The sequence below is a fragment of the Pempheris klunzingeri genome, chromosome 11, assembly GCF_042242105.1.
Source record: "Pempheris klunzingeri isolate RE-2024b chromosome 11, fPemKlu1.hap1, whole genome shotgun sequence".
NCBI classification, from domain to species: Eukaryota; Metazoa; Chordata; class Actinopteri; order Acropomatiformes; family Pempheridae; genus Pempheris; species Pempheris klunzingeri.
Genome location: NC_092022.1, coordinates 24979454 through 25267811, shown reverse-complemented (window position 1 = coordinate 25267811; position 288358 = coordinate 24979454). Strand labels below are relative to the sequence as shown.

Genomic DNA, 288358 nt, shown 5'->3' with positions numbered 1-288358 from the left:
TTGTGTTGCCATCAGCTAGTTCTCACTTTTGTTCTATACCCTCCTCATGAGGAATTAACTTTGCTTGGATACAAGACCAGCTTGTGTTACCACAGTGAATTGGCAAGGCCCAGAGTAGTTATACAAGGACCTGCATAAATCAGTGACAAACATGTGGGCAGTTCAGTCCACTAAACATAGCCCTGCATAGTGCAACAAAGCCTAAAAAGCAAGGATTTAGTCCCTGTAAGGCATAAAGTGGAAGTGGGCCCTGAGCTTTAATTGTGGCATCCTTCTCTGCTCAGTACAAATCTATAAAACTGCAGATTCCCACTCTTCTACAGAGGGGCGGCAAACTGCTTCCACATGTGCTTTTTCCATATCCTGCTGCTATGCTGGAATTTCGTTTATGTACATTGTCAAACTTCTCACACTGTGAGAATAAAGGCATAAAAGCAATTAGGGGCCAGGGGGAAAGCAGAGACGAGGGGGAGGACAACTGAGGGCTGGAGGAGCTGGATGTGGGGTGCTAGGCCCTGGTGGGGTTTGGGGATGTGGCGGTTGTATGTGTGTGTGTGTGTCTGTGTGTGTGTGTGTGTGTGAGGGGGATCCCCAGGACTGAGCCTGGATCTGGGTTTCTATTCACACGGGAAGCCGGGTGGTAGCCAGACTGCATCCTGCTTCTGGTGGATCCTCTGGACTAACGACTAACAGGACAGCATCTCCAACTACGAGGCCCCTGACATCACGAAGGGGTCCTGAGAACATGCAAACACAGGAAAGAGGCGTCTCGTGCCAATGCCCAGCCCTATTTTCCCACTTTTTTACTGCAAGGTATTTACAGGCTTCAAAAATCTTAATTTGTTAGTTTAAAAAAAACTTGTAATGTTACCTAGAGCTGAATTTACAACACATTTAACAATGAGAAAACAAATGTGATAAGAGCTTCTTTCAGATAAGTGGGGTAAATGTGAGGGAAGATAACAGGCAATTCATCATTAAAGGATCATGGGATCCAGTATCTACTTTATAGAAGCAACATAAAATCCTTTTTTGAGCTCATTGACGAAGCAGTTTTTACATTATCCATTCGAATTTTCAATTAATCAATTAATTTTTATATTCTATCAATCATCTCACGATCATTTAGTGTGATTACACTATTAGTTCCATTCATGTCTTATGAAAACTATTTAAAAACAGGAAGAAGACAGTGTCGTACTGTGGTTTAATGATGAAAGCATAAGTTCAGATGATTTTCATTTGCTACATTTTGTATGTATATGCCTCATTCAGTCAATGTCACATACGTATGTGGGGTACATGAAGGGTAGGTGGTTTTGAGGGTACATTCACAGTGAAGTTATTTAATGGATTTGTAGCATGTAACATGTTGACAGGAAGGAGAACTGAAAACCTCTGTGGAGTACTGACAGATAGATTTCCTTCTGTGAGTGCAGACTAAATATAAACATGGACAGACGCTATCAGGGCTGAAGGCCAGATAACACACAAAGGCAGTTTATGCACATTTTTAGGTTCAAATAAATCTCTGATATAAAAATTATTTGTACACAGGAAAATATATTCCGGGGAATCAAACTGAAGCTCGGGTCTCTGAGGGGTGAGGTTAAAGGCTGGCCAAGGAGGTGATCCTGCAGTACTAACAAGGATTGTATACAAAGCCTGACGTATTTTTTACATGTCCTCTGTGCGATGGGGCTCCATTACTCTCCACAAACTATTAACGTCAGACAAAAGTTTGAATGTTCCTCTTATTATGTATAAAGAAATATGAACTATAACAGTATTGCAGCTACTGTGGATAGTTTAAAATGTTTCAAAATAAGATAAAACTGTTTTCGGACATGTTCATAGAAATAAATCCAGTGTAAGCTTTGAGACTGTGAGAGGGTCCATTTCCTATGACGTTCACTCCTATGGGTTCGCTGACAACTAAAAACTGGTGTTGCTAGGAAACACACGGTTAACTTCCGTGATACACTTCTGCTTGGAGAACCTCATACAGCTTACCTTTTGTTCATTCTGCAGCAGCAGAATTATGAGCGCCGCCACCGCTCCTCATTCTTCAGGGGACATCTACACGCCCTAGTGAGCGTGTGGTTAAGTGAGACAGTGAGTGGCACAAAAATGATGGTGAATGTTAGCGGAGCGGTAAAGAGTTTAGTCTGGTAGTAAATCTATAGTGTGTCACTTAATAAATGCTGCCAGTTCTCGAAACCAAGAAAAGTCTCCAACAGTTAGAGAAGTGAAGGGGTCAACGTTTCCCCAGTGTGTCAGCTGAGCAGGTGGAATCAGTTTCATTGACTATAGAGGCGTAGTGTGGGTTAAATGCTCATTGTAGCCTGGGATTGTAACATTATGTTTTGTTGGCTGCTATGTAACCTGAACTAAAAGTTTAGGAGAGTAACAATAATCAAATCACACAGCTGCATGACTGTCCGGTGTTAAGTATTTTCTGTGCGTGTACTTTGATTTGCAATATGGACACGATGTCTGGACAAGACATTTGGTTACTGTTGCTTAACCCTCTCATGCATAGAGGTCACTACAGTGTACAGCCATTCAAAAGCTGTTTTCTTGTATATGTTATATGAGTTTTGATGGCGTAGTTGCACATCAGCCACTACAGTGGATGCTACTGCATCATCTCATACACTGCTACCCTGGAGTGAAACCAAGATGGCCGACAGACAGCCAGAAACACCAAGTTGCTCATTTTTTCCTGCTCAAACCTTCTATAAAAAGAGACCCTTGCATGTAAGAAAAATATGGTGACATCAAGTAACATCTAAGGAGTCAATTGCAATTGCTAAATTTTCCAAGTAGCCTATTGATTTTATATTAGGAGGAAATTATGATTAATCACATGTAATGTTGGTCTGAGCGTGGGAGTAAGTCAGGGCAAGTCAGAACTACTTTGTTTTGAAAAGAGCAGGTGAGCTGATTGAAAAGAGTCCCGCCATATTTCTGCATCAGCTCTGCAGGTGTTTCTGACATGATGGAGCCATGTTATAACTGCCTCTAAGCCCAACACCTCACCACTGCACATTAGAGCAGGAATCTGATCTGAATCCAGGGAGAAATGATCAACATCAAGAGTCAAGTTTTCTGGGCCGTTTGCCTCGAGTCAATGCAATTTTTGAAATGTATTTAACCCTTTATCTTTCTGCATTAGGTTAGCCTCAACTCTCTAAACTCTTGTCTCTCTTTGTCTTTAAAGGTAATAAATGCTAACATGTTAGCATGTGCATGTAGTACAGTACCTAATGTGAACACCAATGGTAATCACCAGGCTGTGGGGATGTAAAACAAACACAATGAGAAAAATTGGTCAAGTAATAAACCCACCAAAGTAAATACAGTAATGGTACAATAATTATTGTAGCCACTGTGTTATCCTGAGTGTATAAGTTAACCTACAGCAAACCAGTGATACTCATGCCTGTAATAGACTTTCTCCTGTAAGTTACCATGCCACAATAACTGAGGGAATTACTGATCTCATAAAGTAACTTGAGAAAAAAACTTAGTACAGTATGGGAATATAGACAGTGTTCATGTACAGGTTTTTAGCAAAAGACACATCAACTAGCACTGTTGCACTGGGCTATATGTTCCCTCATTATCAACACATACACTGTATACACTGTTTGACTCAGTCCAAAACAGACAACCCCACTGCTCCAAATACTCATTACAGCACCAAACGTGGTCTGATCTGCCACTGAAAGACACCAACACATGCACCATCTCCTCTTGTTTGAGTACCGTGTGATAGAAACAGTGAGCAGGTGTTAGAGGAAACTACTGGTCCTTAAACATTAACCTGTTATGTATATATTTGTCTTTTCTGTGTTCAGGAGGCACCAAAGCACCACAGACTGGGTAGGGAAGTCTATACATATTAAGTGGCAGACTAATGCTGCACCATGGGAAACGAAGAGACAATTCAAAGAAGGAATGACAACTCATTCAAAACATATTGAAAACATATTCATATGCTGTGAGACCAAAAAGAAAGACAATATAAGCAGTAGAAGGAGGCAGAGCTTTGGGGGGGGGGGGTTGTTGAAGAGGTCCAGATGCAGAACGTGCACAACAAGCGCACACGATCGAGAAAGCGGACGGGCCGGATGCCTAGAGAAAGAGGCTGCCGCCTACCTCCCATCAACCCCCCACCAACAGCTTCTCTTTCTCCACTCTTCCCAAAGCAAGCTGATGACGAGCAAAAAGGCAAAACTTTCCCCAGGCTATAATTAGAAACCCTCAATTTGAATCATCATAGTCTCAGCGCACTCTCTCTCTCTGTGTGTGTGTGTGTGTGTGTGTGTGTGTGTGTGTATGTGTGTGTGTGTGTGTGTGTGTGTGTGTGTACTATGTGTTTAACCCTGACAGAGCTATCAAGTCTTTGGGAGTCTTGGGAGGAAGTCAACCTTTGCAAAACAGATGTAACTTGTAGAAGTCATGAAGTGTCTCACATTAAAACCAAGCACATCCAGCGCACGTGCACTGACTCAAACACCCGTATGAACAAAAAAAATTACCTCTATCCTGCAATTAGAAGGAGGTCACATACTGAAAATAGTCCCCAAGAAATGCACTACAGTTACAGACTACAGTTAGCAGCTGTTTAAGAAGGTTACTAATATTTTCTATATATCTGTGAGGCTGGCTTTATAGTGTACATAATGAAATGCTGTGATCTGTGATTCTGACTATCTGTTATCTATCCAAAATGCCAGCCATGTTGATGAATCTTCATTGATTAATAATGTAAGAACACAAAATAACACACAGATGGTCACCTGGGCGTTGGAAGTTTTATCACATACTTTTAGGAAAGACATGGTTTTGGAAGATAATGACAGCAACAACAAAAACACCACAAGATCCTAAAAGGACTGGTTAATGGAGACCTGCTGGAGGACGGGGGCATGGAGAGGCTTTGCAAAATTTTGCAGGGGACCCTCCTCCCTCAACAAAAAGAGCAACATTTTCGATAGTGCCACAGGATTAAAACATCTCAAATCAGATATTTCACCCATCTTCCTACATGTAGTGCAGGGTTTTACACAGCAGATCAGCAACATTAACAACAGAGCACCCTTACTGGTGCAATATATTGAGAAGTCATTATGCTTCTGTTGCCTTGACTTCCTCCTAACATGAAATTTAGTCCTTCAATTGAATGAATCTACAAATTGAACAAGACTTACAATAAGCTAAAAGCTAATGCTTTCTTATTCTTGAGCCCTGAAGTCATCCTTTTTTAAATCGCACCATTATTTTTCTAAAGAGCTTTCCCATGCTCCATTTGTCTATTTAACACAGCACATCTGGTGAATCCATTCTCCTCTCTGGCTTTCCTCGTGAAAAACAGTCTGTCATCATCGTGGCAATGTGTGTGTGTGTGGGGGGTGGATGGGTGGGTGGGGAGGGGGGTGGGGTGGTAGGAGACCCCGATTACAGCTTTATGAGTGATGGACTGCCTCGGTGCTGGACGCTGGCTGAGCTGAGAGCCAGTGGAACACATTGTTATGGCAACATCACAGTGAGTGTGTTTAGACTAGGCTGTGCTGCGCAGTGAGGTAATGCCTGTGATGTAACTTCAAGGAAGCAAACAGGAGAGAGGGGAATACTTACTATAGGGGGCAAGGGTGGAATTGGCACTAACTTTTGCCAGACCACAGCTCACAGTGTTATCCAGCAACGGAGCTGCTCCAGGAAAGTTTTGACTTGATTTGTTTTTGTAAAGTTCAAAATCACATAGTGGGACTGCAAAAAGTAAAAAACACCATCAAAGCCAGGTCCAATTTTCATGTGTGACTTGAAGTAACCTGTAACTTGTTACATTTAAAGTTACTGTATGTACAGTAGTATTAGATCATGTCTACCTTTGGCTCCTCCCTGTGGCAGTATTAGAAAGTGTATATGTAAGTGTGTACATATGTGTGTGTGTGTGTGTGTGTGTGTGTGCAGGGGAATAGGGTGCCCTTACCCTAGCAAACCCTGTAAGGAAACAGGCAGATGAGGAGAGGCTCCCAGTGACTGGGTGGGACTTGGCTGGGAGGTTTCTCTCAGCTGGCTGGCAGCCGAGAGGCCTTCGGTCGGTATACGTACATATACAGACCCCAGATCCCAACCCACTGCAGGTTTCTCCCCATCTTGTTCTATCCCAGAGGATATAAGACAAAGTGCGAATGTCAGGAGGTTACAACGGATCATTGGCTTTAGGGGAGATCAGCGAAGCAAAAACCAAATAGTCTGCTTTGTTGTATAAATGTCATTCCATCTCTGCACGGCTCTGAACTGCCCAGCCAGGTTTTCTGAGTCATAGGTGTGAGGTCAATAAAAACATTCAGCCCCTCTTCCTGACCTGAACTCCATCATAAGAGCTCCATCAAAATGCCTGCTCAGGCTCCCAGCTTGTCCCTCAGCTGCAGAACATCAGAGCAGGACCTGCCCGTCTGAGGCCTGTGCTGCCTGTTAATTTACTGCACCCTGAAACCCAGACAGGAGTAAAATTACTGCGATGCCTTAGCAAAAATAGAAAAATGTGTTTCGTAACTGTTAAACATAGCAATTCTGCTTATGTTGTTTTCAGCGTTGCTATTTAAACTTTGCTTTCTTTTCTCCTGGTCTGCTGGTTTTCATGCTAACCATAGCGTTTCTTCCATCATCACAGCGCTGGTGGGAGTGCGCAGCCAATTCAAGAAACAAAATTGCCCCGGAGAGCTTTGCTATTCGTTTGTCTGAGGAACCCAGAGCTTTTCTATGGGTGTGCCCTCTCTATTTTACTCCACTCAGGGACTCGGCTGTAATTGCTTGTTTAAGGATAATAACAAGGGAAGACTCTCGGAGGAGCTCTGCGCCGCAATCACCAGCCTTGAGGCGAGCACCACAACCGCAGTGCAGTGCGACGGAGGAGTGGAGGACAAGGGGGAGGGAGATGAAAAGAGGAAGAGAGAGACAGACTGGGTAGTAATTAAGGGCTTATTTTTCCTGCCGACTGAAGAGCATCTGCACAGCTCTCACCTGCTCAGAGGGGATTGTGCCACTGTTTGTGTGTTTGTGAGCGCACACACTCACGCTAGCCTGTTTCATTTCTGAAAGGCTGGCCTCTGCTGCCTGCACTTTTCCCCAATGGATCTCTGACGGTGGATGTGAGAGTGTGCATGTTTAATGTAATGCAGGGATGGCAGCCAGAGCAGGCAGTGGGTCTGTCAGACAGGGGGAGGTAATTAAATTAGGGGTGGCATTCCGGCAACCTGGAGGCTGAATGAGGCGTGGGGGATTTTAGTGTGATCCCGGGACTCATTGTTTCCCCTCTCTTGGTAACACAGAGTAAGCCCACTTTACCCACCGGGCTCACAACATATCACAGAGCGCAGCATGGGGAAGACAGACCTTCATATGTACACATGATCACTACCACATTGAAATTCATACACACAAGCCATCTGCTTACAGTTGGAATAACAAAGCTTTTCTGGTGCACAGTACAATGTTCACAGTGTTCAGTGACCCAGACAGCAGTATAATGGTATACTGGCTGCCTCGCTGTAGCTAACGTAAGAGTAAAGACTGGGTCGTCAAGAAAAACATCACAGCAGCATCCCTTCACACCTACACTGTGACAGGAAGTAGATGGCATTATAAGAATTGAAGCTGTGATGTCTGCAGATCCAAACAAAGTCCAAAACAAAGAGATATTGGAACTATTGAATTGATCGACCCATCAAACTGAGGTAGTTCCCACTATTCCTAAAGGGGGAAGTTTGTCAGTTAACCAACTGCACTGGTTAAGGACAGCTACACAACGGGTACACAAGGCAGTGGCTATTTCCTGGAAGCAGTGCATGCCGATGCAGTGCCACTATACTCAGTGTCAGTATAAACATATATTCATTCACTTTTTTACAGCACTAATGCAGAGATTAAAGTTGTATTTCATTTGAATGCTATACGATGAAGCTTCATCCAGGCGAAGCTGGAGTGAGTCATATCTAAAGTCGAGCAAAGTGATGTAATGAAAATAATGACCATTTTAGGGAGGAGGTTAAGAAGTGCGAGTTCCAAACAAGTAGCTGATTTAATATAATATTTGCCACAATATCAAACTGAAAAAGCTTGACCACCTCCTGTTAAACACTAGTTCAGTTTCCTGCATGTCACCGAAAGTGCTGGACATGTGAACATTCACAGTGAATGTGGTTGTGGAGGCTCAGTTTGTACTGTACCACTGAGGGTTAGGGGTGTGTTCTGCTCCAGCAGCTGGTCGTGGAGCTGTGCCCTTATGTTAACAGTGGTCTGGGCTGCACCGGAGCAGAAAGCCTTCACTGGAGGAGAGATTTTACGGCCCACCTGTGATAGCAAGTTGGCCTGATTTCAACATTTTAACGCCTCCAAAGAAAAGAAACGATGAGAGAAAAGGAATGAAGAAAATATGTCGATAGAGGAGTCTTGGAAATGCAGAGTGGTCTGAAACAAACTTTATGTTATGATAGTTTGGCTTTAATTAGATGCATTTCACAAATTTCATAAATAACTATTTAAATGTTATTTACTGCTCTTCACCTCTGATAGAGGCATCGCAGCACCAAAAGATAAAATATTAAAAGATGAAAAACAGAATTTATGATGGATGTAAATAAGAAATAGTTTCAAATAGTTTTGTTGACTGCAGTAGTTGTGTGAACTTGAGATGAGCTCCCAAAGAATATGTGTTGTAAATCGTGTTTGAACAGTGGTTATGTTAAGGCTAGTAAAGTTTCTGACTTCTAATTTTTGTTCAGGGTTAAATGTGGTGCGGCGTATCGGTAGCACTTTCTAACAAGACACCCATTTATGAGAATTGAGTTTAAACTGATGACAAGTTTCCCACGTCTGTTAAAGGAAACATTTCTTATCTTTGAGGTCTCTGGGAGTAAATACACTGGGATCTTATCTGCTTTGTATGTGTGATTGCCGCTCTCTATGCAGCACTTCACCTCCCAAACACCAAATGAGCTGCTGACGATTGCTGTTAATAGAGTTTGTAACAGTTTGTCCATAAAATACCTAACTGGGAGTTCCACCTCTCTGGGGTCAACCACAAGCAGCATCACCCTGTATTTGTACACATGAAGCCCTTATAACCTAAAAACCTGAAATATTTCTTATTTGGTGTAACAACAATGCTCCATAGTCATTTCTGTATTTTGTCACCTTCCTCAAATGTGCAAGGCCAGTTTGTGGCAAAGGGAAAGATTACCCATTCAGTACTTGTCTTCTCTACGTACTGGGTTTTAAAAAAGTCAGAATAGAGGAAAAACATTTATACATTGTCGCCCATAAAGATGGACGAATAATTGTTCAATACCCCCAGTTTTGTTAAAGCCTGAATACACAGTCTGCAAAGGTTCATTGTGGTTTAAGTTTCATTGTGATATGTTTGGAAGAGTTTGATCAATAAAGTTGAAAGGTGAAAAACATTTTATTCCAGTGTATTTGTAGAAAACACTGAATAAAGTCTGCATAGTGTTCATAGTTGTAAATAAATGGATGAATGGACTCATCTGTAAGTGTTCAAATGATCTAACAAGTCAAAGGGCGTTTTAACAACCTGGCAACACGAAAGCTGATCTTATTAATAGCTTATAACTAATCTATAAAGTTTTAGAAAATGCTCATTATTCACCGATGAAGCGACTAGTTACAACTTTAAAAAGCTTCATAGAGGAAGCCTTTTCTGTAAAGTGGTACCAGGATGTCTTTTGTGTGTAAAAGGGCGAGTGCACAGTTTGTATAGGATAATGTGCTCAGCCCGGCATTGTTTACCGTCTGCCAGACTGCAGGCCATCTGAGCGCAGCCTCAGAGGAGAGCAGCACGCATGCCTCCAGTTCCTCCAGGGGAAATAAATGAGATGTACAATTTGGTCCAACTGTCACAGCACACTTGGGGTTAAAGGAGGAGGTCTGCTCACCGCGGCAGGGATCCTTGCCTCCCTGCCCCCCTCCCCCTAGAGGCCATGTTATCAAAACATCACAGCAGGGGGGTGATCCGGCCGTTCCTGTCACTGGCTAGTCAAGCAGGTGTATTCTTGCGCTCGTCTCGCTCTGCCTTGATCTATATTCCCCCTGCCCCGACCCCCCCCGATTCCTACTCACCCACACCGCTGAATACACACAGAGGTCCTATTAATCCCATTATGCAAATGGAAGTTATAAATCGTACAGGGTTTTCTCTTTTTTTCCCTCTCTGTCTCCCCTCATTCCTCCACGTTTCTCACCATGCCACCACCGCACAGGGCTTTCCTGCTACTTAATTAAGTGAGAGCAGCAGGGTTTTGCTACAGCAGACACAGGAAGAATCCATGCCAAATGCTTTTTAGGGGGGCAAAGAGAGGCGTGGGGAAGGGGCGTTACAGCTGGCAGTGACAGATTGGCATCCAGCATGGTGGTGACCCGGACAAGGACAATTGGCTGAGAGACTGTGAGGCCTAACACCCCCAAAAGGCATGGGTAGATGGATGGATGGGAGTACTGGAGAGGGAGCATCAGAGTTGGACAGTGCTCAAGCTGCTGACATCTGCACATTAGTCACACCTATGTTGTATAAAAGAAGTTTGGCCTTTTCACTAAATCACCATTTCTCATCATCGTACAGTACTCTGCACACACATGTCTTTGATAAGCCTTCAGAGGAGGGAGTCTTTCAAAACTACACATTTACGTCCTTATGCAAATCATTTTCTGTGCCATATTCCCTCTTATTTACATACATGCATGCTGAACCCAGTCCAGAGGTCTGCTCTTTCTAATCACTCAGTGATTTTCAATCCCACGCAGGAGCTTTTTGTTCTAATTAAAGAACACCAGGAAAATACAAGAATTACACAGTCCTGGGAGTCCTGGAAACGTGCTGGAGTTAAAGGACATGTCTTGATCAAACATAACTCCTGAATTCCTTATGGTGGTGCTGGAGGCCAGACTAACGTCATTACAAAATGAGTTTATAAGGTCAAGCGCAGTAACTTCAGTTTGAGTTAAACAGCAGAAAATTGCTGGTCATTCAGGACTTTATGTCCTTAAGGCAGATTTGGAGTTTAGTCAACTGATTGGATTCAACTGGCTTTATCGTTAGCTTTAATTGGGTATTATCTGCATCGCAGTGAAAATTAATGGGGTGTTTCTGGCTGATATTACCTGAAGGAAGCATATTGCAGGTGAATAATATTGGTCCATGAACAGAGCCTTGTAGAGCTCCATGTCTAACTTTGGTGTGCATGACGGATTCATCGTTAGCATGTGGAAACTAAAATCCTCTGCTGTTTTAAGACATGGCATTGAATTAAATGCTGATGGAAGAGAGGACTAAAGACATGTATGTAGTCCAGTAGTAAGAATTCAAATGTTATCAGGTAATGGTCTGATAAAACAGGGTTTTGAGGAGATATCAGAACAGAACAGGTTGAGGATGTGGTTGAAACAGCAAGTTGGTTCATTTACACTGTGACAGAAGCCAATTGAGTCCAACAATGAGATGAACGCAGCGCTAAGTCTGTCATTAACAACATCTGCATGAATCTTAAAGACACCCACTATAATTACTGTATTCTACAGATAGAAATTCAGAGTATGGGCCAGGAGGACCTTACAATATAACAATATAACAAAATATGCGTTGGCTGTAAAGTTTTCCAGGTCTGGTGAGCAAGACTAAGAACAAGGCGGTCAAATGACTAATTATTTAGTTTAGGTCAAGGCTGATTAGTCAGCTTGAGTTGAAAATGGCTGTAATTCCACCTCCTCGTCTGGAGTCTGGAGGAGTGTGAGTATTAATATGAATAACATCAGGCTAATATATTCTTCATGACACAGCCAGGCTTCACAATAAATCAATATGGTGGTCTGATATTAGATCATTTACATTTTGGATGACATAGATCCGATGTTTCGGTATTTTAAATCCAGTATGTGTAGGACTTTATGAGATCATCATTTTTCAAATTATTCTGAGGTGTCAGTTGTTTTTTTTGAACAATCTGGTGAAAAATGAAGTGGTTTATTTGTTATTTCCAGCAATCAGATTTTTTTCAAATTCCACAAATTGTGGCTTTAATGTGAATGAAAAACAAATTATCTCCTCAAGTTTTTCACTTATCCTTATTTTGTTTACAAAAACTATCCTTTAATTGTCCTCTAACCTAAAGAAAGGAGGTGAAACTAAATAAAAAGCAACATTTGAAAATGAAAACTACGACACAAATGATCTCCTTTTCAGAAGATGATGTGATCAACTAAAATTGTAATTAAACTAATCAACAGTGGTTTTTGGGGAGCTTTCCCTCAACTCCTGTCCTTTAACCACTACAGCACAGTTTATCTGCCCAGTCCATCTGAGACTCACATCATCCAGAACTTTCTCTACAGTAAAATGCTGGAATTTGCTACAGACAGCAACATCTGGAATAACAAGGCCTCGTTGCTCTTGTGATTGTGGTTTGCAGAGCAGTGCTCCCCCTCCCTCGTGTCCCCGGGCTGAGGCTGGTCATTGCACGTGTCCCTGTGGGAGCAGTCAGTGCTGTGTTGGCAGGCCTGACAGAAAAACTAACCCTCTGATTCCTAACTGTTGTTAGGGCACTGTGCTGTACTAAATCTAGCCACCAGCGAAGAACTTTTTCCTGCGTTCGATGGTTTGAGCTCATCAGTAGGACGATGCTACATGTGTGGGTGGACTATAAGCCACCATAGCCACATGAGGATGAGAGACGCTGGGTGAACCGTGCCGTGAAACAGACACAGAACTGATGCTGTTATTCTTGTTTTCTACTCAGATTACTGGAGAAAGACATTGATAAAGTGGTTTGTGACATCAGACACAAGTTTCAGACAGTGAGACTTGGATTTACTAATCACTGCCATCTTTGTTAGTGACTGTGGTCAAAAAATAAATATGTAAATTAAAACTAATAACAATAATACTATTCTTGGTAAAGGGGGAAGAAGCCTGGATGGTGCTGGGGTTGGCTGAGTAAATGGTCTAGAGTTAGTGGTTTATAAATATAATTAAGTGAAGATAGAGATGCAGATCCAGTACAGGAAACAATACCACGCTGTAGAGGTATTCTAAATTCAAAAAGTCAAATTAGGAAGCCACATCCTTCCAGATGTTGGGGAGTTCTCAAGTGATGTCTCTTGAGTCAGCATCTGTTGGGGCTGACGCTAGAAAAGGAAAGCAATGTGTTAGAAAGAAGTTGTGGATGTGAGCAGAGCTCCAGGAGACTTTAGCTGGCTCCTAACATAACAAACCCATATCTCCGACTGAACTGTCAGCAGGTTGCATTGTGGGTAGAGTAGATGCCAGGAGAAGAGAAACACCTTCTCTTTCAGCTGCATTAATTTTGACCTGTTGATTTTAAAGATGAGTTCAACAATATCATATGTGTGACGTCTCGTCCTGCCTCTTACTCTGTTTTTTTTTTTTATCCTTTCATCATTTCCTGTTTTACTTTGTCATACTCTTCTCTCGTTTCAGTTACTTCACTTCCTGCCCTTGTGTGTTTCCTGTCTGTGTGATTGCCTGATTAGTTTCGCCTGTGCCCCATTACCCTCCGCTTCCCAGTGTATTTAGTCTGTGTGTTTCCACCTCTCTGTGCCACTTTGTCTTTGTACCTTTGTGTGAAATGTGTTTAGTGTTCCAGGCTCTTGTTTGTTCTTTGTGTTCCAGCCTTTGTTCTCCACAGTGATCACCTGTGTACCAAACCCTTTTTCCAAGTAAAGGCTGATTTTTGAATTTGCACCAAACATCAAAGCAGCTTCCTTCCTCAAGCCACTGGTCATGACGAACACAAATGTAATATGGTAGTTCACAACGACTGCTGCTTGGTGCTGGACTAGACGACAACAAAAAATATTATAGAGTTGCATTATGGGGAGTGCAGGTTTTGGGTCTGACCCGTGTTAGGTGTTAGGTGTCGGGGAATCTCACCCGCTGCTGTTTTTGTTTTTTAAATCTTCGTCTTGCAAGTCCACCAAGAAGACCTATAATTATCTTCCAGACACAAAGACTTCTGACTGTATTTTAAGAGATTTGGGGACTTTCTGAATAGAGCTGAATACAGAGGGAGAGTGTTTGTAGTCAGAATCCATTCAAAGAATTCATCTTCAAGCTTTTTTTATAATGTCCCTAACTAGCAATAATTAGAATAACTACCTCCAAGGAGCACAGCCTGTAGTATTGGAGGAGCTAGCCTTATCTACAGAAGCTGTCTGTACTATACGACATAGGTGAATGAATACATACATAAATGAAAGCATATGGTTGCTGTGGTGGGTGAGAACAGCTGAAATCAAACAGCCCTGGGCAGCAGTTGGGAGGTTAGGGGATCGAAACTCTGGTTGGCAACATTTTTGTGTGCTGCAGGGATGAAGCATGTTTCACACACAACCAAGAGCTCACACAGTAACATTGTTTGGCATACACTTTCTCTAAAAACACACACACACACACACTCTGACCACCCACCCTCTGCACTCAGTCAGTGTTATAGACTTGATCATCAGCGCCCTGTGTGCAGCAGAGGTCACTGGGTGGACAGAAAGTCAACAAATGAGTCAATGGCAGCTTAAAGGAATATTCTGGTTCAATAATGTCTGGGTCTTATTTTCATTGGATATGAAAACATTGTACTCCCATTGTATGTCATTGCTGAGACTTGGGAACACACTGATATTCCCACAACAGTCAGATCAAACAGATAAATCAGAAAAAACCTGAAGCTCGTGGCTAAAATCAGCACCAAGTACAGCAGGTACTTGTAAACAACGTGAGCTAAAAAGCTAAAGCTACAAAGAACACAGACATTTTTTATGTTTACTCTACTTTTCTTTCCGCCTCAAACATGAATGCTCTCTCCTCGCCTCGCCTCGCCTCGCCTCGCCTCGCTCTCGGGTCAAAAATCCAGCTGTTCCTGCTAGGGCACCCATGCCGGCACCTGGAGCGCTTTGCCTGAGTTGCAGCATTTTTCTGTTGCATTTACGTTCAGGCTTTGTGTGCTTTGCCTTTGCATCATTGCTGTATTTGCAGTGTGTGGCTTTCTGCAGCTTGTTTTTTGTTATTTGCAGCACATTTTTATTGTATTTGCTCTGAATTGTAGTACATGTTCTTGAACTGGCTGTAGCACGCTTCTCCTAATGGAAATGTTTTGGGGAGTTTTAAAGTGTTTGCCCTTGTTGGCCACCGTAAAAATTCACTATGAAGCTCCATAAGACCAATAGGAGCTACAGATTTACTGTAGGTTCATCAGCAGGGACCCTTTTCACATGTCACAATATTTTCATACATTACATTAACCAAACCCTTGGTGTAAGTCAGCTATGTCATGGTTTTCCTACTTTTGTGTTCTGTTTTTGTGTTGCAGTGCTGGAGTGTGGCAGGTGCAGAGCCGACCTCCTCAGTAGCAGCAGGACACACCTGATCCTAATCACCCCCATTAAGACTCCCCTTTTTTAAGCTGGCCTCCCTTTGACTCCTGTGTCAGACTATTCCGACATGTTTCTTGTGAATGCTACCGCTCGGTCTCCGGCTTCCTGCCACGCTTCACCTGCCCTAGCTGTTTTTCCCCTCGCTGTGATTTTTGTTTTATTGGATAGCCTTTGTTACGTTTTTCCCCTTGTGGTGATTTTGGGTTTTTTACTTGCCAGTGCTTCATTGGTTTATTCTTCTTTTATTAAAAAAACGTCTTTGTAACCCTGCATTTGGGTCCACACCTACCTCGTGTCCTTAACAAGCTGCCCCTTTTAAATACTATGAGGCTCCTTCCTCTGTGCATTTATAAATATATGGGATATAGTCTTAATCTTATACCCTGGTATAAATCCAGTGCTTGCATAACATTATAGAGTACAATTCCTATTCGATTCCTCTCTGCTTTTAATTTGATATATTTACAGTTACATCTGTGTCGCCTGCCTGCCTTTGTTCATTCTTTAGTTTTTGAGGAAAAAGACGAAACAAATTTTCAAACACCGAAATGATTCCCTCTGCTTTTGTTTTTTTGATTCTTAAAGCCAAAAAGGAAAAATGAATCTATTTTTCCATTTTTTTTTTTTCATTTTTGGTTTCAAATAAAAATAATCCACTGCCTAAACAATCTGTCTACAATCTGTTCACAGCATAGAATTTATGGAAAAAAGATTGAAAGTTCATTTTTCTTCATTAATCCTCTCTGATGCACAGACTGTGTCTATTGATCTATCTGTAGTTGGACAGGACAGAGGAAACCCTGAGGGGATTATTTCTTTTAGACAGCTCTGACTGAGCTCAGGATTTATCAGGAGGACGGCTGCTTTACTCCAAACTGTTTCACTGAACCTGGACTGTATGTGTGTGATGTTTTTTGGATGTGTAGAGGAACACAGAACATTAATGACTTTAGATTTTGACCAATTCTGGTGGTGTGTCTGGAGATTTGAATAATCATTTAAGCACAATTAGTACAATAGTGGGCCTCATGTGTAAATGTGTGTGTCTCATCCCCTATTGATCATAATGTTAAAGTCTAAGACCTGATCAGTGGATTCACAACGGTGCCTGCAGATATAACTGCACAACACTAAGTGGTGTTATTGCAGCTAGACAGTGTTCTAAAAAGCCTGATATTGTGTTCCCAGTCCAACCCCAGCATCAGCTGTTTATCTCTATTGTGTGTGTAGAGTGTAGACCCCACCCATCCCAGAGTCACTTAGCTACTTGGCTTCTAAATATTACCAAAATAAGGTCACGGATCATGCATCTGGGTGTGTAATGTAAACTGTATCTTCTGTATTTTGACTCAATATATGAAATTCCATGATTAGAAAACGACACAAAAGTCTATTTTGAGGACAAAATTAAACATTCATTACATTGATGATTACATTTTCTGATTCTTTCAGAAGAGAAAATCGATTGATCAATCCATAAAGAAGCAGTGGTAAAGCAAATTACCTAAAGAACCTAAAACTGACATTGTTTTCCATTCTTTTTTTGTTTTGAAACAATAACAATGGCAAATCAATTGCGGATTATCCGATGGTGCCAGGGCTAGCTAAGACAGAACATCACATCCTAGCAGGACACGCTGACCACGTCACTTAGAAGTCAACAGGACAATTGTAGTATCTCAGAAGTTTAATTTGGTTCTGCACAACTATATTCTTGTCAGGTGAGAAAACTCTAGTAATTTGTGTGAATTTTATGGGAAAAGTCACCAGTGTAGTCCTGTCAGGGTCAGTCAGTGTCAGCCAAGTGAAGCCAGCAAAAACCTTGGTGACTTGTCAAACTGGCAGGGTCAGTTGGTAAACTACCGTAGCTGGTGCCAGCGCTGCTCAGTCACAACAGAGGCAAGGTCATTCTGTTAGGTCTAGGCTAGCTTCTGTGCCTCATTGAAATCTTTCACTGAGCATTTCTTTCATCAGTCTCTCTGAAACAAATATAGCACATTGCTGTTACTTTGTGAACATACAAAAAAATACAGCTCCCAACATAAAGGCATTGAAACTTTTGTCCATAACCACCAAGCTCATAAATGCCCTCTAATTCATTTTTGTAATCTCTGCTGAGCACAGCCTTCAGTCCTCTCTGTCTTGCTTTGGACTAAACAGGCCCTCTCACCTCGCTCATACTGAGCCATTTTATCAACCTGTAAAGGTCAAGGACCTATAGGAAATGCTGTAAAGGCAGTTAATAAAATCGGAATTTTTTGAAAAAAAAATCTTGATTGCTACTTGTTCAAAATGTACCACCCTTAAGTAATCAAATGGAGTGAACCACATTCTCTGGAGTGCAGTTATCTTACAAGGATGGATTAGTTATTTACAATGTGATTTTGAATGCGGTTTAATTATTTATGGCACTGAACAGAGAAGGCTCTCTAAAGCTAGTCAGTCACCAAGGTAACAGAGATTATTCAAGCAACTGTACCATCATCTGTCTGGACACCATAACTCTTTATGGAACAGTTTAAACGCATTCTCACTCCCAACTGGTCGGTTTATACTCAGAGCAAGGGTGAGGGTTAGGGTTGGCTAACATGATAACTTCCTCTGTTTGGGACGATAGCTGTTATCTCAAGAGTCAGTGCTCTCAAGACAGTTAGCTCAAGACAGCACACATTTGTGTACTTGATTCCAAATTTGCACTGAGCCTGTTTTTCCTTGGCCTCCCAGTTCATCTCTGTGTGTTTAGTGTGTGTGTGTCTGTTCTTTTTCTGTCACCTGCCCTGTGTCACCTTTGTTAGCCCTGCCCTGTTCCCAGCATTTCCCCAGCCTATCCTCTGCTTTGCTTGTATGATGGACTTGTTGTAATGATGGAGCTGAAGTTGTGGAAATAGACTTTATACTGAATTTGCTATTATAGTCAGCTTCAGATAATTAAAGTCGATGCAGTGTTTACCACTGTTGCCTCACAGCAAGAAGGTTCCAGGTTCAAATCCCGGTTTGAACCTTTGCATGTTCTCCCCATGCTAGTGTGGGTTCTCTCCGGGTACTCCAGCTTCGGCAATCGAAAGACATGCACGTTAGGTTAATTGATGACTCTAAAATTACCTGTAGGTGTGAGAGTGAGTGTTTGTCTGTCTCTATATGTTGGCCCTGTGATTGGCTGGTGACCAGTCCAGGTTGTTCCTCTCACCTGAAGTCAGATGAGATTGGCTCCAGCTCAGTCCAAAGACATGCAGGTTAGGTTAATTGGCGACCTTACATTTTTTCCATGGGTGTGATTGACCGACAACCAGTCTAGGGTGTAAACCGGTTCTTGTCCAATGCCAGCTGGGATTGGCTCCAGCCCCTCCACACCCCTTAAGGATATGTGGTATAGACGCTGAATGGATGAAACTCGCACACAAAACCACAGCAATAATCTGCATCTATACTATCAGTGACGCAAAGTACATCAGTACATCCTCTCATGTTGATTAATGCAGCAGTTTCGCCTGTGATGATCAAGTGTTAATAAGTGGAAGTGAGAGAGTGGGCTGTGAGTGATCAGGGGAGGAGAACCATTGATTAACAATCAACAACTGTAAAGGAACCCACTGAAACACCAGCATGTCGGATACCCAATCAATACTACATGACTTCATTTGTGCGCCTAAGTCATTGTTATCAATGGATCTGTGTCGAGTATGATGGATTGCACGTTTGTCTGGCAACCATTCACATCAGCTATTACTTCTCCCTGTGACCCACAGTCGTCATCTACGATCATTTGTCCATAATTTATCTATCAAGAGAACCAAACTGTACTGATGTGCTTAAAGTGAAAACAGTGTTGAGTTGAGAACATTTTTTCTTTTTTTCAAATGTTTTTTTTTTCTTCTTTTCCTTTTTGCTTAACAATATAAACAGTACAGATGAGATACAGCCACTGAGGGCAGGTCAGGGAAAAGAGATGGGGAAAATTATTAGAATAATGATTCAAATAGAATAGAATCAAACCCCACCGACTCTCTAGGGCCTGTAGGACTGTGAATCATTGAAGGATAACTACAGTGAATGTAGATAAAACACACAGCGGCAGATCATGACAGCAAAAAGAATCACATGAGACCCGTCCGATGCTTCAGCTGCTGCGAGCAGTGTATTCAAATTCACTTCTTCGCCCCATTTATACAAGCTTGCAAGAAAAGTTAGAGCCACTGTCTGATAGTTACAGTGTGAGGAGGTTTCCAGGCACAAGAGGCAGGAGGCATCACTGATAACTCTTATGAGATGTTTGAGAGGGTTCAGGTAGGTTCAGGATTTTCCATACCATGGCCCAGTCAAAGTTATGCTCCAGTTCTGGGACATCCCCTCTCCATATTCAGTCTGATGGGAGTGTTTTACAGGAGGCCTTAATAAAATCAACTCATGAAGTGAGCGTGTGGGCAGAGGATGCTGCCATGGTACACCAAGCACCTTGATAGTTGCCATGAGCTGCACCATGCTTTCTCTCAGTGTGCGCCACGAAACAGCCACTTTAGGATCAAACCGTTTGGTTAGAGGTCTAAAGTGTGAAAGACCAATAGTACAATTCAAAGTCAGGCAACACCAGATATTGGTTTGCTCCAGTAGCCAGGAGGAGGGCAGAGAGAGGAATCATAGCAGTAATAAATTTCATTCTGAACAATACATTTAAAATTGAAAAATGTGCCTGACAGATGGTGCCTGATCTGTCTAGATCACTTAGAACACTATTCAGTGATTCCACATAATTGTGTTTTACACTTTGAGTCAGAGGGGAATTTAACACTAGTGGTGGTGTAATTTCAGTACCTGAATAGTTTGGACAGAGGGGATGTTTGCAGGCAAAGAGTCTTCACAGCCTTGTTCAAAGGCAAAAAGGCACAATTTCGAGATATTTTGGAACCCAATAAAGGTCCAAACACATCTACCTCTTACAAAAGGTGTGGGGTAGATCGTGATGCATCTTTGAGAAGCCAAAATGTTGGAGGCATAAAGCGCCAGGTGATGTGGTGGGCCTTGAGCAGAGATGGTTTGAATAACAAGTCTGACAGATTATCTGAACCAAGAGCTGCAGTAAGAGGGCAAAGAGCCCTGGACTTAAGGGGCACACTTGAAAAGAGGATCTAGACTCTGGGAACAAAGGGGAACATTTTTTCCTTTTTAAGGACCATAGCTGAGGGATATGAATATAGCATCGGATAGAACCCTTACCAAACCCCGTCAGCACCAAAACAGCTCATCGGTAGGCTTATTCAGTTCAGCCAATGTCTTCATCAAAGGAATGCATCAAGGGATAAAACAGCTGGTGGGGCTTTGACATCTATTACTGCACTGATAGCGTGAAGCAATCATTTGACATTGTCAGAGGCTAGACACGACTTGATAAAGTGGTCTGATCACAGTAAACCAACAATGACATGTGATTGTGAAGGCAGCTGGAGAGTTGCTTAGCGTATATTATTTAGAATTCAACAAACTGAAGGGCCTAACATTACTACATTCTGTTATTATTATTATTATTATTATTGACACCCCTAGATTAACCACATTCTTCTACTGAAAAACTGATCATATCTAGAAGCAGTAGACCAATAAAGTCCAAAAAGACTAAGTATAAGAACATGTTTAACTGCTTAAAGATGTGTAAAATGGCAAATGACCAATGAATGACAAATATAGTTTATTAGGTTTTAAAACAGAGGGTGGTAGGATTGAGATGAGAGAGGCCAGTCAGAACTAATGAACTAGCAGAACTAATGATTTCATCAGCCTCAGCTCCTTTTTCAAAAAAATTGGTATACAGCCATCAATGAGCACCAGACCTATTTGACAGTGATTTGGTGGTGGTTGAAAAGTCTGGAACCAGGCTCATGTGGAGATGAAGCAAAATCATGGCTCATTAACCAGTCCCGCCTGGGATGTGTCATTTATTTACATAAAGCTAAATTGATCATATTACTGTTAATCTAAAACTCTTATTATCCACAGCTTCACTTCTGAAACCAAACAGTAACAATCAAGAAACTACATTAGACAAAATGGATCCGCCCACAGGCAGCTGACTGTAGGAGGCGTTGGCAGCACCTGGTGGCCTCACTGTGTTCAGTCTGGCTGCACAGTCACGACTGTGTAGGTGTGTACAGACGGTGCTGGATTGGCATCTCTTTCACTCTCCTGTTAGTTTTGTTCCACCTGTTAGAGTGGAACTAATTATACCTTATCATTCTTCCGCACCATTTTCACGTGGCACAGGAAAACCACACGCGTCCAAAACAAACAGTTAATGTGACGTCTTTGCACTTGAAAGCCATCCAAAAATGAATTGATGATTAAATTAATATTGGTTGAATAGTCAGCCAGTCGCCTACGTGTTCAATAGAAAATACACCATGGTACCTTCTTAACAATCGTTGCCACTGATCATTAGCTAATACACACTGACCTGCCTCTACCCAACACGAAGCATCGCAACAGGTGCAAATGTGATACGACGCATGCTGTATCAAATGGCATCAAAGGTAACAGCTATGATGTCCTGCTGTGGCATTCTTTTCATATCACCCAAAGCAGGTGGGCGTTTAATACAGCAAAGAGGTTCCAGGTTCAAACCTGCTGGGGTCTTTCTGTGTGGAGTTTGTATGTTCTCCAGCTTCCTACCACAGTTCAAAGACATGCAGGTTAATTGGTGACTTTAAATTGCCCGTAGGTATGAGCGGTTGTCTGTCTCTGGATGGATGGATGGATCACTCACAGCATTTTGGGAATCCAGCTATGAATATCTCAAAATAAATTCACCTCAGAATATGGCAGTATGGTAATAAGTTTAACTTTGAAAACCATAGCATGCTAACTGACCAGGGCAACTTTCTAGCACTGTATTAATACGCATGGCTGATCAACGGTTAAAACAGGAAACTAATTGGGGCTATTCTCTAGGATTTTACTGCAGCATTTCATGCCATCGGCCATTCCTCTTATTGCTAAGCCTGACTGTTATGGTTTTTCACCCTTTCCTGTTGCCTGGGTTAAGACTGACAGAACACAGTGTGTATTGTGTATGACAGATTTTATGACAGGAAACAGGGCACTTGCGTGGGTCCACTTCTGTTTTTGATTTTAAGAAATGATTTACCATATATTGTCTTGATGCTGATGTTATGTATGCGACTGTCTCATCTTTGTTCTGTTCTTCGCCAACATCAGTCGAGCCACTAAAGACCAAATAGATAATTTACTGTCTTTGTCTAAATATACTGATCACATTGTTTCCATGATATTACAGTTTCATGGAAATGCTCTACATATGTTCGATCTGTTTGAAAAAGTTGAAAAGGAGTTACATCACCTTCACCTCAATCTCCTTAACAATTAACAAAATTCTCTGTAATGTGAAAACACTACATTTCCACATTGTCAAAGAAATAAAAAGTATTTGTCTTAAGTTCACTTTGCGCTGCCTTTCCTGCTTTGCTGCTGACACATGAGGTAAAACTTGATTTGCCACAATTGCCACTGCAAATGGGCTCTCTATTTGCAGGAATTAATTTGGATAATATTTTTAAATATCCAAAACACATGAAGCACTTACCAAATATTTCATTAAAGCTAAAACCGTCTGCAGTAATGTAAAAGACTGCAGTGTTACTGGAAATGAGCAGTAAGTCATAATGCAGTATTTTGTTTTTTCCCCCCATGTTACCTGACTGTAAGAGTGCATTGCAGTTGAACTGAGTGGACAGAGGCTGCAGCAGTGGATACAGCTCTGCAGTCAGGTGATGAGAGTAGTTCTGTGATTCTCTCTGACCATCCATCCTCTCTAAGTGCCGTTAGTCAGTGGGAGATGACACCACAGCAGACAAACTGGTCAGGGAAGAGGCAGCCTGCTGGGCTGTGAGTCATGTCAATCTGGACTGCAGCGAGACTCCATCACTCTGAGGCAACACAGAACAGGGATCCAGACTGCAGGATGACAAAATATCCCATCACGCAGAGAAGAGACACAGCCGGTATGCCAGGCATGTCTGGCTGAATCACACACTGTGACTGCACACGCAGACGCACACTCATGCTTGGCTTCCAGCAGTAATGATTGGACCGAGGCTACTGATGGACATGTTTTTCCTCTCTTGTTCAGTTTGATCATTTTCATGCCAAAGAAATTCTTCACAATGACAACATTGTATCACCAGAAGTATTCCTGCCAGAAAAGCCCCTGAAGCAGCATTTAGACAAAGTAACTTTGACAACTCAGTAATGTCACCATCAAGTTCATGCATAAGTTCAACATATACATTTATGGTAACAAGTGCAAGAAATGTCTGCTGATGGTTCATGTGCCATAAATACGCTGGCATACATGACATCACCATCTTAACAACTCTTTTATCGGCGTATTGTTATTCTGTTAGTCACTTAATTTCAATCAACAACCAGGAAATAAGATATTAAACTAATTGTAAACACATGTTACTGCCCAATACTGCCAAGAAATGTAAATATAAGACACTTGCTCTACTCCAAGCTCCCTCTGGATGTCCAAGCTCGTCACCGTATGTCCGCACACCGTGTGGAGGGAACCCATTTTAGCCCCATGAGCTCCTGACCATGAATATCGCAAACAGAACTGGTGACAAGGGGCAGCCTTGTCGGAGTCACACACCTACTGGGAATGAGGTTTCCCATCAGCTTTGAAGAATGATTAAACTGTTAACTGGAAATATGCATGAGATGTTCTTTTACACCATTGTAAATGGCACCTGCCAGCCAATCAGAAATAGCTCTTCTCCACTCTGCCTCTGTGGTGGAGCCAGTTTTGACTGCTGGGAGATTTATGATGCAACTGCAAAGCCAAATAAATTGGACTCAACTTTGACACAAAAATAGGCAGCAGGTAGACAATGAAAGGGCAGGTGGTGATAGTCGTCCCATGCTCTCAACATAATAATGAGGCATTGTGAACCTCGTTGGCATGGCTGCTGCTGCTTTCCTCTGCCTTCTGTCTTCCTCTGAGGGCAGCGCGGTGATGAGTTATTTTTCTGCAGCTTGGCACAGCATGACACATTCAGCTCCCCAGATGGTCCACCCGTGATTCAGTTAGTCGCCTTGTCTGTTGCTGGGCAGCATGTGTGGGCCAATGAAACATCACACACACTTCTGAGCTCAGTTTCACATGGCGAAAACCAGCAGTCACCAACAACCACCCCCCCACACACACACACTCCCAACCCCCACCCTAACGACCAAGGATTCTCATGAATTAGTTTTATGGCATATAACGTCTGCCATTCAGAGCTGTGGCGCCGAAGAGGTGCGGGTGGCGACATGCTACTAATGACCAACTGAAATCTCCACGTATTACTGAGAGTATGGTTTTCTAATTCAATATTAATCATTTCAGGTACCAAAACTTAAATTTGAATTCTGCACAAGTCAATACATCTACTGAAGTCAAAATTACATGTTGCTTCCAAAAATAAAAACAAATAAGATGTTAAATGACAAGTGTCAGAGTTTTCTCCAAAAGGTTTGTCTGAGTATCCAGACATGTTAATGTCTGAGATCTCAGAAAGCATTTTGGAGAAATTCGCTTAATATGAGAATTTTTTATTTGATTTGACCATATGTGGTCAGATTGTGATTCCAAAGCCTGGTGCTGCATCACCAATCAATTTGGTAAATCTATTCTCAGTTACTTTTTGGAAGAAACTTTTTTTCCTCCAGATTATGCTTGTTTATGACATATTACAAATATGTGTCCAACCAGCAAATATTTTATGTTTATATTCTTGCTTTCCAAGAATACGCTCACCCACGTGCAGTTATTGCTGTGCTGTTTGTGAAATATATAGAACTATATATCTATATATATCAGCACAGTTACTGCCCACGTCAGTAGTAGTACTTTCCTTTCACTGTCAGAGCTCTGAGGACAAAAGCACGCTGAAAGTGTCCTTGATAACTCAACAATATGGTTAATGTGAAGGCCCACAGATTCTGAGAAATTCTTGACTGAGATACCATAAATAAACGAATCACCTACATACAGCGTGATTACTAGTTCACTATATACTGTATATATCTTTTTATGACCCTGATTGTTGCTAACGATCTGTGCATCCTGTCTGATCAGTACTGTATGACAAAGAAGCAAGATGAATCACTCTTGCCACAATCCAAAAGCAGATTTTTCTGAAGCAGATGATGGAGGCACCTAACAAGTGAACCTCTTTTAAATGAATGAGGCTTCACGGCGTGTCCTTTTCCCATGTGTGAACGGAGTGAACAAAACACAAACTATACGTCTCAGGGCTGAAGTAACATGATTTGTCATTTCTGGTGGTTGTTTCTCAGCCACTGTGTTTGCAATGTTCCTCCAAAGCCTTCGTTGAAGATACCAAGCTTGACTGAGTGACAGCAATGGAGGAAGGGGGCTGTGCACAAGCAGTGATTGACACTGTGTTAGACTCCTCCTGCTCTGAGTGGCTGGTTTCATTCAGGCGTAGTGGACATTTGCAAATGACTTTAGAAGCACGAGGAGGAGACACTGATATTTTCACAGACTCATGTGAGCTCTCTGTAAAAGTTGCTGAATTATAAGCCTTCAAACATCCACAGAGAACAAAGTTCTAAGGTCAGTGTTTCAAAGCCATGTAGAATCTTCAACCTGATATATGTTACTCCTCAGGTCAAAACCTTTCTAATGATGCATTTGGTTTTAATTTAAGTTTTAAAGTTTTATATTTCATGGACACATTTTGAGGAGCCGCTGACCATCTAGAACATTACTACGGGCTTGGGGTTCTCATTCCCAGGTCGTCCAATACCCCTAGAGGTTCTCTTTAGGGGTTTAGGGAAAATATCTTGGCTTAGAGTCAAAATTCTTTATCATTGTTATCTCCTAAGTCACCGGGATCTTTGCTCCAAAGTTCTTCTGCTCTGAAAATGTCAAACTTTGTGACTCTTGCTCAGTTTTCTCAAAATCAAATGTTGGCATGTCCACAGAAAGTGCTGGACCAATCGTCTAAAGAACTGTAGCCTTTAACTTCTCCATCATTGCACTTCTCCTCTGTCCCTACAATCACATGGCCATCTTGTTGGTAGCCAACTTTGATTCTGCCATTTTTGTAGTTTTCTCCTTTGTTTCAACCAACACACGGCTGAACTGCTGTCATTCACTCTTTGCACATTTGCATTTAATTGAAATTATTTTAATATTTCATTCATGGTGTTATGCTGGATTACATCCCTTTGTCAAAAGGATAACAACTGATTGCGAGGTGTTGTTAACCTCAGCTCTTTAATTATTGACGCAAACATCCCTCGTACAGCTTAATAGTAAACAAGACCTTAAAAAAGCATCAAAAACGATCACTGCCCACACATGTCCTCTATGACTACTTTAAGCTGCTGCCATCAGGAATGCGTTTCAGATTGCTGGGATGTAAAATAAATAGAAGGAAGTCTGGTTTAATTCCAGAAGCCATTAGACATGTGAACAGCCACGGTACAATGCTTCAAATTCTTCCGAAAGTGCAGCAGTGTGTTTCAGAAGCACACCAGAGGTGCTGGTGGAATTTGAGGGATCAGTTTTCCTCAGAATGACAAATGCACTTAGATTTTGATCTTCTATTTCAGCTATAGCTCCGGACAGCTATGGATTGGCCACTGTTATTAACTCTTGTGTATGACATTCTAACATATTTGTCATATTCATATTTCATATTTTTGGATTGTATTTTGTGTTTATTGCCCCTTGAGGGATGAATATAGTATTTGAACTGCACATCATCTACGGACTTCACTAATCTAATCTTGTTAATAGAAATTTTGGTGCATCAATCCATTTTATTTCTTCATTTCATAACTATTAGCCTACAATTCCATTCAATTTTAAATTCAATTTGATATTGGGCTACTTTATCAATTCACTTTGTGGTCCTTCAAAGTGAATTGTTGAGTATTGAGTGTTCATCCAAATGGCCCCACAAAACACTGTGGGCCCCATACTGTGGGTGTCCTCCCTGACCCCATTAAGTGCGTAATACAAGGGCACACACACACACACCAACAGGGCTTCCTTGGATGTTGTGGCTTAATATTAGTTTCAAGAAAGGTGATTTCAAATAGAATATCCTCACATTCATTAAAATATAAAATTAAATGAGCAACTTCATATTTTACAATCGCTGGATTTACAGTGTTTTTTCTTAACAGAGATGGTGGCGTTTGCATTTGTGTTGCGGCAGCTGCAATTTCAAATAGAAAGAAGACAGCCCATAACGGTAGTCAAATATGCTCAGCTCTCAGCAGAAAGCAAGACGGCTCCACCTGTTTAGCACCTGCTTTGGGCAGCCATCAGATACTATATAATATAATTCCTTCAGAGGAATGGGTATCCATGACAAAACCTGTCCATCCACAGTGAAAATATTGTGGTGGTGCCAAAATGGATAGCAAGGAACGAGGGTGTGAGCCTGAATGATGGACTGTCTGGGCTCAGCAAAACATCCCACCAAAGGCCTGTTCCTGTACATTCCTCCGGTACATTGCAGGAACGTGCCCCTTACTCAATAGGGAGGTGGACCATATGCTCATCCAGGCATTTGTCATCTCCTGTCTAGACTTCTGTTACTCCCTCCTCACCAGAGTCTCTACATCTGCCATCAGACAACTGCAGACAGTCCAGAACGCGGCTGCCTAACTGATGTTGTATCTCCTCTCCCCTGCTGCAGCTTACATCCAGTTCAAGAATCATTGGTGACATCTAGTTTTTGTTAAATACACTTATTGGAGGTTGCTTTGGACTGTAATTTAATTTTATATACTGTAAGGTGTACAGACCTAGTACATACCAGACTCAGCAAACCATATCTGTTGAAATGTTTTGTTTACTCATTTTCTGCCAGCACGATAGTCTGAGACTGTATGTTGTCTGATAAAGACCTTCATTGGTGGTGGTTATAGTACTAAACAGACAAAGATCTCCCCATCCGCAGAAATTTAAACTCACAGAAAACAGAAAAGCCCTAAGAAAATAAAACCTCTAAAGGCTAACACCCACCGGGGGCGTCTGTGTCACATTCTGGCTGCTGGAACTGATCGCGCCCACTGTAGTCGATGCTTTAAAACCCACCGGGAGCACGGCGGCGCATCCCAGAAGAGGCTCGGCACTCGTCTCCGCTAAAGATATTTGCCAATTCTATTTTCAACGCTGGCTTTCACTTTAGCTGCTGTCTGTAGCTACGGCACAACAAAGCAGTAAATACACAGATTTAAAACAGACAAAATACAAAACGTAGCTTGTTTGGATGTTAGAAGGATGAAAAACACAATAAAATGACCAAATCAATAAAAATCTGAGCAAGTCAACGTATCCCCCAGGCAAAGTGCTCCACGCCTGAAATGCTTGTGAAACACTCCCGGTGGGTTTGACAAGGTTTTACACCGAGGACGGAGTGAAACCGGACCACAGCCGGAACGCCACGCTGACGTCCCAGGTGAGTTTCTAGGGTACTCTTACCCAACAGTGACGAAACATCACAGAATCAAGGAAAAAGGCTGAGTAGAGGCCAAATGAATCACAGTGCTGTAATGGTAAATCATTCAGGAGCGAACAAAGGACCGCAGGATGTGTGAAAACAGACAAAGTCACTGGATCATTAAGATAATGAGCCTCACCAACTTTTTCACTAAAACCTCAAGTGAATTGTGTGTCTTAATGTTTAACAGATCATCTCAGGACTTCACAGGCAGCCACTCCTGCATGTTTTTGTGATTAGCACATGTGCTGTCACCATGGAGAAGCTATAAACTGTGGCTGGCCTGGATAATATTCCACCTGGTCACGTTAACCTGACTCCATATGCCACATGTTATTCTTCCTGGAATCATTTCAATTAGAGTTCCAGACTTGTGACTCAGTACATTAGTCACCTCTGAACACATGCGCCGTATACGGTGCTCCCTCTCTGCACATTCAAATGAGATACAAGTGGAAAAAAGCACCTGTTCATTCAACAACAACAGAATCAGCCCTGGTGACCATGTAAACCAGACTGCTTGTACTGTTTACTGTTACTGTTTCACTGCTGCATAATATAACATCTGATGCTGCTCATGTGGGGATTCTTGAATCCTTCATGTTGAATTCCTGAATCGTTGTGTCTCTCTCTTAATTGCTGTTATGAGCTGATTGATTGATTGATTGATTGACTGTTCATACCAAGAACAGTTTACTCTCTAAGAAGCTGCGTAAGGGCACTGTGTCACTGGTTTAGCAGGACTGTAAATGGGCTGCCATGTTGGACGGGCTATAAATTATTCATTTGGCTTTTTGATCGGCCTATCCGTTACATTTCCAGCTGCAGTGTGATGACAAGCCACACTTTTACTTGCAAAGGAGATGTTATGTGGCATCAAAAACACCTTCTGCAAACAGATGACACACTCTTTAATACTTTAATAATTTAAATAATTATAATCATTATTAATAATTATGATGATTTAAAATGTTACGAGTTTGGTGCTCAACATTTTGCTGATATTCGAACTATGCAGTGCTCCTGTGTTTTCCTCTGTGAGCCTTGCGTGTAAAGCTGACTGAGGTCAACAGCTTCTAAGGTCAAATAAGTGGTTCACTCATTTAATCCCATCGGATTAAATGGGATTAAATCCCATAAAAACTGTTTTCATGTACACAGGACATAATAGTATGAGCACTATTGAATGCAGCAGACACAGGACCACTACAAACTTCAACCCTGGTTCCAGAGTGTTGTCAGGACTTTATTATTGTTACTTTTATGTCTGGTATGTTTCTGTATTTCTGTGCTTGTTGAACAGGTGTGATAAATTATTCCTCTGCTCGGCTGTCCACTGTGTGTGTGTGTGTGTGTGTGTGTGTGTGTGTGATGAGCCCCACCCTCTCTCTAACACTAACATAGAGTGCAGAGGAGAAAAAAGACAATAAGCAAGGATAACTCAATGTTAAATTCCTCCAAAACATATTTCTCACTCCCTGGTTCCATCAAGTACAGTTTAAAGAATCAACCTTCAGAATTTCTGGATTCTTACAAATGTAGAACAGATTTTGGGGGTTTTTCTGTGCTCTCAATTATTTTCCCTGGACGAGGAAACAACCTGCCAATCAGAGTTTTGTGGGCAGTGATAAGAACGAGACATCATCTTCATACATAGCTCATAACTTCCCACAAAATGGTCCAAAAAGTGTGAGTGAGAGGGATGAAGCTGTACTGGTTGTTTTATACTTCTCATAAACTCACATATTTCTTTAAATATCTTGAACAATATTAACTTCTTCTAGCAACTACAACCCAAACTACTGTGTTGACTAAAATGACTTACACAGGCCAGGATATGTAAGTGTACACTGATTGAGTGGAATATAACCATGAGGGAGTGGTTGTCCAACACTATGGTCACACTGCTCCAGCCATACTGTTCGAATGTGCCAATTATAGTGGGACGTAATGGAAATGGTTCATTAAATATCCAGATAACCAGGCTTCTCCAAAATCACTGAAGCCATTGTCGAGGGGGGGTTAAATTCTGTGTGTGTGTGTGTGTGTGTGTGTATATATATATATATATACATACACACACACACACATATATATATATATATATACATATACACATTGGGAAGCTCGGGAAGACTCCCGAACAGGCAACACTGGCCGATGTAGTTTTTTTTTTTTTCAATTCCTGATGTCAGTAGATGCATCTAAATGTATCTTGGATTTAGCATTTTCCAACTAACTAACCAACTAACTTGACTAACTGTCAAAATGGTAGTCCAAAAAGTAAATTTATTGTCATTATCATTTACTGTTATTATTGTTAGCTGCCAAGACCAGTGACCCAACAGTTTAGGATCAACTAATATGTTTACGTTCCAATTCAGTCTCACAGATCTTTAGTATTATCAGACTTGTATTAGTCTTAAAATTACTGCCATAACATTTTCACAGAGGGCCCTTCCATCTCAGCCCCGTATTGTATTTCAGTCCCACTGCATCCCTGCTTCACACCACACGCCACTTAATTCTCCACCTCCTCCCAGCAGACTGATTCATCATTTTCAGTGATCAGCCCTACTACAGTGTCGTCACAAGCGTCACCCACGCACGTGAGGCGTGCATGGCCGTTCATTCATTAGAAAAGAGGTAGTCGAGCAGCAGAGAACTGGGCATGCTGCCCTGTGGGGGCCCTGTGTTCTTGGTGTGAGTGAAACAGTCAGTGTGACTTCCAGTTCTCACTGCCTGGGGCCTGTCCGTCACAAGGCTTAAGATCCAATTGCCAGTACTCATTGCCAGGAAGCTCAAGCTTCTGGCTTTGACTTTAGAGCGGAAGGAATGGTATGAAATGTTAAGAGGAAGTCGACAAACAACATTCCTCAAATAGGTCAAGCTTTTTTTCTTTCATCATGCACAAGCCACTTGACATGGATCAGGTGTGGTACGGAGTCCTTTAGGCTCACAGGTGTGATGGCTAGAGGGCAGCTAAAAGGAAAATGGTGGTCATGTTAAGACAGGTGGGATTCCAGCCTGAGCCAGTCCTGCCTGAATATGTCAGAGCAGATATATGCCAGTTTACCGAATGTCATCGAGGCCAACAGCCTTTTTGCACATTCAGTCGCAATAGAGAGTTCTTCAGCCCAGCTGTCAACATCAGTGTCAGGTCAAGGATGCTTCAGATGACAAGGGACTACCTTCCCACTGCCAAAACAAGCATAAAGCCTGTCTTGCTCAGTTGGAAGGCTTTGTCAGTCACTGACCTGTTTTGTGGTGCTTTACAGTCTGTAGTATTTGATCCCTGAAAACCTTAATTTCACTTGTGATGTGAATAATATCTATATCAGAATCATCAAGCGTACATCATGTACAAGTGACATATGGCCATTTAGTATTTTATAATGGGATATTTTATTCACAGTCAACTTATTTCAACATGTTTGTTCTATTTGTACCTTTTGGGTACAAATAAAGTGATGGGTGATGTAAACACTTAGCATACAGAAGTAAATACACCAGAAACTGTGAAAAACATACAAACGGACATAACACAAGCAAATGAAGAAAGCATCTTTTCTTTTTTGATAACAGCATTAAAAACAAACAAAAACACATAAGAAACACATACTAATTAGAAAGTTTGACTGCAAATGTTGTCTTTAGAAGCATTTCCAGTTCCTACTTTATAGGTGACAACACCAGCAACACTTGTAGTATGTATGATGATGATGATGATGATGATGATGATGAGTAGGATATGTGATGTTCCAGAAATATATGAAAAAATGCATGAATGAATTTTCATAGTGGTGTTTTATGAGTTTCTGAATATTATCACATCTCCTACTTATGTAGTTATATAATGTGTAACTGCCCTTCCCAATTTTATTGAATAACTGAAATATTTTATTGTATTTCATCTTATCTTTTATATTTTGAAGGCATTCCAATGTCATAAAGTGTTTTTAAAGTAAAGAGGTTTAAAAGTGAAGTAGAAGTACTGCATTTCTCCTATTTATAGACCAAATATAGTGTCCATTATTGGGCACTGTGACTGGCCTGAAGCCGCATGACCATGATACCCAACCCATCTATGTGTAGGTTAATATGTGTGTGGATGTACAATCTATTATTTGTTTTAAAAATGTGCTCTGCTTCATCAGGTGTTGCTGGAGCCCATAACTCCTGTAACTTTTCAAAATATAATTCTGACTGGACAGAAGTTGATCATTATCCCTGAACATGTCTCACTACTAACATTAAGTTAGCTGTGAAAAAATCTGGTCGTGAGCTTGAGCTTGGATCACCGTCTAAAGAAAGTGGTCCAGTCGTGTTTTTATCAACTAAGAAATATCTCAAAAATCAATTCTGTCCTCTAGAGACAATTGTAATGCTTTTATATCCTCCCATCTCAATTACAACAGCTGTCCAGAACAAAGCATTTCTACTAGCTTCCAGTCTATTCCAAGTACTATGAATAACATACAAAGCTTTGCACCGGAGCGTGCAACTGAACTCCTTATTCCTTACTGTCCAAACACATCCCTCAGGACTGCCACTTTGGGTCCTCTAACTATTCCAGAGTCCAGGTCAAAACAAAGGGTCATCGAGCCTTTGCCGAGTGACTCCTCGGCTCTGAAACTGAAACTTCCACTTAGCGCCAGGTCAGCAGACAAGTCCTTTAAATCTCATCTTAAAACTCACCTTTACAGAATACGATTTTTATATCATGGATTTGTTCTTTATGTGCACGTTTCTGCGTTTCTTTTATTCCTATTATGTTATTTTGATATCAAGTAATTAGTATTGCCTTTGGATAAACTGGAAAGCTCGCTTGAAAAGTGCTCTAAACAAAATCATGATTAATAATCCCTCATTGCTTAAGAACAAGTACAGTATGTCAAAGTTAAAGCAGGATTTTAGTCGCCTCCCTCACTATGACAACTGGCTTTTCATTCTTTTCAGTAACAGTATTCTTCAAAGAACACCAAGTATAAAGACAAAACAGGACACACTTTATTGATCCCATGCAGGAGAACTGGGGCAACACTTTCCAAAAGTAGCTTAAAGTTGTTGGTATTCCATTAAGGTACAGTCTTTGCTATAGAGTGAAAGCCTGTGAGGAGAGGCCAGAGTGAGAAATGCCCTAAAACTGCCCTCAGAACAGGAGCCCTGACTCAGTGATCCAGTCTTCTTGTAAGACGGACATAGGGTCTGTTAGAAGAGGCTATAAGAATGAAGAGAGGGGGATGTGAAAGGGGATAGTTAACTTCTCTCACAGCTGTGACTTCATTTCAGTCCAGCTGTGACTGCCTTCAGCCCCCCCTCTCCATGCTTCATGCCCAGTTCATGCCCATCCTCCCCTTGGCTCTGTGAGCGGCTGTCTAGGACAGATTATGCTGGCGGACGTCCAGGCCGATGCCAGGCCCTTGTCAACAGAGCGGCCTTTGTACTGAGATGGCAATCCACAAAGTCAAGCCAACATCTGCAGGATAAAGGGCTGGAGGGGTGGGAAGGTCAGCTGAGGGGAGGAAAGGCCAGAGTGGAACAAAAGGGCAGGAGACAAGACAGAAGAAAATCATTGTGGAACTCAGGTGGACCAACTCAAGAGCTCCCCCTACATATGTCTCAGGAATGACGTTCTACATGCAACACAGAATGCAGTGCAAAGATTAATAAATAATACGTCACCTTTATGAGGATATTATCATTTCTTCCAGGACATTTGAGTGAAGGAAAATTGTCTTCAACCTTTGGCTGCTCCTGGTGAGATGTAACTATTAGAGGCCTTAAACGCTGAAGGCCTTGGGGTTGCATTGGCAAATAAAAGTCCCTGATTGTTCTATAGTGACTGGAAACAACAAGGACACATCTGTCCCAGATGCCGACATTTACAAAGCCTGTAAACCTCCGGCCCCTCTGTGTCGACTGGTTTGTTCTAATTTAATTGGACATTTGTTTGGGATCTACCACTCATCTCTCAGGTTCCTGTGGATCCTGGTCCTGGTTCTCCTGCTGTGGTTCTCTGGCTTAATGAATCACTGCTGAGGATCATCAGCTACCAACACTTTTACTAATATTAGTCCTGTTATTATTCAGATATTAACTATTGTTATGTTATGTATCCACTGTTACCATATTGCTAATTATTAGTCATATTCCTACAGTCAGTACTATAGCTGCTCTTAGTATTTTAGTTGCTGTTTGCTTTCTCTCTCTCTGTCCAACCTCCACCCAACACGGACCCTGACAGAAGCCTCCCCCTCTGATCCTGGGTCTGTTCCAGGTTTCTTCCTGTTAAAGGGGAGTTCTTCCTCCACTGTTTCTTATATAATATCTGATGCTGCTCATGTGGAGATTCTTGAATCCTTCATGTTGAATTCCTGAATCGTTGGTCTCTCTCTTAATGAAAGAGTTTGGTCTAGACCTGCTCCTTATGGAAAGCGTCTTGAGATAACGCTGTTATGAACTGGCACTATATAAATAAAGATTGATTGATTGAGACAAAATGAAAAATTTATATGTTTTACGTATGATATTACTTTTCATGTAATTTAAAATGTTAAATTTCCTGTGCCTACATCACTGAATTTTTTACATGTGAAATGGTTCCTTGTGGCATAAACTCATATGTGGTTTTGAATCTAAGAGTAAATCTGCCTTAAGAATATTTGCTTGAAGCACTGGAACCCCAGTTCAATTCGATGGCTGTCAGGTAAGCAGAAAATTGTCACATTATGTTGCACTATACAGAACTGAAAGCTGTTGTTTCGCATCCTTGATTCAGTGGAATCAGATATTTCCCCCAAAATAGGATCTTTGCTGTGACCATGGCAGCCTGCACGCCTCAATTAACACTGTACAATTAGCAAAAACAGCTGTTGTACTTCTACTGTGAATCTACAAAACTGTTCACAGAACAAAGGCACAAAGTGCTTTACAGGAGTAACAAAAAAAAAATCATAAATAAAAATAAAAATGATAAAAGAAACAACAACAAACAGCCATAAGAATGAACAGATCTATGAACACCCCAATCATATCCCATGAACATTTAGACAGCAGAAGATGAGGAAAAGGCCGGTTTGAATAAACAATCACCTTTTGTTTTTAGCCGAGTGCGAGGATATAAACCCTGGTCAGTGGATCTCAAGGGCCTACTGGTGATGTATGGATGAAGCAGCTCAGAGATGGAGCCTGACCATGCAGGGCTCTATATGTAAAAACAAGAGGATAGGATGGGTGTGATGTGAGTTGATCTGCTTGATCTAGTAACAGCCTTGCAGCTGCAGAGATGGCTTACTGAGGCAGGTGAAAAGGGAGTTACAATAGTCCAACTGGGACGATATAAAAGCCTAAATAAGTGTGTGGGCCTAAGTTTAGCAATGTTTCTTAAATGAAGGAGGCATGTCCTGATCAATGATCTGATGTGTGATCAAAAAACATGGCATGATCGAGTATAACACCCAGATTTGTAAACCACTGAGCTACCGATCCAGGCAGCTCTGCAGCTCTGCAGCTCTGCAGCCAGCTCACTGTCTGCAGTGTTACTTCTTCTGCACTGTGTACCGTTGTGGACTCCACTGTACACCTGGCCTATTTGCTGTGTTTGGTAGTGATGTGCAGATCGATCCTGAAATATTGACACCTCCGATACCGGATCTTTATGCTCTAAAATCGATTCTCAAATCAAAATATCGATACTTTTGATACTTCAGTCATTTGAGGTAATGTATATCCTTAACAGGAACATGGTGAAAAGTAACTAAACTATTGAGATCTTGTGTAAATGACAAGCGGTTGGTGTGAACTACTTTTTCTTCCGCCTGGGTAAGTGCGTCATGCGTAAGCGCAGCGGCACGCTGCCACAGTCTGTGTATTGTTCCTTAACAAAAACCTGTGAATGAGGGAACAACAGTGTCAATGTTGAATGCTGTGTTATTTACATGTTCAGTATTTTCATGTTAACATGTCCATGTAACATGAATTAAGACGCAAGTTTGCATCTTTATAGTGGTTCTTTTAATTTATTTTAATGTTTTTATAATTGTACCTATTTTCTTTTCTTCAAAGAAACACCATTTTCACATATTTTGTATGATTGTGTCCTCAGTTTGGTTTTTCTATTGTTGTATTAACTCGGTTATATTGTAAATGAGGCCGCTACCTCAATATACTTCAGAGTTTAAAATAAATAAATAAACAAAGGAAGCTGTGATTTGAAATACACTTCTTTTTTTAGATTTAAAAGACATATTAGGTGTAGTCGCATAAAATATAGGTATCGGTATTGGTATCGGTATCGCCGATACCAGCCTGAATTTTACTCAGTATCGGATCGGAAAGGAAATCAGTGGTATCGAACATCACTAGTGTTTGGCCTGTGTGTTCATGGCAGCCTTCTCTGCCGGGAGAGGCTTTGGGTGGTGAACTGAGCCAGCAAGGAAAGAGGGGGTGGGAGCAGGAAGTTGTACTCTTTCAAATTCTGAAGTTCGCTCTCTCGATGCTGCCAACTGCAGCTTGAACGTCCACAGAGTCAGAGTGGTATGAAGGAGGATGATGTATGGATTGCAGTCCGCCATGACAGAACCCCCAGGACAGGCTCACACAGTAAAGCAGCATGTGAAGCCCAACAATTTAGCAACAAACCAAAACACAATTGATATGCTAAACCTGACTCTAACCCTCTCAGCACTTGTCTTTCCCTGGGTGTTTTGGGCAGAAGGTATTGTGATGAACACATCTTGAACACACTAAAGCATATTTGGGCCCAAGATCCAATCTACAGTCTACCACCCTGTGATTTCACCCCTATGTTTCCACTAGTTGAAGAGAAAAGAAACGATAAATAATGTAGCCATCATTACTGCTAGCTACCTCATCAAACCAACAATGAAAAAATGGCCACAGAAAATAGTGTTCATGAGATTCATGCACTTCTAATTCTCTCTGAATAATAAATTAACATTAGTTCCTTCATCCAAGTGAAATGGTACTGCTTTTTTTAGTATAACTTCTGAGATTAGTTTTTTTTTATGGCATATTTGCCTTTATTGGACAGCTTGACCGTGAAGAGGCGGATAGGAAACAGGTGGAGAGACCGGGGTAGTGTATGACCTTCAACAAAGGTGAACTAGTTGTTGCATTATGTGGCAGTTCTGTAAACACTCCGCTACTAAGGCCCTTTGTTCATTTGGTGGTCTGGTTAGTTTCTTCATTGGTGTTTATTGGTTGTAATGACATTACTGCGGGTGTTTGAGTCGTCACAGTCAGTAGAGTTACTAGTGCTGATGCTAGTATTGTAGCAGAGTGTTTTTCTGGGAAGTATTTCTCTACCCCGAGTCAATTAAGATCAATAAACTTTTACTATGAGTGTTCACAGATGAAGCTCGACTCTCTGTGGTTGTGACGCATTTGTCTGCTGCATTTATTCATGTGGTTCTCTGAGCTCATGGCCTCATGGTGGAAGCTAGTTAGTTGAACATTGGAAACATCGACTGCAGAATCTGAGCGGGAGGGGACCTCAAGCCAAGGAGACATGGTGGAGGTGGTGTACGTCTAGAGTTGTTGTATGTGCCTCTCAAAAACAATACTGGTTTGACTCCGTAGCAGCTGTGAAAAATTAAAAGTAAACACACAAATGTAGGACCGTACTGAATGTACTTGGACCTTCGATCATTTTCTCGCCTCTATTACAAGAGCCTTGGCCTTGAAGTGAGTAAAGACCACTGAGCAGCTGGGTACTGGATGGTATATACAATAAAATATCTGTAGGTGGTTAATATACACTATATTTAACAGTTATGGCACAATAAGAGCAGTGATATGGGCAAGACACTGAACCCCAACTTGCTCCTGAAGCAGCTTCAGTGTGTGAAAGAGGATGTAATGTAAAAGTGTTTTGAGTAGTCGAAATGACTAGAAAAGTGCTATACAAATACAGAGCATTTACCATTTACACGTAAGTGAAGCATGTTCAGCACACTGACATTTTAGACCAGTGACAAGATAATTTCAGCTAAAATTACCTCCGAGCTTTGCACTTAAATAATGTAAATAACATATTGCAGCCATAATGTATTGAATATCGGGCAATACTGGTTGGACAGTTGACTACTTTGGTTGTGATTCAGCTGTCATGAAATCTGTACTTTGATGACCCCCCCCCAGCTTGTTCATTATAAGGCAGATGTTTGTGTGAAATATCTTGACACCAATGAAATCCATTTCCATTGAGTTTCACACATATAAGGTACAGAATTACTTTAATAATCCCCAGGGGGAAATTGCTTGTACATAGGACAAATTCATATTCTCCACAGATTTAAGTGTAATAACTTTAGTTTAGTTCTTGATTTTCCATTTAGCGCCACCATAAAACTTCTTCGGGCAAGAACGGAGGCACACCTTGGACCAACAGAGACAGACAACCAGTCACACTCATTTAGAGTCACCAGTTAACCTAACCTGCACGTTAGAACTGAAGAAGCCTCTTGGATGGGAGGCGAAACGTCTTCAAGTATCTTCAACAAGTCCAGTTGACTTTTACTCAACTCCTAAGGAATAACTATGACCTGGATGACTGAGAATCTTCACAGACTAACCTGCATGTCTTTGGACTGTGGGAGGAAGCCGGAGTACCTACAGAAAACCCACGCAAGCATGATGAGAACATGCAAACTCCACACAGAAAGACCCACGTTCAAACCTGATTTGAAGATTTGAACCTGGAATCTTCTTGCTGTGAGGCAACAGTGCTAACCACTGCACCACCGTGCTACCAAGTGTGTCCAGTAGGACTTTAGTGCCAATTAGAAAATGTTAGCAGCCCCACAGAGTCTCTAGCATGTCTGTTGACTCATAGGCCTGGTTATGCTATTCCACACTTTCTGACTTGGGTCAGCCATTTTTTTTAATATACCACCAACTCATTAATGTTATCTAGACACTGTTCATATATCAAGACCAAAGATTTAAAAATCAGCAACAACTACAATAATAATAATAATAATAATAATAATAATAATAATAATAATAATAATGACTATATAATTATAGTAGTACTGGATGACATTCATAGCGTTGCACTCAGTTGTACATATGAAAAGAGACAGAAAGAAAGCCAGTTAGTGAGCGTTCTCACCTCCATACAGCTAACCAATCAGGCATCAAATGTCAAATGTCAGACTGTCAGATTCAGAAAGTTACAGAAATAATTTCTCAGCAGGACAAAAGTCTAAGGCCTGTCCTCAGAGCGCCATGCTGGTCCCATCATTAGCTATGATGATATACCTCTGCTCTGGAATCCAAGTTAATGTGTGGACATAAATAATGAAGAGTCAAGACATAGTTTTAAACACAAGAGCATAGTAACTAACCCATACCTAACCTGCAGCATCACTTCAGGGGCTTGTTGGCACAATAACAGCATCCAGTTCTGCTAGCAGGACATAGGGATTTAATCAGAAGGATGTTCAACTCCTCATATAACATGAAATCTACCAGCCTCCCAAATGTATTTCTGTCAGACTCAATTGGTTTTATGTATATGCTGCTAGAGTATGTACAGCACTTGGTATTTCAAAGCACACTCCATCAAAGCTATCACAGGTTAAACTCGATCAAGCCCCATTTGTATTCGTTAGCACAGACACTCCCACCACCTCATCAACGTGAAAGGACACTCTAAGTAGACTGTAAATGGAGTCTATTGACTGAGTCCATTGATCTTCCAGCTAATGAGTTTTCTTGAGACCAGCTGACCACTGGTACATGATTAAGTATTACAGTAATTAGCAACTGGGTGCAATGCTGACACCAAGCTAGGTGCTACTATTCAGAACCAATGAGGACCAGTGTCAACACACACCAACAAACCAACAAACCAGTATGAGGCCTTTCATTTCTCTGCATTGGCCAATTGGTCTATACGGCGGATAAAGCTGTGATGGAATAAAACGTCCTGTTTTTCCTCTTTGAACAGACAACAGGCCGTGCTGGACCACACTTACTTGATACCACAAGACTGTCTGTTAATGGAAACCATGTGTATCGGTGCAGTCCTGCCAGCTCTGACCCTCTGCTGCTGGACAAAGCCTCTAAATGTGACACTATGTCAACATCAACGTCTACATGGTTCATTCAAGTGAACAGACTGCGTGTGTGACCTACATGGACCATAAATAGAGTGTGGGTGTAGTGATACCCACAGGTTGCATGTGAGAAACAAACACAACTGATATTTGCAGACTGCATGTTTGCTACAGTGCATTTCACTGTTAGCTAAATCTTAATACGTATTGAAGAAATAGTTTTGCTTTCTTTCTGAGCATGAGATGTGAAGATCTGTGTCAATCACACCTGAATACAGTGATATGATGAGATGGACATAGAATCTAGGAATAAAACACAATGTATTTAGGTTTTTAGTGAGTGTCAATGCCGTTTACAAACAGTTTACATTACTACTTCTATGTGATCCATTTTTCAACTCATATAGTGTATTTCAATTTTCACATGCATGCATGACAAATCTGCACAGAGAGATTGACACACAGAAAAATGATCACAGCTGACGGCTCGAGAATATCTCCCATGACACCACAGACGTCCTGTGCATATGCACACACACAAACACACTTCATACATTATGGACACAGCCCATCCTCCTCAGCTGTTTTCCCTGAGCAAACACCAATCTAGCTAGTGCGTGACTGCACCAGAGGGATATTGTGTTACTATGTGGGTGCTGGTGTGTGAGAATGAGTACGGGGTGGCAGGATTTAGCAACATAAGCTTTGCTGGGTTAGGGGTATCTGGGGTATCTATGGCTAGCGGCTTCCCCGAACTTAAGCCTCTCTTCCTGGGTATATGGCTGCAACACCTGTCCTCACAGACATATGTAATATTACTTCCACTGGCTCACACACAGACTGAGGAGAGAGTGGGATGGTGTGTGAACTGTATGTTTAACTCAGACAGTAAATATGCATATGTGTTACATTTGTTTAACTTTTTGCCATGTGGTGTGCTGACAAGCATATTGAAAGCAAATGTGTCTCTGTAATTTAATGCATGATGAAGACTACATATTGCTTTATATGCATCATCAATGAAACAAACTGTGCAGATTATTTCTCACTTAACATTAGGAAAGACTGCACTTACACTGCAAAATAGCTTCACATTCCTGTTTTTGGAAACGCCGAGTGTTCGTTTAGCCCTATAAAGGCATAAGGGGAAGTCCTCGCCCATTCATTTTCTATGGGGCACAAGTGAATTCCCTCTGAAGGCATTGCACAGGTCATGGGATCGACCTGTGACACGAGAAAAGGATGAAATTGTCGTGCAAATAAGGGCCGAATTCAGCTGGAAGCTTCAAGGGGAGTAGTGGAAAAACTGCCCAAAGAAAGTGATGCAGTAGTGAGTAAGAAAGTTCAGTCATTATCTTTGCTGGGGATAAATATCTGTTGGGGAAGATCAATATTGTAGTTTCAGAGTATCCTTCTTTTTCCAACTTTAGCCTCCAAAGTTACAGATAGAAGCAATGTGTAATTTGGAGAAAGTCCTGACCCCAGCAAAGCAGACTTTTTTCCTTCCAGCACCAAAACCTGAGGAAGGAGTTTTCAGATTTACCCAGCTTTGATTTGCTTTTACAAGTGTCATTTTGAAAAAAATTAACTGAAGGACAGAACCGTGGACTACTGCACATAATGTTATTACTTATTACTAACTTACTTGGAAAAGATAAGATAAGATAAGATCAACTTTATTCATCCTGAAGGAAATTATTTAATGCTGCTTTGTCATTATTTGACCTGCCTTTCTGAACCTGTGATATTTTCTAATAAGCTGACCTGAACCAATACCAGCCACAGATCAATCAGGTGGTTAGCACTGCTGACTCACAGCAAGAGGGTTCCAGGTTCGAATCCGCTGCCCGACAAGGTTTGTGGTTTGAACGTTGAACCTTTCTGTTTGGAGTTTGCATGTTCTCCCTGTGCTTGTGTTGGTTCTGTCCAGGTCTCCCACAGTCCAAAGACATGCAGGTTAGGTTAACTGATGACTTTAAATAGCCCGTAGGTGTAAGTGCGAGTGTGACTGGTTGTCTGTTTTTATGTGTCAGCCCTGTGATTGACTGGCATCCAGTCCAGGGAGTACCCCGCCTCTAACCATGGATGGAAGAACTGAACATCTCAGATCGTCAACATTTACCCATTTGACAGGGTTAAGTTTCTACAATGTATTACCGTACATTTACACCTTTAAATCATTGGGAATAAAATGTCATGTGCTGATAATCTCATAGATTATAGGACAACTGAAAACAGAGCTGAAAGGTTGGTAGTGGTAGTAGCACTCATTCTCATATCACTCCATGCATCTAACCAGAGATTTAGACAAGAAATGGCCCACCTAGTCTCTTCCTGTATCTGTGTCACATGGGTTTGGACACTTCCAACCTTTTTAGGAGACTAGCAGCAGGTCCTAAATCTATTTGGTCCAATGGGAGAAGTGAACTCAGATTATGACAGCAAAGTAATTATTTAACCCATTTTTCTCAAGCCACATTTCTTCTGAGCATTTTGACACTGAAATGACATTTTTCAGACAGACAAACCAGGAGAAAATAATTTTTCTGGATACCTGCCTCTGTCTCAGCAACATACTCTGGCAACACACGTATCATATCTGAACCGCCTCCATCTGTTTCCAGACATTCTACAGCTCACTACGACTGACACTGAGCAAAAGTAAGAGGAATATTAAAATGCAAAATAGCTATCGAGACAGGAAGTGTAGACCCTTTCGTACCATTGGTATAGCCTGAAATGCATGTTATTAGAGCATCTTTGATCCAACTTAAACTGATAACAACTACTGGTCAGTCATCATCATTGCATTACAGCCTGGTTGTGCATGTGCTTGTCTCAAAGTACTAGCCACAGTCAATGTTTTATTTAATTGATTAATAGAACAAGTTGGCCACGTGTGATATGCAGAATTTAGATTTTTACTTACACGAAAATAAAAAAGTACTGACAAATTCGATGGAAGCCAGGACTGTCACAGTTAATTTCACAAGTGAACCTAAATGCAAACCACAGACAATGAGGTAGATGAGGTCTAACAGATGTATTGTAAAGTTATGTCGTGAGGATGAGAAGATAGGAGATGGCAGAAGGCTGACGAGAAATGGGGAGTTGCTAAGTGATGTGGCGGATGGAGGAAGTGTCGGTGTGTGGGTGGGCAGGCAGACAGACGGGTTGGCAGGGATCCTGATGCACAGCAACAAACAAGATTAACAAACAAGAGATCAAGAAAACTTTAGGAGTCTTCAAAGATAAACTGAGCCTGGCCATGCCTTGCTTTTTCGACAATGATCTGGCAATGGATAGAACGCCAGGGTTGATACACTGCAGAGTTGATGAACTAATGGGTGGCAAGTGTGTGAGAAGAGCAGGAACCACACAGAGAGACAAACATGGAAGCCAAATGGAATCAAGAACACCGGGAAACATTGAGTAAACAAGGAAATCCGAAGAGACAGTAGCACAGCAGTGCCCCTCAGGGGATGGCTTCCAGACGTCCCACCAAACCATTCGTGAACACCAAGCAGGGAGGGTTGAGGGAAACTGGAGGAGGGGCTCAGATGTAAATGTCCAGGGGGTAGAAAGAGGGAGCAGCTCTGGATGACAGCCTGGGTGGTGGCAACACAAATGGAGCCGCTCAGGAAGATGACCAGACGTATATAGGTGGTTAGGAGGAGGACCAGGAGGTTAGCAATGCTGGCTGGACTCCTCTGGAGGCAAGTGTTTAGGACAAGGGAAGCAGGGCTTTGGCAGGCAGCCGGAGCACTGGGAACCAGGGTGAAGAGCACAAAGGCAAGACTACTCTTGAGGTTGACCAGAAGGCAGGAAATCATGAAGCCAGAACCAGGTGGCTGGCCAGAATGCAGGGGATACTGCATCCCTTGACTGAGAAAACAGGAATTAAGCCAACAGGTTGCTGGGGGTTGGACCTCTGGTACCCCAGGAGACAGGACCACTGAAAACTCAGGGAGCAGAGTCACAGGAGGCTGGACCAAAGGAGACACTGGAAGCAGGGACATTGGGAGTGGTGCAGAATCTGGAGGTTGAGCCTCAGGATATACAAAAAGTGAAGCACTGGGCCAGAACCAGGCAAACTAGGCAACCACTGGAAACTGTGAACCAATAACACATTGACCACATGATTTTGAGCAGGCAACAACAGGGCCCCCCAGGATAGGTACCAGTACCTCCTGGCAGACAGGAACTCTAAAGTTCTGGTTCATTGTTAGCTGAGACTGCTGACTGCGTGAGCTGGGAGATGGGCAGGTGAGTTGGAGGAGTGAAACAGGAACCTGCAGAAGCACAGCCACAGGAGACAGCTGCAGTATAGATCTGGAGAGAGCTGTAGCATGGAAACAAGGGATTGCTTTAGGGATTGATTCAATTCAGAAGTGGACCTAAGCATAGAAGGAGGAATGATGAGAAATAGAGTGTGTCTAGGTGGCACAAGTAAGTCACAAGTAAGTCTCAAGTCTTTGCCCTCAAGTCAAGTCCTGAGTCAAGACCGACAAGTCTCAAGTCAAGTCCCAAGTCCTACCATTTGAGTTTCAAGTCCTTTTGAGTCCTTTTAACAACAGAGAAGAAATCCCAAACCATCCTCTTACAATATAAGTATGAGCAAGGGAATGAACCCGCTGTGGATTCATATACTGTGTTTGCAAAGTGACGCTATCAGTGAGTTGCAGCTAGCAGTTAAATTAGTTAGCCTATAAGCTAGTGTTAGCTTAACTTACCGTTCTTTGTGCAGCTTCAAATGTCGAACAAAGTTGGAAGTTGTTGCGTACATACTGAGATTCGTTTTTTGTTGGCCAGCTCGTAGTTTTTACACCCAAACTAAACTATCTTTGGTATCATTTTTGCCAACTGGCGCGCTTTTCAAGTCAAAAGGGTCAAGTCCAAGTGAAGTCACGAGTTACTGATGTTAAAGTCCAAGTCGAGTTGCAAGTCTCTTTACATTTTGTTAAGTCGAGTCTAAAGTCATCAAATTCATGACTCGAGTCCAAGTCATGTGACTCGAGTCCACACCTCTGCTAGGTGGTATGGCCAATGGAGGAACTGTGGATGAGAAGTTGACAACAAGAACATCCTGTAAGTATTTTACAGCTGTGATGCAATGACCTGTTGTGACATCATTCATTTCAGGTGTGTCTTTGGCGCAAAAAAAAAAAGTGCATGCTGACCAGAAGTTATGCCAAGAATGCCAGCATGCGACAAACAATCAATGCCTGTGCTTGTACCTACTGCTCACCTGTTTCACTCTGCTCCTTGACAATCTGCCACTGAATTACTTCATAAATGGCCAATTTACCATTGACTGTCCAAGTCTGAACTTTGGATCTGCATACATTGCTTTACACACTACAGAAAACGTGTCAGTCTGCACCCAAATGACCAGTTTACATTTGACATATTTTTCATGCTGCCTCAATACATACCTATAGCCTTCTGCACAGTCAGAATGCCGTTTGCATGGCAGAGCCCTGACTGTAGGCTGGTGTTGCCAGAGCTGGTGATTGATACCGTCGGTTGGGAAGGATTGCTGATTGGATAGCCTGTTAGCAACCTGATGTACCATCGTGGTGACTGGGCCCAGCTCGCAAATTTGATTATACAGCAACTTTCACATGCAGGAGGTAGTGGAGGCCACGCTGGTGCTTGACTGCAAATATGCTGCGTGTTTTGAGTGGTGATGGATGCCAGGATAGTCTCTTGGAACCCAGCTGACCTACAACTGACAGTGACTGGGGTATGCTACCAAAAAGAGCCTCTAAAAGTTAATGGCAATGGGGGCCACTAAAACATCAGATGTGACCAATATGATGAGATCAGAACAATGTAGTCAGCCCCGATTTTGACCGTCTGTGTCCCTCTGAAACATGGTTGCTTGATAAAATAGCTAACAGTATGATTGAGGTCCCTGGATATACGCGCTACATAAAGATCGGTTGAAGTCTAAATTAGAATCTAGAATTTTATGTTCTGGTTGTGTATATATGGCCATGTGCAACAGTAACTGTTAAGCCCACACAGTCAGTGCAAAGCATATTGAGACACTTGTTTCCAAACACATTACACTGTTAGAAAATGGCAGTAAACAATATGGTACTGAATTATTAAGTTAACACTGTTAAGTTTTTTCACCCACTTTTGAGTTCAGGATTTTTTGGGTGGGGACTCCATTAGCAGCTACAACCATTATCCATAATGGAATGCCCTATTACTATGTTTTTTAACAGGAAGCCAGCCTAATGGTGTGTTTCCAAATGCGGTCTGATAGACTTTTACACTCTCAACAAGATACTAATACTGACCAGGATGCTGGAACGCTTGACACAAAGACACAAGACAATCTGACACAGGAGAGAGGAAAATACAGACAATATATACACCAGGGAAGGAAGTGGGAGTGGGAAACACACAAGGACAGGAAGTCAAAGGACCTGAAACGAAAGGAAGCAGTTGAACGCCACAATAAAACAGGAAGTAACTTTAACAAACTTGACGAGACCTAACATTCAGACATAATATTATTCTTAGTGTTATTCTTCCTCTTGTTATCATTTTTATTAATTTTATTGATTAAAATAATGCAAAATAAATACTACGCTCTACCTCAAGATTAGCTTTATTATTATAGTACCGTATTGTTAGTTGGTCCTCAGATGATTCAGATATCTGTACAAGTTTGCTTTCTACTCAGCCTGTCCGTTCAGAGCTGCTTCAGTGCTGAAGGAACATGCCTGCTCAGAATATAGACTCCTTTCTTCACTTGTTAATATTCCAAATCATACAATGAAGGAAAATACATAATACATCCCTGGTGTGTGGGTGTAGCTTTCCTGCAGAGGGCAGGAACATTTAAGTACCAGCGGGAACCAGTAAGTACTTTATATGTACTGATTCATAGGGGGAATTACATCGTGAATTACTACAAATGACACAGTAAACGCCAGGAGGTTGAACCCTAAATCATAGGCTGTATCATAAAGTTTTACCAGATATTTCAGCTTTATTACAAGTTGCCTATAATAGTTTTGAAATCCATTTCTATTAGTTATGATAACATTGCACTCACCAAAGCTGAGATGTAGGAACATAGTGACGTTAGGGGGGCAACAAATACCACCACAGACGATTGGACAAGTTGTAAACAAGCCAACAGAAGTGCGACAATTTATAGACAAAGTTGGTCCTTAAACTACGAGACTGAAACTATACATATATATTTAAGTATGAAACCACAATTATCCCTTAAACTGATTTGTGGACTATTGGCTAACTCAGTGTCAGCACCAGAACATAGCCTGGCTTCTAGCAGTTGGGTACCAAATTACTGGCGAGTGGCCTGAAAATGGAACCATTCTGTGGTGAGTTTGACAAACAATCACAAAAATAGTGCATTCTCACCGCTTTCCAAACAATCTGACTGAGAGTACAAGGAGAAATTATTTAGGTATAAATAAAATCAGGGACCCTCACATTTTATGTTGATCAAGATGGTTTACTCAAAACATGTATAAGGCACCACATAACCAGCCACACGCTGCAAAACGTCACAGCGTTTTTTAAAGTTTAAGTAAGTGGGCACAGTGAATGAAATAGGGGGGCAGTGCCCCCTAGTGCCCCTCAGTTTATACTGAGTTAACCCAATTTATGACCACCACTCTACCATGGAGTGTTGTACAGATAACAGTGTAATACCATGGCTTTGTCCACAGCCATTATTATATTATTCCACTGACTTTATCCAAACAAATCAAATCCTCCATTGTCTCTGAGTTTGTCTCGTGCCAAAACCCAACAAAACGCTTCTGAAACTACTTGGCTGTACCGAATAATGATCACACATAGGCCTCGAAAAACACACACGCACATATTCATAAAAAAATACCAGCACATTTTGTGTTCATTAAGGTCCAGTTTGTCCTTTTTCTCCTCTTATTCAGTCAGCTGTCTATTAATGTTAAAGATCTGCCCCAGAGGGTTGAAGGATGAGGCAAGGCCTTCCCTGTAAAGACCTCACACATCACTCCTTACATTAATATTACCCTCCGCAAAGGGTATTCCCTGCAGTGTTGAAGTGGAGAAGCACACACAGACAAATGTAACTGTGCAGTACCACACATGCACGGAAAATACTTAATGCTGTCTTTGTTTCCCACCATGTTGGATCATCTATCATCAGGCCTAGGTCTGGAAATATCATTTCTAGTGGAACGAAGAAAAGCAAAGTCTTCCCTCTATGCTTTGTCTCTGCTTCCAAAAGCAGGACTGTTAAATTATAGAGTACGCGCCCCACCAACCACTCTGTGGCCCAGTGCATCTTGGGAAGGAAAAACAGTCAGAGAGAAAACTACAGACAAAACAATCCAAGATGATCTTATCAACATACACCATAGCCTACTAGATGGCTACTTTAGAGCTGTGATTACCAGACGGGTGTACTTGTCCCTCAGATGGTACTTCTGCAGTTGTCAGTTGCTTCTGATGGGCAGGCATGTGTTGTAGCTTGCTGCCATCAGTGAGTATTTGTGTGAGCGGGTGAATGAGAGGCAGATTGTTTTTTTTTTTATCAATGGATGCCAACTTCGCCTTCCTTCCTTTCAGAAAGCATCGGTAAAAGTGTTTGAGCACACACACTGGCTGACATTTAGGAGTGGTTACAATCAAGAGGGGCTCTGTTTTACACTCAGTGAAAAATGTGGAAGATGTGACCTCAACACTGAAGTGAGAAAACTAAAACAATCGACTACTCTCAAAGATATAGTCAGCGATCCTAATCCAATATACTTTTTGTTCAATTCAACAAATATCTTCCTGACAGCTCACTAGCTGTCTATTCTGTGTGTGCACCCCACCAAACATCACTGGCTTGGACCACACAACGTTACTCCAGCATGTCCTGTTTGTGACACTAATAGTAGAAATGCAAACCTTTACATTCTTTCCTAGAATTAGATAATCCAGTTTAAATTCAGCTGAGAGAATACATCTGATACCCGATAGGTGGTATACTTGAGGATATCTGATAGGGATGTGGGGGTTCGTCTGAAAAAAAAGCTAGCTTTAGAGGACAGGCCCAGTATGGTGTCCGCACTGACAGATAATGCAGTTTCCTCAGTCCCTATATGTAAACCTGGCCTCTTTTTTATATTCTGAACAGAGGGAAAGGAAAGACAGAGAATGAGTTATTGTTGGACGCTTCGGTCTGTTATTCCAGCTCATGCTGTTGAAATGTCCCCCCTCCCAGGTTCAGCTGGGGAGAAGCATATATCTACAGTATGTGATTACACTGTCCTTTCTACCTTTAACTTAGTGTGCACTGATTTCATTTTTGTTGGATGTGAGACATTGCTCTCGAGGGTTCCAAGGAATGCTGGGAGAAAAGATGGATATTATGCTTGAAGGAAACATTACCTGGTCTCACGCTCCTGCCCTCCAGGGCCATTTTCATTGGGTTGCCAGTCAAAAGGGACCCCTTGCTTGGCCTGAAAAGCAAAGAGGAGTAAGAAAATAGGTGTAAAAACGAGCAGGGAGGGATACCGTGTGTGTGGAGAGACAATATTTTTAAGATAGAAAGGGCATTATAGAATATTATTTACTGTATATCTTCATAAATTTTTCAATATCAGAGGGATAATGGTATCAGTATGTTTCAAATAAAATGCTTGTAGGACTTTTGACCAGCATCTGAAAGCCTCTATCCCCAAAGCTTCCTGGCATCAGAAATGGCGTGTGGGGCTGTGTCAGACGATTCTTTTCCAAAATTAACAATCCAACACTTGGATTAATTCTTCACGCAGCTACTTGTGCCATTTTTGTATATGAAACCAAGTGCAACACTATAACTGGCCACATGGAGAGATTGTCTAAAAGTGTCCAGCAGTCTGTTTGCACAAATCTTCAAATCATTTTGCCTTTGGACACGTTCAGGTGACACATTGTAGAAACTTGTTTGTTTGAAGCACACTGAGACCTTTAGCCAGAAAGTAGTAGACCAGGAATCAGTGATGGTGAGAAGGAAAGAAAACACAAACAAAGAGAATGTAAGAAGACGTAGAGCGAGGCAGAGTGGGTTAGAGATTGACACATAAAGTTCCCATCAAACAAACCAAGTCATTAAATCGACCCTGCATGCTCTCATCTTTTAATTGAACTTCCATGTTTCATGAAATTCTTTGAACGTTGGTGAATGTGGCATATCCACTGTATGTTTCATGTTTTGGGACTAATCAATACACGCGTGATTAAAGCTAATGTGCTATATGGAAATCTAGCTTTCAGGGCATTGCAGTCTCGTTATCTCTTACTCTTTCTATACATTCATGCATATGAATTCAGAGTAGGATCAAAGATGTCGAGTCGACCAGAAGACAGGATTACGATGCCGATGTCTTTGGCAATCTTATCAGTAAACTGTCTCCTAATCCAGCTGGGAGTGAAAAGAAACAGCTATCCTTTTCACACCACTGTTCCGGCTATCAGATTCAGGCTCCTTGTTATGCTAAAAGGAGACTGAAATGTCTCAACACAGACGCAGTATACAAGGCATCAAAAGACAAACGATTTCTAAAGAGCTCAAAATTATCTCTGAAAAGCATGCTCTTTGAATTTTTAAATAGTCACTGTGGAAACGGCACTTGTTAATCCGGTGAAAACTCATCTTTGTTATCTGTTTTTGTTTATTCTCAACAAACAAAACCGATACAGTCCACATCCATCTCAACCATCTTAGTAGGCTGCTTTGACCGTAATGCATTTCACACATGCTTGGGTTTTTTTTCAGAGAAAAGGAGTTTGTCTATGTTGTTTTCCTTGTTCAGATCATTTGCAAAGCCAAACTTGAAAAATCAGCTTTACTTCTGAGGAGATGCATCAAGACCAAAACCATCACAGAAATAAATGATATCTGTATCCTGGCCATTTGCAAAGCTGTCGACCAGTTTTTTGGGGAGAGCCACCTGAGAGAGAAGTATGTCAGGGAAAGGGAATCGTTACTGTAGAGAGAGGTGTGCAGGCAGGATCCAGCACTCTGTTTGGCTCTGGGAGGAAGATTCTTTGGACAGACTGAGAAAAGGTGTGGGGCCAATGAGGATGTCATCTCATGGTCTTAATATTCAACCTTTTTGTTTTTACTATAGACTTTGCACTGCAGGAAACACACTTTTTCCCATTTGTCTTTATCCTGAACCTAAAGGGCTTAAAGCAGGGGTGTCCAAACTACGGCCCGCGGGCCAACTGCGGCCTGTGGTCCAATTTTCATTGGCCTGCAGGAAATTCTAAAAATGTATTGGAATGCGGCCCACACATGGAACCTGCGCTGGACTGTATTGTAGTTCTTAGTCTCACCGCTAGGTGGAGTAACTGTCTTGAACGAGGCTGCTTCTCTATAAAATGAGTAACAGAAGAAGAAATTTGACCCAAAATGGCAGAATTAAGGAAACGTAAGAGAGAGCGAGTGTAGAAAGTTTCAGACGTGGTGTGCGATGAGAGCAGGAGAAGCTACTTGATGTTAGCAGTCTAAAGAGCACCACGACGGGTGAGGATGTTTTTGAAGCTGTGCCAGGTGCAGTTGGCATGATGGGACTTAAATGGGACGAGCTGTGTGGAGCTACGATGGGATGGAGCTCCAGCTGGGACAGGCGAGCGCAAAGGAATCTACGGTGTCCGACGAGGGGCAAGAAAGTGGAGGTAAGGCTGTTAATTCGAGCACCAGGGCTCTAGCACAGACTATTTCAAGCTTCCCTCTCTGATGCTGATGCTGTGCTGCAGCAGTTTTATTCCCTGGGATCAGAAATGGACCAGTTTTGAAGAGAGAAGGAGCTCTTCATGAGCTCAGTGCCCCTCTCTGGTTGGCATGTTTAGTAGATCTCACTGATCACCTGAATAAAACCATACAAGGCAAAGACCAGCTTGTACCACAACTAATCAATGAAAGCCCACTAATGGAAAGGCTGTTTTTTTTTTTTTTTCTTGAATCATATTCAGTCATCAAGCAGAATTTAGCTACATTTGATCCACCACCACAACCTCCACACCTTTACTGAATGTATGTGAGCACTGGGCGAATAAGTAAACTATAATGTGCAGAGCTGTCCAAACTGATTTCATTCCTAATAATACTGGGCTGTTTGAACGGAGCACACTTGATCCTTTGAGGAATAGATGAAGGTGGAGGATAGTAAACTGGCTTTGAGATGATTCTGTCCAGCGTTCTTCAGCTTCAGTGGGTGGACCATATGTAAAGTGCCCCTCTTTAACATCTCCTACCTGGAGTAAATGGTAAATGGACTGCACTTGTGTCACACTCAGGTTGTGTGTGTGTTTGAAAGATTGCTTTCAGGAGTAATTTGGGGTTCAGTGTCTTGACCCTTGACTCTAAGACACGTGGACCACAGGACTCTGGGATCCAACTGCTGATCTTTGATTAGTGGACGACCTACTGTACCTCCCGAGAGTTAAGATTATTCATTTGTCAAATCATTGAGCCTCACGTACAAACAGAGTGACTCCAGGGGTCTCAAGGCCGAAGATCTAATTTCAGTGCATCAGTGGGTGTACCTAATTTTGTGCCAATTCATCAAGTGGATGGAGATTTCATCACTGAATAAATAAAAAAAATACAATTTTTTCTACTAAACATCATAAGAAGCCCTCCAGCAGTTGTGGACAAGTGGTGTGTGGGCTAGCACAGTTAAAATATTGAAGAGGAAGTGTTTAGCTCATTATGTGTACGTTCTATACTCTGGAAAGAGCATCTTGTCAACATTCTTGCACTTTCTCATCCTTTTTTTGTATTTATTCTGTTTACAATTTTGGCATGAAAACATGCAAGTCTTAGGGTCAAATCTTATTTGAATCAACCTACAACAGTACTTATATTCTTTTGTATTTAATTCATTATACAATTTTAAAATTTCATTTTAGAAAATAGAAGGTGTTAAGAGCTGGTTTCAGAATCATAGACAAGGTGGGTTGCCAAACATGCGAGAGAGGCCTACTTTATGAAGGAGGGTTTACACGAACGCAGGGGTGCTTCTTTATATATGTAACTTTTTTTGTTGCCTTCGAAACCCAGTCTCAGAGGCTTTGTGCAGCTGTCACAAGGCTGTCTGATGCCATTAATTTGCTTCTCCCATAACGTTCTTCAGGGCTACCGCCTTTACAGCAAACACCAAGCTGCCATGTCTCTCTCTCTCTCTCTGTCTCTCTCTCTCAGAGGCACCATCTTTTGAAAGAGCTGTGGCACTGCTGGAGAGCCTTTTAAGAAACCAGAGCAATGTGGGGGGTGCATGGAGGGTTTCAACCTGCATGGGCTTTCCAAACAGAAGAGGGGCAAGGCCTGAGCATGAATAAATACAGCACAGCCCAAGCTGCTTTCTGAGGAAACTTACCGCTTAGACCTGTCTTGGAGAGAAAAAGAGAAGAAAAAGCATTGGGAAGAAAGGCAGAGTGGAGAAAGACAGAGAAAGGAGATATTAGGAGCGCCCCCCGTCAGCCACCTGGAGTTCCTGCAGCCTTCGAGTGCATTCCAGGGATCATAAAAACGAGAGGGGGTGGAAGAGAGAGAAGGATTTTTAATAAGGAGGGGGCCCAGGAGATACAGTCAGCCCCCCGCTGGCCTTGCTCTTTTCATTGAATACACAAGACGACAGAGACGGCCTCCCCATCTGAAACAATCCCTGGAGGGCCATGAAGGAGCTCTCCTCTCTTCTTCACTGCTCTATTGGACATGCAGGCCTGGAGGAGATTGGGAGGGCAGCTCCACAGACGGAGGAACAAAAACAGAGCTCTGACTGAAACTAGATAGGCAGAAAGACACAGAGGCTGCATATGAACTGGATATAGTTGGAGGGGGTTTCAGAGTGATGAGACGAGGGTGAGCAGGGGGCCAAATGTCACTCATCATACTGGCTTGACCATTGTCTGCACCACCCACATCATACAAACACACAATAGAGTATATAGACACAAAAGAGGCCCAGTCAAACAGCCTTCACTGCCACACTGTGCAGTGTTTACTGCTCTGTGTGGCTGAAAGAAGATCCAGGCTGAATCCCACTCATCAAACTTCAACCTCTCCTAAGAGTTCAGTATTGTTGAGGTAATATAGGTAACTTAGCAAACAAGATTGCCTGGCAGCATTCATTAGTGTGTTTGGGAAAGTAAAGGCTGAGGTAGCGGAAAGATAACAGACCTGTACTGTAACAACAAGACTGAAAATGATTCACAGAAGGAATGGGTGAATAAAGAAAATGTCTACTGAAGGTGCATTAGTTCAGACGGCCTACGGTGTATTTTTTCACAGGCTTCCTTTTTTTGATTCTTTATGCACAGACTATAGTCTAAATTTCCAACTCATTCCACTGTACAGGTGACGATGTCAGTGGTTTAATTTCATATATTATCATTGAATCTGACATTTTTTCAATTTATCTTTTAGTAAAATGTCACAAAATAAGGAAAAGGTTGATCAAAAGTTGTCATATTATAGCTAGTTTTGACCAAATCCCTAAAAGCCCAAATTAATAAATTCAGAATTGAATAAAACAGAAACAAAAGAGAATAAAAGCAGCAAAAACAGTGAAGCCAAAGAATGTTCAGCATTCTTGCACAGTAAATTAATTAAGGGATTAATAATCAATTATCCAAATTAATACTAAGTGAAACTAATTTCCGGTTGAATTAAAATTGACTCGTCATTTGAGGCCAGTGTCGTAAATGAAAGCTTTTAGAGTGTAGTACTAATTTCTGTAACAATTACCTGTTCTCCTTGTGTCTGTGGGGGTTTCCTTCAGGTGTCCCTGCCCCACAGTCTGAAGAAGAAATAAAAATTGCAAATGTTGGACACATTTCAGGCTCCACCCCAATATTCATGTTGGTCTGTGAGGAAGTAAAAACATGTTTTAACATAAATTCAATATAACAGTCCTCTCTAGAGGAAGCTCTTGTTAGCCATGAACTAGCTCTACATCATACACTGTATATAATTATGATATATATTCTCCATGACGTCATGGAGAAGAGCCAAAATGAAGCTCAATAGGACGCCCTCTAGAGGTCGGCGTCGTGGCAGTGCCTGACTCCGCCCACTCCCGGCTTGTCCCAAAAATAGGTGACGAGTGGGGCAGAATGAAGCCTGGCTGCTGGGGAATCTAGGTTTACGGTACCAAGCTAGCTAAGGCTAAGGAGCTGGGCTGTATGCTACTGTGCATTGTTGCGGCTTGTTACTGTCTCCTCGCTCTCTCTCAATTTTGTGGACTGTGCTATAAAAATAAGTCTTGACTGATTGACAGAAGTTAAAGTATTTTAGATTCAAAAGAAAAATCCTCATCAAAACATCTGAATGCCATGAGGCGTTTAGATACCTGAGGTGAAAAAAGTGAAGTGGAAAAGTAAAGTGCATGTTTTGGCGCTGGTAGATATGACAAATTTATGCTATCTTGCTAGAGAGCCACAATTTTGGGGTGACACCATAGCCTACATAACGGGGTTGGTTGGTTGCAGTGGTGCAGTTATTACTGTTATTACTCTTCTAGATGAGGAGGAAGGTGAAGTTAAACAACCTGTTGAGCCTGTGATAAGTTTTTTTTGTGTAACTAGAATTTCTGCAAGTAATAAAATACAAACACGGAACTGAACTTAAAGACGGAGCTGAAATAGATGGTTAATAGAATATATGGTTAGAAAGGGAGGAAGTTCGACTTTACTTTAAGACCATTAAACTAACTGATAATATTACACCATCATTTATTTTAGTGGGTAAAGGTTTTATTAGATAAAAGTTAGGTAAAAGTTTTAATCGATCCTGTTTCGCATGCCCATAAAACAAGAATAAAAAATATGTGGTCAGCCATTATTGGTCGGACGCCTGTACCCTCTGACCAAGAGCAGGAATACATAACTGCAGCCAGCCAGCTTTGACGCACGCACAGGGTCCGAAACAGTTTCAAAGGTCGTGGTGCTAGATTGGCCATTAAAAAGTTCAAATGTCAAAAGATGGTGATTTTCTTGCTTTATCAGTATGAAATGTAACCATATCATTGCGTGCAAGTACAGTTTAGCTGCAGCTTTACTCACAGCAATGTGAGTAAAGCTGTGTAGAGTTAACCCAATTAATGCTTTTATCAGACAGGAGGAACGTTTAGTCAATCTCCTCCTCCACCTGTTTTCTTCTTTGTCCTTCTCTACTTTACTGCTCAGGAACTGCACACACACACACACACACACACACACATATATGTGTATCATGCCATTTCAACAAATGTAGAGATTATCTTATGGTATGGCTCTAGAAATGCTCTACATGTTTGTGTGCATGTTTGAATGTACTCACATTTAATTTCAAGTGCACTTCTACATGCTCATGCACTGCTGGAGGACCCTCACATACAGACTCCTCCAGTCTATACAAGAACCCTTTTATTGTCTGAATGTGTCCTTATCCCCTCCATACGTGAGCATCTGAGCCTCCTCCAACTGCATTGCTTGCACACACACACAATCCCCCCATTACGTCATGGTGGAGGTATTCCAGTTAGACCTATGGGTATTAGGAAGTGAAAAGAGCTGAAACTTCTCCAGTAAAACCTCTCTACATCCTGGTTTCGTATCCAGCTACGCTCACTCCCCCTCCTCATCCCCGCACCTGCTTAGTTGTTACCATCCCATTCCATCCCAACCCCCTCCTCCTCTCTTCACACTGGGAAGCAGAGCCTAAGCTTTTCAAACTTCCTATTCAGTAGGTAGAGCAATGGAAAAACAGCTTTCTACCTCTGCAGCAATGCGAGCCTGGCAGCCGCCTCATTCATGCCATTGTGTGCTTTTATGTTTTGACTCGGTCAGGGTTTGTATACTTGTGTGTGTGAAAGAGACAGCAGAAGCTTTGCTTTCTGGTTTACCTCATGGCCCAGATATATCACCTCACTTCAAGAGCTGTCTTTTTTTCACTAGGACCACCTAGAGGAGCAAAGGCTTCTACGAAGCTGCTGAGGTGGTAAAGAAAACCACAGTCAGTATGCACACACTCTGACTGAATGGTAGTTATTCCACCTGTGGCTGCACTGTAGTGGCTGTCAGGTTTATCATCCTCTTGGTGCTGTTTTAGCTGAAAGGAGAATGGGTATTTGACTCATCCTTTACAAAAAAAGCACCATGGTATTATGATGGTAATGTAATGTAATGTAATTTTCAGTGTAACATGGCACTGGCCATGGCACAGAAGGTCCATGCTACAGCAATGTTTACCGTTGCCATGGTGCACATTTTATTTGTATAAATTAAATTGTATACATTTTTGTATAAATTAAAAAGGGGTATGGATGTCTGTAGTAAATATAGTAATGAAGTTCAAAAAGTCATAGTAAGAACAGGGAGGCAGGGTTTTCAAAGAAATGTAACAGGCAAGTTAATATACAGAGCATCTGAGCAATTTACTTCCAGCACTGTTAAAACTATAAGATCCTCAATTTGAAACTGTGGAGGAACCTCTTATGGTGCTTTGACAAACCTTCTAGGAAAGGTTCTTAGAGTTAAATGAGGAACCTTTGAAGCTCTGTGAGGAACCTTTTTACTATATTAATAATAATAATAATAATAAGAAGAAGAATGTCTTATTATCATCATTGAATATGATGAAACAGCAGCTGTCTTTTATTTACAGATTTTTGAAAAGTTCACAGAAATAAATACAATAAACATTAAATATTGTACAGGCAGCAAACAAATGGCTGCGCATCGTTCCTGCTATGATGTCAATACTCCATTTCTCACTTGCAGCATTTAGAGCAAGAAATTTGCCATTTTAATGACCCTTATTGGAACTTTATCATTTGACTTAATATCATCTGGCTTCACAATGTCGACTCCATCCATGTGAAGAGAGATTTCGCATCCTGCACTGAAGGTGTTCCCACTAAACAGCAGCACAGGTGTAGGGGCCTTCACCACCTATGAAAAGCACACAACAAACATAGTATCTGACATGAATGTTTGATATTTACAATGTGGAGTTCAAGTGCTTTCAGTTTTATTTAACTGTCACCATAAAATTTGATACATTACTTTTTTTCCCACTTTTCTTATTACTCAAAAACATGAAGCTTTGGTTACCTTTTGTAACCTCATATTCTATGAGTATAGGCTTTGCTCTTTAAGAGCTGTCGCTATTGGGTTTATTGCACATGTGCAGTGCAGAAGATCCCTTGTGCCGTGCACGGGCCCCAACCAGAACAGGACCTTGATGCTTCTCCTGCGTAACGGTTCCAGAGCCATTTTTACGCTTTTGGAAAAGGTGCACGGAGCCTGTGAAACTGGGCGTAGGAATTTCCTGTGCCTGGGGATGATCGGCACATGGAACTACGCGTCTTTCAGGTCGATTGAAGTGAACCAATAGCCGGGATGCACGCACTCTAGCACACGTCTTGTGGTAAGCGTGTGAAATGGTCTCTTCATTATGGTTTTGTTGAAGACAGACAGGTTGAGGATCGGTCTTCTTTGGCACTAGGAAGTAACGGGAGCCATAACCCTCGTTGGGGTACTCAACGGCTCCTTTCTCCGGTAGTTGCGCTACTTCTGCTGTCAAAAGTGGGGGAGGGTTGGCAAATGGCTTCCTGGAGGAGCGATCCGAAAAGTAGAAAGAAGTAGCCGGTCTGACAAGATGGACACAGCCAGACTCCACTGCTGGAGCAGATATCAGGTCACGCAGGTATTATATACCATGCGGACCTGGTTGGGGCCGTGCACGACACAAGGGCGCGAAAGAAATCTTTAGGACTACGCATGCACGAGGGGATAAACCCAATAATGACAGCTCTTAAAGGGCGAAGCCTATACAAAATAGAACCACATGCCTGCCAGTGTCTGTCGTTCATTCGTCAAGCATTTGGAGGGTGAACAGAAATACATCAGTGCCATCATGTCTATTGGAAAGTTTGGGATTCTGTTGAGCTTACGACAGTCTTGCATGTTATGAGCTCTTGAATGCTTGCCACGATTCGTTTTGTTTAATGGAGCTCTAGAGTGTGTTACGCCTTTCGTGTCTGATCGGTGAGGGTGCCCTGATCTATCCCAGATGAGCACTGGATAACAAAAACCAGGTCTGCCTTCAAGAGGTGATCTTGGAGCAAGTGAACTGCTATTGAACTTCAATTGAGAAATGTTTTAAAGTGAGAAAGGATGTAAGTGTTCATCTGATTTGGAAGTTACTTTATCATGTTTACCACATGAGCAGCTTTTTTGGCTGTATATTATTCACCCAATTATGTGCATTAAAAATATGAGACATGAGTTCTTTGTGAGACTGTCAAGCAAAAGTAAATCCCACAGGCATGATTGGAATAATGTATATCTGTGGTCACCCATCCAAGTTAATCACACCAAAGGAGAAATACACTCATGCAAGCACCCTACTAATGAATGACTGGTGATGCTCTTACCTTTGCTATTACATATCGCCTGTCTTTGTTTTTGTTGAAGAACGATAGCAAAATATATTTGAAAGACCACAAATGGAGTTATGAATACTTGTGTGTGTCCCCTCACCTTCCTGGCTGAGGGTCCTCTGGTACTGGAGCAGAATCTCTCAACTTTATAGATGAGCTCCATTTCAGAGGAAGTCTAACAGATGATTATGTCTATATATTACAAATTTGTCCAGAAGAGTGACTTTTATACATACACACGTGGACAAAATTGTTGGTACCCCTCTGTTAATGAAAGAAAAACCCACAATGGTCACTGAAATCACTTGAAACTTACAAAAGTAACAATAAATAAAAATTTATTGAAAATTAAACAATCAAAATCAGCCATTACTTTTGAATTGTCGTTCAACAGAATTATTTAAAAAAACAAACTAATGAAACAGGCCTGGACAAAAATGATGGTACCCATAACTTAATATTTTGTTGCACAACCTTTTGAGGCAATCACTGCAAACGATTTCTGTAACTGTCAATGAGACTTCTGCACCTGTCAACAGGTATTTTGGCCCACTCCTCGTGAGCAAACTGCTCCAGTTGTCTCAAGTTTGAAGGGTGTCTTCTCCAGATGGCATGTTTCAGCTCCTTCCACAGATGTTCAATGGGATTTAGATCTGGGCTCATAGAAGGCCACTTCAGAATAGTCCAATGCTTTTCTCTTAGCCATTCTTGGGTGTTTTTGGCTGTGTGTTTTGGGTCGTTATCCTGTTGGAAGACCCATGACCTGTGACTGAGACCAAGCTTTCTGACACTAGGCAGCACATTTCTCTCCAGAATGCCTTGATAGTCTTGAGATTTCATTGTACCTTGCACAGATTCAAGACACCCTGTGCCAGATGCAGCAAAGCAGCCCCAGAACATAACCGAGCCTCCTCCATGTTTCACAGTAGGGACAGTGTTCTTTTCTTGGTATGCTTCATTTTTGCGTCTATGAACATAGAGATAATGTGCCTTACTAAAAAGCTCCAGTTTTGTCTCATCTGTCCAAAGGACATTCTCCCAGAAGCTTTGTGGCTTGTCAATATGCATTTTCACGAATTCCAGTCTCGCTTTTTTATGATTTGCTTTCAACAGTGGTGTCCTCCTTGGTCGTCTCCCATGAAGTCCACTTTGGCTCAAACAACGACGAATGGTGCGATCTGACACTGATGTACCTTGGCCTTGGAGTTCACCTTTAATTTCTTTGGAGGTTGTTCTGGGCTCTTTGGATACCATTCAAACTATCCATCTCTTCAAATTCTCATCAATTTTCCTCTTGCGGCCACGTCCAGGGAGGTTGGCTACAGTCCCATGGATCTTAAACTTCTGAATAACATGTGCCTCTGTTGTCACAGGAACATCAAGCTGCTTGGAGATGGTCTTATAGCCTTTACCTTTAACATGCTTGTCTATAATTTTCTTTCTAATCTCCTGAGACAACTCTCTCCTTCGCTTTCTGTGGTCCATGTTCAGTGTGGTACACACCATGTCACCAAACAGCACAGTGACTATTTGTCACCCTTTAAATAGGCAGACTGACTGATTATGAGTTTGAAGACACCTGTGATGCCAATTAAAGGACACACCTGAGTTAAACATGTCCCTCTGGTCAAATTATTTTCAATCTTTTATAGAGGTACCATCATTTTTGTCCAGGCCTGTTTCATTAGTTTGTTTTTTTAAATAATTCTGTTGAACCACAATTCAAAAGTAATGGCTGATTTTCAATGGTTAATTTCCAGTAAATTTGTATTTATTGTTACTTTTGTAAGTTTCAAGTGATTTCAGTGACCATTGTGGGTTTTTCTTTCATTAACAGAGGGGTACCAACAATTTTGTCCACGTGTGTATCTCGGACTCTCTCAGAGAATGTCCTCTTCATTTTCTCCTTCAGGATGTCCACGTTTGGATGAACCTTTCTGCACTCCTCTGTCATTCTTGCGACATGCATCCGTACACTATAGCTGAGAGTATACATCATTTTAAACTTATATATTTGATGAGGAGATATCACCCTGGTCAAGAGCATCTCCTTTCTTGCCAGCAGCTGTCAGACAGAGAAAACAAAAATGTAATCATTAAATTAGAACATTTTCCATTCAGAAACACCAAAGGTTGTTATATAGTAATGTAAAATGAATGTCACAAAATGTAGCACACATACTTTGGATTTCTTTTCTGTTTTCACAGATAAATTCTTAGCATTGCCTGAACAAGGGGTGGGCCTCTCTTTCAAAGTTCCTGTAGCTCCGGTTTCAACACAGCCACACCAGCCCCGATCTCGTCCGAACTCAGAAGCTATGCAAGGTCGGGACTGGTTAGTACCTGGATGGAAGACCGCCTGGGAATAGCAGGTGTTGTGAGCTTTGGGCGGCTGTGGCTCAGAGGTTGAGTGGGTCACCCATAAATCGGAAGGTCACTGGTTTCATCCTCCTCCTATGAGTCAGCGTGTCGAAGTATCCTTGGGCAAGACACAGAACCCCAACTAACATTTACCATGGTTAACACTAACAATTGTTTCCTGCAAGCTTCTGCTTATGCCTGGTGCACACTACAAGATTCCACTGAACTTAAATTGCAATTTTCTAAATAAGAGTTTTATGCCCTGGCAAATGCTCTGCAAAGTCTACAATCAAGATCTTTTGATCTTGATTGTAGACTTTGCAGAACTGTGGCCTTGAATTGAAGCATCCTCGACAGCAGTCTTCTGTATGGACGAGAAAGACATTCAAACAAACTAAACTGTAAAGGTCATCCTGTGAGTTATAGTCTGTGAAAGTCAGGCAAAGAGAAGTACAGGTTTGATTTCATCACAGGTTATTCAATATTTGAATGTACACTTGTGAAGAGAATTAGCTGCTGACTAGCTTGTGGAATAATCAACACTCACTATGGATTTCTTTGTTAGTTGCTTGGTTGTTTGTGATGAATTCCCCTCTGCTGAAGACACTGACAGCCTCCTTTTGCCATGCTTTTGTCGGTGATACTCGAATGTTCGTAAAGGCACAGGACTGGAAAATGTCCCAGAGTGGAAATCCATTTTTCTGTGGGAATAAGTCAGAAAGGACAAATTAAAAAAAATGTAGTGTAAACATCCCAGTTTAGAACAAAACCAGGAATTTGCATATAAAAATGAACTCGTACGCTAGTGGCTGTAGTGCATGCATGACTTCAAGGTCATGGTAAAAATATAAACTGGCCAACTCATTATGTTTAATCAATTCATTTAGGTTACATTTATTATTCTAATTTATTGAACTCAGACACGTTGTGTGACATTAGGTTTTTTTGTTATGGGCACTAGCAGGTCTAAGCAAATCAAATTATGAATCAAAATGATAAAGAATGGCCTAGTGCTAGTCCTACATGAAAAATGGCTAACTAGGTTATAGAAATTACAGCTCAGTTGAAAGCTCACCTTTTAAAGAGTATCTGCCGGGCAACTTTTTTTAATTTTCAACTGAAAACAATGCTAACTACCTAGCTAGCTAAGTAATATCATTAGTGAGTTAGCTTAACATTTCCTTTTTCATTTTGAACAAGTGGGTTTCTATTGGCGACTAAGCACGTAAAGGCTATCACATCATTTTTATTCCCATAATCATATTGTTTCAGACGGACTCAAAACTAAACTGAACTCTTTAAGTTGTAATATCTTTAGATAGCATACATTTTACACTCACCTCCGTTTCCATCTCCGTGGAAACTGATACAGTTTTCCATCTAATCTTGTTCCATGCCAATCTGTCCCGTCTCTTCCTTAACAGCTGCTTCACTCCTGTAAGATCAGTCCACAGTGGTCTGAGCATGGTGATATATGTCCTGGTGCATCTCCCAGCTTCATGACCAACAAGGAGAGGCTCAGACCGGGATGAATGAATGTATCCATCCTGATGGGGCGATGATAGCTCGACTTCTGCTGAATATGCAAGTCTGAAACAATGTGTGGTGTTTTTCGGTGTACTGATTAGCTCATATGGGTTAGACTATATTCCTCTCAGCCACATAATTAATGAAGGTAATACTCACATGTCCCATCGAGGTAGTTGGGCATAAAAGTCCAGTCAAATTTCGACTGTGCTGCCCTCCAGCCTAACAGGAATCCACTTTTAGACCTAACCATACGAAATCCGATGGAATGAACTCTTGATGACTTATTGCTATTTTCTCACTTTTTCACTTTTGTTTTGTTTCGCTACCAGGTTACATATAAACATTAAAGATTGGCTTGTGGGCATGCTGATGTGAGGGACATGATGGTGTGAACAGAAGCTGAGTTGAAGATGAAATCAGTCAAAATCACCTATGAAGTGCTGAGGAATTCCAGTGAGACATTAATAAATCATTGCTACATCTACTGGAGTTTTCTGTTGAATTTAATATACAATGTTTACATTTAAAAGCTGGATATGTATTTGAATTTTAAAACTGTTCATTTGCTATTTCAAAATATCAATCAATCAATCAATCTAGTTAGCATAGTTAGCAATATGGTAACAACAAAACACAACAATAGTGAATATCTGAATAATAATAACACGACTAATATCAGTAAAAAGTGTCGGTGGCTGATGATCCTCAGCAGTGATTCATGAAGCCAGAGAACCACAGCAGGAGAACCAGGACCTGGATCCACAGGAACCAGAGAACCACAGCAGGAGAACCAGGACCAGGATCCACAGGAACCAGAGAACCACAGCAGGAGGACCAGGACCAGGATCCACAGGAACTAGAGAACCACAGCAGGAGAACCAGGACCTGGACCTACAGGAACCAGAGAGATAAGAAAAGCACAGAAAGGCTCCGGGAAGATAGCAAGTTAGGAACAGACATTAAAGAGACATGAAGCATCAGGATGGAGAGGAAGAGGAGGAGAGAGGAGCCCAGTGCATCATGGGAGTCCCTCAGCAGTCTGAGCCTATAGCAGCATAACTAGGGGCTGGTCTAAGACCTGATCCAGCCCTGAACTATAAGCTTTATCACAAAGGAAGGTTTTTAGTCTGCTCTTAAATGTAGAGAGGGTGTCTGCCCCCCGAACCCAAACTGGAAGGAGGTTCCAAAGGAGAGGAGCCTGATAGCTGAAAGCTCTGGCTCCATCACTACTGTAGAGGACTTTAGGAACCACCAGTAGACCTGCAGTCTGGGAGCACAGTGCTCTAGTGGGGTAGTACGGTACTATGAGTTCTTTAAGGTATGATGGAGCCTGACCCTTAAGAGCCTTGTAGGTGAGGAGAAGGATTTTAAACTCTATTCTGGATTTTACTGGAGCAGCAGCGTTCTGGACCAGCTGGAGAGTCTTTAAAGACTTATTGGGGCAGCCTGATAATAAGGACTATACTATTTTTGTCATATGGCGCATAGTCCAGTAACAAGAAATCAAATGTTATTAGGTAATGGTCTGATAGAATAGGGTTTTGGGGGAAAACTGTTAATTGTTCAATTTCAATACCATATGCCAGAACAAGGTCAAGAGTGTGGTTAAAGCAGTGAGGGGGTTCATTTACACTCTGAGAGAAGCCAATTGAGTCCATTAGTGAGATGAAAGCAGTACTCAGACCATCATTATCACCGTCCACATGAATATAAAAGTCACCTACTATAATTACTTTATCTGCACTACAGGACTACATTAGATAGAAACTCTGAGAATTCAGTTAGGAATTCAGAGTACTGGTTTTAGTGTTTTCCAGGTTGGAAGAGAGAAACTAAGAACAAGGCTTTCAAATTATAGTTAAGTTTAGGTCTAGACTTGATTAACCCTTTGAGGGTCTTCAGCACTTTCTAGTGTGTTATGATTTTTATTTTTAGCATATTTTATCAGTTTTTCATGCATATTGCTTATAATTTTGCAAGATGGTGAATTTTTCAGAGTTCTCAATTTTTTTCATGTATTTTTTGTGTATTTTAGACCATAAAATGATGCGCATCATGACAAAAACATGGCAATTTAAGGGTTAATTTTTTAAAAAACTAATTAAAATTTGATATGTATGATTAGGGCTGATGCTGGTCTAAAAAACTATTTAAAAAAAATTTTAAAAAAAGAAAGATTTTTAACATTTTTATGGCTTGTTTTTATGCATACACATTTATGTGTGTAAGGATCTTTAACGTGATTATTTCTGAGGACCTTCAAGGGGTTAATAAGCTACTATGAGTTGCAGATGGCTGCATACTCATAGTATGGTACCATATCACCAAACTGTTGTACAACTGTTGTACATAGAATGGTTTGGTTGTACCATGAAAATACAGTGGCATGGTCATTTGGTCACTTCCATACAAGGGTACTACATCATTAGATTAGATTCCTTTTTATTGTCATGGTAAATAAATACAATTAAATTTAAAAGCACAAAAGTGAAACAGGACCCATAAAGTATAAAAGATATAAAATCAATAAATACTAAAGAATAAATTATATTTCATTCATAATCCACACCCTCACTACATACATGCATACAAACAAGTAGTGCCTGAAAATATGCAGTGATCATAAAATAAGCCATTTCTGCATAAAAAATAGTCCCAAATTAAACTTGTCAGGGGTTTCACAGAGTGCTGGTCGTAGCTGGTTAAGGTAGTAACAACATTAGGGCTGGGATGACACCCTTTGCCAACCAATATGATACTATCACAGTGCTTAGGTGCTAAAATTTCTCTAAACATAAATGGTAGTTTCAGAATCTGAATCTGGCTTATTGTTTTCACATTACATACATTACATATAGACTTTGGCTTGGTGTTATTGGCGCATATGTTTTATTTTTATTTTTAATGGAAGAGCTCGATAAGCAGTAACAGTTGCTGATACATTCGATAGTCTGATATGATAAGTATAGAAACAAAAACATGACTTGCACAGATGGAGTGCAGGTGGAATCAATTCAAACGAATACAGTCCATGTTTAATCAGTGCTGTACTGTTCTCACTATTATTGTTATTTTTCTGCTATTACTGCTCTCAATTTTATGTTTACCTTGGAACTGGAAATTCTTCCTCAAAGCACAAGTCTGCTTTGCATCAGGCCATTGTAAAAAGTTATTATATTTCAAGTTTAAAACTTTGGAGACATCAATGCTGGTGGTAAAAATTTCCAAAGATCAGGCACAAATGAGACTGTTCTTGCTGCAATGACCATCGGCACTCACCATCACGGGTAAGTCCTTACATATATGAAAACACTGAAGCAACTCTCCAAGGAGAAAGTGTTTTGACGAACGAACCACATCTTCAAAATCCACATGGGTAGTTTCAGATTTGACTGAAAAAAAAAGTGACAGCGAAAGATGTGTGTCAGATTCATGACTGATATCATCTCCATTTTTTTTACACCTAAAATTGTATGTAAATGTAAGATGAATGCTGAATACTTAGTTTATCCCACATTCATACAGGTCAGCTCCCAAAGTAGCCTCAAAGAAAGATCAAGAACACTTCCAAGTGTTCAGACAGGATGACAATTCTTTACATTTCAGTGTCACAAGGACATCTATCCACATTTAATACCAATGGTTTCACATTGGAAAATCCCTCCTTTTAGTTCTGTACAAACTGGAACTTGGTCCTTATGTGAAGTCACATAAAAAGTCTTTCACCACCTTTTACGGGACAATACCAACAAAACAATGTCAAAATTCAGCTTCTCTTTGCAAATCGATATTGCCAAGCAACACGAGTCAATCAAAACTGTCTCTCTCGTCACATGGGGCAAGATAAAGTCTGGGCCTCCCCGAAGACCTCACACCAGCCTCTTTCCCCTTTCTTCTGCCCCCTATTCTTCATTATCTAATTCAAGTGTCAGTTTTCAGCCGGCGCCCACGTCGACCCTTTCTTCTGCCATTGTCTCTGCTCGGTGGGGTGGGAAGCCTCCCACTTAATCGTTGATCCAATTAGTTTGGGAAACCTTTCTCCAAGTCTTTACAGGAATGAAGGCCACTGAATAAAAAAGTGCAGCAAAAGAAGTTAAGTTAACACAGAGCAGTGTCATTGATTGACACCAATGCCAAATGCCTGTATGTTGCCATTATGCCAGACCGAGTTATGGAACTTTAGCAGAGAAAAGGTGGCCTTCATGAAAGAAATGAACATGTCTAATCAACTTGTGTCAAATAAACGTTTCCAGCTTCACACAAGTGACTGAACCACCCCACAGCTTTTTATGGTTTTGCCTCCTGGTAGGCCTTTTTACATAGCAGGAGCTGATTAAACTGATGTCATTTTATCTTTTTTTCTGCAGCACACACCTGGCATTTCTATACACCATTCTCCTTTGGGCACACAAGGGAAACATTAGGTTGTGCCACAGTAGGTTTCAAATTGCCACATACTGTAGAGGGAGGTAATAAACTATTCAAGAAAAGACATTCCAACACTTGTCACAATATAACTGTGCACTTCTTTGTTAAACTTGGGTTGACTTAACCTTTTTGCCTAATTGGTCATATTCCCAATGATTCGTAAAATGTGCGCACTGTGACTGCTTGTTTTGAAAAGACAAATCCGCAATAATTAGGATAACCTCATAATTAGCTGCCTGTAAAGTTACACAGCTGTATATACAGAATGGTGAAGTGGAGAATCACAGACAGAGCATTCTCTCTCTAATTCCTGGCTGCATTATTTAATCGAGCTGGCTAATTGGGCGCTGAGGTTGAATTCCTCACAGGGACAGAAACACATATGAGCAGACAGGACTGACTCAGTGGAGTGCCACATCTTTCAGTTCTTCTAAGGGATTAAAAGATTACGAGTGTTTCAATAAAACTTGCGTCTGGACATGAATAAACCATCGGCCGTTCAGCCTCTGGGGAGATGCCTTCAAATCAGTCAGAGAGGAAAGAGGACTTCGATGACATGGTGTTCACATGGATGCAGGTGGTACTGACAGGAAAGAAGAAATGCATGCAAGATGAAGTGATGATGAATGTGGCTCTGTTTATGAATGTGGATGATGGAAAATCAGAATTGATGTTATTCCCTTGTCCCTTTCATTGACACAGTCTCACAGTCATGGGAATATGACATCTCCCGTTACGTCATGATCAAAACTTCCTGGTATGTGTCTGAATATCTGATGTGGTTAGAAAGTAAGTAAGATTTTTTAAAATTTTATGAATACAAAGTTATTCAGAGGTTAGAGAATAGAACAATATAGAAAAATAAGCAACATACATATTCAAAACAATGTACATACGTATATATACTGTGTGTGTATTTATGTAGCGTGGCTGTAGGAACGGACTGAATGTTGATGGTAGCTTTTAAGGATCCCATATAAGAGCCTATTATAAACCTCTAAATCCATGGCTGAGATGATTGGCATGCTTTGCTTTCATTTCTACAGCATGTGTACGACTGTTTAGGGATAGTAAAACAATAACAAAATAGATATATTTATCAGTATTTGCTGAAAAGGCGGTGTCTCCACTCGTACAGTCTATGCCAAGCCTAAAGTCAAAAGCTGGTGGGAACCCAGAGAGGGATCATGCTGCAATAGTAACAAAGTACTCTCAAACATCTTGTTCAAGCATTTTCCTTTTTATTTGTTTTGCTGTATTTATTAATGTAGTCATGCCGGCAGTGTGGCTCAAGTTTAAGTTATTTTATTGTTATTATTATAAAGAAATATGTATAAAGAAAGTCAAAGGAGGAAGAAAATTCGGATGAGAATCAAAGGCAGTAGTCCTTTTGTTGTGCAAAATGTAATGTAAAAAAAGATTATTGGCAGTTTTCTGATTAGGATGGTTGGAACATCAGTATTGTAGTACAATTGCATACTGTGTTCAGTGGCAGTATGTATAATAGAGGTATAAAGTGTTGCTTGGCTCCAAAAAGTCTCCATGAAACTTGTGCACACATTCTTGGTTCTTAGAAAATGTCTTATCACACTGACTTTGGTGATTCCCCAGCACCGTCGGCAGTGTGATGGCCGCACCTGCATCTCAAGTGAATGTCGGTAACCCTCTGGGACTCAACGTTTGTCTTTATTTACATTTAAAAATTTACTTTTGCTAATTTGACCTTATTCTCATTACGCTTTGGTTAATTCGTATAAATAGCATTACCTGTTGGTCTATCTGTCCTGTTTTGTTGTTTACAGTTTAGTTAGTAGTAATTGTCTTTGTGTTATCCCCCAGTGTGTCCAATGGTCTGATCAGCCATTATATGTGTGTTATATATACACTACTCACAAAAAGTTAGGGATATTTGACTTTCAGGTGAAATATATGGAAAATGTAAAAAGTGAATGCTACAGTGATATTATATCATGAAAGTAGGACATTTAAGTAGAAGCATGCACTGGTGATTTTATTCATCTTAAACAATGTATTTGAAGAAAATCTAACAACAGTGGTAGGTATACCACAACAAAACATGTTCAGTGTCTCAATAAATTGGGACGTGGCCAAAGGACGTCCACTCCTCTCCTTTCTGTGACTCTTCCAGTCTCTGTATCACTGTTCCAACCTCCTGATGACACTCTGTGACCCTCTAAGCTCAGTGAACACCTCCGTCTGAGGACTTCCTGTTTGAAGCCTGAAGTCAAAACTTCAGTTAATTCTTTCTTCCAAGTACAGTTCCTGCACAAATGATGACATTAGCATCAGCCTCAAATGCTGCATGTGTCTAGTGCAGCAACTTTGTAAAGAATGCAAAAGTAAGTTTGTTCAAACAAGCATGGGTGCATTGTTACAGGGAATGGGCCCTGGGTCTCTGCTGTGGAATGAGAGTTTTGCCAACACCAATGTGCCCTTTCTCAGAACGCACTTTTAATAAGCAATTTTTCTCATTTTGGTTTAAAAACAACCGAGTCTAAAATATAAGTTGGGTACATTTATGTGCCAGGAGTCAAGTCTTGTAGACAAGACCACTGTCATTACTAGATAAAGGCTGTATCAGCTGGTTTTTAGCTGAAGTCAATTTGAATTTGGGAGTTAATGTTAATTTTTCAAGCAGAGTTCATTTAGTGGTCTCGACTCTGACACTTCTTTGTATGTCTTCATCTGATGATTGGTGGTCTACGCATGTTGTGAGAGAGGCAGAGCAGCAGAATGAACCTGCAGCAGTTTGGAGTTTCACACTCAGCAAGCTTAATCCTTCACATTTATTTTACCTGGTAAAATATGGACCAGCATTAAATGCAAAACTATGAAATAAACACATTAATGAATACAAACATATACTATTGATAAAAATATATTGTGAACAAAATACATAAAGAAATTTCATTTCTACTGAGAGTTCAATCTTGATCTTGGAAATAGTTTGGGTAAACTTTTTAGTTTTCTTGAGTTTCTCAATAATAAATAACAGTCTGTCAGTGATATACCCAATTAAGTGCAAACTTTGTTAGCTGAGGGAGACTTCAAGATCCAGTTAAAAGCTCAGAAAAAAAAGATAAAAGTACACTTTGAGGTCTTGAGGCTTTTTAGTTTTTTCATTATAGCAACTGTGAAATATGAAAAGTCAGTCAAGTTCATGTGTTTTTGTTCATGTCCCCCTCAGTATAAAAATGCTGAGGTGGACATTGTAAAGAAGTAAATGAACTCAACCTTAGAATCTGAATCCAACTGTTGGACACAAAGCAAAATAATGATTATATTAAAATTTTACATCATCCTTAAAGCACCACTAATATTTTTAGTAATGGTTTCTCTCCTCCTGATAAATAAAGGTTCAACGCTTCATTGACTTTTGTTCAGACCTCAGTGCTTAAAGCTAATTACTAATTTAATACTAATTTAATTTATTGTTTTTAAATTAACAATGGATCAAATGCATTTATGTGGAAAAAAAAGTCATTTGTATTGATGAACCCACAGAGAATGATCACATACTGGGCTTTTTCACGTCTTTTATCATATATTTTGAGTTTTGTGGCACTTTAATAAACCCACTGAATGCTAGCAACTACAGCTGGTGAGCATAGAGGAGCATTTAGCAGCAAATATCAGACTCAGATTCATCAAGAGAACACAAACAACTAAATTCTCCAAGTAAATTCTAATGTTGCTTTGTGTCTGTGGAGACTGGTCTATAATTATTTTCTAAGTTAATATACCAAAGTTATCTATTTTAGCTTGCTAGGGAGCTCATCTGCCGCCTAGAGGCCAAAGCTTTGATGCAGCTTTAGCTTTAAACAGGCAAATCATTTAGAATAACTAAGATTCACCAGTGTCCATAATTAAAATAGAATTTTGTGTGCCCAATAGGAATATGCAGTGCAGTCTGCACAATGTCAGAGGGGGTAATTATGCTAAATGCCATGTCGGCAGAGAGGGAGTGTGAAGCACTTATGATTTAGAGTTGTCTTGGAGTGAGGAGTTCAGGAAGTGAAATGGTTTTCTGCTTTTTTGATATTGTTAAGCTTTTGCTGACTCGTTGCACTTCCTGAAGTGCTCATGTGATGTATTTGCGTATTGATCGATTGATTATATTTGATAAATGAAAATACAAATGCACAAATTCACATGTCCTACATCCATAGTCGTCCTGGAGTCAAAGCTAGAGCGCAGGCAGGAAAGGGGATCGACACATACATGCTTCTCATATCCAGAGAATGGACAGATTGAATTTTTGTTTGGATTTTATTGATTGATTTTATTCTACAGTTTTCAAGTACTTCCCAGCTACCAGCAAAGATGAATCTTCCAAGAATTAAGGACACAAACAAGCTGCTTCCATGTCATTTCCATGCAAACAAATAAACAAATAATTAAATGAATAAGGACCAATTACACTTCCTTGAGGGTAACTACAAGTAAGGTTTTGGTTCAGACCTACACTAGTCAAATCCAAAGGAAAACACAGGATTTATCTACTAAGGAGTGCATCTCATTCTTTATCCATGTGTCCCTGTGGCTTCCATCTAAGTGGCTGCAGGTGAGTGTGCACAATTACTCCCATCTTTGCCATTTTGGGCTGAGTGGGCAGACAAACAAATGGCGTACAGCGCAACTAATTGTTCCATTACATGAAATGGAAAGTACAGGAGGGGTAATCAAGCAGCTTTGTTGCAAATAATATGCCTCAGAAATGTCTCTGTTGTGCCTGATGATGTTTTGAGTTCTGATGAGTGAAAGTCTGCCACCCCGCCAGCAGTCCACCTGCGCTCTTTGGGAGGTATTGAAAGAATTAATGTTGCTTGTGCCTGGATAATACATGCATACATGCAACATATTATTCATTTCACTGTTTTAAGGAAGGTTACCTGCGCGCAAGATATCACACATATGTCTGGGTATTGTCGGACAGGGATTGTGCACTGGTATTCTATTCAAAAACCTTACGAACATGGGTTATCGTCAAGGGATTGCCACTGAAGTTTAAGTGGAAATAATTCATATAATTTTAGTTTGAGTTTTAATGTGAGTCTACATGTCCAGGTGTGAAGAAATGCTGTAAAGTAAGAATGCTTTGAAAAATACAAAATTGTTTATTTTTGATCGATTTACAAAATGCAAAAAGAACAGAAGAAAAATCTAAATCAAATCAATATTTGGTGTGACCTCCCTTTGCCTTCAAAACAACATCAGTTCTTCTAGGTACACTTGAACAAAGTCGGGGATGTTGTAGGTTGTATGATTAACCAGTTATACCAAACAGGTGCTCGTGATCATCAGTTTCATGTGTAGGTTGGAAGACAGTCAAGATGTGCTGTTCAAGCTCTTATGAAGAAACACAAAGAAACGGATAAAGTCGAGGACCATAGAAGCAGTGGCTGGCCAAGGAAACTTAGTGCAGCAGATGAAAGACATATTATGCTGACTTCCCTACAAGATCAGAAGATGTCCAGCTGCCAGCAGCTCAGAACCAGCAGAAAGCAGTGGGATATCAGATACTACTGTCTGGAGAAGTCTGGCCAGAAGTGGTCTTCATGGAAGAATTGGTGCCAAAAAGCCAAACATCCCACGTGGAAACATGGCCAAGTGACTCAACTGTGCACGAAAACAAAGGAACTGTAGTGCAGAAAAAATGGCAGCAGATGCTCTGGACTGATGAGTCTGATGAATTTGAAATATTTGGCTGTAGCAGAAGGCAGTTTGTTCACTAAAGGACTGGAGAGCAGAACAATAATGAGTGTCTGCAGGCAACAGTGAAGCTGGTGGAGGTTCCTTGCAAGTTTGAAGCTGCATTTCTGCAAATGGAGTTGGGGATTTGGCCAGAGTTAATGGGGTCCTCAGTGCTGAGAAATACAGGCAGATATTTATCCATCATGCAGTACCATCAGGGAGGCGTCTGATTGGCCCCAAATAAGTGAAGTTAGTGTCAGTGTGTCAGTTATTTGTCAGACAGGGTGGCAGCAGGTCATTAAAAAGTAATAAATCATCTTAAATTCTGTTTGGGAATGTCTTAATTATTTATTTATTGAATGCTGGAGGCATGGTCTAATGTCTGCACATTAAATCGTTGGCCAAATCAGTTCAGTTGAATTTGAATTCTTCTGTTATCTTTTTTGGGTACATTAAAAACATATTGTGTGTCGCTTGCAGACTTGCTGTGCCGCAAAGCGTATCTTTTTAAGGATTTGTTATTCATGTTTGCAAACTTTGTCCCTTGGCGACTACCGTAGTGTCTGTATGGATGGCATAGAAGAGCTATCTGGTTATCTAAACTGCAGACACTCTAGTTTCTGTGGGTTTACTTCTTCCTTGGATTTGCATCGGCAGCGGCCTGTCACACATTCAAAACATTCATATGAGGAACGTTGTATAATGTGTGGGAAACATTTCCAGTAAATACCAACTCCACTAATATCATCACTCCAAACCACATGAGGAAGCTGACTGGATTCAGTCTGACAGACAGGATGACATTATCATATTCGTTTCAAAGTCATGTATAAACTATAAAATAGAGCCCAACAGTAAGAATTGTTGGGTTTATATTGGTAATATTGGTTAAATTTTGGCTATCAGAAAAAATTACTAATTATCAGAGATAATGAATAATTATATTGATTAATAAGAGTCGTTATGTACTTCACCTTAGGGCACAGCTTCTGTAAGTGATTCAGTCTCATTAAATAAACAAATCAATTTGAAATTTTAATCAATTATTAATAACTAAACGTAAGTTATCATATCTTACCATACCATATCTATAGCTAGATGAAAGATTTTGTTGTCCTTGGCAGGGTTGGTATCATTCACTCTTATAGAGCATCAAAGAGGACATGTGAATATGCAAAAGAGGGAAAGATGGAGACCTTAATTCATGTAACTACATTCATGTAGTCTGCATTATTTAAAATAATGGAGGTCCAGCATAATCCAGGGCTCTAAATGACTTCCAACATTCTTCTTTGATATCGCCTCATTTCAGAATCTGCCTGTATGACAGTTGTGATGATAAATATTGTTAAAGGCTTTTTTCACAGCAATAAACATAATTGGACAACTCCTTTAACTCAACCAGTTATTGCAAATAAATTGAATTGAATGATATGAAAAAGTCTTAAAAAGCCTTTAACATTTAACTCACTGAAACCTGTAGACACCCCGGTCAGACAGACTCTAAGTGAACTAAGTGAAACTAAGATTTTGTTCATACATCAATACAGCTATAGTGGCTCGGGGTGCATGTAACAGCCCATTGCAATACCACCTGTTAAACAATGCTTTGACAGTAACACACACCTTAAAGTGTACACTATGGTGTGATTTACTCCTTTATTAGGGGTCCAAGTAACAATGCTTACTCCTGGAACCCTATTGTTTTTGTTTGTTTAAATGGAGATAACGAATTGGTTATTGTGTATACATCTGATGAACTAACCCTAACCAAACCCAATATGCATGTCAGATGTTAAGTTTCAACACTTCTGATGCATGTGCAAAGTTTTGAGAGTTTTCGACCACCCATAGTACCTAAGCAATGCATAAAGCATGAGGCACAGTTGGCTTTGGGCGTGGCACCTCGGCACCTCTATTGCACTAAAGGGCCATATCCAACACAATTGTGATATGAATTGAAATGTTTTCTAATTTTAATATGGTTACAAAGTTTTGCACATCGTAAAGGCCTCAAAAATGACAATTAATGCAAGAAATCAGAATCAGCATAACAATACACACAAACAAAATGTAAATTAAACAAGAAATCCATACAGTGCTTATACTACTCACGATCATAACATTTTTGCAATGTTGTGCAAACTGGGCATCAACAGAGAAATGAGTTGTTTTAACAGGCGTCTGTGACACTTCTACAGACTCTTCAAAAGAGGTTTGATGGCCATCAGCAAAACAGCACTGCCCTCTCCCTAAATCACACAAAATTCAAAATGGCTGACTTTCAGATGGGTGGAGCTAATGAAAGCCAATATGTCTGAAATGATAAGAGCATTGTGCACACTAAATCTAATGAAAATCACAGCAATTTTGTCTGAGTTATTACAATTATCTGTTTAATTAATTGGGCAAAATTCACTGCTGTCAAGAGCATCAAATAACGTGTCCAAAATGGCTGACTTCCCATTGGATGGAGCTAGTAAAAGCTGTTGGAAAATATATCTGGATTGATGAGAGTAATCTGCATACCAAATTGTGTAAATATTGGGGCAACTTTGTCCAAACTACAACAACTTCCTGTTTTAACTTTTGATATATTGCATCCGCCTATCGTATGTCTACACAAATCTAAAGATGGGAGTAGTTGCTTTGAAGTTTTCTAGGGGTCACAATTGAGCTGATTTACCACCCACAAACCCAAGACAATCAGATATACGTTTTTGCCATTACTGATCATAAGCAAAGTGTCATGGGTTTTTGAGCACGCCTGGCATCTCAAACATGCTAAAAAGAATTGGTACTATGGGGCCATGGTGCCAATTTGTGATATCAATCAAAATACTTATTAAGTTAAATGCCTGCCAAGTTTTGTGAGGTTTTGTGCATCCTAAAGACCTAAAAAAAAACGTGACATTGACATACAGAATCCAAGATTACTTGTTTCCTGTAAGGAGAAAAACATTGACAAAAATACTTCTGTATGTATTTCAGAATGATGAGGCCAATAATCGTGATCCCACCAAATTTCATGAAGATCACAGCATGTGCATTCCAAACTTAATGTGTAGGTTGGGGCGCTTTGGAGCCTGATGTTCACACCTTTGCCCAATCACTGCAGAACTTTGCAATTTTCTCTAGTTTTATGTGTCTGGCAACTTGTATGAGTTGTCAAACATCCTACGGTCCTCAAAAGTGCAATCTCACTGGAGAGAAATAATAATAATCTTTACAAAAATGATTGGTTCGTCGCACTTTGTGCCAGAGTCTGTTTCAGCCCTTACTGCAGTACTTACAGTACATTTACTATGATTACTTTAGTTTGTTTATAAGATTTTTTTACATTTTCTGTTTCATTAGGTACTTTCCACTCCCCCAACATTCATCGGACCCATTCTTATGTATTGTAGCAGACGGTCGTAGAAATCATCTACAGAAGGACAACAGGGGACAGGAAACACATTCTTCTGACTCTTTGGGAGTCTTTGTGATTGGAGATGTGCAGATGGAGAAAGGTTACACGTCTTCCTTCTGTGACCTCAGAACAGCAGGAGTGAAGCATTACATCCCTCTGTCTTCCCTTCCTCTCCACCAAGCTGAGACTCAAGCTCAGATCATTTGACCCCCCAACATGGGCCAAGCAGCAACTAATTAGCAGCAGTCTGTCTAGTCTAAAATCTATGAAACAGAACGCTGATCATACTTATACACACCGAAGTGTAAATGCATCCAAAATCCATTTACGCAATAGAATAAAATCTGATGGCGGTGTCATTTTCTTTTGCGCAACACCTCATCCATCTTAACCTGAGCTTAACGACAAGCAATTTTACAAGGAGGCCTGTGTTAGAAACACATAGTGGAGAGTTTGAAGGATATACTGTAAGCTTATACGAGGCAGGGAGAGTCAAATACAAAATGCTATCAAGTTCTGACAGCATTCCTGAGGAATCTTGGCCCATTCCTCATGGGCAATGGCCTAATATTCTTGGGTTTGCGTGCCACAACCGCCTTCTTCACATCCCACCAGAGATTTTCTATGGGATTCAAGTCAGGTGACTGTGACGGCCACTTTAGTATCTTCCAGGACTTTTTCTGAAGCCAAGCCTTGGTGGATTTATATGCTCAGGATCATTGTCCTGTTCGAAGGTGCAATGAGCTTCAGCTTCCTCACAGATGGCATAACGTTTTCTCAGTTTTCCTGATACTTGATTGGATCCATCTTGCCCTCCAAACACTGCAGGTTTCCAGAGCTAGAAGAAGCAAAGCAGCCCCAGAGCATCACCGAGCCACCTCCATGCTTCACTGTAGGCAGGCTGTTGTTTTCAGCGTCTGCCTCGTTCTTCCTCCTCCAGATCAGACGCTGATCCATAGACCCGAAATGTTCCAGTTATCTATCACCACACTATAAATCACAGAAAAGAATCCCAAAGCTTGTGTGGCTTATTTATATGGTTTCGAGCACATAGGAGTTGACTTGTCTTGTGCTTTTGGGTCAGTAGTGGTGTACATCTTGGAGTTTGGGCATGGAGGCCTTGGTGCCTGCTGTCACCACGTCTTTTGCAGTCACTCGGAAATCTGATTTCAGCCATTGATTGCTTCCTCTTTCTGCCACGTCCAGCTAGTGCAGCCGGTGTTCCTTTAGCTTTGAACTTGCAAACCTTGATCCCAACAGCATCTCTAGGACCATTCAGGGCCTTTGCTGTCTTTGTATCCTTTTCCTTGTGCAACCTCTACTCTGTCAAGAACTCTGAAATCCTTCAACTAGCTATCAATGTGGTAATTTTGGTTTTAGTTATTAAGTTAATCATTATCATCATTATCATTTAATGATAATTAAATTAGAAGAAATTGGATAGTTTGTTTATGCAGTTTATGCAGCTATCGGTTTGTTTTAAAAATATATTTTCCTTAATTTTCACCTGAACCAAGTAGTGCACCTGTCAGTTGCAGTAGATTAGATATTGTTTCAGCAATAAAGGTGAAAAGATTGGCTGATAATCATAAAAGCAACAACATAGTTTGAACAATCTATGCCTGCTGCGATGGGGTATTCGAATAATCTTTGAAAAGTGACTATCGAATAGTATTTTTACTTGAGATGCACATCCCTGTTGTATTCACAGCTACACAGATAATGCAATAAATTAAATGGGTAGCATTTGCTTTAGCATTCTTTACTTAAATAGGGTCAAATTAGATGCAGGGGGATCAGGAGATGCTAAAATAAGATCATGTGGAAGAAGAGAAAGAAATCTTGGGAGACAAGAGTGTTGGTTTAAGCTGGGAATGAATAGGCATAGAAAGAACAAAGTAGAGGAGGAGGATAATAGCATGAGGGCACAGAAAAAAAAAGAGGTGGAAACAGGGTTAAATAACCATGTAGTCAGACACACCAGGGTGTAAAAGAGCAGGAACATTATGTATTTTTGGAAAGAGCAACCGCGCACATTAGTCTCTGTACTATAGGGCACCATTCTGGGTTGAAATTGCAGGATATTAGCTTTGATTATGCACCGTGTCACAAGCGACTCATCATCTCATGAGGGGGTGCACTCATCATAGAAATTGATTGGCTTTATTGACCCAGAAAGCGGGATTAAATATTAAGAAAAAAGCTTTAACAATCCAATATTACTCATGTCTGCATGTCACCCACTCATAATAAAACCAGCCAAAGACGACACATTAAGCTGGAGGGGAGGGAAAAAAAGGAAAACCAAGAAGAGAACACTCGCCCACCACCAATTTTCGGGTGTCATGCTTTCAGTTCTTTGATGTCTCAAGTTTGGTGAATAAACATTCTGTCTGTTCACTTTTTTAAATGATTTCTGTCTGCAGCATGAAGAAGGGTTTGAGGAGTGTACCACACTGCGTGGGCTGCTCATGCCCGTCTCTGAATGTTCAGCTGAAGCTCTGTATATGTGCCTTCAACTGAAATGTATTCAAAAATCCTTTGGACCTGACATGACAAGGGCTTTGAATATTTCCTATTGTTTGCTACATCTGAAATCTTAAAGAAGTTTTTCAGTAGAGTCCAACGCCAGGTCTCTGCTGTACGTTCCTGGAAAGATGACAAATGCACTGAAAGAGGCGAATGCTACATAATTTGAATATGAAAAAAAACATCCGGTCTTCAGCTGAGGTGGAGACAAGAGCAAGGTGACACACAAAAATCTAATAAGTATAACACAACTATACTGTCTTATTATGTTATTCACCTGCGAAATGTATTGAGTGTGAGTAGTGCAAGTAAGTATGTCCTGTCAGATTCCACTAAACAGCTGGATAGAGACAAGAGGGCAGTTGTGTGTGTAGCCAGTGGGCCTTACTTTACGACACGGGCTTCCCCCATTACAGTTTCCCTTATTAGAGTGGAGTGCTTCTGGGTAGCAGTGTTATGTGTACAAAAATGTCTGAACAAAGCCTCCAAGAAATGGTTCACAGCATACTATAATACTGAGAAACAGGCCTCGGGTCCTGGTGCTTCTTCACATCGGCAGAACTGATGGAAGATGAATGTAGTTTCTGGGAGAGTGCATGGGGGCTCTGACTGCAGCTGCCCCCTCCAATTTACTCACTGACACTTGACAATGTTTGAGAAATTAATTGAGCAGAAATTGCATTGGATGTGAGCATAAAGAGATTGTTACTGATGATGGACTCAGTCAATTATAAATATCTTCAATCAATGATTAATATCTTCAAGTAGCTGACCATGTCCTCTGAATGAAATTACAAAATGTACTCGTTGCCTCATGCTGGTATAGGCAGAGAGAAGCATCAAACCACCTATTACAAAACACCAGAATACAGGAAATAACATCTATTCTCCACTAGATTGTCCCACCCAGATGTTTAATTCCTCTCATGAATAGGAGCCTCACTTGCCATAGATGGTAGGTATCAGGCATGCAGAGAGATGCTGAATAAAATGCCGCAAAAGCAAGACATACATGAGGTATAGTGTACCATATGAGAGATGTTTCTCTGTATTCCCAAAAAGAGATTAAAAAAAATACACAAAGGAAGAAAACAAACAATAGAACAATTAAGAATGAAGAACAAAGCTATCTGTTGGACTTCACTTCTACTGTTCATTGAAACATCTTTCCTTTTTTCCACCTCAGGATTTTTGCCTTTTTGCTTGGTTCCTACTACCTGGTTTAATATCAACTTTGTAAAGGTGTGACCAGCTGCTTTTTGCAGACGACCTGGTTCTGTTGGCTTCCTCAGACCATGACCATCAGTCTGTGCTGGAGCGGTTTGCAGCTGAGTGTGAAGCGGTTGGGATGAGAGTGAGCACCTCAAAGTCTGAGGCGATGGTTCTCAGCTGGAAAACGGTGGATTGCCCTCTTTGGAGCGAGTTGCTGCCCCATGCGAGAGAGTTCAAGTATCTTAGGGTCTGAGGGTAAACTCAGGTTTTCCGGACATGTCCAGTACATAAATGCACCACACCTACCTCCACTGTACATACTGTTGTTATGAGTACTTGTTCCTGTTCTTGTTCTTATTGTTGTAGTTTATTTCTTACTTTTTTACTATACATAGAGAGACAAGTTTCACCGGAGTCAAATTCCTAGTTTACTTGTACAAACGTGGCCAAATAAAGTTGATTCTGATTCTGATTCTGATTCTGATTCTGATTCTGATTCTGATTCTGATTGGGGGAGACCGTAAACCCGCAGGAGGGATTACCTCATCTGGGAACGCCTCGGAATCCACCAGGAGAAACTGGAAAGTGTTGTTCAGGAGAGGGACGTCTGGAGTGCCCTGCTTGACCTGTTGATGGATGGATGGATGGATGGATGTGAACAGTTGCTTGGGGTGCCAGTTTCATTATATTTGTAAATTAGTTCATTCAAATTACTTTTAGGAAATTGGCGCACATTTAGAGCACAACATACATTCATTCTCCTGAACCCTACAGAGCACATAAACAGAAGCAAAAACCGTTTTAGAGCAATAAAAACTCTAAAAACACCACCACCAGTGTATCTTAATGTAATTCAAGGTATTAATAGTTACAGGCAGGCAACAGAACAAAGAAAACAGTTCCTTCCAGAAAACTCCAGTCCTTATTTTTCTCAAACAAAACACTCTTCCTTTCTTTTCAGTTCAGTTCAGTTCAGTTCAGTTCAGTTGAAGCAGTCAGGTTAGTTTATTTGCAAGCAACAGGTCAACAAATAAACAAATAAGGAAACCAAAATATATTTCTCATTGAGTTTTCTCGAGTCCAGTCTGTGTTTTACTTCACGTTACTTGGGTGTGTTCACAGAACTCCACGGTCCTACAAACTTTGAGTGGTATTAGTTTAGGGATTTCAACTGGAGAGCTACTCAAATGTATGTGAATACAAACTATAAATAAGAAAACAAAGAAGATGGACACCAACTTTCTGCTCTGACAAGAAACAGAACATTTGCCTTTTTGTTTACATTTGGATCACAGATTGTTTCTTCAAGCTGACATGGGACTATATGATGACGACATGGAGGCCACTGAAGCTCATCCAGGATGTGCCTGGGCACCTCTCTGTCTGACCAGCAACAAGGACACACCAGCATTTAATCAAATTAGCCATAAATTTACTGCAGCGTATGCAAGGTCTCTTCATCCTCGGCCATCTGAGGAGTCGTAAAACCTAGGCAGGGGAGAGGGCAGGATGGAGGTAACCGCTCTGTGCCTGCAAAGTGTCTTAAGTGGTAGAAAAAATCCCATGGCCCATTAATTTTCAAATTAAGCTCTGCCTGCCGGCACCCATTTTGTCCTTACTCATAAAGGGATTGACGTGGAGGTTACTGCCACCTGTCTGTATGTGTCCAACCCTTCGGGGGTTGTCTCAATCTTCTCCCTCAGGCGGCTTTTGTCTTTGTGTGTCCTAGTGCTACAGCCAATTAGCATGCCATGTTAGCAAGCATGCATCATGCAGGGCTGAATATGCCCAAACCTGCCTCTCTGATTTTTATAATTGCACTGTGGCCTCATTATCTCATCTAAGCAAGTGCTTACGGAAAAGGCAGTGTGGACTAGTGTGCATGTGCATCGCTGTATTCATGCTTGTTTTTCTTATGCTCTTCATCTAATTACATAAGCCGGTGAAGTCACTGCTGCTGCTCTGCAGGGGGTACAGTTTCCAGAGAAGTACTCTGACCTTCCATCCAGTAAAAACTGAGAGTTAGTTTGCAGTGCTAAGTGCAAATTGGCTGGCAGCAGTGTGCTTATGATTCATGCTGGATGCAGAGAGGTGGGCAAATGGCAGTGATTGTCTCTTAGCGGTTCATTAAGCAGCAATAAGGTCAAGCATTAGCCCCTAGTCATGTGATATTCATGGCTGCTGATACCACTTAGCCCAGCATCTGCTTCTCCTGCTCATGTCAGAGTTGATCTTTAAACAAGCCAAATCAATATGCCAAAGATAATCACATAGCACTAATCATCTGACAGTGGGGAGGGAGAACACATGATTCTATGTAAGCCTCACAGACACACACAGGCCAATCCAAAGGTTACTGGTTACAGGGTGTGTTTTTATTCTTAGGCTGACTGTATTCTCTTACTGATTGTATAGGTTTTTATCGCTCCTACATTAGGCCTGCCAAATGTTAGGGAAAAACAGGAGTATAGGGGGAAGACGAGAGCACGGAGAGACAGACAGAACACAGATACTTCCAGAGGTCAACTACACTGACCTTAATTTATCCAATCTCCACCCTGTAATTCAGTAGGCTCATAAACCCGAGGCCATGACCCCACAGTGTTTATTGTTAATAAAGCATTATTGTTCTGTATATCAAGAAATGCTGTGAACTCAAATGGAGCTCAGTCTTTTTTTTTCTTCCGTCGAATAGAAAATATCATGTTTCATAGTCTTAAGTATCTGTCAACAATAAGAGTAGTGGTTCAACATTTCAGGAAATACTCCTATTTAGTTAGTTTCGATGCTAATAGCCTAGCCTAGCATAAAGAGTCAAAGAAGGTGGAAACAGCTAGCCCCCATGCAAATATGACCAACAGGGTGTGTTTTTATCTTATTTTCGTTTTCATTTCATTTGTTTTCACTTAAATACGATGAATATAAATGCAGAATGTAAAATGCTGCAAAAACAAGACACACATGAGGTATAGTGTACCATATGAGAGACGTTTCTCTGCATTCCCAAAAAGAGATTAAAAAAAATACACAAAGGAAGAAAACAAACAATAGAACAATTAAGAATGAAGAACAAAGCTATCTGTTGGACTTCACTTCTACTGTTCATTGAAGCATCTTTCCTTTTTTCCACCTCAGGATTTTTGCCTTTTTGCTTGGTTCCTACTACCTGGTTTAATATCAACTTTGTAAAGGTGTGACCAGCTGCTTTTTGCAGACGACCCGGTTCTGTTGGCTTCCTCAGACTATGACCATCAGTCTGTGCTGGAGCGGTTTGCAGCTGAGTGTGAAGCGGTTGGGATGAGAGTGAGCACCTCAAAGTCTGAGGCCATGGTTCTCAGCTGGAAAATGGTGGATTGCCCTCTTTGGAGCGAGTTGCTGCCCCACGCGAGAGACTTCAAATATCTTAGGGTCTGAGGGTAAACTCTTCCGGACATGTCCAATTGGGGGAGACCCTAAACCTGCTGGAGGTATTGCATATCTCATCTGGCCTGTTGGTGGTCAATATAAATGCATGTAAAGTTTCTTATCAAAGACTTGGCCTGCTTTGGGTGAGGGGTCAGAGTAACTCATTTCTGAGGGCGTGGCCTATGAATGTCCCCCCCATTACATATAAGATCACCAAGATGTGACTGACTTAAGTTACACAAAAAATTGTAGCAGGATCTTTGATTATATCGATTGTGGTGGGTGGAGCTATGTATATATACACACACACACACACTACCCTCTGTTAAAAAGTGGGAGTAGCAGATGTTTTAAAAGCCCTCTTGTAAAATGGCTTAGAACAAGAAAAAGTGCCCTTTCACCTCAGTGATGCTGAAATTGAATCCTAAACTGTGATGGGAGGAAATGTGCTCCTGAAGCAGAGGAAAAAAAGAGAAGTGAGACAGAGACGTAGAAAGAGAAAACACACTCCATTAAATCAATTAAGTCTGCATGCTGCAGGAGCCTGGGCAGGAGGATAATTACTTAGGGAGAGTGATCAGAAACTAATCTAATGATGATGCCCTTTGCTACCCACTACCAGACTTGATGAAGCAGCACTCCTGCGGGACGGGGCCCTGGCTGTGAAACTGAAGAAACACACACACATGCAGATGGAGGACATCCAAGAGCTTGTGTATGCATTTCTCTACAAGGGAAGAAGCAAGAAGGAAAGAGTGTGATGAACAAATTCAGAAAATGCAGGTTCTAAAGGTGAAGCGAGTCTGCTTTGACTGTTGATGGTTTGTGTGGATACGCCATGGTTTTCAGGAAGAAGAAAAATAATGAATAATAAATTATTAAAGTAAACTCATTAAATTATTAAAAATTATGGCTTTGCCTTGATTACCCTGGCAAGGGAGATGTACAGCAAACAACCATGATAATAGTAATTATATCACTGATAATAGGAATAATGAGCAATATGGTAACAGTGGATAACATGACAATAGTTAATATATGAATAATGAAAACACGACTAATATCAGTAAAAAGTGACCACAGCAGGAGAACCAGGACCAGGATTCACAGGAACCAGAGAACCACAGCAGGAGAACCAGGACCAGGATCCATAGGAACCAGAGAACCACAGCAGGAGAACCAGGACCAGGATCCATAGGAACCAGAGAACCACAGCAGGAGAACCAGGACCAGGATCTACAGGTACCAGAGAAACCACAGCAGGAGAACCAGGACCAGGATCCACAGGAACCAGAGAACCACAGCAGGAAAACCAGGACCAGGATCCACAGGAACCAGAGAATCACAGCAGGAGAACCAGGACCAGGACCCACAGGAACCAGAGAACCACAGCAGGAGAACCAGGACCAGGATCCACAGGAACCAGAGAACCACAGCAGGAGAACCAGGACCAGGATCCACAGGAAGCAGAGAACCACTGCAGGAGAACCAGGACCAGGATCTACAGGTACCAGAGAAACCACAGCAGGAGAACCAGGACCAGGATCCACAGGTACCAGAGAAACCACAGCAGGAGAACCAGGACCAGGATCCACAGGAACCAGAGAACCACAGCAGGAGAACCAGGACCAGGATCCACAGGAACCAGAGAACCACAGCAGGAGAACCAGGACCAGGATCCACAGGAACCAGAGAGATGAGAAAAGTAACAGACATAGTAACAGACATACAGTGAGTGCTGGAGAGAGACGCTGAACTTAACCCTTTAACCTCCTCACCAAGAAATCAGAATCAGAATCAGAATTCCTTTAATAAAACAGCAATGAAAAACTTTATTCTTTATATATTTTATTTTCTTGGGGCACTAATTACAAAAATCGATGTTTTTTTAAGAACAGACCCCACATTTTTTAAAATATTGGCCTCTAACAAACGGTTGAGATGTCGTAAGTAAAACATGTTTTCAATAAGATATAGTGAGTCATAATGTGCTCTACCATATGGTTGAGCAGAAGGTTAAGACAATGTAGCAACCAGTATTACAGCACTGCCCACCTATTCATTCATGTTTCTCATTCATGTTTAACACTCACAGTCTTCCCATAATCCAATCACAACTGCTCCTAAACAGTCTGTTAGCTGACGTCTCGGAGCCACTGGTGTCTGGTTGTTGAATGAAGAGAGATCATTTTTTCAGCTGGCATTTCTGTCTGTCCTAGTGTAGCCAAGTCGTAACAGATGATCATTGTCTCTGGAGTCTGTGTTAAGAGAAATGAACCAGTGAATGGGTGTTCTTCCTAGTAGAGTTCTCCAGGAGCTGTCTGATCTTGTTGAAGTTAAGACTGACGCTGTAACCCCGGCTGACAGTACCATGAGCACTCAGTGTACTTACTGTAAATAATTATTGTTACTGAACTGTATATGCAGATGCTGTTATCTAGACTTGAACTGTTTGATTGATTTAATGCACTCTGACTCCCACCTCCCTTGATTCAAGTGTCAGACCCACTACAACACATGCATTGCTTACAGTAAACTCCTTAAAGGGCTTTTGCTAATCACACATATAGACATAAATTATTACATATTGGCGACAGAAATGAGAGGTAAAAACACTGTACATGGGATCTGTAGTGGTTTCCACACTGTATGACGGTGAAATATAAATTGTAGTGTCTTGGAGAAGTTTTGCAGGTCATGTGCAATAGTGCCAGGCATGTTTTCTTTTGAAAAAGTGCAGATTTGATGACATATCTGTTGGGACCTCACTATGTGGGAGGACAAAGAAAGGCCTACATGTAAATTCCAAAGCCTGACATAAAGAAACAGGCGTCAACACTCCACCAGACGTTCCAAACCTCAAGTAAGCCGGAGGTTTGGTTGGGATTCAAATCCTGGAGTCTGATTGGAAGAAGCCCACTGGGGTCCAGGAAGAACCCAACGACGCGGCCATGACGTCACTAAAAATACAAAACCAGCGCGCGACGAAGCTGCACCACCTTTCCACTGCGACGCAAGCTGCTACAGGAGGTGAAGATATCACTTTGTTTCCATCAAGGTTGATGAAACAACAGACATTTCCTCTCAGTGTCTACTGGTGCTTGTGATCCACTACATCGACAAAGGCCATGATGTGCAAAGAGAGTTTTTTGAGTTTATACCTCTCCAGAGTGCCACAGGTGATTCTATTGCCACAGCACCTCTGGATAGGTTGAGTTCCATTCTTCAAGCTCATTTCCCAGGCATATGATGATGCATGAGAGTCATTAGAGGAGCCACAGGTGATGTGCAGAAGAAGTTGTGAGATGTGTATGCGAATGCACACTATATCCACTGTTATGCTCACCAGCTTACCCTCATCATGCAGCAGGTGACATCAAAGGTGACAAATCTCAAGAGTTAGTCAGTTCTTCTCTGACCTGACTGGGTTCTCTGGCTTTATTTTCAAGATCTTCCAAGAGAACCAGTGTGCTTGAGTGGTGGCACTCAGACTCTCAAGAGCACGCACAGTAAGATGGAGCTTCCACAGCCGTGCGGTGAACACTGACAAAAGGATGTCCTCCAGTGCTTTGAAATGATCAGGGACTCGGGCAGGTTTGATCCTATCATTCTGTGAGAAGCTGGAGGATTTGTGAGGATACTGGAGGAGGATAATTTCAGCTTCTTTCCTGGAACTGTTCCATTGCGTCATGCCACATGTGGACATTCTCTACAGCCAGCTTCAGAAGCAGGCCTCATGAACTCAGTCTTTGTCCAGGGAATCATACAACAGTTCACTGACAGCCTGCAAAAGGTCATTTAAATGACTATGTATGTTGTGCTGTTTCAACATTACTAATGCCCGACGAGGTGTCTATTATCATTAATGGACGACGTGGAAGAAGAGAACGTTAATTCCTGATTATGGACACCTCAAAGGACATAATCCCACTTCAACCATCGTCATTTGCCAAAGAAAAATAATAAGACCATTAATTTATATTTTCATGCGTTTTGCAAGTTATTTACAAGCCATAACTCTGTTTCCCTGGTAACGACTGACAGTCGTGACTAATACCTGGATCAATCATTGCCCTCCCATTAGGTTTTTATGCAATGGAAACATTGTAGGAGAGAATTCAATGAGATAGTTCTAGTCCCCTCAGCTCATAGATCCCTTTGGCTCAGCAATTAGCCAGAAAGCTAACTTTATGCTAGCAAGACTCTACATAAATAGTATGTTTAACAAGAGAAGCTAGATGACCAGCTATGTCACCGTCCCCAAATCAACATCAAGATTTTCGCAGACAAATGCGTGACGGCGTGTAAACGTTACTGTCGGCTGCAGCCTGAAGCTGATCGCTTGTGCCGACTTCACCCAACAGGATTATTGCCCTGATGTTCTGCACGGCAACAGTGTTTCAGGATAGCAGACAAAAGCTCAAGCACACAACCTCTGCCCTGGGTCACTGATGCTCAAAGACGTGATTAGAGAGTGATCATGTGATCCAACGTCTCAGAGGGGATCAGTCTTCTCCTTGCAGCTTTTGTGTCTCCATCTTGTGTTGTTCAGAGGATGAGACACTCAAGGACCAGCGTCACAATCACTGTTGCAAATAAGCTAGTTTGTTGAGTTGTTGTAAGCAGAGGTGTCCATTATCACTTTTTAATGGACACCCAGCAGCCAATCAGAATTGAGTATTCACCCAGACCATGGTATAAATCATGTTTATGTCTATGACGCTTGAACAACTTGCCTATGTCAAATTTCTGATTTTTACCTGGACTAAACTAAAGCTTAACTTTTCACTTGTGGTTCTCCTCAGACAGAAGCGATTCCATCAGCATTTAATTCAATGCTATGTCTTAAAACAACAGAGGACTCTCACCCTAACGTTAGTCCAACCCAGATTGATCTTCTTGTTGTCAGTGCTGCAGGCTCACTGTGAGTGACTCCGGAGTCCATTGCTCCCTAAAACAGCTGATAGTAAAACAAAAGAGATCAGCACCATGGTATAACTCCCAAACTTGCAAACTAAAGCAAACAGCAAAGTAGTCTTAAAACATATAGGAAGGCGTTCTGTAATGCCAGAGCTGCTGTCCTCACTCAGCCTGATGGTCTGGACCAGTGCAACAGGGAAAACAAATACTGCTGCTGAGTTTTCGACCATTGTGTGACATCTGTGGAGGCTCAGTGAAGTGCTGCTGCCATGTTGCAGACGAAGACTGTGCTGCAGTGAAGAGCTACATTCAGAAGTAGTGATGTGTCGGTCGCGAACGATCCGGTTCTTAGAGCCGGCTCTTTGAAGTGAACGACGGGAGCCGGCTCTTGATCGGGAGCCGATGTGTTTTTTTTCGTCTTTTTTCTGTTAAAGCCAAGATGTGGCAGGACAGGTGAGAAACATGAGCGACAGAAAATGTTGTAAAATTTGGACAAATTTTAATATAATTGATAATTCGAGGGCAGAGTGCAGACTTTGCAAAATTTAAATTTCATATCAGGCTCCACAAACAACCTGCACAGACAAGTGTGTACTGTTCACCATCAATTCAGTTAGAGGAGAAAAGACAAACAAGGGAAGTTGCTGTTAATGAAGGTGCCAGTGTGTCTACTGCTCCTACAATGTCTACAGCATCATCCAGGACAACACCACAGCCACCAAGACCTACCGCCCAGAGCTCCATGACCCCAGTAAAACTAAATAATTTAAAATTAATAAAGCAATATAAACAATAAATATTCTATATAATGTGTTTTTTGCATTAGTAATTCATTTTACACATAATTTGGTAATAAATTTATTGAAGCAACAAAAAAAAATCTGAGGAGCCACTTGGGAGCCGAAAAAGCCAGATCTCTAAAAAAGAGCTGAAACTCCCATCACTATTCAGAAGATGATTCCTCTAGTCGCTATACAATCATAACCATTTCTACACTAAGCTGGTGATACCATATACCATAGACACATCTAAGTGTTTTAAAGTATTAAAAACTGTATATCACACCTGCAGATACATTCATACAGATGCATACTCAGCACACATAGGATCAAAAATAAGTTCTAAAGTCAGTGGCTTTTCTGTGAGGCTCCATGAAATTTAAAAAACTTAAAAAAAAAACATTCTCAGTTTTGCTTTATTCAATAACCTCTACTTGTCTCGCCAAATAGAGGTCCATTAAGAGGCACAAGAGGCTCCTTCTCTGTCTTTCCTATGAGTTCAAAAAAGCTAAACCTCCTGCTGTTAAGAATGTTAATGATTATCTTTTCTTTTTGTTCTCTCCCTCTCTCCTTTATTTGCTGTCTGTACTTATTGTGTGTTGACGGCGTGTGTGTGTGTGTGTGTGTGTGTGTGTGTCTATGTGTGTGTGTGGGTGGGTGGGTGGCGTCAAGAGCGTTATTTGTGTGGGTGCATCTGTGAAGCACTAATGAGGACTGGAAGCTCAGAGTGTGTATCATGTAGTTTGTTTCTTCCAGTCAAGCAAATAATGATTGCATTCTTATTTGTTATTTTCTTGTATGCCCTTCCTCTGGTGATAATCTGTACAACCACTTTACAGCCTGACGTGTATGTATACTGCACACACACACACACACACACACACACAAAGTTTTTAGTTTCTGGTTTCTAGATTATAATCAACATTAATATATGATTAAAAAAGAAACAGCAACCAAAGATTTTTTTCCACACAAAACACACACACTAATACTGCTACTACAGCATAGTCATTAACATTCTCAACAGCAGGCGGTCGAGCCTTTTTGAACTTGAAGAGCAGAAGAGAGAGAGAGAGGGAGGGAGAAGGAGCCTCTTGTGTCTTTAATGGAGCTCTATATGAAATATTGAACAGGCTGCGATCCTGAGTGCAGTAATTGTCTGAGACGTGCTGACAGCGAGGAGGAGGAGGAAGGGGAGACCAAGGAGGAGGGCTGGGAGTGTTGAGGTTAAAATATCATTAACCTGCCAGTCAGTATGTACAGTCGCATTTAAAAGACATTAATTATACTGATCAAACAGCTTGCAAGCCCTCGGTGTGCTGCTGCCGCTCACCTCTGCTGGGATGTCTCTTCGATAGAGAGTCTGTCGCTGCTCTTACTTCTCTTTTTAAATGACAACCCACAAAGCAAATTTCACTCTGTCAGTCACTCACTTCAGCACATGTATGTGGATAGAGCTCATTAGTTTCAGTTTTGATTCTTCCTAAACACAATCAAGGATTGTTTTGGTAATAGTAGTACCTCTCTAATTATTTTGATAATACATGTTTTTGCTTGTAATGGGAAATTGCTGGTGAAAACTTTGGGGACCACTTTTTTTTTTACCACTGTGCCAAAGGTTAACAGTTGTACATTTCATTTTTAAAGTCAAGCATTGGAGCTTTGAGGAATGAAAGTGAACAGATACCGACAAAAAATCTAAGAGAAGATCATATTTGAAATAATTCAATTTGCATTAAAGCCACTTTGCGCAAAATGGTAATGCGATCATATGGCATCTTTGAAATTAATTTGATGGGCTTTATTTATCTCAGGTCAGAACTGTGGAGGTAGAGGAGGGTCATTTGCCTTCTAGTGGCATCTAATATCTTTATCTATTTTTGGCAGAACTGTGCCAAACAGTTTAATAGAGAGGAGAGATGGGATTTATGGCTCTTTGAAGGGAGCCGGATCTCGAGGAGCCGTTCCTTTCAAAGAGCCGTTCAAAAGACTGACTCGTTGTTATATTTATTTATTTATTAGAAGTCAACCATGGGTAACTTGTTTTCATCAAGGAAACAATCACTGGTAGCAGTTGTAAAATAAGATTTGGTTCAGAATAATTCAAATTTATACATATTTATTCTGAAATATTGATTATAATTTCATTTGGCTTGTGTTTTCAGTGTAATCATTCCATAAGATGGTGCCGTACCAACATGCTTCGACAGTGAGATCACTATTTTGAATTTTCCACACATGAACATTTTAACAATACAGAAAAAATATGAAAATGATAAATAAGAATATATATATATATATATATATTAAACAATATAAATAAAACTAGAATAAAAATTAGGACATGATACAAATGTGAATGCATAATTGTACTAAACGCTCACTAATATCTCCTCCCCTAATGCTGCACATCTGTAGCTGCGTTCACGTGAATGGAGCGTGCTGTGGACGACTCAAACTCGATGTCATTAGTCGTTCAGGTGAAGGCAGCGTGGATAACTCAGACTCGTGGGGCACACAGGTGACTCATGAAGGCAGCACGGGCAATTTGCATATAAGAACGGCTCGCAAACGAACAGCTCGCAACTGCGCAAGTTACACTGGAATTTGTCATTTTTTAATGTGCATAACTGGAGGGACAATTGTGATGGAAGTTTCTGGAGCTTCAGAGCTCAGACTTTATCTCCTGTAGTTTGTGATCATTGAAAATTCACTAACCGAAACGGGTACGAAAGGAGATTTAAGATATCAATCAATCAATCAATCTTTATTCATATAGAGCCAATTCCCAACAGCGTTATCTCAAGACGCTTTACATAAAGAGCAGGTCTAGACCAAACTCTTTAACCCTCCGGTCGTGTTCGGGTCAAATCTGATTTACATCTTTAATCAAGCATAAATATTGTGTTTTAAATCTGATTGCCTCAAGGCCTTATGATGTCCTCCACACTAGACATTTGCACGTATTTTCATTCCACTTTCTTTGGATTTTGAGTGGTTTAGTCAACTTTGTAACACCCATGGTGTTCCCGGTCAAACGTGACCGCCATAGAAAATGAATGGGAAACAGTAGATTATGTCTATTCCTCAGATTGAAATTAGCCCCATACACACAACCACACACCTACACACACACACAGTGACTATTCATGTTGATGTTCTGATGTTCAGTTAATTCAGCGATACATTTTCAGTGTCTATTCTTTGCATATTCACAGCAGTTATTCATGTAAACCACTAGTCTGAGACACTGTTTACACCTTAAAAAGGTGTTGAATAAAATTTGGTGATGATTAATGCTTTTTGTGTTAATATAAGAGCAGTTAAACCAGACCGGGAACACTAAAGTAAGGGGGGAGAAACGAACACGACAGGAGGGTTAATTAGAGAGAGAGACCCAACGATTCAGGAATTCAACATTAAGGATTCAAGAATTCCCACATGAGCTGCATCAGATATTATATTGAGCAACAGTGGAGGAAGAACTCCCCTTTAACAGGAAGAAACCTTGAACCGACCCAGGATCAATGTGGGCAGCTTTCTGTCAGGGTCTGTGTTGGGTGGAGGTTGGACAGAGAGACAGAGAGAGATAGTTGAGTTTGGCATAAAGTAACAGGCATTATTATGGTATACTCAACAGTATTTCCAAGAATGATCCCTTCTCGTCTAGAATGTGACAAAGAGCTTATCTTTACATTACATTTACAGGATAACATTTTAAAATCTTAATTTTAATTTTTAATTTTTGGGTTAGAAATGACAAAATGAAACAAAAAGTTTCAGTAGTGGTTCAGTAGGTTGCTTCAGTCTGCAGCCGTAACTGTAGAACAACATTACAGAGAAAGGATCTTACAGGTTTATATCTGTCAGAAACCATTGCGGCTCGTTTGCTGCCAAAAGTTCCCAAAGGTTTTTGTACCTTCCTGTCATTTCAAACCCATAATATGTAAAAAAAAAATAGGGCCCAGGTTTGAAAATACCAGTATTACACTTCAAGGGACTAGTTTTAGGCTTGATTTGGAAACAAATTGATGTCCCCAGTGTGTTTTCACGGCCACAAGGACGTTTTTTTCAAATCTTCTCTGTTTAGTATTTCCAAGGTTGAGAATGAACCTTCAAGCTCGAATCTTTTCAAGTGCAGAACGTATGGCTGTCCTTTACAAATGTGTGTTTCTCTCTCAGTGCTGATGATGGAATGACCACAATTCAAAAAACGCGTCTACTTGTAAACTGTTGCCATCGGTGACAAATCAAAACACAACAGCTACACGCTGAAAACATGTTTTTGTTCAAACTGTCTCCTAAATGTATGAATTCTGCACATGAAAAAAAAAATAATAATTATAATATATTATGTTATCATATATATTTTGGAACATTTTGGTTTTACACCACTATTTTCACCTTTAACCATCTGATAAACGCTGTACTGCACAATGTCTGTAAGGACCCATGTCCACTTAACGCTTTTTTTCTGATTACCAGTGACCCAATGAGTAGAGTTTTGTGTGGCAGCTCCAATCTCCTGTGGTGGAAAATCTCTGAACTTTTCGGACACCAGATCCTTTTCAGGCAACCAATCACATATTAGATATTAGCTGAAGGTGAGCTGTACTTTGGTATGAGAGCAGTAACCTCCAGTTGGTGCTCATAGTCTAGAAAAAAAACCCACTTCAAAAAATAGATGCAAACAGACCACATGAAGAAGACTGTTTCAAATACTGATCATGATTTTCTGACCATTTCAACCCATTTTTTTATTTAGGAAACGGGTACGAAAGGAGATTACTAACCCAGGTTTAAAAATACCAGTATTACACTTCAAGGGACTAGTTCTAGGCTTGGTTTGGAAACAAATTGATGTCCCCAGTGTGTTTTCACGGCAGATACATTCTGAGTCCTACCTGATGCACCAGAGGCGCCTGAGCTCGGCCACAAGGACATTTTTTTCAAATCTTCTCTGTTTAGTATTTCCAAGGTTGAGAATGAACCTTCAAGCTCGAATCTTTTCAAGTGCAGAACGTATGGCTGTCCTTTACAAATGTGTGTTTCTCTCTCAGTGCTGATGATGGAATGACCACAATTCACAAAAAACGCGTCTACTTGTAAACTGTTGCCATCGGTGACAAATCAAAACACAGCAGCTACATGCTGAAAACATGTTTTTGTTCAAACTGTCTCCTAAATGTATGAATTCTGCAGCCTGTGGTTTCTACAGATATATTTTCTACCCTCACCACTGGCAGCCCCAAACAGGCTGACCCCCTACCATGAATGCGACAACAGTGGTTTCATCAGAAATATATATATATATAAATATAAATATATATATATTGGATGTTTAATTAGGAAATGCCTTATCATACAAAAGTTTTATTGCAAAAACAACGACCACCATGAAATTTTACTTTGACCCATGAAAAATGTAGAATTTCACCTCACCTCAATGTTTCATGTGTCAAATGGCGAAATTGAAATGAGCACGATGTCATGAAACAGCCCTCATTAGCTTGGCTGTAATAAGAACTGTGACAACCAACCTGTGAGACAACCAACCAGTAGAAATACTGCCCATCCCTGATTACAAGACATCAAATTCACCGTCATTTTTGATGTTGTGGTTAGAATAATGCTGTTTAATTACAACCAGGGTCTCACCTTTATACTTTTGGGGATTATTTCTATCGATTGTGAGAGCATTGTACTCACCAAAGTGATGGCTGAGATCTGATTGTGTACAGATTACACAGACGAGGCTCTACAGAGCTCCACAGGTGCTGATCGCTTTACTTATGAACCTCGGACACAGCCAGACTAGTTGTTTGATGAATAATTAAGCTGACCTCATCCTTCTGAGATCCATCTTCTCCATCTCACTCTCAGAAAGAAACCAAGTGAGCATATTTCCCAAAACATTAAAACCTCATGTTAAAAAGTAAATGGTCTGAGTGCTGTGTGGTCATGTGGTAATTATTAATAAGGTGAGTACCAAGGTTTGGGATGAAATATTAACTGATAAAGGTGCCTGATTGGATAAAAAAAAAAACATGTTAGCAATGGGCCAACGGAAAAAAAAGAAAATCTGAATTGTACTAATGTCTTTACCTGTTAAATGCTCTTTAAATGTCCCCACCCCCCACTTCCTGTGCACAAACATCCCACAGGTCCTAAACTCCACACAGCGTTGTGGTATTACAGTGCTGCGAGGCCTTACCCTCCACAGCTAATTGAGATGTCTGCAAATCCTGATAGAGTGACATCTTCGCCCCAAAACTCATGGGATCCTTAAGAGAAATCCTGTAAGTGTGTAAGTGTATTACAGTAACCAAGAAGCCTTTTAAGTTGCACACTAACAGAGCGGTGGCACTCGAGGCATTTTTGGCATTTTCACAGCAGCCAGCCTCAGACTCTCATGGAAACTGGCTTTGTAAAATTCTCTGGTAATTCTCTGAAATAAGCCCCTCAGGGAGAAGAGAGAGAGAGAGAGAGAGAGAATGTTTAAACATTTGTGTGATATTGTAATTGCATAACACTGTAAAATATATGGATTGTTACACCTGTGTGTGTAAAATTCTCCTTACTGTGCTGTATCTTCCTCAAGATCAAGTCCTCTACAAGAGACGTGGGAGTTTGAGGGTTCTGATCAGTATCGTAGTGTTCAACTACGCTCTTCTGGACAGAGACCATCACCAGTTTGTCCCTTCGGATCTGGAAGTCTCACAGGATCGTAGCTCGGTCGTTCTCAACCTTCGTCTGGAGGTGTCTTCCATTCTGACCGTAGGACTTCCAGCCCATACTGTTCCTGTACGCTATACCAGCCACTTGGTTATGAAGTCCTGTGTACGCTGTTCCTGCCTGCTATACACATGATCTGCTGCTATAACATGCTGGATTGTTTCAGGAGCATCTTTTACTAAGTGCTTGTGCTGCCATGATTAGTGCTTTTCCAGCCACTGGTAGGGTTTCTTGATATCAGCCTCTTCTGCATTATCAGGTTTCTGCCTCCTGAGGTTTTCACTCAACAGCTCTTCTTCCTCATGGATTTCTGGATCTTGGTTGTTCCGTCCTGGACAGTGGCTTCGACGCTCACCAGTCCTCGGCCTCCCTCACTCCACTAAGTGTACAGTCCCAGGGTGCTGGACTTGGGATGAAACCCCCCCCCATGCAGTGTGAGGAGCTTCCTCGTCTTGATATTAGCTGACATTTCAGTGCACAACAAACTGTTGGGGCAGAAAAATGCCCCTGGGCCTGAGAAGGGTCTGGAGCTTTCACCAACACTTTATCAAAACACTTTATCAGATACTGCCAAGGTCTCTTTTAGAGTCTCGAAAGGAGTCCGGCAGAAACACTGGAGACATGCCTGTGACTGCTCTGGTAAAGGTAGGGGATTTTTACTGGTGTCATCCTTCGCTTGAGTCCACTCATCTTGGCATGTTCTTTACAGAAACTCTTAACAGCTGAAACCAGTATTTTCTGAGTTTTAATCAATTAATGTGCTTTAATTCATCCAGGTTTAACACAGATCATACAATATAATTACACACAGCATATATACTTTAATACTGAGCACACGATTTAAGATCAGGATATGATTTCATAATCTAGCTAAAACAAAACTCTTCATGTCGATGCAGAACATGATCTTGACGGTAAACATAAATGTTGGTAGCCTTCGCTTTATATATACACACACGATGCGTATTTTCATTTCAGCGTCTATGAATAAAGTGCTTTATTTTCAAGGAGAGATCTGGAATATATCAGTAAGGGTCCTGTGGTATTTAAAATGAATCGTATTGTTTGTAATTACACTTTTTAAACAGGTGATAAGAAAAACTTGCATTTAGGTTTATTGCAATCTGTGACTATGAAGATGTGCCTATGAGTTTTGCCTGTGATCCTGTACTATAGGTAGTAAATAATGACTAGAAGTAACTGGTGGCTGCGACTCTGATTTTTTGTTCGTAATTGAAATGAATTTTGAGTGAGTTATTTTTTTAGAATATTCTCAAACTTAACTTTTTTAATCAGTCCAAACTGTGACAGTAATGTGTGGGGTGGCTGTGGCTCAAGAGTAGAGGGGGTCATCCACTAATTTGGCAGTTTGACAGTTTGATTCCAGGTTTGATTCCTGCTATCAGTGTGTGAATGGTGTGTGAGGTTATTTCATGTTGTTGTGGAGCTGTGGTTTGTGCAGTGTCATCCAAGGTACACACACACACACACACTCACACACACACACGCACACGTGTGTGTAGAAGGCAGTATTTCCTGGTAGTGACTCCTCTGACAGAGCTGCTGCACCCACAGGTTTTACCTTTCAGAGATCTTGAAGCAAGATCACGACACAACAATTTAGCGGGTATTCTGGAGGAAAACTGAGCTTGTGCCTCATCCCTGTATCCCTGGTACAGAGGAGGAGTATACATCACCTGAAGACGCCAAGAACACTGACCAAGTAAGAGGACTGGGAAAAATATAATGTCTATAAGCTACCTCTTGAGTGTGGACAACTATTATTTCTTGTACTCCACACAGCACGAGTGGAATTAAATATTTGTACCTTGTTGTCATTGTAATGATAACAGTGACCCTCAGACTCCCTGAGGAGTTGCACAGGGTTCTCAATCGTTTGGGGCTGGGGTTGATGTAAGTATCTCAGGGGAAGGGGTTTGGGGATGTTGGACTGTTCTGTTCGTTTGGGGTTGCATGCGTTCTCTCTCTCTTTCTCTCTCTCTCTCTCTCCAGGCTCTGTGTTCATTCTCTTTCTATATCGAATTATTTGAATTACCACTAACACAGAAATCACACATATTGCCTCTTCTGAGCTGGAATATTAAGGTCTAGGGAGACATATTGAAAGCTGACTCTGTGTTTCTACAGGGAACCCACATGTGCACCAAGGATGTCCCTGGATTTCTGAATCGTTTCATTCAAGCTTCAACTCTAAAGCCAAGAGCGGTGGCTGTTTTAATTGGTAAATGAACTATCTGATAAAGATACTTAAATGTGTCCGATCCACTGTTATGTACTTTATGGATAAAGTGTTCAAACGTCTTCCTTCTTTGAATTCTTCCTTCTTTGATCTGCAATATCAAATTCACTCTCAGATTTCTAAGAATGGCGGCATCGATCCCTGGAGATTCTACAACCTACATATTAAGGAACATTCCCTCTTTTCACAGACGCATCAGTCTACCTACAGGGTCAAATTATCTCCCTCTCTGTACATTTGTATTGATCTCATCACAACCACTGATGCAGAGTCCCTGGCTCACCAACTGTCACCAGGCTGCCTCACGTATGATCCCTGAGATTATAGATTCATCCGGCACGTTCCATGTGGCTCCTTAGCGCTGTCCTTTGCTCCTTTTATTCCTCTTTGTGTACGTCTGAGTCTCCATCTGACAACATCAACATTAAGTCCTGCTTAATCTCAATTTCACCTGTCATGACGCCACACATTGCTAAAGACCAAGAGTCACCATTAACAGTAGAAAACATTATCCTTGCTATAAGATGCATGCAAAATAATAAAGCTCCCTGGACCCAACAGATTTCCAGGTTCATATTTTTAAAGATTTCAATCTGAACCGGCCAGAGTCTTTGCAACATGGCTCCCTCCCTGCTGCATTAAGATGTGTCCATACGTCTGCCTCCAAAGAAGACAAACAAACTCTGAAATATCATCTAGTCTAAAACTGCTGCAACAACACCTGAAATAGTGATCTCATTCAATGCTGGGACACCCAGAGTCCATGAATCAGTACTTTCCGACTGTATTATCGGGCGGCACACATCCACAAAATTTCATTTTGGTTTAAATTAATGGACACACCATGGTGCCAGTTTGAAGCTCATTCTTGTGCCTCTTCCTCCCTGATAGCTTTACTTACCTCTCCTATTTCAACCAGCCCCTCTGGCTTTTGAAACAACCAAGTGGTAATTTCCTCTCTCAGAATCTGGCACCATTTCAGGAGGCATTTTAAATTTACTTCAATATCTACTTTGGTTCCAATACTGAGGAATCATTTATTCCAACCTGCATTTAAAGACTTAAAGACCTTTTCTGTACGGCAAAAGAAAAGGCCTGACAGATTTTTAAGACATTTTTTCGCAGCTTCAGGTTAATTTCATTTCCCACCTTCTCATTTCTTTTGGCATTTTGAAATCAGGCATTGAATTAAATCTCTCTTTCCATCCTCACCCCCAAGTTAACTATGGGATGATTTACCACCCTCTACAAAAGTCTCTCATTTCAAAGATCTATGATAAACTCTAGTGCTTTGACAGCTGGCCAAAGTCAAGTCCGCCTGGGAGCTTGAACGAGGGTTAAAGCGGGATGATAACAGGTGAGAAGCTCAACCTGTGCACGTCTCATGCTCATACATTTTAAGGTACTGTTTAGTTTACATGTCGAGCTGTGCCAGGCGTTTGAAAAACTTTATCTGACAGACAGAGTCATATCTTTCAGCTGGGCTAGGATGCAGTGTACATTTACAGTACATTAAACATGCAGTAAGAAAGTTTCCACAGATATACTGTATAAAGCCATATTATACAAAAAAGGGCATTTCCTTGTATCAAACAATGATGAATTCATGGAGAGCTCATCAGAGATGTGTTGATGATGTGTTGTCAGTACTCTGCGTTACACAGTGGCACCAAAATAATGTTGGGTTTGGCACCATTTCTGGGGCAATTTGGAAATCAGTCTTTTTACGTTTTTTAAAATAAATGATTGAACAAAGACAAGATGATTAAGGTGAAGTTGTCACTGAAATTATTTCATTAATCGGTCATTTTCTCCATCAACCCAGAGACGGGCACTAAAGTTTAGAAGTCGCACACATCCCGTCTTCACGTGTCCTCACTTTGATTCTAAACTCATCAAGAATTATGGCTTGTGATGATCTGCCCCACTCACAGTCGGAAGGTTTGTTTCAGCTGCTCAGTTCTGTAAGTGGAAGAAAAAAACTGAAAAATATTTATATAATACCCTACTCCAGGTATTTGATGTGTTCAATCTCAAGCACACCTGATGAGGCCCTAGATTAGTGGCACATTGTGCTGCATTTGGACAAACCACCTGTAATATTAGTTGTGTTGAGCTATTTCAGTTCTGAACACAGCTGAAAGTTTATAATTTTTACCAATACTTCTAATATGCGATGAGGGGTGAATAATTTTGAGTGCAACTGTAACATAGCATAACCGTGTACGCGGCTAAGCTCAGCTGTTTAACCTTGTTAGTGTACATGTATGGATTTGCTATTATCCAATGATGCTTGACTTTCCATCTCCATTAAGCCTAATGCCTTTCAACAGAATGCCTACTAGAAATCAAACAGTGGATGTCACCTACCTGTCTCTTTTTAAATGCTGAGAAAAGTGAAATGCTCGGTCTTAATCCAAAGCAGATCAGTGGCGAGTTTAGTGATCTCAGTCTAAACACTGCAGATCTTAGCCTTAATATCAGAAATCCCAGTGTCCTATGTTATATTCCAAAGACTGTATATTTCCATTTAAGAGCTATTGCTAAGCTCCGTCCAGTTCTTTCCGTGGCTGATGCTGAAACACGCCTGTTTCAGTAATTAGCAAAGTACAACTTGTACCAAATGCTCCTGCTGCCCAGGATGAGAACATCTGACACTCTTCTCAGTTTTCTTTCATTGGTCACATGTACACGTTAGAGCTGACTTAGACATACTACTTTTAACTCCAATCACATGACACAATCTTGCGCCATTGTCTTCTTCTTCATATACGTACCTCATACACCATGCTAAAGCACTGCAATCACCAAATCAGGCTAAATCATCTGCAGGCAGCAGGGCTCTGTTATCTGGAATCTTCTTCCTACTGAGCTCAGTGAACTCTTTCAGTACTAAACTCAAAACTCATCTGTTTGCATCAGCCTTTAACGTCATTCAGTCTGCGAAGTTTTCATCTGCATCCAAGTAAGAATGTACCAAAAACTATATGTGTATATTTTATATATTGATGTATTTTTACATTTGTTTCATGTTCTCTATGTAGACTACTCTACCTTTATATGTTTTTATATATTTTGATCCTTTTTGCTACTCTTACTCATTATTATATCGTCTTATGCACAAGGCCTTTGAGACATACTGTACATTGTGATATTGGGCTATAATAAACTTTGACCTGACTTGGTTCAGCCCACCGGGATGTTGATATATAAATCCTCACATATTTAGGTAATATAAGGTAAACACTGTAAAAGCTTTTTTTTCTCATAGCAGATGAATTAAACTGCAAAATAAAGGTTTTAATAATGAGGAATGGAGCAAGGAAATGAGAGGAGAACAGACTGATGGAAAGAAGAGAGGGTGAATCCAGCTGCCTGTGTGTGACTCAGTTTGAGTGTGACTAAAGGGCTTGCTGCCATATGTACCCCTATCTCTCCTCAGCGTCCAGGTAGCTGGAGGAGGCAGCTCCCCCGCCTCTGACTGCTGGGCCGTCTGATCAGCTTCCAGTCTCCCACTCACCCTCCAGGAGCAACGAGTCAGCCTCCACCACCAAGCCCGATTTAGTCGCAGTTGACGTGGTGGGGGAGAGCTGACAGTCCTTTCAAAGGCTCTTCTCCATCAAAGGCTGGATGACAACCTGAAAGCCATTAAGTGAAGGCAGTGAGAGTGTGCATGTGCAGTGGGAGAAGAGTGATAAATGTACGTATGGGTGCAAGAGAGGGAGATGGAAATGTGGAGGACAAGTGGGTCACAGAGACACAGACACTGACAGTACTGGTTTTTGAGGGAAGATATTTCATTTTTTTAAAATAACTAATTTCATGCAAAAATGCTCTCCAAAATTTTACTGTTTATTTCATCAATTTATTTTACAACGTATGTGCACACAGAAGCGTTAAGTAAAGTAAAGTCCACAGTACACTCAACCAAACTGCTGATGGAACAACTGGAGGAGCTGTGTCCAACATTTTATATTTTATTCCTATATTTGAACTTTGGCACAATGTTAGGTCTGTGGGTCTTAGACCACTGGGAGCAGGTATCAGCACTTGAACCTACAGATAGGTCAGGTTTGTTTGAACATAATGACACCTTGAGTCAAAGCTGAACATAGAAAGACCTCTTCAAAATTCACTAATTCAAGGATTCAAGGAACTTTATTTGGGGAGGTACGAAATTACGTTCTCAGGTCCCGTTTTAAGCCAAGATAAATATCAATATAACAAATAAAATATAAAAAAATAGAGGTCCTATATAAAATAGAAGTGCTTGGTGCAGGTAGGTGTGTGGGTGTGTATGTGATGGGGGCGTGGGATCTACAGAGCACCACCAGAGTTCAGCAGTCTAACACACAACACCACTATGGCGGCGCACAGTGGTGCAAAGAATAATAAAGAAAGATGCACTTTAGAGTAACTTAAACATTCTCCTTCATTTATCATACATCCTAATAAAAGGTGTATTTGTAGTGCGGACTTGTTATTGTGAGTAATATATATCGTTTCAGCCCTGTCGACATAATTCGTATGTACAGCCACAGTTTCTGTCCAGATTCTATTGAAATCCCTCCCCCCAACTTGACAAGAAAGACACAGACAATAGCATTTAGTACATCCTACTCAGTGAGATGTGTTAAGAACAGAATGGGGCCAGAAAAAGGATTAAAGTCAGGCAGTCATACAGCAGCCACGACTGAACAGCTGAAAGAAAATGGCATTATAGACAAACTGGCAGGAGTGCTGCTTCGTAAAGGAAAGTTGTCACTGCCTTTTAGTCACCAGCAAACATGAGTAGAGCGTAGGACCTCACAGGTTGGCAGACAATCAACCCAGCGTCCATTCTCTCCTGACACATACATTTGTTCACCACCTCTCATGGATTTACAAGCATTGAATCAGTTTGAGTGTGGGCTAGGAAGAATGCACCAATCCAGTGAATTTTTAAATATATCATGAATACACTGAAGTCGTTCTGTCAGGTGTCCAATTCAGATGGTTGTGTGTTTTGGCATCACCTATGAGGGTGTCTGGGTGGCAGTTTCTTTAGTATCCTTGGCTATCTTCAGCAGGCTGACAGATCATGTTGGAGAGACCTCAGGCATTTGGATGCGATCTGATATCTGCACGGCCCAGCAGCTTTCACCTTGGAAAAATCTAAATTTAATTCAGAAAGTAGTTCCGGGTAATTTAAATGATAACACACAGTTGGTTATCTTCAAGCTATACAACCTCAGATGACAGTAGGAAACGTTTCCTGTGGTTTTCTGTCTCTTGTTCCTTTGCTAGTGAACCTAAAGGACGTCCTCCAGGCTGGTTTGAAGGGGGTTTGCAATTAGTATTTTGCAGGAAAAATGTTTTCTGAGAGCTACGATGAGAGCTGCCAATTCTGTCAGTGAAACAAATAACTCGTTGCTTATCATGAAGTTACCAGGTTGTTGTGTGCTTCTTCGTTTGTTTCCGTTTCCTCTCTTCACTCTGCCAATGTGGATCTCATTTGTCTGTCATCGATTGTCTTCTTCTCTTCCTCTGTCTGCAGTTGTGCTTCAACACAATATTGAGAGTCCTGGACGGCCTCCAAGATGTCACCTCCCTCCACCAATTTTCGATGCGCCACCTGTCACATAAAAAGGCATTTCAATGTCTAATCAAGACTATTCACATTCTCGCCCATGCCTCATGCTGGAAAAAAACACAGTTTCAAAACCCCCATTTCTACACCAACTGTGAATTTTCAAAGAACTCCACAGACTCATTAACCGCCCTTGAGTGCAAGCTGGAAGCTCAGCAGATCAGGTCAAAGCATTTTTAGCAGACAAGACAGCTCTTTCTTGCTGTCTCTCGCTGGTTTTTAGTCTGGGTGCCCTCAAGGTTAGCAGATTAGCATACAACATCAGATGTGGGTACTCAGAGGCGTCCAGGAGGCTGCTCACACCCCCAGCTCGTGCATACACTGTACAAGTGCTATTGGGATGCATGCCAGTTATCTGCCTGACAGAATGGGTCATGTCGTGTCATGTCATGTTTCAGTATGGAGTTATCACAGCATGGTACATTGTGTAGCTGTCACTGAGAATCACAGTGTGTGTGGTGTCACTCTGTGTCACAAAGAATAATTTTATAGACTGAACAGATATCAAGATGATAAAGCTGAAAGGAAACTTGAAATCCCAGATCATTTCCATTTGTTTTCCAGCTCACTGTGAATTCTTTCACCTTCAAAATGGAGCAAAATCATTTTTTGACGGCTACTATAGATAGTTTTGGATTTGGATCTGCTGCATTTTATTCTGAAAGTCAATATCATTCCTGGAGACCCACTCCTCTCTTCTCAGGATTTGGTCACTTAAGTACCTTAAGTGTAACTATTGACTGTCCATCCATCCATCCATCCATCCATCCATCCATCCATTATCTTCCCCTCATCTGGGGTTGTATCGTGGTGGCAACAAGCCAAGTAAGACACTCCAGACGTTCTTCTCCCAAGCAACGCTTTCCAGCTCCTCCTGGGGGACCCGAGGCGTTCCCTGGCCAGATGAGATAAATAATCCCCCCCAATGAGTTCTGGGTCTTCCCCTGGGTCTGATAAGGTGCCCAGGAGGCATCCTGACCAGATGCCCGAACCACCTCAACTGGTTATTAATTGTCCTGGTGACAGGACATTACTGGAAAAATGCGCGTCACATTGGGCCATATTTAGTCTTTGTTCAGGTGAACACAAAGAGTTCAGTTAAAAGTTGCATGAAAGTGCGGTGCCCCTTTGAACGTGTGCCATTATGCATCATAGCAGTGTCAGTATCTCTGTGTGTCACACTCTCATCTCTCACTGCTTTCATACAGAAGGAAAAAGGTAATTAATCAGTCAAAGCCCATACACTCCACAACAGCAGATCTATTTTGGGACTATTTTGTGATTAAAAGCAGCATGAAAAGTTCAGACTTGATAAGCCTGCTGACCCTCAGCAACGCTGTTATGAGCAAAGAACTGAGGACAACAGGTGCAGCAGACATAAGGACTCATAATAAGCAATGATGATCAGCTTGGAGGAGGGGTGGAGGCTGTAAAACAATAGGGACAGAAGAAATGAGAGGGAAGATCAATAACCAGGGTAGGGCCGGGGAGGGGAGGGGATGGGAGGGGATGGGTGTCTCTCCTTGCTGACAGCAATCATTACCATGAGGGCCAACAGACGCCACGGCTGCCGGAAGTCTAATCTGAGCAATTTACACCCTTGTCAGGTCTATGCAGGTTACAACAAATTAGACAGTGCAGAACTACCCACCTGACACTGTCTCTGAGCACATGTGGCCAAAACAGCTCAGTGTGATTCACACACACCCATGCATCCAGAGAAATATGCACCGCATTAACATACAGCTGTTACGCACACACTCAGTCATTCAAGCTCTGAACAATACTGGAGCATCCTTATGGGCATGCAGCACATGAATATACATACCCACAATGCACACAGCACCATACCCATGACAGCACATGTCCTCAGCGGGGAATAAACACAACTCCTGTTTCCTAAAATGTTTCCAAACACCCAGGACAGGCTGCTGGTCTAGAGCTAGGAGAAGACCAGCATCAATGTTTCGAGGCAGAAGTCACTGATATCTTATTGTATGTGTCTAAAACCTGACAGCTCACTTTATTCCTCGGCTACATCGTTTCTTGATAAAGTCTTCAGAATATCCACATGATTTTGTATAAATTATATGGAAAACAGAGATTTCCCTCCAATAACCCTTCAATTGAATCCCAAACAAATATGAATCTATTATTCTTCTATTACCAGAAATGTTGTTCCTCGTATATGCTGAATTATTTGCTCGCCTATAGCCAAATATTACTGTGCTGTGTATCTTCAGCTGACCTGCTGTGCACTGACTAAAAGATTCTCCAGATGATACTAGCATATAACTTGAATGAATTCATTTGTAGTAATAATGATTTTGCACTGAGAAAAATAAGCTGGAGGGAACTCATAAATGGACAAATCCAGTTTGCAACACAAATCAAAGGTCTCTGAAGTTCATACTTGTTTTCTTTAGAGGGGTGGACAAACGTGTATTACACTAGTATGCTGCTGTAGATGCTTTGAACTACACAAGTTCAATTTCATGTGTCACTGCATTCTGAAATGTGCCATTTACACTCACATACTTGTGTGGACCATGTTTCTGTCTTGAGTCTGGTCTGTTACCTCTCTGCAGGTTGTTCTGATAACTGTGAGGTCTACAGCATCACTCTCATACTCATCAAATCATTCATGCAGGCATGAAATAATCTTCATTTATGTTTCCTTCTTTTCCTTTAATTTAGCACCTGTCCTTAGCTTCTCTGGAGCTGTGATTAGGGTGAATCCTATCGTAGAAGAAAGTACAGTATTGTGTCCCTCACTCTAATCCTATTCCATCACCACCGGCTCCTTCACAACCTGCCAAGCAGATGTCACATCAGTGTACGTCCCAGAGCCTCTGCTCCATCCTGCTCCTGTTTAACCCCCTGCCCCGCTGTCCTCCGGGGGCCTCACCTGTCAGCATTAAGTTCTAGAGAAACCTATAGCTGTCCCTGGGTGTGGACGTCAGTGTGTAGCGAGCCTGCCAAATTCATCCAGGCACTCTGATATGTGTCTTCAGCTGCTCCCACCACCTCCTCCCATCTCTCCTCCCCCTCCCTCTGCTGCCACTATTCACACTTTCATCCCTCCCTTAGGGCCATCAATAATGTATTGTGGAGCTCCTCAAGCAGTATATGCACACACAAAGCGTACGAAGACACACAATCAGGTCCAAACACACTGACTTGAAATACACACATACATGGAAGGTTCAGTTTGGTTTGTGTCCCCTGTGTGATTTATAGATGGCGCTGTGAGGGGCTCCTCCAGTGGAGGTCATTATCATGCAGACAGGCACATCTGCACACATCAATAAGTAAGGCAGGGGGTCAAGGGGTCTCGGGGTCACCCACCCCAGGGGGGCCCTGGTGTCAGCAGGATCCCGCTCAGACTGTCAAAGCTTTTCACTCTGACACCAAACATTACCTCCTAATCATTGTTTCACCGTGGTTGTCAGTCAGTCGGGTTGAAGTAAAGAGGAAGAGGCCTCTGCTGGACATGTGTATTAACAGGAGAGAGGCCAAAGATCATGTGGAGACATGTGCATGAAGGCTACATTTAAGAACAGAGATGAGGACCGGTCTGGTGTTTTCCTGCCTTATGATTCACAAGGTTACAACTCTAGAATGTCTCATGGATCTTTAAGTTGGACGATACCAAAACTAATAAGTTTCAAGTGGTCAACGGAGGAGCTTATCCTAAACTGCAAAATATTATTTAACAAAATGATCTACACTCAAGGCTGCTTACTTGCTTTGAATGTTTCATCAGCAGATGATGATGTTCAAACTCAACATTTAAGGCAGCAGACATCTTAGATGTGAACATCTGCAGCTCTATGATGGCTGAGCAGACTCCATCTGTTGATGAAGACCACCTGATACATGCCAAGGTCTAAGCAAGTGAGCGGCCTTGAGTTGAGATTAATGTATTTTCTGATTTGCATGATATGAGAAGCAGCTAGTGCAGAATGTCTTGGTGAAAACAGGGGAAACCAGTCCAGTGGCACTGCAGCATTTTATGCAAATATATGAAGAGTTTTTGAAGATAAACTTTGGTCAAGTTGAGTCAAAAATCTAAACTTACTTTATTGCCAGATGAGTTTGTCTGAAGTTAAAGGCTCTAATTTTTCACCATGCAGTTTAAGTTGGCTGTACAGATCACCACTTCATCAAAGTGATGAAAACCACGGAGGCAGTGCTGAATGATATTAGATTCTGTTTCATTGTAAACCTACATTACAGTGAAGATTTAGGAGTTTGGACAAGACATCAAGTGTGGACTTGGCGTACTCTGCAATGTGTGGAAGCAGATCCATCAGTGTCAGTTAATGTGAAACCTAGAATGACACAAAGTCCAGACTATATGGAGAATGTGTGGCTAGCTAACACTCGAGGTACTGTAAGTGGGAATGAATTGTGGAATTAGCCGAAATGAACCTTTAACTTTATTGAGGTGTACAATGGAAAGCCTATTGGAGGAGTGAGGAGAGCGCTGACCTTGTGCTGTATTCGCTCCCTGTGATTACTGTGGCTGAGCAGAAAACTTTGCTGAACTGGATGAACACTAGTAGTTGTTTTGATGGCACTGGTTGTCATGGCAACACTGGTAGGAGTAAAAAACGAGGTTTCCAGGGACGCACGGATACACATTGACACACGTCAGCCAGAAGCATCCTGATCATCCACAGACTTTCATCCAGTAGACACACAGGGAGCTCTGGCTCAACGCACAACAACTTGAGTCTATTTGCTGAGAAGATCAACATCGATCTCATGTCCATGTGTGAAGCACTGAGGTGGGATCTGGACATGACTAGCCTAGCTTAGCATAAAGACTGGAAGCAAAGAGAAACAGCTTCAAATTTCAATACACAACAATTAGGAATGTAAAATTCCTGTGGTTGCCGCAGGGTGGCCGGGCAAACAGAGGCGCTGCTGCAAAGTGTTGAAACAGCGTCGACATGTAACCCCCAAAGCCACACAGCTTTCTGTTTGTGTGCAGATTAAAAGCAGGATATGCAACGAGTTCAAGGGGATCTGTGGAGTTTCCTAAACAAACAAAAGTTGTATGCATCCATATTTTCTTGCTAGCAGCCTTATTCTTCTTCTCTGCCTTTGTTGGCTCACCTTTACATCACTGGAATGATGTGTATGTGTGTGTGTGTGTGTGAGACTCGCTTAGAAAAAATAAAAATGTTAATAGAATCGTAATAAAAAAACACCATTGTGCTACATGAGGTGCAGAGGTCTTTGTATTGTATTTGTAAATGTACGACAGAGACAAGTTCAGTTCCTGAATCCCTACAAGCTTCAAACTGCTGCCCTCTGACCCCCCTGTGGAGGAATAACAACCCCCATTCTCATTATCACTACACATCCCTGGTGAGGATCCAACACAGAACGCACTCTATAGGTCAACATCAAAATATGTCATTTTAAAGTTATCAACATGTGGGTCAATATCACCATAAGGTGCCTTTCAGACTTCCCAATTGCCCTCTAAAAAAGCAGAGATTTTCCATTTAACTTCGCATTTATTGTATTAAGTAGATGTTATGCTGTTAGAAATGCATGTTGGTCAAGCTCCCACACTTTTTTATAAATTAACTGCAAGCAGACAATGTACAGCAAAATATGTCAACCCTGTCAGGGACAATTTCAAAGTAGAATAAATACATTATAATTACATAGTGATTATAAAATGTATATTTTCAGAAAGCTATTTAGTCCCTTTCTCAACACTATGTTTTAGTTAGTGGGAAAAGTATTTGGATAGTAATGAAATTAGGGCAACCATGTCCCCCCTGTCATGGAAGGCTTGCTGACAGGGTGGACATTTTAGGCTAATGTTAGCATTTAATGAGCACATGGTGGACCTTCACTTAGCAACATGATTCAGTTAGCAAGCGGACTGTGTACTGTTTAACACATATATTTAGAATTTGTGAAAGGTTTTTATATTAATTGATATTTCACTATGACAGAGTTAATGACATGTTAAGCTTGACAACATCTAACTACACACCTAATATGATGAAAAGTACCAAACATAAGTGTAAATACCTACTCTGTAACTAGCCACTGTTTCAGTCTCCACTGAAGAAAGACAAAATGCTGGTTGTGATCTCACTGAAAACATCAGTGGGTTTCTTAAAGGGGCATTTAGCCCAAAATGACAGGGTGGACAGCAATTTCAGGGACACATGCAAAATGTTCAATACTATTATGAAAATAGAATATACATCATCAAAATGACTTGTTTTATCAAATAACCATGTAAAAAAAATTTGATTTAGTATCATTTAACCACTTATTACACACACTGAAGTTAGCAGAACAGTGTGTGGGACATGGCAAAATCACGTCCATCCAAAGAAAAAAAATGGTATAAAATGAAGGAAACACATTTGAAGAGACATATTATTGTACTGACATGTGTGCAAATCTTTGGTGACTTATAATAAGACCTCAGAGTTTAATTATTCTGCTACATTCTCATGATGACTGAGTGATTCTGATGGGGACACCAAAGGCACTTTATAGTGATATTGACCCATGTCCATTAAAGAGTTTGGAGTTAAAGCAGGAAGCACCTTCCCTGGGTGACTAAGTATGAGCTGAGCTTTGGTAAAACTGATGAAGTCTGCACATCACTGTACTGTATGTGCTTATGTGTGTGTGTGTGTGTGTGTGTGTGTGTGTTCACATCTTTGACAGCCCCTGCATTAAACAGAGAGAGTGAAAACAAGTGCCATGGAAAGAAGAGAAGAAGAAAGAGAATGAGCCAGCGAGCGAGAAAATTAATGGAGCAAGGGGAGAGAGAGAGAGAGAGAGAGAGAGAGAAGAGGAGAGTAAAAAGAAAGAGACTGTCAAAGTCAAACAAATTCAGAGGGATCAATGTGCAGACTTCGCCTGGCATATCCAAGGGAGCGCCAGACTCAAAGCTCTTCAAGCCTACAGTTCAAAGTGGTGACACGTCCATTAGAATTTCTAATTCTGATCGCATCGACAGGCCTACGGCTACAGCGCAGGCAGAGGACGGGCTGAGAGGAATCTAGGCCACAGACAGAGGGAGAGCTTACTGTATACTCTGCTTTTTATTCCGTCATCAGATTAAAGTCTGTATACTGTAACATTTTCAGGGGTCTAAAAAAGTTCAAGTATACCCTTGAAACATTATGTGAAAGGAAGAAATACTTCTTCAGATAATAATTGTCATCATTTATTCATTCACTCACATCTCTACTCGTACAACACGCACTAGGTTGTGACCAGCAGGAGACGTTCAGGCTTTGTAGTCTTTAAAATAACACAGAAACTTTTCCACCACAACCATATTCATATTTAAAAAGGCTTATGGGTGATTACTGTACGTGTGTGTGTGTGTGTGTGTGTGTGTGTGTGTGTGTGTGTGTGTGCTCCTATGGTTGCACTGATGAGGTTAAAATGTAATATAATAATAAAATTATTCATAATAATAATAATATTAATGATAATGATCTAAAGGATCCACCTCAATATTGTTATACATGTAAATGTTTATATTAAAAAACATTTTATTGGCCTGTTATCAGATTTTTAAACTCCTGAACATTAGATGCAAATAAGGGATGCAAAGGGTCACATCAGGCAGGAGCAGGAGCAGGAGCAGGAGCAGGAGCAGGAGCAGGAGCAGGAGCAGGAGCAGGAGCAGGAGCAGGAGCAGGAGCAAGAGCAAGAGCAAGAGCAGGAGCAGGAGCAGGAGCAGGAGCAAGGGCAAGGGCAAGGGCAGGGGCAGGGGCAGGGGCAGGGGCAGGGGCAGGAGCAAGAGCAAGACCAGGAGCAGGAGCAGGAGCAGGAGCAGGAGCAGGAGCAAGGGCAAGGGCAAGGGCAGGAGCAGGAGCAGGAGCAGGAGCAAGAGCAGGAGCAGGAGCAGGAGCAGGAGCAGGAGCAGGAGCAAGAGCAGGAGCAGGAGCAGGAGCAGGAGCAGGAGCAGGAGGTCATAATCTTCTATTTTTCAACAAACAGGGTCATAATCTTCTATTTTTCAACAAACAGGGTCATAATCTTCTATTTTTCCCCAAAGCCAAGAGAAATGGCAAACGGTCTCCATCAGAATGGTCCACATTAAGCTCTCCTTTCCTCTTCTACTTACTGTACCCTCCTGACTTTGGAGCCTCCCACCAGGCTCTCCTCAGTCTTCACCTTAACTATTCCCATTACAGCACTTTTAAAGCGTTCTTAGCGCGGCCGTGGCACAGCATCCATGATTGGCTCACAGGTGTCCACTGAAATCATTCCCAAATTTCAAATGTTGTTTCTTCAACATTTTGGCCACTGTTGGAAATCAATGCACAAAGTACAGTATGTTTTCTGCAGGTAACCATAGCAACAGTGGTGTAAGGTTGGTAATGCACTTCAAGATGTCCGGATACAGACAATAATGGACTCAGCAGTAAAAAAAATACCACTCCGCTCAGCGCCCTGTGTTCTCCTCCTCCTCCTGCTGGCTTTACTTCCTGTCTCCTTTGGTGGGATCCATAGCACTGACATTTATATTTAAGGAGTCCGTCAGGACCTGGTGGAGGGAGAGCAAGGGAGAAGCTGAAAATTAGACCATCCTCACAGCCAACAGCTCTATACAGTACATCCTGGGTTTCATCCAGGAACATGAGGGATTTCAGTCCTGATTTAGGGGAGACAAGCTCCAAGGAGCAAACATTTTCATTAGCAGCTAAATGTAGCCTGTGTGTGCAGACATGAGTAAAGTGAATAGTTAAGAACCGTGTTGCCTTCATGATTACAAACATGTTTTCATGCCTGTATGACATCTGGGTTAAGACTTGAATTTCAACTCGATGAATTTCAGTTCAGTTCATCATTGTTAGTTGTACTGTTGTGCCTATCTAGGTATTTTCTATATTTATCATTCATTCATCAATTATCAGTTATTATATATGATTATATCTATTTACAAATTCTATTTTTCCTCTACCTGACACATACCTATGTATTCCCCCACTTACACATCCATGAATACACATGCATACATGCATGCCAATGAATACAAACGGCCTGTAAAAAACTGCCAACCATCAGGTCCTCTGCTTGTTGTGCCTCACTTGTGTTATTGTCTGTCTGTTCTGTCACATTTTTACTTTTTTGTTTCATCGAATTACTAATAAAAACATTAAAAACTTGATGGATTTCACCCAAACCTTCATTTCTGCATCCATATACATCAATAAGCTTTAGTTGTTGAAGAGAGACTGTATGTTTGCTGGCGAGGGGATGCGATGTTGGGGGGGTGGGGGGGGTGGGGGGCCAGGAAATCTGTGGGATTTACAGCTTAATCTGCTCAGGCACTTCCCTGTCGGCCGAGCTGCAGACTGTGGCTGAGAGAAGGACGTGCTAGCTTAGCGGAGCTGTCAGGAGCTGCCTGCCACCAAATCAATACTGCTCTTCTTTCTCCACCTCTGTGTCTCTCATGCCTCTATCCCCCACCGCCTCCTCAGCCTCAGCCGTCAGCTTCTCCCGCTGGCGCTAAATCAATGAGTCCTGAAGCTGATTAGCAGGTTCAAGAGCAGGTCGTTTCACACAGTCAGAGGACATTTTCACCAATGAACACACTCATAGATCCTGTAACGGCACACTGCCAGTGCCAGAGTACTGTCTGGAGTTCCTGAGAATGTGGTGGCTATTTACTAATTTAAACATTTACTCAGATACTTTAAACAGATACTCACTGTATATTCATTTTGACATAATATGATTTACATGTGTTTTGGTATTCGACACCATTCAACGCCTGGCCTGCTCTGTCACTGTGGTGTTTCAGAGTTTTTGGAGGCTTTTTTGTGATCCGTTGCAATCTTTTCATACATAAAGTGGTGTTCAGCCGACATGGAGCTCACGCCTCGTGGGATTTGTGAATAGGCTTTGGTTGAGCAGTGTTTTTTGTATATTGGATTCAATACAAAAAAACTTTTAATTTCACATTTTTGTGGGTCAGTAAGATGCATGTAAAGTTTGACAACTGAAAAAAGAAATCAGTTCAGGGCCTGTTTGATCATTATACTAAATATTGTGCTTAATATTGATGCATATTTCAAAATGGGTTTATTGAATTAAATCACTGCAAACAAAGAGACATGGGAGGGGGGCGTCCGTGTGGATGTGTGTGACTGCACCTCTTTGCTCTACAGTAAATGACCACTGACCAGAGCAGCCAGCGATCAGACCCCACTGAGCTTCACACCAACAGAAATCCAATAGCACCTCCAAGTGGCCAAAGAGGTGCAAAAACAAGCAGTAGACTGAGGAGACGGAGAGCGAAGAGTGAATCAGTCCTGACTGTAGGGATAGACGTTCATCATGAAGCAACAAATGACTCCACCTGTAACCCTGAACATGTGTGGATCCATACAGAACAGAGAAAAGAGGTTCCTCTGACTCACCTCATGCACTGATCCGTCTGAAGTGCACCACTGCATAGCTTTTCTTTTGCCTTGGAATTTCCATACAGATCCTGTCACTGGATGATGCAGAGAAAGAAAACAGGTCAAAGGTCACACTAACAACTGTGCTGAAACTATCTACTATACTGTACTTGTAGTGCGTTTGTCCCGAAGCTACAATATTGATTAAATCATCTTCTGCCCATACTCACCTACGAGTGAACCAGTATGAGAACCAGGTGTCTCATACAGTTAGTGCTGGCCTGCACAGTAGCTGGTATTAAGAAAATAGTCACAGGAATGTGCTACTCCATTGAGCTAGCAGACGTTCAATGATAACACCTGTTTTTACACTGTGAGCATCAGAAGTAATGCTTCATGTTTCATGCTGTAGAGCCTCACCACTTCATCTTCTGAGTATCTAACACAAACCTATGTGTAGACTCAGTCAGCTGTTCAGACGCGCACACTTCTTCAGTAGCTCCTGCAGTCCGACTCTTCTCTCCTCTGTCCATCTGCATCCTCAGTGAGTTGTAAACACTTTGCTTTGTTCAAATATGGCAAATCAAAGACTTTTAGAGTTTATGAATATGTTATTGACAGCAACCTGGATCCAATATTCTTTTTGTCACCTGTATGTGACATTCCTTCAGTCATAACTCACTTATAAATAAGTCATAAATCTGCTCAGAAATCAGATTCAAAAGGTGGTGGTTTGCAGTAGGTAGGTGGTGGTTTGCAGTAGGTAGGTGGTGGTTTGCAGTAGGTAGGTGGTGGTTTGCAGTAGATAGGTGGTGGTTTGCAGTAGGTAGGTGGTGGTTTGCAGTAGATAGGTGGTGGTTTGCAGTAGGTAGGTGGTGGTTTGCAGTAGGTAGGTGGTGGTTTGCAGTAGGTAGGTGGTGGTTTGCAGTAGGTAGGTGGTGGTTTGCAGTAGGTAGGTGGTGGTTTGCAGTAGGTAGGTGGTGGTTTGCAGTAGATAGGTGGTGGTTTGCAGTAGGTAGGTGGTGGTTTGCAGTAGGTAGGTGGTGGTTTGCAGTAGATAGGTGGTGGTTTGCAGTAGGTAGGTGGTGGTTTGCCCATGCAGATCAAAGCTGGTTGACTAAGCCGAATCTGTGTTTACCATTGTTGTAAAATTGTATTGAACAAAGACAACATTTTGGATGTTGGGACATTTATTTGAAATACACAAGCACGAGCAAGAAACTTTTAAAACTATTACAGTTCAAGAAGAAAAACACAGCGGTTAGTGGAAGGGGGGGGGGGGTGTTGATATCTGATAACATGGCAACACATCAGAATGATTAGTGTTTGCACCTTGAAGCTCTAAGACTCTTGGTTTCTTGCTAAATGCTCGGTAGCTGCTAGCTGATGTGTTCCATGTGGTCAACAGGCTTCACAAAGAGGAGTACAAAACAGGCTGAATACAACATGTGACTATTACTCTGGAGACAGAATGTTAGTAATGGAAGAAGACAGAGGTTCTCAGCTTATTCTCATCTCTGAAGCTGTCTTATCAAAAGCTAGCATATAAACACTTCCTTCAGGCTTTGCTTTTGTCCGAGGTGTCTTGCTCTGAGCTGTCCCCCCTGCTGCCAAACCGCCGGTTCAGCTCTGATGTCAAAACCGAACAGCAGGACTTCTGCAAAAGAAAATGAAGAAATGGTGAAGAAAAGCAGACTGAGAGTCCACGGCCATGTCAGCAGCTCAGTGAGGCTGTGAGCTAAATACTGATATCAGCACGCCAAGATGCTGTAGTGAACACATGAAAAACCATCATCGTTTAGCACGTTAGCATGCTAACGTGTTGATAAGCACAAAGCAGAATGGAGGGATGTTCTCATAAACATACCATCATGCAAATATCCATCCTGCCAGGCTTTGGTGTGTTTATGACATAGTGGTTCACATCAGTCAGCATGAGCTTAGAGCAGGGTTTAGGCAGCAAGAAGCAGCTGTTCATCGGAATCCAACAATGATGGCTCCTAAGAGGTTAGTGCAGATGCTTCTATCTAAATTGGCGAGTATTTCCTCACTGAAATTGGAGCAAAGAACAGCACTTCTCCTGACTGTCTTCAGCAAGAGTTCTAACTACGTTAGAGCATTCATCAATCTCATTTGGTTGAAGTTAGCCTGTGTTAGACCATGACAGACAGATGGTTCATGTGATCATCTGCCAAGTATTTTATGAAAATGCACAAATTCACAAACAGTTTCTACAGATGACCTCCCAGAAGGTTCTGTGCAGAGAATCATCTAATGCGTCAGGTTACTCCCAAATCAGATGGAAGGATTTGGGTTGGACAAATGAAAGGAGGGGAACATGAATGTCTGAACCAAACGTCAAGGCAATCTGTGCAATAGTTGAGAAATTTCACTCAAGAACCATGAACACACATTTCACTGGAATCCATCCAATAGTCAATGAGATATATTCATCAACCCTAGAGGGGTGATCCTCCAGGGAACATGAAGACAGACAGACAGACAGACAGACAGACAGACAGACAGACACTCTTCCCTACCTTGCCTTCCTTAGCCTGGTTGCGGGCCCTGGATAGGAGCTCAAGCAGGGCGAGCAGGAGCCCGACACCCAGTCCCAGGCCCAGGAGGAGGAAGAGGCCCCGCAGGTCGTGGGGCTGCAGGGCCTCTGAGCTGTGGTCCCTGTCGGTGCCCACACAGCTGCTGGCCCACCACTTTTCCCGCAGGTATGTCAGCTCACCAGACTCACTGAGCTGCAGGATGGCCACGGTTAGGTTTTTGACCAGTGGGGAACCTGTCGGTTTAAGGAGAGCTGGTGTGATTGAACAAAGAGATTGTTGAACGTCTCACTCCAAAACCACGAGCATCGTGTTGCTACGACAGCCTTCCACTCCTTCTCTGGTGGCACGTTTCCATCCAGCTTCCAGTTTTGAACACGGCATATACGAACACATATCATATAGATCAGTGTTTCCCAAACTTTTTTCATGGGGACCCACTATTTAAAAATGGCAAACTATCGCAACCCAATTCACAACAGGCCTTATCCATATTTAAAGAGCACAACACATTTGGTCATAAATGAAGGTACCATTTTTACTGCCATGTCCACATCACCTCATATTGGCTATTTTATGCATGCGGTATAGAAAACAAACTTAAATGAAACCAAATAGATGCAATCAGGCAGAGTTAACAAACTATTTCACTCAAAATAAATGGAGATTTTGAAGATAACACTGTTCTCCTTCACACCATGTTGGCACAGGGCGAATCATAAAGATACCAAGGATACAGGATAAAATCAGCCAAGAGTAAAATCATTCAATCAATCACTCTTTATTTCTATAGGGCCAATTCAGTTTACAAGACAGTGTTATCTCAAGACGCTTTCCATAAAGAGCAGGTCTAGACCAAACTCTTTAATTAAGAGACAGACCCAACGATCCAGGAATAAAAAAAATAAGTAAATGCATCAAGGAATATTCTTTTTTCCACTAGTTAATTTTAGGAACATTTTAAGTGTAGAATGCCATGTATGTAATATCTATTATTATTTTGGACAATTGTTCCTGTAGGCTGAAATGAACGCTGTCATGTCAGGATCCTTAAGGGGAAAACCCCATTTATCCTTCACATTTACTGCACCTTTCATCCTTGAACCAGGACAATGATGAATCCACAAGCACTTGAAGAGACAGTGCTGAAAAGATTTTTTATCAGAGGTCATTCTATTATTCACTGTGGCCAGTGTCCTCTGACTGTCCAATTACCAGACTCCAGATGGGAGAAGCTCTAAGTTCAACATGTTAAAATCCTCCTCTGAATTGCCCTCAGTTATTATCATGTGTGAATGTCTGCCTTTTTCTGCCTCTCAGGCAACACACAAGCTGGCCAACCTCCTGCAGGAGGCCGCTGGGGCTGAATACAGCTTATCTGAAAGGTGCATTAATGATTTTAGAATCGTGCAGATAGGAGCCCATAACCATCTGACTGGTGAATGATTTGTGTCATGCAGAAACAACAAGCCTCCCACACAACAGAAAAGATCCCCACTGGTGCAGACGACTCACCCAGAGGTGCTGCTATGGAGTAGGCTCTCATGGCGATGACCTCCTGTGACCGGGTCAGTTTACAGTAGCGAGCCACTGCCAAGTCCAGGGACACCGCCTCACCGATGAAGGCGAAGTTTCCCTCCTGGGCGCGGCGAACGCCCTCCTCCATGCTGGAGACGTAGCTCTTCTTACGCTCCATGTGCTGGTGGATGCGCCGGTACACTGGGTTGTTGGAATTCTGGGAAAGGAAACAATTAAAATTGTTTGAATCTTCTCATGAGGAGCAAAGTGTCATCTTTGAACTCTTGTCAGGAGCAACTGAACGTGCCTTAAAGAACAGCATGGTGGATCCGGCCTCCACTGTGCCATAGTCAATCACATCCTGGTTGGCCAGGTCCTCAAAGCTCTTGATGGAGACGTGCTTGTTGTTGGAGTGCATCGTGGCACTGAAGTTGCCCAAGTAGCAGGCCAGCAGCAGTACAGCAAACAGCCACCAGATAGCGCTGACTAGGCGCCCAGACAGGGCTTTAGGGTGAGGACCAGCACCTGAGAGGACAGAGACAGCAGTCAGGTGTTACCAAGGCTGCAGCTCAGCTGTAAACACACTCCTATTAAAGCTAAAATGAACACTCATGATGCAGTGAAGAGGGTTTCTGATCCCCGTGTTGCACTTCTATCATCCTGTCAGTGAACTGTATGACGTTACTTTATGACAAACGCAGTTTCCACAATTCAGTTTGCACAACAGTTCCTTTGGAATACTACAGTTTTATTGAATCTGCTGTGTGACTTAATCTAGGTGATGTGTTTTTATTAGATTACACTAAATACTGTAAATCCCAACAACAGAACTTAAAATGATGATTCTAATTCAATGCACCGTTCCTGCTCCCTCTCTACCACAAAGAGACTTTACTCACACCACCACATTGAGGCTGTGCTGAGAAACAATTGTCTGAGCCACTGTAACATTTTAACCGAGCCAGCAGCAGTGCCTGTGGTTCAGTTTAGCAGACTGCTGTGCTACCTTGCAAGGTGAGAGCTCCCGTGATGTACCAGAAGCTGTGCAGCAACGTGAAGCTGTGCTGCTCTGTGTCTGGCTCTGCCCATTCAGTGGGACTGATCCTGCAGAAAAATAAAGGCAGATGCTAATTAATGTGGGCGTCAGTAGTCAACCATGCTATGTGCCTCTACATTAGCTCTAGTATGCTTTCTCTTTAATGGAGCCATTACCGTTTCCTACACCTGACCAAGGAAAGGTAAGTCACCTTGACCAAGCCATTCAGCCACCACACACAGAATAATCTGAAATGTTATACATTATTCTTTATACTGCAAATAGCCACATAGCAGTCGTCTGGATGAACAATCCAAAAAATAAAGGCCTTATAACTGTTCAAGTGAATGCTGGAAGTATTCACACTAATAATAGTCTTACTACTACTTAATACTGCTACTGCTTCTGCTTTTATTGTTACTGCTAATACTTATTGTACTGCTACTAAAATGGTAAGTGGTCTGTATTTGTATAGCACCTTTCTAGTCACTTCGACTACTCACCCATTCACGCATCATTCATTCAGGAGGAATCTAAGTTGGAGGAGACTGTTCTTTCATTCTTATTCACACAGTGAAGCTAAGCATGGCTTTATAGTGTGAAAGAACACTGAGATTCCTCCTGAATGAATGATGTGTGAATGGGTGAATGGGGATGTGATGAACAAGCGGTCTGAGTAGTAGAAGTGACTAGAAAGGTGCTGTACAAATACAGAGCATTTACCATTTAGTATAACTCTACTGCTAATAGTTTTACCACTGCTGCTGCCTCTGCTAATACTAACACTGCTACTACGATTATAACTACTGCTACAGTTATTTCTACTTGTACTGCTACCACTTAATAATAATAATAAGAATAATAATACATTTTATTCATAATGCACGTTATATTTGACGGTACAGATCTCAAAGTGCACTTCTGCTACTACTCCAGTGTCTTCAAAGGAGCAGTGCAGCAGCATTACAAGGCTAACTTTGAATAGATGAGGCTTATTCCCGCAGCAGTTTCTAACTAGTGTGTCACTAGAAGGATATTTTGAACATCCTTGCTCTACTACTCAGTGGCAGAGGTTCAAGTGCAGGCCAGTAGTTCATGCACCATGTCGGACTGTCTAGTGCACTTTCTGATGATACTGAGCTGTTTCAGACCACAGGCTGTTGTTTTTATGGATTATTAAACCTGCAGCTGTGTTTGATTGTTTCTTGTTGTTTAAGAACGGACGGTGGGGGTGTGCGATTGATTCACCGCAGAAAAACATGACATATGTAATATCAGTAGATGTAGTATCAGCCAACAGTTTGTGTAGCTTGCACATACCTGCTCACCAGGAATATGCAGAGACCCGTCAGCAGGAAAGCAATGAGCACACCGACCCACATGTTGGTGGAGAAGGGGCCAAGTAGGCTGAAGTCACTCTCCTCAGAGGCCAAGTCTTTGCGCAGGATGAAGCCAATTCCGGTCTGCATGAAGGGGGTGGTCATGTCCACAAACTGCTCTCTGACGGCAGTGAGGGTCAGCGGGGCCACAGCCAGGTCAGCCTCCTGATGGAGGGGCAGTCACACTCATATCATACATAAGACACAGTAAGAGGTGTCGAGCTGTTGGTAGCAGATGTAGTGCCATTTCACTCTCTTTACATTTTAACTATTTGCATGCCAAAGCTGTGTACAGTATGTTTGCTCCAAATGATGTAGCATGGACAAATGTTTTTGAAAAAGCACGGGCACCATCATGGGACTAAAACCCGAATGCCACAACAACGCATTTGTAAATGAATCCAGAATGAAGGGAAGCTCTGGCATCCATTACAGCCAAACAAATACAACAGCAGGGTATTCATACAGTTAAATTAAGTAAATGAAGTAAATACATGGGGGAACTCAAAGTGTTCAATATTCCTAAAATATAAATGGGTCAGAATAAAGTGGGATATATGATCAAAATAAAAAGTAGTGAAATGATTCAAAACTCAATTCTTATACTCTATTATATTATTCTCATTAAAAAAAGACGGACGTATATTATTTATAAATGTATAAATGGTAAATGTTCTGTATTTGTACAGCAACTTTCTAGAGTGCTTTTTCATCACATCCTCATTCACCCATTCACACATCATTCATTCAGGAGGAATCTAATTTGGAGGAGACTGTTCTTTCACACACATTCACACACCTGTTGCCCCAAAGACACTTCGACATGTTGACCCATAGGAGCTGGAGATCGACCCACTCTACCGCTGAGCCACAGCCGCCGTATAAAATAACTACAGATACAAACTCTCTGAACGCACACGGTCCTACATAACCAATGTAGAGCTGCTTAAATACATATCATGCTCTCTATATAATAACCATCCACAGGCCTGCGCTCACATTTACATGGCAACTGGCCAGTTTGAGAAAAGGCTGACAAACCTAGTGACAACCAAACAACCCACTACATACGGTGTATCAGACTTCACTCTAACACACATGCACAGCCAAGTGACTTTACCACATTTGAAGGAGAGTGTGACTTACCCCTCTAATGATCTCACCGATCATGCCGTTCCAGTTTCCGCTGGGGTCCATGGCTCCATAGCGGTTGTCCTTCACCATGTGCAGCTTGTACTTGAAGCCCAGCTTCTTGGAGAGCTCAGAGATCAGGTCGATGCAGTAGCCCTCCAGCTCAGAGCCCCTGCTCATGGTGTACGGATCTTGCTGAGGAAACGGAACAACCAGACTCATTTTAACAGGAGCGTGAGGAGGACTGGGCTGAAGCAGCAACCAAGGTGACACAATGGTTTGAAGATGAAGAGGACAGAGATTGTGAAATCAATGTTCTGTGTTCTTCTTTTCAAATGTTGTTGTTTTTATCTTTAGGAGTGAAATGAGAATCTCGGGATGTGAATGACTGAATGATGGAGATTACTGTGTCATATCTACACGGTGTGAAGTGTGCAGGCCTTGTGTGCTGCCGTTTCAAGGACATGCTTTTCTTCTTCTCATTAAGTACTTTCTGTCTGTAATTTGAGTCCTTAAAGTTCACTTTTGTTGAAATGAGTGGCAGAATCTCTCAGTGCAGTAAGAAGGCTTCTATCTAATGCAAAAACAATTACATTTTCATTTTTGTTCATGTTTCAAGATCCAGATTCTTTTTTATTTTTGAAGAATCAGCTGATTCCTACAGGAAACAGGTTGCTATTATCTCACTGCAGAGGAAGACTGTCTCACTTGTTTGAAGTAGAGACGGTTTTTAGGACATGATAACATATTTTTGCAGCGTACCGCTTGGCTTTGTCCTACATTTCTATCAGTGATAGTAACATTACACCAGAGTCATTGCTGAGATCTGTGAGCACAGTGGCTTTGTCTCTGTACAACGAAGTCAGCAAGGGCAGGAAAGACAAGCAGTCAGACTGAAATAATCCTTCATTAAACAGCAAAACGTAGTACAGCTCCCCTGTTCATGATTTTTACCAGCACGTGTGTTGCAATGCAGCTGCAGCGTCAGTGGTGCTGCTCACATTCTGAACTTTGATATCCACAAGGGGACAAACACTGTTATCCCTCCTTTCCAAAGCCTTCTGTTGTCGTTGGCATTTGTTCAGAATCTGATATTTGGTCGCCATGTACTTCATTTCTGAAGACACACAACCAACGTACCATTATTTAATAGAAATAAGAATACGCCAGAGGCTTAACCTGGCATATCAGCAGAGAGAGTTACTGTCAAATTTAGTCTAACCAGCAGCTTGGTCTACGTCCCGTCAGACTGTGCGGCTGCTTGCACTTCTTGACCTTATGGACAAATCTTTAGTGATGTCACCACTTTGTCTGCTCTTAGCAATCAGCATGGTCAGTATCATTTTTATTATCACTGATACAAATGATGGCCTGCTTGTAACGAACTAGAACAAAGTGTCAGTTGAGCCAAGATGACTCTGTCTCTCAGCTGCACAAGGCCTGTGCCACCTTGGTGCTCTAGTGTGGAAAGCAGCCAGAATACCTTTATAGTGGTGATGGATAACTCCTTGGCATCTAGAATGGAAAAACAAGCAGCTCAATAAATTCTGGATTCTTGTAATGAAGCAAGTCAATGTAATCAGGCAAAGAGTATGAGCACAAAGATGAGAGGATTTAGTCTGAGCCCGTTCTCTGGCTGATTAGTGATTTGGTTTCATGTCTATGAGCCTCTGTGCAGAGCAGCCTCTGAAAGCCTAATGAAGCACATTGTTGCTTTGAGTCCCCTTCATGTGTTTTTCTCTGGGCCACAGCAGTAAATAAGTCCAACCGCCACTGGAGAACAATGACGGCGTTGTTGTCGGCTGTTTTTCAGGAGACTTGGAGAAAAGAGCTCGGTACTGAAGGGACAGTGAGGGGGGTAACTGGGCCCCTGTGGAAAGATCAAAGCAGGGACCCGTCCTTAAAGATGTGTTTTGCTCTTATTCTTCAACCTCCCGCCCGTCATGTAACCAAAGCAGGGGATAACCCTCCCCCACCCCATCCCCTGACATCAGCCATGACACTCAGAGTTGTTTTCTTGTCGCCATAAGTGTGACCAATGGCATTCCCAGCGTGTCCAGCAGGCCCTAACATGCCCTGCCAGGGTCGCTCGGAGAAGGGAGGGGGGATAAGCGGAGGTGCCAGGGGTGCAAGTTCTTCATGATTGCATGCAATAACAAAAGTGAGCCCGGTGGGGTCATATAAAGCCGATGACACCCCATCAGTCTCCTTTAGAGAAGATGGCAGGACCTACGATGTGCGGAGATGCCTGTCAGTGCGGAGATGCCGGCCTGCAGAGTCTTCCCCCCACACCGTTTAATTTGACTGATTTATCACAGTGCTTTCTGGGCCACAGCAAGGCAGTAGCCCCTCCACTGGTGAGAAACGGGATGCTGCCATAGTGGATGGAGACCCCTCTGTGCTTTGATAGGAGTCCAGCAGGGCCAGTGGGGAAAGAGTCAAGTGTGAGGAATGATCTGGGAGCATGACCCTGTCTCATAGGTCAGCCAGAGCTGCTGGCACAGAGCGGGGCTTCAACTCCGGAGGAGGAAGTCATCTCATTGGCTGAGGGAAACTTTAAGGGGTGGAAAAGCTTTTTAGAATATTTCTGAGTAACTGGCAAAAATGTATGAAACAGAATTTAGTTGAAGTATAAATCAAAAGAAGTGCATTCTGTGCGTGGACCCAAACAAGCCTGATTAGAAACAGTATTTTTGGTAAGAGTGAGTACGTTTTTTTTTGTTTTGTTTTGTTTTTTGAAAAGGTTAAATGTTCCACTCTGGCCCTTACTGTCACTTAAGTACAAAAAAGCAACTACAACCCAACCCCACCGCCAAACAATGCACACTGATTTTGGACAGTTCTGCAAAACCCTATGTAAAGTAATCAACAATACTCAAGTGTGTGTGACAACTACATCCAGTTTAACCCTTGTATGGTGTTTTCATTTTTTTATCAAGGGCAAAATGATACGATTAATTATTTTCTCATTGGCCTTGGCTTATATTGATGAGTCTGAGTTTGAAAAAATGATCAGTCGTATCATTTTTCTTTAGATAAAGAACATGAAAACGGATGAAATCAGGTCCACAAACCTGAACACCATACAAGGGTTAAGGTTGGGATTAGGACATTGAGGTTAGGTAACTGAAAACTTGGTTAAGGCTACACAAAGATCACACTAACTTTTTCTTTCCAAAAAGTAATTGTAGTAATTGCAGCGTGACACAAACTCTGGTCTCCTAAAAGAAAATCATGCACGCTACAGGTCCATCCACCACGCTGACCACCACACCCTTCCTGTCCATAAGGGACACTTCTCTTCCTGCACTATTCCAAGACCTACTGGGCTAAAATAATCAACCCAGCCTCCTGAACTTAAGTACACAACTGCCAACAACACTCTGTCTGAGAATGTGATGCTGGCAGACACAATACAATACAAAACAACACACAAGCAAAACGACAGATGTGGTCATAGACTACAGAAGAAATGATCATTTTGGAAAACCTATGATGGCTGCAGTTTAGTAAAAAAGTAAACCAACAAAGAAAAAAAGAATCCACTCCTTTTTTGTTAAGCTCTTTTGTGTGAGCACACTGTAATGAGGACTGTATTAGAATGCACTGAATGCAGACGTTAATCGTTCCCTGTCGGTACCCAGATCATTTCTAGTTCATAGTGTATTGTATGGGAGGTTGAACAACAATTCTACAACAATTCCACCTCCAAGAAAAGTTTGCAGAACTAAAATTACACCCCCCCAGTTCAGGGGTGACTGCAATGATTGCTCACCTACACAGACGGTGAACATGGCCCAGAGGGAACAAAGGCAGAATGTAGCCTGCCAGTTTTTTCTGACAAGTGTTTTGACTGCTCAGAGGCAAATAGTAAAACAGTGCAGCAAAATCTGTGAAGTTTAGCTCGGACAGAGCAGAGATGAGGGAGGACAGAGCAAGTTGTGACAAGAAGTTCATCATGGAGCTGGATTTTCATAATCCGTAAGCAAAGCACTCACAGAAACACATGGATGACGACGTCCCTGAACGTGATGTATTCAAACAAACTATCTGCTCTTGGCTGTAGTGTGTGGATGTAGCTGTGTATGTCAGGCTTACCTGCAGTGACTGCCCATGCGGTCAGGGCAGCCACACAGAGGAGCAAAGCCTTCCAGTTCTTCATGTTGTCACCACCCTGAAAATGATGCTTTCAGTACTGAAAAACAACAGAAATGTGTCTAAAAGTGGTCAACTAGTGATGTAGAGCAAAGGTCCCCTTACCTCAGCTACGTCAGTTGCACTGTGAATTAAAACCTTACCTTCTGTGCGAGGGACGACTCCAGGAAAATGTGTAAGAAATGTACAAGTCTCACAAGTGGGCAGTGCGAGGGGTTGTGTGGAGAACAATGCAGTGAGAGTTTATATGGGGGAGCACAGGGAGGGAGGAGATAGGGCTTCAGAGGGAGAATAAACTTGTGATTGTTGGGCAGTGGTTTTGGCAGAATACAGTCTGAAGAGAGAGGATATCAAATTATTGGAGCGACGTGTTCTTGCAACACATGTTCAGGTTTGTATGAATGATGTAGTTTTTGAGGAAAACAATATTTTTCTTCCTCTCACCATTCACACCGATAGCAGGAAAAAAAAACAGCATACCACCGTGTCAGTATGTCTCATTATTCTACATGTTTTGGGAGTCAGTACGTCTGTTTTACTCCTGTTAAATGCAAGGCTAACACTTGATTGTGTAACATTACACAACATTACACAACAGGATCTTGGAAAAGCGAGTTGGGAGGAGGGTCTGGAGTTCTGGGGGCTTACTGATGGATGGACTGGAGGTCCCAGGGAGTCAGAGGAAGAGACTGGAGGCACATGTTCTTCCTCCTGACTGACCCAAAGGGACTCCCCAACATAAGTTCAATCCTTAAAAAATCCTTGGCTTCAGTTAAGACTCCTCCAGCCTCCCTGAACTTAAATTACATGAAGTACAACAAACCATATTCTAGAAGCAGTGTCTATAAAAATCTGTTCCACTTCTTTGTCTCAGAAATATTCCTACAGACTTAGCATAAGTCTACAAATCAATTTATTTGCACAAAACCCTGAAAAAACAGGCAGTGATTTCATCTTGAAAGGAGAGACTGCATTCACTGACACAAAAACATTCTCTCAGGCCTGAAGTGCTAGACAGGACTCGGAGGTTGCAGTTGAGAGGCCAAGCTGTGCCAAACTGTCCAGATAAATACGGCTTTAAGAGGGACTCGGTGGTTTTCTTGGAATCCTAATGAAGCCGTCTTTTGTATTTGTGTGCTGGCTGGAGAGGAGTCTGTGGCACTAAAATGAGCATGTCGCGCTTCACAAAGTCTAACAGAGCTGAGGAAGAGGCCTGGCAGTGTGTGACAGCTCACCAGAGGTGGCCGTCAGCTTTGGAAACCACAGACTTGACAATGGACAAACCTTTGACTGACAAATCGGTGTCCTGAGAAAGCAGGGGGGGGGGGCTGCACTGATTCTTAGATTTGAAAACATGGGGTTAGAGTTTCAAGGGCTTACAGCTAAAGGACTTTTAAGGTTAGAGGAAATGTGAGCCAGCCATTGTTGGCACATCAGATGTTTATTACAGAATTGATGGGTATTCCAGGAGTTGACAAAGGAAGCTGATTCTGGTGCATTTTCTTCAAAAGGTATGCATGAATCCATTACTATTGTTATCATTGTATTAGGTTTCAGTTTGTGTCCCAGAGTGTACGAGCTGTTTCAAAAGATCGCAGGTCGAAGGGATACACTGAATACTTGAGCATATTTTTGAGGAATTTACACAAGTTGCATTACTATGACTGGCTTTTATTCCATACACCATTCTAGGGTCTGAGAATGTCTCAGTGAATAGTTTAGTTGTAATCTTGGGTGGCAAACGACACTGAAGAGAAAAGCTCTCTGCTTTAACCGCTGGTTGAGCTTGTCCTCTCTTGTGCAGTCTCAAATCTTTGTTCTTGAGCATTCACCCTTCCCGCAGGGGATCCTTTTTTTTTTTTTTTTTTTGGCCAGAGAGGTTGAGAGAGGTGATGGCTGGTAAACACAGACCCCAGCAGAGTCCATAATTAGAGTATAAAGCAGACACTGCCAAAACCAAGGCCAAAGGCTTTCACATGTCAGCTTGTGTCAGGCTCAGTTTAACTGGTTTCTTAATGGCCCGTCTTTGTCTCTATGCTAACACGGCTGCTGATCGATTAAGTGTAAATGAAATAAATGAGCTGTGAAACTTTCAATAGTATTAATTTGAGATTTATTCAGGTCATAATTACACATTGTTTTAATTAAATATTGTCCCTAACATTTTGCACAAAGAACTGGCGTGGCAGTGCAAACAATACAGCAGGCCGACATACACACGTGCTTGACACAGATCATTTCCATCAGGTATTACGGACCAATGAGGAGTTTCAGGCATGATGTGTCTTAACTACCATCAGATGATCCGAAAAAGACATTTGGAATAATAACAAATCTTCATATAAAAAGTCTTTGTAAAATAAAGCACAGCCTTAGGTTAAACATTACAGTGCATAAAAGACATGCAGTCAACTAAAAAGGGTCAAACTTGGTCTGAAGTAGTCTACCACTGCTTTAAAGTACGGGATCTCAGTGCTGTGACATGCCACAGATCAGGAAGGTTAGCAAAATATTGGCGGTTCGGTCAAATTACATTGCAACTACTACACAAGGAATACTAAAAACGAAGACCTTTTGTCCTGTGGTGGGAATAATTCCTTTCCATTTTTAGCAAAGACATGAGGCGAGCCTCAGTTTTAGCATCAAACTGTACATTATCTTCAACATGATACCATGCCATGATTCTCAAAATATTGCTAGTGTAGAGACGGGCTGATAATAACGCCTTGACATTAAGTATCTAGTTTTCAACTTAGTTAAAGCATACCATTACAGTTCAAGTAAATAAAATGAATGAATAATTTAAAATCCTGTCCTCTAGTGGTGATCTATTGCTACCGTATGCTCATGTAAAACTCCAAAAAATAGTCACAGTCAACATAAACAGCTATAAAAAAAACTCCATGTGTTGTTGACTGAATACATTCTGGCAAGTGTCTAACATTTGGTTCGAACAGACGACGGAGCTGCTGCAGGAGCTACTTTTAGAGGAGCTGCTCTCCAGCGGCTTCAAGACAATGTTCTGTGAATGCACAGGAAAAAAACCTCAAGATGAAGAACTGATTGTTCATGGATTACTAATTCAGTGGAAGAGTTTACTGTGAGACATTGAAACAATCAGTATTGTGAAGCAGTTTTCTGACATTTTCTGCAAGAATGTGTCTTTCTAAAAAAGATGGACTGTATTCCAAACAAGATTCGAGCTGCGTCTCTCACGCTCAGTTCCAAGTCAGCCAGTTCTTAGAGTTTGAGCATGAAAAAGACTTCACTGTTTTCTGGGTCTGGGGAGGACTGTGACTGTCTACGTGGGGGGGTTGCTATGGGGGTGAGCTGACTCAGCAGGTCCAGGCTGGTGCAGGGACTCCGGGCCACGCAACACGCCCCTTCAGGGTTCCCCCGCTCCTCAATGGGGCTCGCACTACTTCCAGTGAGGCTAAAGCTTGCACTCCGGCCCTGTACCAGGCCCTGGAGTCTCTGCCTTTCCTGGGCCTTCTTGGCCCTGTTTGCAATGTATCGTACCCTGCTTTGGCTCCTTGAAGAGGTCCTTCGCACCAGGCTCTCATCCACAGTCTCCTCCAGTGACTCTCTAGGCTTGTTTTCAAAGTCACTTGCAGTCAGGGGCTCAACATTAGTCAGCTTCCGCAGCTGCTCTGTCAGGTCGCTGGATGGTTGAGACTTCTGAGGGCTGCCCTTGCGGAGCTGGTCCCTGGTTGGCCTAACGATGAAGCTGCGGCTGATGCTGCGGTACTTGCTGTCAAAGTTACAGGAAATGTCATCAGAGGTCAGATCCCCGAGGCTTTTGGACATGGAAGCAGGAGTTGTTGTGATCGTAGCTGCAGAGGATGGTCTGCTGGCTGATGACTGCTTGAGCCCTTCCATGTAGAGCCGGCTCCAGGTGTGCCTCCTCTGAGTCAGTCTGCTGGGTGAGTCCACAGAGGCTTCCTGGGGGGGCTGCAGGGGGCGGGGCTTAAGCTCATCTTTGGAGCATTCTCGTTGCTGAAGATTGGGGTTTGATTTGCTCTTGCTGACTCGCAGGGCATCGCAGGAGGTTAATGTTGAGCGACAGCAGTTGACCCAAGGAGGATCGCAGGTGCTGCTGGCTGTGGGCAGGCTGGTGAGGCTCTTCCTGGCCAGGTTAGGCAGGGACAGGTCAATGACTGTGTCACTGGAGGAGATGCTAGAGGAGGAGGACATGCTGTCTCGGTGGCTGCCTGGCTCCAACTTGCTCCAAAGGCGGTCATTCATGGTAGCATCGGTGCAGACCTCTGGCACCGCTGACTGGGCTTGCCCGGTAGCTACAGCTACCCGAACGTGGCCCTCACTTTTGGTTCTTCTTACTGGTGTGTGTGATGGTAGATTGCTAAACAGTGCTCTCCTGATCTGGGCTGCAGGGACTGCATGGGGTTTAGTGGACACTGGTGCAGCAGAAGACTTTGCTCTGTGGTCTGGGTTCAATTCTATTGTGTCATTTTTCTCTTCTGTCAGAGTTTCTTGTTTTTCGCTCTGGTTTGGGATGTGCTCCATGTGTGAGGGAGCGCCTCTGCTCTGGGTGTCTTCTCTACAGTTGGATGGTGGAGCTTTTCCAGCTGGATTCATGAGAGTGATCGGTGCAGTGGGAGGTTTCTTTGCATCTCCGTTCACCTTGATGGTGATTTCCACCACCCCATTTGAAGGAGGGATTACTGTTGAGTCTGCCTTTATTGCTATGGGTGGCGAGTGCAGTGGTGTACATGAGAAGTGATGTGAGGACAGGCTGTCTTCTGGAGTCGACACAGACTGGACGAAATGTGTGTTCCTGGCGTCTTCAAGGTTTAGTGCAAGAAATGGAGAAGGGGGAGTTTGTTTGTGCACTGTGGAACAGTCTGTGAAAGAAAGAGAGAAAAGAAAAGTTGGTATTGGTTCATGAGGAAGGAGACAAGTGGAGTGGTGAGGTGAAGAGGTGAGAAAGATGAATGTTGGTGTATGAACTGCTCCACTTGAAACTAAGAAGCGATGTGAGGGCACACGAATGGAGTGGAAAAAGCTATTAAGTGGACCTGACCCACAATTATTTTGTCACACAACAGTTTCTTGTTCAAACAATGATAAATCCACAACTTAAATCTTATTGTCGTAGCTCGATGTGACTACATTGACTTGTCTTAATGACAGATCTAAACTAAAAATCTAAACCTAAAACTATAAATAAATAGTTTCTCTTATAGTAAAAATGTGGGAACACAGCAACAATGCTAAAAAGAAGCACAATGAGGGAGGAAGTCCAAGAAGTCAGATGAAAGTCCAGATTTCAAACCAAGTGTCATCTGCTAACATTATTTGACAGGTAAAAACCCAAGTGAGCACTTCTGAAATGACACTAATAATTCTTCAAGTGCAGCAGAAAACTGTGTGCCCAAAACTAGTTGGTACAGTAGGTCAGAGCTGAACCAGGAAGAGTTGACCATTTGAAGAAATTACCATTCGCCTTTGCATTTTCGAAAAGGTCAGTTTAAGACCTATCAGACTTCTGTTTGTGATGTTTACTTAGTGAAAACATTGTACAGGCTGTAACACAGTGAAAAGTGATGAACTAAGTTTCATGAATAGTGTTTTCCTCTGGCCCACAGTGACTCCCTGTCTGGACCTGCTCCCCTTGTCACTGATGTGAACAGACAGCGGTGGCTTGGTGCTCTCAAACCCCACAGATGGGACAAATGGGCCATAAGAGAAGAGAAGAGAAGAGAAGAGAAGACGAAGAGACTGCTGGGTGAGGTAAAGGTGCACAGGACACAGTTAAGGTTGCATGCTGTCAGCGGTTTACCTGGCTCTGGTCATCCCCTCAATTCTGCACTAGGAACAGAGAAGGCGTGCAAAAGGGACAGAGAGGAAAAGGAGTTTAGCAAAACTGGAAAGAGGAGGGAGAATGGAGGCAAGGAAACAGCTTTCAGGACAAAAGAGGCAAGAGACGAGAAGTAAACACACCTATCGGTATGAGAAAACACATCACAGCATTTGTTTTAGACTGAATAGAAAGATAAGAGCTAAAGCTGCTCAGACGGAGGTTTATCAGGTGATTTACTAACTAGTATGGTATCTGATGACTTATGTAACAGATGACAGCACACAGTAACTATTTTAACGAGACCAGAATACTCCCATAATCAGTTCTGTTCCCTGAACATACTTAAAACTGTTCAATCCTGTTTGATAGTAGGGATAGGTGGGATAGTGGGGACTGGCCTCCCCTTGAACATGTCATGTGGAGAGGAAGAGTAGATTTTCCGTTGAGCGCAGCACAGATGCCAGTGTCTCATGGCTTCCAGTACATAGTCAGTTGTGGTACCCCTTGTACTTTAAAATCACACACAGGTACGCAGGTACGGGGGTAGACATGCAGGTCAGCTGTTCTTATTACAGTTCTGTGAGAGCCACAGACACTCTTCTTCTTCTTTTTTGTCAGGCCATTTCATTTATTGACTATTTCAACAAATATAACAGTAAATGCTCTAAAATAAGGTGCAGACCCGGCTTTTAAATTATCTACTACCAAGTTACTTAACTACTTCTATCTTGCGTTCAAACTTACCACTTCTCTCATCTGTCAAGCATGTGGGTAGTATCAGGTACAGTATTTCAAGGCAAAGAGAGGACAATTCTAATTAATTAACTGAAGAATCAGTGACGAGGTGGAAGCTACAGAAACTAGAATTTAATTGGTAACAATGGAAAGAAATAGGAGGGGTTTTAGATTTGACCTCAAACTATCAGGGACATGTGGGATGACAAGCTGTGACTTACTTACAGGGGCACAGCAGTGGGATGTTTCTGACAGCACTGTGCTACCAAACACGTGTGGTCTGTGCATGTACAGAGGCTAACTGGAAGTCTACAGCCACTACACAGCTGCTACCAGGTTATCGCTAATGCTGCCTCAGATCCATCTTACCAGAGAAGAACATGGGGGACTTATGGCGCAACTCTTCCATTTTCTGGGCAAACAGGGCATTCATCTCACGCTGCAGGGTGCCAGCGGCCCTCTTGCGGCTGTCGAGGACAGAACGTGGAGGCAGCATAGGAGGCGACTCCAAGCTGCTCAGGCTGCCAAAGCTGTCACAGCTGCTACTGTCACTCAGCAAAAGACTTGTATTTGCATTGCTGTTTGTGAACATTGAGCTGCAAACAGAGCCATAGTTGGGGGGTGCTGCCTGCTGCCAACACAGGTTGGTCCTGCGGTCTGCTGTGAGGCTCGGCGCTGGGGTTACGGTGTTGGCGGAGCGTCTTCGGGGAACGCTGCAGGACCGAGTTTTCCTCCGCAATGCGTCGGTCTGAGGTCGGATGTGCTGGGCACCCAGAGTTTGCATGGCTTTGGATTTGGAGAAGGGGATAGGTTGGAGGACAGCCTGGGGTGAATACTTAAACTCGGCCTCTATGCACGTCTTGGGGAGGGAAGGAGGCTGCTGCGGCTCTGCCTGGGCAGTGAGGGTCGGGGGCTTGGCTACATGCTCTGCTTGAACTTGGGTCTTGGTCGAGGAGGCGCAATTACTTCTGTCCCGTTTCTCCCCATTTGCCATTTTGGATTTGCATCCCTGCCTTTCTTTAGTCTGACCCTTTCTTTCAGCCTCTGGACTCTCCTTGGAGCCAATCACACATGTGATGCAGTTGGAGGACATCCCCACCCTGCCTGAACTGTTGAGTGCGACACGGGCAAACACCCCCGGCTTCGCGTCCAGCGGGTCATGAAAGCGGAGCCGACTGGCCCTTTTCAGAGGCTCACTCATGGGTCGTCGCTGAGCAAAAATCGGATTCTTACCTTTACCCTTCTCAGGGCGAAAAGCCCCATTGGTGTCAGGACGGTCCCAGGAACCCTTGGCTTGGGGGGATGCCAGTGAGTCCCCGTTGCGGTGTTGTGGTGGTGTGGGATGCTGAGAGGCAGCAGCAGAGGCTTTGACCTCAGACTCTCGCTCCTCACTAGCGCCTTCTGAGCTGTAGTCTTTGGTGTCGATCTCTGAGAAGCCCTTCTTGATTTTGGGCTGGCCTTTGGTGGGTGCACTGGCAGTGCGGCGCAGGAGGTGGGCACCAAACGGGTGCTTACGGCTGTGCTGTGCAGCAGCATGGCTGTCTAGGGAAGCCTGCTTTGGGTTTCTGTGAAACAGCCCTTTTATACCGCTGGCTGCTCTGGCCTGAAAAAAGAAAAAACAACAAATAACCGTCAAACACACAACAAATCTTAACAAACCAAAACGAATATGACATAAAGAAGTCAAACAAAACAATGTTTTCCATAACGCAGTTGGCACTGGTCCACACTGCAGCAGTGCAATAATACATGGGCAGTTTTTGTACAGTGAGCATGCTTAAAAAGTAACCAACAAATCCATCCATACATACAGTATACCTGGAATAACCTGTGTGAATGATCACTCAGTCTTTAACGGGATCATTCAGCTGTAATCCATGCTGACTAGCTTTGAATTCCACAATGATTCAAAGTGTTAGCCTGTTTGACATTTAGAGCACCTGCAGTAAACAGCAGCTGCAGTCCCACAGCTAGATTATTAGTAAGGCAAAGTTAGCCCTAGTGTTACACACTTAATAGAGCCAGAGAACAGGGAGAACACCCACAGTGTTTTGTGGAACCGTTTGGGTGGACCTCACAGAGAGAACAACCTTTTTCTGAACTATGTTGTTGCTACTGATGAAACTAAAAGTGTCAAAATATCTGTTTGGTGGTGGTTAAGGGTAGGGTCGCTGTAGTTACAGTGTTTTGTAGTGTGTGTGTGTGGTAGAACCACAAAAAGATGCTGTGGAACAAACAGACCAAGTTTTCATGTAGGTTTGCTTATTTTTCTACATACAAAAACTTGTATGTGAATAATGAAGATGCTACAATCAAGTACAAGGTGTGTATAGCCAATATACAGCCAAACAGAGGTGGCTGCTCACGGATCAGTTGTAAAGCTGGCATTCAAACTGTTACCCTGTACTCAAACCTATGTTCAGTGTGGAGATCACAGAGACTTGAAGAGACTGTGTGGACGTTGCTGGAGCTGCACGGTAATGGACCAAAGTCACAATGGCTGGGGCAAAAATGATGACAGTGATGAGGACATTCAGATAAAAGCACTGATGACTGAAACTCACATTGACAGACAGTTTTGTTAATGATAATGGACCAGAACTGAGCTTTGGTGGGACAAGGCATCATACTTAGATACTACATACTAAGATTTAAACGATGTGAAAGAAGTAGATCCAAATAGTTTGGTTGTCGATTACTGTGGTGAGGTGCTTACTGGAACTGGAAAGCGACAGACACAAAAGACAATAAGACAAGATGGTAAAGAAAAGAAGTCTGAGTGAAACGACTGAACTGAACGGGACAATTATTAAGCTGGAGACAAGGCCCAGTCTATTATCTTCTGCTGCCTGAGGTGCCTTTGGCCTGCAAAACCTTTCACTTACAGTCCAACATAATAGGAGAAATACTTGTCTTACCCAGAGGCAGAGGAGAAGCTCAGTTATGTTGTTAAACTGTCACAAGATACAAGTCAAAGAGCCGACTGTTCTAACAGCTCTAATCAATGCCTTCAACATTTTTTAGAGCAATCCATCCAATAATTGCCGAGATATATGATGCTGGGTTTACAGAATGTGTTGGACTGACAGACTGATACACCTCCATACCTAGAGCCACACTGATTGAGATTAAAAAAAAAGGGGGGAAAAGACTAGAGATTGTGGATTCACAGCCATTTTCTAGCAAACATTCATCATCCATTCAATACTCCATCTCTAGTTACAGTGGATGCTGCCAGGTATAATGTAGGAGTTAAGCTGAGAAAGTAGCTACTGAGCATTTTGAGAGCGGAAAAGTACAGCAAATGTTAGGTACTTCAATGTAAAGCTTACAAAAATACTGGTCTGAAAGCCTGTGGGTGCAGCTACGATGTATATCCACAATTTACCAAATGACCAATGTGTGGCTCTGTGTCTAAACTGGGTACCACAGCAAATGCAAATCTTCTAAAATGTCAAACTGTTGCATTTATGCTGGGATGCAGTACTCACAGAAAAACCCAAATGAGAATTAATCATCTAGAAGTTTAAAAAGTGTGTCAGTCATCTTATATCTACGGAGCCCCCGAGGAGTCATGGCAAGAGTTTACTACCACTGCTAGGACTACTTTTGTCTTTCTCCTTAATAAATTTTGCCTTTGGCTGCAACATGAGCAGATCAAAGTCATGTCAAACACTCTTTTAGTCGTGGCCAGGCTCTCATGGCACCCTGGTGGTGCATGGGGTGGTAAAACATAAGTTATAGGTTGGTGCATCAAAGGCTGTAATAATAATGGCCAATTCCATTCACTTCTTTCATCCCATGTGAACAGAAGGCTCTCGCTGCCATGAGCACTGGGACAGTTATTATCTGTGGAGCTTTTCCTCAGGTAAAGCATATTGTTTTCTGTTACATGCAGAATCTTGAATATGGATACAGCACCTCAAATCCACTAACAAGAGTAGATAATGACTTAAAGAGCAACGGATCTTAGCTCTGCATTTAGCACAATCATGCCACAGCAGCTGGTGGAGAAGCTGCAGCTGTATAAATAGATTCAAATATCTGCAACTGGATCCTGGACTTCCTGTCACAGCACTGACGGACCACCTCTAAGCCCACTACAGTGAGCACAGGATCACCGCTGACACATGACTGTTCGAACCACATCCTGAAGTTCACCAACAGCCAGTTGGATGAGTGACAGAAGCTAAACAGGATCATGAGAAGAGCAGAGAGGACCTCTCCCCCCCATGTCTGATGGACATCACCAGCAGAGGAGGCAGCATCACCAACGATCCCTCCCATCCCTCTCACTGCCTGTTCTCTCCCCTGCCATCAGGAAAAAGGTACAGGAGGATTCACTCCAGGACCACAAGACAGCTGAACAGCTTCTTCCCCACAGCAACCACAACATGTAAACAGTGAACTTCTTTTAATTATGGCATTTTATTCTGTATTGTATCTGCAATGTACTTTATGTATGTTGAACTAAATGTTTTAAATGTTCTTATTTGCTGGGATTTTGCAAAATTCCATTTGCATATTTGTTTTGCCCATAAAGTTGACAAAGAAATTGAATTGATCTGAGAATTCTTTCAAGTTTACTTTCACTAATTATATAGCTAGACCTATTGAGCAGTAGAACTATATCAGCATATTTAATGACCACTTCAAAGTAAAATACACTGAGTTCATCTGTACTGGGGTGTTGAACCAGGGTGTGCAGGAATAAGATATGACTTAGATGGAATGGACGAATAAAAATATTGCAGGGCAACACAAAACTTATTACAAGGGAATGTAAAAGTATCCTCAAAAAATTCTTGCCATGACCGTTAAAGGATAACACCAGTATTTTTAAACCTGGAAACTTATTTATTTTCTTTTTGGACATATTTTGGGTTTGAAAAATAACTGGTACCTACAGAAACATTTGGAATTGGTCCAATTGATCGTCTCCACAAGCAGCTGATAACAGGCGGAGAACAGGCTGTAATGTAATTCTTTGAGACGACTGCACCTGATCAAAGTAGGTCCACTAAAAGTGCTTGTTTTTGTCACATTGCTATTCTGACACCTGGTGTCTGACAACAATGGTTTAACAAAAAGGATCTTAGAGGTCTGCCTCTACAGGGGTGCTTTCCATAGAGTTGATAAGCACTTTTAGTAGATATACTTTGATCAGGTGCAACTGCCACGAAGGATTACATTGCAGCCATTGTAGCTGCAAGCAGAGGTGATCATCTACTGGACCAATTCCAACAGCTTTTGGACCTAGCGGTCATTTCAAATCCAAAATATGTAAAAATAAGGTTAAAACATTTCAGAGCTATCCTTTAAGGGGTTTCGTAAATATCAAAACAGCAGATAAAATGATTAAAACACAAGGGTAGAGATGGAGAGAGAAATACACGTCCTCAAAGACACGGGAACTGAATACCCCTGCAGTGCAGTACACTGAAAAAACTCCTGAGTTAAGAGGAAAAAATGCTCGCAGCAGAAAACACCAGAGACAAGTCACTGCAGCCTGGCAGATTTCCTGACTTACGTCTCCCTTTTCTCTATCCAGCTCTGTCACTATGAAAGTTGATGACATTGGATCTACTTGGGGATTCAATGAGGAAGCAGGCAGATCAAGCCTTCATAACTCATGTAAGGCATGAGTTGGCCTTATAGTTTTTAATGCTTGCAGTTGGCTGACAAAGGGAGTGTGCAGGGGGGTGTCACTTAGGTGGCAAAGAGGGTGGCACGTGTGGCTCATGCAAGATGCCGACTGGGTCTCACTACACCTGAGTTTTGAGTGGCAGCTTCAGGGCTCGTAAAATTTTTCTGCGTCTAAATGGAGCGTTTGGAAAAAGAGGGGTCCACTGAAATCACAAACAGACACAGGAAGAGAGTGAAAATCAGAGAGGCGAAGAATGAAAGAAAAAATGGGTTGGGAGGGGGGTAAGAGAGAAATCACAACAGGAAGCACATAGCAACAGCTGAGAAAGAGTTCAAAGTAAGGACAATGTGAATAACAGAGCAGTCACTTATAACATACAACAGAGCTGAATGTATTGAAAGTAAAGGCTCAAACAGAAATCAAATCACATCTTGTGTGGTGATCACTAATGCATCATTTATGACCCTAAGAATAACTTGCACAATAGACGGCATTTCATTTTGGCAAAGCTGTCGTACAGCTGCTTGAGTTTATGTAATATTTAACAGTTAAGAACTTTGGTCACAATGAAAAAGAAAAAAAGGATTATGTAGAAAAACTTTAATGTTATTCAAAAAGGACAGAATTACCGTTTTGGTAATGGCAATGAACCTCACATATCTCATTGGCATTAGAATGAAAATGTTTGGAATGATAGCACACCCTGAGCAGTAGTGGAGGAATAGTGGAAAAATAATCACTATCATTTGCTGGTCCATTCATAGACAGCCAAATAGACCTGCAGCCAGCAGTGAACAAATCACACAGATCACACAATTCGTCTATTGTTGATTCCTGAACAGTTCTGAATTATCTTTGGATTTGTTTCATCAGTCCATCTTGTTTGTTGTTTGTTTTTATGCGTCATTATACATTTTGGAGATGTTAATGTTAATGTTTTAAAACCTGTAAATGCGAAGTACTGTTTTAAAAGGCTCCAACTTTAGTTAAAATTCCAATTGTAAACCAAATGTAAAATTTTTCAGATGTTTCCAGCTGGGTCTGTCAGTACTACCTACCTTACCAGTGATGTCATTCACAGCTACATGAACAAAGATGGAAGCCTCCTCCATACCCTCCAAGTACACATGGCGATAACCTACACACACACACACACACACACACAGCACAAAGACAGCTTTAATATCAGAATCACAAACAACAGGACATATAAAAATGGCTATAGATAAATATCCGTTGTATCAATCAAGCAGTAAAAAAAGACCTTCTCCTGCTAGCCATGACAAGCAGATCAGATCATTTAAAAATCAAAACTAATTAGGGAATCTATAACGTATCACATCAATACTGTATTATATCCGCCTCTATGCAGATGATGCTCAACTCTCCATTTCCATTAATCCTAATGAGGTCTCTTAGTCTTGTCTCCCAAGTTAAAACGTTACATGATAGACCACTTGACTGTAAATACAAATAATTAATTCAAAATAAAGTGTTATGTACATTTAGCTTTTATTCTAAATTCTAGTTGTTGATTCACAATAATTTCTCAGCTCTAAATGTCAATAGTTAATACACAATGTTAAGAATAGTTAAATTAATTAATAGTAAAATAAACAAAGAATTCTCCACAATTAATATAAGGCTTCAAATAGGCCCTGTGATCCATGATCAATATCAGCCGATACTGCTTCAAGCAATTGATGATTGGCCATAAAAATCCTGGTTATAGCACCTTCAAAAATTGGCAATCCGCTTATATGAACGTGCTCCAGTATTTATATTTATATATGATACAGCTGTCCAGAGCACATTCAAGTTATCTGTCCAATGAGACAATGCAAACGAACTGAACTAATCCATTAATAAACTCTGCTTAAGCCATTCGTAACAGCAGGGCGCTCCAAAAACTACTGTTCTCATAATCATTCCAAACGACTTTCTTGTATTGTCCTCTATTGTACTGTACCAGTATAGCACTGATTACATTTACAACATAGATATATATATAGGAGCGAGTTGCATCATAGAAATCATAACATTGAAGACAAAAATGCCCCATGCTTGACTGTTGATAAACCTCCAACATGCCCTCTTTTTTCTCTCACTCTCAGGTAAATTTTCCTGTCTATGGACATTATAGCACAGGAACCTGAGAAACAAAAGCAAAATTAAGACTAGAGGTCACCAAGAAACTTGATCCGTGGAAGCAGCGGGTGAGGTGGGGGTGCTTCACCATGTCTTACCTGTCATCATGCTGTTGAAGGCGATGGTGCGCTGGCCGATGAAATCCTGGCCGATGGGGTCATGATCCCAGACGAGGAAACGCACCAGGGCCAGCTCTGGCATGTGGACCGTGAACACCAGAGTCTCCTCCCACATCGGGTTGAACCCTACAGGACCATCCCGAGATCGCCGTCAGGGGTGGAGGAGGGAGACGAGGAGGGGAGGGGAACAAGGAAGAAGGAAGCAGAGGGAGGACAGATGAAGAGTTGAAAAACGGAAGAAGAATTGAGAGAGAAGTTAGGCAGTTAAACAGAGAAGAGAGAGATAGAGTGATAGAGGTGGAGGACAGAAAGAGTGGACGGTCCAGGAGAGAGTCAGAGAGCGGGCTCAGCACTCATCAATTATTCAGTGTGTGTGTGTGTGAGTGTGTGAGCAGATGGAGAGGTGCTGCCTGTGCACGTCTCCTCATGCTGAGCTCATCAATTATAGATCACAACCCATACACACAGCTCAAACACACACACACACACACACGCACGCACACGAGTGACACTAAACCAATGTATAGCTCTAAACAGCATATACATGCGTTGTCAAGGCAAACCACGACAAACCACAGCTCTCCGTCTGCAAACAGCAGGACATCATGTGTGAGCCGGCTGACAGACAACAGCAGCAGTCAGGACTCAGGGATGGTCCACTGGCTCGTGGTTCATGACTTATCTGAACTAAAAATGTTAAAGTTACACTAAAAAGAGACTCAGTTAAAGTCATCCGGATGTCCTTGCAAAATAGGGCCATGCTGGTGATGTGGGGACTATTTGCAGCCAGAGAGGGAACATGATAGCTCACAGTAGCTCTTCTCACCTTGCTGGCTTGAAATTTAACTTTGCCCCCACAGGCAGCAGAGTGGTCCACTGGCCACCGTGATTCTACTAATTCTTTGGTTGACAGTTTAAGCCCATTTACCTCTGACTGCTGTGGTCAGAAATGTGTTCTGTTATGGCGTGCCCTTGGTTTCACTGTGATGTTACATATCTCCAAATGCATTTGGATTAGTCATCGTTACACAATGACTAGGCAGGTTTATGAATCAATATCTCCAAATCAGAAATCTATGATGAAATCAGATGTCTATAGTGGACTGACAGGTTTATTACACATAATATCCATCCAAGATATCCACGATGCAGAGACAGTATAACTACTCACAACAGTATACCACTCTTGTGAAGTATCAACAGACAGACTGTTGCTGTGAAGATTTTAATAACACAGAAAACAAAAGTACGTGTTTGTTTCGGCATACGATGTGCCTTGACAGAGTTATGACCTCTGGTAAATAAAGGCTGATGCTGCCTATCTCTGCCTGCCATAGACTGTAGAGTGGTTACCATGGTTACCAGGGAATCTAACGAGCAGTCCCCTCAGAAAGTTGTTTAAGAAGCGGTTTTTGATGTCCGTCGCTCGTGTATCTCACGGAACAGAAATACTTTCATGTTATCAGACGAATCAGCCCACACCAATTCCTGACTGAGACGCTCCATCCTTTTTTTATTTTTATTTTTTGCTTTGTGGAGTTCAGTGCACAGACAGCTGTCGCACGCACGCACACTACTCTCCCATTGTTTATGTGTGTGTGTGTGTGTGTGTGTGTGTGTGTGTGTGTGTGTGTGTGTGTGTGTGTGTGAACTTATTAACCGTATCTCCATTGACTGATCAGGCTCCCAGTCTGTGTGTTTCACTAACTTTACAGACTGATTCCTCAGTCGCTGGTGAGCAGGAAACGAAATCAATGACTCAACAGGCTCTATACACTGTTAATTTCTTCCCATGACACTGACATGAAAACCATTTCAGTTCAGTAACTTTCTGCTGTCAGTCAGCCTGGTGAAGGCCAGTCCGACGCTGTCAAATCAGCTCTCAGGAGCTGCTGCTGCTGACAGATACAGGACGCTGTTTATGGAGGATGGACTTAGCGAGACGTGAGCGAGGCGTGAGAGTTCTGAGAGTTCACAGTTGGCTTTGTGCTAACAGCTTAGCTCACTAGCTGGCAGTCTGTGGCCGTACAGACTTGAGAGTGGCGTCTCTCTCTCATCCTTCGGCTCAGTGGGTGTTTGCTTCCTGCTGGAGAACTCAGCAGTCTGTCACTCAGCTGCAGCACCAATTTTGTCTGTATTTTCTCTGACTTGTGGACTCCAGTCATGGACAATGAGGGCACACAGGTAGGCAGGTATGTAGGTGACAGCTACAGACAGACCTGATTCTTTTTTTCTGTGAAAAGATTTGATTTATTGATTGCCGCCAGGCCGCTTTGAAAATGTTAACAAAAAGCCTTAGAGAACCTCTGTCAGGATTAGATGCAGGCTCAGTGGAGAAAGCTTTTGGCTCGTCATGTATCATGCAGGAATTGGCCGGCGTAATGACAGCAGCAAGCAATTTGTTAGCTGTAGACAGACGTCCATCAACTCACCGTTATCATCCACCACTCTGGTCTGCTCCTTGCAGCAGTCCACTGGGAGGCCGATGATCTCCACCTCCACAAAGGGGTCGATGATCTGACACAGAGAGAAACGTTCAACAGCATTAAGGGCCTTCATGCTAACCACTGAAGTTTAGTTTCAATGATCCACAGCAGTTTGGTGAGTGCTGGTGTTACTGGCTGAAACACCGTGATAAACTGAAGGATTCTTTGGGGTCTACTCTACAGAATACCAGTGAAATCAAAGGATCTGACATCTTTGAAATAAACGTTTCACTACAGACACGTACTACAAACTGAAACACTCATCTACACTGTTGCAGTGTCTCAGCTGATCTCCTTTTATTGTATGTTTGACTGCCCTAATAAAAAGGAGGTCCAGATGTATGTGAGCGTCCCACCTCTCCTCTGTCCCCCAGCATGGAGTCTTTGGGTTTGGGCAGCTGTTGTCCGCTGATGATCTTCAGCACCAGCTGTTTCTTCATCTGACCCAGCAGCGGGTCCTCCAGGTTGGGATTAAAGGCACCTGCAATAGGGAGAAAGGAAGCACACAGTTATTGTCATCCTTCGCTTACAAAATTGATCTGGTATTTCCAAAAACAGCCGTTTCCATCACAACCAATTACCAACCATTGTAATTATATTTTAAAAGGCAACCAACAGTACAAGTCTTCATGTTTCCCTGGAAAGTAACATTTGCAGAAAGGTTTTTGAAACATTGACAGAAGCTTAACAAGAGCACAAAAAGTCTTTGCTCTATTAATGAAGACAGGTTTTTTTCATGTTCCACTTCTACTAGCGATGTGGTTGAAACCAATACGACCACATTAATAATGATAAGACAACATCTTCTCCATGTTTTAGAACAGTACTGTACGTTAGCAGCCTTCCAACGCTCACACATTAAATAAATAAGCAGGAGCTCTAGAGACATACTGGATTTCATGGCAGTACAATATGAAAATCTTCCTGAGGTCAGTGTTAAAAATGAACTCCATGTGCTTCTTTCTGTGCTGACCTTCACACATGCAGGCAGGCTTGAGGACGTAGCCACAGTTGCTGTTGCTGTAGAATTTGGCTCTGTTGAGCTGGAGGACCCGGCCCTCTGACTGGTAGTTGAGCGCAACTGAAATTACAGCAGTTCAAAGCAATTACTGTCGGCAGGGTGGGTGTTTTACTTTAACATGCTGGTTGTGTGACAGCTACTGGGTAAGGGTAAGCAGCTGACTGGCAGAACATGACTGTTCACTTTAAGTCTTGATAAAGTGGCAGAATTAAGTGTCTGGCCATTTTTTTTGGGGGGGGGGGGGTGGGGTGTCGGGTTAAGCTCATACCGAGCTGGCAGCCGGCGCTCCAGAAGGGCTGGGGGTTGAAGTTGGAAGAGTCCACGCGGTAGGAGGAAGGGTAGATACGGGAGAGCTGTCGCTGGTTGAACTGGATGAAGGACATTGCTTTCTGCTGCATCACCTGGTGGGCTTTGGTCTCACTGAGCGACGACACCTGCCAGCTGCAGTTGGCTGCCAGGGACGACACACAGACATTTCTTCACTGGGCTCACAGACGTCTCGATGTTATCGAGTGGGGTTCAAATGACACGATAATATTTGTGTATAGAAATGACTGCATGATCAGTTCAAAGACACAACGACGTATACGAGAATAAGAATCTAACTGAGCATTTGAGGCAAGCTGGACACAATGCAGAGCATCAGCATTCATATCTTATCTTCAATATTAAAAGGTCTACACCTTAACTACAGAACTACACTGTCCCCATGAAGCAGGTGGGGAAAGCTGACACGAGCGCCCACCTTGTGCCTCGATATCGTAGAGCCCCACGGAGCGCGTGTATTTGACCAGGTCAGACAGAGCTCTCGATAGCTTCATGGTCTTCTTCTTCCTGCAAGGTCAAAGAGCCAAAAGCTTACAGAAGTATAGTCTCATTTGTTCCTGGTGGACTTTAATCCTGAAATGTTCATAACTATTCATAATATGGATGAGTGCAATCATTGATATCAAAGCTAATGACAACTTAGTGCCTTATGTTAACGTCACAGCTTTCTATATAGACAATGAACCTGTACAAGACGTGTGTGTGTGTGTGTGTGTGTGTGTGTGTGTGTGTGTGTGTGTGTGGCATACTTGCTGTGGTGCAGGGGGGCACGGGAGGCGCTGCTCGTACTCTCTTGATCTGTGTCTGTGTCCTCAAAGCTTGATGTCTTCTTCAGCTTGGTGGTCTTTTTCTGTAGGAGAAAGAGTTATAAACAGGTGAGAGAGCAAAGAACACTGGAGAGAGTCCTCAACAGACTTCAAGAGACGGCCTGTGGCGGGAAAATCCAGTTCGAAAATGTCCCAGTATCCTGGATCCTTCTGTGAAGCTGTTTAATCTGACCAAGATTCAACAGAAAGAATCTAATTTTTCTTTTGGTAGTAGTAGTAATGAGAACATTCCACAGACAAGAACAGTTATACTTAATACTTAAAATAGAGCCCAGGTTTGGAAATACAAGCGTTATCCTTTAATTAAAAAAAGATGCATTAAGCATCACCTGAAAAAGAAGATCTAAATGATCAACCCTAACCCATCTCTGCTTTTCAAACCCATCTTTGCTGTACATGGTAGTCTGGCTTGTGATGAAAAGACCATTGGTCACTGTCTATGTCCTGAAGACTGTGCAGATGTACAGAAAACACAGAAAAGTGACTTTAAAAACAAAGAGCGAAGCGAAGAGAGGTGAAATAAAAAGGCCAACCTTGCGCTTAGAGAAGCTCCCCATGAAGGAGCGGCCTGTGCGCTTGTTGCTGCTGGGATTGGCCTCGTCCGCTGTGTCGGTCCCATCCTCACTTTTACCCTGACAGCAGAGGAAAAACATCTCACGGATTTGTGACTTCATTTGTTTTTCCCCAGACAATCATCTTCTGTTGGTGCCTCATGTCTACCTGTTACTGGACTGGGCTTATCTTCAGGATTTGTTTGGGATTATTTAAACAAATACATTTCAAATGAACTTATACTTTGACCTACAGCAAGATTCATGTTAAGGGTGAAAAAAGTGTGATGAATATGGAGGGCTAAATAAATGTTTGTGCGGGGCCCCACGAAGGACGCAGGGCGTTTTATTTTGAAAAATGCCTCGATACTGTTTCTGACTTCCTGTCCAGCTCGATCTGCTCTTTGCTGCTTCCGAAATGCTTCTGAGACGTGCTGCTGCAAATCTGGTTAATCACAAAAATCATAGAGAGGGGCTCTGCAGACAGAACGCAACTCAGCTGCACTGACTGCTGCACTTCAGGAAGGTGTCATGGGGTCACATAATATCAGGCTAAAGTCTGTTGAGGAGCTGCTGCTGACAGACGACCCCTCATTCCTACACCTGCTAGGTCATCTTATTGGAGAGAACACCTGTGTGTCAGAGGATGTTGGTTTCTGTCATGTTGGTGGTGCATCTACGCATTGACACCTCACATCAACAGTACTCATATTTCTGTATTTCTGTGCTTTGAGCGAGTTTCGTCCCGACTTTTGTCACGATGAGTTGTGTGACTGCCGCTGTGTGTTGGCTGAGTTGTTTTCTGCCGACATGACTGTTGTCCAGAGTTGTATCAGCCTCATGAGGATGCTGCTGAGACCTCTGATTTAAGGTCTGAAATACTAGTTCATATACAGTTAGATACAGTATATATAGTTGAACTTTATTTATCTGTTATGGTTTTGTTCCATAGTTCTCAGCTCCAGGCGAGGTAAGAAGGGCCCCAAAGAGAAGCTTGCCTCAGGCCCCTGTTGCCTGCTTACAGGCTGAGTATAGAGTATGGAGGGTGGACTGGCAGAGAAACACCTCATTAGGTGCCACATTACTGAGGGAAAGTCAACACTATAAGCTGCACTCACATTCACAAGAAATAAGGAGTTCCTGGGGAAACTAGAGTTGGTTTAGACCCTCTATGACTCTGCAATCACTCCACTTCAGTATCAGATCAGGAGGTGACAATAACACCCGTCAGGCTTTATTCTGCACTTGACAGAACTTGACAGAAGGAGTGTGTTTGTAGGAGGATCTAAGTGGACTCTAAAGAGAGAAAATGTCGCCCCCCCCCTGTTCGGAGGTAAACATCTGATTTTATCCAAATGATAAGCTCCTACTGTTTCCTACCCTTGCTTGTACCTTAGAGCCAGTTTTGTCTGTGGGCTTCCCAGCAGGTGGGAGGGCTGCGATGGTGAAGCTGTCTGGGTCTTCTCTGTCTCGGATCTTGGACTCCTTCATCAGGTTGTCCAGCTTTTTCTTGGCCATGCTCTCCACCTGCTTCCTATTGGCCGATGTCTGGAGGAGAAGAACAGTTCCAGAGGATGATGATCACACATGGAACAGGAGGCAAGGGTAACTTTGGACAGCTCCTGCTCATTTTTCACCTGTTACCTGTCATAAATGTGACCCGTTTTCCCCATGTGCTTGCAGCTGAAGCCATTTCATATCATTACATGGCATTCTTTTAATACTCAGTTCTGATTGGTCAGTTACGGTACTCTATGGTCTGTTATTTCTGTATATTTCTATAGGCACACCTCTGACAGCAGAAACAATAACACCATTTTTAAATCAATAAAGTCATTTCTAAATCAGCATTTGATGTCAAATGATTGGTTTGTTTAGTACTAAGCTGTGTTAACCGCTTCACATCAGGGTCCTTTATTATGCTGTCAGGGCTCTTTTTACAATAACAATAAACAGGAGTGTATTTATAAAACTGCGATGGCGAATGACCTTCTCTTCCTATTTTCTGATGTTTTACAGGATTCATAGTTATTAGAAAAGTTAGTTGAAGCCTTGAAACACTGGACGGATGTATAAGGTGAATATCTCTGAAGTACTGACAGTTGGGAGTACAGGAAAAGCACAAAGAAGAACCAGCAGTGGATCCTCAGCTGATCAATCTGTTCTGAAACAACAAGGTACTGAAATATAATATTAAATCTAATAGTGTGGCATAATTCCAGCTCCATGTCTGAGGTCTGACTGTAAAAGTCTGCCTCCCTCTGGTCTACACAGACAAAGAGGAAAGAAGACACACCATGCAGAATCCACAACTCAACCGTCACGAGTAGCAAAGATGCAGCAGCCCATCATGTTGAGGACCTCCCAGACCAGCCCGGTCCACATGCCAGATCATAACAGTAACTCATAGCATATGGTGTCCAAATAATGTCTCTAAGAGTCAGTTCACCAGTTTACAAAGGAAATGTTGAATAGCTAACGAGGATTTCCAATGAGAAGTGTTCACAGAGCGATCTGTGGATGATTCAGACGAACGGGGACACAATGTGGAAGCACACATTTTAAAACAAGAAAACCAACAAATGAAAAACTATATTATCTGCATGGCGTACACCGCTAAAGGTAGGGGAACTGACCCTTTAAATCTGAGGTCTTAGTGCAGAATAAACCTTGTCCTAGCAGACAAAAAGAAAAACACATCATGCAGGATCCTACCGAAGAAGCGACATTAGATAAAGAGCGACGATGGAGCACAACATGATGTTCCATAAATCAGAAGCTCCCACCCTGATGAATGAGTGGAGCCTTTAGTAACAATAATGAAAGCTGATGACGTGGAACAAATGAGCATGTCCTTATTGAGAGATCACACAGGATGAGATGCACATGCTGAACTCAGCCACATGGTGGCAGACTGGATCCATCGGCCCCTTCAGTCTGCAATCAGACCACAGACAGCGACAACATGCTGCATGAGAGGTTCCATCTGGAAGAGTCCATGAAGAAAGTGGTGCAGTCTATGGGACATGATGCAGGGGATTACATGTCCTGGAGAATTGGCCGATATTACCTAGGCTCCATTCTGCTCACACTGGTCAACACAGTAAACTGTCCACTTGTTCCAGAGACTTTTCTCCCTCTGACAGAAACAGATTCTGGACAGAATACTTAAGATGCTTTTAAATACATTTTGGACATTCTTCTGTTAGTGTGTTTGTTCTGCTAACATCTGAGCCCAACATATTCATTCGGGCCTGATAAAGACCTTTAATAACTGATCAAAGAACTGCATCAGCTTCAGCAATGTTGATCCTGATGATCCTAAAACATATGATCGGCAGTGTAGCCAAACTGAACTCCGTCCCAGCCCCACCAGATGCAGCTTTAAAACAACTCCTGGGACCAACAGTGCTGAATATAGTTGGTGTTCTCCTTCTGACTGGCACCGTTTCCACTGGATGTCTCCACTCGTTTCAAGACCATCACGACACCAACCAATCTGCATGTTTGTTCCAGATAAAGAATCCTCACACAACATATTGATGGAGCATCTTGAGGTGTTGGCACGTTAAACATTCACAGGCAGGATGAGGACGTGTGGCACACGAGCGGATGGGATTTCTGATGGTTGAGAATGAGCTTTTCATACAGTACCTTCCACTTTGACAGAAGCAAGCAACAGAAGAAGAAGAAGAAGAAGAAGAAGATGAAGAAGAGGAAGAAGAAGAAAAAGAAGGGACAAACAGGAAAAGAGAGGAGCAGGAAATGAGAAAGAAAGACAGAAGCAGTATAGGAGGAAGACATGAACCATTAAGAAGAGGAAATACACATCTGGTCTGCTGGACACAAGGACGCAGCGGCCGACTGAAGAGATAAACGTGGTGAAGTGAATACATACATCTCCGTTCATCAGCTTGCAGTCGTCCTCCATTTCATCTGCACTGTCCTCATCAGACACGTCTCCCTCCTCTGCATTCTCATCGATGTTGGGAGGCAGCTTCTTCCCCTGGTGAAGAGAAGAACCACAGCTTCACGTTAGAAACACAAGCCGCAACTTTCATTCAATCCGGATACCTAATGAAGGCGAAAATGAAAAAAAAGCAGCATATGTGGTGTGTGGGACTGTAAGCGTTTGCACCGTGCATGCTTCATTAACATCACATTGGTTACTCGTCTGTATTTTATCCAATGAATCCGTCCACAGTGAATGTGTGAGATAAGAGCGTTGTGTTTCTCCCGGAGACTCCCACGGTGTTTTACACTTCATGTCTATTTTTGAGGTGTTCAGTGCACAGACAGCTGTTTAAAATCATACAAATACCCTGCTGTTTATGTTTTCTACTTATGGTATGTACTGTGTGTTAGAAGGTTTTTCTCATGTAACATGATTCTGTAGGAACTTGTGTCATATATGATTTACACTACTCAGAAAAAGTTAGGGATATTCGACTTTCAGGTGAAATATATGGAAAATGGAAAAGTTAATGTGACATTATATCATTTGTGATATTATATCATGAAAGTAGGGCATTTAAGTAGAAGCATGCACTGGTAATTTCTTCATTTTAAACTATTTATTGAAAGAAAATCTACCAACAGTGGTAGGTATACCACAACAAAACATTTTCAGTGTCTCAATAAATTGGGACGTGGCCAAAGGACGTCCACTCCTCTCCTTTCTGTGACTCTTCCAGTCTCTGTATCACTGTTCCAACCTCCTGATGACACTCTGTGACCCTCTAAGCTCAGTGAACACCTCCGTCTGAGGACTTCCTGTTTGAAGCCTCCAGTGTTGAGGTGCTGCTGATCAACTGTTAGGTGTCGTCTTGGTCTCATGATGTCAGAATGTGAACAGCAGGATGAGGAGGACTGTTTAAATACCAATTCTAACTGAAGCAGGAAATGTATTGGTGGATTCATGGATCAAACCTGTTGTGAATGTTGCTGTTAAGCTTCTTGTTAGAGAACAGCAGCTGGTGCAGAAAGTACTGAGACACTGAACAGTTGGACATGTGCATTCAAAGGTTTAGAGAAGGTCACATTAAGTTCACCTGGAAAGGTTAGAATGTATTTTAGGTTCATCCTGAGATTTCACCTGAAAGCCGAATATATTTTTGTGAGTAGTGTATGTGTTACTCTCAAGTCAGCATTCATTGTTCTAAGGAAAGATCAAGTCCATCTTGGGACATGCTCTCATGTATCTGAAACCAGATATAGCTTGTAGAATCCTATATATGTGGTCGCTTTACTCTGTGTTCTTTAGTCTCATCTATGCCTGTGATGTTGGACTCTCTTCATCGCTACAACCCACAGAAAAGCATCCCTACACTGTGGCTACACTACATCCACCGATCACGGCTCCCAGTCTGTGAGCTTCCCAACACTTGCTGGGTGGTGACGTGACGTGTATTAATGCAGGCGAACATCCGGTTGGGTGGTGGGAAGACAAAGTCAGGGTGCTTACACGCCACTCACATCACGCCTCCTTTGTGGATTCCCCAAAACGAATCAGTGTTTGTCTCGTTTCATGTGCTGAGCCCTTGTTGAGGCCTATAATTGCTTTTTTTTCTCCAATGGATGTCTTGACTTCCTCTTTGGCTGTGTTGGAAACCGCATACTATAGCAGCAGTGTGTGCTGTCGTATGCAGTGGGCAAACAAAGTAAAACCTGCAGTATTATTCACATATTAATATATTAATGATATGACAACATACTTGGTTGTTAGTTATTAACATAATTATTGGTGCAGCCAAACAAATATTGGTGTGTTTTTATATTTATAATATATATTACAGTAGTCATTTGTTTATAATTAGATTTCTAACACACAGTAGGATAGAGTTTTATATGATTATATTTAGTTTCTCTTTCTATTGTTCTCATTGTCCGGCCTCAACAGGGCAGATGGAGGAGATACGAGGGGAGAGACTCAGTGAGGCATGTTCGGGTTCAGCTGTCAATACTCTGGTAACAGGTGGGCTCACTGTCACTGCCTGAGCCGTGGATGGACAGGTGAGGCAGCAGCACTGTGTCTGACACCGTCTGAGCCTGGTGCCCACAGTGAGGCTGCGTAGCTACAGGGCGGTGGGACGGCCAGAGTGATGTCGTGATGCTCACACTGGTGGTTCAAACACTGACACTCTGCTGACTGAGCACACAGGTAGGAGCGCTGGTGGAACAGCTGGCAGACGAGTCCTTAGCGTGCCAGGTATTGGCAAGGCGCCTTCTCTTTAGTGAGAGCATCTGGTGTCAATAAAGCCTCATTAACCTCAATACTGTCCCCCCTGCCTCTGCTGGTTAAAGCTTTGGCGGGCACGTTATTTTTGGAGTCACTGGGCAAAAATTCTAATATTAACCTCCCAGCATATTCTAATTCTAGTGGTCTGAGAGAAAAGCAGACTCAGCTCCTCCTAACAGTATTGTTAGCCAAAGGTTTGCGGCTGTGGCTAATTCCAGTTTATGCAGCTAATGCTAGAGTCCAATCACAGTTTATCACAGAGGGCGTCACAGGTCCACACGGCTGTGAAGAAAACAGGACAGTAATGGTCACAGGAAGCCGACCAGAGCCACATTTCTCCTCTCAGCTGTGGGCTGAGGCTGAAGACTCAGACGGCTCCTGACTCACAGCCATCAGCACATTTAAACAGCTAGCTGTGGCCAGCTGGACTCTGCGTTATTATCAAAAACACAATAAAATAGACGAGCGCCCAGATGCCCACAGTCCATAACCATCTCCAGCTCTTTATTCCTTCCTACAGTCTGTCCCCCCAAACATGCCACATCCAGACACTTTCTAATCACTCCAATCAGTCTGCTACCTTGTGCCTCTGAAGTCTGCTCTGTGAGCTTCAAACTCCAGATAATAAGACAGAAAGAATGGCCTGAGGACCCTTCAGCAGGCCTGACCCCCTCCCAGCAGGGAGAATCAGTCACTGTGCTCTAATCTCCCGAGAGCTTTGCACCGGTACACCCACACTCTGACTTTACCTTGACGAGGATCTTGCCCTTCAGTGTTTCTGGCGACGGCAGCCGTCCAGACTCGTCAGCTTTGATGTTGGACAGGTCCAGTTTGTCCCCCAGGATCTCAGTCATGTACTGGGCCATCTTCTTTTGCTGAGGAACACTGCAGTGGTTCTCTATGGACACGATGACCGGGTAGCTGAGAGATAATTACACACACAGACACACACACACACACAGATTGGAGTTACACGGCTGTGAGGCCGAGGGGGCAACAGCACACACAGTTTGATCTCTCCGATTGTCTGGATCAGTCACTCCCTGCAGCAGTTTAGAAAGCCTTCATTAAAGATTCAGATTCAGAGTTTTGACTCATGAGTACAGTTAATGTACACTGCAAACTGAATTTTGTTTCTGAAAACATCATCTTACTTTACTTTACGTAATAAAACGCTTCATAAATTCCTCTTAGACCAAAAGCATGGCGCTCTGACTTTCATCCGTGCCAGCGGTGTGGCTGCAGGTCTGTTGGCCGGATTTCAGGAGAAAATCTGTCACGTTTGCTGCCATTTGTTACTCATACTGAATGTTTGGCAGTTACATTTGTGGCCCACCACTCACACAAGCTTTGTTACCAGGACATTTTAATGTCAGCGTGCGGTTCAGTAAACCATCTTTACTTGTGACAAGGTTTCAAAAAGTCTTTGGTTTAGAGTCACACACTGAGGAAGCTGAGGGGCGACTTAAATATCCCACTTCATCGCTCTGTGAGACAACACATGTGGAGGATATTGTTCATATTAGGTTTTGCTGTCACACGTAAAAAGATTCCAATGTTCCTCATTTTATCTGTAGATGTAAATGTGATAAATAAGAGCGTCCGATGGCCCCGGCCTCTGTGAGTTTGCTTTTATTCAGCAACGTCTGATCGCTCTTTGATACTGAATGCAGCCTTTCACCCTGCTCCTTCTTAGACATTCATCTATGCAATCTGCCGCGCCCCCAATTATGTTTTCAGAAACACACAGTGAAGGTTATCATGCAGGCAGAGCAAGTGTTTCTCTTCTATTTTACTTGAAGAGACAGGGTCTAAAAATAGAGATTCTCTCCTCCTCCTGCAGACTGTGCATGTCGATGGGATTATCACCTTCTGATGCGGATTCTGTGAGGAGGAGGAGGAGGAGGAAGGTGTCTGTCTGTATGCTTTCATTTCTGTCTGTGTGTGTGTGTGTGTGTGTGTGTGATGTCTCTGTAGCTGGGTGTAGGATTTTGATGTTTCGTGTTGGGTGACAAATTAAAGGAAAAACATAATTAAATGAGTGAAGAAAGTGAGCAGCTTCCATGAAGGACACGAGGCTGAGGCCTTCACAGTCACCTGATCTACAACAGATCCCCTATTAGAGCCTTTGGAGTGGGAATTTAAGGGCGACGTGGTGTTTTATAAGGTTGCGTAACATGAACACTTTTACCACACGGCACACAGATACGATGAGGCCATCTCTGCTCATGTGCATCCACTCTGGTTGGAAAGACTTCCCCTTAGAGGCTGAGATATGTGTGGTGATGGGGAAAATCTTCCCCTTTGATCATAGACTAGACTAGTGCATCGTAATGAGCTTCAAATGTAAAGAAGCTTTCAAACGTATCAAACCAATCCAACCCTACGATTGTACTCCAAGCCTCATTTCCCCCCCATTTTTCTCTGTGGTTATCCAACCCAACAGCCTGGTGATGCAACACTCTGATGTGTACTGACAGAAAGCATGTCCGGATACCGCTGGGCTCATTTTCCACACGCGTATTACAGCTGTACACATGCTTCATGGTTGTCATCAGCTGCCGTCGACGGACAGATGATGAAACATGGACGTGGCTAAACTGACTGAATGTGTGAGCGTGTGAATTAAATCTCACTGTAAACGAATGGATGGTGTGTGTGTGTGTGTGTGTAAACGTACTCATTCTTGGCGAAGGCGTACTTGTTGATGGTCTCGATGACGTCTTTGAAGAGGATCTTGGAGGTGAGGGTGTAGCCGTGGTGAACGATGGGCTCGCCGTCCTGACCGTCCCAACAGTCCACTGTGGACAGAACACACACAGGCAGGATGAGCGGGACAGGATGTCCGGTCTAAACACTGGTACAACTGTCCTGAGCTTAAACAAATCCCACATCCCTCTTGGCCACAGAGCCTTCCCTCCTGCAGTGAGCAGCTGTTTCAGGAAATTACCAAGCTTCGTTTTAAAAATCATGTTTTTAAGAGTTACGTCATTGTGAAGCGGAGCAGAGAGGGTAAGGAAGTCACATAGTATCGAGAGATACACTCGTACTCACACACTCATTTGCCAGTTTATCACGTCCATCTAGCTAAACTAACCCAACAGCCCTAGAATAAATCCTCCTTTAGAAAACCTCAAACTGAACTGAAATAAAAAAAATAATCCTCATGTCGAATACCGTCTGGTTAGTCTGATAAAACTTGAGAAGCGGTGACCTCCACCCCCCCACAGACAGCTGTCTAAGCGGCGTAGCCTCACACTGACACTGCTTCTTATGTCCACCGGACACGGTTCCTGAGCCCTTCGCTCTGCCCACAGCTCCACCATGGTCACATGGTAGTCAGTGAGGAGACGAACAGGAGCAGGTAGTTTCACACTTTAGGAGTTTTACTGATGTACTCATCATTTATAAAACACAGGCAGATAGATGAGAGGAAATATGATGTTGTTACAGGTTCTGTCAGCTAAGTCAGGCAGATGGAGAATACAGACTGCTTGACGGGGGTCCATTCTTCTGTTTGCTGTTCTAAACAAATGTATCTGTATTCAACTACATGGACGAACTGCAGGTAACAGCAGACACAATCAGACAGTCTGCAGCTTAACTGCACACTTGGTTTTTTGTTTCATTCATTTTACAAACTGACAATAACAAAAAGACTCGTACAATCACAGTAATTCCACTTTGAAATGTTCTGATATTTGCAAGAATCTGATTCAAGAAGGGACAGAGCAGAGGACTTGAATGGATCATTGTAATGTGATGGAATATCAGCGTACAAGTGGGACCAGAGCCTTGGGGTGTATGTAGTACATGATTCAGATAGCTGCCTCCGTTTTGGATCCAGCTCCAAGTTGGTGAAGCACCTGGATACACAAAGCTCTGTGGCCATCAGTCTTTCATTTACTTTCACTTTCACATTCACTTCTCCCTCTTTTTGACATGAGGGGCTCCTGTACAGAAAAAAAACTGGCGGTGATGTGATGCAGTGAACACAGCTGAGCCGACAAATGCTTCCACATCGAACCGGCATCAATGATGTTACACCATGAACGTGAGCGCTCACTTGCAACAGGAATTTATACAATATACAATTTATAAGAGCGAAGACAAATTTCCACCGCGGAGGACAATAAAGACATACTGCGTTCTATTTAAATACCTCACCCTCAATCCGATGTTGCTCCGTATTCTGTGCATGCAGAGCAATCTGCGATTTATTTAGCTGATATTTGCTGAATGGCAATTCATTCCAGGTCACTCCTTTGGCACAGCAGAATCCCTACGGTTTAGCTACAGCACCACACTCAATCAAACAGAAGCCTTTTTTGTATTATTATTACATTTTTTCTGAGAAATCTTCATTACCCACCAAACAAGCTAACTAAAAAGATTCAAAAGGGAATTAGAAAGACTTCGGCTGCAGTATAAAAGCATTTGGAAATTCAGATTCAGAAACAATCTACAGAAGCCCCTCTCTAATGCAAAGTTGATTATTTTGCCTCATCTGGTACAATAACTCATTTCATTCAGTCATTCTGTGCACCATGAGCTGCATGCAGATGAATGAAAACAGCAGCTTCAGTCTAAAAATATCCTTCATGCTACGTGTTATAGAATTATTATTTATTTTTTGAACCTCTGTTAAAGTAAACCTGTGTGTCAGTGTGTGATCCACATGTTAGTGTGTGTGTGTGTGTGTGTGTGTGTGTGTGTGTGTGTGTCAGTGTGTGATCCACATGTTAGTGTGTGTGTGTGTGTGTGTGTGTGTGTACATGTGTGTGTCAGTATATGATCCGCATGTTCGTGTGTGTGTACATCAGTATATGATCCACAGGTCCATGTGTGCGCGTGTGTGTGTGTGTGTGTGTGTGTGTGTGTGTGTGTGTCAGTGTGTGATCCACATGTTAGTGTGTGTGTGTGTGTCAGTGTGTGATCCATATGTTAGTGTGTGTGTGTGTGTACATGTGTGTGTCAGTATATGATCCGCATGTTCGTGTGTGTGTACATCAGTTTATGATCCACAGGTCCATGTGTGCATGTGTGTGTGTGTGTGTGTCAGTGTGTGTGTGTGTCAGAGTGTGATCCACAGGTCCGTGTGTGTGTGTGTGTGTGTGTGTGTGTGTGTGTGTGTGTGTGTGATCCACAGGTCTGTGTGTGTATATATGTGTGTGTGTGTGTGTGTGTGTGTGTGTGTGTGTGTGTGTGTCAGTGTGTGTGTGTGTGTGTGTGTCAGTATGTGTGTATGTGTCAGTGTGTGTGTGATCCACAGATCCATGCTGACCTTCTACACAGCGACAGCCCGCCTGCAGCACCCAGGCATACATATCCACCCTGGACTGTGACATCAGCTGGTCTCCCATCAGATAGGTGTTGTGTGACGAGGCGATGAAGTAGTTGCACAGCGGCTGGTTCATGTCCTGGTTCACGTTGTAGTGCTCTGGGTTAAAGATGTCCCCTGCTGGGCTGCGCGTGTAATTTGTAATACCTGAAAGGAAGTTCAACAGCAGGGTTTACCCAACTTTCTACCTGTACTCTTTAACTGCCTCTGAAGCGCAGCACTGTGGTCCACTGAGGGGTCCTGTTCATATGGAAACACTGTCCAGTATCCAGCAGGAGCGTCACAATCTAAAGCCAACACTGGATTAATGTTCACTCATCAAACACTCAAATCCTTCATTTCACTCATGTTTCTTCATACAGTGGGATTCAAACTGTTATAATAATTATGTTAACAATAAAACCAACACACAAGCTCATAATATTAAAAACATCAGCTTCAAATGAGGCTCCAGTGTTCAGAGTTCGATCAGAGGGAAAATGTGCCATGATTGTATTTCCAGCTCACACTTTTTTCCTCCACAGTACTAGAGACATGCTTACATAGAAAAAGAAGAGAGAGATTTTAAGTATAGTCAGTCATGGTTTTGTTGGGTAGTGTGTTCTAATTAGATGGTTAGATTATATTACACGTGTATGTTTTTGCATTTGATGTACAACACATCACTGAGAGTTTCTCTGGACAAAGGCATCGGCCCAATGAAGGAAACAGAATAAGGAATCAGAGATAGATGAAAGAGAAGCACACGTGATGAGCCGAGTTAAAGCCAGCGGAGGGACACGTGGCAGGCTACGGGCTGCAGTCACTTCTATTCTAGGAAACTAACAGTGTTACAGAGCTTGATAGTAAAGACCTGGAAAAAGGGACTTACCATCAATTCCCAAAACCCCTTGCTTCTGGTTCTCTGGGCACGGCTCAAACTTGTTGATAATCTCCAGGCAATGGTCCTTGGTCACTTTGGTCATCTAGAAATTATGGAAATGCATATCAGACAACAGTTCTATGTACGTGCTGGAAGCAGAACGATAATGCTACTACACATATTCCTTGTCTGCAAAAATCCCCTTCGGAAAAATTCCAAACGGGGGAGAATTTATGGGTAGAGGTGAAGCATAATCCAGGGGCAGTAAGAGAGCTCCCTACATGCCACTTCTCTCTCCATCCTGGCTGCAGAATCCAACTGTTTGTCTGGACGCTGCTCTGTTAAGCCCTCCGATTGGTCGATCAGATCCCACCGCTGCTAATCATTACAGGGGGGTAGGAACAGCAGGACTCTCTCATACTGGGTCAGTGTGTTTGGGACTGTGAGAGAGCAAGGCCTTAACAAAGCAGAGCAAAGTGGTGGACTGTCCACCGGACGTCCAGAGAGCAGCGCTGCTATCGTGGCTGAAAACAAGCCTTTCATTGCAAAGACAGCTTTTATTTCAGAATTTAGACACATTTCATTCTACATCAATGAAAAATACAGTGATGTTCAGCAGAGGTTGGTCATTAACAGTAATTCAATAGGATTACTTGTTCATATATTAGACCTCTACTATAATTGGCTAATAACTGGCTATAGTTAATTAATACATTTCAGTCCATCATCACTTCCAGAGAAACACAGTAAGAAACCGCACTCAGACACTCAAAGACGCAAAAAAACAAAGAAACCGACGCCAACAAAGTCTGTCGTTAATAATACCAGCAACAACTCTGCAGCATCTTGACGTCATGTCAAACAAATCGCTGCCCAAAACTGTTCCCACCACCTAATAACAGCAGAAGGAAAGCCCTCTTGTTCACAGCGGCAGCACTAAACACGGAGTATAATTGGGGAAAAATAAAACCTGTCTGAATGGAGCTGACATCCAGCTATCCAAACAGATACTTCGGCTTTGAAAATGTCTGTTTCTGCACATTAAAATATGCTGCCAGGGTGCAATTTAGCTGAAGGAGCACACACACACTGGGTGTATCAAGAAAAGCTGAAGAGCTGTTATGCTTATCTGCTAATTTTTCTTTTTCAGGCAGTGGTATCATTAGTGAGGAGATGCCCCTTACAGCTGCATCTCAAGTGCTGTAAGAGCACTAATGCTAATGTCCCTGTAGGACCCTCACTGTCTACAGTCCCCTTCTTTAAGCACCACTTCAGAGGCCCAATGGCCACTCAGTTCACCTTCTGAGCTACCACCTAAAGACAAGGAGCCTTATGGGTACGCAAAACTCCTTAAGTTTCTGTAAGCAGCCCACTGAGGATATTATGTTTTTGTCATCATCACCTTTGTGAAAGTAAACCAGCAGGGTGAAAACAATTACCCTGGTCCTGTCCAAAGCTCCCACAGCTCCCAGATCATTGTAGATCTTGTTTAATCTATACACAGTGTGTCTTTTATGTTTCTTCACTAACAGTGTATCCATCCACTCAGGGCTCCCATGCAGCTCTTTGGTTATAGCACAGGTTGGTAGATGCGGTTGGTGAACGCAGGTTTTGGTCCCTGTACAAGTACGACGGCTGCTCACAGTTGCTGTTCACCAAGAAATAATCTAATCCACATTAGTCTCAGCAGAGACCACAGTCACTGATCCTACCGGGTCGTACTTCAGTGGAAAAGCAATCACTTCCACCGTGACGGGACAATGGATGTTCACACAGGTGGAAAGAAAACAATGGGAAGTGTAGGGCATTACAATGGCAAACCAACACGTGCATCGCAAATTCGTTCATTTCTTGTGCTGACTTCACAACTCCACTTCCCCATCAACAAACCCAGCTGGTGTTAAGGAGTTTCAGGAGCAGTAAAACAGTGACAGTGCGAGGCGAAAAGGACCACCTGGGAAGGTAATGCCCCAAGAAAAGGCAGTGTTGCTTCAGGACACAACAGCCTGATGAAGAAGGCAATAAGAAAGATTCTATCCAGCCAGGTTTTGACAAGGAAGCAGTAAAGTGAAAATAAAGTAAGTACAGTAAGACTAAGGTAAAATACAAACTACGATCTCTCATTCTCTTTCTCTTTTTTATTTAACCTGTCCATCATCAGTACTCTAATGCTAGAGGAGTCAACATCAATCACAGTAAAAACTGAATATGTAGAATGCAGACACAGTGCGTACCTTTTGCTCAGTCTCCAGGAAGCGGGCCAGGTCGTCAGTGTCCAGGTGGTCTTTGTGGTTGCTGTAGGTGAGCATGAGCAGGTACAGATCCCTGCGGGTTGACATCATCTTGTAGAAGGAGCAGAACTCCTCAAAGCCCAACGTCCCCTGGTTGTCATCGGTGTCGGCCTCCTGCACGACAGGTACACGCTGAGTGGTTTGCACTTATATAGCTCAATCCTACTCTTTCAAACCACCACATTCACATTCACATTCATCTGTTCACAAACTGGTCGCTACCAGCCTGCCATCAGGAGGAACCATCTGTTGCTCTCCTCTTAATTTGTCAAATTCCCTGACATTAAAAATAAATGACTAACTTTTCCTCCAGGCATAAACAGTTAGTACGGTGACAACGTATGACTGGCTTTTTGTTGGCAAGAAATCATTCTGGTTTTGTCTTAGTTAAAGAGCCTCTTTAACATTTTACTATAACTGCAGTTGGCAGAGGTAGTGAGGACTGAAGAATGAGAGTGTGTCTGGACTACATTCATGTTCTGACGACAAAATCTATATAATCATGATATCATTTAGAATCATAGAAGACAGTCTCATACCTGAAGCAAACCACTGAGAGAATGTAGTACAATGAATGGAACAAAAAAACAACAATGCAACGCAGGATCAGATGATTCTGGTGCTATTATGAGTCCTAATGAACTTAAAAAGTTATGTTAGAACTGCCAAGATTGTCTCCTGTTGCAGTGGCCAATGTTGGCTGTTGCTGTCAGGTGTTTTTTTTCTTGCACAGCTCCTGCTGCTGTATGGTGCAGCACTATGGAGCCACTGTGTGCTGCAGCAGTGCTACCAGGGAGAAGGCAGCAGCACACAGGAGGAGGAGGAGGAGGCCTGGATTCATGGGATTAGTAGTTGTACGAGTGTAGCAAAGGTATCTCTTTAAAATAAAGTTTAAATGGCATTTTAGTCTCATTTCATCAACAATATATAAAAGTGTAATCACAGTTTATATTTCATAAAGTCATTTTATTTCATGCAACATCTAATCCGTTTAAGACACTAGTTTGGAGATTCAATTTTAAGACACTATCATCTTTATCTACAGAATTAGCAAACCATTTCCAGCTCGAAGTACAAGGATAGTTTTGGTTTTGTAGTTGTGCCGAGCCAGAGCGATGCGGTGTCAGCCTGTAAAAGGCCACGGTTGTGCACCGGAGGGAGGTTAACTAGAGCACTGCAGCAGGTCACGTCATGGCCCATGTGGTCCTTTCCTCAGAAACTGAGGCAGTCTGTGGGCGGCTCTGTATGCCGAGTGCCGTGGAGGCAGCCTCTTACCATTGGACCATGACCGCCAGCCTCTAAGTGGTTCAACATAAAAAACACACTGGGTGCTGTTTCTCCTTCCACAGCCACTGAATATGCTTCTCCTGGCATTCTATTCGACTGTTTCACATGTCTAAGTGCACAATTTATTTCACAGTGGAGCTGGCATATTTTAATAAAGAAGAAAAGAAATGTGTGGAGGAGACGCATCTCACTTCTCCTACTGAGCCGTTACACTGGGTCTCCTGCTGAACAACATCATTAGTCTGGGTTTCAATGACGGGGGTGTAAATACTACATCCTAGAGACTTAAAGAATAGAATATATGCACCAGGGGCTGCGGTGGCACTTGAAATCAAGTCGGTGGGCTACAATGCCTGAGTGAGTGCAAATGGAAGTGGAAGCAGTGACTTTCTGGAAGCGGAGGGCATTGAAGCCTATCTCAAAACTCACGTTTGGCTTCCCAGCCGTCACGACTGTGTTCTTTTCTGCCAAACGCGGCTGATACACAGGAAGCCAAGTGACTCGGAGACGCAACACAAAACACAAACACTTCATATCGCCACACTCAGCCGCTGGTTTTGCGTTCATGTCGCTTGTTGTTGTGACCGAGTGACACACTGGTGACGAGCACGGATGCACACAGACAGTATTACTCATATGGCAAGAGTTAGCAGACAGTGAGGTCTCTAATAAGACTGCAGTGAAACATTCATTCATAGTAGTTACCTTTAAAATAATCAGTGGTGAGCAGCCCAGACACATGAACACATCACCAGTTAGTCTACATCAATATTCATTATGAAGGCATTCTTTCCAGAAGCAGTCCTCTTATTCAGGACACATCTCAGCCTCAGGAGGATAAAAAAGCAGAGGAAGAGCTCTTTATTGGACAGAAAACATCAATCTGGCCTTATTCATTCCCATTCATGATGCATGAACCCAGGCACTTAGGTTCTTAGCAGGCTTGTGCTCCGTGTTGTAGCTCGACAGCTAATATGGATTCATTCATCAGTTAGAATTGCAGCCTCCTCTTCCTACGAAGCATTTCCCCTCCACGTGTACATGTGCAAGTCTCTGCTGTGATAAATCATTGAGCTAAGCCTCTGCTAGAGAAGCCCGCTTCCCTGCTCTCATTTACAGCTCCAGTTATCACAGCCAACCAGCTTCCCGCGACTCGTGTGGACCCACAACACACCTCGCCTCTGCTCCATCACTAAACTAGGAGAGGTCCTCGGGCTCTATCATGGAGGTCATACACAGCTCAGCGGCTGTGGAGTAACCAGCCTCAGAGCTGGGTGTAAAAAGCCACACTTGATTTTTTTTAAAACAGTAAGCTCACCCAAATCACAGCTCTCACTTACCTCTGGTAGCATCCAGCCATGACAGTCTGATTATCGTCTCAGACACGCATGCTGCTGCCTCCAATATCACAGAGGGTTCAGTGACAACTGTTAACGCATTATCAAGTATGGATTCTGAGCCATAGTACCCACATGGGGTGGCATGAAACTGTGTAAACATCCATGGTCCCCAGAGGATGAATCCCAAGCACTCTGGTGATTCCCTGACTTTTCCTCTAGCGCCACCATGAGACTGGCATCACTTGTGTCATAACGGGAAACGCTTCAACAACTACTGGACAGAGCTGCTAGCATAGCTGCAGACCTGTCGGACGCTTTGACCATGGGATCAGTGTGTGTGTGACTAAATCTAAATTTCAGTCTTCATCAGCAAATGTCATTGTAACTGAAATTCTTTTCTTTTTAGGGTGAACCAACCCAGATGTGAAAAAGGTTAAATGACTTTGCATCTATTTACTTCTGGATCTACACTCTGCCCACTTTGCTTCTCTGTTACAGCAAATTGTAAAAGCCCCACTGGAGTCTTCCTTTGTAGCTTCCCCCTCAGTAAAGCCCATCACATTGGCGTGAACAGGCTAATGTCTCTGCTTGGCTCTCCATCAAAGAACATGCCTGGAGGAGTTGCTCTCAGACTGCCCAGGCAAAGTGAACAGCAGAGGAATTAAGCTATAAATGAGCCCGTGTTCATGTGAAAAATGTAGAGACAGAAAGAGCAAAGACTTTTAGGTACAAGTAATTAGCACATGCTACATTACTCACAGAACATGATGGTCAGCTTTCCCTTCAGATCATTTGACTGTATTCAAATATCTAGTGGCCGACAGAGATTAAACTGCAGAAAGGTTACAGGCTGGTCAGTAACAGCTGAGAGGTTCAGTTTCCAGCTGAAATGTGAATAGTTCACAGTCGAATAGTATATTAGCTTGAAATGCAAAGATTACTTGAATAGTTAACTCCACCACACACACACTCACAGGCTGCAGTGGGCGTAGCTCGGCCAGTTTTTCCCTTTTATTGCTGAAACACACGTTACTTGTGGCAGAATTACATGTTTGACTTCGTTAGCTAAGTAGCTAATACCTGAGGCTGCTTCTACATAATGTCGGGAAGATCAGCTGGATGAAATGGGACTCGGGCTGTTTGTGCCCACATCTACAGAGACCTGGCTCCACCTCAGCGCCTCCGATCAATCTACTGCTCCTGAGGGGCGTACAACTAGGTATCAGTGAAAAAGTGAATAAATATTCACAAATAATCATGGCCCATCCCTAGTCAGTGCAGGTGCATCACGTTAGTGAGGGTGCTCACACTCTAATGCTTTTATTTGGTTTTGGTGAAAGTGAACAGTTGACAGCTGATGGTTTGTCTTTTAGGGTTGATAGTACTGGATCTGGATGCAGCTGTGTTCATTGTGGAGTTTCTCTCACACCCCCATCCACTTCTATTACTGTACGCTACAGACTGATCTGTTAAAAACATGATTCATTCATCACATTTTCATTTTTTACATTTCCATTTCATATTCATTACAGTCTGTTACAGTTCATTCTATCTTGTTGCAGCATTTGTGAGTGTGGTTAGTTACTAACTGAACAATGAGCTTCTGTGACTATGGGTGGGCAATATGGCCAAAATCTTTTCTGCCACGGTAACAGTACATGTCACAGCACAGGGATTGTTCTTTAATGTGATGTGTGATCAGAGTATCCACAGCACTGGTAGAGACTCATCGGTTAACACCTTGGAAAGTCAAGTCCACGGGTTTTCCCTCTCCACTGTAAGTAGGTTAAGCCAACAAACTAGCCAAGAGATTGTCAACACGCAAATCTTCATGAATACTCAGACACACACACACACACACACAGCCAGTTCGGTCCCTGGTGTGTTTACCCTGCATTATACCAGAGGCCATCTGTGTTCCAGCAGCACCATATGGGTCACCACTAACTGGACTTAGTGATCGCAGGCTGGGTAGCTGATCTGTAGGAGGAAGACCATAACAACGCGCTTAATACGGCAGCATGCTGATCCTGAGCCGTGTGTTAGCCAACATCTGTAGCAGTAACAATTAGTCTTTACCGCTCGTTCAGTCTGTCAGCAGGTCAGTACGTGCTACAGCCTGATAAGCCCATTTACTGTCTTCAGGAGCTGACTGCACCCAGCGCTGCGCTACTATGACGTTCATGTCACCCTCCACACCAACGTATGGATGTAATCGGCAGTTTTATATAGAAAAATTAAATCCCCTTTACTTCCAGTGTTAAAAAACAGAGCCTTTCCAAAACGGTCTTCAGTGTGGATAAATCTTTAAATGCCCGCTTGAAGTTTCAGTGTGTAACAACTTTTTAAAAAATGATGTGAGCTCCCCAGGCAGAGTCCGGACTGTAGAGCAGTGAAGTTACAACCTTTAGTCGCTTTAATCTTTCCCTGTGATCGTTCAACTATAAAAAAAAAACATGGGAAAGTAGCATTTGGGGATCAATAAGTAATGAACAACATTATAAATGACAATTTGATTTTAAAATAGAAGACCAGTGGAGGCAGCTAACAGAGATAAAAATGATGAAAGACTCCAGGCCAAGTCCATTTTCAAGATAAATGCAAAAATTGATTGTTCCAATTTTTTTTACAGTCGGTGAGTGTACGTAGTAGCAGTAAATCAAACTCATTCACTTGTCTCGTTATCTACCAGTAAAACAAACGACTCTACTGTGTATTTGGGAAAATTAAAACATTGTACCATGATCACAGAGAGCAGAGGGGGGCTGAACAGAGGGGTGGTAAAACTACGTGAACCCAAACCAAAACCTTGGTTGTGATTGGGGGATATCAGTTTTTTACATGGTGCTTTTAAACCCTTGACTGAATCTCCTCAGTTGTCCCCTGTCCCGTTTGTTCGTACATGTGGACGGCCCTAACGTGGCCCTGACGTGGCCCTGGCGTGGCCCTGACGTGGCCCTGACGCGGCCCTGACGTGGCCCAGCCCTGGTTGTTTCTGTACCTTAAACATCTGTTTGACCTTCTGTCGGGGCAGGTTGACATTGAGCTTGTGCAGCAGCTGTAACACCTCGCTGATGCTCAGGCTGCCGTCGCCGTTCTTATCAGCCTCAGTGAAGGTCTGCTTCAGCCATGTGCTGACACAGTGAGTGAAGGAAAGCCAGCATGAAGATTCAGGACATTTACTCTTTAGTGAAGAGTCTATATCAGTGTAACACATAAACACAGCCTGTCACGCTTTAAAATGAAACTCTCAACCTCATATGATATTGATCGGAAAAGTCGACATGAAATAACAGACGTGCTGTACAGGGGGCAGTACCCCAGACCCCCCCTTTACTATATAAGAGAAGGATATTGGTCTCGGGTGCGCTGCCTCTTGGCCAGACTGTCCTCATCGCTGATTCCAGCCATCAGATATTTGAGGCCTGTGATCCACGTCCGCGCCTCCTCTCCAGTGCCGGACACCAGGTCCAGGGACTCCATGTGCTCTCCGTAGTACAGACTGAAGCAACAGTTGGGGTCAAAGCTGCCCTCTGCGTAGCGCTGGAAGATCTCCGACTGCTTACCCTCACACACCTCCCGGATGGAGTCGATGGAGACTGATGGAGGAAAAAGGAAGTCAGTGGAGGAAGGGAACAAGGTACATTTACCTAAAGCAGCAGTTGGTAACGTATTAAAATATTTTTTTAAAACAGAGCGGGAGGAGTCTCGTCGCAGTTTAAAAAACACATCAAAAAACACACACAATCACAGAAAGCAGTGCGACAGCCTACTTCTAATAAATATAGTAGACAGGCTTTTGAAATATTGATATTCCATACAGCTCTGCGATAGCTGACACTTTGAAAGCAGGACTTCCAGTTGTAACAGAGTACTTTAAATGGCAGTACTGCTCTTTGTACTTGAGTGAAATCGACCAGTAGAGTGAGTGGATCTCAAGATTTCGAGCTTCTTTTTACAAAAGCTCATTCAAAATAAAGCGTTTAAAAACCAATGGAGTGAAACTCCCTTCAGTATTCTACTGATCTTGAGAGGGTCCATCTCTGGCATAATAGGTGAGTGCATTGTTGTGGGCGTTAGGGACAGTTTAAAGGGGACATTGTCTGATTTTAGGCATTATTATATCAAGCATTAACATACTCAACTCGTGGAGCAGTGCCCAGAGAGCTCTGTCATTCCTTAGATTTCCCATTGACAGCAAGCACATGATAAGTACCAAAAACCATCCATGTCCAGCAGACAACCTTAAAACAAACCTTTCTCTGCCTCCTTCTCGGCTTTTCACTCACACAATATACTAGTATGAGTACATTATATATGATAATGTCATGAAGCTGGAGTGACACTGTTCTGCGGAGAAGTCCACGCTACTGAACTCAAACCAGTGGTTGTTTGCTCTCTCTATCTCTCTCTCTCTCTCTCTCTCTCCACTTTAAGGATGAGCAACTGGAACAGTGACAGTATGTCAATCACAAGCAAATAAACTACAGCGCGAGCACATTTCTCCTGAAGCACAGTGACAGACGGGGTGAAGGATACATTAGGTTACTGGAGACCAAGAAAAATGGATCAATTAAAGTAGCAGACGTTAGATTTTGCATTTAAAATAGACATTTGTATTCTTTGTTGATGTTTATGGCCAACTAATTATTACAAATATAAGTGATACATCTTGAAATAGGTCAGGGGCTGCAGCCTCTTAGCTATGCCCCGGTGTTTTGAAGGGAAACAAATGGCTGGCATCATGTATGAATGAACAGATAAAGGGTGAGAGTCAAGGGTCAAAGTGTGTTTTGCACTCAAGTGTCATTTTATTTCATATGCTTAAATTATTATGATATTCATTCATTCATTCCGCCCACATTGGCGTGTCGGCAGCACACACACACACAACAAACCCCCCCCCCCCCACACACACTCGTGGAAAATGTCCTTAGGGAAACTGATTTGCACACACATCCGTTAATAATGCAGCGCTACACCGTCTACATGCACTCACACAGCCTCCCCCAGCCTGGATGATATAGAATCAGTGGTTTTTGGGGCAGTTGTGTGTAAACAAACTTCTGGAAATGTGAGCTGCATCAACATGGGACCAGCTGCTGCTGTGCTGTGTGCTTCCATGTGGCTGCCACTGTTCTCCATCAGCCCTGCAGTGGGAGATACTACATGTGTGTGTGCTTTTCCTCACTGCAGCACTCTTATAAATGATGCAGAATTATACACCATGTATGTGGTAAATAAGGGTGAACCTCACCACTGCTGTCTGGGGTATCTAATGAACCGCTAGCTGCAGGAGAAAGATAATGATGATGTCAGCAGGTCAGTCTTATTCTGGTTCTGCAACTTCGAACCTTTGACCTTTGCTGTCAAAATGTCTACCTGTACAATTCCACTTGAAACAGGCAGCTGGCTACAGCAGGGACACCATTGTGCCTCTATTGACACTTAAAGATGTCTTCAGCTGTTACCTTTGTACACATGAACACAAACGGGTGGCCTGAGCGGCACACTGTGCATATCTGAGCATCAAGCGGGAGAATGCAGTTAAGTACATTCACTCAAATGGAACTTAAGTGCACATTTGAGCTACTTGTACCTTTTCATCTCCATTTCATGACACGTCCTTCTTCTGCTCCACTACATTTTAGGAGCAGGACTGTATTTTTATTCCACTACATTTATTTGACAGCTTTAGTTAGAGCTACTTTACAAATTAGGGAGGGGGGGGGTATCATTAGATATCTGCTGGTATTATGTCATACAATCTGTACATGAATCCATTCGTTCATCCACCCAGCATTTACACTGTGATCATAACTGGCCAAAGCATTGTGAGTGACTTAGGAGACACTGGCTGGTTTATAGATTGACGTTTTGGTTGGTTTTGCTCTCAGTACTGTAACTTCAGTAAAAAAAAAAAAACGTTGACGACACAAAAAGGATGCAATAAAATAAAACCTGGGACTAAATCCATTAATACTGTTGATTAGAAGAAAAGCTGACTGAATTGGAAGGTAGAAATAAAAGCAAAATCTCATATTTATAAAAGAAAACTAAATCACAGAGAAATAAGGTTAAACTTTTTTCTGATTAGTAACACTTTATTATCTATTTGTTGTTTGTTTTTTTGGGGCCAGAGGCGCAGACACCCGCTCAGTGTGTGGGCAGACCAGAAGCCTGCAGTGCTTTGTGTCTGTCAGACCCCTGGGTGCTCTGTGATAAGCCTCTAGGAAACATTACAGTGTTTAAACTACTGTATCCTCCTCCAGTGACCGTCCGTCACTCCTGACCAACCATGTCCAGGTGTAGAGCCACGGTGGGGGGGGGGGCTGCTCAGACTACCTGATGTGTGAGGATTAAGAGAAATGAAGTAATGCTCTGATGTGTCAAAGTAGCTTATAGTACCTGTTTTACTCAATTCACTGATTTAGTTTTCACCCCCCCCACCTACAACAAAGCCCCAACTGTTCTGATCTGCCCAGGACGTGTGAGCATGTGTGTGTGTGTGTGTGTGGCACGTGTGTCTAAGATACTGTTTGGGCAGATTAAAGCTGATGAATAATTAAGTTGACTTAAGAAGCTTATTAAATCCAGGGCTACGGAGGAGGGAGAGCCACAGGAAACGGAGCCCTTAAGCCCCCATGAGACGCCCAGCCATACTGTTAGCTGCGGCTAAGAAGCTCCTTCTATTCAAAAACACTGCAGGAAATGGCTTTGGTTGCTGTGCAGGGAAATTAAATGTCCAGTTTTAAATGACAAAAATACTTCCAGCCCTGATCGGAGGAAGAATCAAAGCTAGCAGAAGGGAAAGCCTGAAAAACACAAACAGATGAGCAACAGACAGCGGACCATGATGATGAGTATAAAGCTCTCTCTATGCTCCTGTGCATATTCTAGTCAGTGTACAGCGTCTTTGGGCAGCATACTGAACCCCAAACTGCTCCTGCAGGGGAGGTTAGTCTCCCCCTGATGAGCTGGTTGGCACCTTGCAGTGTGGTCATAGCGCTGTGAGTGGTCCAAAAGACTAGAGAGGATCCAATATTCTTTTCAGACTGTGAATACAACTAAAATATGCTGAGTCTGCCCCCCCTTTATGTCCCCTTAACATGCCTCACATCAGTAATAACCATTAGGAGTAAATGGTGGGTATTTTTCCTCACTGTAAAACGCTGTCTGCAGAGTTTGGTTCTGTTCCTTTAACCACGTCATGGGACATATTGAATACTTTTTGGCTAGTTGTCTAACATGAAATGCACTCTTTGGGTTAACAGTAGCTGGTGCACCCACTCAGCATCTGTTTAGAAAACAAGCCACTGCTCGGGACTCAGTGAGGGAAACTATGACTGGTAACATTCAATGACAACATGGCACGAATGGCTTTCCATAAGCTGGAACTATGAATACACTGATGAAGAGGAGTACGCTGGAAGAAAGAAGGCGGCACTCACTCTTTGCCTTTTCATTCTTGCGTGAGGGCCTCCAGCGGATGCAGGACTTGTGTTCGTCCAGATAGAAGAACCGCACCAGTCCCTTGGAGCCGCCGCGGAGCTTCACCATCTGGGTCCCCATCTGCATGGCGCTCATACATTTCTCCACTGGAGGCGAGCAAGCAAGCCGGACAGAAGAAGAAAAAAAAAACATGTCAAAAGGGAAACTGCTGGAGTGTGCAGCTGAAAACACTGAGACAGACAAAAATGTGCACACATACATCATACATCATTCAACAGACTCAGCATGTGTGTATGTATTTCCACAAAATCCCATTAGGGCTCTCGTGCAAACCGCAGCTATTTACTTAATACACTCTCATGAACACACAGCAATGCAAAGAAAAGGCATTGGATATGCCCGTCGCTGCCGCCAGGGCTTGGCTCGTCTCGTGGGAGGACGAGAAAGGGAGGGAAGATAGACGATAGCGAGGGGCAATTTCTCCACGAGCGGCCCTTTAACAAGATCTCTACTTCACACCGTAGACTATGACAGAACAGCAGGAAAAAAAAAAAAAGAATCAATAAACCAGGAGCTCTTTTCTGATGTGAAGATTTATGTTGTTGCCTAAATTTAACAGAGCTGCTTCAACACCTTCCAGGAAGGAAATGACACCCAAAGAATCGGACTGGCTTTGATGTAGAAAAACAGCCAAGCCTCTACTCTTTGTGTCTTTGCCATTATTTTGGGGGCAGAATGTGACAGCTCCTCCACAGGACGCTGTGGAGGATGGTGTGGTAATGAGCGCCGGTCTGGCTGCTGTGGAATGCCACAGGCCCCTGGGCTGGGGTCACATCCGATGTGGCCATATCATCAGTTATCAAGTCAAGAGTCGCATCCAATCAAACAATTCCCCGCAACACGCAGGAAATCAGGTCAACTCAGCAGGCACAATTTAAAAAATGTTAGCAGATCACTGCCACACATGACATCCAACATGTCTGCTGCCTCATACATCTTCATGTCAGTTATTTCTGTTTACGGCTAACGTGACCGGACAGGCATTGGTCCCGTCAGCCTGACGCAGCCACAGATGTTAGAACAGGCAACATGGTCACAGTCAGGCCCAATCAAAGCATCAAACTGCCCACTCCTCATGACGCTGGGACCTTTGAGACGCTGAAAAACGTCTACATTGTTGAATTTCACTAAATGAAATGAAGATTTTCATTTCTAATCTGACCCAGAAACACAAGCGAGTGCAGGTTAGATCCTTTGTGACAAATCTGATGAATCTTGACAGCTTGAAATAAATGATTTGAATCTGGATCTAATTTTGACCTGAACATAACATACATCCAAAATATCTGGTGTGTAAGTAACCAGCCAGCAGTGATGGGTTGCTCTAATTGAGCATTGATTTGGCCCGGCAGTGGAGAGCTCATCCCCAGGCTGCTGTTTATGTAGGTTAGTCCTGCGGCTCTGACCTCTGCTATCCAATTCCTGCTCAGGAGCACATCAGCAAAGTGCACAGCACCAATGTTAGGCCAACAGTACATGCTAACACAACACTGCTTTATTAGACTGGGTGGCTTTCTATAGGTTCACACAGTCCTTTTGGCCACAACAGTCTAATCAGAGCACATCTGACATCTTGATGTTGGTTTTTAATTGCAGGGGAAGGCAAGTTCTCTTTAGTGAGCAAATTACAAGGATAATTTCTAAGTGCTTAATAAGTGTAAGATCCATTTAGGTCCACAGGCTCAGAGATTAACAGACCAGCAGAGGTACATTAAACCAATGTTTCTCCACAAAACATGCAGGCCAGAGAGGCCAGGACACTGTTTTAAACAGCTTTTTATGAGGCCAGTGCACATAAGAAGAAAACCAAACTGATCACATCACACTATTTCGTGTTTGCTAGTAGACTTTGTTAGTGATTTTGTGTGGCCTTTAACATTCAGCTGTCAGATGAGCACTGAAGCGGCTCACACACTCCTTTAGAACTGCTTGTCACAAGGTCGAATAGCCTCAAACGGCTCAAACCTCGAGACTTTTTTGACACCAGCAAACAAAGTGTCCAGAGCAGCCGGTACTGAAGGCTGGTCCGGTCAGATGTGATGTCAATCACGACACTGCCAATATTGGACTGCATTTTATTCAAAGTTCTTACACAACTGCTTGTTTTTAGACAACATTTAACATGCTCAATGTGTATTAAAAGAAAAACAACCAAAGACATTTCATGAAACAATGCATCAAACTATAAATGTAGTATTTGTGCTGTGTGGTCGGCACAAGCAGTAAAACATTTCAGATGATACCCTGAGACACACAGTCTACCTGAGCAGCATGTGTGCATCATGGAACCTGTGGTTTTTTTATTTCAGTGTCCACGTTGACAGGTTAGAGCAGCCACACAGCCCGGGGGCAGCACAGCTCAGGTGTGGCTCATCCTCACCTCATCATTTCTTTCCGTGACATGTTGGTGCAGTTCACAGTAAAAATAGACGGTGAAAATGATCTGCAAAAGTCATATTGACATCAGATCAGCAACATTATACACCTCTCACAATGGGAAGGCTCCTTAATATTATACATTCATGAGCAGAATCTCTTGCTGACTAGTGTGGAGACATGAGCTTCCAGCCCAGCTGCTGCTTGCAGATGATCAACATAACACAGCTCCTCCTCCTCCTCCTCCTGAAACACAAGCTTTACTCCACAGAGCTGAAATAACACCACATTTCTGGGGGTTGTCTCACGCTGCAAACATGAGCAGTGACTGACATTAGAGACTTCTGCTGTGATTAGTCAGGGTGCAGTAGACAGGAGGAGGACAGGATTAGCAAATATGACAAAAAGTATTATTGTATTATTAAAATATTGAATGAATTTTACCAAATGCTGCTTTAATAACGACACACCAAATCCTAAACCTCATTCCTAACTAAAGTGAATGAGGACGGTAAAATCATTCAGGGAATGTGTACATGAGCCATTACACAGAACACCTGAGCAAACCAATTATCAATACAATTTGTGCGGTGCCACAATACAGAAACAAATGATCCTCAACCAATTGGCCCTTAATGATTTTACAGCTTAGACTCTTTCATGCTACATAAGTGCAACATGGCTGTGGAGCAGCTTTTATTGATTTCAAGGGAAGAGTTATTTCTGTAGTTGCTGGCTGACTGCAGCGCCTCATGCCCTGGCTGTAACACAGCTAAGGATGTGCACTGGGGAGGAGGCAGGAGTCCATGAAATTAGCTGCTGTCCAACTTTGGTTGGAATGAGACTAGAGCATCCTGACTGTGCAGGCTCCCGGGTCAGGATGGCACACGGCTGAAAACACTCCTCCTGACATCGATCCACGTGGCTCTTCATCCTGTCGAAGATGAGCTTCATGTGCACACTAACAGCCATCAGTGTCTCCTGGCCAACATTTCCATCTACTGCTGTTGCTGTCTGCGTCCAGAGCTCCGTGTTGGGCCCCACTGACTTCACCGACATGAAAAGGAAACTGTCCGGGGAGACTGACCGCCGGGAAGTTACGAGTTCCTTTTTTGCTCTTTTGTCAAATGTTTGATTTCACCAGTGCAGCAAGAGGCTGAATCTAATCAAAGAGTCTCGTTTTAAAGTGGAGCTCCAGTTGTGCACAATTTCATTTACTCACGGATGAGGAGGCCATGTTCTGCTCACACTCCCCTGCCTGCCGACTAAAAGGAGACATGTTTGCTCTTGTGAGGCAGCTGGCTGTGTGTGGGAAAGCCTTTGGGAAGACAACTAACGTCTTCCTGCTGTACTTCACTAAGGAGTAGGTTTGTAAAAAGTAAAAGCTGTCAGGGGAGGCTATTGTTGTCCAAACTGTACTTTAGAGGTCAAACACTGTAACCCACTGCTAGAGTACTAAAGCAAGCAATGCAAGCCTTGACAGAACAACCCACAGACAGAGAGAGACTCCACATAGCACAAACAGTGGTGAAGAAATGCATTTGACCCACTGCTGCCCACTGGAAAGGTCAGTCATAGCCTCAGTAGTGTGGTAGGCTGTCAGTCACATGGCCTACAGTAGGTTGCTATGGTAATACCTCAGCCCCCCAGGACCAGACCAAATAAAGTCTCTTTGTGCAGACTGACAGAGCGTCGGCAGGCTGAGCCTCCGGACCAAGACTGGCTTCTGGGTCCCACCGACCGCACCAAAGACCAGACCGGCTCTGCTGGGCACCTTCCTGCAGCACACAGACACCGGGCTGCGTAACAGTAAGACATTTATAGGTGACACATTTGCAGCCCTGGTGAGAACACTGTTCCTCATTATTTCCTCTGTGACACAACGTTGTCAAACTGTTTTAATACTTTCTGTTCTAAAGGTGATCTAAAGTGAAAAATGCAGGTGCAATTAACAGTAACTGATGACATTTCTATGAGCTGACGGCAAGATCGTCAACACAAGGAGCACCTATTAGTTACAAATTCACTATTTAAAGTTTCCTGTGTGCTCTGAAGCAGCAGCACATACACACAACATGGATGGAGGGAGACAAAAGTGGAGCATGGTGCACACAGAAAGGCAGAATACTCTTTACCAGTGGGGGGATCTACGCCCGTTGCCATGGTTACAACATCAGATTTAAAGTGTGTGTGTGGATGAGAAGAGGATGCCCATTGTGGGACTGCTGGGTGTTAACAGGGTGATCAAATGGCTGAAAACAGGCTCAGATCCTCTGCCAGCTTCATTCATTAGAGCACACATGAAGGCTGGCGAAGGATTGTGGTTATGGCAAATGAGTTTGGTTAAGGAAGGCAAACCCAGGGGGGGGTCATTAACTCATTCCTGAGTGTCTCCAGAAATTAGGCCCATTGTGCATAAAAGATAACATGACTCTTTAAAGACATTAAAAAAAGCACCAATGTCTTGGAAAGCTTCACGTGTTAGAGCTGACCAATCAGAGCAGACTGGTCTTTTCAGGAGGGGGGGCTTAAAGAGACAGGCGAGGTAGCAGTTTCCCACCCAACACAGCTGAGGCTGAGGCCAGGTATTATGAGAGGGTGTCACCTCATGACGTGGCAGGCTGACCTGGGTGGCTGCTGCCTGCTGCAAGTGGCACAATATGGGCCAAGCAGAGTCAGCTCCAGTCAGGGTACCAGGTTAAGCCCTGGGGGATTGTCTGGACGCCATATGTTGCAGCCGCACACACACACACACACACACACACACGCACACAGGTGATTCCATGGTACAGATGGTCAATTTGCTGACGCTGGTCAGCTAAGCTAATGAAGACTGACATGGTGGCAGTGTAAAGGTTAAACACAGGGAGCCACTTTGGGTCCAACCAATGAAAATCTGTGTCTGTGTAATGACTGCAGATCAAGGCAGAAGAATTGTTTAATATCTTATTTAGTGAACGGTCTGATGAGCAGCTCTGGGTGGAGTCACATAACGATAAAAGCTGTCCGATAACGGTGAATGACAGGAAAAAGATGAAATGTCCCTGTAAATAAACCAACCATCTCACTTCAAACACAGTGGGAGACGAGGTCTCACTGGCCGTCCGACTGCACCAAACACAACAAAGTAGAACACAAAGAAGTGTTAGATTTCATCTGGGACTTGGTGTGTATTGTCACTGTAAGGAACTTAGGCTTGAACAAGCAAAGCTTAAATCAGCAGCTTTTTTTGGACTTTTGGTATTGTTAATCTAGACCTCCTCAGAAGGCTGAGCTCTCTACTATCCAACCAGTCTAACTCTACTCAGCGTATCTCCCAAAGCTTACCCATGTAGCCAAGCCTCCACTTGGAGAAGGCCATTATGCTGTTGCCTAGCCAGAAGAACTCGTCCACCACGCCAGACACAGAGGGCAGCTCCTGCCTCTCACGCCGAGCCCCCTCCTTCTGTTTGTCCTTGTCCCCCTCTGAGGAGAAAGCCCCTTTAACCGGAGGTCCAGGTTTATCTCCGGTGGCAGCTGTGGCAGTGGGACGCATCATGGCTGTGGACATTGGGCCGATGGGGCAAAAGCTGTTCTTCATGGATGTGTTCATTTGGAATAACTGAGACTACCAGTTGCTGCCTAAAAGTCAATGGGTTGTACCAAACAAAAATTCATTTGGGACGATTAGATATGCAAAATAAGCATTTACCTCATGTACTGTGAGGTAATTCTTGATTCTTAATTATTCCACCTCTTTAAAAACTCAGATATAATCAGCAGCACCACTTGCTGGTAGTTTCCTTCTTTTGTCCAAAGCAGATTCCAAAGCAAAAAGGCCAATAAAAAAATCCTCTCAGCCTCCGAATGGTGTCAACAGTTGGTCAATAATCTTGCGATGTTATTATCCCAGCAAAACCTGCTTACTGCACCACCATCTCTTCAAAATTCTTTCACTTCAAAGAGCAGAAAGATGCAGAAGAATGTTTTCAAAGCTTCAATTTGTCTTCATGCTGTGCCATCCTTTCCTTATTTCTTCCCTCAGTTGGCATTTATCAGCAGCACTGAGAAGGGCTGGCTCCTGATGACAGAGACACTGCGGCCGCATCAATGGGAAGCAGAAAGGACAACGGAGCACAATGCACAAACGCTAACTGTGCAACATGTGTTGGGCGGGCAGAAATCCTAAATCCCTCGAGAGCAGTAATCCTGGTCTAGGAGATTTGCTAAATGTGTTGAGTGAAACGGCCCACAGAGGAGGGACCATAGGACATGAAAGAGTCTGACTGATACCAGAAGGCGTTTCCTCCAAGGGCCCGTACAGACCGAGCAGCCTGATATTCCCCCACCTGTCTGCAGACGTCGCTCAGCCCCAGTCCACACCAAGCAATCCTTTAATTAACCTGCACAGCTCCATCCTCTACCTACTCCAGCAGTACTTTACCGTCAGCACCACTATACTAGGCCGCTTTTCACAAACCTTTGACTTTTACCAAATTTGCTCAGGCAGCTAAATCCCCAGCACGACCGCTACCTCCAAAAACAAGCACAACTGGGAAGTGAAACAGCTTTCAGACGGACTCCTGGTGGGCGGCAGTCTGAGCGGCGTCAAACAGCATCGCTCGTCCTGAATCTCTGACCGGCCAGAGATTGCTGCTGGACAGACAGGAGCCAGGAACTGAATATGTGACTGACATAGAAAGCTGAGTGCTGCAAACAAACACTGTAGAGAACCACTGATACTACACTGTTGACCGATGGCGTGACCAATCAAATACATCTAGACTGTGAGCGGCACTAACTAAAACTTAATCAACCAACTAGTTTAACATTCATGACTTTGAAATAAATCTCATTTTCATCTTTATGTAGCTCCTGCAGTCCTAAAACACACGTTCATTTCTCTTGTTCATCTCATGTCAACCAGTTATTAGAGAAAACAGAATATTTTAAGGATATATTCCCTGATGTGGGCCCAGTGGCACTGCTGTGGAGCTTTCAGTTACATTTTGGCAGCAATATATCAAAGTTAAAACTATGTCATGAGTGTTTTAGCTCAGTAAAACAGCCTTAAAAGGACTCAAGGGAATTCATTGAGATTCACAAATATCTTTCCATTGAAAAAAGTTGATGTACAAATGAATGCGCTGCACATTAGAGGCCCAGATAAAGACTTACTGATGCAAATGACTTTAGGAGTTGCAGTTCTTAAGAGAACTCCACAGGACTTGCACTGTCAAATATAATAAAGCTGTGTTTGCCAGAGAAGGAGCAGTGATGGGCCCACAGAGAGGACTCACCCCAACCAGCCTGTCACCACTGCTACACACTCACCGCAGCAATGATCGAGATGCTCTCTTCCTCTCAGAAGGCCCCTAAAACATTCATCAGATTTAAGAGCCTGTTCACATGCAACTTCAACGCTCCTCTAACTAGGAAAGGGGGCCTGGGGAGGAATGCCTGCAGACCACAAGTGGAACAACTGGATAATTTCAGTGCCGAATTCCTTGGCAGACCTCTCAGGTATTGCAAACGAATTGCCATTCTGTCAAATATTTCAGAAACATGTAAATAAGCAGGGAGACGCAAAGTTGTCAGAGTTCTGGAGGAAGTTCTGGAGGGAGGGAGTTTGGAGCGTCAGCGGCAGCGGTCCGACCGGAGACACCGGGACCGCAGTAAATGAGGGTGGGGGGGCAGAGAGGCAGCTTAAATCGGCCCGTGGCCCACTCACCGTGGCCCCGGGGGCTGGCTGTCCTCACACAGCTGCCACGCAGACATTTGAACACGCCGGGGTCCTGCAGCAGCCTCGGCTTACTGTGCCGCTTCCGGATGTTGGACCAAGTGGCGTAAATGTTGATTTTCGACGACTTTTCATTGAGACACCAAAGATGGGCTGATTCGTGGAAACTCTTAATCTGTGGCATAACAAGGTCCTCTGAGGGGGCGACTCTCAGTAAAACACTGAGCAACAGACGGAAGTCTGCAAAACGATCCCGGAAGTGGTGCAAATCTAAATATTAAAATGGGGTCACGGTTCAGTCCGTAAATATGCACACCTAGACACCAGAGGAAGTCCCATTCACAGAGCCTGCCCCCCCCCCAGAGCTGATTACCTGGGTAGCTCAAGCACGTGCACACACCTGAGACGCATTCGGGCACAAACCGGAATGTGGGAAATATGAGGCCTGCGACAGAACAGCTGTTTTTATATGTTGACCTCCAGTTTGGGAAACTGTGCAGATCAGCTGTTCAGACATGAACACAGCAGTGAACTTTGGGTTGGAGAATCAGACAGATTTCTGCCTTTAGGCCTCATTATAACGTATCATGGAGACATTCATCGGGGGAAACTGAAGCATAATGTGGCGCATAAATGGACAAAACATAGTGAAACAGAGCAGCTTGTCATTTTAACAAAGATAAAAGACCAACAGTTTTGTTTGCATTCGTGAACTGCAGCTCCCAGGAGACCCTGAGAGCACTTCTGCAGCTGAAATTCGTGGGATATGTAGTGTTTTATGTTGAATGGGGTGTGTTTATCTAGATAAGAAAGATAATAATGTATTATCTTTGGATGTTAAAGTCTAAACATGGTTTAAATGTTGGCTCAAAGCCCTCTGGTCTGCAGGGGACATCAGAGGAAGAAGGTTAGCGTTCACGTTTAGAAATAAGCCACTGAATGTAAAATACTGGAACTGGCCTGGAAGAAAATCCCTATCATGTGGTAGCAGTAGTAGTATTATTATAAAGAATATAAAGAAAAGCATCAGCGTCATCATTCGGAGCTATAGACAGTCGGTGTCCAACAGCAACAGTTTGAACACGTCTTCCTTTGTTTCACAACTCTGCTTGACCTTGCACAGCAAACAGGTATATAAGATGAGCTTTGAACTGCGTTGGACCTCAAGACAATAAATCAGTGTCTAATCCCCATCCAACAAAGTAGACCACATGTCCACCAGGTATAAGTAGGCCGGTGGAAAGTAGGCCAGAGCTTTGGTAGCTAATGTTTCTGGGAGAAAAGCCTCCTTATGTCACTGTGATAGTAATACTGTGCCTGCCTCAGTGGGAGGGCGCAGGCACTTGACCATTAAAGTTTACACACCAGTGACCTTCACGTCCAGCTGTTGTTGACAAGCAGGAACGCTCCCTGAGGTGGTGTCGGACATCAGTGGCATTTACTGACTATTCCCCCAGTAAAAAGCCGCCTGTTGCCGCTGTGTGGGAGCTCAGTGGAAGTGCGCTGGCCGTGGTGCTGAAATGCCAGAGCCAGACCAAGCCCAGAGCCGGCCTGTCTGTCTGTCTGAGGTCTGAGGAAAAGCAAATACGTCTGTAGAAGCTTTCTGTCTTATCAGGCCTGCATTGTGTGCTGCCATTTAGTACATTTTTCATGTTAATGTTAATGTTAAGTCAGCGTACAACATAAAACATTCATTCATTGCATCTTTAACAGTGATGTCGGCTTTAAAATTATTTTTCCGTAACAGGATTTTGTCAATTGTCTGTACAAAATGTATAAAATATCAGTTCTAAAATGTGTTTGTTGTTGCCTGAAATAATTAAGAAATGCACAAAGAATGAAATAAATGCATTCAGTTGCTTTTTAGTGGGTGACATCATCATATGGTTAAAGCAGCGTGTCCCACAGAGACGGAGCACCGGGATGTTCACTGTCTGTAACAAAGGAACTGTTTTTAAATGTGTATGCAGAGCCGCAGAATAGGCAGTCTAATGAGGGACAAGAGAATAAATTAATATACTGGGGACAATATGGTTTGTTTTCTGCAAATGATGGAAGTGCCACCTTCATGAATGAGCCTCAGGGACTAGAACAGGTTACCAGAACAGTCACTTAATGATGCTTCCCTCTCTACCTCTGTTCTGTCATTTGTTCTGATTTGGGGATCCTGCAGGCTAAATAACTAATGACGTCCCTCCTGGAAAGTTGCATATCAAAACCAGCAGGGAGAAGAAATAATGAAATGTAATAATGGAAATCATCTGCAGGGTTCACAAAGCCCTTCCTTTGATTCCAAAGTGACTGAGCTCAGACAGGCACCCATTTTTTGACAGCTGCTGTGAGGGATTACCGCAGACAGACATAATAAGGGAGGAACCAGGTGAGAACTCAGAACCCTCGTACTCAGAGTCCAATTCAAGGTGAGACACGCAGCCACAGAAGGTCCCGTGTGTGTGTGTGTGTGTGTGTGATTTATGATTTATTTATCTTTAATTATCATTATTTTACTTTTATTTTATGAATTCTACCTGTTTCTTCTTTCTTTTCACAGTAATCTCCAATGACTTGTGTTTTTTGTTGTTGATTTCATTCATTGACTTTGTCTCTCTTTGTGTTGGTGCTTTGACAACACATGTTAAATGTGATGCCAATAAAGCCTGTTGAATTGAGCGAGAGAGAGAGAGAGAGAGAGAGAGAGAGAGAGAGAGAGAGAGAGAGAGAGAGAGCAATCAGCTCCCTGTTGGCGGCTCTAAAGAAGTGGAAGAGGATCTTACATCAGCCGCTCCGTGGGCTCAGGACATATTGGGGCCAGAGCAGCTTGTGGAGTGTGTGGAGTTCAGAGGGGCCCCTGCACTCAGAGTCATTGCTGCTCATTGCATAAAAGGTTTCAGCACTCAGAATGTGGATCTGTTTCACAGTGCATGTGTTCACCATTTACCATTGTACTAAATCTAAATCTAGCACAGATGGTTGTCAAGTAAGGGCTGGAGGTGTGGTGCCTATGTTGTCTATATAAATATTGTTTTGTGGTGAATAAAGCAATGAAACACTTATGAAAATGTTCTGCTCCAAATGTGAGAAGATGATTTTACACTGTCCAGTCCACACAGTATCAGCTCCACACACACCAGACAGGAAAGACAGACAGACAACTAATTAAAGGACTGTTAAGGTGCACAGCTCCACCATTTGGTTCAGCTTCAAGTTCATAATCACAGTATTTCATGCATTTATGTGTGTGTGTGTGTGTTTTACACACTCTACCCACATTCCCTCAGTGTGGATCGAGGGGATACTCGTTCTGCTGCCCACACTCTAACAAGAAAAGAGAGTCCTCTGTCCTTCGTTTCTTCTTCTCTCTCGGCCACATTCAATTAAAGAAACACTGAGCGAACACTACAAAGCAAAAAGGTTCTTTTTTCCGTTGTTCACATTGCTGCCTTTTGCACTATTTTTTGCACAGGATCAAAATAGCTCCAATTAAAAGCTGCTTCTAAAAATAGAAACAGTGACCAGATATATCATTAACATAAAGAGTATACACGCCAGTGCCAACATTTGTCAGTCACACAAGTTATTAGATACATACATTCATGTGGCCATATGTGACTTTTTCCTATGAGCAATCGGGGGACAATTTCAAACTCAGCAAGCAAATCCTGAATTTTTGGGCAGATGAGAAACAATAAATGAGTGGTATATAAGAAGGAGTAGGTTCCCATGGCTCCGTGTGTGTCTGGGACTCGTTTGTTTTCACTGGCTGCAGTGAGGATCCGTTTGTTTCTGCTGGCTCAGTTGACTTGGTCTCTCTGGATGAAAGAGCAGGACCCTGGTGTGGAGTTACCAAACCATCTGAAGCTGCCAGATGGCACAGTGGCACCGAGGAAGCTGAGGCCTGCTGCTCAGCTCTGCAGGGGCGCGGCACTGTGTGTGTGTGTGTGTGTGTGTGTGTGTGTGTGTGAGCACAATCCCTTCAGACTTTGTGATGTGCATGCAAACACACAACAGCCTGCTCATGCTCACACCCACAGATGGTTTCTCTGTGCACACACACATACAGACCAACACCAATCTTCATTCATATGACTTTTGTTGTGTTGTTCATACCCATCTGTGCACCGCAGGTCAGCTGTAACCTTCATACTCACACGATCTGTGTGATCTGTGCACTATTCCAACGATAAGCTGTCTTACAGCTCAGGAAATAACAAAGCAGGGTTACGTTTGAAATAGTTTGGTGGTGTGGCAGAGCTCAGAAATCCTCTGGGAGAAGCAAAGACACACAACGTGAGATGAACACCCCACTGACAGAGCTCACAAGAGCTGCAGAGCTCACAAAACAGAAACTGGTCATGGAAGGATTTAATTGGACGGCGTATGAACATGTGACTAAGAACCGACTTCCTGAACTACCGCCAGGCTCCATTAATGGGAGCCTGATGGAAAAACAGAGAGAACAGCATCCAGCAGGAGGTGAACCTACAGGCAGCAGGGTTATCAAAGAGGAGAGGATTTAAAAGATCTATCAGATTCCTCGGGGGAGGGATTGTGTAAAGCTAGAGATCACTTTCTCAGAAACAGAGGCTCGTGGACCAAGCTGAGAGAGGAGGAAGCAGAGGAGGGAGGAGATGTTGGCATAAAGAGCTCTGCAGCTCCACACATGTTTTTGTTTTTGCTTCCTCATACTTTCATCTGTAGAGCTTTTCCTCACACCTGCAGAGCTGTCACCCCCGAATTCAAAGTGAGCCTTTCTCTGACAGATTGAAGTGATGAAACAGAAAATAGTGGCCAGTTGTATCTGTGGTCCAAACGCACTGAATAAATCATTACGCTGCGCTCAGAAAGAAAGGGAGAACGTTCGTCCTTCAGCTGTTTGATTCAAACAAACACCACAGCTTTAGCCAAGAGGCAGTTCGCTTCTACTGCGGACTGTCTTATTACTACAACACACCAAAGACAACTGAATAACTCCATTCATATCTTCAGCCTGATAAATGCTGTCTTGGCTACTATTCGCAGCACAGTAGTGAGATTTTTCCTGCCTGCATACCAATAGGCAACAAATTTCACACAACCCACTGTGACTCCATATTGAACCCAGGGAGTTGGCATCATCGTGCACTGCCAGGAACCTCCATGAGAACATGGTGATACAAATGTGCCATTCAGGGCTTGGCTACGTGAAAGCCACGGGCCTGACGTGATGCTGCGATCGCCTAAAGTTAGACTCTCGTGTATAGATGCCATCTGTGGGCATGAACAGACATGACAGATGGGTTGTGGTGGATATCAAGTAAAACAAAAGTTAAATCTAACCGCCGAGAGAGCATCTTCATGGATGTTGGCCTCCGCAAGCATCAGTCAGCGCTGTGAAATGAGCTAAACTGCTGGAACTAATACTGGGTCCATTAGCACCTAACTCACTAAGAGCTGTGGACTGCTGTCACATAATCACTGCCAGAGAGACAGAGAGGCCAAATGCTGGCTGAGTCTGGATGTTACTGTTATTTTCTATGACACTGGGGGATTTAGCTCACCCACACTAAATATACTTTGGCCTGAAAACAACCAGACATTAAATGTTGTCTTATTTTTTTCTGTAAAAACAGCAAAAGAATCTCCTGAGGCCTACAGCTCACTTTATGTGCTGAAACAACATTTATCACTGTCACAGCCAGGTCCCAGCCGTGAATAGTTCCTCTGCTGGAGATCAGCAGGGGGTCTGTCTACCAACAGGACACAGCAGACACACACTTAACCTCTTAAGACCCGAGCTCTTGTTTGATATGCATTTTTTATTTCTCCTTGCTATTTGGGCTTATTGGACCCTGATAAGTATAAAACCTAAGCATCATCTTTTTACATGGTGTAGTTTTAGAGAAACATTATGTCCACATATGTGGACAATCGGTCTTAATGTCCAGAAAACACAATAAAGTCACCTTTGTGCAAAACTCTTTATTTCCACCCTGAACATAGCAGTTTTTTTTTCCTGACTGCTTTTGCATGTATTTCTAACACATACAAAACATATTTTGAACATATTTTGAAAATCACGGTGCAAAACACAATATGAAATATCAACAATTTTGCCCACATACATGTCCATACGGCCCCAGCTAAGCAGAATTAACTACTATGGTGATATAACCCAAAATGTGATGTCCACGCATGTGTACGCCAGGTCTTTAGAGGTTAATGGTCAAAAGGTTTTACAACATTCAAATATTAACTAACAATATCAACAGAATGGGAAGAAATAACAGTACTGGTGTTATGTCAAAGATATCTGTGTTCTGTGCTACAGAGGTTTCTCATTTTTGGCGATGTCAGAGAGAACCAGACGAAGAGGTCTACAATAAGCATTTGTAAGATACATCCAGGACGTCAAAGTGACTCAGCAGCCAAAACAGGTCCAACAGACAAAGACAGAAGCTGAAGCCTGATGTTACATGACAGTAAAGTAAAGTAAAGGGAGACTCAGCTGATTTTCAACTGGCTTTATATAATACAATGTAGGTAACATTAGTAAATGAGCAATGTTTAACTTTCCTCTGTGTCAACTGTATCAGAGCTCTCCACTCTCCACTCGAGGTGACATTTCCACCTCCAGGGATCCTTTGGATTTAAATACTGACTTACCTGTTGATTAACAGTAATAACTTACTGTTTATTTACTGTTAAGTCAAGTTATTCACTGGAACAACAGTAAATGTTGAGCTGGATGGTGAGTGGGGAGCTCTGAAGTTAAACCTTGCATAGACTTCCCACACTGTGATGATACAAAGCTGGTTGGAAATGGTTAAAGTTTCCCTTTAAGGGGCAGCAGAGTAGTTCATTAGTTCAGTATTCCTTCAGTATCTAAGTTAGTTCATCTCTGCTAATGTTACAAACACAGATCTCCTCCACCCTCCCCAGTAATGAGTGTCACTGTTACACAGCGTTTAACCAGGACGAGCTCCAAATCCATACAAGCAGCCTGAAAATGAAGAAATTCTGAAGTGACTGTTGGAGGCCCGAGGTCGGACCTGGCCAGTACTACGCTACGATTGGCCAGTTTGTGTTTCGGGGCGAAACTAAGCGAACCTGCAGCAACACTTGCATCAGTTCCTGTCTGTCCACACCCTCTGCCATCTCTCCAGCAAGCAAACTAGGTCCAGCTGGCATGTCTGCTTTTCACCTGCAGCACCTGTCTACACGCTCACTGGGCTATATTTTATTTATGATCATGTTTGTAATCTAATTACACGAGACCTTTTAGGGCCCAGGAGAAAGACCGGTTCAGTGAAAACTGCTTTTAGTGCTGGCACACTAAACAGTTATGGTGGAGTGCCGGTATCGGGCTGGTTTTGTCACCCAGACCTGAGAACTCGTACCATAAAACACTGCTGATGCTGAGCCCACAGCATCCAGCTGGACCGAGCGCCTCAGCGGGGGGAGTGCAGCCACAATGAGAAGGAGAACCCAGAATAAGAGCTAAGATAACCCCCCAAATGGGTCTCAGGCTGGCCAATCTACGTGAAACTAGAGACCTCATCCAAGTCTTTACAGAGACCTAGTCCACATCTTTAAAGAGACCAGATCCATGTCTTTACAGAGATCTGATCCATGTCTTTACAGAGACCTGATCCATGTCTTTACAGAGACCTGATCCACGTCTTTACAGAGACCTGATCCACATCTTTAAAGAGACCTGATCCATGTCTTTACAGAGATCTGATCCATGTCTTTACAGAGACCTGATCCATGTCTTTAAAGAGACCAGATCCATGTCTTTACAGAGACCTGATCCACGTCTTTAAAGAGACCTGATCCACGTCTTTACAGACACCTGATCAAAATCTTTACAGAGACCTGATCCACATCTTTAAAGAGACCTGATCCACGTCTTTACAGACACCTGATCAAAATCTTTACAGAGACCTGATCCACATCTTTAAAGAGACCTGATCCTCGTCTTTACAGAGACCTGATCCACATCTTTACAGACACCTGATCCACATCTTTACAGAGATCTGCCTTCATCTCAGTGTCCTGGGTGAAGCTACTGCTCTGGACAGGTGGACAAAACTCTGGTAGGAAGAAGGGAAGCGGATTCTGTTTACATCGATGATGTTTGGTGCTCAAACACAGTTAAAGTCATCTGATTATCATCTGATTATCATCTGATTATCAAGACCATATTATTATTATTATTATTATTATCACTACTCTGTTTTTTACACATCCTGAAAACACAGTTCAGTTCACCACAGAATTGCTTCCTGTGTGTTTACGTGCATGTTGATGTCAGAGACAGCTGCTCATTACTGCAAAACCAAGCCTGGCAGGGTGAAACAGGACGGCGGTACATTATCCCACTTATCACACAGCTTCGTATTAAAGAAACCACTAATCTGACATAAAATATTAATTCAAAAATGTTTTTATTGATTTTGAAAATATTGTATTGCTTCTGCTGTCAGAACTGCTATCCACTATGAGTGTGGAGCATGAGGAGGCCACATTCTGTTGGTAAATCACACATAAATTAACCTTGAATCTTGAATGAGAAGAGGCTCCTTCTCACCTGAGGTCTATTAGGGGAGGAGCAGCAGGTGGCCAAATCTTACATATTGCACCTTTAAACCTTTGACAGCTGTAGAACATTGATGAATTGGATTTTTATCGCTTAACAAGAGAGATACTGCTAGAAGGGCCTAGAGAGGACGCTCTACTTTGTCAATTCCCCTTTCCATCACACCTCATTTAGCTTTTGGACCACTCAGTCAGCATAAACCCAACGTCTTCGGGTCTACACAGATCTAGAGACCCAACAGAGGCCCAGCGGACTTCTCAGTGACAAAACCCATAAAAGAAGCTGTAAAGATGCAGTCAGAAAGGTTTGTTCCTAAACAAAGAGCCGCTCTTACATCCAGCAGTGCTGTGATTGTGGAGACGTGGACAAGAGCGTTTGACAGGGAAGAGAAGTGTGCGGCAGGCCGCTGAGACAAGCTGGGAACAATCAGCGTCCCTGTGCTCTGATTGCTTTCATACACTCTCAGAGCTAATGATGTGCTTTGGCAATTCCAATTCACCAATGCATCAATCAATTTGCACTTCTGTTGCTTTCTGCTGCCTTGAGGCAGTTCCCCTAATGGCAGAATAAATGTTGTGACATTAAGCTTTCACTGGGGCCACCATGATGTGTGATAGTGGAGACTGGGAATCATTTGGTCTGAGGAAATCAAAAAGAACACACCCACCACTTCTTTGTTCCGCAGCTGCATCTATAAAGACACTGAAAATTCACCTTTTTTCATATGCAGTGATGCCCTGGATACATCCAGCAACAAACCCATGTAGCATACTGCATCATGGGTATTGTTAGGAACTCCCACCAGAGCTTGACAACTTGTATCGACTCCCAAGCTAAACAAAGAAAATCCATTGGGTAGATTTGGAGGAGAGCCCCGTGAGCAGTGATTAAATCCTGCTGAATCCCTTTGTTGTTCTCAGCCACAAACACACAATCAAGTGCGCACACGCTCCGTCTTTACACACAAACGAATAATTTCAGGCACCCTCGAAACACAAGACTTGCGTTTCCCACATATAAAGCTATAGAGCATGAAGGAGCTGTCATTCCTCTCGCGCCGAGGTAGCGCTCCACATGAAGAGAGCGTGGGCACCACTCTGAAGCCTCCTTATCAGCTAGATAAGGTGCTGTCCCTCAAGGAGCACTCCCCCACATCATCACTGCAATGCTCATTAAAGCTATTAGCATAACAACTAATAGCCAGTGGTTATGACTCCCCTACACAAATACACCAAAGACACCAGAGCCTCATCACATGATCACACTCACAGCTGTTAAGCAGCAGCTCTTCCAATCATGTTTCTGGATGAGTGAACAATGTATTTTTAGCTGTTTGTACATGATTTCACCTGCAGCATTTAACAATTTAGCACAAGGAAAATAATCAACTTGCAATATTGCAATAATGTGAAGGACTGAAGGGCACAAAGACTCAATAAACGTGTTCCAGATGAAGAGTCCCTTTCCAAAATCTTGAATTCATATGCTGCCCTTTCAGAATGAAGGCTGATCAGCATTTACAGGCTTCCTGCAGGGACGCAGCTGTACAGCTGAGCAAAGCTTCAGGGTTAAGCAGAAATGATAGAAGATTGTAATGTTCAGAAATTTTAATTTGAAATAACTCCTCATGGATTTTTTTTTTAATAAATGTCTAATCTAATAACCAGATTGATGCTCAACAGAAGCACTTGATGCATCAGTTAGCTTTACCCACATCTCTGTCTTCCAGGCTAAACAGAACAGTCTATAATTTGCCACTGTGCTCCAAAATAGCCGTGATTCATATGATGGTTTCCTGATCTGCCACCTCTAACCAGAAAACAGGAAAAGGTTCCAGCTGCACAGCGGCTACAGGTCTGTGTCCACAGTGGCTCAGTCACAGCTCTGCTCCCTGCTCTGCTGTCTTCATGCACCAGCTATACATTAACTGGAGCAGCTGCTCTCTGAAGCATGAAATTCACTCGTGATTGTGACTGGATATAAATGCCTGTATTTATTGGCTATTGACTTAACCACAGTTTTAATGATGCATGCCATTTGTTTTTGATTTCGTCCTCACGCACACACAGCCACACTATGTTTTTGCATTTGTGATTAGTGAGAGGGAGAAGGAGATAAGTGAAGGAGGGAGGACACGGCCACTGTTAGACCAAATTCACCGCATCTGTTTCCAGATTTTTCTGTGTCTGTTGTCAGACAAGGAACAAGCGTGGAAGTTGATCAGGATTCATAGATGCTATTTTAACCAGCAGTCATTAACGAGCTGTTGAGCTGCCTCAAGTTATGATCGTGGTCACTGTCAAGCAAAATCAACTTAGGTACAGGTTAGTGACAGCAGCTGTGCTGGGATTGGCTATAGCCTTCTGACATTGATAATGAGTGATGATGGGGGAAGCTAGAAGTAAGAAAAGGTTGCTGCAAACTAGTATTTATGAGTGTTAAAGACAAGAAATGTTGGTAAAACCATAGTATGAGTGTGGCTGCAGAACAACAGGCACTCTGATCCTCCTCCTGTGGACACTGAAGCCGAGGCAGAGCTGGAACGCGACATGATGCTCGGCCATTTGTCCCTGTCTGACAAAAGTTAGAGTCACACTCCATGTTTTTTAGGTCTTTGAACAAACCTCTGATGCACACCGATAAACTCACAAACACTTCACTGGTACCTGAATGAGGGCTGTTTGCCATCTTGTAGTCCGTCCAATATTGATACTGTTTCCACACCTTAGCAGCCGCTCCTGTCCAGTCCTGAGCTTTCCTTCTTCTGTCTATAAAGCTCTTAGATGATGCTTTTTTGGGTCAACATCTCTGGTCAAAACAGAAGAGAGGCAAGGTATCCGAACACAACCCGCACACATCCCAACCCGCCACACGTCCTTGCTGAAAGGGCTGCTTATAATAATAGCTGTTGCTTTGTTATCATCCCTTTCAGCGGGCCGTGCCGAGGCCATGAAAGACGTCTCATATTCTGCTGGGACATTCTTCTCACATAGCTGCTAATGAAACACCAGAGTGTGTAAAGGCTCACGGAGCTGTTTCACCCAGGAATCAACTCAGCCCTGCCTGCTCAGTGAGGTGAGACCCATCTGCTGCCTTGCCTCTGCATTCACTTTCTCTCTAATCTACCAGCAGAAGTCCCTGAATGCAGCTTCAAATGTGAGACTTACTATGGTTTTTTTTTCAATGGATCAGAGTTTTCAATTATGATGTGGGAGACAGATGCAGGTGCACTGTATCCTTGTGTGCACCTGCGGGTCGTCTAAAATGCATGTGAATGACTGTGCTGGTGGAAGTGAAGTGTGGGTGCAAACCCACTTGACTTCAGCTGGTGACGGACCAGCAGGACACAGCAAGTAGGAGGTGACAAGAAACTACAGCCAACGTCCGCAGAAGCTCGAATGGCCAAGACCACACATTGTTCGCTGAATGTTTGTGTACATGTTGTATCGACCTCACTCTGTTTCTAACTGTGACAGTGAGGAAAGACAGAAAGGACAAAGTAGCTCTAAACGACCGGGCCACCAACCGAGAACCACCTTCTTTTTGGTTTTACCGTTTAACGTCAGCTTTCGGTGCAGTTTACAGGACTGGACGCACCAGACTGGGCTGCACCAGCTCGTGAAACAGGTGCTACTGGACACGTGTAGATTAAGTGTCTGCTCACAGGACCAGTTGGCAAACTACTGGAGCTGGCAAGTTTCCCACTTACACACTAGCCAGCCGGTGGCAGAGCACTATGACAGAGCAGGGTTACATAAATGGATGATGCAAGTAGTCTATGACAGCTTCCTCTTGCCCTCACCCTCATTACAGTTACCTGAAGCTGATCTCAATGCAAAAGATTAGTGACACTACATTAAAATACATTGACTTTGCCCAGAGACTTCAGTGTATTCATTGCTGGTGCAGCTGTCTTTATATGGTCCCAGCTGTTTGGAACCATATATCAGTGTAATTCCTGTAAAGCGTGTGTTAGCAGTGAGTGTGTGTGTGTGTGTGTGTGTGTGTGTGTGTGTGTGTGTGTGTACTGTGTCAGCATATCTGCCTTTTCAAATGTAACAATGAGCAAAACACTGTGTAACACTGAAAGACAAGTTTGTCAATAAAACACTACATTGCTTCTGCCCGCTGGCACGTCTGCTCCCTGACCCAAGATCTAATGTGACATTTTCGCAAAGGCAATATGCAGTAATCACACACACACACACACACACACACACACACGGGTTACATCAGTTATCTGGAACAGAAGATGCTCATGGCTGATCCTTTGTGCCACAATTCATGATCTTTATCAATTTGTGTACATTTTTTTGTACACAAAATAAATGTTTACAACATGCGACCATCATAACTGAATGCTTCATGCAACATGTTTCTAAACAACCAGCAACAAACATCATTAAACTGACACAATGACGTCCAATCAGCTGCACACATTTCTCTAAGCACTTTACATGTGATATATATTATGAAGTCCAACTCTCAGGTCTGTGGTTACACCCTGATGGTGCCGTGGTTAAGGGACGAGTTCCCATGGGGACCATCCAAGAAGAAGAAGAAGAAATGTTGAGCTGTCATGACAGCAGGAAGGTAGCCTGGTTCAGACCTGTCAATCACTGGCTACATCTCACTTTTCTTCAAACAGGTCTGATATCACACTTACTGAGAGATAAGTGATTAGTGGATTAGAGACAGGATTAACAATGGGGCCATCATTTTCCTTCATTCCCAGCTGGCTAACGAGCTACATTATTGATATTCTTGTGCACAAGTAGTAGCTGTGGCGATAACTCACTGTAGACCGAAGCACCGGACAGATGGACAGACCAAGCAGCATGTCCACCGTTAGATCCTGTTGTGTCCGAGCCAATAACAGGATGTTAAGGACGCCACATAATACTGGCTTTTCTCATCGGTGAACGCACTGAACTGTGTGCCTGTGATATGACAGTCAGCACAGATGATAACTACTATTCATTTGGGATCACAAAAGAAACTGTCACTTGTCACTGTCATTTGCAAACTCAGGCTGTTGTGAAACACATCAAGCTCCCAGACTGCGGCTCTCAGAGGAGACGCCACTGATACACATGGATGAAGTACAAAGATTGCTTAATACAAATATCACTGTTACATCTGATTTCATTTTCTCCAGTCGTATTGTTAACTCATTACTTCTGCCACTTAAAACCCTTTTGGATACAGCTGTACCCTCATTTCTGTCCTCACTATAAGTGTATATGCTTACTCAGTTAATATTTCATCAGGATGCACTCGGACGGATGCACCCTCTGATGTGTTCTTTTCAATAATTTGGACATCGCATTAGACAGAGCCCCTTAATGTTGGAGACTCAAACTAAAAGCCTGCTTTCATCCGCTGAGTGAGGGGAGGGGAAGACGAGGGAAAAGAAGAAAACACAACTTTCTTTTACTGTCGATATAAAAACATGACATAAGAGAGATGCTTTAAGTTAGAGATGATTGGGTCCTTCTGTACTCTCTGTTTCCCACAAAGCGCCAAAATACAGAACTGTGCAAAAGTCTCAGGCAGGTGTGAAGAAAAATATAAAATTAGATTGTTTATTTTTATCGATTTACAAAATGCAAAGTGAGAAAAATCTAAATCAAATCATTATTTGGTGTGATCTCCCCTTGCCTTCAAAACAGCATCAGTTCTTCTTGGTACACTTGATCACAGTCAGGGGTTTTGTAGGATCATAGTCAGGTTAATTAACCATTTATACCAAACAGGTGCTCATGATCATCAGTTTCATGTGTAGGTTGAAACACAGTCATGAAGTGAATCAGAAACAGCTGCAGGAGGATTAAAACTGGAGGAGGAACAACCAAACTGCTACCAAGGTGAAGCTGGTGAAGACAGTTTGATGTCTCAGGTCATCATGTTCAGACTGAACACAGCAACAAGACACCAGGTGGTTCTACTGCATCAGCAAGGTCTCCCCCAGGCAGAGACTTCAGAGCAGACCGCGGTTTCAAGATGTGCTGTTCAGGCTGGTCAGAGTTAATGGTGTCCTCAGTGCTGAGAAATCCAGGCAGATACTGATCCATCATTAATACCATCAGGGAGGCGTCTGATTGGCCCCAAATTTATTTCTGCAGCAGGACAACAACCCCAAACATGCAGCCAATATCATTAGGAACTAATCTAATCTAATCTAATTCCAGGAGTCCTGGAAGTGATGGTGTGCCCCCCTCCCCAACCCACAGAGCCCTGATCTCAACATCAACCAGTCAGTCTGGGATCACATGAACAGACAGAAGGATTTCTTCTTCTTTTCAGTAATGTCATCCACCTCATCCAGGCCTTTGTTTTTTACTATTTGACTAAATAACTACACATTTTCATTAGTGATAATGGCGCCGCCACTCCTGTGGACAGGATACTTCTTTTATATTGGCTCACTTTTGTTGATATTGGTAGGAACCATTGAGCGGTGCCTTGACATTAGTTGTTTCCCTTTCGTTCATAGCAGAATCTATGGTTATGGTCCCCAGAGGCTGATGCCTAATGCAAATCACTATTACAAAATGATTCCAATGACTGTTGGTCTGCCGTCACTTTAGTCAAAGGATGATTTCACCAATTTTCCACCTCTCTCTGTCTGAGTTAGGGGTATAATGTAAAGCATATAGTGGGAAACGTCTGCAGTTGTTGCAGATGCTACAGTTTCCAGTGTTATGTCTGAAGAAATGTAGTGGATTCTGGTGACTGTTGTTTCCTAAAGCACCACTGATTGGACCAAACATTCCTCGTTAGATACTTTAGCCCTGCCACATGCTGTGGAAATTCACACTCCTCAGAGGATAAAGTTTTTAGTTTTGCTCAGCGTCTGGTTGAAATCTGTTCCGAATTGAAAGTACAGCTTACTATGAACACATAGAAGGTGAATTCCTTTCATTATGGACACTCAGTTAAGCCTTTTTAACTTCCCCATCTTGTAAAAATTACAGTTGTGGACACGAAATATCTTAAAATCTCACAGACAGACCTGAATCTAATTTTCTTAACATGTTCTTGTTCTCATGGTAAACCCTTTCCATTTCAGTGACTTTGAAAATACACTACTACTACAGCTTGTTCATCACCTGTCATACATGTCGTACAAATGCAGCTCCAAGTGCTTTGTGGTAATGAACTCCCAAGTGTTCCACATGAAAATAGACATAGAACGAACATAAAACAGGGATGGACTGCCATAATTGATTTTTAAATAAAACCTGGTAATAACCATAAAAATGAAAAAAACGGTAATAATAATAAAATATGATGAATATAGAATATAGAGAATGCATAAAGATGGAGAATACAACCAAAATATTACGTAGCACCCACAGATATCAAGTCTGCTACATCTACTGCAGCTTTAATATCAAATGGCAACAGATTTTCTTGACAGTGGCAGGTGATCCAACTGCTGCCCCGGGGCCCTTTTGGAAAAAAACTCCCTTGAACGCATTCAAAAAAAGTCATTATCCTTCCTGTCAAAAAGCCTCAACCTGCAATCTGAGATCTATTAAAGAGACTGTAGAATTACACTCCTGCCAGAAGGCAGTGTCCCGTGTCGTCTGTCAGTACAATGTTACACGCCATCTACGTTATGAACCATAACACAGTTTTCAGATTGCACTTACAGGTATATACTTTGCTAAGGGAGTTAAACAGTAATGGTAATGGATTGGAAGGATATACTGAGGAATGAGTGGGGGTGGGAAGTGGATTTTCACTGCTCGCCTCGCAGCTGATCAATATTCCTGCAGGCTAGCCGGTCAATGACCTGTGGAGGGGTCACTCATAAAATCAGGTTCACCAGCACTGCAACAGCTCCTCACTGTAATGACTCAGTTACTCCACTAATAATGAATTAACAGCAAGGCACAAAGTACTAATGTGGATTAGTGCATTGGATTTATTATTTGTGTTGGATTTGTTGACAATGAGAAAATATAGGACATATTCAGCTTTTGCCTTTGAAGTTATCACCCTGAAGATGTCCTGGTTTTGTCCATAATACAGGTCTTTCAATGCTTTCCATTCCAAATTACAAGTATCATCAGTTGGTCAGTGCAGGGAGGAAATGCAACAGATGAACAACAACTTTATGGATGAAAGCCTTATCAGTCCTGCCCAGTGGGCGATTTGAGGGAGGATGAGAGGTGATGCCATCCCGCTTCTTGTTAGCAAAATGACCAAAGTGCATCCCCATTGTGAGGGACCGCTCAGATGTTACATCTTTTGCATGAACAAATTCATTATTTTCCATGGAGATGAGTGACAAGCGCACCCAAAATCAAAAATAGAGATGGAAGAGCAGCTAATTAAACATGTTCAACAGAACTCTTGTAACGGTTAACATGAATTAGCAAGCTAATTTAATTTGCTCTGATGTATGCTTTAACATTTTCTTGCAAGGTTGAACATTTCCAGTGTTTGGTTTTGGTTGCTTAGTGACACCCCCCAAGCACCTTGGATGAAGGAATGAAAGCACTGCGGCTGGTGCTTTCCACTCATTTCTAGAGGCCGTGTCTGGTCGGCCCCCCGCTGTGCTGAGCATTGATGACTCCATGGAGCTGTCTGTGGTGCTGAATCCGCCTTTTTCTCCCTTCTGTCAGTTTTGTCATTGATCTATGATATCCTCTAAACTGTATCCTACATTGGAGCCTGTTTACTCTGTAGAGTGGTGTCCCTCACCATCAAAGTAACAACAAGTAGTAGCGTTACGTCACATGATCATAGAGACACATTGGTGCCTGTAGTACTCCTTCAGTATTGCTGTGATATTATAGGAAGGGAGGGGGGCGGCACTCCAGCATGGAGCGGCACTGTAGGCATTAGTGCTCTATTGTATGGATTTGTGAAAGTCTGATTATAGCGCTCGGCTGTGCTTCTCCGGCGTCTCTGCTCCCGTGAGCCGAGGTGATCCAACACTAATGACTTGCTCTATGGTTACTGGGGCTTGGGGGAATGCTGGCAAGAACGGGAGGGAGGAGTAGAGGGGGGTGGAGGAGTTGGTAAGCCCTGATGGGGAGTTGTCAAAGATAGATGACTTCATTTTGCTTCCTTTTCCTTTCATTTTTCCTCTGTTCTCCCTCCTCGCTGTCTCTGCTCATCCTCTTTCTGACTCTGGTGAAGCCGAAATGGGACTTCATCAACTACACTTTGGCGGTGACCTGCCTCCCAGGTGACCGCCTTCAGAACAGGGCTGGGCTGGTGATTTCTTTGAAAGTGACTGATAATTAACTTTTGCTTGAACCCATGAAAGAAATACAAGAGTCACAACCTGTCAGAACTCCGAGCTTCAGTCGACACATGAGCCACCTGCACATTTCAGCGGGAGAATTCTGTGACAGACGTATGAACCTCTCTCTACACAGACAACAGTGAATACTCATGTGAGAATGTGCAGCGGGTGACAAAGCAAAGAGGGCGGAGGAGACAAAAACTGAGATCAAGAGAACAGAAACAGAAGGCAGAGCTGGATTCAAAGTGACAGGCAGAATTAGTTTCCAGGAGCGATGAGGAAGATGAGTTGGGAGGATGAAGCGGAGTAGGAACTACTCTGCCGTCTCTCTTCCTCTTTCACCTCTGACAAGCACGAGGAGCTTCTCATCCTGAGCTGGCCTACTTCTCCAAAGCCGCATGCAAGTAAAGTGTGAATTCCAGACTGCTTGCTTGTCTTACCTTGCTCTGGGCTCAGGCTGCGAATATTGCCGGAATCATCCATTGGTGTATTCCCAAAAGAGACAGAGCTCCATGTGCTGCTAAAACAGGGACGGAGGGGCCGGCTTCACCCAAACTACCATCTGGAGGGCTGCTTCTGTCACAGGCATGCCTCGCCCCAGGGCTGTCATCATCCGAGGTGTGACAGAAAACGCTTTGAGGGAACTTACCTATCCTCTCCTCTGTCTATTCTGTCTGTCTTGCACTGTGTTTCCTCTCTCCTCGCTTTCTGTCTACATGAAAGCCCATCCTTTCTGTCTCTCTGTGCTGGTGGGGCGGGTAGCAGCAAAGACAATAGTGTGGTCTTGCACACTTCTTCTTCTGCCTCTACTGTACAAACTGGAGGGAGGGGAGGTGCTGCCTGGAGAGCTTTGGGAGCGCGCTCAGTGCAGTCAACCACTCACGGCTCTCGTACGAGAGGGGGAAGCGCTCGTTCAAAGCTGATCACCTGGGAGAATGAACGCTATTAGATGAAGGAGGGAGGGAGAAGTGGGAAAGAAGGGAGAGAAAAAAGGGGGAAGGGAAAACTGGAAGAGAGGAGGAGCAGGAGGAGGAAGCACAGAGAGAGGAAATAGACTGAGATGCATCTGCTTACAAGAAGAAGGGGAGGAGAGTGAAGAGGGAGAGGGAGGAGAGGGATGCGAGAGGCGCGAAGGAGGCGAGGTGGCTGTGATTTGCAAGTAGCAAAGAGCAGCAGCGTGTGGCTCACATGTTTTATTCAACACGGAGCTGCTGGGAGAGAAGACCAGCCAGGCATGGATGGGTTCGTCCCAGCAGTCAGAGGCAGACGGGGGAAATAACAGGAAGAGGGGAGGAGTAAAATGAAGTCTCTCCGCTTTATGATCTGGGTGTGAGGCCAGCAGGAGAGCGAGGAGAATGTGGTGACCTGCACCAAACTTGGGGGAAGTCTGTCCTGCAGGGGAAGGCTGGGGCTCAGACCACCTGAAGTCTCCTTAAATAAACCCGCTCTTACAATAAACAGAAAATAGTGGGTTGTGTCTGTATGCTCAGTACAGAGAGTATGTTAGCCTAGCTCAGCATAAAGACTGGAAGCAGGAGGAACTCCGTGATCCATCATGAACAGAAACCACAATTTGTGGTTTAGGGGGAGTTCTGTGTTCAAACCTTTTCTTCAGATTCCTAACGGTGGTCTTGGTGGCTCTTTACTTAATTATCCTGTCCTGTTGTTGAGTTACACCACACAAACTGTATCTTCCAATGTTCTGAGCCAGTCAAAAAAAAGCATTAGGTACTTTGTGGACTTCACTTTGCTGGTGAAATGAAGATATAATTAATCAGTGTTGGTCAATCCACACATCTTTAGTTCAACTTTTATTCTAGATCACAATTTTCCAATATGAACAATCCAATAAGTTCATATGAGAACAAAAATGTGCAAAGCACGTGGAAGATTTTAATCTGATGTAATGGTACATTCAAGGATCATGTAGCTTTAAACTAGATACAGAACAGATGCTGAACACAGTTTGTCAAACAACGAGGACTCAACGGAAATTTAAGGAGAAGATCTGAGTTCAAAAGGCAGATGTAACATTCTGGTGCCTGAATTATAAATGAACACAGTGTGTTTTCTGTTCCGCTTGATTATCGTGTCACATATCACATATATCATAATATTATTCATTCGTTCATTCGACCTCAGTTTACTCTCCATGGGCTCTCTGCTTATGCAAATGTTGGTACAGTGTTTTCTGTTCTGGAAGAAGAAAATAACCCTGAAGATGTCATAGTGGCTGAAGGGGTGGAGTTTCAAAGATGTGGCTTTTATGTAAGATTGTCGAGTTGAATTAAGGGGATCCAGTGTTTTTGGTGAAAAAAGTTCAGATATCTTGGCCTCTGCTGTTTCAGTCCAACAACATACAAACTCTTTTCCATTTTGTGTTTCTCTTCAGATATCTTTTGTTTTTCAGAGCTTATCTGTCTCAACAACAATGCACGTCTGATGGAGATACTGAGTACTCGTCTTTTTTTGTTTTTTTCTTTTGTAGCAGTCTGCATCTCTTGGTTGGAGTTCATAGACCCATGTTGGTTGGACATATAGCAGTGGGGTGGCACCAGTACAGACACCTATAGTGGGGGCTTATTAATGCCCCTTAAAATCTTTGCAGGGTTGCTGGAGAGGAACTGAAGCTATTTAAATCCATGTCACCATGAGACAAAAACAAAATTTACTGTACTTTCAACAATTTTGAGCTATTGCATGAATAATAAACGTTGTGAATTGTCTCACCTCATGCATGTTTCATGAGACAGGAACAACAAACCTCTCTTGTAATATGGATTTTCAAAGGCCCTACACAGCCTACGCAAAATCATAATCTAATACCCCAGAAGCTGCACACAAACCTGCACCAAAGCCAAAAGTCAAGCTTCATTTACCTCTTGGTGTCTTCTTTGTACATTAGTGTGTATCACCCTCTGCTGCTTGAACGGGCTTTGGCCACGCTACAGTAGCTGTCCAGAGCCACAGTATAGTATCGCAGCAGGACCTGTTTCACACAGCCAGCGCCTGAGGACATTTCACACAGCCAGAGATAGCTAAGAGCTCGGCAGAGGTCCACAAGGACCAGTGTAATGTTCTCGTACATGTGCACGCATGCCTTTAGGTTGGTGGTGGGGGTTGGGCGTTAGGGTCCAGAGGAAAGTCAAAGGGCTGTAGCTGAGGGCTGGGTACTGTACCTCTCACTGTCCTATATGTGGGACTGATAGATTAGGAGAAATATGACCAACTGTGTGTTGCATAAGCATCAGTGCAGTGATGACAAATGCTGGCTAAGAAAATATAAACAAGAGTGCTGCATGTACACACCCAAATACTACTCAAACAGGAGGAAATGCTTCATTTGTTGGGGACTATTTTCAGTGGTGGAGTAATCCAAAGTGCTCCTGTGCGTATTTTGGGGCAGCAGGATGGTGTGAGAAAGAAAGAAAGAAAGAAATACAGTACAGTGTGTGTGTTTATGGTGATGGAGGTTACAGCGCTACAGTGTGGCTCACTGATGTGATCTTGAGTTTCTGGGCAACAATGGAGCTCTTTGGCTCAGAGAAATAATACACACACACACACACAGTGCTTGCTGGGACGTTCACTGTTGCTTTCACAGGGTTTGTTGGCTATAAGACAAAAATAGAATATCATCACACTCATCTTTTTTGACACTTTCATCATTAATCCTTCGACTTGGCTTAAAATTTCAGTCAATATTTATGGCACCCAGAGAATGATTCCTAACGCGTCATGGTCTTTCCTCAGGCAGAACCATCAGTGCCATTGCCATAAAACGAAGTGAGCACATTCATGCTCCCTAGACAATGAACCAAGATCATTTTAAACACTTCACCAGCTTCCCTGTAGCACCACCTTCAGGTGCAGCCCTTTACTATGTAATATATCATGAACTGATTAGTGTACCATTTTCTGTGGATGTTCATAGACCCCATCTGCTGCAGCACAAGTATAGTACGGCGTGTGTTTACGTTATGAGCAGGAGAAAAAAAGCTTACGATAGAGTCTCATACCTAAAAATAAGTCCTACTCTTGCGGAAAATTGTATTTTCTCCAGTAGAATGAGCGCGTAGTAAAATATAAATATCCATAGATGCACTCTCTATCTCCCTTCACCCTCTCTTTGCCTCACCTTTAACGTGCCTCTCATACCCACATAGACACACACATTCGTGCCCAGTCACTTGAAAACTGGAACAGCAGATGTAGAAGCTGAAGCGTTGCTGATGCTGCAGCCGTCCAGCTGCTGATCAAAGCTGCCAGCTAATCTCTCCTGTCACTTTATCTGTACATTTTGTCACCCGGCATTACTGTTGTGAAACCACAATTATTATTATTATTATTATTGTTATTATTTTCAGATACTGGCAGAACTGTATTTTCTGTTTAACTCTGGACACCAGTTTGAACTCTCAGATTACATGTTTGGTTGTTTCACAAAAGCCCTGTAAACCATGAAATTCAGAGTGTGGAGATAAAGAACAGCAAGTATTTCCTCACAACAGCCTTTTTTGTCCTGAGAAGAATTTAGAATTTCCTCTATGGCCACCAAATCCTCATAACTAAAGGACGAAATAGACTGTTTGCCCGTCCGTTCCAAAATGCTCCACACAGTGTGACCGTTACAAACGCGATTCATTTCTCCTGTGTGGTCTGATCTGTCACCTCCATGACTAATGTTTGCAGGCAGCCTGAGAGCTGAACAGAGACCCTAAGAACATATAAGAGGTTAGAGATATTTATAGTTTCAGGGACCCAAGTGAAATTTTCTCAGGTTTTTGAGCAGCTCTCCTGAGGCTAACCTCAGCTTGAGCCCACATGTCAAAGCATCCTGAAGTAAGATGCTGAGCCCCAAATCAGTGGATGGTTAGTTCCCCTAATGAGCCCCTACCATCAGTGCATGAATAGTGTTTAAATGTATGGATGTGGTGTTACAGCACCGTGTAAAACATGTGGAATAAATACTGACTTTTTTAATATTGCACCAAAACCACCATCTTCTTCAACCTTAAGTGTGGGATGCTCCCATGCTCTGTCCACCAAACCATCCACCCTAAAACTTCTCTTTGGCATAGTCATGTCAGACATCCTGAAATGAGGGGGAAACAAATTGCCAGTGACATAATTTGCGTCACATTTACATTTCGTAGTAGGATTTGTGGGAGATGGGGGGTACAACCCACCCACCAAGCTCCATCAAATGTCTATATCACCTTACAGGTGGTCTGGAGCAAGTCCATATGCACATATTTCAAAGGTATTCATTTTGCTTTGCTTGTCTACACACCCAGACATTTCTTTACTAAAGGCAACATTTGGTACAAAAGCTAAATCGATTGATTTTTTTTAGACCAGTCTTCAAGTTTGGATCATGTTTCAGCCGCAGGAGGCTATTTGCTGTGGAAACATGTTCATGTGCACGAAACAAAAAAAGGTTAGAACCAATCAATATGGCTCTCTGAGCCTCATGGTGGCCCTTTTGTGTCACTTCTAGGTCAGCTGTGCTTGCCTTGTCCATTATCCAGCAGTGCAGCAGGTTATCTCCTCAGCTCTTGTAAAGGTAGTGAGATTCGATAATATTGCCTTGGAGCAACTACGGACGCAGCGATTGGTGGCCTGCCGGCCAGCCTCTGGTTTCAGTGATGTTGGAGAGCTCTTTCACTGCCTCTTTGAAGCCCGATAAGAAATTCGAGACAGTCTCAGAAACCACAAAGACACTGTGAGGGTCACCCGAGAGCCTGTTTCTATTCCCCTGAGTTCACTTTTTCTGCCTCTATAAGTGAAACAAAGCAGAATATTGACTGACTGACTCACAAGGGAAGGCTTTAGTGGTGGGAAAGAAAAATCCCACACAAACTGAAAACACCTCTGATGGCCAAGTTTCCATGTAAGACTCAAATCAAATTTAAGCAGATTTCGAAATGGCATATAACATTAATAATCAGCTCAGAGAGCAGTTGCTTGTTTTGTTGAACCTTTCATCTTCAGCATGAAATCATTTTGGCTATACTGAGGGAATTTCTTAAATCGGTCTAATTCCAGGCCTACGTTATAACGTGCATGAGAACATTCTTGGATGTCGACACGTCTCTGGAATGAAAACGTCTCTGACTGTTTGGAAAAGGCTTTGACATGTTCAGTAATGTCTTACATGTTATGATGGTGAATGGAGGAAAAAGTAGGAGTTAATAACCTCAGCTGGTTGAGTGGAGGGACCAGCTGCACCCTGTGTGTGTGTGTGTGTGTGTGTGTGTGTGTGTGTGTGTGTGTGTGTGTGCAGGTGGCCTAAAGCAAAATGGGAAAAGGGAAAGCGTATTCTCCAGGCTATCCAGGGTTGGAATAGGGGTCAGATTGAGATCATTGAGAAAATAATGTCAGGGGATTGAATTTGTGCTGTGACAGATATAAGTAGTGACAAGCAATGAGATACACACATCTGACACAGCAGGACATAACTGACATGACTGAGGCGCTGCGTACCATCGAGCATTAGTGTATTTTGCTTTGGTGGGAATTCTAATGCAAGAACCACTGATTCCTCTAGAAGAATCTCATTATTTTTACCCACAGGTCTGCACACAAACACTTTAGTGTACACATCTAAGAATAATTTAGTGGGTGTCCTTGCATGTGACTGTGAGCATGTATAATGTAGCTCCCTAAATGTAGGACACTGTGGCACACTCAGTGACAAAGACAACAGTAGAAACACCCTGGACAGACACCACACGTTCTTCACAGAACTGATGGATTTTCTTTACTCTCAATTTCTGCTGATCAAATATTACGTAACATTTGAGGGTCTTCTTTGAAAACACTACATGATAAGAAGATTTATCGGTAGTGCTGCTATCCATATGCATGTGCTCACGTGTGGGCGTAAGCTCATGTCCTGCAAAATCACTCACCAGTCTTGATAGAATATGACCGCAGGGCCTTGGAGAACAGTGTGTGTGTGTGTGTGTGTGTGTGTGTGTGTGTGTGTGTGTGTGAGGCCTGATAACTGGCCGATAAGCAAAACTGTCAAATTCATTTCATGTGTGCAGTGTTAGAAATCTGACAGCTGCATTTTCCTTTTCTAATATGTTTGGACAGCTAGCTAAACATATTGTGCCCCTAACTGTGTGACTTATGTTAAGCACGTGTGAGCTGCTTACAGTAGCTCACATGGTTATTTATGAATCTGCAGGCTGCTGTTCTCTGTATGTTACAGTTTGTGGAAGTGACAGCTGGGAGAGCAGACGTCCTGTGAAGCGTTCTTACATATTATTTTCTTTATATTATGAGTTAAACATAAATCCATTCTTTTTTTTTTTCGTGATAACAGAAAATATCAGCCAGGTTTCAACTGTCACCTCTTTTTGATATTTTGATATTTCTGAAGAGTGCAGCACTCAAAATATTATCTCAGGGATTAAGCTATTATGTTATTATGTTTTCGTGCAGTGAAATGGACAACAAAAGGGGATGAAAGACAAGTTCATGTTTCGTCTGGAGTGGTGTGTGTTGGCTATTACTCAGCCAGACATAAACAAGCCAGACCAAAGCCGGGATGGTGTCCTCTGATTGGTGCATTCAGATGAAATGAATTTTGCTGCCACATTGAAAAGTTTCTGTCTGTTGTTTTTGTGTTGAATATCACGATGAAGGGCTCAAAAAGACAAGACTCTTATAGTCACAGCTGTCTCACATCCAGGCCTGTCTGTGTGTGTGTGTGTGTGTCTGTGTGTGTGTGTGTGTGTGTGTGTGTGTGTGTGTGTGTGTGCATCTTGGCAGTAAGAACTCGTTTTCAGCTGTTTGAAGTGTGATCATGAGTTTGTCGGCCATCATAACCCTTTAACCTTCTGCTCAACCACATGATAGAGCACATTTTGACTCACTATATCTTATTGAAAACATGTTTTACTTACTTTTACTTACATCTCAACCGTTTGGTAGAGGCCAATATTTAAAAAAATGTGGGGTCTGTTCTTAAAAAAACATTGATTTTTGTATTTAGTGCCCCAAGGAAATAAAATATATAAAGAATACATTTTCTCATTGCTTTTTTCTTGGTGAGGAGGTTAAAGGAATAAGCACACAAATGAAAAATTTAATTTCAGTGTGAATGATTTTGTTTTAACGTCGGCAGCCACAAAGTTCCTTTACTTTTCATTCCATGCCACTCATGTGTAGCATGCTGACCTACGAGAAGCAAGTCACTTCTTTATTCGCTTTGAATTTCCAGTAATGATCTTTTAATGGCCTATTATTAAAAATATGGCCCGTACATACTAAGCACAGAACCTATGTGTCTGCATTAGCACAGCACCCTTCACTGCAGCCTCCATCTGACCTGTTTCCAGACCTGCTGCACAGTCAGTGAGGCAGCGCAGACTGGGAGACACCCAGGACACATTAAGAGTCCATTATTGCTGCTGGTGCAGACAGACAAACACAGCCACACTCAGCTGTTCAGACCAGTCTGTGGACATGGAGGTTAAACCTTGAATAACTTCCCAGACAGAACGAGCACGGGGTCCTGGAACATGCCGAGGATTACGCAGATTAGTCTCAAAGCCCTTGTTTAGTGGTTAACAGGAAAAGCACTACTACTTTAAACAAATGACTTATGGCGCCATTCTTTCACCGCCTGAGTGTTGGAGAAGCAGAATTAAAAACGTTGTGAGGTGGAGCAGTGACAGTGGAGCAGTGATTTACAGCTGTATGCATCCCATGCCAAATAAAGTGACACTTTGATAAATGGCTCCATCTGTAAATAGCCAGTCTTAAGAGGATGTTGTAACACCAGACCACAATGCTTTGCAAATAAAGCAGCTGTGATTGGCCATTTTGTGAGCAACCATTATCCCATTTTACACTGCGCTGAGAGCCATCTCATTATTTTCCACTCAGTGAAAATGAGTCTGCATCATCAGCAGCAGTGTTAGCTCACAACAGACAATTGGTCTGCTCACTGCTGGAGTAGCATCACTCGTCAGACCGTGCAGAGAGTCATATGGTCAGCTGGCGGCTTGGGGAAATCCCCAGGGTTGATCTGGCCTATGAATCAATGTGCATCTTAAATATGATGCATGTAGACAATGTAGACTGTACTCAGATGTTGAGAGGAGCAGTTAGAGCTAAATGACACAGGGGCAGCAGGAGCTCCAGTGTAGGATGTCACGTCAAATATGGCAGCGAGGTCTGCAAAAAGTGGGGAAAAGCCCTGGGCTGACATGTGATCATCCTGAGGAGAAACCGTAGAAACAGATCAAACATGGCACCAGTATTCCACTGGACTGTTTTCAGTACTACCACCGCCCTGCAGGAGCCATAGGACGTTAATCCCCGATCCACCAAAGCACTGGTTCATTTAGGAATATGAAGCATTTAAGAACAATATCACCTGAACTATTAAAGGTATCAGGGCTGCAACCAAGTGACATTTTCATAATCAAATAATTAATCAAATGGTTGGAAATTCTGATTGAAAAATGCCTGAAGTGATTCATTGATTCAGTATTTTGCCCAAGAACACTTCGATGTGCTGACGGGAGGAGCTGGAGATCAAACCCCTGATCTTCTGATAAGTGGACCTCCTGCTGTACCTCTAAGACACAGATTTCCACTCTGTGCTCAGCAATGCAGCCTCAGTAAACACTGTTACTGTGACTACAGGCAGCTACTGACAACAGGAGACCAAAACTAAAGTGCGTGAATTAGTCTATTGGTGTATGACAGTGTTCTGAAAACAAGAGCTTTATTGAAGCCCCTCCCTAAGTCATAATCATGGACAGTTTTTATCTCCCATCATGCTTTGGGTCTAACCCTGGGGAGCAGTCTAACAGCCTTGCCTCTCCAACCCCTTTTTTTTTTCCAGAGGCAACCTGCTTAAACAGCCATTCTTTAATCCAATAGTCCTCCATGCGGAAAGACTCATATGTCTGCACAAGCACACATCCGTGCACGATATGAAGGCAAAAGACAGCAGCTGACAGATTCTGTCGTAAAGCAGCCTGTGTTTTTCTTTATACTGCTCCAGTGGCGTGCTATCCATCATATCCATGGACAGTTTGCTTCCTTCAGCTCATTTGGAGGCTGTCAGGAAGCGGCTGTACTGAAATTAAAACTCCTGAAGCTGTGGACTTCCTGCCTGTCAGTGGACCTTAAAGTCGCATCCATCAATATTTACACATTCACAATGAATCAAAAGAGTATTTGTGGTGTGAAAGGTGAAAGGTTGGTGAATTATCACCAACTCTGCAGGTCTATGCAGATTTTTATCCTCTTTTAGCTCATTGTTTTGGTTTTCCAGCCACAAACTGCTATTATTTTGTTTTCCGATTATTTTTGGCATGTGGACGTTTATCGGACAGATCACTGAAGAGCAGACGGGACAGGGGCGAAAGATGCTGCAAACTGTGTGATCAGCACCAGGTGAGTTACCAGGGTGCCCCAACTCTGCGATGGTTTATCATGTCAGCTAGCTGCCCAGGTGTCCTCCAGTTGACATTACTGTGCCACACATTCTGGTCACACTGTCACTTGCTCTTAGTGAAATAACCTGGAGAGGGACTGCTGATACAATTAGTATTTGCTCGGTGTAGAAAAGAACTCATGCAGAACTGCATGCAGAGCTGAATTAGGCCAATATGCTCTCCTGGTATATATGCACCAACTAGCCCCACATTTCTGGAACCATATTAAAACAAATTCCACACTCTCCTATTTCTACAAATTCCCATGCTGCCAGGAGCTGAACCCATAAAAGGAGTCCTCTCTGCCTCCTGGTCCTGAGGCTGTGTGAGCCTGTCAATGACCTGATGACTGAGGCCATCACACCGCGACCATGTTAGCCTGAGCACACAAGCACTCAGGAGGACAAAGAAAGAAAAAGAAAATACCAAGATTAATGGACAGAACTAACTAATGAACTAATGCTGGAACAAAATGGAAACCATTCTAATCCTGTGCTAATCTACTTGCCCAGTGTCTCACAGGACACTAAGGAGGACACTGACAGAGTGAACATAACCAACAGAGAGCTTCTGCTCTTACTGTGACACAGATGGCAACACTTCCTACCTCACTGCAGCCACCTGGGAAGTCGTACACACTAATATTTAAATTTAAATAAATTATACAAATACAAAGATATGCCAGAGGCCATGAGGAGAGCTCCTCTGTGAGCAGCTCATGGCTGATGATGTCTCTGTGTTACTGGTGCGGGACGGGGGGGGGGCATGTTGAGTGGGCCCATTGCTTGGCCCCCGGAGGTAGTGCTTGCATACAAAGTATGAAGAACTGCTTCACAGTCAACACTGCACTCCCTCGGGTCCTCAGCAGGACATCCACCAAGTGTGAAGTCCATCAGAAGAGACACACACGTGTATTTTGTACTAATAAAGCCACTTTCATTGAAACTGAATCTCCAGAGTCATTAGGAAACATCCTCTGGGGATCATGACTGTCTATTCAAACAGTCTATCAAACAGTTGTTGAGATATTTCCTTGTAATGGTGGACAGACTGACCAACGGACAGAGATGCTGTGGCCAAAAGGGTTGAGGTCCTCCAGGGGTTTCTAATGAAAGACCGGATCCATCTATTATCTGGTATCTTCCACTGGCCTCGCCTCACTGCCTTTATGTAGAACATTGCATTACATCGGGAGGGAAATTTTTCTAAATTGTAAGCATGAAAACAAAAACACACTCACACACAAACAGAGCGTGGCTGCGAGCCTTGATCATGCATATGATTTAATAACAAAAGAAACAAAAAAATGGTTTTTACAAAAAGACCTGACCCTTAAAAGCAAACCCAAAGTTATGTAATGCTGTATTATACAATAGCTGATATCGGGGTGGAAGGGCGAGGGCGTGCAGACCCAGACTGCTGTAAGGGTGGAGTCTGGGCTCCCTTATTCATCCTGTCGCCGCTGGGATCCAGACCTGCACACGTGGCAAAAATCCAGAGAGAAAATAGAAACTTTTTCATGGCAGAGGGTCCCAGATAGTGCAGTACCCATGAGTGGTAGCTGCTGTTGCTATGGAAAGGAGAGGCACAAATCAGAGCTTAGCTAAGTGTAGGAAGCGAATAATCTTTAGCTTGAGCTCACTCTGTGACTGGCTACTCTGATAAAGCTGAATATACCACTTTTAAAACACAAAATTATTTATTATATATTTATTTATAGTAATTTATTTTCTGATTTGTGACGCCTCACTGTGGTCATTTCTGCCCCCTTGTGGTGATGTGCTGGTGGCAACACAACATGTCTGACAGGGTACTTCTAAACCAAACTAAAGCTCATGACTTAAACTACAATAAAAGGTGAATCTAAAAGACTTTAAGTCAACCTAAAAAAGCTGTCATGTGTTTTTTTTTAGTTTAATCATGATTAAACGCATCACGTCTCCCCAACCCACCATGCTCATGAGGCTGCAGGTGTCACGATGAAAGAAAAACAGGATGGACGAAGTCACAGATATGTATGTGAACGGTAAATGGTCTGTATTTGTAAAGCACCTTTCTACTCTGTTCAACCACTCAAAGCACTTTAACACTACATTCACTTCCACCCATTCATACCCAGATGGGAGCGTGCCATTCCCGCATCAGGAGAGAACTAAGGAAGTAACCTTCACACACACTCTCAGACTAAAGCTGTGCTTCAGGTTCTGTGTCTCGCTCAAGGACACTTTGGCATGTGCGCTGGAGGAGCAGCCGCTCGACCTCTGAGCCACAGCCAGAATATTTATTAATAGAATTTTACATGAAAAGGTCAGTTGTCAACTGTTGTCTTCAACCTTTGGTGGAAGTCTGTTAAGCTGCTTAGCTGCACACACACACACACACACACACACACAGTGAGGGGCGAAGAAATATCATCCATACCCAAACTGCTGAGCACATGTTTCCAAATATATCTCAAATATTTCCACAAGCACGTCAAAGAAACCTTTGGATCAGTCACTGGTGATTAATGGTTGAAGTCTGCAGCTCACCGCTCAAACTGTTAAAAACTCTTTCCCTGGATGAATGGATGGATATTCACAGACTCTGAGGCTGCAACCTCAAAGCCAGTCAGCGTTGACATGTAAACGTCCTCGGTGCTGTGCGTTCCAGCAGACTAATGACAGCTCTCTGAAGCCATTAACCTCACATGGCCTGCAGTCCCACTGTCACAGGCTCCAGCCTCTGCTGTGTAATTATGATATTAGGCCAAGCAGCAGAGCTTTGTAATACCCAGACATTAGCCCGGTGCTAATATTCAGCTGTGCATGAGCTGGGGAAAGTAAATGTAAAAAGATTGTTTTATTCTCTCAGAGGTCAGTTGATGCTCTAAAAAAAAAAGAGCTTTATTTCCTGAAACATCCATCAGCCTTAAATTGACTCTTTCTTTTTTCTTTCTTTTTGGCTCTCTGTTTTTTCTGGATGTGAGGTCAGATAGTGTCAGCTGTGCCGTCCGCTGACTGGCAATCAGTTGATATGAATTCCAAACCCGTTCTCATTCACAGGATGTCAAAAGCCGCTGCTTTGTTACCCCCTTTGGTGTCTGATACTGACACACAAGGCCCCCTCCTGCATCAGTTTAAGAACTGGTCCATCAGTCCCTTCAAACATTTCTCTTTCCCACTTTGTCTGATTCTGATGCCCCCGACCGTCTGCGATTGGCACAGGCATCCCAGACCTTCGTCGTCATAGTAACAATACAAATTGTGGTTAATGTTCTGAAACTGTTAGAGGTTTAAGAAAAGAGGATTGTTTAGGTTGGGAGTCTGAACAGAACTGCAACTCAATGACTGGTGGTTCGTAATGAAATATATAATTTAGGTTATTTCATAACTAGAACTGATTATTACAGCCGACCACTTTATTCTAAATGCCTCACATGTCGCCTCACGTGCACCATGAGCAGTTAAAACACAATAACATTGGTACATGTGCATAGAAATAGTAATATCACATGTATTTTTAGGTCAAACATGTAGAGATTCAACATATCTGTAGTTTGCAAAAAGCTAAAATATGATATAAAATATATAAGCTAAAGATAATTTCTTCATTTTTGTACTATACTTGTAGGACTATCTGACTCTGGAAATCTCTTCTTCGGTTCAAATATGCAATGTCGTGTCATATTCTTTCTGTTTCAGGATAATCTGACATACAGTATTTCAGAATGACTTGACCAGTGTTTGGTATGGATGGTGGTTAGCACTGTTGCCTCACAGCAAGAAGGTTCCAGGTTTGGTGCAGGTTTCTGTGTTCTGCGACTCTAAAGTGCCTGCAGGTGTGAGTGTGAGTGTGTCAGCCCTGTGATTGGCTGGCATTCAGTGCATGGAGGATGTAAATGTCACATACTGTAATGTAACATACAGAAACAGGGTCTCAGACGTGATATCTTATTACCAAACAGTGACACAACAGTGATCCGCCTCGGCTTGGTGGATTAAAGAAACTATAGACTTACAAGATAATCAGAACCAATAAATAAGATGGATGATAACACACTGCAGACGGGACAGATAGAGTTGTAGTAGAGTGAAACAACAGGGGCATGTTTTGCGGTATATGTAGAATAACACATAGAGAGAACCAAATGTCTTACACATGGTTCCTCACAGTTCATTATGTCCACTGCAATAAATGGAAACCAGTAGCCGCCTGGGAAATAGGAACTTTATCTGTGAGCATATAGCTATCTGATCTTTAGATGAAAAATAAACTGAAAAATGGAGTGTGTGAAAATGTGTGTGTGTGTGTGTGTAGCGTGGTTGCTCCCTTTGATGCTTGGTTAAGCAAGAGCTTCATTTATTTTCATAAATTCTGCAGTCATGAGCACCCTCATACACCCTCATACACCCCCGCATCACTGTGTGTGTTTGTCTCAATAAACATCCTAACTAAGAGTCGAGAACGCGACCATGTACATTTATTTATACTTATACTGTGTGTATACTTATACTGCGTGTATACTTATACTGTGTGTATACTTATACTGCGTGTTTTTATACTGTGTCTTATACTGTTTTTTGTGCACTTTAAGGAGCTGCCCTTTTAATCTCGTTGTACCCAGTACAATGACAATAAAGGCTTTCTATTCTATTCTATGTCTTATAATAACCACACGTGTGCTCTTATACAGTCAGAACGACGTGCAGGTGCATTTAAGCTTTTTGCAGGTTTTGTAAATTACATTTGTATGAATTGAGTGAAATAGTCAAATCAACGGTAGCTTTATTGTTTTAATAGTCATAAATACACAGACATGTTGTTGGTCTGAGGTGGTCCACTGTGTGCTCTGACGAGATACGACTGACTAATATTATGTTCTGTTCTGGAAAATGTGCTCATTCATTCAAGTTGAAATGTAAAGATAAATGTAAGGAAAAGATAAGCCTAATTAATATTTAGGAGCATAAGCAGAGCTTACAGCAGCAGATCCATGACTTGTTTCCGGCAGAAGTCGGAAGCCAAATGACGTGAATAAACACTACTGCAACGCTCAGAACGTCTAATTGTTTGTCCACATTTAAAACACTGTACTCGAGGTTATAAAGCAGAGCTCCTACAGTCACATCACAGCATATCACCGACAGCCGCCCTCAAAATGCTGTAATCACATTTACAATTAAAGCTCTGCTTAAATCATGCAGTGAACCAGTAACAAACTTGTGCTCAGATAAACTCCACTACATTTAGTAACACTGCATGGAGCTCAAACCTAGTGTGTTCTTCATGTGTGTTCACAGTCATCAGCCACTCCTATGATAATAATAGCTCAGCTCGTAGTAGAGCAGTCAGTGGTGCAGTGATCATCTCTGGGCCTGGCCTGTCGTGGCCGCACACACTCAATATTTATGCCTCTATGGATATCTAAAGCTTTCCTCCTGCAGTCTGGACATGTATACAATACACATATATGGTCTTTTCAACCACTCAAAGCGCTGTAACACTACTTTCACACACCATTCATACTCCGTTGGGAGGTTGCCAGTCCTGCAATCACATACACTCATCACCCAGTGGGGTTTCGCTTTGACATGCCTGGAGGGATTGAACTGTCAATCATCCAACAGTGGACCCACAGACTGAGAAGGAGGCAGCGGTCTGTCATACACTGAACACTATTTCCTCTTCTTTCAGTAGTGTTTGCTAAAAACCCCAGTGACCAACAGTTTCAGGAAATTACTGAGACTGTATATGAGGCGTGTTCAGTCTGAACCAAGGGGATTGGGGCTCAGAGGCACAGAGAGGGTGGGGGAGTCTGAAAGCATAGAGACGTAGACTCAAAAAATTCTATTACCCTCCCTTCATCCATGTGAGGTCAGATATTTTGCTTTAGGTTTTGTACACTACAGAGGAATGTGTGTGTGTGTGTGTGTGTGTGTGTGTGTGGGCAGTGTGCTGACTCCTGTTGTTCTGTGGAGATTGATCACAGTCATTTGAGTGATGTCATGGTGCTCATTAGCTGCTTAGTTTGCTTTCCCAGCTCAGTTAATGGGAGCAGATTAGCATCTGATTCAACTACACAGACATGTCTTGGTAATTATTGGCTACGGTAGACAGCATTAGAGTGTTAATGGATGCTTGAGTGTGTGCGTGTGTGTGTGTGTGTGTGTGTGTGTGTGTGTGTGTGTGTGTGTGTCTTTGTGTTTGTCAGTGAGGAGAAGTGGGAGGAAAGCCAGCAAGAGAAAGCAAAGAAATGAGTTACAGTGCATCCTAAATGTTGCAGGACATCCAGTAGGAACTGTGATGTTAAAAAGATATGAAGAATCTCACTTTTACTACTTGGTGGCAATGTTTCAGTCCTCAGAGGTAAAATTCCTGCTGGCAAACAGCAGCACTATGTATATACATAAGGACAATATATGTTGTCTCTGCATCACCAGCTATTACTTCAGTTTCAGTGTCAACAATCAGTGTCAATACGTATAAAGGCTAGAGCAAACTGGGGGCGTCTGCGCTAAAGATACGCATCAGTTCTATTTTTGACGCTGGCAACGGCCCGACTGCATCCACCAGAGCAGATGAGGCAGGCAGGAAGTCAGACAAACAAACGGCAAAGAGAATCTGGTCAGTTTTCAAAACAAAAGCCCCTTTCAATCGTATATTCCACCACCACATCAATATTATTTTATAACCAGAGGCACCAAGCCAGACATTAACCGGTCAGAGGGGTTTTAACACCATGTTCGACGAGAGGTTCGTCGTGGATGTGGAAAAAAGCTACAGCACAACAAAGCAGTAAATTAAACAGACAAAATACGAAACGTAGTGCTTGTTTGGACATGTTAGAAGCACAAAAATCACAATAAAATGACCAAATCAACAAAATCTGAGCAAGTCAACTAATCAGCCAGGCAAAACCCTCCACACCTGAAACGCTTCTGAAACAATCCCGTTGGATTTAACCTGAGCAAAACCGAACCGCCGCCAGAGCGCGATGCTCTGGTGGGTTCTCGGGTTAAATGTTCTTTTGTTCTAGTGCTCTCCGCAACAAATGATCTGTACAGAGCTGTTAGTTTTATTTAGACTTCTTGTGCATGCTTCATACCCCTACTTGCTGTATTAGCAGGCTGCTGATTTAGAGTACTAACACCTTCTTTATCAAACATCTTTCTGAACGTCAGATTAACATCAAAGCTCCAAAAAGGTCAGATTCTCATCATCATTATCCAACAACACGTGCATGTGTCCATTCTTCACCAGTCTGCACAGCCAGTGCAAACTGTTTCCACTGCTGAATGCTGATGCTATCAGAAGCTGAAGGTCATACAATACTGAGAGAAACATTCAGGCTGAATTGTCTTCGAGGATTTCACAATCCAATGTGTCCTCAGGGCCCACTCGCTGTTCAGACCTGCTCTGTAAAGGGATCAAAGCAGGAGTTTCTTTGACACAGTCTGACACAAGAGGTATTTATGTTCTGTGTGTGTCTATCTATGTGCACTTCATACAGTATGGTGTGCGGACAGTGCACAGCAAACACACACGCACACATGCAGACATAAACACTCACACACACTTGCACACACAGGCACAAGGGCACAAGCAGACAAGGACACAGGGACAGCCTATTAGAAAGGACAGTGAAGATCACTGTCCTCCTGACCCCAATATCCTGCGTCCAGTACAGTCCAGTTACCCACCAGCCACTGATATCTGTCTGTCTGCACCTGAGCTGTCGGACGCTGAGGGTGAAGACTAGATGGCTAATTGTGCAGCTGATGTAACGCTGCACTAACATGTATTGACTAAAGGATGAAGTGAACATGTGCAATCTGAAAGGTATTTCTCAGTTAAATGATCCGATAGAGAACTATCAGCAGCTCTGGTGTGAAAATCTAAAGGTTTGTTGTGTTGAGAGCATGATTGGACTCATTTCAGCTTCCCATGGATCAATCTCATGGATGAAGAGCGATAAGAGAGATGATGGGCCAAACTTTAGAATTTGAGTGGAGCTGATCCTTCAGGGAGTATAAATGAGCTCAGTGACCTCCATGGCAATCAAACCATTAGATTTCATTATTCTCTAGAGAGAACAGGGCAAAAATACCCCAGTAACTGGTGCTTCACACCAAACAGTGGCACATGTGAAAGATCGTGCTCATTAACTTCCCAAATCCCAAACTTTTCTTCCACTTTAACTGTGAACTGCTCTGAATTAGAGAAGCTCAGCAGTGATCAAACAGCTGGATGAGTGAGACTGATCACAGCCTGCAGAGAGACTCTGACAAAGGGGTAAGACAGTAGAATCTTTGCTGTCTGTGAATCACAAGGGTTAATAGTCTCCAGTCTTCTCTTACTTGAGGCTCCACTGCTCCAGAGAGAAACACTGTTTCACAGAAGCACAAAGAGATTTTATTTGCATGGACTCTAGCACTGACCATTGTTTGGTCACTATGGGCTGAACTCCATAAGACCCTTTGTTACTTTCATTCTTCCATTCACTGACATGATGCTGCACTGATTGGTCGAAGGGGTTGTTCACATTATTGATCCAAGCGAAAGATCTTTTCTATTGTCTTACTTGCAGAGAATCAGTTGTGGAGGGAAAACAGAAAAAGATGGAGATACAAACTGTGACTGCTCCTAACTACTATTGGTGCTATGAGTCCCTGCTAGCGTTAGAGTTTGGCTTGGTAGCCCCCTGCTGGATTTTTCGCTTCCTGGAGCAGGAAAATGAAAATGTGGCAGAAGAGGAGGAAGCTTTGGTGGGAAGTCTGAGCAGCCACCACCACCAAGGTGAACACACAGAGACTTTAGACCCTCGGCAGGTAAATGCTGGGGGTGTCAAACTCTTCACATGAAGTGAAGATGATGACAGCCAGTGACAGAATGAGGACCACACAGTCTGTGAGCTACATTGCAGTGACTGCAGCAGCAGCACCAGAACGACTTTACACAGAAAACAACAGAGCAGGAACTTTACCTGACTCGACCTTCACTGAAAAGACGTCGCTCTGGTCTTGTTATGGGTTGTGTTTGATGATGCGTGATGCATTAACTCAGTTAGTTTCTTGTTTTCGTCCTCAGTCTGCCTTCGTGTTCTACTAAACCCTTTATATGAATCTGTCCTGTTCCTGTGCTCTTAAATATTTGAACAGGTTGATTTCTGTATACTTTACCCAGTGAACACTAATGCCATGTTTGTTTATTGTGATATTTGCATCCAACATGATTTCCTGAAAGTGCTACATTATTCATTCATTCACGTCTGTGCATCAAACCAAAGCTCTCAGATAGAGATATCATGGACGCCTGAACAGTGCACAGGACATTGCCACTGCTTTTCTTCCATTTGACTGAGAAAAGAGACCTAAGGAACCTTGAAAGAGCTGAAATATTCAGAGGCAAGATGCAGGCGCCCTTTTAAACAGATCTTAAACAATGAGGGAACATAGCAGACCGACGGTTCAACTCTCTGCGGCACTAAACATCAAAGAGGATTAGCAGAATATTTTGAGCTCATCTTCTATCAGAACAACCTTTCTTTTCTTTTCTCTTCTTTTCTTCTGCCAGTGAACTAAATGTTATTTGTTAATGAGTAAACAGATAAGCGATCTACATAACGTACCAGCAGAGCCAGTGTGAAGTAAAGCCGTGCTCCCGATGAGGATGCAGACTCATGTTGGGTTATTAGGGGGAGTCTGGTGAACTCTTTCAGCTGATGGTCTCACAGGGAGCTCACCATGTGTCACTTTGGCAATAAATCAACCTGATGATGGCTGATCATGTTGTTATTTACTATTTCACCCCACCCAGCTACAGAATGTCTGTTCTTTCCTTTGTGATAATCATATCGATGTTAGTATCCAGCTGCGTAGAGGAAAGCCTGTGGTGCGTCCAGACTGTAAATAGTTATGACTGTTGATTTCATTTTTCTTTTTACCTACCCACTTTTTGATATTTCGTGACATTTTTGGCCTAATGACTGTGACCAAGACACCAAAAGAATTAGAATTCAGCATCTGGGGAACATGAATATCTACAGCAAATTACATAGCAATAGAGGTTGAGATAACTTGCTTTGGGCGAAGCTTCTTTAACCCTTCAGAGTCTGGGGTTTTTTACTACTTTTCATTGTACCTTTGTGTTTCCCATTCAAACTGCTTAGCTTGCCTTTCTTTGTGTCTTTCTTTTCAGCACAACCTCACCTATGTGATTCTACAAGTATTTATTTATGTTGACATAATATATGGACACACTGTGTGTAAAAGTGCAAAAGAAACACAAAATCCCAGCAGGAACTTGTTGGATCTTTGGAGGAGCGGGGGTCTGCGCGGACACCTCCTCTGGTTCGTCTTCACACGCAGCATCCACTTCATCCTCTGAAAGGAGTCTTCCTCAGAATCAGAACGTTCTTCCCCAGATTCAGCATCTTCTAACTCGTAGAAGAGCTGTAGTGCGCCACTTCGGCTCTTCATAACTTTAGTCTTAATAGGCCGATCAACAAAATTCAAACACTTGTAAAAAGTTTGAAGTGTCCGCTTTCCAACAGTCTTTGAATGGAGCACCTGCGTGCTTGTGTCACAGCTTTACGTTTTCAAACGTGCGACATGTGCCGTGTGGCGGCCCTAGACTCTGAAGGGTTAAACACACCATCAGGTCAAGATTCCCAGTTGTATGCAATATATGTGTAGATGCTATGAAACTGACTGAACACATTCATGCTTCCCAGATGATCAACCATTTCTGTTTCAGATATTCCTTGAGGCTTCCTCTCTAGTGCCACCCTCAAGACAAACTGCACATGAGACAAATCACATTGTAAATCAGCAAAGCACATTCATGCTCCCAAGCTGATGAACCCTACAGGTTTTACAACCATAACTGTAGTCCACTCACTTTGAGAAATCTGTTTCAGCATTCATTCCATCCTACTCGTGTGTATTGTAGGTTGTAATTTCATTTTTATCGCCCAGGATCACAGACCTTGATTCGGATAAGAAACGGCTTTTGACCGGGTTTTCCACGCTGGCCAGAGATATAAAGTATGCCATGTGTCAAGTGGCTCAGAGTTTGCTTCATATTTAGAGCGTAACACAGGGGACGAAGCGACAAACTGCAGTGTTCTGACATCCACAGACTACAGGAGCCATCAGCTCTTCTTGTATTTGTTGCTCTGTGTTGACACTGCAAATCTCCTGCGGGCAAAGGACGCATGTCTATCGATGCTGCTTATTTGTCCTGGGCTTTGAAGTGATTAAACAAATCTCTGCAGGCTCAAAGGTAATTTGCTTCACTCTCCATTTGTGTCATTCACAGCAGGAGTACTACAGAGGAAAAAGCGAATGTGAATGAAATTTTATTTTAATTTGCTTTGCAGGGACTTCAATCCAACTTTTGAAATGAACAGATATATCATGACCATCGCTATGCTCCAGCACACACACCCGGTGTCCTTATTACTATACCAGAATATGACATATTGTATTAATGGCTCCTCTGTCACACCTAAAGCTACAGTATCAATGATTGGGATGTGTGTGTGGGGAGGGGGGCACCACATTTAGATTCCTCACTGTAATCCCTCTGTTCCAGCAGCCACACAGGAGCTCCATTAATTGGCCTCCTGCTGCTCTGTGCAGAAGCTGATAGCACCATGAAAAGCTCCGAGACAGGACACATTACTCAGCAGAAAAAGAGCAGGAGCAAAGACGGACTTAAAGGGATACCGAACAGTTTCATCTTTTGGACCACACAGGCATTTTTGAACAAGTTGTTGAACCATCAACTTCCAAAACTCTGGGCAGTTTCACACTTTATGTTCAAAAAGCTAAAGATGAACGTCACATTAAAGGATCGTTACTTAATTATACAACAAATCAGACAAATCTGACTCAGAGGGCTTCACAATCAGGCCGTCATACAGCTGATGCTGGTCTGAAACAGCAAATTACATGAAACATTGAGTTTTAGGTGAAGTAAATCATGGGTGTGATTTCTGTAGCTTCATTTCTATTGTTAAAACATGTTTGTCATCAAATTCATTGCTGACATCACTGTGACTGCACCATCAACCTAGGAACTGTTCCTCTCCTGGTTAATAACAGAACTGTTCCTCTCCTGGTTAATAACAGAACTGTTCCTCTCCTGGTTAATAACAGAACTGTTCCTCTCCTGGTTAATTACAGAACTGTTCCTCTCCTGGTTAATTACAGAACTGTTCCTCTCCTGGTTAATTATAGAACTGTTCCTCTCCTGGTTAATTACAGAACTGTTCCTCTCCTGGTTAATAACAGAACTGTTCCTCTCCTGGTTAATTACAGAACTGTTCCTCTCCTGGTTAATTACAGAACTGTTCCTCTCCTGGTTAATAACAGAACTGTTCCTCTCCTGGTTAATTATAGAACTGTTCCTCTCCTGGTTATTAACAGAACTGTTCCTCTCCTGGTTAATTACAGAACTGTTCCTCTCCTGGTTAATTACAGAACTGTTCCTCTCCTGGTTAATTACAGAACTGTTCCTCTCCTGGTTAATTACAGAACTGTTCCTCTCCTGCTTATTAACAGAACTGTTCCTCTCCTGGTTAATAACAGAACTGTTCCTCTCCTGGTTAATTACAGAACTGTTCCTCTCCTGGTTAATTACAGAACTGTTCCTCTCCTGGTTATTAACAGAACTGTTCCTCTCCTGGTTAATAACAGAACTGTTCCTCTCCTGCTTATTAACAGAACTGTTCCTCTCCTGGTTATTAACAGAACTGTTCCTCTCCTGGTTAATAACAGAACTGTTCCTCTGCTGGTTAATAACAAAACTGTTCCTCTCCTGGTTAATTACAGAACTGTTCCTCTTCTGGTTAATTACAGAACTGTTCCTCTTCTGGTTAATTACAGAACTGTTCCTCTGCTGCTTAATAACAGAACTGTTCCTCTCCTGGTTAATTACAGAACTGTTCCTCTTCTGGTTAATAACAGAACTGTTCCTCTCCTGGTTAATTACAGAACTGTTCCTCTTCTGGTTAATAACAGAACTGTTCCTCTCCTGGTTAATAACAGAACAGTACCTGTGTCTGCATCAATCCCTGCTCAGATGGGATTGATTAGTCTCGCCTCACTTCGATTTTGGCTGCTGTTGTGGTTTCTCTGCAAACTGTGACATTGACATATGCATCACTCCTGCTTTGTGCAGTATAGATTCTGGCTGTGCATTCAATCCTCAGGTGAAATGGAAGAAATTACTTGAAAGGTGCTGTCATTCAATAAATCCTGGTCAAGGCTCATGCAAGTGGATTGACAGGAGCGTTCTGATTAAACAGTTGGGCACATCAGTCCTCAGCAGCAGGAGAACACCTCAGCACTATTTAGACTTTTCCTCCCTCTTAAAGATTGTTTCTAACTGTAACAGCCATTATCTCACAAACCACTCATGGGACTGCTTTTCAGCCTCTCAGATTGTCAGAGCTTAACTGAAGGCAGCACAATGACAACTTGAAACAAGGTGGCATATTTGTTACTGATGGGAAGTATCTTTTTCAAGCTTTCTCATGTCAGCTTATTGATTAAAACGGCTTGACAGCATTGAAACATCTAAAACCAGAGCAGAGTTTGGCATCTTTTAACAAAACGCTGCACACCGTTTCTCCTTCACATCAGGTGTAGATGGCTGAGTATGTTTTCAAGTGTTGTCACTTGAGGCAGCATCTGTTGGGGCTGGAAAGAAGTGATATGGGCAGAGCTCCGCTGCTCATCTCTTCTGAGATGAGGCTGTCAATTCAGAGGACTGGAACCAGGCTGGACGACTCCAGTCAATGTTCCAGAGCAAATGCAGTGCTTTGAAGCTTTCAGGTATTTCTCTTCTAAAGAATCTGATATGGGGTTTAAGGTATGAATGAAAAAAACACTGATGTAATCCTTTAAACATATGACTGAAACACACTGAAATCGCAGTGCAGCTTTGAGTTATTTTTTTTCGATAAAGATGAAGTTGGAGGGAGAGAGCAGCCGTTAGCTGACACTGAGACAGAGCAACACGTGTCGCTCATTCTCCTCCTCGGTGATGCTTGGGATGCTTTTGGAGTCGTGTAAAATATCCTGAAATACTCAGTTTAACGTTTGCTCTCCTTGACTGCCTTCACATGTCAGAGCAATATACTGCAGCAGCCAAAAAGACTTGTTACAGAGAGAGACACCTTCAGCAGCCACTCACTGTATATAAATGAAAGGCTGTTCAGAACAATTCCTGGCTCTGTCGCTGGCGGCATGTGGGACTGTTTCCACTGAAGACTGTATTCAATCTGAGGTGGTGGAAATGTAAATCAGTAATGTCCAGATTCACATTATGATACACATATTTTCACTTTGACCAACAATACTACAGTAGACTACTTCGAGGGCCCTTACTGGTATCTTGACTGAAAAGATTTCCACATTTCAGCATGTCATATGTACTGCTGCTCTGTTTTTGCTGTGAATAGGCAGCTGTCTGCTAACATGTCTACTGTAACAACCTTACATGGTGGCATACAAGTGGTATCAAAGAAAAACCTCTCAAGGGACATAATGAAAGCCGTGTTCATGTAGGACCCCATCATTTCCTGGTCTTTCTCTGTTAGATGTTTTATTGTGGAAAATGAAATAATTCAATAACATGTCATTGATGTGCACTAACACATCATTGGTTTTGTCCTTTTCTGGAGATTTAGAATAGAATAAAATAAGATAGAATAGAATAGAATATATATAGTAGCATTAAACCAAGTCAGATGCCATTATCTCTTGACCCCACCTGACTGAGCACCCATCTTGAAGTATTGATATACTGTATTTTAAAGAGTGAAACAAAATCCATGGAGCTCTTTTCTTGAATGACTGACAGGTAAATTTGAAATTAAACCCCCTGTGACCCCATCACCTGTCAGTCAGCCCCTCCGCTGCTCTCAGCAAGCGCTAATCCATTTCCCTAATGCATGCACTGATCCATCATGACTGTTTATTATGCTGTGTTACTGCGGTGCTTGCTCCTTTACTGGCCTTTAACGGGTGGAGAATGATCCATTAAAAGCAGAGGAGCTGTTAAACAGAGGAGACTGAGTGGATTAGCACCAGAGCTCAAGGTGTGAAAAGAGAGCAGCACCACCTTCATCACCCCCTTTCTCTCTGTGTGTCTGCACACCTATGGAAAGAGGTTGTACATTTCTGCCTGTCTGCTAACATACTGCAGACGCTGTGAGCAGAAACACCTGATGATTGCTTAATATTACAAATTACAGTATATAAGTACACAAATAAACCCTTGAGTGGTCTTTATATCTGCTTAAAACAAATTTATAGTGTTATAAACTTTTTAAATGTATTTTCTAATGGTTGAAATGCTGCATAGAAGTGATATGGGTCAGTTATATGGGAGCTGTACTTAATTATTAAACATAGAATAATGCTTCATAAACACAATTCCTAATAATACAAAAGTATACAACATAAAATCTAATAGGTGCTTTAAAAACATATAGTGTGTATTGTGTAATCTATAATCTATAAATATTGTCTTTCTTCTTCCATGCAGGATTATTGTCGCACATATTGTAAAGCCTGTACAACCTACTTTCACAGTGTCAGCTATGACCGTGCCAGTAAAGAACATCTGATCTGGAGTCAGCTGTTGTTGGAAATAAAATAAAAAAATCTTAAACAGACACTTCAAACTTGCTTCGGCTTGCCAGGCTTTGCTGCCAAGCAACAACCTTTTATTAAAAAACAGTCAAACGTCTTGCTTGGAGGACGGCGCAGCAGAAAGTACATTATCCACAAATAAAAAAGCAATGAGATGGAGAACAGAACCCTGAGCCAAAGTTGCTTTTCTGCAAGTCTTCTGAGAAACAATATTAATGTTATTAATCCAGCTTTCAAGGCTAGTGCACGGCACGTAATATTGACTCCTTTCAGCCTCTCTTCATGCTGGTACATAAAGGTTGAGATCTATGTCTGAATGAAGAGTCAAGGTTTCGCTCATGACGCCCTGAGGATGACCTCAGGACTCACCCAGTCAAACATGCACATACACTCCTGATATTTAGATTGTGAACACACTCCAGTGATCTTTGGCATCCTGGATGCAGATGCAGGATCATTTATATTCAGTAGTTACTAACAACAGAGAGCAAACCTGAACATTATTTATTGTATACATCTAATAACCGAGAGTTCGAGCCAAGTCATGCATGCTGTGGTTCTAAAGGCGTCTAAGTGTCACTGCACAGTGGAAGTAGTGACAGTTACCCTCCGTCCTTCTGAAGCTGGCTGGGCTGCACTCTCTGAGTCTGTGTGACTGGATGACCAGTGGCCCGACGTCGGCGCTTACTTTGATTCAGTAGGACGCTTGAAATGACTGAATCCTGTTCTCCCGAAAACACCCACAACTCACATCACTTTGCAGGAAGTATAATAGACATACTGATAACTAACAGATAGAAATCAAGATATCCTCCCACAAATACCAGTGAACTACAAATGTAAATCTCAGTAAAAGCAGAAAGTACACATTTTATACTATGTCCGATCTAAGGGGGCGCTTTAGCGGAGTACCCCTTTAATGTAAGCATCACGTAGGTCACTCTGCTGTCCCATATCACACTACATTTGCCAACTGAAAGCCTTTTGTTTGAGTGCCTCAGTCTGACCATTTAGTGCACAACATAACAGTGAAATCAAATCAGTGAGCACTGACTTGATAAAGGTCCTGATGCTCCACTTTGGGAACAATTCAGGCCAATTTAGAGAGGGTTTAGAGAGGTTTGCCCACAGCAATGGTCCTGCTCACGTCAGTCCAGCACTGTCTCATGAAGAGCTGATTAATCCTGTGGGCCTCTGACGGGGATGCTCGTGAGTTCACTGATTAACAAGAGAGCAATCATATAATTCATCACAACACACTGAGCAGCTAAATGAGAAAAGATCACTCTGTAAGTCACTTAAGCCCAATAAAAAGTATTCAGCACACACGTTTGATCATCTCTCAGAATAGCCCCCAAAGATTTTTATTTTTTAATATTATCTTCAACCCAGGATGTATTTTCCTATTTTTTGTCATTGTAATTTCAGCACCTGATTCCCAGCAGTGCTTTATGTACAGTATGTACACTGTTTGACTTCTGCCCACATCGGAGTTATTTAATTAGCTTGCACATGATTATTGTGCCATTGAATGTATTAAGTAAGTGGGCATAATGAGGTTGCTCTGAGGATCCTACGCAGACCGAGGCATTAGCATCAAGACCACTGCAGCCAAAGTTCGCAACTGGAATTGACGGATATCTTCAAAAGAATCAGCAGTACGGTTCTGTTATTCACACAGTCCCACAGATTCTTTTGGAAAAGGTTCTTACACTTTGCTTGAACTAGAAGGTTTTCATACTGAGAGAGGAAGAGGAAATCTAAAAAAGTCTCAGGACGAAACACAAGACGCAGTGATGAAATTCACTGATGCATCAGAGTCACTGCTGCTCCATTAATCATCTGTTCTTGTGGAATCCTCTCGAAAATGTTTCCATTTACATAATTAAAGGAAACGCAAACTAATTAATATTTTATTCAGTTGCATTTCAGATTTTCAACACACAAACACAACACACAAACAGTTGGATGGAAGCATAACTAATGTGTGCTAATGGACTGTGGACATTCATTAGGTTTCCAGGACATGCCTCTGTTATCAAGAATTTCTTTGGCAGTGAGCAACAGCTGATGGTCAACTTTGCTAACCAGCCATGTACTAATGACGGGCAAACCATGGCGAAAAATGTGAAAATTAGTTGTAATCAGACATGTGCAAAGCGTCCCACATTAACACGGGATGACGGAGCTCAAACGCAGACACTTATTTTCATTGCCAGCTTAATGGACTGCAATCCGTCCCTGGAGTTATACTGAGTGAAGCCTGGAGCCTCTGAGCCTGAACAGGGCAAAGCACTGAGAGGAAACAGACTGAGGAGTCATTTCAGTGCATGAGGACTCGATTACTGCCACTGCCAGAGACACAGCTGATGTTCCAACGTCACTCCATGTTAAATTAGGTTTGGGTTTGAAAATGAGTCATTTTACTTTTTCTGAAGCATTGTACTTGTTCAAGTCGCAGCCATGATGCACCACCTGAGAATGTAACACAGACACACACTACACCTAATCTGACCTGCCTTCTACCTTCACTTGGTTAAAATATCTTTAAAGCAACAGTACAACACGGTCGTTCTCCTGCCATCTGCATCTTTCCATCCCTCCGTGGTGTTATGGAACTACATGCAGCCCATGTAGACAGTTTCCATAATTCATAGTGTTTGTATTGAAGAAGCTTGTTATGTAAGATTACCGTCGGCTTGCCAGCTTGATTGACCCGCAGTGTGAAAGAGCCTGGAAAGTAATATCCCATGGGGCTCTTAGATGTGAGCCATGGCAGCATGTTGCCAGCTGAGACATTACACTGGGTCAGACACAACTGTAGGGACAACTGTAGCGCATCTACAAGCTGCACATCAGGGCTGTGGGCTCCAGTCTGGTCTAAACCTTGGACTTGTCTCAGGTATGTTTTGACTCTGACGTTCCTCCACCTTCAGTGTGTTTTCATTCTGACTTGTCTTGGTCTACTTTGTGTTTTAGCTCAGACTTGTCCCTTGTCTCCTAAGTAGGCTTTGACTTGCCTTCGGCCTGTGGGAGCCTCAGCTGGCCAGCAAATCCTTAAAACTTCTGGCCCCGTCAGCATTATATTTGTTGTGCACAGTTCTGCCTGTGCACTGAACGACTGCTCACAGTTGCAGTGAGTCACAAATTTTGAAAAACCTATTTTGTTGACTCTTTTTATACTGTCATCGACCGCTGACTCCTCTGAACTGACCAGTCATCGACAACTGCTTCTGTCTGACATCACAGAGCTACAGGTGTTCAGTGAGGATAAAAACTGCTCAACTCATCTGATCAGGACACATTTTGGCCTTTGTGGCTCAGAAACTGACATCCATAGGAAAGTTCAGTCTCATTTTGAAGTGCAGCCTCTGCAGATTAATTCCACATGTGTAATGTAATAAAGTTAGACACATGACATTAAGAAATCCATGTTTCTGTTATCTTCACTGCTATATTTTACTGTCAGGGATGCTGGTGTTAACATCTGTTGTGTTATTATTATTGTTCTTGGATAAGAAAAGCCATGTGCTTCTTCACTCTGTGAGGCAAGCTGTGATAAATTAGTCTGGTGTGTAGAGCAATGCCTTGTGTTTGGCATGCATTTAATTACACGCTAACTGGGTTATATTTAGATTGCTGGTCATTAACATGAAGGCATCAAAGGATCTGTAGTTGCAGATGTTCACAGTGTAGACACAAGCAGCCATGTAACAATGACTTCAGTGTAATTGGATTGTGTGGTTTTCCAGCCCTACCTGTAATACACGCTTGATTTAGAATGGGAACGTTTTTGAACAATGCCAGAATTTAATGAAATATATTGAAAAAAAAAAGACACTTACACTATCTCATGAAGTAAATGCAAATGAGAATATGGTTTGTTTACAGCATGCAGGGTATTTGTTGTAAAAGCCACAGCCATTTGCTTGGTAGAGCAGTGGGACTAATTATTTCTTCTCCTGGAGGATTAAGCAAAAAAACACATAAATCAAAAATTGCTCTAAAGCTGAGAGGATGGAAGTAATTATTTGGATGAACCACTTTAAAAGCTTTAATCTGTCACTGGTGTGCAGAGACGGCCTTTTACAGAGGGGTGAGTCGTCTCACGCACATTCAATACAACAGCATAACATAAGGTTTGGATGTATGAACACAATCGTTGTTAGGTGTCAAGAAAATACTACACTAGGCTGTGAAGTGTAGGACCCTGCTACTGCCCCATACATGCCGGTGTACAAATAGCATACAGTGCATGATATCAGAGGTGGCTGCACTTAGAGAAGAAATACTCCATGCCACCACCTTTTAATTCCTATAACGCTATCTTTACGTGGCTTTTTTTATTCATAAATGTAAGAAATGTCAAAGTAGAGCAGAGTCTGGAAATCAAAGTGAATCATATCTACCTGCTAAGAATCCCTTCTCTTGTTTGGCTTGTTTTTGTGCTTCGGATAGAGGCAGGCTTCAGACACAGCAGTGTGCTGAACCCAAAGATGGCCCTGTGATTTATGACTTCAGGAGGACACGGTGTGTTTTTCCTTGTCTTTCTCTGACCTGTCAGCTGGAATAGTTACAAGTCCTCAGGTCAAAAGACTGAGCAACTGAAAGCCAAACAAGTGAAAAAAGCAGCAGGAAGCAGAGGGGAAAAAAGAAAAGCAGACACCACAATCATAGAAAAGCCAGAAAACCACTTTCCAAAATGGTTTTATGAAAAAAAAAAAAAGGTTATCTTCACCATCATCTGCTGATAAATTGGGACATTATTACAATAACTGAGTCATAAAGCCTTCAGGCCTGTGTCCACATGGTGTGTTGTTCTGGCAGGGATGAAGTACTAGCTGGCATATCAACATCTGATCACCATCATTGTATGATAGACAGACACAGAGGCTTCTTCTCCATTTTCTTGGTTACAAAGGTCATGAGTCTGTGTCACAGGTTGCCTGTTAAGGTGCTGGTTTTCAACTAGAAGTGCTGGGAGCTCTCTGAACAAAGAGCAGGGCTTTTTCTCTAGGCGGCTGCACGCTGCTGCATAGGTTGTCTCCTTACTGGGAGCAATTGAAAAAAAAAAAATGCTGGTACCCAGAAAAAAAACACCATGTGGACTTGGGCGCTTATTTTGCTCAGTGTGGAACAGCCTGCAGCACAAAGAACCAGACAGTTATTTACTTGTGTCCAAACCACTTCCTCTCACTCTGAATGAAGAATGGTTTATGGGAAATTAGTTTGAATAGGATGTGGATTTATTTGTTCCAAATGTCAATTGGGGACAGTTTGTGTTATACAGAACATCTGACACTGTTTGTCATCATATTTTACTGGGACTAGATCAACACCCAATTACAGAAACAATATTAGCAATATTACATAGATAATATAATCTCTGCTACATTGCATTATAATATAGATTTGTATACTGATGGTGCCATCTCTTCATCTGGCCATGTGGGATATATACAGTACATTTCTGATCTTTCTTAACATACATGGGTTTTTTTCTTTTTTTTCCAAAAGCAAGGACGATTATCCTGCCTGCTGCCCAAGGCCATGTCCTTTGAAGGTGTGAAAATATAATTGTAAATGTAACAAATTGCATTGGATAAAATTTTGAACAGAAAAAAGATCTCTGTCTTTTGCTAGCTTGAATAAATAATAAACAGCTTCATTTACATATTTTTCATCAACAAGGGACACTCTGACGTGAAAAAACAGGAATCAGGACTCAAAGCCGCAACCCTGTGATTTGTGGATGAAGGTGCTGTACCTCCTGAGCCACAGAGCATGTATAATACATTTCGTTTTGCACTTGATTGTGGTGCTATTGTATTCATTGTAAAAGAGATCAGGCATTTCAGACTTGCATTCTTCTGCAGGCTTCTGCACGAGCCCTTCTAACATTACTGGGATCAGCATGATGGAGCCATCTCACAGTCCGCTCTAGTTCAAAGTGTTCCACATCACTGTTTCGGCAGAAGCCTGCGCCTTGCTATGTGACACCTCCAGTGACTTAACACAGTGTAATCTTGTGAGGCAGGTACACCACCTTTCACACTCACAGCACATGTCCTCTCCCCACTGCACAGGCCGACAGACCCATGGCCAGTAGAAATGGGACGCTCTCTGATCACAGCAACTGGAGCTAACCGAGGACCATGTAACCTAACCATGACAATCAGGGAGGGGAGGGGAGGGGAGGGAAGGGGAGAGAGTTTCCAGGGGGTGGGGAAGAGTGCATTGGCTGAAATTGGAAGTGAAAGGAGGTGGTGATAGTGTCAGGTTTGCTGTAGCTCAGTGTGGCATCGTCTTGCACCAAACGCCTCCTGCTCCAGCAACCACTGCCCACATTCTGCAGTCACCACAAATGCACCATCATTTCAGTGAGTATTAAACTAGTTGGAATCCTGCTAAACTGTCTTGGTTTCTCAACAGCTCAACCCCAACACCACCCAAATACTGTCAACATCAACACACTGATCACTTACTGTTTAAAATAATTAAAAAAAAAACCTCTGTCGCCTCCAACTCAAGGCTCCTTTCAGCACAAAGGAGCAGTGGTTCTACTGTGAGCTCCTGCTGCATCCGAGAGCAGTTCACCTTTTTCTAAGGCGTTCCAGGCCACCAACAATCTAGACAACATGAGGCCTGAATAAACAGCTGGGTTTTCCCAACCAGTCCAAGACTTAGGTGTTCTTTCACAGCATCTAATTTGAATGAACTGAAACAAACTATGCAGAGACACATTTTGGTGTCTTTTGTGGTCATGCTGCACCATTATTAAATTCTCTTTATATCAGTGACATACATAGAATTAAAATGGGAAAGGTATTGTTTATCACGTTTATGTCGGGGACAAAATATCCTCTGACAAAAGTAGTCATCTCCAGCAATGACTCTAAGAAAATTGCCAACAGTTATTGGTTTTGTGTGTATGAATGTGAGAAGCCTTTTGCCAAAGATTGACGTGGTTAGAATATGGGACCAGACGGCCATATTTATTATACCCAAACCACTGAGCTAAAGGTGGAGGAGCTGAGGAGTAGATGTTATTATTATATTATTAATGCCAGCAGTAGTAGCACCTACCTCAGCTTATCTGCCAGGACTGACAGTACATACATAGCCAGGCTTCCTATTGGCGTCAGTCCATCCCCTCTCAAACTATGGGGCTCCAGCAGCAGAAACACAGCAGGTTAATCAGCTGTCGACGGCAGGGTCATTAGCACCACTCTACACTCCAGTGGTGGGCCGTTCATATTACTTCTGGGCCTTCAGTGGTGGGTGGGCCGGCATTTCCTCCAAATGTCCAGCTTTTCTTGGAAAGTCCGTCTTGAAAATGGATTTCTAAGTAGATCTGTGACCAAATTAACATCTTCTCCTCCGTCAGCCATTGTGGGTTAAAAAAAACTGCTATTAATACTTAGGATGATGATAAAGTTTTAGCTCGTGCAGGTCGCTACAGGTAAGAATCACTAGCTTTGGCTAAGCTCTCTGACCAGCCAATCAGAGGACGTGAAAATACTGATGTCATCGTACGCCTGCTAGAAGGCCCTGGGGTCACCAACTGGAAATCTGATTGGTTAAAGCAACAGTTTCATTGTGATGTGTTTTAAGCTACGGGCGCCTGCACTTTAGATTCTGAAGGCCTCAGGGCAGATTTCTTTGACCCTGGCAACACATGATGGCTGAAATATGATTGGATAAAAGCTCTAATATAGACATACACTGCTGGAAGCCCCCCAGCCCAGAGACACAGAGACACGCTATGAGATGAAGAGCATAGACTATTAGGAATAATCTAAAAAGATTCATGGGAAAATATTAAAACGTAAATCCTGACGGCCCACCACTGCTACACTCTAACTCACAATGTAGATCCTGCATCAGTGTCATCATATCGCCTGGCTCATGCAGGTGCCCAGATGGTGCAGCCTCCCGATCATATGCTAAACCCTCAGTATGCCGTTCGCCACAACCAGCAGCACCTGTTGCGCAACATTTGCAGCTTTGCAGTACAAAAGCATGTGAAGGATGATGCAGCAGTGAATCAGTTCTCACTGGGTCACTCTGTGTTGACAGTCACCTCAGAAACCTCCCCCCCATAAATGCCTGACAACACGTGCAACATACTGGTGGCACCCGGTGAGTTCAAGATTCATCAATAGGCAAGTAACGAATCAATGGTTGTTTCCCATCTCTCAGCTGGAGCCAAGTCCCAATCTGACCTGCAAGAGCTGCGACTGAGTTGGCATTGCCACCATTTTCAGTGCTCATTGAAGAAATAGATCCAACCACTTCCATCACTTTCTGTGTGTACAGCTGAGGGCAACAACACAAATGCCTGAGCGTCAGGAAGAGGGGGGACTGTGAGGAAGGATGTGGTGTTCCCCATTTTTCTGATTTGTATGAAGCACTGATACTACTGAGACACACAAGTGTAACCACAGCTCTGCATTAGCCTGCTGAGTTAATACTAGGAATTTCCATGTCAGATATTTTGATTTATGATCGTAGGATGAGCTGAGGTATTACTAGTAACATTAACATGGCTCTGTTCTTGTAAGTAAGTGTCCCAGTAAGTGGCAGTGAGACAGCATGCTGAAACTGGAGCAGCTACATGGAAACACAGTTATGGGCTAGTTTATGTAAATCTTCCTGAATGCTTGTTGTAAACGGCATTATCATTAATATGATTCATTTTATTAATGGTATTATTTGCTTCTCTCTGTTCTTCCTCTTGTTCTTTCTCCTTCTATGTTTCTTAACCCTTTGAGGGTCTTCAGCACTTTCTAGTGTGTTATGATTTTTATTTTTAGCATATTTTATCAGTTTTTCATGCATATTGCTTATAATTTTGCAAGATGGTGAATTTTTCAGAGTTCTCAATTTTTTTCATGTATTTTTTGTGTATTTTAGACCATAAAATGATGCGCATCATGACAAAAACATGGCAATTTAAGGGTTAATTTTTTAAAAAACTAATTAAAATTTGATATGTATGATTAGGGCTGATGCTGGTCTAAAAAACTATTTAAAAAAAATTTTAAAAAAAGAAAGATTTTTAACATTTTTATGGCTTGTTTTTATGCATACACATTTATGTGTGTAAGGATCTTTAACGCGATTATTTCTGAGGACCTTCAAGGGGTTAATCTTGATGAAAAACCAAAACAAGGCTTCCCTCAGCTCCCGAATTCTGTGTTGCTGACATGAACATCACTATCTCTCATGTTCCCGTCTCCCCCACATACCTATAAAGTGCGGAGCTGCTCTCTAAGCTCAGCCTACATCAGAGGAAGCACAGGTTGAACTGAGCTGCTCTCAAAGGACATAGTGACATTTTCTACCACTGGCGCTGTCCTGACCTTTTCCTTGTTCAGGGGGGGTAACAGGGGGTCAGCTCACCTACAAAGGCTAAATGAGAGACAGGGCACTCCCCCCCCCCATAGAAGAAGTCCAGGCAGAGAGGGTGGGGAAAAGTCATTATGTAGATGAGACCTTTATTTGTATGTTTTAGGTTTTGTCACATGTAATGAACACTGCAGCCTCCTTCAATGACTTTGTGGTGTATTTTAATGGCGTACAGCTATAAAGGCGTCCTCTGCTGTGCTGGAGCTCAGCTGCAGAAGAATGAAGTAGTTTGATAGTGTTCTGCTGACGTTACATAACTTTGTGGAGGTCACTTATGTGCAGGAACTTTTGGTTTGCTGATACTGAACCAATGCTGAATGTCGCAGACAGACTTCCCAATTAAGTCTTCCTCCGTGTCGCCTGGGGAGAGCCAGACTTCTTGGAGTAGCAGAGCTCCGTCTGAATTCATTTCGGACCTTAGCGAGGCATTTGCAAGGGCAGTGGAAGGGTGGAGGATGGCAGGGGTGGAGAGGGAGGTGTGATGTTGGGAGATGGGCCTGTCTACGTGCTAATAAAACTCCAGCAGCCCACCGCCCTGCTGCGGCCCCAGCAATTAAGGCTGTGACACAGAGTGTGGATAAAGCCCACCATGAATTCCATCTCCTCAATTTGCAGTGATGTTTGGATCATTGCACACGCTGCAGGTTGTGTATCACAAGCTGGCAATTACGGAGTGGAGAAAGAACAAGTACTGCAAAAAGATAACAGGCTTGGCATGGGATTTTGTTTCGTATCCAGACTTATTAAGCTCTTAGAGTATATTTTTAGCCAAATCATCCTCCTGCTCAGGCAGATCATTTTGCTATCTTCAGTTTTTTCAGAGTTCTTTGTATAAAGGCACTTGCCTGAAAAAAAGAATATCAGATATATGATGAAGCCCCTGTTTCCCATTTTATTTTTTTTTAAAAACATCATACTGAAAGTATCTAAATGCAACCCAGTTACTGGAAGAAAATGTTGGTGTTTTAGGTTTCTGATACTATGGATCATCATTGATTTTTCAAAAGTGAGATGAAACTGTTTTTGTATTGATATGGAATTCGAATTTCGATGAAAAATGGGGGAATAATGCACCTCACATATGGTGCAGCACACAGGAGAAAGAGTCAGAATGAGGTGACGTGTGTGACGATGACTGGCCAACAGTTATGATGATATCTATTAGGGCTGTCATGATATCAGATTTTGATCACATGATTATTGAGGACAAAAGAATCGACAATACAGTTAATTAATGATGTGCATGATATCTACAGAAAATTTGAAATAATAATGTGAAAAGGTAAACCTAAGATGAACTTAAACTGAAATTAAATCACTGTGGGAAGCAGACCACAGGGACAAATAACACTCTGACACACTGGGGTTTAAACCACGGTCTGATTCTGATTGGCTGCAGGATGTCCATAAAAAGAGATATAGGACACCTACTGAGTAGTTCCAGTGATTCTGCTGCTCTAAATTAATGCACTGGCTATGTAATGCAACATGTTAACAAGCTAACTTATTTCCAACAGTGGGTGTCCTCCTTCAGGTCCTCATCCTCTGAACACCAGACTGTAACACACCAGCTGCAGGAAGTCCACTGCCCCTCCGAACTCTCTGACACTTTGGATCACATCATCTCTCTCTGATCGCGTCTTTGAACAGTTAACAGCATCGTCAGTGACCATGGTATAATGTTACTGTCTCAGTCCAACGCCATGATACCTTAGCATTAACAACACAACTATGGTTTTGATGGAACATTTTCAGTTTCAGGGTCAGCAAACCAACTGCAACTTCCTCTCTCTACTGTGGTGAAACCTTCAGGACGATGGAGGTGAGACTGAGTGGTACTGATCAGCATTTCCTGTTGATTGGGGTGTCTCTTTTACAGAATCCAAAACTTCCCACATTGGGGAGCTAACTGTTTCTCTGGTGTGTGTGTGTGTGTGTGTGTGAGGGGGAAGATATTTTTAACATGATATCAATATATCATTTCTTAAAAGCCACAGCTACCATCAATACCGGTATTGAGACGACCCTATTATGTTGAAATGTGTTTTGATGAAGACACCCCCCTGCCCACCACCTCCTGCTGTGTCCCTGCTCTGTCACCTGCCCCTCACACTTCACTTTCTCTCCGTCTCCCACATATTGTCTCCTTTTCTGAGTACAACGCACCAAGTTGAACAGGCCTCCTGCAGCGATGGAGGCTCGGTAATGACAGCAGTCTGGGAGACGCTCTTATCTCAGTTTGATTGCTTTGTTTTTATTCAGCATTACTAGTAACAGTGGGAGGCCGCTCTCCAGATGACTTTAAATCTCGTCAATCTCGTAGTGGATACCCACTGATACAGGTCCACAGCTGCTGACAAGGAGTGATCAGACTTGAATGTGTAATTTTTGAAAGAACTCTTACACAGAAAGTGTATTCATAAACAACAAGTCACATCTTCACTCACTTCAGTACATGTGATGGTCCTGTTGTTTGCAATTTTTTCTGCTGCATCCTCCGGCAGGAGAAACAGCTCATGGTGTTAAACGTTAGCTAATGTTGGCAAACGTCTGTTTCTGACACAAATTGGCTCGTTTCAGTCAAATGTTATTTTTCTCAATACGAGTGCACTAATCTGCCTCAAAGGAATGATCCCATTCCTGTTCCCTTGTATTCTCGCCTGTTTTTCTGGCAGAGCAGAATGTAAAAAAAAAAAAAAAAGCCAGAGAGGGAAGGGATAATACACAAATAAATAGATAAAAAAAAGAAAGAATAAACAAGATATGATACAGAGACGTCAGGTTCTACACAGGACATCCAGGCAACTCTGGGCTATAAAGAAAATTCTCTGTATATTATGTAAGAGGAAGAACAAAGCAGTGACGAGGCAGCTTCTTCTGTCAGTGTAGAACCCACCAGGAGAATCTACATTTCTATTTCCTTGGAGTCTAGAAGACAGTAACAAATTCAAAAAGAAAGCGTCTGAGTTTAGCATTTGTTAGTCAGTTTAGCATTTCCTCTACTGTCTTATGCATGAGATGGAGAAAGAAAGGGACCCCTGGTCTTTGGAGAACTTCCGAAGCGCCTCAGTTAGCTCTCTAAAACTCTCTGCAGGGAACAAAGGGAAACTGATGGAGCTTGTCTTTCATGGAGTTTTCTTCCCTATTTCCTGCTTTTTTCCAGCCTGAGCTAGAAATGAATCTCAAATGAACCTCAGGACTAACTCTGCTTCTGTCCCTAAGACACACACCGGTTGTGCAGCCATTCCTCCAGTCACAGAGTGAAAGCCAGCGCTCAGCACCATGCGGCAGCTCCCTCCCATGGGGCCCTTAGCTCTTAGAAGAAGGTGCCATTTGTTTCCCATCCATCACAATATTGCACAACCTTTTGTCTTTATTTGCCACTGACAGAATATATTTGTCATTAGAGGATTTTGAAAAGCTTGTCCTGGAGGCTGAGCAAGCTGTCTGGGAGTCTGTTGTAGGAAGAGCTGCAGCACGCAACCTGTCAAGGATTTTGTTGGTGTGTCAACAGAGCTGCTGTCGGCAGTCAGGTCTCTGTGTCTTTCTATCTCGTAGCCAGCACATAAGCACCATCTCTATTTACTAACTTCTTGCGGGAGTATCTGTGAAGGCTGGCTGTGGGAACAGACGCTGCTGCCAAGAAAGACTTGTTACATGGAGCCATATCAAATCAAATTAAGTCAAAAAAAACGCTCAGCAGAAGCTAAGGGAGAGGTTTAGATTAGTGTTTTCCCCATCGTAACACAGCGTGCAATCAGTGTTGGGCAACCTCTAGGGGAGTAACAGTGAGCCACCAGTTCAAGCAGAGAAATGTGGCAACATAAGCTACAGCAACATGGCAAAAGCAGTTCTCTACACTGAAGCTGTTTATTTTTGATTCAACCAACTTCATTCCATGCATTAACTTAATTAAAAGCCCCATATTCTGCTCATTTTAAAGTTCGTACTTGTATGTGGAGGTCCGACTGGAACGGGTTTACATGGTTTAATGTTCAAAAGATACCTTTTGCACCTTTGTGTTACCAGGAGCTGGTGTTGGTGTGAGTGAGGAAAAAACAAGGTGGAGTCAGGAGGTTTTCAGTGGACAGAGATAGTCGGCCTTTTGAGAGGCTGGAGGAGGTCACATGATCAACAGATCATCTTATGGCATCATAAGAGGAGCCAAATGTTACGTCTCGTCAAGTTTGTTAGGTTTAGCATGTGTATCTTTCTGCTGCTTTCTGTTTTATTGTGGATTTCAACTTCTCCCTCTCGTTTCAGGTCTCTTGATTTCTTCCCCTCCCCCATTGTTTCCACCTGTGCCCCCTCCCTGGTGTATATACTGTCTGTCCTGTGCTGGATCGTATTGTGCCCTGTGCCCTGTGTTCCAGTAAGAGTTTAGTTAGTAAGAGTTTCTTGTAGTGAGTGTTTCTGAGTCTAGTCAGTTAGTATCTATTATTAAGGAGTTTTTGATATAGTCTGTTTTTGGTGCCTTGTTCTTCTTGCATCCTGTGCAACATTAAACTGCACTTTTTTACGGTCTGTTTTGCTTCGTGCCGGGTCCATCCTCCTGTGTGTGCTTCTGGTCGTAACATTAAATCCAAACGGCGTGTTTTCAAAAACATTTACTGAAAGATGGAGCAGGAGAAGAAGAGAGAGGATGGATTCATAGTTTACCATCATCAGACCACCAGTTTGACGAAAGTGACTTTGGCATCATATTGGACTTTTAAATATATATATTATAATTATATAGTTTCCATTCTAGTTTAATCTATTCTACTTATTTAATTAGATAAGTTGTTCTATTTAGTTATTGTATATAATTCATCCTTTAACTGTGTTTGCTTCCTTGACCTATGTCGTTGTTTTTATATTTTGATTTAAGAGTCTGCTGTAACACTTTAACCTGTCTGTCTGTCTGTCTGTCTGTCTGTCTGATTGACAGTTTAAACCCACATCATCTTCTGTAGCTACTGTATATCTATATAAATCTAAGGTAAAGGCTTTTGTATAGTCATTTTTATTTACTCCCTGCTGGTTAATGATAAAAACTACAAAAGTAATATTTTAGAGTAATATGAACTCATGTCTGCCCACCTCTTCCCTCCTATATGTACTATATTCATTTAAGTTTTTCTTTTGCAGTTTTTTAAAGATCTGCTGTACATGAGCTTGAGAATTCTCTGGTAAAGTGTAACTTGTGTGGACGCTACAGAGCTAAGTTACTGTTTGACTCACACTACTACCCAGCACCGTGGGCAGGCCTGCTTCACTCCACCGCCAAGTCACATCATAAAGAAGCACGTGCTTCTAAGCCTCAAAGATCATTCCTTCAACACATGGAAAACATGTAGGCCATGATGGTCAGACACATTTTGAGCTCATTGCCCTGTCTGGCTGCCAATAAAAAACATTCAAGCATTCTGTACTGCTGGGATGCTTGGCACAAACAAAAAGCACAGAGGGTAAGAGATACGGTAAGATAGAGCAGGGCCATGGCCAGACTGAGCTCAGAGCTGGCCCCCGAGTGCAAAAAGAATATATAAAACTGAAGGAGGCAATGGTGGGATGTAACTTCACTCCATGTTCACTCCGATGATGCTGCTCTGACGTCATGCCGCTGCATCCTGTGATGCTGCTTTGATGCCATGATGCTGCTTCTGGTACCACACATCGTGATTCCCATGAGCCGTCTAATGTTCCTCCCTCCTCGATTTTCTGTGTTCATCTTTCTCGAAACGATGTTAGCGTTGTCGGGGGAGCCTCACTTGTTGCCCAGTTAGTCTCTTTCCCTCGGTTAGGTGTGGAGAAATGACTTCTCTTTAACTTTCAGGTAGTTGCTTCTTCATTGACTCGTTCAGGCTTGTGTCCTTATTCTTCCACTGGAGTCTCAGTCTTAACAAATCTATTACACTGAGTACCAAAGTCCATGTAGGTGCTGCTGACCAGGCTACTGTGGACTTTCTGGGAACCACCTCATCTCTCTAAGACTCTGGCTGTCAGCGCTTCAGACCAGATGCTTGGATCTGGATCTCCATCCTTCAGGAGATCCAGCCTCTCCCCTTGTCTCTCTCTCTCTCTCTGTGTGCTGTGTGCATGTTGTCATCTGTGTGAATGGTGTGCTTTGGCCTTGCCTCTTGTGTTTGTGCTCTTCCATGTGGAGAGGAGGCCTCAGCCTGTTTCTATAAATGATGGAGCACAGTAGGTTCTTTCAGCCCAAGATCCTCAATGATCCCCATGACTCCAGAAATATGAAATTTGTCTTTCTCTTCTGAGTCACGATCATTTATGCGTCCCATAAGCCCTCGATCGACGTTTGGCTTTTGAACAATAATAGTTGACATCCCTGCTATAACAGGCTGCACACGTGTCCTTTTGCCTTCACATGGTAACAGTGATTCTGTCAGCTTAAAGCACTGGAGGCCGGATAACAGACAGGTAAACATTACTCTCTAATCTCTGTGAGATCTATGTGACTGAATGTTAACCAGCTGAAAAAGTGGACTATGGGGGCAGCGGTAAGTTGATTTCTTAAACCAACATCACTGTGGTTTGTTGCCCCTTCCTGCCCATTTTGGCACAGATGATGACACAGCTAGTAACAGCTTGCATTCCCAGTGTTCCTAACAGCGCCTCTGTGCTGCAGCTTACCACAACCTTAGAGCTGCGCTGCCTGAATCAAATCAACCCAGTATTGTCCTGGGGGTCTGTGGTCTCTGACTCCCAGCCGAGAAAAGAAGCAGAAATGTATGTCCTACAAAGATTTCACTGAAGACGTACGGAGAAGTGAGAGCCGTCACCTGCCAGTCCACCGTCTAAAACGTCAGTTCAGAGGCACTGACAAGTTAGTTCATTGTGTGTGGTTTGTGTGTATCATACTGTGAATGTCTGTGTAGAAATGTGTGCGTTCACTGGTGTTTTAACATGAGTATGGTTTATGTTTCAGGAGGAGGAGGAGCTGTGGTGTGTTGATTCTTGGCGAGCAGCGGCCTGGCTGGAAGCTCATTCCTCCACACCGGTCAATAAGACACACTGTTCCTTTATAATCACATGTAGAGCACATCTTTATCAATAACCTCATGAATATATAACGGGAAGCCCCCTCCCTCCCACCCCACCCACCTTTCTGTCCCTTTCATCCCCTTCCCTCTCTGTTTAAACACAACTGACAAAATGTGGAAAAAGTTTAGAATTTAAAAAACAGTGATTCTGACCTACTTCCACTAACTATATTGAATTGGGGGCAATAAAACTGCAGGTGGACGAACAGTGGGGAGGTGAGCAGCGTGCAGCGTGCAGCCCAGCGGTCCAGCGGTGCGACCCAGGGCAGACTCCAAGTGGTTCCTGTCTGCTGCCTGGAGTTCCGCAGCTCCGCACAACTGTTGTGGACTCCATTGTGTACCTGGCCTCTTCAGTTGCCATGGTTACCTTACAGCCTCCACTGTGGGGAGGGACTTTGGGAGCAGAGCTGAAGTAAAGTTTTGTCATGTGTCACATTATCAGCAGCTCAGATGGGTTTCATAATACATGTGGGGAGTTTTTCCGTGCACTTGTCTCCTGATACCTGATGCTGCTCATGAGGGGACTGTTGAATCCTCATTTTTGAGTTCTTGAATCATTGGGTCTGAAAAACACATATTTTTTTCCAGTGACTGCTGATCTTGTACGACATGACAGGGTTGGCGTCGTGGGGAATAGTTAACTTCTGCTGGGCTCATAGACTCAAACATCAAGAGTCACTCTGACCTGCACAAGCAAGCAGGACACATGCTTTATTTTGACATTTTAAATCAAGCAATCCGGTTCATTTTAGAAATAATCCATAGCAACTGATTATGGAAATCATTTTGCAGCCATAATGGCACAAATATTGGTGAGTGAGTCTCTTTCTTTATGGTACTGGTGTGAAGATGTGATTGGAAAAAGTACTTGACAAGGTAATGTAAGTCATTAAGTAACGTATCCAGCTGTGACCAGAATCAACCATTCTACATATTTTAGGTTACATTTTTTCAAACATGCTGTCTAAAGTAAGTTTTTTTCTGCTACAGCACAATAAAGTCAAACAAACATCAATCTGCATCTAATTAGCTAATCTGCTCTCCCACTTTGAACAGCTTCAAATGACAGCGAATGTCTGCATGGCTCAGATGCTGAATCGTGTGGTGCGTTGTCTTCAACACCACTGCTGAAATAAATCCTCTCAGTCCTTGGCTTGGAAGCCACAGTTTATCTTAACAATACAGTACATACTGTAATGTAGGATTTCTGATTTATCCTATTAAAAATAAAAAAAGGCACCTGATCATACGGATTGTGTGCGTACATTCTTGTTATTTAATTTGGGAGAAGGAGCATTCTTTGGTAATCCAGCCAAAGAACAACAGGCCAACAAGACTGCCCTGCTTTTTGTAGAGCATCCAGGAGAGATCTTTGGAGCTGAGATGTTTACACTCAGCCGGAAACGCTGTTGGATCATTTGGGAATGTATGAAAAATGTAAGGAACTACTGACCACAGCTGCTACAGTATTCTCTTTGCATTACATTCATGTAAAAACACATCTTTTTTCTCAGGATGCTTCTTTTTCACATCCGCCATTCGTGCTGCAGTCACTGGGGAGGCACGCTGCTGAATCTGTGTGTGTGTGTGTGTGTGTGTTCTGCATTTCACTAATTCTGTACTAAAGTTAGCTTCACTGCTCTTCCAACCCACACAAGTGTGATAAATCACTGCCATGTCAACACATGCTGCCTTTTACTGACCACGCCTCTGATGGCTGAGCATCTTTAACACTGCCATCATTCTACATTCCCCAACATTTATTTGCAGCTTCATTCTCCTCAAATTATCAAATAATTTCTCATCAATACATATCAATTATTTCTCTCAGCTCAGACTAACCTTCATCCTTTTCTCCCTGTCTCTTAAGCTTAAGTCTGATCCCGGTGGAGAGATGGTGAGCTGACGTCCGTTCTAAACCTCAGAGGCTGACGATACATTGCCCTGCATCCGTCGTGTGTGCACAGTGTCCAAAGTCCAGTCCGGTGACAACAGAGGATTTAAAGGATGAAACCAGAAAACTAACAAACAAGCAGTCAAACCAGCGGTTTTGACCAATGTTTAATTTGGTAAAAAAAAAAAAAAGGTATAGGTGGGGTTTACAGTGTCATGAAGGTGACTCTCTTTAACCTGGCTACATCACTATGGTAACTAATGCTGCAGACTTAACCTGGTCAGGAACAGGTTCTGTTCAGCATTTCAATTTAAATCAGTTGTAAAAAGCACCGCCCTCTTTTTCTTGATGATATTCTCTCTGAGTGACGTAGATCCTCAGCCGAGGGACACGTTATACATATATATATATATAAGCTGTTCATGCGTCCATTAGTGATGCCATCGAATGAAGCCGTGCAGTTACAGTAGTGCAAACTGTAGCATTGCCTTGTCATGGGAACCTACAGACTACATTAATTTGGTGATACAGAAATCTGTCATGCTAAGACACAAGCAAATGTACCACTGCAGATCATCCTCACGCTTGGAATTGACTTTTGTTGCCTCAGTATATATCAGTTGTTGTCCTAACGTAGATTTTAATACACAATGTTGTATAGATAAATAGTTCATTAAACTAATAATGCTGCACAATAGATAGAGAGATAGATGCAAAATCAATGTATTGTACTGTGTAGACACAGCCAAGGTGTGTGTGTGTGTGTGCACGTACAAACCACATTCAGCTTATAACCAAAGCTCAGTTAACTTAAGGGTTCAGTCAGATATTCTGATCCTAAGCTCTATGTCAGGATACTGAGGGTGAACAATCTCTTAAAGGGGAGGACATCTAAAAAGACTGTGTCAGGGGCTCCTGTGATGAACCTGGTAAATGTGGGCTTTGATAAGCTGCCAAAGATGTGATGTGTGAAACAAGGTATCTGAGAGATGTAGGTGCGTCCTCCCCTGTTTCTCAGACTGGGCACCATGCAGTGCACGGCTCCACTGAAACGCAAAGAAATGTTTTTCACAATGAATTGCAGCTGCACTCCAAACATGTGTAGAGGTGCAAGGTGATTTCTATTTATTTCTATCTTTTCATTTATGTTTGTAAATACAGATGTGATGAAATGCATGTCTCATGTGTACGTGCATGTCACAGTACAGGCTGCTGCAGAATTCTGCTGCACGCTTCCATCAGCCCTACATGCACTGAGCCGTCTTGCCTTCTTGCTGTGTCAATCACTTCATTTTCCTGCTCCTAATTTTAGAATTAGAATTAGGTTGGCTTGGTAATTGGTTGACTTTTTCTTTCAAACTGCAAAAAATTTAGATGACTTCAGTGCTCAGATGCAACTTGTCTCCATCTCTGATTCAGACACAGATTTGCCATTCACAGACACCCAGCGAAAAAACCTTCACGCGCCCAAAGTGACAAGCAGAATGAACAACCTCCTCCTCAACCTCAGTCTCAAGTATTTGTTTTAATTGATGCTGTCAAAACCTGAAATTTCAACTTTTCCATCCAAACAAGTGAAACAAATATTTAGACCATTTAGACAATGAAACTTAAGGAGCATAAACAGTAAATGAATAAGAAAAAGCGACCAATCAGAATGCCTCAAAATCTATAATGACGTCCATCATATCACAGGTGGAGCACACTGATAATCCAACTTTTTATGAAACACAGAATCTCAGTAAACCAATAAAATCCTTCCGATGCAGCCACTTAAAATGAAATAAGAAATGATACTTGACAGTTAGATGAGGAATGACAATAAAGCCCAGCAGCAGACTAAAGGCATAGTAGTAAAAGAGGAGTGAAGTACGTACTGAATCTCTGAGGCTCCAGCTCCATGCTGCTCGCTGCTCAGTCGCTGAAGCTACTGACACCAAAGAGACAAAGAGCAGGGAGTAATGCACTGCCAAGCTCTCTCTACCTCCCGCTCGCTCTCTTTCTCTCTCTCCTGTCTGTCTCCTCTGTCTGTGTGGATGTCTCTCTTCCAGGATGGTGCTAACCTAATTCTCCTCTTTTTCTGCCCTTTCTCATTTTCCATCTCTCCCTGCAATGACTCTTCTTCACCTCACCTCACTCTGCCTCTGCTCTTTGTCTGTCTCTCTCTCTCTCTCTTTCTCTGCTCTTTCACTCTCTCTCTTTCTGTCATTCACTCTCTCTCTCTCTCTCTGTTTCTCTCTCTCTCCAGCAGCCTTGGTTGCCATGCACACCAGCTGTGTATGAAGACTACATACTGCATGTGTTAAAGTAGCAGCAGACGGATCGGCTTCGCTGGATGCTGCTCCGACAGTCCTGTCTGTCAGGTGTATCGCTTTGGCAAGACGTGTGTGACTGGCATGACCCTGAGGCTTCGATATCAGGCTCCTCAAATACATCCCAAAGGATCCCTGTTGGTAAGCTAGAGACTTGATGTGATTCAGCACCACTGAACCTTGACTGGAGTTTTAATATTGATGATTGTGATGTAACAGTTGCACACAGGTCACCATTGCAAGGCCGAAGGGATAGTTCTGGTCTTACAAAGTGGCTCTTACTTTCTTACTTTTGTCTAGTTTTGATTACATTGTCCTCACTGGGATCTGGGATCACGTAAACATTGCTACAATGATCTGCACACACTCAAGGATAATTAGACCTGATCCAAAATCAGAGAGGCCACCAACACGTGGTGATGCTCCACCAGTTCATTAATTGTTTTCACCATGCTAGCAGCATTGCACAGGGCATTGGTCCAGACAGTAATATCTCAAAACCACCAGATGGATTGCTCCTACTTGATGCTTTGTGAGTTTAGATAGACATTCATGTTGATACTTTTCAATCAATCAGTCTTTATTTAAATAGAACCAATTCATAACAGTGTTACGTCAAGAAGCTTCCCATCAAAAGCAGGTCCAGACCAAACTGTTTAATTTAGAGAGAAACATGACGATTCAAGAATTAAGGACTCAAGAATCCCCACATGAGCAAGCATCAGGCATACTTTTGGTCTTCTCAACAATTATTGGGCGGACTGTCATAAAACAGACATTCATGATCCCTTGAGGATGAATCCTTATAACTTTGGTGATCCCCTCGCCTCAGCTGAAGTTCCCATTTTGTGTTAAGTCATTTTTGTTTAATTCCAAAGCCTTGTTGTTCACCTCCGACAGATCATTTTACAGTTTGCCTTTGTTTTCTCTTGCAAATAAGTTTGTGAAGTTTGTTCACAACCTGTCTGATCACCTGACTGCTCTTGCTTGTTAACCTATTAGACTGCTTATTATCAATGCCACATGTTTCCAAGTCTCAGCTGCTGGCCAGTAGTAATACACCAGAATTATGCTCTCCACAAACTGAAGCTGATGACAGACATTCACCTCCCATTTTGAGCTGGCAAGACTCAAAGGGCAAGTAAAAGTTAGTGCCACTGAGCTTTGCTTTGGCTCTGCAATTTAGAAAAAGGTGCTTGAGGGAAGTAGAATAGGGGTCCAAAAGTTTCAATTGTTTTTCATTCGGGTTAGAAGCTTGGAGCAGCAGTGGGTCATATCATCAGAAAGACTCCCCATCATTGATGCCTTTCTCACAGAAGACATTTGTCTTTGTCACAGTAGGAAAAGCATAGGTGTAGATAATCGAATGAATGATGGCTGAATTCCATTTATCTGCTTTAGTTTCAGATAGCTGGCCTTGTGCATGCACCGCCACAGCTTCCTGGGACAGAGCCATTGTTAATGTTATTAAAAACACCTGTTCTTTTCCTACTCAGACAAGTCAGTGCTGTGAAAAAGGCCTTTTGGAGCATTCAGCTGAAAGGGTGAAACAATCCTCGGTGTTAAAGTAAGACGATCTGAGGCTTCATGAAACTAGCAGTATCCTGTTTTCTATGGCAAAAACATCACACGAAGGAAGCAAGGCGCTCCCAAACTGCCTTTCCACAGTGACTAGAGAAAAATGGAAGTGTGATAAGACCGAGCGATTGCGAGACTGCATCGCTTCCCACAGGACACCAGAACAATTATTGTGCAATTATGGAAACATCCCATGGTTTCAAACTCATTTGCAGCCACCATCTACAGTATCACACTGTACCAGACAATGCCAAGACAATGTAGGATGGTGATGGAGTGAAAAGAGAAAGAGAGCAAACTGAGACAGATAGTAGAGAGGAAGAGAAGATGGGGCTAATTTAGGTAAGAGAAGATTAATAGTATGAAGCCCTGCTAGCAGCTCCTGGACTGGATCCGATAATGTTCATTATATCCCAGAACATAAAAGTGCTGGACAGAATGAACAACAAACTGATCATCATCCCAGCAACACGTCAGCCACTGTGTAGCACTGCAGCATTTAATGCCTGGAGCACATACTGGACACACCACGGACTCCAGAAAGGCAAAGAAGCCAGTAAAAGCAAATCCAAGTGGTAAAACTGCAGCTTTTCTGGAGCACTGACACAAACTGTAGCTGTCAAAATGCACATCATGGTGAGTTGATGCACATCATGACAGCAGGGATGGGAAAAAAACAACAATTCTCTGAATAACAGAGGTGATCCAATATATTCAGTCTCGTTGCATCACTCTCACAGTCAATAAAGACTTGTTTCCATGCTCTCACTGATACATTTATATTTAACATGTTGTAGTGTACTCCCATTTGCCATGTACTTATTTCTTTTCTTTTCTATAAAATATGCTGCTGTAATGACCCACTTACTGAGAAATATTAAAGTTTAATCAAGAGCAATTAAGGACCTGCTTAATTCAGAATGATCTCCTCTGCTTGTATTCTTTATTCATTGGAACGACTGTGAAAGGATTCTAGATTTGTTCCATTTCAATCCGGTGTTGCTCTGTAGGATGAGGAATAGTGAAATTGGCTGCAGAAAAGCAGAAAAGACAATATCCCTTATGGCATAACTTGCCAACAGATGTGAAAAAATGCTCACACGTACACATAAACACACAAAGTCCTCCACGAAGACTTAGGGTGCTAGGGTATGAAATGAGACAGTGTCCATGGCAGGCTTTTACACACAGCTCAGCCTCCCTAGAGGCTTCACTTCCACTGTTTTCCTGTCTAATTCATTTCCCAGGGGTTTATTTCTCCAACAAACACCTGCAGTTACCCAGAGGGGGCCACTTAATCCAGAGTGCCAACTAAATCTGACACAGCTCCCAGTTGTGTTCCTCAGTCAAGCTGCATCCAATCAAAACACTGTGTTTCGCTGTAACTCACAGTAAGCAGAGGGGCAATGAATGCACTGCAAATTCTCTTTAATCCACCAAACAAAACCTTCATTAAAGTTTCAGCACCGTCACACGGCGTGGAAATGTCAAAGTAGATCTCGGTCAGTGTCACCTCTTACTGTATATATCATATTCATGGGTGTCACAATATAAATGGAATATGAGCATTTTAGTGATGGCTAACATCAGCATGCTAACATGCTAACACGACGGCAGTGCTAACGTGTCGATGACGAATCTGAAAGAGACGTTTCAAATGAGCAAAGAGATTCATTCTCTCTACCTGTACAAAGTATTGGATGTCAGGGGATCACCAAAGTGATTACAGTTCAGCCCGTGGGGAGCATGAATATCTGTGCATAATGATGTGCCGGTAAGCTGTGTACTGAATGTAACTATACGTTGATACTTTACAGTGTGGCGTAGCAGTGGCACTAGGTGAAGTCAGAGAATCGACACGTGATTAGTGTTCATCCTCTGGTGACCATGCCAGCTGTATGTCAGGGGATCACCATAGTTGTCAGGTATCATTCTTCTTCACTACAGAGAATCCCTCATGTTCACAGGTGAAGTGCCCAATCTGTCACTACCGCCTCTCATGAACACCACCTAGGATTAGTGAGCCCTAAAGTCCAAACTGCCAGCATCATGTGATCAGTGTGACCTCGGCTTTAATGATATTTACACCAGCCACGCACACAGCGGCTCATTTCACTCATTAATCCCCATCTGTCTGCTTCAAGTTATGTTAATTTGTCTCAACAGCTTCTGCAGAGATTCCTGGCCATCTCTAAACTGACCCTTGGTCATCGACGATACACAGTTAAGAACTGCTCGTCCTGCCAATCCTTCGAAGGCCTTGCTCATGGAATTCAGCTGGTCTGTTGGGTGGGAGCTTAATGTGGATGGATGCAATCTGGGATTTTAGCATCAGGCTGCGACCACGTTTCTTAAGTTAATCAGTGGCAAACTGGTATCGATTGTAAATCTTTATATATGTGTGTGTGGTCTGCCCGCATGAGAAACTCTAAATCCCAGGTAAAGGCTAATGAAGCCAATGAGCCACCACTGCTTTCAGCCAATATCGCTTCACCTCATAACATGAGAGCAGGCCGACTGATAGATGACCACTGGATTAATGTGACACACTACACACACCAGTGAACTGAGCAGATAATGGACAGGAGGAATGAATGTGAGCAGATGGAAACAATGGAAATATGGATGAAGGTCAGATAAATGTTGTCCTGTTAGATATTTATTGAGTAAGTGATAAGAGTGGTGACCAGTGTGCAGCACCATCTAAACTGAGTTAAGTGAAGCATTTTGAGAAGATTCAGCTTGTTTCTTCATCTTTCCGCAGTCTGAAGAGCATTATATGCTGGGGATATATTACATTTCCAGGCATGAAAACGATCTAATTTATGGCAACAGTCCAATATATTGAGAAATATGTTTGACACCTTACCCACAGTAAGAGGAGATGAGATGGGTCTGCAGCATGGATCCATTATGTCCTTTTAAAGCTTTAAAGTTTAAAGTCCACACATCCAAATGTTTTCAAGGCCAAAGGTAGTATGAAGTCTTTAATGTTGTACCTGATAAATTGTTGGGAGTTCTTACACGTCACCTCACATGATGCTACTTAGCTGATCAAATCTGTGCAGTCTGAAACATTGCAGCTTGAGTTAGTGAATGAGATCCACAAAGGGGAGAGAAGTGAGTCAGAGAAAAGTCTAAAAAGACACACATGAGCAGAGAAAACAGCTCAAACAGGTGTTTCTATCATTTTGCCCCATTTACATTAATGAGGGTAGGCTACATAGCACAAGCACCTGTCAGTATAACACAGAACAGTTGAGCAGCAGCACAGACTACATCCTCCACAGTGAGCTCACAGGTGGATGCACACACTCTGGACCTTTGCCGCAGGAGATTTTCTCTAGCTGGACCATTTTGAATTTTAATTCAATAGTCCTGCTTTAGTTCTGATAAATGTCCTCAAGTTTCCTCAAGGCACTTAAGCCAGTGCCTGTTGGGGCTGAAGACTACAAGTTAGAAAAGGAAAACAGTATGTTGTGGTGGAGTCAGACAGAAGTGATTAGAGCAGAGCGCTGCAGCCCGCCACTAATCTCTGTGGCAGGGTGCAGGCTCCACAATACATAAGCTCCTAACATGGATCTCAGAGCAGACTATCAGCATTGCATTGTGGGTAATGCAGGAACCAAGTTTCAACAAGGAGGAAAAATGATAAGTCTGTGCTGTCGTTTCTGCTTCAGCCGCCACCGCTGCTTCTGCACAAGCCTCACCTCCATCCCAGCATCCCCCCGTGGCCTCTGAGTGTACCTTCTCCTTGAAAGGAAGATTAATGTTTCCTTGTGGAGAGGGACATCACATTGTGTTCAAATAAAAGTTGAGCCAAGGTCCAACTTTTTTCTGAAGCCCTCTGCGTCAGGACTCCTGTAGGCACCTTGTCGTGGTCTCAAAGAAAGGAAAGTACACAACAGCAGAACTGGTTTGAAGACTGCGTTTGTGTTCTGCTGTGCCTCATGGGAACATTCACAGATACTATTATCATCTTCTGGCACATTTTCATGGAGAAACAGCGCCTCCTCCATTACTGTGTATACAGTACGCAGCTGCCAGGTTTGTTGCCAAAGCACTGAGTCTTATAAATGTAGTGATCTACTGAGAGCAACATTAGCATTGTAACTCAGGAGTAGTTAATAATGAGCTGGCCAAGTGTGAACGCACCTTCGTGTCTTGCTTGGTAGTTCCTACAAAATGACTACAATGGATCATCTGCGGTAAAGCAAACACCAGGCCGACCCAGCCTGGTGCACCTTTTCCTTCTGTGTCCCCGTTGAGGGAATAACAGCCACTTCTGGAGGTATTTCTGTATGTAGGGCAGCTTCTCCTAGACAGCATTACGCTGCTTTGTGTTCTCATTCATCTTCTCTCACGGAGACTCTTTCTTAAAATCAACAAGCTAAGAACATTTACATATGATCACGGTGGATGGCTGTCTTTTCTTTTGTGCTTTTGATGTGATCAAGTGATTCTTGTTTTGCCAGTTTTGATTGAGCTGCCCTTCTTGTATCCCCTAAACGAGCTTTGATGCAGTTCAGCGGTCCGAGGGGAGCATAGATTAGTTCTTAGTTAGCTGCAGTTCTGATTGAGCAGCCAGATGTAACCTGAGGAGCAGGGAGGAGAGCAGCATTAAGGCATTGATTTATTCATTGGAGTGAAGAGGAGGCTTTTCTGGCACCAGCTCAGACGCCCACCCCTTTTTGAGGATGAAACTAATTTTTAGCTCCACTCAGCAGATGCTATCAAGTTTCACTCCAATTTCCTTCATTATGATTCAATTGTGTTCATCTTCACTCATATTTCCATTCTCTAGTCTCTTTTCTTTTTTTGTTTTCATTAGTTTGTCACGTTTGCTTCACTTCTTTAGCTCCTGTAGCTGAGATCAGAGTGTAGCACTATTTTCAATTTGAAACTTGTTGTTTCTCCCACAACTTCCTAATATCTTCTCCCCTCTGGCTGCCTCTATCAGTCTCCATTACCACACTTGTCATTTTCTGTACATCTGAGGTTCTTTTATTTGAAAGGATTGTTATGGCTAACTCCAAGACGTTAGCTTTCAATGATCAATGTACACATGACTGTAAATATATGCCATATGTAACTTTTACTAAAACATATAAATCATCCACCTGTATTTGCGTTTGAAATCAATTTTAAAAGGTTTGAGCGCTCTCACTGAGGTGACCTCTTTGTAAGAGTCCTCACAAACGATCAGTCCTTACAATAAGAGCACTGATCCCAACTCATCTGCATAACGGGAAGGATTAAAATGTAGACGGCGATATAGCTCGACAATGCTAGATAGATTGTATTCTTTTATTATAAATGTACTAAAGGAGTCTTAAGATACTCAGATAAAGGCAAATGGATTAGGCCTAGCTGTTTAAACAAGTGTCCTGGATGAGGAACGCCAACAACTGTCAGCTTAAAGCAGCCTTTGGTCCTTACATCCCCCTTTCACTGTTTTATAAGACTATGAATGCACTGATGCCATTCATGCAAATTCTACTCATACAACCATCACATAGAAAATACAGCTTGTAAAACATTTAACACATTTAAGTCTAAACACTGAATGCAGATTTCAGATTAGGTGAATTTACAACTCTCACGTCCAGGTCACACTCACTGATGACATCACTGTGGTTATGGAGTCATGCTATGGCTGGACTTCATGTCAAAACTGAGCTTTTACTTTAAATGATGCATCAATCAAGAAAAACTGAATGACTGTAACCATGGTAGCTGATGAGCTCCTGGTCATTTGCTCCTGAGAAAACCTTCGACTGCAACATTTCAGAGAATGTAAAAATCTCTCTGAAGTGAAGCTGAGGGGGAAAAAAAAAAACCTTAATCTCCTCTCTGAACATTTCACAACATCTGACAACTAGCAAAAACAGTGAAATACACACTGAGGCACTGAGAGTAGGAACCAACGATGGAACACAATATGGTAAAATAATGTATGTGATCAGTTGCTGGAGTATACTGCAACGTGATGAGGAGACAAAGAGCTCAATTGTGCAGAATGAAGCACAACTGTGCAGCAGCTGATCCAGTCTGTTTCTTTGGATCAACTGCTGCCAGCAGAGTTAATTGAGAGATATGAGCTCAGTCATCATGAAAATGTGTAGAATTTTAAAACATTAAAGCAGTTCTCTCTCTCTCCTGCCATAATGTACTCATCATGTGTGTGCCTACATTAGATAGTAACCCGGGACGTCAGCCTCCTGTCAATCCGGATGAGCTGCAGCTGATAGAGCATGAAGGCCAGGATTTAGTGACCGCACCACTACAACACATACATAAAGCATGAGCTTATCTGGAGGAGCAGATGTGGCCTAATGTGTTTCACAGTGATGATGTGTGCAGTGTGTATATCAGGGTGTTGGGCTTTAGTTGTTACGTAGAGTTGTGGAAGAGAGACTGTCTACTGGCGTGGAGGCTACATTTCCCAAAAATTTTACTCCGGTAATGTCTACCTCTACCCGTGCGTGCCGGCTCATACACCATAAACGCCTGCAGAGAGTGGTGAAGACTGCGTCCAACATCACCAGGACTCCCCTGCCCTCTCTGCAGAGCATCTACAGACACAGAGTCCACCGGAGGGCTGCCTCCATCATCAAGGACTCCACCCACCCCCAACACAACCTGTTCACTCTCCTCCCCTCAGGCCGGAGGTACAGGAGTCTGACATGCAGGACGTCCAGACTCAGAAACTCCTTCTTTCCCTCCGCCATCAGGCTCCTTAACAGCCAATAGGAGTCACAACTACCTCTAATCTGCACATTGACTGTACTTTATGTTAAGTTGCACATTTTGTAAATATATTTATATGTTAAGCAATAGCAGTTTATTTAGCAATAGTAGTTTATATTCATATGTTTTTATATTTTATTCTATCCTCTTCTTTTTTTACTCTTTGGCATTCAGTGTGGATGGCAAAGTAAGATTTTCATTGTACAGGGAAACCTGTTTCTGCACTGTACACTTGACAATAAACGCTTTGAATCTTTGAATCTTTGTGGCGTCCACACAGACAGTGTAGCTGCTGCGGTGATGCTGTGATGCTGTGATGTCCATCAAATAAAAGCCTTGTATCCTATTCTAGAGGAAAAGACACTGAACCTGTAATGAAAGATGTATAATGTTGCTAGTATGATGTCAATATGACTATCACAGATCATTTTTACTGTCGATTTTTGTCGTAAACCGCACATGTTGCGGGAAAAACAGGAGAGCCTTAAACTCTGCAGATGGGCTAAACCTGAGCCACGCTGCTCACGTGGGTTGTGCGGCTGCTTTAACATGTTAACATGGACGCAGAGAAAAAAAAAAACAGCAGATTACGCGATGCACACGCTCTGCTCAGGTAGGCAGTGTGTTCCCAGCGTTACTGTTGGTGGGAGAAATGATGGTGTTCAAATTTTGTACATAACCCTTTAACGCCAAGTGAATCATATTTGATGCATACATCTCTACATCATCAGCGTGATATTTTATTTTTATTTTATCTGTGCTTTATATGTTTTGTTTGTTTAAGATAAACAAACATGCCGGATGTAGCAAAAATTATACAAATTAAAACTTTTTAAACTTTTCTTTTTTGTTATTTGTCAGAAGGTTTAATAAACACTCCAGTTTATTTCATGGTTCAGGCATTAAAGGGATAAAGTTATGTGATGTGCAGTTGAAACAGTCCCAAGATTGTTATGGAGCTCTCTGCAGAAGTCAGCAACACAAAAGACGTGTGGAACAAAATATCTAGTTCTTTGATAAAAGGGCAAAAGTCTGGATGTGAAATGTAATGTGTTTTGTTGGATGTGTATGGAATGCTGGATGCTGCTTCAGGGCAGCTGAACAGGGTGTAAGCTTGTCACATGTTAGCATCAGTCGCCTATTCACGCATGCAGGAGACACAGAGCAACACTGGCTTTCACTTGGAGTTGTGTTTGTATCTCCAATAGTGATGAAAGATGAAAACAGCTGCCTGCTGCTGCCAGAATTAAGGTTCTAATTCTCACTTTACACATTAGAACAGACACTCCCCCAACTTAGTAACTGTATTTTGCATGAAAAGTTTACCTTTAGGAGAATGAACGGAGGCTGAATAAGTTTTTCCATCATCCTGTTCTCCTCTTCTGCCTCCTGCCATTGCCAGGCTCTCAGCAGTGCACTGTAAGAATGTTCCCGGTGGAGGCTGCCCATCCTCTCAGCAGTGGCCTAATTTGTTGCTGTTTAATATCCTAAAATCTCAAAATGAATGTGATCTTTCTGTGGTGATGAGAGCTGTAGTCCCCGCTTCAAAAGGACACACTCTTCCAAATTGTATCATGCTGCAAGCAAATGTAATGTACTCTGTAGTGTGGACATGTTCACTCACACACACACACACTGAGGGTTAGAAACCTATCCAAGGCTTGCAGTCCCGTTCAGTAAGTGTGGGCTCGTAAAGGCGATGGTGCAGCTGAGGACAAAGCTCTTGTCTCTGCTCCAGTTGCAGATGCAGCAAATCCCCTCCAGCGCTGCAGAGAACACAGCACACATCTCTCTCTCCACCTCTGCTCTTGCTTACTTTCTCTGTTATTCTCCAGTTTCTATTTTAGAATTCGTGTCTGACCTCGCTTTCCTTCTGTCTCTCATGGGTGTGTGCCCTCTTCCTTGCCATTCTCATTGTTTTCCTGTCTCCTTGAATTAGTTCTCCTTTACTAATTTGATTTCTGTCATCATCACACTTCTGATTGAACAATTAGTCACGTATTGTCTCCACATTATCCTAAAGGACCATCATTGTACAACAAGGACTTTCCACCACTTAGTGACATTTGAACAGAGCACGCTAATTGGCCAAGAACAAGGTGGTAAATGAAAAACAAAAAGCCTCCTAAATGTGTTGGCAGCAGACCAGGGCAGTACCAAACAGTGTGGCTCAGGTCCCACTGACACTGATACCAGTGCAAGAGTTCAGAATTATGCTGTGTGGTGACAAACTAACCTGAAGTTATTCTGCTTGGCCCTAAACACCTTAGAGACACATTTTCTAACAATATAATTACTCTGGATGGCTTTACTCTGCCTTCCAGCACCACAGTAACCTTTAACTCCCACATAAAACATATTTACATAATATTGTTAAAATCAGGTCCATCTTGTCTTTAGATGATGCAGAAAAACTAGTTCATGCATTTGTTACTTCCAGGTTGGATCATTAAAACTCCTTATTATCAGGCTGCTCCAATAAGTCGTTAAAGACTCTCCAGCTGGTCCAGAACGCTGCTGCTCCTGTTCTGACCAGAACTAAGAGAAGAGACCACATTTCTCCTGTACTGGCTTCTCTTCAGTGGCTTCCAGTAAAATCTAGAATAGAGTTTAAAATCCTTCTCCTCACCTACAAGGCTCTTAATGTTCAGGCCCCATCATATCTTAAAGATCTTATAGTACCGTACTACCCCACTAGAGCACTGAGCTCCCAGACTGCAGGTCTACTGGTGGTTCCTAAAGTCCTCTACAGTAGTGATGGAGCCAGAGCTTTCAGCCATCAGGCTCCTCTCCTGTGGAACCTCCTTCCAGTTTGGGTTCAGGGGGCAGACACCCTCTCTACATTTAAGAGTAGACTAAAAACCTTCCTTTTGATAAAGCCTATAGTTTAGGACTGGATCAGGCCTTAGACCAGCCCCTATTTGTGCTGCTATAGGCTTAGACTGCCGGGGGACTCCCATGATGCACTGGGCTCTTCTCTCCTCCTCTTCCTCTCCATCCTTATTACTAACTTGGTATCTTCCCCGGAGCCTTTCTGTGCTTTTCTCATCCCTCTGGTTCCTGTGGATCCAGGTCCTGGTTCTCCTGCTGTGGTTCTCTGGTTCCTGTGGATCCAGGTCCTGGTTCTCCTGCTGTGGTTCTCAGGTTCCTGTGGATCCAGGTCCTGGTTCTCCTGCTATGGTTCTCTGGTTCCTGTGGGTCCTGGTCCTGGTTCTCCTGCTATGGTTCTCTGGTTCCTGTGGGTCCTGGTCCTGGTTCTCCTGCTGTGGTTTTCTGGCTTCATGAATCACTGCTGAGGATCATCAGCCACCGACACTTTTTACTGATATTAGTCCTGTTATTATTATTCAGATATTAACTATTGTTATTTATCCACTGTTACCATATTGCTAACTATTAGTCACATTCCTACTGTCAGTACTATAGTTTTTATCATGGCTGTTGTTTGTTGTGGGATGTGGGGATTCTTGAATCCTTAATTTTGAATTCTTGAATCGTTGGGTCTCTTAATTAAAGGTCTAAAAAGACCAATTGATTGATTAATGGAATGAAGCCGATCCATATCTGACTCTCTCTGTAGTGGACTCTACTGTGTTTTGTCACCTCAGCCCACTGGTGTGGCAGCACCAGCCTCCTTTACAGCAGCTGGGCTCCACACTGCACATGGATGTATATATATGTGAATGTGAAAATTGCTGGAGCACTGATGCAAGTGACCAGCGAGGGTATCACATCATGTTACTTTAAGGAGTCGCATTCTCAACTGTTACATAACAAACCAATAATTTAAGTGGATCAACTTCAGCTTGTTTGAAAGCAGGGCCTTAAGAATTTGGATCAAGTATCTCATGAAAAATAATGAGTGTCAGATTTAGAGGCTGCAGTGGTTCTTTTCCGTGTGTCGGATACATATTTAATCTCATTTAGCTAAATAACAGTCAGTGTCAGGTCAGACTCAGATAACCACTATCAAAGGACTCGGACTAGGACATGTTGGAGCATTGATGGGAACTGTGTGAACTAACGAGGTGAAAGCTGCGCACATACACACAACAGCAGTGTGTCTAGAAAGTGATAAGTCTGCTGTCTAGTGGGAACTCCATCTCATTCCATGTCTAAGTACAAGTTAAAAAAAAAAGGGTGAAGGGTTAAAATCATATGTTACATAACAATGTCTTACCGCATTTTGTGATTTGTTCACATGCCTTTTCTAAAGCACTCCAGGAGACTTCCTGAAGGGTCCAGGCTCAACAAAAATGCTGCACTCATGGTGTCCATTGTTGAAAGATGGACTCAGAAGGTGCCGTGGTGCTAAAATAATCGTCACCCATTCTGATGGAAATGTCTGTGGTGCGTGCAATAGCACATGCAGTTGCTCTCAAAGTTATTCAACCACCATTGCAAATTAGGTGTATTGGCAACAATTTCTCTCTAACATGTTAGCTCTGTTGGTCTTAAAAGTCAAAATCCTATTTTTGACATTTTGTCAGGAACCACCGAGCCAGTCGTCCCAAAGCTCAGTCAGGATCATCCTCAGACTTCACTGATCATGCTGTAAGCTGAGAAATGTTTGTACGTCGCTCCATTTCAATTATACAAGCCCACATGTTCAACAGAGTGCAGAGTGATGAGCACTCTGAATTACCTATCCATCCATCCATCCATCCATCTATACTGCTTATCGTTAAGGGAGCCAATCTCAACTCACACTGAATTATTTCAAACATCCAAAATGCTCACAAGTTGGTTGGACCCTAATCACTGCTGCCTGTGCTATATGTATCATTGCCATCACTGTTGTTGTTTATTTGGTGTACTGCTGACTAAGTTATTAACAATCAACATTCAGTTGTACTATATATTTTCATTTATTGGATTTCAAATATCAACTGTCAAAACTACTAGCAAAACTATTCAAACTGTCCAAATACTTAAAAAAAACAAATGCCAGTATCAGTCATTCATTAAGATAGGTGGTACTGGACACAGTTAATCTCTGTCAGCCAGTATCTCACAGAGAGCAGCCTGTTGGTTTCCTCACTGTGCTGCTGCTAGATTACAGGAGCCACTCTTTTAAAAAATGACAACTATCATGACAATTAAAACACTACCCCCCCACTACAGCCCTGATTAGCCATTTAGAAGTAGCAAGCAAGGATGGAAATGGCTACAGAACAACTCAGTGGTCATGACGCCCGTGTGGTTTTCCATCTCTATGTGGTGGTTTTAAAGGTACCACAGGGTGCACATGGTGAACACAGCTGTCAGGAGGGTTGGACTGTGCAGAGGAACCGATGATCAGCTTCTGTACTTCTATCAAAGCAGTTTAGAAAATGGCTTTGAGACATTCTGTTGTTACTGCTTCAGTTAATCTTAATCAAACCTGCTGTTGTGTTGGTGGCTGAAGCTCAGATAAGGGAACAATTCTCAACGCAACATGCATACTGGGGTCAACCTGAAAAATATGTGTCTGTGCTGGATGATTTAAAATACAATTTCAGAACATCAGTCCAAGTGAATGGTGGCATTGGCAACAAACCCACAAATATCACCAACTCAGCAGTTCTCAACTCTAAAGAGAGTTTCTTTGAGCCCCTTCTTTTGGTTTTATGACTACTACAACTATTTGCTGTCTTGGTTCAGTCTCACTGACTCAATCGATCTGGCTTCCAGCTGCAGCAGCAGCTGTTTTCAGTGCAAAAGCTCTGATAAACCCTGTGAACACAACCTGCCCAGCAGCAGACAGCAGACAGACTCAGGCAGACAGCAGCTGGTGAACACTGAAGCATTTAGCAGCTAAAGAGGCAGATATTTCTCTGAGGAGGTGGTGGAGACCATAACAGAACCAAAGGAGAGAGAATATTGGACTCCATTCATCAGGTGGACACAAAAACAGCTCCAAATGAATGCTAATGTTACTCTGCTGGATGTCACAGCTCATAATAAGTCACAACCCAATAAAAAACATTATAATTTGGACTCCAACTGACTCTGGTCCTCAGTCAGCTCTCGAGTGTTCATTAACGTGGTGTCAACAAGCTCCAAGAATGTTACTGAATGAGGAAATAATGTATCCACTGGATATTCTCTGGCACCAGAGTGAACGAGCGCAGCAGAGTCGCAGACTTCAGTGTGGCCCTCCATCACCACATCTTGAGCTTGTCTGACGCAGCTAAAGCTGCCTGCATTGATTGCTCTGTCACTGAAATGTATGTTGGCCTGATTCATGTATGTGAGGTTGCTAGGGGACTTGTGATGCACCCACAAAGCCTGTGTGTTTTTCTAAGACGGGATTTATGTCCTTTGGCATTTTACAACGTGGCTATGCTTGTGTGTGTGTGTGTGTGTGTGTGTGTGTGTGTGTTTTCCCCCGTCCTATCTTTGTCATCGGTGGTGACATTAATGCTGGATGAGCCATTGTTTGATAAGTCCGTGCTCAGTCTAGATGGTCATGAGCTTGATTATGTGAGTGGAGGTTTTAGCATGAAAATGATTTTGCATTTTTAATAGCATGACAATCCTGGCTCATGGGGTAGGAGTGGTAGAAATACCAAACAGAGATAACTAATCATAGAAATGGTTATTCATATGTGACTGATACGCTCCTTTACTGAAAGAGGGTAGACTTCTCACACACCCAGGGACTGAGGTATTGACTTATTGGTTTGCTAATAGCGGAGGCTGATATGAGTCTTTTATTAAACCCAGCATATAAATGCATGCGTGTCATCCAACTACAATATGAAGGAATATTTAAGCAGCTTTGATTGCTTCGTGGCCTCTAAAGGCTGCAGTGATCTCGGCCCCACCCTGCCTCAAAGAGCTGATAAACCTCTGAAAGAATCTCATTAGAACGGAGAGTATCTCATGTCAGTCTAAAACCAGTTTCCCAGTTTTAAAGATATTCTCTGGTGAGTAGTAACATACTTGCATAAAGGCAGGGCACTTTGAGAGACAGCTGCTTTTTCTGTTACAGTTTGTGCTTGTGTTAGATGTTGGCAGGAAATGGGGGGGGTGAGATGTAATATTGATCCTTGCCTGGACTTAAACCAGGGGCAATGCTCTTCATGGTCGTAACCCCTGAGTAACTGGGACACAGATTTTAAAAAATACAGTCAAAACTCTGTCCTATATTCCTTTGTTGGACAGACAAAAGAAAGAATGTAAAATTAATTTTCAAGCGCTACAAACACAAGCAGTTCAGCTTGTTAAAACATTGCGAAGAATAAATCATCAGCTGCTATTGTAATGCTAAATGAGCCGCTCGCTAGTTTTCACACTATCTCAGTTATTTCTTCACTATTTTTTAAAATGTGGCACATTTTCAGTCTAATGACATCAAATCAGTGTTCCTCAGTGAACTTAATAAATAAGAACTGTGACTGCTTTAGTCCTCTGCACATTCCAGCATTCAATGTGCACAGTCAGACCCACAACACACAAAGTCACATGCTCTTCTGGGAACATTTCCCTGGAGCATTTATGTTATATGTAGGTTAGACCGCTGTTACCTACCAATACTGCATGATACCATCTTCGTTATCTCTCCCCCTCACCTTAGTATCGGCTCACACCTCACCTCCACCCATTCCTGTGACTGTGCCACAGTATATTATTCATTAGCTTAGCACATGGCAGCTGGCAAATGGCAACAAGCAAGCCAGAGGTGCTATTGGTGCTAATTGCTCTGGATAGATAATGAGAGTCATTGCAAAGAGAACCATCCGTTAGGTGTGGGGGGGTATTTACATACATTATACACACACACACACAAAGAACACAAGGAGATATCTTGATGTATCCATGCGAGCTGACTACATATCCACTCCAGACATTAACATGCTTGTGTAGGACAGCAGGACATTCACTTTCAGAAAGTATTGAGGGAATTTATCTTAGAATGCAAGTTAGACAATGACTGGTTTTCTGTATTATTGTAATTTATTCAATCATTCATAGGTTCCCAACCCGGTAGACTTGTTTCAGTTTAAGTTTAATTTAAAGTTCAGCAATGTTGTCGCACAATGCTATGTTTTTTTCTACGTGTTTTCTTTGGGGTTTTTTCAGAGCGGTATATGAAGAGGGGTTTCACACAGATAAGTGCTTTATTTGAGGTATACTGACCCCTTTTGACTGGAATCATAACTGTACAAAGACACAGGTACATATCTGTGTGGATGCACGCAGAGAAAGGTGTTATGGGTAACCATAAGTGACGCCGGCTTCCCGAAGAGCCGCATCTTCTAAATCACGGGTGGGTTACATGCACCTACTTGATCAGTCTGATTGGTTGATTCAGGTTGAGGTTGGTAGGAAAGTTAGAAGTAGTTTGAACCAGTGTATGTTCACATATACATCCAGCCAAGAGTGACTTTTCCTTCTCAGCTCCTAATTATTTAGTATTTTACTGGAAAAAATATAAAAATTGTAGAAAAGCTTGACTTAACACACACACACAGGAGTCCGGAGCTTATATCCCAGCATGCACTGGTGAGAGGTGGTGTAGCTGGACCGGTTGGCAGTCAATCACAGAACTATCAAATACAGACAGACCATGTTCACTATTTCATGAACACCTACAGGTAACTTTCTTTTCATGCAGCCGTCTCGTGAACAAAACCTCCACCAAAACATTCTTCTCTTCTTTCCATCTTTTACACATTTTAACACAATCCCGTGCTGCTGTGTCGTAATCAACCACTGCTGGAATTGGAATGGTTTCCAGAAAGCCTCTTCCCCTCACAGCAAAGCTCAAGCAGTGAGGAAATGAGCTCATTATCTGCGGACCTCTTCACTTTGACTAAACACAGGAGACACAGAGATGAATGGAAGGCATCCCTCAAGAAATCAGCTTTCCATTACGAGGAGGCTGATGCCAAGCAATGACTTAATTAATGCTCCGTCTGTCTTTTGTGGAAAATTATGTTTCTGAAGAAAGCAAATTGTCTAATTGGGAAACTGGATTTCAAAGGGAGGGAGCAGCACTGCCCCCCTGTGGTACTGTAGAGAGGAGAGACACCACATAGCATGTTCCACTTAGAAATGTCGTAACACCCTCCCCATGGTGTAGGTGTAAGGTCATTTAAGGCTAAATGAGGAGGGCAATATTGAAAATGAAAAAATACTAATAACATCACAACATTTTTTTTTTCTTCAGTCAACAGGAGGAAATTGTCCAATTGTTGGGAACTATTTTCAGCGGTGGATTATCCACATGTGAGGCTTTAGTCAGTGTTCATGTGTTGTGCTCAGTGATGTGTTTGTGACAAACATGGAGCTCACAGAGGAAAAAACATACACATGAGGCTTTGAGAAGCAAACTATACTTGTTAGTAGAATACATTGAATTAGGAATATTTGGCCATGCCATCACTTTCAGCTAAATTAAACAGAAAAGCAGAAAATGTAGAGCATGTTTGAGAACCACAGCTCCTCGTGATTAATGTTTACCATCCTAATGAGAGGCGCAGTGAGCACGGAAACAGACAACTGTGCAAATGAAGCTCCATGTTCTACATCTAATAATGTGACTATAGATGAAAGACATGGTGTTTTCCCAGCTCAAGTTAATGATCATCATAAGACCACCATGAACACACATACAGTATCTGCATTACTTTGATAAATATTGCAGGAGTGGATTTACCCTGCGCTGCATCCTTGTCTGCATGATCATCCCAAAATAAATCACAGATATTAACGTGGTTTCTTTGTGGAGGCAATTTGGAGATCATATTGTAGCCGAGCAATAAAATCCTCAGATGCTGAGATGTTTCATAGTGCCTCCTATAATATCAGAAAAGCCAATACTGTGAATTACGTTTGTTCCAGGAACACAAGGAAGAGTAAAGAAAGCTCCCTTCACCCGTTCATTTCAATGTCAGCGCTATACATACATGACTTTCATTAGTCTGCGTCAACAGTCTCGTGGATTTTGTTCATTTGATTTCCAGGCACACACACTCTGCACACAGCGCTATGATTGACATCCCTCCGTCCACCCTGGGGCCGGGAGCAGATGGTCTGTAATTGCATCTGAAGGCAGCATCAGTCTACAGCTGAGACTGAACTGGAGGCGTCGGGCTTCATGTAAACACGGCACCTGCAGCATCCCCTCCATCCCTCATTCACACAATCGTTCCCTCCATCTGTCCGGAAGTGTTTTCTGGCTGCTTCACATTTTTCCCCGGTTTAGGACTTCCACGCTTGAGTAAGTGACTTCGGGGCCAAAGGGGCCGATGGCCTGGGGCCACACACTCGGTGGGGGCCCCTCCTGAGCTAACTTGGACACTGGATGTCTCTCCCTCAGTAGTGTAACTTAGTTTGACTATTGGGCAGCTGAATGCTGCATGAGACTGCTATGTTTTTTTAATTTAGCTAGGCAGGCAGAAGCGAGAGAGAGTAAGAAAAGTGTAACTGTATCCTGTGCTCGTCTCACATCTTCCTTCTCGCCATGCTCATCCTTTCAACACTACAGTTTAATGTTACTGCCAGCAATACTAGCCTGACAGTGGCTAAGGTTAGCACTGATCAAACCCCTTGAAAGTCATGAAAGGCATTAAAACACACCACAGGAGGACAACTAGCAGCAAGTGGGAAGCACATGCATGAGAAGTGATGCGATGGAGGACAGTTGCCCAGCAGCAGCAGCCGCAGCCCACTGTGTGCTTTCATGCACGGATAAGGTCCAACTAAACACTCCCAAAGGCAAAGTGGTTGGCAAGTTTGGACCAATCACTGCATATAAAGATAGACAACACAACACATCTGTGCTTCCTCCTACTGTACAAACAGGAAGCCGTTATATCCGGGTGGATATGGCTGCTGCCTTCTTGTGCTGGCGACAGTCTGTGCAGCCGTGATCACAGACTCAAAATACACTCGTCAGACCCATTTACAGGTTCACAGTCATGACCTTTCACCCCTGTTTTATAGCATCAAATTAAAACTAGTTAAAAACCAAACTGACCAGATAAATGAGCAGACAGCAGCATGATTGATATGAAGAACTTAAAATGACAGAAACCATCTCTAGGAAAATTTTGTTTGACGTGTGTTTTTGATGTTCTGGCTTTACTTTTGGTCGTGTCGTCTATCTTTATATACAGTTTATGGTTTGGACCATTAAGGAGAGTTTTAAAAAGGGACCATGATTGTTCACCTGATGTTGGATTCTTTTGTTCAATGGACTATGTTAAACTGCGGCAGGCTGAGCAGGAGCAAGAAGCGTGACATCTATGATTAGTATAATCATTAACTCAAATGTGGGGATGAAGAAACCAGGGTCTCACTAACACCTGGACAACAATCTGTCTCATCCACCGACACCTATATAATGAGACTATTACTCTACTACTCCAGCAAATAATGCTAGCTAAATTATCCAGTCCAGAGATAAAGAATATTACACTAGAGGGTATGCTTTACCCCCAGTCCACCACCAAAGAAGAAAACCTCAGCAGACAGAGACGCATTGATCAGTAGTCATGTTTGTGTGAATCACACATCTGAAACACCTCAAACTTCAAAAGAGAAAAAGAGATTGTGTCAAAACTATGTCAGTGAAAGTAGAAATTAGAAAAATCTAATTTTCTAGGTATTTGTACAAAATGTAAATCTGGGATTTGTAATTATGACTATTTGCATAAATCATTGCACATTCATTCAAATGTCAATTTAAAAGACACAAGTTGACTCCTTTATCAGTATTAATAGTTATGAGACCAATCTTTCTCCTCGGGTGTGCAGCTAAACTAATTTGTATATAAAAAATATAGCAGAGCTTATTGTAACTACATCAAGAGCCCAGTTTCTCAGGATTTATTCAGGATCCTGAGCAACAAAATCAAATGATAGAGAAAGTTGAGACAGTCCAGAGCTGCTTCAGTCTTTGCTCTTCTGGTTGTGCATCAGTCCCCATCAATACCTATTTGAGCCAATTGTGTTTGACACAGCAGGAGAACAAACGACTTACCAATTATTGGCCAGACATCGACTTTAAGTACTGGATTCAGCTTGACCCCTCTTCCATCTGTGACAACAACCATTACGACTAAAACATAGACTTCCTGTCACAACAACAGCATAACTCTGCACTGCATGTATTTTGAGCCAATCAAATCTGTCCCTGCAGCAAGGCCCTCAGTTTCCATCTAGCGTTAGGTGTAATCACCAAGCACGTGCCCAGAGGAATAAGTATAAGTTATATCAGAGCACATGACCGGTCATAGAACAGTGGGTCATCACTTGTCATAAATGGTTTGTACTCGTAAAGCATCTTTCTAGCCTTTAAACTTGAAAGGTGGACAACCTGCTCCACCTCTGAGCCACAGCTGCTGAAAAGATGCTACAAAGCGAAGTGCCTCGGAGATCATATCAGCTATTTTGTTTCAGCTTCCACTGCGGCAGGATTTTGCACCAAACTCTGCAGCTGAATGACACGGAATTTCTTTTTCAGCCATTCAGACAAATTAAGTCAACCTACTGCAGCAGCTCTCTGTCTGCACAGCAAGAAAAGAGTCTGTGCAGAGATGCTGCTGCTGACCTTGACCTTTGCCACGCTTTAATTATTTCTGCAGTATTCATCTCAGTACCATGAAATATGCTTTTGCTTGTAGTAACACAGACTTTTGCTATGTAAAATGTTCAGGGGCTGTGGGCTTTTTGGGAACTTGGTACCAGTGTCAAAATAAAAGCCCATTTGAATCTCATCTGTAACTACATGCAAGTCCCAGTTTTAAAAGGTGACAATTAAAGCCCTGGTCACACCACAAAGAAGTCCGTTGACACATCCTTGTAAAATAGAAGGTGCTGTAAGCTCGGTAATGTAGTGACTACTAACAGGACTAGTTAGTGAACCCCTTTAGCTGGTGACTTAATTAAGCCATCACTCGTCAGTTACAGTAGGTCACCAAAACAGCTGGACTTATTCCATTTATAAGAGTGGATCCAGTGGTTCCATTCACAGCAACAGTGTTTTAGTGCTGGTGTGACTGAGCCCTAAGAAGACATGTGCACAGATAACACGCTCTGAAGAGATACAGAAAGTGTTTGCGGTAAAGGAACCCATATTCTCGGTTTTCTGTAGTTAAATCTGAACCTTCAACATAATGTCAGGATAAACAATATAATTAATTTAATCAAGAATATCAGCTTATTATTTAATCAAGAATATCAGCTTATTTCAGCTAATTATTTAGTTGGGAATATTGAATATGCTGTTTCTTCAGAGCCATCAATTTACAAAGCCAATTACATTGAGCATCTCCATTTGTTGACATGACAGCACACAGTCACATGTGACCTGTGTGTTTATACATCAGATTACCACATTTATCACACTTCAACACAACAGAATAAATGATCCATAAACACTTAAATGTATTGTGGTTTTTTTAAAGAGATTATTTAAAATGATGTGTTTCACTCTAACCAGCAGGGGGTGCTGCAGCATCCCCCTTCCCGTGCTAATGTTACACCCCTTCTGCCCATTGCAGTCAACCCATGAACTGTGGCACAGACACTCACTGCACTCATTCATACACATTTCAAAGCTGCAGTCTGCATTAGAATCTTCAACAGTCCTCTCTGAAACATGTGCTGGTTCTGACCCATGACTTGCACCAATGGACAATGAGGGAAACAGTAGTTCAACTGATCAGGCATCAGACAAACTCTACACCAGCACGTTATACTACTGTAGGTACTGTATGTGTTACATTGCTTGCATATGCTCTTCCTGCACCTTCCTGCTGTCCAAGATCTCTACCATCCATCAGACTGAAATAAAGGCAAGCAAACTACGTATTGCAAACCAATAATATACATGAAATTAAACGGCACAAGACAGCAGAGACGAGAGACAACGCAGCACAACATGAGATCTGACACATTCACACTTAAGGGCCAATGCATGGCACGTTTGTCATTCTTCATTAATGAGACACGCACTTATCAGCTGGCATAGGCTTCTTGCAGGTCAGAGGAAATCACTTACCGACGTTGATGACGTTGGCGGACAGGAAGTGGCTGCAGGGAAGGCTGGCAGTGCTCACGAAGGAGTCGCCATCTGTGGTCACGGTAGTCCTCGACCTCAGCGACGGGTTGGGGGAATCCGTCACCATGGCCATTCTAGCTGCCACAGACTCCATGACTGCTGATGGATGATGGACAAGTGTGGGCGATCACACGGTGTTCTCAGAGTTTCAGCCTGTCAGTGTCTTTAGAAGTGTGATACAATCTCACTGATTAAAAGTAACCACAAAAGGCGTCAAGAAAAAGTGTGTCTCATTGTCAGGAATGATTCCATGTAATCACTAGAAGAAGCGGCGTTTGATGATGAAAGACCAAATGCAGCCTGAGAGGTTCCTCAGACTGATGTTAGTTCGTAGTGAAAAGTTGGATTGCAGTGAATGACTGCTATCTAACACCGTCACAGCTGTCAGACCAATTAAAAATCAAATATCTGCAAAGCAACACATTTAAAAACAACAATCCAGTCCGATATTCAGCAGTGATGTGAATGAGAGAAGGCAGTCTTTGATGACTCAGACACCGTCCACAGAGGATTCCTCAATTTACGCATTTAGCCTCAGAATTAGCCCTGAGAAGCTGCAGGAGCCAAAGCAGCATTCAGTCTTTTCTCTGTGAAGAGCAGGTTATTATGGCAGACGTCTGTCGGCGGCCATCACTCAGAAAAACTTCTGGTCCAAACCGTCATCACAGGAAAGTCATCGGCCACAGTCACCTGCAGAGGGGAGACAGACAGAGAACATGAGTATGTGACGAAGAAAGCAGTGTGTTTAACAACAGGAAAAACACACAGCACAAGGACTGATGGCTCTCTTAAACCCTTAGTGTTAGCTCTAACCCCTAACCCTACTCTATGACGTAGCAGAAGATGGGTACAGTCAGAGTTTGAATCAAGCCAGCATCTAGGGGCTGGTAGAGTTGTTTCATGTCACCTCTCATCCGAGCAACTTAAGTCCTTAAAAACTGGACGGAGCCAGTTTCAGGATCCTGCTGCTGTTCATGCCGTCGTGACTAATTGGGACACTTGAACAGAACAGTTAATGTCAGTAGTAACTTCTGTGTTTTTCCTGCTACGACCACTCAGAGTGTCTGTTTGACAGTGGCTGTCATGGCGATTTATTTTGAAAGGTGGATAACTTGAAGAACGAGGATGAGTGAATTCTTCCAGCTGATTTGCATTAGCAGCACATTGTCCATGAGAGATACACTCCTTGGACATTTACGATGACTTTGCTTTGAGTCTGATTCACACTTTTGTTTTCCACAAGCAGAAACACATTGACGAAGCTTTCATTTCAACCTGATCAGTTTCAGCGTATTCTTTAGAATGGACCTTGCCCCTTACCCAAACAGAGAACTTGTGTATAGCTGCTACAACAGGCCGCTGAAGCCAAACCTACAGGTATTCTAATTCCACACACCTGTATTGACGTCAGTCAAGTACATGCAAGCACATACTATGGAGATATTACCACACTGCATGCCCAGCGTCAGCAACGGGAACAACCAGCGGGTCACACTGAAGGCTCTATACTAGTTTTTTCACATATATGGTTCTTCCCAAACAGCTGGAAAAAACACTGAGGTTTTCATTTGGTCATCTCTCCATAGACAACCAATGTAGTATTCATCATTCATTCTACAAGATACTGTCAATGAAAGTCATGCGGCAGCAGCAGGCTCCAGAATTTACAGAAAAGCTGATAACAGACCCGTATAAGCTTACAAACAGCATCATAGCTTGCTGCATTTCTCTCAAAGAGCGTAAATACATACGGTATGATCAGCTGTAGCTGACGCCTGAAGACTGTCAGGGGTCTGAGGGTCACTCCTGGGTCACTCCAGGCACATTCAAACTTCACTGGACCTCAGATTCAGTCAGATTAAACTGAGGCAGCAGCTAAGATCGACTCTGGAGAAGAGCATAAAACAGAGATGCAACAAATTAAAGTTTTAAATGTTAAGAAAAGCTTTCAAAATGAGTTCAAGACATGTCATTTACTCCAGTTTGAGACGAAACTTCCATCTTTGTACAATATAACATGACAGCAGCTGGTATGTTATACATTACCTCACACCCCTCTCCCACATAAACCTCTTTTGTTTCTTACCTCTCCGTCCTCAGCCACACAATGCTCCAAGAAACCCGCCCATACGGATAGACCTGAAGACTGTGTGTGTGTGTGTGTGTGTGTGTGTGTGTGTGTTAGCTAGACATGGTGGGCTGGCTGAGGGACATGTTGTGAACTGTTTTTAAAAAGTTGTCGGTCACACTGCCTGAGCTGCAGGTGTGGGCACGTTCCTGTTACCATCAAACACACATATACACACTCCACCTGGACAACGGTGTGTGTGTGTGTGTGTGTGTGTGTGTGTGTGTGTGCTGGGGCTTGTGAGTGTGGCTGTAGCTGGAATGTGAAGTGATAATTCCAGCGGCAGCGTGCTGTCGGAAGCATTTCGCCCATTCACTGACTAATTTCTGGCTCAAAGTATTAGAAATTCAGTAGAAATTATGGACTTTGAAGTTGGCTTCACCAGAAGAAGTATATGAAATACGTTTGGTCCTGTTCCAAGGATGTGAAAATGTTGTGAGAGTGACTCAAAGATGACAAAGAAGTGCATTCAGTCAGAGCTGTAGGGGGGGGGCGGAGAGATGTTCAGTGTAGATACTGTGGAACAAATGTTTTGGTACAAGCTAAATGCATCCTGGTGCCACTGAAGTGACTAATGGGGAATTACAGCAGTGGCTGATTCTCACCAAATGTGACTCCACAATCAAAAGGATCAAGAGGATCAAAAGTCAAATAACTTTCTATGTTTATTTTTCTGGTTCTTACTAGATATCTTTGAACAGAGCAACATAGATCCTCAGTATCAGGACCTTGTGACTAGCCTTACTCCTGGAAATTAATCTCAGCTTTGTTGTAGGACTGTCACGCTAATATTAAATGGTTGCATTATTGATAATGATTGATTGTCACTGGTTGTCATTTTATGAGCCTGTCAGACAGCAGATGGCAGAGAGAGAGAGAGTCGAGGAAGAAGAGAGAAGGCTGGTTCCTGAGATGTTTTGGTTGAGTGTCAAATGAAAGCATTAAGAAGGTGTGATGGGCTGTTAGTGACTGGCAAAGCCAAAACCTACAATTAGTGATTTTTAAACAAACAGAGTCATCACATAACCCTAACCACCCCACCAGCTGTGTGTGTGTGGTTTCTGGCTGATTTAATCAAGCAGTTTTTTGTCAATTCATCACTCTGCATGAATTTCAAAAGCTGTAAAATTACAGTTAGCATGTTAACACTTGTGCACTAAGGCAACGCACATGCAATATTGACTGCTTTGGCTCTATTTAGAGGACAAGCCTCCTTCAGGGCTCCTTATTTTTTGACTGAGCGGGCAAGACATGCATTTGGAAGGGCTGAGCCCAACCCTCGCCACCAGCCCCGCCATGCCAGGCTGCCACAGTAAAGTGTGTGTTTTACTGCTTGTAAATTCAACATTCATTTGTAAGACAGAGGATGATTTTTTCCTTTTTCTAACACGACATAGTGTCTTTAAGAATAAAGACACACTGCCAGCTCAGTCGGCTAACCAACAGGAGTGAGGCAATAAATGAATGAGCATGTTGTCGGAAAGAAATGAGTCATGTTGTGGATGTGGGACGTGCTGCAGCTGTCAGAAGACAAAAAAGATAACAGGCCCAAGACTGTGTCCATGAAATGTGAGATAAGAATCTAGCCCGTCCTCTTCGACTTGTCCTGACACGTACGCGTGGTGACTTTTCCTGCACCAGCCACCCTCCTCTGTCAAGCCTATCCTCACACTTTGATTGATGACCTCAGAAATGAAACTCCATCATGTAAGTTGGCTAGGAGAGCTTATGAGAGCTGATCCTAAAAGCGGCATGGAGGAAAGGAAAAAGGAAAAGAGGCTGACCAAAGATCAGCTGGCAAACAGCAGTTGAGGCTGAGCAGCTGGAGATAGGAAAATCATCGATGTCTTATGTCCCGAAGGCATCGGTGAAGTCAGTGACGTGTGTTCAAGTGCCCTCTTCTGACAGCTTCTCTAATCTGATAAAAGAGGTTAAAATGTATTGATCCAACTTGTGCCAGTGTTAAGGTTGGATTTAGTATTAGTAGTCTACATAGTTCAACTACCTGTCCAGTCACCCCTGAATTAAATTATGTTTAATTTACTCATTAAAATAATTGACTTGAGTTCTTACTCATCAAAACTTTCCACCATCGTTAAGTGGGAGCTGTTATACTCTGAACATGTAGTGCCACGTGTTGAGAAAGGCTTTTATGAAAAGTAATGACCGTGAAATGGAACAAAAGAGTTCCTGAAGGTTGTAACATTAAACTGTAGGTCAACACCCTTTTGTTGCAGTACAGCAAGTTAGAGACAAGCTGCAGCACGGTCGAGCGCTTCACCTCCGTTTCACAACGCCGAGCATGACTAAACGGACGGAGAGCGCGAAGGCTTTCAGATGTGTGAATGAAATACAGTGCAGCTGCATGTGCACTGTACAGCCCGCCGATAACCCACGTGTCATCGGTCCAGTCGCAGCGGCTGCTGTTAAAGTAAATCACAGCCACAATGCCAGCTTGAATAATGCAGTAAGAGTGTTGTGAAAGGGTGAGTCAGGCTGCCTCAGCCCTCTGCTGAGTGTGATCCAGCTTGTGGTTTGGGCTGCTGTGACGAGCTTGTTACAGATGCATGTACAGACACACACAATGGATTTTCACTGCTGTTACTAGTCCATTTAAGACCTGATATATGTTACCAAAGCTACTGATGAGTGTGTGTGTGTGTGTGTGTCTTTACAAGCTAAAGAGTAAATCGATTAATTTGCTTGTGGCACATAGTAGCATGTCTGCCACATGTTAGATGTTACAGGCCAGCAGTCAAAGGCAAACTAACACAAGGGTTCCTTCAGTCCTCGGCTGACTGCCGCTCCACACAGCACACACACACACAATGGGATCCATTCAGTGCACAGAACTTGAAGACACTTCACAAAAATGTGCCACCTGTGGCATCAAAGATAATGTGCATGATGTAATGTATTGATCGAAGTATGATGCTCAATCCCTGTAGCAGTATAGATGGTATGTCTCTCTATATATAGCAAGAGGGCACATCTAAATTCATCCAGCTCTCACTGAATTTTGATTTTATTATTCTATCCTTGACTTTTCTTGACTTCATAATTGCAGTTCTGACTTTAAGGCTCATTATCTTACTGCTTGTCTGTATCTTGGCTGGCCACACTGCTGTGTATCTGCTCCAGCCCTGTGGGTAAAAATACTTGAGTAAAGCTTTTATGAGCTGCACACATTAAAAGAATGCTGTCTCTGGTAGGTAACATTATCCCTGTAAAAATATATTCAGAGTATCTCTCTTGCACTGCAGCTATTTACTACAATGTCTGATGTGTTGTGTGATGACCACCTTGACGAACCACTGTTGTGTTGGTCAAGCAACAGAATGTATTATTGCAACTGAAATATTGGTGGAAAAAAGTCACAGTAAGATTATTTTTCCTCGCGGCTCGGCCCTAACGAGCACAGAGGCGGCATCAGCACACTTTCTTTGGGAGGCTGGATTGTTTTCAGTCTCTCAGGTCTTTATCCCAGGTGAGGTGCTGGGTTTCCATGCTGTTAAATCCCCTGTGACTGAGCTGAAAGAGGCTGAAAACCAAAACCCTGCTCAAAAACAAGCCTCCACAAAAGGGATAGAGAACCGGCTTTTCCCATCCCAGCGTTCTGTAGCTGCTGAGGTCGGATGATACAGTTGGCCAGTAGCATGTCACAAAGTTTAGATGGTGTTTCATCACAGGAAAGTCAAGAAGTCACACACACACACACACACACACACTTTCTCATTTCACACTTTTCACAATTTGGGAGAAGCAGGAGGCTGAGAAAGCAGAAGAAAAAAAAAAACAGATCAGCCAAGCAGACCTCAGGCTGACGTTATAATGTGACCTTAAAGGAAACCAATCGATGCTCTAAGTCCTTTATCTCTTCTGCCATTAAGCTGCTGAACCCTTTTTCAATGTTATTTTAGAGTAGAGGAAGAGGGAGTAGGGAAGAGTAATGTTTGGTTTTTATTATTATTATTATTATTAATTAGTTTTTTTCATTGTTGCTCTTATCTTCATACTCAGGGCTCTTGAATCAGTGTGTGTGGAAAGGAAAACTGGTAAATGCTCTGTGTTTGTACAGCATCTTTCTAGTCATTTCAACTACTACAAAGCGCTTTTACACTACAGCCGCCACACATTCACCCATCCACACATCATCCACGCAGGAGGAATCAAAGTTAGAGGAGACTTTTCTTTCACACACATTCACAAGTTGGGTTGAAGCGCCGATCTGCCGACTGATGGATGACCTACTCTACCTCTAAACCACAGCCACTTCAATCTTTCCACACATACCATCTCACCGTTCACTACAGTCAGGCAGAACTGGCACGGCTTTAAATGTGATGTGGGACAAACCGTGGTGACACTTGGGCAGCGGTGCACAGAGAAAAGGCAAACTTCTCTACACCACCAACATTCCTTCTTCAGAAATAAGAGGAAGCCTGATGTCCACTTTGGCGACATCATCTCTGCCTTTAGAAACTCTCTAACAAAGTTGCATGCACTCATGTACAAGCACATTCAAACAATGTCTCCATTCACCATTGTAGTTGTTAGTAGCACAGTGGCTCACAGTGAAATATCTCAACAATCATTACATGGACTATGAACATTCACACATTCCAGAGGATGAAGTCTGATCCTCTGACTTCTCATCGAGTACCATCATTGAAATTATTCGATACTTTGGTTTATCACTAAATACCTGCAAAACCAACGACTTCCCTCATATGAACATCAGCAGCAGAGCAGCTTCCAGCTCACAGCATCACTGTGCCTGTGCACATGCTCATTGTCGACTTTTGGTGTCGGTGTTGACGCGCTTCATTCACACATCTGTCAACACTGGCAAAGCTCACCCACATCCAGTTTTAGCCACATTAAGACAATTTTAAAATCAGCCTACCACCACTGTAAAAAGTGACAATAAAGACTTCTATCTAAGCAATAACAAGGAACACTTGTGCATGTATTTAGTATTAATAACCTGTCAGACTAAAGTGGGACACATTTCAGTGTTCAGTGTACACAGTGTACGCCATCATTGTTCATCATTCATGATGATCTGCATGGCTGTTTCTGTAGCTTTGAAATAATTATAGTTCATATTATTTATCAAATATCCTGATTTTTTTCTCCACAAATCATTATTTTTATTTTTTTAATTTCATCATTTTTTAGGAACTTTTGGTATTTTCTTCAGTCACATTCACGCCTCACTGAGACACATAAACTCCTATCTTCCTACAGAAGCAATTCCCAAACTCATGGCTGTGTCCTATCTCAGACATCATATCTAAGCTTAACTTAAGAAATCCTAACTGGAAGTGACAAATATACATACTACTCATTAAATGTATTATTGTTTGGTCCAACTCACAGCTAAAATAACAGGCCTGCGACAGTCACCCTGGAGTTTTTTTCTCCTGTCTGGAACCATTTGGTTCATTGATTCCTGGCACAAACATGAGAAAACGGTTTCTAAAATAAGTTGCATAAATGCCTTGAAAAGGCAAAACAAAGAACCTTCCCTGCAGACCGAGGCTTCACTCCACCAGCAGACATTTGACAGTCAAAAGCTTATTTCCAAGTCAGATATGGATTTCCTTTATATACGGTCAAACCAGCAACATATCTGAAAAGGTCAAAGTGACTCATAACCAGATGCACAAGATGAAAAGTTGAAAAGTAAGAAATTGTTTGGCAGGAAAATAGGAATAAATGAAAAGGTCAAACTTACAGAGACGTTGTACTGGAATAACAACACAGTTTGTTTTGTGTCCTTGGGCATCTATCGGTTAATGAGATTCCCTCCTGATAGAAAGAACAAAGTGTGTGGTCTCTACTTCTCAGAACATTAATGCCATTTTGGTGTGTTTGAGCCTGCTTTAATCTGGATGTGCAGCAATGGTAATTACACACTTCAGACACGTTAATTGCTACTCCCACTACTCAGTGTTTAAGCTGTGATTGATTTTTTTTAATGTAATGATTGCTGGGTGGTGTCGCTACGCAGTACACATGCTGCCACTTGTTAGTTTGCCAATGAGTTGGCAGAATCAAGTTGTGTTAATTATTCAGGGTATTTTAGCTGATGACAGCCCATATCTTAAAAATACATTCTGAACGTAGCTTTCTCAGCTGCTGCATCATATTAATAAAGTACCTGACAGTAAGGTGTTCCAGTGACTGCAGTTCACAACCTCTCTTTTCACTGTAGTACTCTGCACACACTGTGATTGTAGTAAACTGTGTGTTTACTACAACTGAAACGTGTCTGAAGAGTCACTGCAATGAAGTTCCAGATTATTTTTTTGTGAAAACCCACTCTGAACATGTTGCTAGGAGTGTTTTGAATTAATCCTCCAGTGTGCAACTAATGGTGATGCGGTCTGTGTTTTGAGAAGAGTTGCTCCAGGAATTGGTTCTAAGTGATTGAGGAAAAAAAAAAGGTAATTAGTAGTTCAAGGAAACCAATGACTCCTTCGAAGCCCCCAGAATAACCTGTACACCTTTATGATATTTACATGAAAGAGTTGATCCTGTATTTTACATGTAAAGACTGGGAATGTTAGAGTTCCAGATATAGAGTCAGATGAATATAATATGTAATATAAGCATGATCTTTTAATCCAAATGTAAATCACCTACTATTTGATATTCAGTGAAATTAAATAAGGCAATGAGCTGTGATTTAATCCTCTGAGAAAGATGCAAATGAAACGTCACGCTTTTTGATGAAATATACGCACAAGTACACACAGAAGTTAATTAGAGGAAGGAACAAGGTCCCACACACAGCCAGAGACGGCCTGAGTACTGAAACGTGTCCAGTAAATCCTCTTTGTGTGCAAAAGCCTCTTTTTTTATATACAACCAACCAGTGGCATCAGTGGTGTGCATGTATATGATGTAGTGTATCCATGACTTCAGGTGGGAGGCTAGTCTGCTAGTGACGGGTAGCTGCATGAAGAGGCAGGGTAGGGAGGAGGGGGTGTTTAGGTGGTGGACACACTGATGGTTAATCCTCTTAGGGACACAGGGAGGCTTCGCTGTGTCCTGCTGGTCCTGTCGGACTGCAAAGCTGACTGTCTGGGTGTGATTTTAAGAGATTGAAGTTGAAATGACTTAAAGTGAGACGTTTATTGGGTATTGTTCTGTCCGAGCAGGCAAGTGCACAAAAAGAGCAGTTGCTGATCATTAGTCAGTGGTCATGGAGGATAAATGTCTCAAAGAAAATATGAAAGTGGCTTTGAAAACTTGTCAAAATGGGAATTACACCAGCTGACCAAGAGGAGCCTTATCCAGCTCTGACTGTTCAGACATTTAAGCAACAAAAGATTCTCTTATTGCAAAAAGAGCATGAAAAACTTAAATATAAATTGGATAGCAGCAGAATTCACAAGAAAATGGAGTCGGTGTGCAACAGGGACAGGGACAGAGCGTGACATGGATGTTGGAGACGCACAGCTGGTTAAATGTGCACAGGAAATATGTCTGGTCTCTATTGGTGTAAAATAATCCCATTTGGTTTAAGACACACTCCAGCGACGGTCCAGTGCCTGGTGAGTCAAGTCGTGTTAGGTGTGGACGGCTGTTCTGTCCGTGATGGTTTGGTCATTTACAATAACACATGGCCCTATCAATAATGCTGAGAGATGGAAGAGCAGCCACAAAGCCAGAATTTGTTCTTTTTTTCTTCCTTGTTTTTGCACCAACAACTTGTTTCTCACACACATCCATTTTGGCATCACAACAGTCTTCCCACGTATGCTTTCAGTTCAGAGCAGACAGACTCCCATAGAGCGACTCGCGCCACTAATCAGTCACACCGTTACAGAAAAGTTGTGCAGTGTGAACACCACAGCGATCCGACAGCTGTCATGTGTAGGTGCCACTGGATGCCCAAATCAGAGGCTAATTTAATGGTCTTTGATTCTGGAGGCCTTGACGCGACCTTGACATTAGTCACATTGAAGGAACAGACAATAGCAGGCACCGTATCACCTGCCGCTTTTCTTGCAAAATGAATAAATTAATGATGTGTGACATGGTGAATGTATTATCTATGCAGGGTGGTTATTCTCCTCTAACTTGTGGTGTTTGTCTGAAGCAGTGCAATTTTTGACCATGTGTCATGCAGCTCATACAGTCAGTCGCTCTGAGTGTGCACAGTCCTATCAGAGCAAAACTGAGCACTGTTTGTTTTACCTTATGGCCTTATAAAAAGTCATGTGGTACGATACGTATTCTCCGACCTGGAACAGTGTGTGTGAGAGAGAAACCATTCAGGAGGTGGTTGTGATTATCTCACATGCAGGGGTTTTAACATGCTGCTAGATGATCTGATGAGCTGCTGCTTCAGGTACCAGTGACACATAGCATATGATCCAGCACCTTGCCAGGTGACATGTCAGTGCTCCAAAAGTTCAGTTTAGTTCAACAGTTTTGCCAGACAGCCCTGACTTATTCAGCTGCAATACAGCTCCATGTTTTTTTCTCTCAGGGCTCCATTAGTCTGAATGTGGCCGTCATCAGTGTTAGGCAGCGTCAGGGTTAGGCAGAGATCACTGTTTGGGTTGATAATGCCACTTGGTTGAACTGTGGGAAAGATTGTGGTCATCGTTAAAAGAAGCCAATTGTTAAAGCTGATGGGAAACAGGAGGTTTAGTATAACAGTGTCAAGCTAACGCACAAGAATCGTTATTCACATGGTCTTTGAGTTCCCTGACTTTCATAGTGAATTAAATTACAGTGAGTTTTCCTCAGACACTTTCTGGCACCTTCTCATTGATCCCAGGAACCCCATAACTGACTGTAAGTCCCACTCCAAGATCTCTAAATCCTGTACAAGAACCTCATAAACCCCCTGTGAAATCTCCCTCTTAAGAACAACTTAAGAACAAGTGCCTGGAGGAGATGCTCAGAAACCTCCTGGGGTGTCCTTGCTGCTCCTCAGATCCTTCATCCATCTGAAACAGCCACCATGCAGGATATCACACAGCGTTTGTGTTTGCACGGGACAGGTGTGTATACGACCGGATGTGTGTTCTTGTGTAACCTACTTGGTGGTGTGATGGAGTCTTTCCTAAACTATGTTGTTGTTGTTTCATTCAACATTAGTTTGGTGATGTTCAGGGGTAGGTTAGAGTTCTTCAGTTACAGTATACACTGGGTCAACGGGAAGTCTTCACTAAAATAGAGACGCATGGTGTGTGTGTGTGTGTGTGTGTGTGTGTCGGGGGTCCTTTAAGGATATCCCATTACAAACAACCTGCCACCCACACACACTGTACAACAGCTCTACTCCAGCAGTATCCGCTTTGTTTGTGTGTTCTGGATCTAGTTTCACTCCCTCTGGTTCATCTCTGATGAAAAAAGAATAGCTGATAGTGATATTGACCTCTTTTAAAGAAGGACAGAAACAATCCTGTCAACCTCTGACGTGACAGAGTTGGGAAAGTGCATCACTTGAGGCACATGTGATTTTCAGAAATGTCACCATTTAACTCTTGACAGATGAACATGACATCAGTGTGTGATTGTTCGAACCCTCACCGCTGTTTTTACGTCACAAAACTCCATCTCACTTAACACCTAACATGGGCACAGGTGAGACACACACACACATCACAGGGGAAACATTTCTCTTTTGATGAATTAACACCAGTACAGGTACAGGATTTTCACTGAGTTTCACAATGTGAGACATCAACTTCACATATGATATCATATGTCGGCTCACAACTCACAAGTCTCAAAACCAACGACAGTATAAAACAGCAGCTTTTGATATTTATGCCCACATGGATGAGAGATATTCTCTCCTACTAAGACTGATCAGCAGGACTCACATCTGCTGGTGTCTAAGAATCCAATCTGCTCTACTCCTTCATCCAGCTCAAATCTGTTGAATGCAATGTGGCTGGTTTATTCAATTCAGGATCCACTAATGCAACAGTGCTCCGGGGAGCCTTTACCGGCACTGAGCGGTGCACAGCCTCAGTGTCAAAGAGGGGATTTACCTTCCTCTTGTCCGATCAGAATCAACTGCAGGAGGACATTCTGAAGCCTTTGAATGCCTCAGCATAACAAAGAGTACAACAGAAACATGATAATCCTAAAGTGCAGCAGCTGTGATCACTAAAGCGTTGTTATCAGCCTTCCACCTCCGGTCTGGCCTGATGCTTTCAAACCAGCTTAGCCAACTAATACTACAGTTTGAGGGGGAACGTCTGAATCCTGCAGGTACAGGAGCACCAGGTGCCTGCAGCTAGTCAATTTTGTGTCTTACCTGTTGAAATCCCAGGCTGTCCCCGTGTGCTCGTTAGTGGTTTAATCCAAGCAGCAAAGTGCTTCCCACGCCATCCACCTTCCATCTGCAAAAACTTACAAGTAGCTCCTGAGTTAAAGGGAGGAGGGAAAGGAAAACCCCAGCTCCTCCCCTCACTGAGAGCAAAGTTCAACTTCCTGGTGTGCAGGATGGCGGGACAGACTGTCCAAGGGTTGACACAAGTGCTGAGAGGAGTCTCTGTAAAAGGATAGGAGTGGGCTCACAATGGGATGTCCTCTGGTGCGGTTATAGTACACCTAGCTGGCTCAGCAAGCAGCACCGAGGAGACAAAGAAACTGGTTGTGCAACTTTCCAGGCAGATCACAGCAGAGCTGCCAGAGCCTTGAATGAGTAAATGAATGAATGCACTTCACCTACTCACAGGTAGCTGCCATGTACCAACTTGTACTGTATGTACAAATATTTCAAAACACTGTTTGGAGAAGCAACACTGCTGTAATTTAAAAAGTACACTACTTTTGGGCTTCTGGGCCCAAAAACACAGAGGAGACTTTAGTTTTGGTTTCTCTGCATTATTTTTGAGTTTTGGGGGAAGTCTTGCCTGCGATGGTTCTAAAACTGTTGAATCTGCAGCTGAATGATATTAACTGTAGTGCATTGGATCAGTTAAATTAGGTCAAAGAAAAGCACAATAAAACACCAAACACACAAGAGAAATGTTTACCAATTTGAATATTAAGAAGTAAAAGAGAGGCAGAGGCAGAAAGCCTCATCGCTCTTCAGATCTGCACAAGTCAAAGGAAGTGTCTGTCACTGTGGCATCTCTGCAGACCACTCACCCCCCGCTACAGAGCACTGTACGCCAAAACCACCAGACACAGAGACAGTTTCCTCTCCCAGGCCGTCGCCCTGATGAACTCTCACTAGTCACAGAGACTCAGGAACCACTGTGCAATAGTCCCACTCCTGCACATTTGCAATATATTTGCACTACATAAATGCACCACACCTACCTCCAATGTATATACTGCTTTTTATTCTAGTTTATTTCTTACTTTTTTTACTGTACATAAAGAGAGTAGTTGCACTGGAGTCAAATTCCTTGTTTGCTTGTACAAACTTGGCCAAATAAAGTTGATTCTGAGCAGCTCCACCTGGTGGCGCTCGCAGTTCCGCCGAGTGGCCGCTGGGTGGCGCTGTGAGCTCTCGGGTTGATTATCAGTTTGTTTTCAGAGCGGTGACTTCCGGTGTGCTTCCTGGATTTAACCTGAGCGGTGTGTGACAGCTGTCAGGAGGAATATCAGTGTTTATTCCGATAAGCAGCCACGCAGAGTGAAGCTAGCTCCACGGCAGGTAGCTTAGCTCGTGCTGTTTGTAGCTAAATGTTTGCTAGCCTTTAGCAGCCTGTCGGCTACAGGCTAACCTCACGTTCGTGTCTGACTGGACCACAGTTTGACAGCCAGTCGGAGCTTTGCCTGAGTGAACATTTAGCCATGAACTAAAGCCTGGTTTGGTAACGATAGCTTTCTTAATGTTAGCTCGTGATGCCGCTCGCTCCTGCAAACCAGTCCCAGCTGATCCGCTCCAGTCAGAAGGACGAGTGCTACCAGAGCCTCCTGAGGAGCAGCGCCAGCGGGGCTTTCCACACACTGGCCGGTGGGTTTGACACACACAGCTGCACTAAACTCTTCGGAAGAGACCTTTAACACACCGAGCAGCCCTCGGTGTGTTGGTGGGACTGTGGTCTGTCTGTTTGGGTGAATGCAGAGAGGTGCTGTGATGGTGCATTGGTAGCAGGTCAGTAACACCAGAGCCCACATGGCTGTAAAACCAGCAGGGCAAAACAGACCTCCACTGCTTTTCAACGTCCAGACCGCTGTGATGTTACTGTCCAGGCTACAGAGATCAGAGATGTTGTTACGCCCCAGTCTAGGGGAGCTGGGACACAACATAAAAGAGTGAGAAAAAAAACAACTTACAATTTATTATTACAACAGAAAGAGGCCTGACGTGCAGGTAAAAAAGACCATAGTCAAAACAAAATAGTGCAATATATGTACCACCACCCAAACTACAAAACTAATAGGAGCACTATTACCAAATGGCTACCAAAATCTGAGGACAAATTCTGTTTAGAGAACGCCAGAAAACACAAAAGAGCTGCTGTCAAGCCGAGGTTCCCCCTGGTGACTGAACTCCCTGGATTTAAATCCTTGGATGCAGCAGCAGGAACCAATGGCACAGCGACACCATTTGCTGGTCGGAGGAGAACACTGACTCTGACACAACACAAGAACCAAACCAAAAGGACTGGTCTGGTTATCATCAAGGGGAAAAGCAGCCATTAGTTTAACCATGAAATGGCGTAGGAGCTTCAGCACTTTAGTGTTAAAGTTTGTTGGTTTCTGCAGGATCCAAAAGATGGCTGGACTGGAGGAAAGAGATCGAGCTGCTGTCAGACTTTGCCTACTACGGTCTAACAACATTGTCAGGTAGTTTTTGACTGAAGCAGCACGAGATCTGAACTTTATTTTATGTAAGCGTTGCTGTTGTCTTTTGACACTCTGGGATCTTCATCGTTTGCCACCCCAGGTCTCCAAACCCTGGGCGAGGAGTACGTCAGCATCGTCCAGGTGGATCCCACTAAACGTCAAATCCCCTCCACGGCCAGACGAGGCCTCTTCATCCTCTGCCACGCTTTCACGCCATACTTACTGGACAAGGTGCTGGTGTGTCTGGAGAACGAGCTGGAGAGTGGCCAGGAGAGCAGTGGTGTCGGCCGGCGGCAGGTGGCGCGCGGGCTGTGGAGCCTGGAGTCTTGGCTGAGGAGGTGGATGCGGAGGGCAGTGGGGCTGCTGTCGGAGCCCCAGAGGAAAGCGTGCTTGCCGGTCGTGTTTTTCCTCCAGCAGGGCCTGACCCTCCTGCACCGACTCCATGTGGCTCTCTTCTACCTCAGCGGCTCTTTCTATCACCTGTCAAAGAGGACGGCTGGGATCAGCTACGTAGGTGATTTTCTTTTCTTTTCTTAAATGTCTCGTATGGATGATTCCAAGCAGGGTTCCAGGGTGATTGTGGTTTGAACCTCTCTGTGTGGAGTTTGCTTGTTCTGTCTGTGCTTGCGTGGGTTCTCTCCTGGTACTCCGGCTTCCTCCCACAGTCCAAAGACATGCAGGTTAACTGGTGGCTTTAACCTGCCCGCAGGTGTGGGTGTGATGAAAGGCCCAGCCGTGCACCGACATATAAATTGTAGATGTTCTGTATTTGTACAGCACCTTTCTAGTCATTTCGACTCCTCACAGCGCTTTTACATTCACACATCATTCACTCAGGAGGAATCTAAGCTGTTCTTTCAAACACATTCACACACTGAAGCTGCTTCAGGAGCAAGTTGGGGTTCCCGCTCTGCCTCTGTGAGACATGGTTATATACACATATACGCCCACATTGCTGGAGCTTTTCCCTGCGACGCAGGGTGTACCGCTGTTAGGCAGGAGTGTAGATGAAGCACTGCCTGTAAGGTTCCTTCTGTGGGTCATATCTACATGACTGTCTGTGTGTGTGTGTGTGTGTGTGTGTGTAGCTGTGTGTAAAAGGGCCGAACAGCGATGACAGAACCATCAGGAGCAGCTACAGGCTGCTGGGGGCCGTGTCCCTCCTCCAGCTGCTCATCACCGTGTGTCTGCAGCTCAACAACGTCCGACAGAGACAGAGAGCCAGGCAGGAGTGGAAGCTCTACAGGAACCTCAGGTACAGGACCAGGACCAGGACCAGGACCAGGACCAGACCAAAGGACACCACATAGATGGCAGGGCAGAATGTAGACCAAAGCACCTGATCCTTAATGTACAGTCACATATTTCACTATTCAGTTTCGTCCTGACCAAATTCATTAGAAGTCATCCTCTGGGGAGCTTGAATATCCCCAGAAGAGTTCACTGAGTTCGGTGTGGCCAGCAGTAAGAAAAGTATTGTAGTAAAAGTCTTCCGTGAAGTGGGAGAGTTGAGTTTTCTGGTGACCTCTTGGACTTGTGTGTCTCCAGCCCTCAGCACACACACCGCTCAGGATCCAGAGCTGCACGCTGCATCCTGTGCCTGGAGGAGAGGAGGCACCCCACCTCCACGCCCTGTGGACACCTCTACTGCTGGGAGTGCATCACAGAGTGGTGCAACACCAAGGTCAGGCCTGCGTCACAGCAGCACACTTTGACTCAGGGCGTCTAAGACGGTCTAAAATAGTCTAAGGCGGTCTGCCCTCTCAGCTGACGGCTGCAGACCCACAGTGTAAGAGCTGGTTGGTGCTCATGTCTTTGGTAGCATGTTTGGGATGTATGAGCACCCCCGCAGGACCACGTCAGCAGACATGATGAGCTGCTGAGCACCCTGTGGTCAACATGGCTCCTGTTGTACAGAACAGTTTTGTGCTCATGCTGCAGTGTACCCACTCTTTGTACAGAGAGTGGGAGGAATGGGGGGGTTAAGTAAGTTTTAACTTCTGCTCAGTGTGATTGTGTGTGCAAGTACACGTGCTGACACTGTTTTCTGTCTCATCTCAGGCTGAGTGCCCCCTGTGCCGGGAAAAGTTCCAACCTCACAGACTGGTGTACCTGAGGAACTACAGCTAGGACTGCAGAGCCTGATACCACACACACACACACACACACACACACACACACACACACACACACACACACACACACACACACACACTCACACACACTCTCTAGCCCTTTACGACCTGTGCAGGCACGCTGCCCCCCAGGGACGTGTTAACATGTCTTCCAGCAGTCACTCAGAACTTTGTGCCAACATCCTGTAGCTTCTTCAGGTAGAAACACAACCTTCATGTTCTCTGCTGTTGGCATGTTGAATCATGTAAATATTACTTTTTTAATTTAATTAAAACTTTACCAGATGCTAATAAAATGCAGGAAATGACCAAATATTTGTCCGTTCTGGGTCCTTTAAATGACTGAATATGAACATGGTCAGATTTGAGGTGGAGGACGGTGTCCACTGGCAGGACGTCAGAGCACTTCGGTCTCTCTGCCTCTTCCTCAAAGTGCTGAATTCCTTTTGGACATCTACAAACCTGCAGAGGAGATGGGGTTATCAGCTGGAGACCTTTTGTACGCCTCCCTCAATTTCCCATTAGATAACAGCTCCTGCTGTCCTGTTGTGTCTTGTAATGGAGCTCTGACCTCCGCTGTCTCTGGGAAGGTCGATGACCGTCATTAAAGAGGTCCTGCACACGTCAACGTGTTTGTTGAGCTGCAGACTAAATGACATGACTGTACTGCAGTGAAACACGTCAACGCTGATGCTAATATTCACATTTCTGACTGAGTAAGAAGAAAATCTGCAATTCATTGGTTGAACATGACTTTTAAATAAGCTGTGACCTTTTGAGGCCAATCCTGAGATGCAGTGCACCAGGTGGGACGTGTCTATGTCATGAACTTTGGTGAAAAAAAGAGCAGCCACCTACGTTAAACTGCTGCACTCATTTTCAAAGATGCTGAGACTGGCTAACATTAGCCTTCTAAATGAAGCTAAGGTTACGTTACATCATTCACAGGACGCACACACACACACACACACACACACAGTGTGATGTGAGCTGCTGAGGTGCAGCGGCTTTGCTGCTGTGTTGGATGCCATGTGTCTCTGTGTGAAGACTGCCCCAGGCTGGCTGTAAGTAAACTTGGCATGACTGAAACGGTGCCAAAGGACGGGTTATAAGGAACGGAGAGAATGGGAAGTGAGCACATGCTTACATTCAATACCTTTCTTCTCTCTCATTTCCTTCCTCTTTCTCTCTAAACGAAACATGTTGCCAACATTAGCCACCATGTTCAAACTATGTCCAAAGCTATTCGGCACACAACCGTACCCTCAGCTACTGCAGAGACGCTGCTCGGTGGACAACAGAAGCAGATCGACTGTGAGAGAGTGTGAATTAAAGATTAGGTGAGCAGTCAGCACACCCTGCTGAAACCACCAACTGCCAACACTCAGTGTTTACACTACTAGTTAGGGATATTCGACTTTCAGGTGAAATTTATGGAAAATGTAAAAAGTGAATGCTACAGTGATATTATATCATGAAAGTAGGACATTTAAGTAGAAGCATGTACTGGTGATTTCTTCATTTTAAACAATGTATTTAAAGAAAATCTAACAACAGTGGTAGGTAAACCACAACAAAACATGTTCAGTGTCTCAATAAATTGGGACGTGGCCAAAGGACGTCCACTCCTCTCCTTTCTGTGACTCTTCCAGTCTCTGTATCACTGTTCCAACCTCCTGATGACACTCTGTGACCCTCTAAGCTCAGTGAACACCTCCGTCTATTCAATTCAATCAGTCCGAGGCATCACCTGCCCTTTATGACCCTCCTTCTTCGGGAAGGAAAAACTCAAAAACCCCAGTGGGAAAAGAGAAACCTCCGGGAGCACCACAGTGAAGGAGAGATCCAGCTCCCAAGGACGGACAGGCTGGAGCCTTGGACAGACGCACATCCATTGGCTGATGGAGAACCACATCAGCGGGGCCAGGACCAGGATCCACAGGAACCAGAGAACCACATCAGCGGGACCGGGACCAGGACCCACAGGAACCAGAGAACCACATCAGCAGGGCCAGGACCAGGATCCATAGGAACCAGAGAACCACATCAGCGGGACCGGGACCAGGATCCATAGGAACCAGAGAACCACATCAGCGGGACCGGGACCAGGACCCACAGGAACCAGAGAACCACATGAGCAGGGCCAGGACCAGGATCCATAGGAACCAGAGAACCACATCAGCGGGACCGGGACCAGGACCCACAGGAACCAGAGAACCACATCAGCAGGGCCAGGACCAGGATCCACAGGAACCAGAGAACCACATCAGCAGGGCCAGGACCAGGATCCACAGGATCCACAGGAACCAGAGAGATGAGAAAGCACAGAAAGGCTCCGGGGAACAGAGCAAGTTAGAGGCAGACATTTGGCTGACATGAGACATAACGATGGAGAGGAAGAGGAGGAGAGAGAATAGAGGAGCCCAGTGCATCATGGGAGTCCCCCGGCAGTCTGAGCCTATAGCAGCATAACTAGGGGCTGGTCTAAGGCCTGAGCCAGCCCTTAAATATATGCTTTGTCAAAAAGGAAGGTTTTTAGTCTACTCTTAAATGTAGAGAGGGTGTCTGCCCCCCGAACCCAGACTAGAAGGAGGTTCCACAGGAGAGGAGCCTGATAGCTGAAAGCTCTGGCTCCTGAACTACTTTTGGAGACTTTAGGAACCACCAGTAGACCTGCATTCTGGGAGCACAGTGCTCTAGTGGGGTAGTACGGTACTATAAGCTCTTTAAGATATGATGGAGCCTGAACATTAAGAGCCTTGTAGGTGAGGAGAAGGATTTTAAACTCTATTCTAGATTTTACTGGAAGCCAATGAAGAGAAGCCAGTACAGGAGAAATGTGGTCTCTTCTTTTAGTTCTGGTCAGAACACGAGGAAGTCTGAGGACTTCCTGTTTGAAGCCTCCAGTGTTGAGGTGCTGCTGATCAACTGTTAGGTGTCGTCTTGGTCTCATGATGTCAGAATGTGAACAGCAGGATGAGGAGGACTGTTTAAATACCAATTCTAACTGAAGCAGGAAATGTATTGGTGGATTCATGGATCAAACCTGTTGTGAATGTTGCTGTTAAGCTTCTTGTTAGAGAACAGCAGCTGGTGCAGAAAGTACTGAGACACTGAACAGTTGGACATGTGCATTCAAAGGTTTAGAGAAGGTCACATTAAGTTCACCTGGAAAGGTTAGAATGTATTTTAGGTTCATCCTGAGATTTCACCTGGAAGCTGAATATCCCTGACTTTTAGTGAGTAGTGTACATGCAAACATTGATTCCCAACACACTGTGGTGGCCCGCTCTCTCTCTCTCTGCTGTTGACAAGCAGCCAGTTCAGTTACACTGCCGTCATCTTGGATAGTCAGGTTTTCTCCCTCCGGGGAGAATATGGCTGACGGCTTGAAGCAGATGCTGTCAGGCTACCGCAGATCCCCGAGCTCAACCATGTCTATTAGAAAGCCTGGATGATGGATGTCTGCTGCTCTCCTCATCATTAACAGCTGGGCAGTAGGCTGTGCAATATGTTCAGTTACACCCTGCAAAATATGAAACTTTCCTCTCTGTCTTTAGGAAGGCATCAGAGGGGAGCTCTGGGTGTCGTCAGCTGCAGAATGATGACAGAGACATCTTTTAACGGATAATAAACTGTAATGTGGACTGTCAGTGGCTGCTCTGTTCTGACTGTAGGATCATGAAATGTCTCTAAATAGTCTGAAATAGTCTGTGAAACATTTGTCCTCAAACAGACATGTTTTCAGCGTGTGGCTGCTGTGTTTTGATCTGTGTGTCAGTGAACTTTTAGAGGATGGGACAGAATACAACAGTTAGTTCTAAGTGACATTATGTTTTACTATATGTCTATTATAGTAGAGGTATCTGCTGTGAAAACACACTGACTGGCTCATTCAGTAACATAGCTAGGAGCCAAACCATGAAGTGCTTCATAAGTGATCAGTAAAGTCTCCAATTGAGTTCTAAAGCTGACTGCTAGCCAGTGAGGAGAGGCTGAGACAGGGCTGATATGATC

At 42.8% G+C, this 288358-nt stretch overlaps 3 protein-coding genes across 5 annotated transcripts; 1 reads left to right on the top strand and 2 right to left on the bottom strand.

Moving 5' to 3' along the window:
• Nucleotides 1–117039: 117039 nt before the first annotated feature.
• On the bottom strand, nt 117040–127848 carry LOC139209703 (probable glutamate receptor). Of its 2 annotated transcripts, XM_070839518.1 has the most exons (10): nt 127785–127848; nt 127585–127660; nt 124970–125001; nt 123502–123681; nt 122297–122520; nt 120947–121044; nt 120248–120465; nt 119938–120157; nt 118408–118658; nt 117040–117524 (listed from the first exon to the last, which is right to left on the bottom strand). In XM_070839518.1, the coding sequence occupies exons 2-10, from the start codon at nt 127646–127648 to the stop codon at nt 117426–117428; spliced, it is 1386 nt and encodes a 461-aa protein (XP_070695619.1). In that variant the 5' UTR covers nt 127649–127660; nt 127785–127848; the 3' UTR covers nt 117040–117425. The 2 variants fall into 2 exon arrangements, with proteins under 2 accessions (XP_070695619.1, XP_070695620.1); XM_070839519.1 differs by lacking the exon at nt 127785–127848 and having other exon boundaries at nt 127585–127672.
• A 3020-nt stretch (nt 127849–130868) lies between these two features.
• Nucleotides 130869–267386, bottom strand: plch2a (phospholipase C, eta 2a). Its single transcript, XM_070839161.1, has 22 exons — nt 267233–267386; nt 172134–172280; nt 168038–168281; nt 167684–167813; nt 161999–162169; nt 159774–159867; nt 158846–159049; nt 156242–156362; nt 154311–154482; nt 151222–151329; nt 148716–148871; nt 147306–147404; nt 146695–146795; nt 146364–146452; nt 145887–146069; nt 145571–145678; nt 144954–145078; nt 144544–144628; nt 142091–142237; nt 140903–140982; nt 135431–135800; nt 130869–132503 (listed from the first exon to the last, which is right to left on the bottom strand). The coding sequence occupies exons 1-22, from the start codon at nt 267384–267386 to the stop codon at nt 130882–130884; spliced, it is 4710 nt and encodes a 1569-aa protein (XP_070695262.1). The 3' UTR covers nt 130869–130881.
• Nucleotides 267387–280980: 13594 nt separating this feature from the next.
• On the top strand, nt 280981–284421 carry pex10 (peroxisomal biogenesis factor 10). 2 transcript variants are annotated; one of them, XM_070839777.1, is made up of 7 exons: nt 280981–281067; nt 281253–281370; nt 282126–282206; nt 282307–282716; nt 283295–283461; nt 283755–283890; nt 284268–284421. In XM_070839777.1, exons 2-7 carry the CDS (start codon nt 281259–281261, stop codon nt 284334–284336), a joined length of 975 nt encoding a protein of 324 aa, XP_070695878.1. In that variant the 5' UTR covers nt 280981–281067; nt 281253–281258; the 3' UTR covers nt 284337–284421. The 2 variants fall into 2 exon arrangements, with proteins under 2 accessions (XP_070695878.1, XP_070695877.1); XM_070839776.1 differs by having other exon boundaries at nt 281006–281370.
• The last annotated feature ends 3937 nt before the right edge of the window (nt 284422–288358 follow it).

What these genes read in the sequence shown, in the direction of transcription:
- LOC139209703 (XM_070839518.1), bottom strand. Translation starts at nt 127,648, where the DNA reads ATGAAGAACTGGAAGGCTTTGCTCCTCTGTGTGGCTGCCCTGACCGCA. An exon ending in CCACCATGCTGTTCTTTAAG is followed by an intron (nt 120,158 to 120,247) that starts GCACGTTCAGTT and finishes TTCCTTTCCCAG; the next exon opens with AATTCCAACAACCCAGTGTA. An exon ending in ACCAGGCTAAGGAAGGCAAG is followed by an intron (nt 117,525 to 118,407) that starts GTAGGGAAGAGT and finishes TTTCTTTTGCAG; the next exon opens with AAGTCCTGCTGTTCGGTTTT.
- plch2a (XM_070839161.1), bottom strand. Translation starts at nt 267,386, where the DNA reads ATGGAGTCTGTGGCAGCTAGAATGGCCATGGTGACGGATTCCCCCAAC. An exon ending in AGGGGTTTTGGGAATTGATG is followed by an intron (nt 159,050 to 159,773) that starts GTAAGTCCCTTT and finishes ACTTCCTTTCAG; the next exon opens with GTATTACAAATTACACGCGC. An exon ending in GCCCCCCTGCACCACAGCAA is followed by an intron (nt 146,453 to 146,694) that starts GTATGCCACACA and finishes TTGACCTTGCAG; the next exon opens with GAAGAAGAAGACCATGAAGC.
- pex10 (XM_070839777.1), top strand. Translation starts at nt 281,259, where the DNA reads ATGCCGCTCGCTCCTGCAAACCAGTCCCAGCTGATCCGCTCCAGTCAG. An exon ending in GGACGGCTGGGATCAGCTAC is followed by an intron (nt 282,717 to 283,294) that starts GTAGGTGATTTT and finishes GTGTGTGTGTAG; the next exon opens with CTGTGTGTAAAAGGGCCGAA. An exon ending in AAGCTCTACAGGAACCTCAG is followed by an intron (nt 283,462 to 283,754) that starts GTACAGGACCAG and finishes GTGTGTCTCCAG; the next exon opens with CCCTCAGCACACACACCGCT.